At 42.1% G+C, this 288,358-nt stretch overlaps 2 protein-coding genes and 1 non-coding gene across 7 annotated transcripts; 1 reads left to right on the top strand and 2 right to left on the bottom strand.

The window, feature by feature from the left end:
• Nucleotides 1-16,459: 16,459 nt before the first annotated feature.
• Egf (epidermal growth factor) lies at nucleotides 16,460-84,842 on the top strand. Its single transcript, XM_070022455.1, has 23 exons — nucleotides 16,460-17,128; nucleotides 28,609-28,808; nucleotides 31,001-31,182; nucleotides 31,572-31,799; nucleotides 33,569-33,771; nucleotides 40,703-40,828; nucleotides 42,277-42,399; nucleotides 44,155-44,277; nucleotides 46,380-46,505; nucleotides 48,060-48,196; nucleotides 50,437-50,585; nucleotides 54,976-55,080; nucleotides 55,855-56,078; nucleotides 58,474-58,641; nucleotides 59,684-59,833; nucleotides 62,359-62,475; nucleotides 65,502-65,618; nucleotides 67,050-67,175; nucleotides 70,109-70,231; nucleotides 71,411-71,555; nucleotides 75,318-75,482; nucleotides 77,897-78,053; nucleotides 82,481-84,842. Exons 1-23 carry the CDS (start codon nucleotides 17,011-17,013, stop codon nucleotides 82,595-82,597), a joined length of 3,429 nt encoding a protein of 1,142 aa, XP_069878556.1. The 5' UTR covers nucleotides 16,460-17,010; the 3' UTR covers nucleotides 82,598-84,842.
• Nucleotides 84,843-109,166: 24,324 nt separating this feature from the next.
• Elovl6 (ELOVL fatty acid elongase 6) lies at nucleotides 109,167-210,860 on the bottom strand. 5 transcript variants are annotated; one of them, XM_070022459.1, is made up of 5 exons: nucleotides 210,789-210,860; nucleotides 204,663-204,783; nucleotides 138,715-138,846; nucleotides 117,281-117,432; nucleotides 109,167-109,684 (listed from the first exon to the last, which is right to left on the bottom strand). In XM_070022459.1, the coding sequence occupies exons 2-5, from the start codon at nucleotides 204,749-204,751 to the stop codon at nucleotides 109,260-109,262; spliced, it is 798 nt and encodes a 265-aa protein (XP_069878560.1). In that variant the 5' UTR covers nucleotides 204,752-204,783; nucleotides 210,789-210,860; the 3' UTR covers nucleotides 109,167-109,259. The 5 variants fall into 5 exon arrangements, with proteins under 5 accessions (XP_069878560.1, XP_069878561.1, XP_069878559.1 ...); XM_070022460.1 differs by lacking the exon at nucleotides 210,789-210,860 and adding an exon at nucleotides 205,389-205,453; XM_070022458.1 differs by lacking the exon at nucleotides 210,789-210,860 and adding an exon at nucleotides 204,992-205,189.
• Nucleotides 210,861-287,976: 77,116 nt separating this feature from the next.
• Nucleotides 287,977-288,083, bottom strand: LOC138827055 (U6 spliceosomal RNA). The gene has a single exon (XR_011371931.1). It is a non-coding gene; the product is annotated as a U6 spliceosomal RNA (small nuclear RNA).
• Between the last annotated feature and the right edge of the window lie 275 nt (nucleotides 288,084-288,358).

The raw sequence follows: 288,358 nt of genomic DNA on the forward strand, positions 1-288,358 counted from the left end.
TGGCATGGGGTGGATAAAATCCCTATAGTTCTCTAGGTGCATTTGATTCTCCGCAGTGGACTTGAGAGAACTGAATTGATATATGTAATACAAATAATACAAATGTTCAAAGTAATTTCCTGAGAGCAAATTTATTGCTTATCTGAGCAGAGATGTGGCCCCTTTTCATTTTCGTGTGTGTGTGTGTGTGTGTGTGTGTGTGTGTCCATATTGGGCCTTGAACTCGGGGCCTTACACTCTCTTGATCAGCTTATTTGCTCAAGGCTGACACTCTACCACTTGAATCACTCCGTTTCTGGATTTCTTTTTCTGGTTAGTTGGAGATAAGGGTTTCTTGAATTTTTCTGTTTGGGTTGCCTTTAAAACATGATTCTCAGCTCTCAGCCTCCTAAGTAGCAAGGATTACAGGCGTGAGCCACCTGTGCCTGGAAATTTTCCTTTAATTTTTTAATTAAATAAAGCAATATGACAATAAGTCAACTGTGGCTATTTATCTATTGGCTCACAGACTTTCCTAGATCTATGCAGAGGAGTTACTTGCAGCCAAAAGTTAAACAAGGGCTGCAGAATTCGCTTATGGGTTGTTGGATTAAATGTCCAATAGAATTTTGCCCAACATAATGAGCATAAAATAAATGCATGCCACCAAAGGGAATCTCAGGTGAGACACAGTCCCTGGAGTATCAGCTGGACATTCTCGGTAACAAGGAGTAAATGTGGCTGGGAAAATAGCTGTGAGTGCCAGTTTTTTTTCTATGCCTCAGGAAAGTCACCCTTCTCAGGAATGTGATTAAATGGATATTTGGGAGCATAAAAAGCATTGGAAATAGGCTGCAAGGCACCATTCACCCACACATACACACTTTATTCATTTCAAAAACAAAGCATGTTTACAGCCAACTATGTTAAAGACTCATTAGTATGTTTTGGTGAACTTGGTGTTCTCTAACTCTCGATTTGGTTACTTTCTAATCAGTCATTTCCAGGCGAATATTAAATGCAAGATCAGTGTGTCTGAATTACTCCAAGGTTTATGGCATGTTGGGAAAAGTAGGAACAAGGAGTCATCAAATGAAGTTCTAGTTGAACCTGCATTCATTCTAGCCAAGTTCAATTTGGTTCAGCAGTGAGAGTCCAGCCACCAAATCCACTCCTATGACCTTAGCTGAGGCCCTGCTCCGTTGGCCTCTTCTTTGTTCATCCCATCCAAGAACAGCTTGGACAGCTGTGATGAGAATCAGGGCGTGGCTCTGACTGGGCGATTCTGATGCCACATTAGAGGCTCTCTCTCAGCATGGCATCTGAGGTTCAGATTCATGGATTGGCTGTGCTTCCCCGGGCATCTGGGAGGTTGTGTGGGGTCACAGGGCTTCTCATTTCCTTTTCCAAGTGGCCTCATTTCCTTCTAGGGTAGAAGAGATAGGCTCCCTGGGAATGCCTCATTAATTTCCCGATGATCGGTAGAGTGTTACTTTGCATCAATACTGTATTTGAAGATGACCTTAACAAGAGAAAGGCACGTTATATAACCAATCATCCTCCTGGATGGTTTTTTTAAAATTTAATTTAATTTTATTTGTGAACATACTGTACAGAGGGGTTACAATTACATGGGCAGGATAATGCGTACATTTCTTACCAAGCATTGCAGCCTCCTCCTTTGGTTTACCCTTCACATCCCTTCCCAGCCTCTCCCCTCCCCCTGGATGGTTTTGTTCATATGGCATTTGGAAACTATTTGCTGATGGATCCATTTTTCAAGTCTTTATAGTTATACACATGTGCGCACACACACACACACCTATCTTCTGAAAGATATTTGTCTCTGCTTCTTTTTACTATACTCTGATAATCGTTCTTGGGTCCCTTGACAAATCTTTTCTGGGCCCTGTGTGTGTGTAAGGGTGCTCATGTGACAGGAGGCTGGGAAGGTGGCTCAGTGGTAGAGTGCTTGCCTAGCATGCATGAAGCCCTGGGTTTGATTCCTCAGTATCACATGAACAGAAAAAACTGGAAGTAGCACTGTGGCTCAAGTGGTAGAGTGCCCAGACCCTGAGTTCAAGCCCTAGGACTCCTGGGGAGGGAAGGGGAGGAATCTAGCTAGAGCATTTTGGAGAAACTTACTCTGAGATAATTGAACTAAAATAAACTCATCTAGCACCCATATATTTTAAGGATTCCAGAAAGGAAAAGGAGAACTTTTATAAGATCCAGGATCTATTTGTAGCATACTCTTTCTTGGTTATGTGACCGTGAGTTAATGAACATCGGTACTGTTTTCTTTAGAGTGAAGTTCTCTGACTCAGAAATTAAAACCTGATTCCTTTAGTGCCGTAAGAACAAATCAGACCACACCAGTCCCTTAGAGCAGATGCCAAGACTATGTGATACTTCATTCTAACCCAGAAAATCCTGTCATTCTTATAGGCAAATTACCAGTGACAATTTTTTAATTCTAAATTTTAATCACATGCTTTTAATAATCCCCCCGTAAGTAAATCCTCTTAGTATGTATGTTTTTTCATATATACCAGATAGAACATTATCCAGTGACAAAGAATAAAACATTATTTGCAGCAAAATGAGTTGGACTGGAGGACATTATGTTAAGTGAAATAAACCAGGCAAATATCACATCTTTTCTTTCATATCTGGAAATTCAAATATTAAAAAGTTGTCCTGAATATAAATTAGAATAAAATACCAAATTAGGAGGGTGTTGGGAGTGAAGGTGGGTAAGACAAGGCTGGATTTGATCAGACTGTCCAATAATGCAGATGTTGAAATGTCACTCTGAACTCCATTAACAAGTACAATTAAAACATGATACTCAAACTTTTTTTTCTCTATAAAATCTTCAATTTACAGCTCAAATCCTTGCCTTTGTCTTTTAACCACAATACCAATATAATCCAGATGGAGTTCATCTTCTGGAGAGTATGCTTTCTACTGCTAATTGGACTCAGGGCATTTCCATTCTCAGGGAACAGCAATGACTCATCATTAGGTCTTATGTGGATAATTTTACCATGCACCCAATGCCTTCTACATTCTGTATGGACTCTTGTCATAATCACATCATCATATTACCTGGACACTTATGGGAAGAAAAGAGCCACATTAAACAAAAAGAAAAACTGTTAATAAGCTGGGTGTTGGTGGCTTACACTTATAATCCTACCAACTCAGGAGCCTAAGATCTGAGGATAGTGGTTCAAAGCTAATCCAGGCAGGAAAGTCTGTAAGACTCTCATCTCCAATGAACCACCAAAAAAGCCAGAGTGGAGCTGTGGTTCAAGTAGTAGGGTACTAGCCTTGAGCACAAAAGCTCAGGGACATCACCCAGGCCCAGAGCTAAAGCCCTAGGGTGGACACAACAACAACAACAACAACAACAACAACAACAACAAACTAATTACAGTGAAAAAGATAGATCTAGAGACGAGGTGTTGGGACAAATCCAAACAAACTCTTGAAAAAAATAAAATAGAAGGGGAAATAGCCAAGTAAGGGAGAAATATAAATTTATCATACAAAATGGCACTGATTAAGCACGAGTATCCCCCCAAACGTATCTAATTTTATTCAGTATGTTAAGAAAGCATCTACTTTCTTGGATAATTTTTGAGAAAGTCTGAGAAAAAATGATCCTGTTGAGGTTTTGTGTTTTTCTCCCTATTTTGAAAATCTGTGGTGTGGTAGATAAAAATGAACTTGCCAACAATGGACAATACACAGATATGAAGTTTAAAGCCAGACCCTTCAAGATTGTTTAAAAGAATATATTTTGGCTGGGTGCTGGTGGCTCATGCCTGTAATCCTAGCTATTTAGGAGGCTGAGACTTGAGGATTTCAGTTCAGAGCAGCCTGGGCAGACAGATCTGAGAAAGACTCTTTTGTGTCCAGTTAATCACCAAAAAGTCTGAAGTGCAGATAGGGCTCAACTGATAGGACATTAGCTTTGAGTGAAAAAACTAAGCACAGTGCCCAGGCCCTGAGGGTAAGTCCATACAGAAAGGAAGAAAGGAAGAAAGAAGGAAAGAAAGAAAGAAAGAGAGAGAGAGAGAGAGAGAGAGAGAGAGAGAGAGAGAGAGAGAGAGAGAGAGAGAGAGAGAGAGGAAGGAAAGAAGGAAGGAAGGAAGGAAGGAAGGAAGGAAGGAAGGAAGGAAGGAAGAAGGAAGGAAGGAAGAAAGAAAAAAGGAAGGAAGGATAGAAGGGAGGGAAAGAAGGAAGGAGGAAAGAAAGGAAAAAAGAAAGGAAGAAAGAAAGAAAAAGAAAGGAAGGAAGAAAGAAAGAAGGAAAGCAAAAGGAAGAAAAGAGAAATGACTGGAGAAGGTATAGGGGTTGGTATGGTTTAAGTGTGTTATGAAATGTCATTGTATTGGTAACTCAATTCATAAGTTGCTATGTTAGCAGTCTGAAGAGGTAGGGCCTTGCAGTGGTAATTGTGATTAGTGATCCCGAGGGGAGGGAACCCCTATGATGGCCTTGCTAGTGCCATCATGGAACTAGATATCCAGCTAGCATGCTTGTTTGGTCATGATATGGCACAGCCAGGAAGTCTTCATAGAAGATGCTAGGGCTCTTGGACTTGAACTATAAGAAATACACTTATTGTCTTTATAAATTATCCAGTCGACTGTAATGAGTTATAGCAATATAGAAGTGACTAAGCCATTGGGAGGGAGAAAAGGATATTGCTTTAATGGATTATAAAGTCTGTATGCCAAAGATTTCCCCAAATCTTAAAGCTCTTTTGGAAGTTCTTCTGGACAGTTAGAAGAAGCAGCACTTGCCTGTAGTTATCTGACCTACCAACATTCCTCAAAATTTAACAGGCATGTGAATCCCTTGGAATCTTTATGTAGTGTGGATTCTTATATGGTAAATCTTGGGTAGGGTCTGAGAGTCTGTACTTCTTTTCTTTTCTTTTGTTGGTTGTGAGGCTTGAACTCTGGGCCTGGGTGCTGTCCCTCAGCTCTTCAACTCAAAGCTAGCACTCTACCACTTAATCCACAGCATCACTTTGGGTATTCTTAGTGGTTTGTTGGAGATAAGAGTCTCACAGACTTTCCTGCCCAGGCTGCTTTGAACCGCAATTCTCAGATCTCAGCCTCCTGAGTAGCTAGTATTACAGGTGTGAGCCATTGGCGCCTAGCTGAGAGTCTGTATTTCTAACAATGATTCTTAAGAAGATACCATGTAAGTTGCTTTGTTTTGTCCAAAGGGTTATTCACCATTTTAGAAAATGACAATACCAGTCAAGGTATCTGGGACATTCATTCAGCCTAGCTGGGTCGGCAGCTTTTGAGTTCACAGTGGTTCACCTACATGGTTAGGGTTCTTTCTGACATCTTCCATAGCTCTCCCCTAGTACAATCACATGCAGATATTTATATATGAATGTACATATTCAAATTATGTTATTTTTTTCTTGCTAGTTACAGAGAAATAATTATGGAGAGTGACTATGATCTGTCCGTCGATTTTTCAAAGCTGTAAGGGATTGGTCTAATGCAATGGTGAACTTCTGGTCTGATAATGGAGTGAAAGAAGGTACAACCGTGGACAGCCAAGCTGAGGACAGGGGATTGAGGTCAACACTAAGCCGCGTGGGCCACCGGTGACCAGCATCAGGGGATGGCTTAGTAATCCTTATCGGAATGCACAGCTTTCCATGACAGAAAAAACTTAAATCAAAGGAGGAAAGAAAAACCCCTATAATTTGACCACCTCGTCACATGAACTGTTTCCATTTTTTCTGTATTTTTTATTCATCATGAAAAATAAGGATATAAGCCTACTATGAATATACGAATTTTGTATTTTTCCTATTAATATAGTGGCAAGCATTTTCCTTTTTAATGACTTGTATTCTTAGATTTTTTTGTTGTTGTTGTTGGTCGTGGGGACTTAATTCTGGGCCTGGGCACTGTCCCTCAGCTCTTCAGCTCAAGGCTAAATTCTACCACTTGAACCACAGTGCCACTTTCGGCTTTTTCTGCTTGTGTGGTGCTGAGGAATCGAACCCAGGGCCTCATACATGCAAAGCAAGCACTCTACCACTGAGCCACCTTCCCAGCCCTCTTAGAATATTTTAAAATAACTTTTGTTACTTAAAATGAAAATGAATGAAAAGTCTGGTTATTTTGCTACAATGAATAATACCAGAGTACATATTGGTATCCTTATAAATTCTTTTTTTCCAGTAAAGACAGTATTCCTTTAGGGAGAAATTGCCAAGAGTAAGATTAAATGGTCAACGCCTATAAATATATTTGTGCCTCTGGAGCTGCCAAATTGCTTCCTGGAAGGGTTATATGAAATGAAAGTTGGCTTTTAAAGGTCAGATTTATTTTGATAGAAGACCAACATACATGTTATATAAAACTAAGCACTTAGCAGCTGGTGGGAAGCAAACCACATATTCCTTAATACACAGTTAGAATATAGTATAGGAATTGTGCCAACGTCTCTCCGGTTGTGAATGGGCCAAGTAATCACACACATACTTCTGTTCTGCTTATTTTGATTGTGAATTAGATGCTCCCATTGAGAAGTTACATTGCAGATAAACTGTAGCCTGAACCTCAGGTCTGATCATTCCAAAGCTTCTTTTCTCTGTATATGGTAAAGTTGAGGTTGCAACTTCCACATTTCATCATATCCTATATTTGAGGAGATTAAAAATAAAATGAAGATTATGGCTGGGTCTAACTCCTTGAAAATGATGAAACTTTCCTTTAATAAAGAAACCAGAATCTGATGGGTAGTTTAAGATACACTGCACATCGCAGTTGCATCGACATAATGCCAGAGTTGAATTATTTTGTTATTCTCGGCTTAGTGTGACCAAGATACATTTCATGTAAAGGCTCAGATGAATACTTGGATGAATCCAAGGAAACTGAAACCTCAGGTGACCTACGTGAGAACTAACTCTTTCAATGACATAAAGTTAAATCAGTAGCCATAGTGACCTTAGCGGTGGAAATTTACATATAGGGAAGATGCCAACGAAGTTGGTAAAAGACAGAAGAATGCATGCGAAGCCTCATCTTTTCCTGCTGCTGTCTTGGCCCTAAGCAGGCATGGGGGGCTGGTTACTCATCTCTGCATTATAAGGGAGATGAAAGGTGCCCTCGGGAATGGAGTTTAAACACTGCTCTAAAGACAGGCAGGGTTGGGCTTTTACAAATCAACTCTTTACTTAATAGCTAGGAGCCTTTGGGACCGATATTTAGCTTTGCTAACCCCAGGATTTACCTTCCATAACATGTTCATAGAGGCTAGATAAGAGCTTTCCTTCCTCAGTCTTCTGGTAATGAGTCTGGAATAATGTAAAGAGAGCTGTTATGTGAGATTGATATTTGATACGATTTCTCATCCTATTATATATATATATATATGTATATATTAACATTTTACCTCTTATATGTCAGAGAAATATTAGACTTTAGATCCCCAAACTCTAAACACAATAAAATATTTAGCAAGGTAAAAAGATAAAAGTTCCATAAGTAAAATTAATCTTATTTCTATAAGAGATCAGCAGAGAACTGGAAAACAAAATAGAATTTTATTATATGGAGCATTTAAAACATAAAATAAATTTAACAGAAAATATGCAAGGCTTTACATTTAACAGTCAAAGACATTGATAGGAGAAACTAAAGATCTAAATTAGTGGAGAAATATATTTTGTTCATAGATTAGGAGATCCAGTATTGTTAAGATGTCAATTCTAACATTGCATAGAGTCAATGACATTGGAGTCAAAACAATTTTTTGGTAGAAGTTACCATGCTAATTATAAATTCATATGGAAGTACAAATAATCCATAGTAGCCTAAGATAATCTTAAAACCAAACAAAATAAAACAATCAAACAAAAAAAGACAACTTGGAGGATGCACCCTATCAGAAAGTAAGAATAGCATTCTTGTAAAGTAGAAGTAATCAAGAGAAGTGATTAGTACAGGGCAAAGGGACCAATAAAATAATAACTCTAGAAATAACAGATAATTCAATACTCATTTTTAAATGACATTGTCAACAAAACTCAAGAAAAAAATTGATACTGGAAAAATTGGGTATGAATATAAAGAAAACTAACCTTGAATTCCAATATTATATAACATAAAAATATTAAGATTAACCATAAATACTTAAATTCTAAAAGTTCTCAAGGGAAAAATAGGAAAGCATATTTGAAAGCTTGAGGCAATGATTTATGAGTGAGAATATATACATACAAAAAAGCTAACAATAAAAGGAAAATATTTCAAAGCCTTTCCATTTCCTAACAAATGAGGCAATGTCATTCTTTCTGGTGGAAGCATAGAATTCCATTGTGTATATATACCACATTTTCTTGATCCATTCATCTACTGAGGGGCATCTGGGTTGGTTCCATATCTTAGCTATGGTAAATAATGCTGCAATAAACATAGTCGTGCTGGTAGCTTTAGTGTGGTCTTGTTTGTAAACAGTTGGGTAAATGCCCAAAAGTGGGATTGCTAGGTCATAGGGGAGTCTTTTGAGGAACCTCCATACTGCTTTCCAAAGTGGTTGAACAAGTTTACACTCCCACCAACAATGCGGTAAGGTTCCCTTCTGTCCACATCCCCTCCAGCATCTGTTGTTATTAGAGTTCTTGATTTTTGCCATTCTAACTGGGGTGAGGTGGTATCTCAATGTTGTTTTGATTTGCATTTCTTTTATGGCTAGGGAGGTTGAGCATTTTTTCATCTGTCTATTGGCCATCCTTCTTTCCTCTTCAGAGAAGTTTCTCTTTAAGTCTTTAGCCCACTTATTTATTGGGCAGTTGTTTCTTTGAAGATTTGTTGTTGGGGGATTTAATTTTTTGAGTTCCAGGTATATTTTAGATATAAGACCCTAGTCTGTTGTATGGCTAGTGAAGATCTCCAAAGAAACATAGGTCCCATGGTTTCCCTTATTGCAATATCTAGTATATGTCTGAGTCAAGCAGAAAAGGTCAGATAAGGTGATGTTAGGGAAATGAACCCTAAGTAAGATATGTATTCAATTTTTTTTTCTTTCATGCGATTGTTTCTAACACATTTATAAGATTATTTCTTTGTTGTTTTGTATGTTCCTCCCCCACAGTATAACCCCTGCTTTCACTGTATTTCATGTCGGTATAATTTGTGGAGGGGAAGGGGAAAAACAAATCGTTTAAATAAGGATACAGGTGGACCCATTGCAGCAATGAGATGTACAAGTTGTTATGTCGAAAACGAATGTTACAACTTTGGTGGGGGGGGGGAGATTGGGTGGGGAGGAGGGGGGAGGATGGGAAGGGATGGGAAGGGGAAACAAAGGAGGAGGCTACAATGCTTGATAAGAAATGTACTCATTATCTTGCCCATGTAATTGTAAACTCTCTGTACAGTATTTAAACAATAAAAAAAAGAAAAGGAAAATATTTTAAAGTTATAAAGTTATAAATGTACAAAATCGAGCAGATATCTTGAAAAATTATTTGGCAAGTTAAACATATACCTACCCTATAAACCAGCAATTACCTACTAACTAAGTTGAAATGAACACATTTATACAGCCAACCCTGGAAATAATCCAAAGATCCATCAACAAAGAAATGGATAAACAGATTGTGTTATATTCATACAAAAGAATATTTCCTAGAAGCAAAATGAGTAGATAAATAAAAGAAGTACCATTATATATAACTCAGATGGATCTCTGTTAGGAAATGGAAAGACTTGGAAAAAAAATTATATTAAGTGAAGTAAGCCAGGCCCAAAGAAACATAGGTCCCATGGTTTCCCTTATTTGCAATAACTAGTATATGTCTGAGTCAAGCAGAAAAGGTCAGATAAGTTGATGTTAGGGAAATGAACCCCAAGATAAGTATTCAAATGTTTTTTTTTTCCTTCCATGCAATTTTTTTCTAACATATTTATAAGATGATTTCTTTGTTGCTTTGTATGTCCCTCCCCCACGGTATAACCCCTGATTTTACTGTATTTGATGCTGGTATAATTTTTGGAGGGGAAGGGAAAAAACAAATCATTTAAATAGGGATACAGGTGGACCCATTGCAACAATGAGATGTATGTCGAAAGTCATTATGTCATTATGTCGAACTTTACAACTTTGGTGGTGGGAGGGAGGATCAGGTAGCAAGGGGAGGGGAGTTGGGAAGGGATGGGAAGGGGACACAAAGGAGGAGGCAATAATGCTTGATAAGAAATGTACTCATTACCTTGTCCATGTAATTGTAACCCCTCTGTACAGTATTTTCACAATAAAAAAAAAAATTAAGGTATTTTACTCCTCAAAAGACATTGTTCCGAAAACAGATAAACCACATTCTGGGATGAAAGATTTTCCATACATAGATTCAACAAAAGATTTAAATCCAACATACACATAAAGAACGTCAACAGATAATACAATACCAAACCGTCAAACATATAACAAGTTTTCATAAAAAGGGGCACACAATTTAAATATATTTCTCAGGAAAAGGAACTGTGAATAACCAATTAACACGAGAAAAGGTAGTCACCACTATCTCCTGAGAGAAAAGCATATTAAAACTGCAACATCTGGGGTGTGGTGGCTCATGCCTGTTATTCTGGCTACTCAGGAGACTGAGATCTGAGGATTGGGGTTTAAAGCCAGCCCAGGCAGGAAGGTCTTGTAGACTCTTTTGTTGTTGTTGTTGTTGGTAGTGGGGCTTGAACTCTGGGCCTGGGCGCAGTCACTCAGCTCTTCAGCTCAAGGTGAGAACTCTACCACTTGAACCACAGCGCCACTTCTGGTTTTCTGAGTGGTTTCTTGGAGATAAGAGTCTCATGGACTTCTCTACTTGGGCTGGCTTTGAACCATGATCCTCTTATCTCAGCCTCCTGAGTAGCTATGATTACAGGCATAAGCCACCAGTGCTTGACTTTGGAGATGCTTATCTCCAATAAACTACTCAAAAAAAACCATAATGGCTTTGAGCTTGGCTCAAGTGGTAGAGTTCTAACCTTGAGGAAAAAGCAGCTCAGGGACAGGGGCCGAGCCCAGAGTTCAAGCCTCAGGACCAGCAAAAAAACCTCAAAAAACCCCAAAACAAAAATCTCTGCAGCATAATATTATTACTTACATGAATGAGTTAAAGTTAGAAAGCTTGAGAACATGAAAATTGGGGAAGAATGTGAGAGAAATGTACAAAACAGAGCAGTCACCTTGGAAAAATGTTTGGCAATTTCTTAGAAAGTTAAACATAGAACTACCCTATGAACCAGCAATTACCTATTAACTGAACAGAAATGGGGCCAAACCTGGAAGCAATCCAAAGATCCATCAACAAGAAAATGGACAAATAGATTGTGTTATGGTTCATACAAAAAAAAGATGATGGATCTCAAAACTATTATCCTGGACAAAAGAAGACAGACATAAAATTGATTGTACTATATGACTGCATTTATATAAAGCTTAAAAACATACAAAACTTATCTATGAGAAAATTAGGAACAATTGTTGCCTACGGAAAGCATTCATAGGGACATTTCTGATGATAAGAGAAACTGTCTGGACTGGGAAGGCGGTTCAGGGGTAGATAGCTTGCCTTGCATGCATGAGGCCCTGAGTTCTATTCCTCAGCACCACATAAGCAAAAAGAAAAAGCTGGAAATGGTGCTGTGACTCAAGTGGTAGAGAGGTAGCCTTGAGCTGAAGAGCTAAGGGACAGCGCCCAGGCCCAGAGTTCAGGCCCCACAACCGCCCCCCCCCAAAAAAAGACAAACTTTCTGAATTTGACTGATGTTGGTTAAAGTGTCATTTTTTGTTATTACAGAGGTGCTGTATAGAGGGATTAGAATTACATGACTCAGGTAATGAGTACGTTTTCTTTTGTACAGTGTCTTCTGTTCCCTCATTCTCTCCTAGTCCCTCCCTCCTGTCTTCACCCATGAGTTGCTTTCATCAGTGTCCAGAAAGTTCCACTGATGCTATTTTTCACCCTTTTTCCCTCCCATAACTCTTCCGAGGATGAACACTTGAATACACCATACACAAGATAAAGAAGACAGAATCATCAAAAACTTAAAAAAAGTAAGAAAGAAAAAAAAGAGGTCGCTTGTTTCTGTATCTTGGAGTTTTTTCCATATATATATATATATACATATATATATATAATTTTATGTAAATATGAAGAGGCCCTTGGGTATTGCATCTCCGTGTTTCTCTCCTAAGAGTATCCTATTTTGGTCTCACTGTGGGTGAGTATCTAGAATCTTGTATAATTTATCATATCTCAGTGTATTTTAGATCTAATTTCTGCACATCTCTGAGCTTGTGTAATTTTTTAAAAATCAAAACTTATCTGATTGTACTTTTAAGATCTACTCAGTTCCTGTAAAATTTATTTTAATAAAAAGGAATGCATCTTCATGGGAAGCTTGACTGGAAAAATCAACCTAACATTTCAGTTCTCTGGTTTTTGAACTTTAATTACCCAAATATTTTCTCTCCACCATCTATTTTATGTCTTTCCAATTTTGAGTGATATACCTTGATTGTTTTCACTCATTTAATTTCAGTCCTTGGAGGCAGAAGACGAGGTAAAAGACACATTCAATTTAAGGCCTAGTGAATGTGTAAGCAATGATCATTATTTCTACTAATGTACAGAAAATAGTATTTAAGTTCATGCAGTGCATAGCAACTCCAGTGCTCTGGGCAGATTTCAGGTGTTTTGTGGTTCCTATAGGTTCTGTTCAGAATCTGAATGTTATTAAAGCCAGTGTTGCTTTCTAGGCTTTGACCAAAAATTAGCTCCTATCCCCCAGCCAGTGAGCCTGTATTCAGCCTCTCTGATCTTCTCTGTCCTTTTGATGATGTGGGGGTGGCGGACTTTTACCCTTGGCAAGGTGGTATTGAAGATTAGAGATGGTGTGGGAAAAAAGCACCTGTTTTCTGTATGTCTGGCATCTTGGAAGCATGTCGATGGTGTGGTACTGGTGATGATTAACCAGAGCTGCTGAGCATAGATGAGGTTTTCTTTCATTTATTTTATTTGCTTCACAATAGTCTTAAACATGGGTCCAATTTCAAGTAGTAGAACAAGTTTTCATATTGAGTATCTTGCTGCTAAGCTGCTTTTAAAAGAGCAATTGAATCCTGATTTCAAGTCAGGCATTTCTCCTGACTTGTGAGAAAGGCATTTATCTATCTATCTATCATCTATCTATCTATCTATCTATCTATCTATCTATCTATCTATCTATCTATCTATCTATCTATCTATCTATCTATCTATCTATCTATCTGTCTGTCTGTCTGTCTGTCTCTCTGTCTCTCTGTCTCTCTGTCTCTCTGTATATTTGTTTCTATAAACAAAATCATAGATTTTTGTTTCATAAGGTCTTAATTATAGACCTGATTTCTCAGGTAGTAGAACAAGTTTATGCATACAGCATTTGATGATGTTTTGATGGGGAATTTAATCTTAAAGGTTAGGAGAGGAACCATGACTCCCAACAGCCTCCCTTCCCTTTAGCTATCTACCTGCTCTTACTGAAGAGCAGTCATTGGCTATCTCCTTGCCAACGATATCCAACTCTCTTATTGACCTGTCAACAGGCTTTTCCCATCCCGACTGTGCCCCCAAAATGTCTGGGGATAAATTAAGCAAGTCTTTCCCTGTTTTATTTCCTGTTGTCTGCATTACACATTCCAGTTCAGAGTTCACTGTACCAGAATACACGGTGACTGTCCTTGTGCAACATGTTCATATACCCTTCTTCATTGTTACTGACAATCACCTTTAGCAAGGTGTTGAAGTTAAGGACCATCAGCACATCTGTGACTTTGGGGATGGATTTGACACAGGATCTGGCTGTGCAGCCCAGGGTATTTGGAACTTGTGAGCCTCCTGGCTGAGCTCCTGAGTTCTAGGAGCACCGCCATCTCTGGTTCCACTTCTGTTTCCTGTATTCCAAACAGTACTCTATCGTATAGAGCTTGATGAATTGAGTAATTCATTTTGAAACAGTTCTCATTTTGAATCAATTCTTGTCATTTGGATTTCTGGTCAACTTTACAATAAAGAGGATGTTTGCCCAGGACGAAAAAATTAGTTTTATCTAGAAGTAGTAATTCTGGACTTACTAATGATCTCTGGAAGCCTTTTCTAGTTGGATAGCACAGTTCTGTGATTTCACTATCTGGATAGCTATAGATCTGTGAATTAGACGCATTGATTTACCATCTGTTGAGGCATCTACTATACCCCTGTGGACTCCGTCATCTCCTACAGAGATGCTAAGGTTCAAAATTAATGATAACATTAGCCAAGGTGAAGTGTAATTAGGAAAGCAAACCTTTCTACAATCAAAATATCACGAACAATTCCACATCTAATTAGGATGTGATTGTGGATTGTTGCCTGTCTGTTTACATCCTTCTCCCCACTCCTCTCCACACACACAGCTCCATGCTGCACTGTGCGCTTAGTCCCTTCCACTGTTGTCCGCTATGACATTGGCAATGCCATTTGCTGAAGGGGAAGCATATTAAAGCAGGTTAGTCATTTGAATAGTTGGTACAGGTTATTTGTAGGACTCTCATTCTGAATCTTGAGTCTGCATGAGTCTGGAATGCAATAGAATATTCCATACACCCATCCATGTGACTTCTGTTGCCCCTCCAGGGTCTGTTTCTCCTTATACAGGGTCAGAAGCTGGTTGAATAAGGAGAAATCATGACTTAACTATTTGTCTTTGAGAAATCCTGAGGACACATTAATTATGAGCAAAGGACTTAAGAGTTGTTTGTACTTCTTTACAAGGAGTGTCCACTAGTATGACTTTCTTTACTCTTTGTCTTTCTTTTTCTTTCCCTCTCTCCTTCCCTCCCTCCTCCCTTCCTTCTTTCCGTCTTTCCGTCTTTCCTTCCTTCCTTCCTTCCTTCCTTCCTTCCTTTCCCCTTCCCTCCCTCCTTCCTACTCTTCCCTCCTTCCCTTCTTTCCTTTCTTTTTGTGCTGGTACTGGGCTTGAACATGGGGCTTCATTTTTTCTTGGCTTTTTCTGCTCAAGGCTGGTGCTCCACCACTTGAGCCACAGTTCTACCTCTAGCCTTTCTCTGGATAATTGGATAAAAGTCTCAGGGACTTTTCTGCCTGTGCTGTGTTGGAATCTCTCTCCTCAGATTTCACCCTCCTGAGTAGCTAGCAGGTGTGAGCTACCAGCTCATGGCTATTTTTCTAATTATTGCTTTGTCTACATTTTCTTCTTTAAATTGTTTTTAGAAAAGTGATACATAGAGGAATTACAGTTATATGAGTCAGGTAATGAGCACATTTCTTTTTGGACAATGCCCCCCTTCTTTTTCTCTCTCCCAGTTTTCCCCTTCTGCCCTCACCTACAAATTGCATAGTTCATTTTCAACATAGTGTCCGGCAAGTAACACTGCTTCATTTGTTCATCCTTTGTCCCTCTATGTCTGTGTTTGTCTGCATTTTTGACTTGCTATGAACATTACCTTAAAGCAACTTAAGTGAGGGTGTTTTCTAGGATGCAGTTAAATTGATAGTAATTTACACTGTCATCATCTCTGCTACAGATGGACTGACAGGACTGGAGGTTTCAGAGATTGTCTTAAGTAGAGAGTGGTGGAAGAGACATAATGGATGGTGAAGCATTTCTTTTCTAGGACTAAGATGTGATGAGATGCCCTAAATTATCTGAGAAGTGATTTATTTCATCTAGCCATGCTGGATTCCCCAGGCTTTCTAACTTTCACACTATTAGCTTATTTTTCCCCAACATGGTTCTATAATAACAACCCACTCCTTTCCCTGCACTCTTGGCCCCTCTTGATGTATTGTTATACTCACGCTGAAAGAAAAGCTATCTGTGCACATGCCGTCTCTTCCATCTGGCTTCAGGGATTTCCCTTTGATTTGGAAAGAATAATCATTCAAATTCCACTATAAAATACACAGGAGGGAAAGAGAAAGATTAAGCTCCAGGAATGCAACACTGGTGTTGACATTTCATTAAATTATGAGCTGAAGGGGAATTATCTTCTGTATGGCTCATGTGAGTAATCAATTGTTATACATTGGAATTATCAGCAGGTTGCTCGCCACTGATTTATCAGTTGCATGGTTTAGTTGTGTTTCCCATCCTTCAAGATATTAAAACACAGCCAATATTCAGCAGGTTACCTCCAAGATACCATTACCTTCTCCACAGCCCCCTTAATTGCTCTCTCCCTGGTCTGGGTGAATATTTATGGTGAGTAGCAGTTATCTCTTTTCTGGCAGCTGGCTCTGCTTTCCTGTTCTGAAGAGTTGGCCATATTCACATTTGCCAACAGAGACTCATTCAAGTGTCACTCAAGGAGAGGGGGAGGAGTCTAGAGAGCTTTAAAAAGGAAAGAGGAGTCAGTTCTATTTTTCAAAAAGAGAAGCTCTGTTTGAGGAGCCATCCGATCTGCAGATTTCTTCCCCAGTCCCCATATCAGGGTTGTGGCTGGAACTTTCCATCAATTCTTCCCTTTATTTCCTCTCTCTCTCTCTCTCTCTCTCTCTCTCTCTCTCTCTCTCTCTCTCTCTCTCTCTCTCTCTCTCTCTCTCTCTCTCTCTCCCCTTCTCTCTCTCTCTCCTTCTCTCTCTCTCTCTTTCTCATTCTCTCTCTCTGGCTTGCCTGCCGGTGCCTGTCACAGCAAAGTCAGACCTACAGAGTATGGTTGTTAAACTCTGTGAAATCTGTCACAAGGGTGTCAGGTATTTCTAAATGGCTTCCAAGAAAAACTTCAGATAAGGAAATCTCCTGGAGCGTTTGCAAAGCTGCATTTGGAGGCTTCCAGAAGGTGAAGTAGAAGGTGGAAGCAAAACAGCAAAATAAAAGATGTCCCCAGAGCCAAAGCCTGACCAGTTGAGAGAGAGATATAGTCACTTCGCCTGGGGTGCGCTTGAGCACACTCAACTTCTTTTCTATTGAAGATCGAAGCCTTAGCAAGATTATGCTGCTTTCACTTAGCCTTCTGTTGCTTGTAGTGGTTCCGTGTAGTTTTGTAACTGTCTCAGCCCAACAGCATTGGAACTGTCCTGCCGAGGGGAAGGGGACTTCTACCTGTATGGGTAAGTAATTCAATCGAGAGGAATTCCCGCCCTGGGGACACTGTTGTCAGGTACCTGTTCAACTTTCACTGATACACTTGCCCAGTTTGGTTTTTGTGGTTTGTCTGGTGTGTTTATTCTAGCCTCTTATTTTATTTTCCGGAGCGTGCTTATTTCCATACTGCTTGTGGGAGCTCATGTCCTGGGCTGTAAAAATCTCATGGATCTGAGCAGTTCTCTGGGGATAAATAATCACTTCGAGCTAGCTGAATGTTTCTTTCCATAGGAACTTCTGTCTTGATTCCAAGGAGCAAATACAGTTGATAGATGTTCCAGTGGAAAGTAGATTAACATATGGTCGCAGTCCTTGTCATTTCTGGAACTGTCTAGTTAAACCCTAAGAAGCAGGGGCTACCTTCTGATCACTTTGTGTAAGAATTCAGAAATTTCCAGACAGAGTGAAAACATGGGAAGGGGGGTGCTGAGCAAAGGTGACTCTAACATTGTGAAAATTAACCAGAGGGTCAAGTTCCGCCGCCTCCAGCTGCTCTGGAGCTCTGGCACAGTGTCTGAGGAACAGGTGCATCGTAACTTTGAAAACGACTAAGACTTGTCAGTGAGTAAAAGAGCCACAGCTCCTCCCACTTGCGATGAGTTTTTAACCCCAGAGAAATAGGAATTCCATGGATCGCAGGTTGCGGGGCTGCCTGAGACTCTTGCTTGCAAAGTGTTTCTCACCGCTGACTCTACTTCACTATGATGCCAATGCCTCCAATCGGCTGCTCAGCCAACGCTAACAGGTTCATCCAGCCTGTCCTGGGATTCCTTTCTTGGCATCTGGCCCCTTTGAAATAGAATCTGGTTTCCCCAAAGAGGATAGATCAAGGACAACACAATAATGTTTTCCAAAGAGAAACTTCTAGAAAATAGCCCAGAAAACGTAGGAATAAGGAGAATAGAATCAAGCCACACTGTCAGAGATTGGCTTGCTCACTCAGGAGCTCACACCCGAGAGAATGAGAAGTGTCCCTGCCCAGAGACTCCGGCCTGTCACCAGGCCCTGCTCATTGTCAGAGGTGTGCAGAATCTTAGGGTACTAAAAGGCAAGATGCTAATTATCGTTCCACCCCCAGCACCTAGAACATCTCCTGTTGAATGAATGAGTGTTTCTCTGATCTGTTAACCACATAGTCTCAGGGAAACACATCCAAAAGGGGAGATGAAAGACAAAAATAGCCCCATGAATTTCTTACTCAGCTGTTGAGGCAGGAGTAAAAGTTTGGACATCGTTACTTCATGTGGATGGGAACATGGCCGGGGTAGAAGCCTTGGAATTAGCTGACAGAGGACCTGGGCTGCCATCTTTGTAGGATGGAAGGAAGGAACAGTCAGAGGTGGGACCCAATCAGGCTGCTGGTTGCCCGGAAAGACACACACACACACACACACACACACACACACACACACACACACACACACACACACACACATACACTGAAGCATTTCCCAAGAAAGGGCCAAAAAGAATCTTTTCTGTGTAGCTCTAGGAACTCAGGGGACAGTGAGAGTCCTGCTAGCATGCAATCTAAGCCTGTTATTCTCTGTCACTTGTGCTGGTGGTTCAGAGGTGACTTGGCTGGTTACATCAGACTAACAAGAATCTCAGGATAGAGAGAATGAGTCAGGAAGACGGTCACAGAGGAGAAAAAAAAGTAAGTTTCAGAAGAAGCAAGCCCCATTTCATGTCCATGGTACCTTCTTTTTATTATCATTACTTTTATCTTTAGTTATACAAAGGGGTTTTAATTGAACGCCTCAGTGTATGAGTACAATGGAGCTTGATCAGTATCACCCCTTCTATCATCCTCTCTCCTCCCCTCACCTTACTTCTTCCCCTCCCCCTCCCCTTCTCTCCTCCTCTCCTCCTCCTTCCATCCCTCTCCCCTCCTCTTTCCCTCTTCCCCTCTTTCCTCCCCTCTCCCCCTTCCTTTTTGTGTCAGTCTCGGGGGTTAAACTCAGGACCTGGGCACTGTCCTTAAGCTTTTGTGCTGAAAACTAGCACTCTACCTTTTAAGCAACATCTCCACTTTGGGCTTTTTGCTGGTTACTTGGAGGTCTGAATCTCATGGACTTTTCCTACCTGTGCTAGCTTTGAACCACAATCCTCAGGTTTTCAGCCTCCTGAGTAGCTAGGTGTAAGAGCCATTGACACCTAGCTCCATGTTACCTTATTAGTTAAATTGTTTTCTAAAATCTCTGGGAAATGATGCCTCTGGTCCATGATCATTGTGGAGATCACATGAGTAGCGTAGCACACCTAGCATGTTAACCAGCAGGGTATTCCCAACAAATGTCATGTTGGGTTCTAAGTTATGGCTGGATTTCTTTGATCACGTTGTGTGCTTTAAGGATTTACTTTGAACAGGGCAGTGACTTGGCTCCAACCTCAGTGAGAGTGGAATGTCTGGATGTCACATTGTGACTCTGCCTCTTTGCTTTTTCCTTCCTTGCAAGTCACTTTGTAAAATCCCTTCCCCCTACTTCACACTCCAGGTTTCATATTAGTCGATAACTGCCAAGGTCAACACCCTGTTCACCTCCTGCATTTCAGAGGGTAGTGTTTCCATCTCCTCTCTAAATAGAGATGGTGACATCATCTATTTTTCCCCTCCCATTTAAACTCCACTTACCTTAGCTCTTGCCCTTGGCATTGAGACAGACCACCTCTTGGGCCAACATAACCCAGCCAGAAGGAAGCTTCGTGCTTTAACAAGATCCAGGTAATCTGGGTCCCCAATTCCCATGGCTGCTAGTCAGATCAAAAAAGCCATAGCAACTTAATAGGAATTCCATGGATCGCAGATGGGCCCTGTATTGAACCAACTCTGTATTGAGATAGGGGTATTTGCTTGGCTTTTGTTGATGCTGAAGTAGACTAAGCCCCTAGCAATTGCTAGCAAGTGGCTTCTGAACATTCAAGCTATGTGCCTTGGCGAACACACATCAGCCGAGAAGGGAACTGCTCCTGCTTGGCGTGTGTACCCACGCTGGTTGTCCGAATGTTCTTGGTAAATGAAAGGTGAGGAAGAAGCAGAGCCTCAGGGCGCTGTCTCCTGGAAGGATCTAGGGTGGCACAAAGTTAACCAACTGGGCAGATCAGTTTTACCCGCAAATGGTGAAGTCGCTGAAGACAACGCCAGTGAATGCTGGGTCACTGTCCAAGTCACGTGCAAGGCTGGATAGTCTCTAAATTCAAATCTGGTTTGTTTCCAACCAGCTGTGAAAAAAAAAAATAAAGACCTTAATTGTTTCTTCATGAACACTGTATGACTGAAACCCTTCCCCCAAATCGGTACAGTTGTTGTTGTTGTTGTTAGTGGAACGAAGGATAAATTTCAGAGGCTACCTGCTTGGGTTCAAATCCCACTGGGGTTGCTTGTGAATAGCATCTGTCATTTTGCTGAGTAAAATAGAGCTAATTACGCCCTCTCCCCAGGAACTGCTGTCTGGACGTATTCATTGTTAGTGTCATCAGTGGAAAATACACTTTCAAGGAGTTCCTAAAGCTTTCTCACAAAATTCTCATATTCCAACAAGCATCTCCGTGTTGAGTTGAGCTTTGGGTATCATTACTTCAAATATGAGCAGTCTAAGTTAGAGAACACATTTGTGTTGCAATGTTACAGGTTTTATTCCTTCGCATGAATTTTTATTTATTTATTGTTATTATAAAGGTGATGAACAGAGGGGCTATGCTTCCATAAGTCAGGGAAACAGTACATTTCTTTTGGGACAATGTCCCTGATTCTTTTGCTCTCTCATAGTTTTTCCTTCTCATCCCCACCCACAAGTCATTCATTTTCAACATAGTATCTATGTTGTTGTCTTTGTTTATCCTTTGTCACACCATTTCTTTTATTTTCTTTTTTTTTTTTTTGGTCCGGTTGTGGGGCCTGAACTCTGGGCCTGGGCGCTGTCCCTCAGCTCTTCAGCTCAAGGCTAGACTCTACCACTTGAGCCACAGCGCCACTTCCAGCTTTTTTTTTCCTGCTTATGTGGTACTGAGGAATCGAACCCAGGGCCTCATGCATGCAAGGCAAGTGCTCTACCACTGAGCAACCTTCCCAGCCCCTTTGTCACACCATTTCTGTGCCCCCGCTTTATGTTCCCAAAGACAGATAACTGAACAAACAAGACAAAAAGAAAACATCATCATCGACAACAACAAAACTTTTGTTTCCATTTCCTAGAGTTCATTTTGATAAATATTATTTTATATGATTAGCGGCACATAGGTATTGAGCCTATGTGTTCCTCCTCTAAGAGTATCCTCCTTTGAATTGTTATAGTTTTCAATGTTAAAATTAACTTTTAAAGAGAACCAAGGTTGATCATAGTCGCACACACCTATAATCTTAGCAAATTGTGGTTGGTGCATGGGTTGTTCTGGCACAGGAAAAAATGGAGCCGTTATGGGCAGGTGGCATGTAGGAGTTCTGGGCATGTAGGAGTTCCCTTACCCTTAGGTGATGTGCTCTGCCTGGTGTGTTGAGTTTGATGCCAGCTTTTGAATTGGTAAGATCTGGGCAGGTTGCTCACACGCAGTATGAGTCATGGGACTAACCCAAGGTGAAATTAATTCACATAAAGTGCTTAGAATTTTACCTGATACATAGTGACCAACCACTGATATTGACTGTTATCCAAACACTTTAGGCTCAGACTTTAGAAACATCTTTGCTTCATGTAGATTTCCTAATACCTGTTTCTTTAAAGGTTCTAAGATTTTGGAGAAGTTGGTAGTTGCTTTTCTGGGGTGAACCAAGATGTTCTTCAGCTTTTGTTATTATCCTTTATGGTAGATTGTGGCACAAAATCCCCTATTTTTTTCTAAAAAGCTTTTCTTTCTGTTTGTCATCTTTGCCTTCAACACTCAGAGCATTACATCAAGTTTTTTTTCTATTTTAATAACTATACAGAGAAATTGGACTCAGAATTCAGGATGTACCAGATTACAGGTACAATGGAATTTGAGTCAGGAAACGAGCTCCATTACTTGCATATTCTTTGATTTTATCTTTGTCTAGGAACACTCACTAAAAAGTATCTATATGAAAGTATTTACATTTTTAGCCTAGCAAATAGAAGGGAATAAAAGGAGAAAGTAAGTAGCTACAAATAAGATCTATGTCCAATTCTGTGCCATCAAAAAAAGTCTTTCCTAGCTGGGCACCAGTGGCTCACACCTGTAATACTAGTTACTCAAATGGCTGAGATCTAAGGATCTCAGTTCGAAGCTAGCCCAGGCAAGAAAGTCTGTGAGACTCTTATCTCCAATTAAGCACAGAAAAAAGCCAGTAGTGGCATTGTGGCTCCTGTGGTAGAGTTCTAACTTTGAGTAAAAAGGGCCCAGGGATAGCACGCAGGCCCAGAGTTCAAGTCTAGGACCGGCACAAAAACCAATAAAAAAGCAAGCAAGCAAACAAACAAAACCCCCTTTCCTTACAGAGTTAACAAACTGTACAGCTCGCAAAGACACGCAATTGACTTAGTATTTCTTGTTAGAGGAGCAGGGAGGAGGAGACATTTCAGAGAGTAGAGGTTTGAAGACCAGCATTTCCCAAGGAGTTTATGCCACGCTTAGGACTCCATCTAGGAACCTGTTGGACTCCATGATGCAGGCTGGGTAGAAGCTGGGTTGGTAAGGGTGAAAGTAGAAAGGCTCCTTAGGATTCTCTAGCCACAGAGGAGAGGATGAGTGCACACAGAGAAAGCAACTCAAGACCCCAGACTCTCATTGCACAAAATTACTTAGTATGTGATTCCACCTGAGATGGAATGTCAGAAACCCACCTATGTAATGATTGCATTGCTTCTTCCTACCAACTAAAGTATATGTAATTCTGTGTTTCTTTAGATCTCTAGCTCTCTGAGTTGAAGCACTTTTGAGAGTGGAACTGAGATTTCCTTTCATGTAAATGATGTGATGGAGTCATTTGAATCAAGTTGGCAAGGATTCAGTCTAAGGCTGATGGGGTGACATGGAATCTCGAGGGGACAGTGGACTCCAGAGTGAAGGGGGCCAGCAGTGCTCTGGGGCTTTGGGCTGCAGTTTTACCTGATAAACTCCTTCCTTCTTTCTCTTTCTTTTCTTTTTGGCTTGTTTATTTATTTAAGACAAGGTCTCACTGTATAGCCCAGACTGGCTTTGAACTCACAGTCCTTCTGAGTTCTAGGATTACAGACATATGCCCCAAGCCTACCTTTGTTGTTGTTGTTGCTTATTTTTATAAGCTTATTATTATTGTTGTTATTGTATTATTTTATTGTTATTATTAAATATTGAACCTAGAGTCTCATCCATGTTAGGCAAGCAAGCTACCATTTGAGTCACCCCCCTGGCTTTTATTTATTCTTTGTACATTTTTAATTGTAAAAATACTGTACAGAGGAGTTACAGTTACATGAGCAAGGTCATGAGTACATTTCCTATTGAGCACTGTTGACTCCTCCTTTTCCCCCCTCCCATCCCTTCCCTCCACAACTACCCCTCCCCACCGAAGTTGTAAAGTTCATTTTCAACATAGTGTTTTGTACATCTCATTGTTACAATGGGTCAACCTGTATCCTTATTTCAGCATTTTGTTTTTTTCCCTTCCCCTCCCCGAATTAGAGAAATATATATACAAGATTCAGGACTCCGACATCAAATACAGTGAAAACAGGGGTAATATCATGTGGGGAGGACATACAAAGAAACAAAAAAATCACATGGTACATTATAAATACATTAGAAACAATAGCAAGAAAGAAAAAAGATATTTGTGTCCTTATCTTGGGGTTCATTTCGCTTAACATCATCTCATCTGGTCATATGTATATAGCTTTTGGCCTTTTCTGCTTGTTCTATACATGTACTAGTTATTGCAAATAAGGGAAACCATGGGGCCTGTGTTTCTTTGGGCCTGGCTTACTTCACTTAATATAATTTTTTCCAAGTCTTTCCATTTCCTAATGAATGGAGTTATGCTATTCTTTCTGGTGGAGGCATAGAATTCCATTGTGTATATATACCACATTTTCTTGATCCATTCATCTACTGAAGAGTATCTGGGTTGGTTCCATATCTTAGCTATGGTAAATAATGCAGTAATAAACATAGTTGTCTGGTAGCCTTAGTAAGGCCTTGTTTGTTATCATTTGGGTAAATGTCCAAAAGTGGGATTGCTGGGTCAAAGGTGAGCTCTATGTGCAGTCTTTTGAGGAACCTCCATACTGCTTTCCAAAGTGGTTGAACAAGTTTATACTTCCACCAACAATGCAGTAAGGTTCCCTTCTGTCCACATCCCCTCCAGCATCTGTTGTGATTAGAGTTCTTTTGTGTTGTTGTTATTTTGTTTAACTTTGTGCCTAGGCTGCTCAAACACATCATGTGCCTGCCTTTACTGCCCTAGTAACTGAGGATATAAGCATGTGCCACACAACTTGGTTTTCTGTTTTTATTTTTGTTTTTTGAAGTAGGATCTTAATATGTTAGTGAGGCTGGTCTTGAACTCATAGCTCAAGTTATTGTCCTGTTTTAGTCTTCTGAGTAGCTGAGAGTACAGGAACATGCCCATTGTGTTTGCCTTATTACTTGCTTTTCTTAAGTCTAACTTTTAAAAATTTTAACAAGAGGCTTAAAAGTTTTCTACAAAGAAATTAAAGACTGCAGACAATACTAATATTGTGGCACATGCCTGTAATCTCAGCTGTGTTCAGAGAACTGCTACTTCAGACCAAATTTACTAAGCTCACTGATAAGAAGTCAGGGGCTCCTTGAAGTTTTCTTACATTACAGCAGAGGGGAGAAGCATCATTCTTTTTGTTTCTGTGGTGATCAAATGCCATTCAACCCACAGGACAACACTTTAAAACAGTCATTTAGCCAGGCGCCATTGGCTCAGGCTTGCAATCCAAGATACTCATGTTATTTTGTTTTCTGAGATAACAGATGACAGTATCTGCTACTCAAAAAAACCACCCAGATCCACTGAGTTGAAAGTGACTTTCTAATGATGAGTGAGAAAGTGATGTTATGCAAAAAATTTATACATGAAGGGAACTGATTGAAAACAGATCTTAGAAAGGTTCCCATTGTTACATGACTCCTAGAGGAGACAAGAATGACAAAGAATCTAGGCATTGGTGGCACATGCCCATAATCATAGCTACATAGGAAGCTTAGATTGGTGAACTATGGCTCAAAGCCACCAAGGACAGAAAAGTCCATGAGACTCCATTTCCAATTAACCAGAAAAAAGCTGGACTGGAGTCATTACTCAAGTAGTGATAGAGCACTGGCTATGAGCACCAAAGCTGAGCAAGAGAGAATCCCTTGAGTTCAAACTCCAAAATGGCAAGAGAGAGACAGGGGGTAGGAGGGAGGGAGAAAAGAAGGGAAGTAGGAGGAAGAGAAGGAGGAAGAGAGAGATGTTTTTCAAAGAAGGAAATCAGGTAATGAAAGATATTACACTTCTAGTGTCAAAGATGGAAAAAGGGGTCAGGAAAAGGAGCAAGGAAGGCAAAGAATACATCCTTACAATTCAACAATATATTGTAGAATTAGGTATGAAGCTATCCAAGGGATATAGTCACAGGAATCTTTTTAAAGGGTCTTATAATTAGCCCCTGGGACCTGGAAGTAGAAAATCTTGCCTTATGGAAACAGGCTTAGAATTAAGTGGAGTAACCTCTTTGACACAGCTGTAGTAGAACACACTGAAGACTGAGGAATCCTGGTTCATTCAGTTTGGGCCTGCAGAATGGCCTGCTACTGGAAGCTAGGGTCTGCTGAGAAGGACATAGCTGAGATCCTGACCCAGCTATATCCTATGTGGAAAATGACTGCTCTACATTTCCACTTTTTCCCCTGTAAAATGGAGGTGACTCGAGTGCTTACCTTCTAGTGTTATCCAATTAAACAAATGAATTTGTTCATTCAATGTGATCCTCCACAGACAACGATTGTTGAGATACTATTCACCACTCACGACCCTGGATGGTGAGAATGTGTCAAGGCGCCTTAAGCCACTGAGAAATTCTGCTAAGAACCAAGACCAATTTTGCAGAACCTTCTAGGCTGGGTTACTGTCCTGGAGAGCCTGAAACCCTGAATGGGGGATGTGGTTGGGGAACAGCTAGGCCTGGAGATCACATTTCGACCAGGACTTAGGGTCTGGGGTGATGATCTCCATTCACATTTTTTTCAGGAAGCGAAGAAAGTTAAGTGCTAGAATGTCCTTTCCTGAGTGAAAACTTGAATTTCCTGGATCCTCCTTCTAGGTGGAGAATATCTGAGTCATCCATCTTGAATCTGTGTGTGTGTGTGTGTGTGTGTGTGTGTGTGTGTATACATGTCAGAATTGAGGCTTGAACTCAGAGCCTAGACACCTTCTGTTAGTTCTTTTATTCAAGGCAAGCACTATACCACTTGAGTCACACCTTCACTTCTGGCTTTTTCTTGCTTAGAGATAAGAGTCTCACAGACTTTTCTGTTCAGGCTGGCTTTGAACCTTGATCCTCAGATCTCAGGCTCTTGACTAGTAGCTTGGATTACAAGTATGTGTTACCAGTGCCCAGTATTACTTTGAATAAGCTGAGAAGAAAGCTGGTATTGTCCAAAAATGTAAATGTCGGCCTTTTTAAACACCAGAATTGATTTTTGAAAAAGCAGATGAATTGGTATTTCGGCATGAAATAAAATTTCCCACAATTTATAAAACTGGAACTATAATCACTGCCCTAAAGGGGTAATGAATGGCTGGGCTCTGGTCTGACCAGGTGGGAGGTGTAGTGGGAAAAGAGGCCACAGGCTTTATCAGAGACAGCCCCTCAGTTCAGAGCTGTGCTCTTTTTTTCATACTATCACTGAACTTTGGATGGCCAAACATTCGCTTTACACAGTCTTCATCTTGTGACCCATCAGTCTGTTTTCAAACATAGAGCATGGTATGGGAAGACAGTGGTGTCTGTCATCTTTCTTGGTTATCTAGTGGTTTCATTTATATGGGAGCTATCTCCCATGAGCCTTTGCTCCCAAGTCCTCATGAGGTCATTGTTAGCAGTTCTTACTCACCTGTCAAGGCCAGTTCTATAGCTTCAGAGAGGATCCAGAGGTACTTGTGAAACGTTGGTTCTGCAGCTCATGTCACTCAATGCTTGCTCCTTGTCAACCATCTCCAGTGCAATGGAGACCTCTCTGTTTGTTGTATTCACTAAAGAATATCTTCAGTATGCTCCAAACCTTCTGGACACTTCTCTAAGTCCTGAAGATTCCCTAGTAATAGATGAGGTTGAGAAGTCAGAGGTTTCAATGGATTTTCTATAACCACTTTGGTGGCTTTAGTTTGTGTTCCTTAGAAATCATGTTTGATCATCTATGTACTTCCTCCTTATTGAACTCCCCAAATAAATAACCCTGGTTTTGATGTGAGAAAGCTTTTACTGTCCAAAGACATGCAATCAAATACACATACTATACCATACCCTGTGTGTACCTGGTTCTCAACAGCTCTGAAAAGATTCTAACTTATATAACATTTCCAGGTCAGTACAGAAGAATGATAATTTTGTCAATCTTAATTCTCAAACTGTTTCATTTTGCTTTAAATCATATCATATTTCATGCCTATAAGTACTTAGCTTGGTTTACAGAAAATGATACTGACAATAGAAGGAAATGAAGAGAATCTTGAAGAAAGTGGAATTAGAGTCAATTACACATTTGTGAAGTGATGATGTCCTGACATTTGACAAACCACATCAAGTGAGGGAAGAGCTAGAAAGGGCATTGACTCTTTTTGGAGCATTTTAGACATCAGAGTTTGGGGCTGGAACTATTTTATTTGTATATGCAATCCAAATTTAGCTGAGTATCCTGAAGTTTAGGTGATAATGCTAACCCAGTCAAAGTATTTCCAAACTCTTGGAAGACAGTATTTAATTTGTTTTCCCCCCACCCCTGCTACCATATAAGAGTGCCACTAGTTTTTTTTTAACCATATTCATCACATGAAACCAGTTGCTCTAGTCATAAGTGAAACTGAAGGAGAGGAGGTCTGTTTCCAAGATAATGCTTTCTTTGCCATTTTTATTTTCAACCTGCATGATTCAAATTGACATTCATATGGGCTTGTTCCACAATAGAATAAATTACTTGGTTCTTTTTCTGGACATACAGCATTTTATAGATGATAATTAAATGTCATAAACTAGTTCATTTTTCATGATTTGGCAATCCTCATTTCTTGGAATGAATTGATAGAGAAGTTGCTTTACAAAATTAATTTTCATATCCATAGGAACTCTATATTTTCTATAAAAAAGCTTTTATTCAAAAAAGAAACAAGACCAGGAAGGAAATAGTTCTGTTGTGATGGTTGTCATGAAGAAGTATTTCGTCTGCATCAGATGAAATATCAATGAAAATAAAACGGTTTTGTTTCTTTCTTGTCGCTCAGGTTCTGCGCCTTTCTTGATTTTCTCCCATGGAAATGGCATCTTTAGGATTGATCCGGAAGGAACGAATCACAAGCAGTTGGTGGTGGATGCTGGCACCTCCGTGATCATGGATTTTCACTACCAGAAGGAAAGAATCTATTGGGTGGATTTAGAAAGACAACTCTTGCAAAGAGTTTTTATGAATGGGTCGAGGCAGGAGGTAAAATACCATTGCCCTGGTCTTTGAGGAATTTATGTATAGGCTGACAAATACAGGATACTGAATTCTCAATACAGATTATGTTCCAAATGTGTGTTACTATCAAATGTAGGCATTTAATTTGCATCTGTGGAATTATATGATTAACTAAGCTCACAGATTGGTATTTAAGAGGCCTCCCAAAGGTGAATATGAGAGCATCAACTTAATTTTGGAAATATTGTAAGTTGTTATCTTAGTTATGATTAAAACAGATTAATGGGTCCTGGGATTTGAACTCAGAGCCTGGGCACTGTGCCTGAGCTAGTGCTCAAAGCTAGTACTCTACCACTTGAGCCATGGCTCTACTTCCAACTTTTTGTTAGCTAACTGGAGATGAGAGTCTCACAGATTTTCCTTCCCCAGGCTAGCTTTGAACCAGGATCCTCAGGTCTCAGCTTCCTTAGTAGCTTAGGGTTTTACACATGAGCCACCAGCGCCTAGTGCATGAATATCTTAAGCAAATTTGCCTTCAGAGCACACTTGAAAACATCTGGAAACATTTGTAGTTGTCACAACCAGTGACATAGGACAAGGGAGGCAGTAAGGACATCTGTAGATAAAGACAAGAGTGTTGTTAAGCACCTTCCAAAATGCAGAGTAGCCCCAGATGAAGAACTACTCAGCTGAAAGTATCAATAGTGCTGAGATTGAAAAACCTTGTTTGAGCTGTATAAAAATCTCTATCATTTAGGGAAAAAAATTATATGACATTTAGGAAGAACTTTTTTTTCTTTTTTATCCTCAAGGAGTTTGTACTAAGGGAATCAAAATGAAATAGAGGGCAGATATGAAGTATTATACTTCAAACACATACAGAAGACCTATAATCTTTCTTTTCAATTAGTAGAATCCTTAAATGGGTCCCATGAGGAATCTCTCAGTACTTTGGAGCTTGATTACAGGGAGCAGATGATTAGGGGACTTTGTGTTTATTCCTAATGCAGAATTATCACTTAAAAAAAATAAAACCAAATCTTTCTTCCTATCATTATTCTTAAAACCTTCAATCAGGTACTAATACAGTTGATCACATCCCTAATACTTGCTAATCTCACATTTGACAAGTATGGCTACTCATTATTCTCCAGCCATTTAGTAGCACAGTTTCAAACTTTGAGTCTAAGAAGCTAGAGGCTTTATGTCATAGAACAAAAAAAAAAGGAAAGAAAGAAAAGAAAAGAAACTTTTTGAATTTATGTCAAGGAGTTAGGAATGGATTGGCTTTATACTGAAATTCTACCATTATATTCTTTTATCTTAAAATCTTGTCTACAAAGGAAAAGTTGAAAATGCCAATTATTTACCTGTGAGAGTGGATATATAAGTCTATTGGCATTTGTTAAAATGGATTGGCTGAATTACTTTGAGATGTTGACTAGCCTAGGGCCTGGAACTGTGCTATCTCTGACTAAGCCTAAGTTCAGAGTCATCCCACAAAGAACTGAGACTCTCTGTACATGAAGGTTGTCATGGATACAAATCAGGGCTTGACCCTCCAGCCCCAATTGTACTGCCTGAGCTGTCCACAACAGCCATCCAAGATTGAGAGGCCTCTAGTTATTTCCATCATGACAGAGCCTTAGGCATGTAAAGAGAAACCCTGTATCTCTGATCATGGTCTAGTGTTCCCTAAGATCTGTAGGAGAAGAGGAGTCTGATGGAGGAGGAAGGAGCAGAAGAAAACTGGGGTGCCACCAAGGAAATTTCCACTTCAAAGTTCTATGCTCAGACTCCAAGGAAGTCTTGCTAGAGTTTGACAAAGGTTGGGACTGGGTTCAGATAATGTAATCTGAAAGATTACACTAACAAGTGGAACTAAATAAACTGTCTTTAAGCAGTTATTATAGTTAAATTTATTAATACGTTATGATTGATTGCTTAATTGAGTCATTACGGGAACATTTTCAGTTCCAAAGCCATGATATAAATAGAATGCCTGGAGGCCTTTACATGGGTGGAGGTGGAAATATTTTTGCCAACACTGAAACAGAGGCACTTTATCTGTCACTATGTTATCACTTAAATGATTTGGGGAAATTCGTAAAAATGACAAGGACTTAGGAGAATAGACTTTTAAATTTGTAATGACAAGAACAATTTTGTTATAAGTCAGGAAACATTCATAATAGTTCTGAAATGTCTTTTTTCAGGTAGTGTGCCATATGGAGAAAAATGTTTCTGGAATGGCAATCAATTGGATAAATGAGGAATTGATCTGGTTCAGTCAACAGGAAGGAATCATCAGAGTAACAGATATGGAAGGAAACAATTCTCGAGTACTTGTAAACACCTCACATTATCCTGCAGACATAGCAGTTGATCCAGTAAAAAGGTAAAGTCTGCTGTTTTCAGATGATAAAATATATTTTAGAGTTAATTAAGATTCCTGGAATCATAACACTTTAAAGGAAAGGACCTTCTCTCTCACACCAAGGCCCTCTGTTCCAACACAAACACACAAACACCATTGCCTGGATTTTGAACTCTACAAACTCTCCTAGCTGCTCCTAATTTTCTGCTAGAGAGCAGAATTCTCTCTCACAGGAATCTCACCAATCTCATGGTGTTTCCATAATAGGCAATATGTGCATGTTGAATGCAGTTCTCATTTAGAATAGTTGAACTAGTCTTGTTCATGATGAGTCAGTCTGATGAAATAGCGAGTCTACCTTTGGGTGGCATCTGTTCAAAATTATGGGTCTATGTGATGTGTTTGCCCAGGTTTATATTTTGGTCTTCAGAGGTAGCTGGTAGCCTTCACAGAGCAGATTTGGGCTGTGTGGAAGTGAAGACCCTGTTACAGACACCAGGGAAAATAACAGCCTTGTCGTTAGATGTGCTGGAGAAACGGATCTTTTGGATTCAGAGAAAGAGAGAAGGCAGTAGTTCTCATATTTGGTCCTGTGATTATGACGGAGGCTCAATCCATCTTCTTACACAGCAAACAAGGTAGGTTTGGCTCATGGCATAACAATGGTCACTCAAAGTTTATGTAATGAATTGTTATTTTTGTTCACTAAACTGCTGTAGTAGTTTAGCACATGATTTTTTTTTTGGAGGAGAGGCTCCAAAACAGATTTACCCAATTATTGGATGATGACTTTGGGTAGTTTATGTAACGTTCTTATCTGTAGTTTTCTGTAACAGATTTGCCACATTATGGTTGGTAACTTTCCTCATTTTTAGGTTTCCTTCATGTGGGAATAATAATTCCTGCTTCTTAGTATCATTGTGAAGATTAAGTAGATAAATGCAAGTAAAACTAATTAGGAGAGTAACTGGCATAGCCAGGCCCAAAGAAACATAGGTCCCGTGGTTTCCCTTATTTGTGATAACTAGTATATGTCTGAGACAAGCAGAAACGGTCAGACCAGATCATGTTAGGCGAAATGAACCCCAAGATAGGACACAAGTGGTTTTTTCTTTCTTGCTATTGTTTCTAACATATTTATAGGGTGATTTTTGTGTTGCTTTGTATGTCCCTCCCCCCACAATATAACCCCTGTTTTCACTGTATTTGATGTTGGTATAATTTGGGGAGGGGAAGGGAAAAAACAAATTGTTTAAATAGGGATACAGATGGATCCATTGCAACAATGAGATGTACAAGTCATTATGTCGAAAAACAAACTTTACAACTTTGGTGGGGGCTGGGGGAGGGAGTGTAGTTGTGGAGATGGGAGGGCAGGGATGGTAAGGGAAAACAAAGGAGGAGGCAACAGCTCAGTCTCCCAAATAGCTGGGATTATGAGCCTCCAGCATGAAGATGCCAGATCCTACCATCCACCAATATGGTACCAACCAGACCTGACCTCCTTCCCCTCCCTCTCTTTCTTCCTTCCTTCCTTCCTTCCTTTGCTACAGTGTCTCAAGTTCAGCTGGTGCTGCATCGCTTGGGCCATGCCTCCAGTCCAGAATTTTGTTTGTTAATTGGAAATGGGATCTTGCAGAATTTTCTGCCTTGGCTAATTTTGAATTCCAGTCCTTACAGCTCAGTCTCCCAAATAGCTGGGATTATGAGCCACCAGCACAGAAGGTAAAGGGATCTTGAACTAAAAACTATATTCTGCAGGCACTGGTGCCTCATGCCTGTAAATCCTAGCTACTCAGGAGGCTGAGATCTGAGGATCACATTTCAAAGCCAGCCAGGGCAGAAAAGTCCCGGTGAGACTTTTCTCTCCAATTAACTACTCAAAAAACCAAAATGGTGTTATGGCTCAAGTGGTAGAGCACTAGCCTTGCACTCAAAAAGGTTCAGGGACAGCACCCAGGCCATGAGTTCAAGCCCCATAACTGACCAAAAATAAAAAACAAAAACAAAAACAAAAAACCTGTGTTCTGTGATTTCACACTATAAAGAAATGAATAAATTTAATATACCTTCCTAAGCTCCAATGATAAAAAAAAAATTTTGAAAAGTCAAATCTAGACAAGGCCAGGCACTGGTGGCTCACACCTGCAATCCTAGCTACTCAGGAGGATGGGATCTGAGGATCACCATTCAAAGCTAGCTTGGTCAGGAAACTTTGTGAGACTCTTACTCCAATGAACCACCAGAAAACCAGAAATGGAACTATGGTATTAGCCTTGAGCAAAAGAGCTCAGGAACAACGCCCTAGGCCCTGAGTTCAAAAAACAAAAAAGAAAATAAAGTGAAACTTTAATAATCCAAGGAACCAATGTCAGCCATTCTTGATTCCTCTTCTGACTGTTTTCAGGCACCATTTGTTGGCTATGTCCCTTTTTGGTGACCGTATCTTCTACTCAACACTGAAAAGGGAGACAATCTGGATAGCCAACAAACACACTGGGAAGGATATGGTTAGAATGAACTTCAATGCATCCATTGAAGCACCCACTGAACTTCAAGTAGTGCATCCCCTTGTACAGCCCAGCATGGACGATGGTGCTCGGGACTCTGGTGAGTCACTTTGTGCCTCCAATAGGGTCTGGCATATAGGCATTACTTGTATACTTGATGCTTAGATTGTCTACTTGTTCAAGCCAGATGCTTAGCAATTGCAAGGGAAGAAGAATACTGTGTGTACGTGGTATGTGTGTGTGGGGGGGGGGAGGTGAGTGGGGTCCTGGCACTGTGGCTTGAACTCAAGGCCTGGGCACTGTCCCTTAGCTTTTTCACTCAAGGCCAATACTCTACCACTTGAACCACAGCTCTATATGTGGCTTTAATGGGTTAATTAGAGATAAGAATCTCATGGAGTTTTCTGGCTTCAAATCGCAATCCTCAGATCTCAGCCTCCTGAGTAGCTAGGATTACAGGCATGAGCCATTGGTGCCCAGCTTATTTTCCTTTTGTTGATAGATAACTTTCATCATATCCTCAATGGGTCTGCTACCCTCCAAATGTAAAGATATACTTCTGTAGAGGCTGGGTAGTTCCTTTTTTTTTTTTTTTTTTGGGGTCCGGTCATGGGGTCTGAACTCTGGGCCTGGGCGCTGTCCCTCAGCTCTTCAGCTCAAGGCAAGCGCTCTACCACTGAGCCACCTTCCCAGCCCCTGGGTAGTTTCTTGCTGCATGTTATTCTCATAATTCCAGTTCATTTGGCAAGAAGTACTTGGGGGTTTTTAAGGCATCAGTACTAAAGCAACTTCAATGAGAATATGACAAAAGATAACTTCGTTGGTTTTATTTTTGTTATAAAATACAAGTACAAACATACACAAAAACATTCAAAAACATATTACTCCTCAAGATATGCCTAAGCTTTTATTTATCCAACATGTTCTATAAATCTCTACTTCTACAGGATTTAATAAAACTATTTGGGGAGAAGCCCAAGTGGTTTAGAGACGCTGATTCCAGTAAGTTGTTTGCAGGCTGCTTTGTTGTCAAGTGGGATTTCTCATATGGTTAAGTGCATTGTTCCTCTCGAAGGGCCATTCATCCTGCGGTGTTTTTCTAGTTTCTATGCAGCAGTCCATGTGACTTAGTCCATTATTTCTAGCTCTTCTTTGAGCTCTTAGAACAAGTGGAAGAAGAACTCAGATATACTGATTAGTTGCAAAGATCTTCTTCAGGGAAAAGCTATGGAAAAGTAGACTTAAAAGCCTGGAGATCTATTCATAGTGTGCAATATAGAACAGCCCCAGGAAGACTGGTCAATGCACTGATGCTGCTAAATAAAAAGCCACAGAGCTTTGCAAAGAAGATGGTTTGATGGCTTATACAAGTCTTTAGTTTGTGGATTTGGATTGGCTGATTTTACTTTTTTATTTAAAATAATAGGCAAATTTATGAAGAAAGGAATATACTTTCAATAGAGTGGAAGAAAGTCAGCCCCTGATTTTTAAAGGGGCAAAGATGGAGAAGAATATCAACAAGTTAGGTTCTGTCTAAGTGGATTTTAAAAAATTGTACTTATGATTCCAGTAACACAGAATGGCCATTCTTGTATTTTCTCTCTTGCATATTTATTAAAACAGAAGAATAAACTTCTATCCTGAATATTTTGGCAACTTTTTTTTGAAGAAGTTGAAGCAGTCTATTCCATTCTATTGAGAATTCACTAAAGAGAAAGATAATTAACACACAAAGCCAAACTATAACAGGATTTTATACAAATTCCAAAAAGCTCATAGTAATACTACATGTACACATATTAAATATATTTATATTTATTTTGTATATATTAAATATTATATACACAAATAAATTGTGTACATGTTAAATATACATATGTGTATATATTTATTTAATGTATATATTAAATATAAATATATACACACATTAAATCTGCATGTACACAAGTACATGTACATACATACACACATACCCCATATATATTCAATAAGGAGATGAATCCAGCAATCAAAAGGCTTGAGCTTTAGTCTCAGTCTTAATCTCTTGCTGCCTGTGTTGTCCTTTCCCTCAGAAGCATTTCCTAATCTGTATAATGGAAAATAATTGTTCTGCATAGCCCAAGAAATTGTTAAGAAAATTAAATGTGATCCTGTGAATGCTTCATAAAGCAACATTTTATTTTTGTTTATTATTATTGCTAGGTGCTAAATGTTGGGGATGGCAAATATTTAGTTTTTGAGAATGATTAGAGAGAATGTATTTGGATGAAAGAGACTGGCCAGGCCTTGTGGATGAGATGAGGCAGAAGAGAAAGAGGTGCTGGGGTCCAGCTGGTTAGATAATGCCATATATTCTTCTTCAGAACTGGGCAGGGTGGAGTCCACAGAAATCTCAGGAGGGTAGCAGGTCCATCAGGCAGCCCTTGAAGGGCCACTGGCTGCAAAGGCTAACCTCCATGATTAGGAGCTTTAGTTGATCTCAAAGGTAATTAGCCGCTGTGTGTGGCTCTGAGAAGCGGTGTCAGCTGAGGCCAGCAGCGGCATCCTGAGCGCTTGCTTTGGCCTAGTTTGAAGCTAAAGATCTAAAGATCAGCAGAAGATTAATTAATCTTCTGGGTTTGGCCATTTCCTAAAATGACCTTTCATAGTGCCTGAATTCAGGTCACATTATCATCACAGCCACAGAGAGAGGAGACTAGCAACTGCTCTGGGCCTATGTCTGTCACTGAAGAGTGATGGTTATTATTAGGTATCATTAAAATCAGCAGCAGCACGGGAGAGTGGAAGAGCTAGCCCAGGCTGACATTTTATTTGAGTTCTATCTTTAAAGCTGACTAGAGGACTGGGCTTAGTGGTAGAGTGCTTGCCTACCATGCACGAAGCCAAGGGTTTGATTCCTCAGTACCACACAAATGGGGAAAAAAGGAAGTGGCATTGTGGCTCAAGTGGTAGAGTGCTAGCCTTGAGCAAAAGAAGCTCAGGGACAGTGCTTCAGGCCCCGAGTTCAAGCCCCAGGACTGGCAAGATAAATAAATAAAGCAGCAAGTGAGCAAGCTGACTGGAGATAGAAAACCTAAACACCCCAGTTAGGGGAACACAAGGTGGGCAGGTATATTGGGCACTTGTTGTACTCCACTACTGCTAAAGGCATGGGCTTGGTGTTACTGATACTATAAATGGGAGTCAAGAACATGACTAGCCTGAGAAGTTCATCAATGAAAAATATGGAACAAAGATACATGCTAGGTGCTGGTGGCTCATGCCTGTAATCCTAGCTACTGAGGAGGCTGAGATCTGAGGCTCACGGTTCAAAGCCAGCCTGGTCAGGAAAGTCCATAAAACTCTTATCTCCAATTAACATGCCTGTAATCCAAGCCTCAGAAGGTTTGAGAGATCAGGGTATCTAGTTCAAGGCTAGCATAGGCTCCATAATGAGACCTGTCTAGAGTAGAAGAGTGGGACTAGGCACATAAGGAGGCTAGCAAGGACTTGGGGATGTAGCTCAGTGATAGAGTGCTTGACTAGCATGCACAAGGCCCTGGGTGTTGAACCCCAACCCCCCCCCCCACACACACACACCAATACAGCAAGAATAAGTAAAGAAAATAAAACATAAGAAGGGGAGTTACCAGAGAATATCAACCTTAATACTTCTATTTCATAGATTAAGAAAAGCCGAAGGAGTAAAGCAGATTTGCTGTAAAACAGATTTGCAGGAATATAACTTGATTTTCTTGATTCTTAATCCTGTAATCATCTATCATGCTGAGTTTGCAAAGATTTCTACAAGCAATACTTATGATAATCACGATCTCTTACTTTTTTGTTATCTGAAGGTTAAGTGCAAATAAAAAGCCAATGTAGAATTTTCACTTGTAAAGTTAAAAGTATTTTGTGCATTTTTTAAAAAAAAGAAAGTTCAGGTGAATATACTTGGTCTCTGATAAATTTACAGATTTCTAAATTTATTTGTTCTCTTTTAAAATTTGATCCATTTTATTCAGAAATTGCATAGTTAAAATTTTGATAGCTTAACTGAAGCAATGAGAAACAATGAGAAAGACTGTTAACTGTACATGTGTAATTGGCATAAAAATTTTAATCAAAATCAGTATCCAAAAGACTGTCCAATGTCGATCTTAGTAAGCAATATTGCACTTGTATTATGGAAAGACTTAAGCCAGACTCTAGTGGTTCACGCCTGTAATCCTAGCTACTCAGGAAGTTGAGATATGAGGATCGTAGTTTGAAGCCAGCCCAGGCAGGAACATCTGTGAGACTCTTATCTCTAATTAGCCACTAAAAAGCTGGAAGTGAAGCTGAGACTCAAAAGGTAGAGAGCCAGCCTTGAGAGAAAAAGCTAAGGGACAGCATCCACGCCCTGAGTTCAAACCACAGTACTGCCACCAATCAAGTTGGCAAAAATTTGTTTGTGCGTTTAATTCTGTCCAGAGATCTGAAAGAACAAGTTCAAAATACCTATGTTAGTTAACACAGACTAGCTAATGCTAGTTACCTGTGATGAGCTAAAAGAAGTATCACATATGAGTATATTAGCTGGGGCTTTCTCAAAGGGTGATTCCAAGACTCTAGCATCAGAATCTCCTCAGAGTTCCTATAAAGGCAGATTTCAGAGTCTTTCTTTTGATCTGCCAAATCAGAATCCTATTTTTAGTGGGGCAAAAATATGTTCGTATGGAATCCTGAAGTTTCTAAGCCAAGAAAGTCTTTATTCATGTTAAATAGAAAATGAATGGAAGCCACTGATCTGGACTGAGTTCCTGAACTAGGCTCCCATAGACCAAACCATAATGCTGTCATTCATGCTGAAGTTCCACATCACCAAACCCAAACCAAGTTGTTTACCAGACTTTCTGAAAAAATCAGAAGAGAGAAGACTGTGAAGTCCCCAAACAGGTCATGATAAAGAAGTCCTCTCTGATTTAACCCTACAAGGCAAGTAATGAGAAACTATATTATAAAAATGGATTGTTCTGCCCTGTGCAGTGTGGCATCTCCGTATATTTATTACATGTTGTTGATTTAATGATGGCAACCAAAAGCCAGTGAAGTTCATTATCTAACGTTGTTGAATGTTTATCTTTTGGCAGTACCTTGAAGTAGAAGGGGAAATAGGTGAAGTCAGATGAGGAAGATAACTTTATAAGAGAGATCAGAGACACAAAGCTGCAAGAACTGTTCCAGGCTTGTCTACTCTGCAGGCCTGCAGAGTGGAGGAGAACTGGAGTCTCCTGTGCGGGCTGTGTGCTCTGCTCATTGTAAACAGGCCATTGCTGCCTTAAACCATCCAGGATTTCAGGCTCCACAACCTAATTTTCTTCCTTGACCTTCCTGGATCTCTGCTCCTCCTCTCATACCTTGCATTCTGGGTGTCTGTCCCTAACCCACACTCAAGCTTTCCTCAGTTTCCCATATCATTTACAAAGGTCTAGCTCTTTAAATTGATAAAATATAAGGAGAGAAAGAAAGAGAGAGAGAACTCTTTTTCAAAAGGGTTACTACTAGGACTGGGAAGGTGGCTCAGTGGTAGAGCGCTTGCCCTGCATGCCTGAGGCCCTGGGTTTGATTCCTCAGCACCACATAAGCAAAAAAGAAAAAAGCTGGAAATGGCGCTGTGGCTCAAGTGGTAGAGCGCTAGCCTTGAGCTGAAGAGCTGAAGGACAGTGCCCAGGCCCAGAGTTCAGGCCCCACGACCGGACCCCAAAAAAAAAAAAGGGTTACTACTAGTTTAGCTTTCACTTGGGCTCGGAAAAACAAAGCTACCAAATTATCCATTTATTGTTCAAAGCAATTAATTGAACCCAAACATCCACTTATAGTTAATAAACATTACAATAACCAAGCATCCTATTACCCAGAATTCAACACAACTGTAGATAACTCAACCTAAGCATCTCTTTCATTGAGCAGATTTTCCTATTTACTCTGGGATATTTCATTATACATAGGATGCTGTCAACTGCTAAAATCAGAAATTAGAGAAGATACATGATAATGACATGTGAAATCTGAAAGATGCTGTTCTTTAATGAATACAAAAGCAATTAAGTATTCAATTTATCTCACTGGAAAAGATGTTAAGTTTGAAGCCTTACTATTTCTCAAACAGATATTTAGTCTTTAGCGTGTTTGTTTATGTGCCTCTTTTTGTTTTGATTTTCTTTTTTGTTTTTTATGCTACTCCTGTGGCTTGAACTCAGGGCCTGTACACTGTCCCTGAGCTTTTTTGTTCCACAGTGCCACTTCTGGTTTTCTGGTGGTTAATTGGAGAGAAGAGTCTCATGGGGACTTTCCTACCCAGGCTGGCTTTGAACCATGATCCTCAGATCTCAATCTCCTGAGTAGCTAGGATTATAGTCGTGCGTTCCTGATCTTTTGTTGGTTAAAACAATAGCTCCACTTCTGGCAGCTGCTTCCTTCCTTCCTTCCTTCCTTCCTTCCTTCCTTCCTTCCTTCCTTCCTTCCTTCCTTCCTTCCTTCCTTCCTTCTTTCCTTCCCTCCCTCCCCCCTCCCTCCCCCTTCCCTCCTTCCTCCTCCTCCTCCTTCCTCCTTCTTCCTCTTTCTTCGTTGGAGAGAAGAGTCTTCCTGAATTTCCTGACTGGGCTGCCTTCCAACCTTTATCCTCAGATCTCAGCCTCCTATGTAGTTGGGATTACAGACAATGAGCCACCAGCATCTGGCTATGTGCTTTTTTTTTTGGTACACAAAAATCAGAATAAAATAACTATGTAGATGTTCAATGTTTGCAGTCTAACGAATGCCATCTCTAGTTGATTAGGGCTCTTTATCTTGAGGGGCGCTCTGGGAGTGGCACCAGGGGAGAACCAACCACCTTCCTCATTCTAGGAAATCTAGACGAATGTGCTTTGACTCTTGGCAGCAAAAGATACCACCACTACTGTTGACATCAAGGGGAAGTGTAGACTTTCTTAAGCCCCCTGTGGGGGTCAAACATTGTCTGCTATCAGAACACATGTCCACTCACTCCAAATAAACCTCTTCTGTTTCAGGGCAGAAACTTTGCAAGCTGAAGAAAGGAAACTGCAGCCGGGGCCTGTGTGGACGAGACCCCAAGTCCCAGTTGTGCGCATGTGCGGAGGGCTATACTTTAAGCCCAGATGGAAAGCACTGTGAAGGTAACTCGTGCACAGTTCTGCAAAGCCTGTAAATCCTACTCCTATCCGAGCCAGGGGCTATTCAGGAGGCCAGGCAGGGCCTGAGATGGAACCAGCTTCAAGTTCACCTTTCCCTTCTTTTATTTTATTTTATTTTTTTGTTGGTCATGGGGCCTGAACTCTGGGCCTGGGCGCTGTCCCTCAGCTCTTCAGCTCAAGGCTAGCGCTCTACCACTTGAGCCACAGTGCTACTTCCGGCTTTTTCTGCTTAAGTGGTGCTTAGGAACCGAACTCTGGGCTTTATGCATGCAAGTACTCTACCACTGAGCCACCTTCCCAGCCCCCCTTCCCTTATTTTTAATTCCTTTGCCAGAGGAGCACTGTTTTGCCCTCACCCCCACCCCTTTGTGTTTTCAAAGTCTCAGATCTTTTTATATTTTGGAGGCTCAGGTCAAACACTCTCATAAGCTGTTTAAGAATGGATATGTTCAAGAATTCTCAGATTGTGCTCTAGCGATTTTTTTTTTCTCTTTCATTTGACTGTGCGAATCAGGACAGGCAACTTTCCTGGTAGCAGCGTAGTTCCATAGTTATGGCTGGGTTCTCTGGGATTCTCACATCTCACCCTGTAATACTGTCTGAATCCTGGGGAAATGTCAGTCGGACTGCTTATTTAGGTTTGGTTGAATGAACCTGGAAAAATGTGGCAGCTGTTTTCCTAGATGGTGCAGTGGTTTTGTGATAAATGAATGCGGCAGAAATAGGGTGAGTCACAAATACACATAAATCTAGCATCTGTGTATGAAGGACAGCCCCGTGCTTCCTCAGGGCCAGTGCGGGCAGTGAGCTGCTTCTGGTTCTGGCACTTCAGACACAGCAAAGCTGCTGGGGAAATATGTCTACATTTAGTCTTAGAAGAACAGGTAATGCCACCAACCTATTAGGAACATCCAATAGTCCCTAACTTAAATGGGATCCTATGTCTTTTCTAAGGATATAGGATGGCCATATCGAAAGGTAATTCTTGGGCTGGGAAGGTGGCTCAGTGGTAGAGCACTTGCCTTGCATGCATGAGGCCCTGGGTTTGATTCCTCAACACCACATAAGCAGAAAAAAAAAGCTGGAAGTGGTGCTGTGGCTCAAGTGGTAGAGCGCTAGCCTTGAGCTGAAGAGCTGAGGGACAGTGTCCAGGCCCAGAGTTCAGACCCCATGACTGGACCCAAAACAAAAGGTAATCCATGAAAGAGCTGTAGAAACTGTGATGAAATAGAAATGGCTTCCACGATCATGTAATGAATGCCATCCTTCCTGAGAACTGGGAAAACAAAAAACAAAAAACAACCTTCTCAACATCAGCTCCCATACATACAAGCAGAGCTGCCCTACCCTGTGCTGATAGCGATACTGCCTTTTATATTCATCATTAACCATTGACCATCTGACTCCGCTCTTCTGTGGTCCTTGTGCAGATGTCAACGAATGTGCCCTTTGGAGTCATGGCTGTACTCTTGGATGTGAAAACATCCCTGGATCCTATTATTGCACGTGCCCTGTTGGCTTTGTCCTCCTTCCTGATGGGAAACGGTGTCACCGTAAGTCACAGTGACAACTATTCATTGTGTTTTATTTTTATTTTCAGTCCTGTTTCTAAGGTGACTATGATCTAAGTTGGTGGACTTCAGTTAGGAGTGAGAGTTGATATTTCCTTGGAGTTTACCTTTGTTTTGCTTTAAAAAAAAATATGGGGAACTGGACTGTACCACAGACCTAGTGAAAAGCAATTTAAAATGTCAAATACCACCTTACACACCTTACATCATACATTCTCATTTGTACTTGAGTTGTTTCTTAAGCTGAAGTTCTTTCCTGTCCTATTATTTTCTCTCTGTTGCTATACTCATTCTCCACTGTTGGTTTGTGTGTGTGTGTGTGTGTGTGTGTGTGTGTGTGTGTGTGTGTGTGTGTGTGTGTGTGTGTGTGTGTGTTTCTAGTCATGGGACTTGAACCCAGGGCCTGGATGCTATCCCTGAGCTCTTTTGCTCAAGGCTAGCACTCTACTACTTTGAGCCACAGCACCACTTCTGGTTTTTGAGTGATTCATTGGAGATAAGAGTCTCACAGGGACTTTTCCACCTGGACTGGCTCTGAATGGCAAAGTTCAGATCTCAGTCTCCTGAGGAGCTAGGATCACAGTCATGAGCCACCAGCACCAGGTGTCTCCTCTGTTTTAATGATTGTACTTTATGTATGTTTATGATCACTTATTTATAATATATTTACCACACATTTTTGGACTTTGTTAAGAGCATCTCTTTCTAATTACCCACATGGTCAAATAGCTTTAGTTTTTCTTATACATGTAATTTCTTTTCCAGATGAACTTGAGAATCATTTGGTGCAGTTGCATTTAAAACAGTTTGGAATTTTGATGACTTATTTTGATGACTTACTTATTTGAGATAAAAGACACTAAAATGAAACTAGTGACTCCTTCCAAAATCCGAACTCTTTAATATTTTTAGATTAAAATTTGTGTTTGTGACTGTGTGTGTGTGTGTGTGTGTGTGTGTGTGTGTGTGTGTTGTCTCTGGAGTTTGCACTTGGGCCTCCAGCTCTCAATCCAGTTTCTACTCATGGACTGAAGCTCTACCAACTGAGCTACAGTTCTACTTCTAGATTTTTGCTCGTTAATTAGAGATAAAAATCATTTGTATCCTCGGTCTGGCTTTGAACCGAGATCCTCAGATCTCAGCCTCTTGAGTAATGAGAATCTATAGGCATGATTTTTTTGGCCCATTTTTTTTGTTGTTGGTGGTGTTTTATATCCCAGGTATCATGGCATTGCACAAATGTTTAATCTTTAACATCCTTTTTAGAGGATAGCATGTTTTCAATGAGACAGATCTTTCTATGTAGCCTAATCTGGTCTTGAACTTGAGATACTCCTGTCTCAGCCTGTTGAATATTCAGACTATAGACATGTATCCTAATTTATATGGATAACATAGCACCTGTGTGTGTGTGTGTGTGTGTGTGTGTGTGTGTGTATGTGCTGATAATGGGCCTGGATCCTGTCCCTTAGCATTTTTTGCTTAAGTCTGTCTCTCTACTGCTTGAGCTACTACCCCTACACTGTGGCTTTTCCTAGTTAGTTGTTGATAAAAATCTCAAGGAATTTCCTTCCTGGGTTGGCTTTGAAATATGATCCTCAGATCTCAGCCTCCTGAGTAGCTAGGATTTACCTACTTGAGCCACTAGCAAATAGTACTTTTTATTAGCAACTGCTTGTAATGAATTCCCACAAACTTGATTTTACACTAATCTTAACTTTGTTCTTCATTAACTAGAATTTGTTTCCTGTCCAAGCAACACAAGTGAATGTAGCCATGGCTGTGTTCTGACACCAGACGGCCCCCGGTGCTTCTGTCCCGAAGGCTCAACACTTCAGACAGATGGAAAAGCATGCAGTGGTGAGTCAACTGGCTTTCTGTCTGGAAAAAAAGTTGTTTTTTTAAAATAAGTTTTTTATTGTGAGATACTGTACAGAGGAGGGGTTACAGTTACATGAGCAAGGTAATGAGTACATTTCTTATCAAGCAATGTTGTCTCTTCCTTTGTTTTTCCCCTACCATCCCTTCCCTCCCATCTCTGCCCCTCCAGCCTAAAGTGTAAAGTTCATTTTTCGACATAATGTCTTGTATATCTCATTGTTGCAATGGGTCAACCTGTATCCCTGTTTAAACAATTTGTTCTTTCCCTTCCCCTCCCCAAATTATACCAACATCAAACAGTGAAAACGGGTTATACTGTGGGGGAGGGACATACAAAGGAACAACAACAACAAAAAAAAAAAACTTATAAATACATTAGAAGCAATAGCCAGAAAGAAAATTCCACTTGTGTCCTTATCTTGCTTAACATCATCTTATCTGACCTTTTCCAACCAGATTTCCCTCAGTAGATGAATGGATCAAGGAAATATGGTATATTTACATAATGGAATTCTATGCCTCCATCAGAAAAAATGACATTGCCCCATTTGTTAGGAAATGGAAAGACTTGGAAAAATTATATCAAGTGAAGTAAGCCAGGCCCAAAGAAACATAGCTCCCCTGGTTTCCCTTATTTGCAATAACTAGTACATGTCTGGAATAAAGGTTTTTAAGTGACCTTAAAAGTTAATCAAGACAATGTTCAACAGGAAATGTACTCATTACTTTACATATGTAACTGTAACCATTCTGTACATCACCTTGACAATAAAATTAATTTTAAAAAGTTAATCAAAGCAGTGATTGTCCAAAAAGAAATGTTCTCATTACCTAACTTAAGTAACTGTAACTCCTCTGTACACCGCCTTTATAATAACAATTTAAAATTTTTAAAAAGTTGATCAAGATGCATTGTACTTATAAACTGATAAGTTGAATTGAAACTCCTTTGTTCAACTACATAATGATTCATTTAAAAGAGAATAGGAATTGTATAAATAGAAAAGGTTAATCTTATTGTCAAAGGAGAGTACATTTTCTAATATTACAAACTGTAAAACATTTATGCAATAGATTAACTTGTAGATTTAAATTGAGCCTTTGATTTTCAAAAGTTAGATAGCCCTGAGTTATCAATGCTAACTACTAGCAGCAGGATTAGAACTAGTAATTGGCATCTCTTTGTCTCTCTTTTCTCATCTGTAGGAGTATTTGCCTTCTGGATTGAACAAAATCGTAGATACAGAACATTTAGCCTTTTGCTTCAACTTAGTATTCTTATCTTCATAAGTTACTGAAGCATATAGATATAGGATACCACTCCAAATTAGCAGAAGAGTTTCATGTTGCTTTATGAGTTTTGAATTTTAAAAAATGAAATAGAAGGGATCTCTTTTTATTGTACAGAATGAAGTGTTACCTGAGTCTAAAATTGACTAAAACCCAACTAAGGTCTTAAAAAGTTATACTAAAGTAAATAAATAAGGCAAAACAAATCAAAAGAACTTGGCATTAGTGGCTCATACCTGTAATCCTAGCTACTCTGGAGGTTGAGATCTGAGGATCATGGTTCAAAGCCAGTCCAGTCAGACAAATCCAAGAGGCTCTTATCTCCAGTTAACCACCTCAAAACCAAAAGTGGACATATGGCTCAAGTGGTAGAGTGCTTGCCTTGAGCAAAAAAGGTCAGGAACAGTACTTATGCCCCGAGTTCAAACACCAGTGTCTGAACAGCAGGGGAAAATGTCAAGAAATCAAAAAAGGGAGAAAGGCAAAAAATGTCTTACTAGAGGAAACAGCTACTTACCAAAACATATTTCTTTCTTTGCACTTGGTCTTTAGTTTGGGAGAACACACTAGGAAAAGGACCACTGGAATGTGAAGGGTTAACATGCATGGGTTGGGTTATAGAGGGAAAGGGTACTGTGACATTTTGCTCTAATTTGTGAAAACGAAACTTGATCCAGTGGAGCAAACAACCGTAGCAATGATTTTAAAAGTCAGCACCCCAGTGCTTTGATGCAAATGTGTTCTATTTTGGATGACATCATATTATGACGAAGCAACTGTTTGTTTTGTAGGCTGTTCATCACCTGACAATGGTGGATGCAGCCAACTCTGCATCCCTCTCAGCCCAAGATCCTGGGAATGTGGATGCTTTCCTGGGTATAATCTACAGCTGGACCAAAGAAGCTGCACAGCTTCAGGTTAGTGCCAAGATTGTCTGACTTGCACAAAGATGACAGGAAAGTCCCATTTCACATAGAAAGATGCAGAATTGAATTGTTTTGGGCATCTTGATGGAAATTCTTGTTTTGGGGGGGCTTCTTTTTTAGGTTTGGAAATGAAAAATAAATCCTGTTACTATAAGTAAGTAATAAGGACCAAAATAATAATGTTTTTATTATTACTTAGAAATAAATGATATATTTAAGGATATTTCTGAGTTAACTGACATCAGGAAAGATTTTTTCATCATGTCAGGAATGGTGTATTCAATAGGTAAAAAAGTCATAGGCAGGTACTGGTGGTTCACGCCTGTAATCCTAACTACTCAGGAGGCTGAGAACTAAGGATGCAGTTTGAAGCAAGCTGTGGCAGGAAAGCATGTAAGACTATTATCTCCAATTACCTCATAAAAAAAAAGCTGGAAGCAGGGCTGGGAAGGTGGCTCAGTGATAGAGCGCTTGCCTCACATGCATGAGACCGTGGGTTCAATTCATTCCTGAGCACCACATAAGCAGAAAAAGCTGGAAGTGGTGCTGTGGCTCAAGTGGTAGAGCACTAGCCTTGAGCTAAAGAGCTGAGGGACAGTGCCCAGGCCCAGAGTTCAGGCCCCATGACTGGACCCCACCCCCCAAAAAAAAGCTGGAAGCAGAGTTGTGGCTCAAGTAATAGAGCACTAGTCTTAAGCATAAAAGCTAAAGTTCAGTGCCTTGGCCCTGAGTTCAAGCCCTGGAACTGGCTCCTCCCCCACCAAAAAAAAGAAAGAAAAGAAAAGAAAAGGAAGGAAGGAAGGAAGGAAGGAAGGAAGGAAGGAAGGAAGGAAGGAAGGAAGGAAGAAAAGAGAGAAAAAAAGTCCATGTCTGTAATCCTAGTTACACAGGAATCTGAGATCTGAGGATCCAGATTTGAAACTAGCATGGGCAGAAAAGTCTGTGAGACTCTTATCTCTAGGTAACCACCAGGAAGTTGGAAGTGGAGATGTTCCTTAAATGGAAAAGTGCTAGCCTAGAGTGAAAAAGCCAAGCAAAAGCATGAGGTTCTGAGTTCAAGCCAAGAAGAAGCAGGAGGAGGAGGAAGAGGAGGAAGAGGAGGAGGAGGAGGAGGAAGAGGAGGATGAGGATGAGGAGGAGGAGGAGGAGGAGGAGGAGGAGGAGGAGGAGGAGGAGGAGGAGGAGGAAGAGGAATAACAAGAAGAACAAGAACAAGAAGAACAAGAACAAGAAGTTGTTGTTGTTGTTTATAGACCCAATATTTGTCTCATTTGGCTCTGGTTTGGAACATTGAATGAAGTATGTAAGTAATTTGTGTTTTAAAGGCAGATACCTAGAAAGATAAGGATCCTTGGTGAAATCCTGGCAGTGTGTCATATCTTGGGAGAGGAAGTCTTCTTGCCTATCTTTGCCTGCAGCACACTGGTGGGAAGCTAACTATATGAATGCTGCAGAAATTAAAGAAGGTACAATAAGGAAGTCAGGAATGCTTTGTGGCTCCTAAAGCAGATGGTAAATAAGCCGTGTTTGCCATTTTGTTAACAGGACCACCACCAGTTTTGCTGTTTGCCAATTCTCAAGATATTCGACACATGCACTTTGATGGAACAGATTATGGAACCCTTCTTAGCCAGCAAGTGGGGACAGTTTTTGCCCTCGATTATGACCCAGTAGAGAACAAGGTAGGCTGAACATGTGTATGCTGTCAGGACAGAATGCAGGATGTATTTATGTTTGCAAATGAATAGCCTCTAAGCCCAGAATGCTTACATGCAGAGCAAGTTAAATGTAGACTTTGGGGCATCTTTTGAGCTCCAATGAGCACCCGTGCCAAGTACATACAAGGAGTCCACAGTAGGTTTTTGATTGTTGGATGGGAGTGAGAGGAATGGGAGATTGAGATTTGAGGCAAATCAAATATGGGTCAGTAATTGGTGTCAAATATTATATCATGTTGGATGCCCAAGGCTTATTTCTGTAATCCCAGTTTCCCAGGAGGGTGAGATCTGAGGATCGTGATTCAAAGCCAGCCCAAGAAGAAATATCTAGGAAGACCATTATCTCCAATTAACCACTGGAAAAGCTGCAAGTAAAGGTGTGGCTAAAGTGGTAGAGGGCCAGCTTTGGGCAGAAAAAGCTAGAGTGCTAGGCCCTAAGTTCAAACCTCAATACTGGAACACACACACACACACACACACACACACACACACACACACAAATATAAATACATGTTATATATATATATGAATACATATATATCATGCATATGATATTCAAACATTCTCATGAAATTCAGGAATCTTTTAATAGCTTGTGTACTAACTGAAAAAGAACCTTGAACCTGCAAAGTTGGACAACATGGACAAACTAAAATGAAACTATGAGCCAGATGCTGGTGCCTCATACCTGTACTCCTAGCTATTCAGGAGGCTGAGATCTGAGGATTGTGGTTCAAAGCCAGCCCACACAGAAAAGTCCCCTTGAGACTCTTATCTCCAATAATCCACTCAAAAACCAGAAGTGGCAGTGTGGCTCAAGTGGTAGAGTGCTAGCTTTGAGCACAAAGAGGCTCAGCGACAGTGCCCGGGCCATGAGTTCAAGCTCTACAGCTGCAAGAAAGAAAGAAAGAGAGAAAGAGAGAGAAAAAAGAAAAGAAGAGAAGAGAAGAGAAGAGAAAGAAATTATGAAGCACTGGTGGCTCGCTAGCTACTCAGGAGGCCAAGATCATTTCAGGTTGAAGCCGGCCTGGGAAGGAAAGTCTGTGACACATCTCCAATTAACCATCAAAAAACTAAAACTGGAGGTATGGCTCAAGTGGTAGAGCACTATCAGCTTTGAGTGAAAAAGGGACAGTGTCCCAGGCCCTGAGTTCAAGCCCAGTACTGGTGCACACAAAAAGGGAAATTATGTAAAGTTAGAGATGAAATCAACTTCAATGAATACATGTTCTAATTTCTGTAGTCAGGAAAACTGAAGTTCAAGGCCTTGGCCAGGACAGTGAAACAAATATGTGGCAAATTTAGGAATGGAACCCATGTCCCCTGACCTGCCCTAAAGTAATATGCTGCTGAGTGAGTGCTTGAAGCTTGCTCAGCTGATACCCCTTATCAAATCATGACTTCCTTTCAGGCTATAGTAGCTACTAACGTTCAAGAACAAAGGCTATGTCATGGATCAATGGGGAAAGAATAATAAATTGCCGGTAGAAATATGTGCAGACACTAAGGATTTACGCCTGTGTATATCTATCTATACCTCATGTAACTTAATAAGCTATTTTATTATCCCCATTTGACCAAGTAGGACACTAAGATTCTGTAAGACTAAGAAAAACTAGCCAGACTCACTTCTGTGGCTCACTTCTGTAATCCTGGCTACTCGGGAAGCTGAGTTCTAAAGATTGCAGTTCATAGTCAACCAGAGCAGGAAATTCTGCGAGACTCTAATCTCCAATTAACCACCAGAAAACTGGAAGTGGCACTGTGGCTTAAAGTGGTAGAGTGCTAGCCTTGAACAAAAGAGCTCAGGGACAGTACCCAAGCTCCAAGTTCAAGTCCCATGCATAACCAAAAACTAAAACGAAAAAAAGAAAAAGAAAAGAAAGAAAACTTGCTTATAGCTTCACACATCAGAAAGAAGAACTATTGGGGTTCATCGTAGATGTGTTGAACTTCAGAACCAAGCTCTCCACAGATACCCTGGATGACCCGAGGCCCCCTTCATCTTCTTTAGATATGCTCCACGTTCATTTCTCTTTTTTATTTTTTTTACTATCTTTAAATAGTGTACAAAGGAGTTCCCATTCTACCACACAGTATGTGAATACAAGGTGTCTGACAACATCGCTCCTAACCCATCCCTTCTCTCACTTCCACGTTCATTTCTAAGCGCAGACCAGTCATGCCTCTGTTCTCTTCTGCAGCTCTATTTTGCCCACACAGCCCTGAAATGGATAGAGAGAGCTCACATGGATGGTTCTCAGCGAGAGAGGCTCATCCAGGAAGGAATAGACATGCCTGAAGGTCTTGCTGTGGACTGGATTGGCCGTCGAATCTACTGGACGGACAGAGGGTATGTTTCCTGCTTGGGTTTGAAGCCTCAGGGGAAGGAAGAGAGGAAATAGATAACACCACTGGTTTCCTCTTCCGGTGTTGCTGGGGGCTTGCTGAACGGTGGAAAGGGGCTATGGTACTATCTATATTCCCTCACACCCTGCCCTCCAGCAAGCCCGTTACTCCTTTCAAGACTGAACTAACTGCTATGGACAGATTTCCAGGACTAAAAAAGTAGCCTTGTGCTTCTGCTGTTCAGGCTTTGTTAACAGAGAAACCTGAAATATGAGCACCATCAGTATGTGCATCCTTTGAATCTCTGCTATGGGTCGGCCTCTCTCCTAGGTTTTCTGAGAGAGACAAAGGAACATGAGATACTATCCAGCTTTGCAGCCAGCTCACAGTTTAACTGGGAAGATAAAGCATTATTTCGCCAGCCAAACAAATGCTTGGACTGTTCATAGGTAGAAGAAATATTGTAAGTCTGTGCAGGTAGCTATCAATTGGAAGGTATCCATTCCCAAAAGGATGGCTGGGTAAGCCTGCCCAGCCCCCAACTTTTACAGGGCTCAGAAAGGATGAGTTATTCCAGGTCACACCACTGGACGTGCTGGCTCAGAGAAGCAGACTTGAAGGAGAGAGAGGGGGAAGGACAGATTATGAGATTGAGGGGTTGATCGGTTTCTCTTTTGGTTGGGAACCATAGAACTAGAGTGCAGTCCGGGTATTTCTGTCCTCTGGGTATGCTAGACTGGGGGCTGCAGGAATGGCTGCTGCTCTTGGTGTCCAGGTGGCCTGTGTCACCGTGGGGACAGAACAGGAAAGGGTTGGAGAAAAGCTAGTGAAGAAATGGCTGCCTCACTGAGATGCTGGAAAGAGCTCGCTTCCTTCCTTCTGTGAGAGAGGTTGCTGGCCATGGTCCCTCACCAGATACATCAAAGGTGCTATGTGCTCCAGGAACGGAAGCCATGATGTGAAATGGTAGCTGTGCACCATGTGTGAAGAAAGGAAGAGTGAGTGAACTGCATGAAGCAGCAGTTCCAGCCCTGAGAGGAAAGTCCCAGGGAATGGGTTTATATGCTTGCTATGAGCTTTCTGTATCCCAGAAAACCTCTACGTGTTTGTATTACTGAGGGAAAACAAGGTCTTAAAAATAAGTGACACCACGCACTGGTGGCTCAGGCCTGTAAACCGAGCTACGCAGGGGGCTGAGAACTGAGGATAGAGGTTCAAAGCCAGCCTGGGCAGAAAAGTCCCCATGAGACTCTTATCTCCAATTAACCACTAAAAAACAGGAAGTAGCATCATGGCTCAAAGTGGTAGAGCACTAGCCTTGAGTAAAAGACAGCACTCCGGTCCTGAGTTCAAGCCTCACGACTGACAAAAATAAATAAATAATAAATAAGTGAGAAGTATGTGGTATGCAATCATCAATAAATGACACCTCCATATCCAAGGTGAACATTTTTCATCTCTCTACCTTTCATCTATTTTCTATATCTATCATCTGTCCGTATCTATCATCTGTCATCAATCTTTTATCCATCTATCACCTCTTTCATCTATATCTATCATCTATTGTCATTATCTCTATATAGGTATCACTTATCTATCACCTATTATCGATATTTATCATTTATTACCTATATTTAGCAGCTATCTATAGTCTATTATCTATATTTATTATCTATCATCTATGTTTATCACTTATTAGCTATTTGATCATCTATATATTGGTCTATGTACATTTTTTGGTGGTAATAGTTTGAACTCAGAGTCTCAAGCTTGTTAGTCAGGTGATCTGCTGCTTGAGACATGCGTTCAACCTGTTTTGTTTAAAATTATTGACTGTTTGATACAGTCTTCCTTAAGTTTCTGCCCAGGCTTGCATGGGCTGGCACTACAGTGCTGGCTTTCCACATAGCTGGAGCCACAGATTTCCACCACACCCAGCTTATTTGTTGAGATAAAGGTCTTTGTAATTTTTTTTTCCTGTGCTGATCTCCAGTGATCCTCCCAATCTTCACCTCTGTGTCTCTGAGATCATTTGTGCCTTCATTCCTTTACTATCTGGGTATTCATTTATTGAATAGCTATAATTTACCAGATACCGTGAGTAAAGCTTTCCATCCAGAAGACTGCTAATTTTCAGAGAGATGTATTTTCTTATCTCCAGTTTGAAGATGAAGAAAATTGATCATCAGAGAAAGTGAAATAATTTGACCAGGGCCAGTCGTTCAAGTAGTATCAGATCTGGAAGCAGAGTTCAAAGATGATCATTTTTAATGATGATACTCTGAATAATCATAGAAGTTGGACTATGCTATTGCTCAAAAGGACAATATGTATTTAGCATGTATAAAGCCTTGGACTCAATCCTTAGCAAAAATCCTTAGCAATCAGAGTTGGTTTAAATGTGCCAAACCTAGAGTCTCATGGAACAAATTTAAATTGACCATAATCGTAATAATGATCAAAATAATAAAAAACAGCCTTCTCCACGCTGAACCTACTTGAAAGGATGTCTTCAGTGTCAGCTGCTTATAATAACAGCCAGTGCGTTGTTTTCAGAGAGTAAACATTGATCATGACAATAGGTGTTAACACTCTTGAGCCTTCTAAGGGCAATGGGCCTTTTACCTATTTTTCCATGTCCTGACATTTAGCAATATTTGATTACTAGTATGCTGGTAGCTAGTACAGAAATATGCCCACACAACCCTATATTGCAAAATTAGACCTCAAATTTCCTCCCTCATTGACTTCAGTAATCACAAGCCCCTTTTAAGCCCTCTAACCTCTGAAGACAGCTGCCAAATGTAAACCTTTCATTTGTCTAGCAATGAGATGTTTACAGTTGGAAAACCTTGATATGAGCTAGAAATTGGATTTAAATAATTGAGATTGCAGTGTCATGGTATTTGATGACATGATAACAGAGTTGGTCTATTCTATACTGGCCTAGGAAGGGACCGATTCAGCAAACATCTAAGGTCTAGGAAGGAAGCTAATTGTTAATCCCCCATGCAATGCTATTATTCTTTAGTATGAAGGATTACTGGTTACTAAAGCTAATTAAATTAAGGAGGTAGAAATATATGTTTATCCGTTTGGGGGTGAATAGCAAAAACTACCATAAGATTTTTTTGAAAAAGCATTCTCTGGAGGATCTTGTTGGGCAGCTCTCACTCTGAAAGTAGGGTGGTAGTCTCCCTTGAAAGCTCCCAATGAATACAAAGAGATGCTCCCTTCAATTAAGGAGTACACTAGAGTCAAAGTGAGCCTACTTGTGCTGCTCTTTGCTTTCTTAAAGCTCCCTACACTGTAAGTTTGAACTTCACTTTTTGGTTGAACCAAATAGAAGTGGATTATTCGGGGAGCACCTCAGGGGGCTCAATTCTCATCACCCAATCCTTCTCCAAGTAGATTTATTTCTTTTGCCAGTCCTGGGGTTTGAACTCAGGGCCTGGGCACTGTTCCTGAACTTCTTTTGCTCAAGGCTAGCACTCTACCACTTGAGCCATAGCGCCACTTCTGGCTTTTTGTGTTTATGTGGTACTGAGGAATCCAACCCAGGGCTTCATGCATGCTAGGCAAGCACTCTACCGCTAAACCACATTCCTAGCCTCCAAGTAGAATTTATAGAGGATGTGAAAATGGAGCTGATGGTTTTATTCCCCCAGGCCCAGCAAGTGGCCTCAGAACTTCTTCCTTCCTACTGGGGGAAGATGGGCACAAGATTCCAGGGTAACTTAACTATAGTCAGTGAAGCCACTGTATTCTCAACCATCTTAGAATCAGATGGGCAAAACCAGGCTCAGTGGATTGTGCCTGTCATCCCAGTTACTTGAGATACAGAGATTGGAGTTCCAAACCTACCAGGCAAGAAGTCCACAACATAATCTGCAAAAATAAAGCAGAAAGGTCTGGAAGTGTGACTCAAGATGGTAGAGCATTTGCTGAGCAGGCACAAGACCCTGAGTTCAAAATCCCAGTTCCCCCTCCTGGCCCCCCTCCCCAACACACACAGAGAGATGGATGAAAATCATAAACTTCCACTTGCTGTCCTATGCTGGTTTGTCCCCTCCTCCTGGTTCTGTGTCCAGGGGCCTCACAACTCTCTTGCTTCTGGCTTCCGTTGCTTCTGCAAGAGACTTGAGGGCATTTATCCTGTTGTTATCCCTGCCAGGCCCCTGTCCCAGCATCTTTTTACTTTCTCTTATTTCTCAGACAGGTATCAGGAAGTTAGTTCCAAGATGGTGTTTTAAATCAGAGGGGGCTTGTGGGTGCTAATTTTGCACTGTATATATGTGTATATGTTTAAGAGATAACATATCAAGAATGAGAATGCTTTTGTTCGAAAAGTAAAGATGATAGAACAAAACGTTCTTGTATGACCTACATTTCAGGAAATCTGTCATTGAAGGGAGTGATCTAAGTGGTAAACATCGTCAACCAATCATTAAGGAGAACATCTCTCAGCCACGAGGAATTGCTGTTCACCCGGTGGCCAAGTAGGTATTTGTGGAACCCAGGGCCCCTGCTACAGACACGTGGTAACTCCTGCCACGGAATTTGTGTAAGACCTCAGGTGATAGTGGAATCTGAAGCCATGGGAATCTGGGAGATCTATTTAAATCTTCAGAAATGATGTGGCTAATGTACATTCTGTCTTTTATAATTTTGTATAATTTTTCTCTCTTCCTCTCCTTTTCCCTTTCCTTCCCTTTGGTTCCCTTCTCTTCTGACCTCCTCCCTTCCTTCCCTTCCCCTTCCCTCCTCCTTCTCCCTCCTTTCCTCCTTCCCTTCTGTTCTTCCTTCCTTCCTTCCTTCCTTGCTTCCTTCCTTCTTTCCTCCCTTCCTTCCTTCTTTCCTTCCTTCCTTCCTTCTTTCCTTCCTTCCTTCTTTCCTTCCTCCTTCTTTCCTTCCTTCCTCCCATTCTCCCTCCCTCCCTTCCTCCCTCCATGCCTGCTTGCCTGCCTGCCTTCCTTCCTTCCTTCCTTCCTTCCTTCCTTCCTTCCTTCCTTCCTTCCTTCTTCCTTCATTCTTCCTCTCCATCTGTTTCTGTACAAGAACTTGAATGCAGAGCCTCAGACTTAATGTCCTTCTTCAGTATATCCTGAAGTAATTTATATTGATATTTTTATTTTGCAGTACAGGATTTGAAATCGGGTTCTTGCAGACACTCTACCACTTGAGCCACACCTCCAGCCCTTATTGATACATTCAATGATGAAAAATGGATTTTTCATGCAGATCGTATTTATTGTTTGCTTTCTTGGTTAAAGGAGATTATTCTGGACCGATACAGGGATTAATCCGAAAATTGAAAGCTCTTCCCTGAAAGGCTCCAGCCGGCTGGTGATAGCCAGCTCTGACCTGTTGGAGCCCAGTGGAATTACCATTGACTATTTGACAGACCTGTTGTATTGGTGTGATGCCAAGCAGGCTGTCATTGAAATGGCCAATCTGGATGGTTCCAAACGCCAAAGACTTGTCCAGAATGATGTAGGTGAGGCTTTGGGGTGGGCCATTTCTTCATTTGACTGAGTGCTGATGAATGCTAACCACAATACACACACACACACACACACACACACACACACACACACACACACCAACGTAACAAACACAGACACAAATACACACACAAGCACACACCCAACCTCCCCCGCTACACACACAGTTTACCAAATGATGAAAAGAAAGTCAGACAAACATATAGGCATTAAGAGCAGCAGGATTACCTATGTTGAAAGACTGGTTAAAATGGAGTGTTGTACAATCATTTCTCTTTCCTAGGCTTTCCCAAATCAGAATGAAAATACTAAAATTTTCCAAATTTAGGACTAAAAACTTGGTCCCACTAGCATTTCTTCACATTTTTACAGAGTGTCATTTCACAAGCGATACTGTCACTTTTAGGCATTAGCAACTGTCAGTTGACCACATGTACATAAATTAGCAAGTGCAGTTTACCATTTATTCTCACAAATATTTTCACGGCACAAGGCCATATAAAGGGGAAGTGTAGGTGGCTGTCAGCTTGTGTTAGCAGTGGGGACAAGGACTCAGGGAGTCTGTAAACCCAGGCTTTGAACCAGGACACATGATTGTGATAAAAGGCAATGGTAGGGACAGGGAAGGCTAGGTGTGGAGATTTCTGTGAAGTCGTGGAGTCTCGTGAGAAAACCTTCCTTATTTAGAAAACACCATGCAAGTAACTGAAAACTTAGAGCTTTTCCAGAAGAAGGTAGAGAGGCACTTTAACGTTCCTAACCACAATAGTAAAAAATGTCATAATCTAGTCCAAAGCATAGGTTAGTAATTTGAAATTGCTACTGAAAAATGATGAATGTGACTTTTTATTGAAGACTATTGTCAAATCCTCTGGTTTGAAATTATCTAAGTAATCATTCCTAGCCCCCTAGTGCCATCTACTGAAATTTATGTGGTGGCTTTCAGCTGCCTGCTTAAGCTTTTTAATATAAAGAGTAAATGAATTCACATTTAATGGTAATAAAAAGCAATAAGGAAAATGATGTTGGGAGTGGATATTTGGTAGTTGAAACACTTGCTAATTCTTACATGCTTCAAATGGATGGCCTTGAGGAGTGGCCAAATTCACACAAACATGAAGTCGGATGGTATTTACCAGGGGAGACATGGAGAGGGACATGGGAGTTATTTAACAGGCAGCGAGCTTTAGATTGGCAAGATGAAAAGTTTGGAGATTTGCTGTACAACAGCATATAAATATATATAACACTACTGAACTGGACACTTAGAAAGGTTAAGGTGGTAAATGTTATAATGTGTATTACCACATAAAAAGAATTATGGATGTTAATGATCTTAGTTATAATGGGGTGGAGATTCACTGTCGCCTGATATTTGAGGTTGGAGCCACCAGAGGGAGCCCTGGGTTCTAAGTCATGACATTGACTGCTCACGTGCAGTATTACTGAGCTTTCAAACTGGGGCCTCCTTAGTGTTCTTTAACTGTTTGAGGTTATGTGTGATCACATTTCCCTAATTCCTTTCCTGACTTGTCAAAGAAATTCCTGATGGCCTTGAGAGGTGGTTTTGGTTGGGGTGCTCTAGAAGGAAGCCCACAGAACCATAGAAATGCAGGTAGCAGAAAACACATTAGCTTTTTCCAAAAACAGATACTAAGATGACAGGGCAGAGAGAGAAGGACGTGGGGCCAATGGAGGGAAGGTGTTGGTAGAAAGAGGAATTTGAAGAAATAGTCATCTCAAAAACATTCTTTTCTGCTGGTACGGGGGCTTTTCCACTCGAGCTATAGCTCCAATTCCAGCTTTGAGTGGCTAACTGGAGATAACATGCTCATGGAATGTTATGTCTGGGATGGCTTTGATAAATCCTCAGACCTCAGCCTCCCGAATGGTTGGGATTACAGGCGTGAGCCACCAGCACCTGACTTACAGCAACATTTTAACCCCTATGAATGTATAGCTACAGCCCTTCAAAACCAAGAACTGCCTGAATTGTGAAATGGTAACCCTTCTGTACAACACCTTAATAATAACAATAAAATTATATGTTCTTTAAGAAAGAATATATGCATTTAAAAAAATTCCAGGAACCTAAGGCAAAGAAAAAAAATAATTTAGCATATGAATAGTGGCAGACATAAGTATATACCATTCCCTCATCTACTTCCTTCTTGGGTCATTAAGATAGTCAGCCTTCACCTTCTGGGTGACAATGGGCCTTGCTAGCCCTCTAAGGCAGAGTTCCATCAGCCTGGGGTTTCTCCAAATGCAGGTGTAGGCCATCAGCTCAGCAGCTATGGGAAAGATGTAGTGTAGGAATGCTGCAGGTTTCCAGCTTGGTCCCCTTGCAAATCTTCATTGTATGTCATGACTCTGAATCACTTCCAGGTCGTCCCTTTGCTCTAGCTGTGTTTGAGGACCACCTGTGGATCTCGGAATGGGCTATGCCATCGGTAATAAGGGTGAACAAGAGGACTGGCGCAAACAGGGTATGTCTCCGAGGCAGCATGCTGAAGCCCTCGTCTCTGGTTGTGGTCCACCCATTGGCAAAACCAGGTACACTGGAGATGTTCCGTAGGCCTTCCTTGGCCACAACCTGCCACTACTGTAGCTGATGACAGATGGGGTTGGAGGTGGGGGTGGGAAGGGGGGGACAGTGGAAAGGGCTTTACAATTCACCCCTCTCTGGGTAGATTTTAAGATTTTTCTGAGTCAGGTGCTGGTGGTACATACCTGTAATCCTGGTGACCCCGGAGGCTGAGATCTGAGGATCACAATTCAAAGCCAGCCTGGGCAGGAAAATCCACCAATGAGCCACCAAAAAGCTAGAAGTAAAGCTGTGGTTCAAGTGGGAGAGCACCACCCTTGAGCAAAAAAGGCTAAGAGACAGCTCCCGGGCCCTGAGTTCAAGCCCCAGTACCATCACATGTGTATACACACACGCACATACATACACACACACACACACACACACACACACACACACACACACACACACACACACACACAAATGCTAAGATTTCCACTTTGCTTGGTTTAAGACACTCCAGTGGTTTGTTAATTTGCTTGGTCATTTGAGTTACTTAAACTTATTTTTCACCTTAACAGCACCCACACTCCCCCAATCGTTTTTACTTGTTGTATTTCCAAGGCTGTGGTTTACAAGCTCTTAAGGCAGGCAGTTGAGATTCTTGCAGTGGAAATGTCTTCCTGCCCTAGGGCTTTTTTTCCTACCCCAATATGCCAGCCAGGGAGTACCAGCCAAGCAAGGAGATGCTAGGAGCATTAGTCTCCTCCAGTGGCTCTTCTTTCTCCTTTGTCCTGCATCAGCTTGACTGAATCAGCAGGTAGAGATCCCATCTGACCGGAAAGTATTGTGAGTGGAAAAAGTACTGTCTACAGTTGTTAAATCCTCATGTGGTAGCATTTGGAGCTGACCTTGGAGGCAGGCTCCCTGTGGGATCTTTATGAAATACTTAATCACATCACCTCGATTTAGATACCCAGAATTCTCTCCCCAGAGGTGTAGACTACAACCAATAGCATCCTTTATGCCTCTGAGCTCACTTGTGGATTGGCTGCTTTTCTCTCTCACTAGGTGCTGATCCCTGCTTACATCAGAATGGAGGCTGTCAACAGATTTGCCAAGAGAGCTTTGGGACTGCTCAGTGTTCCTGTCATGAAGGTTTTACCAAAGCTCCCGATGGGAGAATGTGTCTTGATCCAAGGAGTCATCGGCCAGCAGCTGGTAATACGATCAATTAGGCATCTTAATCATCTCACCAGGGCTCTGGGGCCCTTGGATCCCATCTCCATCCCTACTTTTGCTGAGTTTTAATATTTTGTATGTTTGAGGCTCTTGGTCTCCAGGAATGCAAGACTGTGGGTTTTTTTTCCCCTTAACCCCTCTGAGGAATTTTCAGTTATGTGTTACAGACTAAATTCAGTTGAGCGCTCATTATAAAGTCTTTGGCTCCAATCAACCTCCTTCCCTTATTTCTCCATTTGTCATGGAGAGGGCCTAGCTTGGAAATAAATGTCCATGTTTCGCCACCTCACACAAGTACTTAGAGACTTCGTGTTTAGGAGGTTCTTGGTTTTTGTTTTTGTGCTAGTCCTGGGTTTGCACTCAAGGCCTGGGCACTGTCCCTGAGATTTTTATTTTTTTGCTCGTGGAAAGCACTCTTGCCACAGCTAGTTAATTGGAGCTAAGAGTCTCACAGATTTTTCTGCCTGGGCTGGCTTTGAACCGAAGTCCTCAGATCTAAGCCCCTTGAATAGCTAGGACTACCCTGCTTGTTTATGTGTTTGATATCTTCAGTTTTAGAAGCTGTAGTTTAACCATCTTCTTCTTGTATGTAAAGTTTTAATAGGAAAATCAAAGTCCTTCAGGAAAATGACTTTAGGATACAGAACAAGTGTAGGAAATCCATACTGAGAAGGCATAAGTGGTCTTTCTTTGGATATATTTCTACCAAAAAATATACCAAGGATAATTTAGATTTCATGGAACCATTTTTAAAAAGTCTTATTTGCAAGGTGCCAGTGGCTCATGGCTGTTATCCTTGCTATTTGGGAGGCTGAGATCTGAGGATTGTGGTTCAAAGCCAGCCCAGGCAGGAAAGTCTGAGAGACTCTTATCTCCAGTTAAACAGCAACAAATCAGAAGTGGAGCTGTAGTTCAATAGGTAGAGCACTAGCCTTGAGCAAAAAGCTCAAAGACAGTGCCCATACCCTGACTTCACAGTACTAGCAGGAAAAGAAAAAAAGTTCTATTTATCTGATAGTCATGGTAAAAATATGAGTTTGGTAAGAGATTACCAATAAGTATATTCATCCCTCATGGATATCTTGGATTTTCAGAATTGTCTGCTAACTTGTCCAAAGACAATAGTTTCATACCTCTTGATCTCTGTACCTCTTTATACTTTTTTTGGTCAGTTGTGGGGCTTGAACTCTGGGCTTGGGTGCTATCCGTGTGCCCTTCAGCTCAAAGCCAGCACTCTACCATTTGAGCCACAGCGCCACTTCTGGTTTTCTGGTTAATTGGAGATAAGAGTCTCACGGACTTTCCTGTCTAGCCTGGCTTTGAACTGCAATCCTCAGATCTCAGCCTCCTGAGTAGCTAGGATTACAGGCATGAGCCACTGGTGTTCTGCTTATACTTTTTTTTTTAAACTTACTGAAAATCCTAAAGAGTTTTTACATGGAATATACCTGTCAATATTGATTTTAGATGTTAAAACCATAACTTTATTTCAATCTGTTAACATAGCATATTTTTTTTAACATTAGTGTTGTTTCCAAAGCAAAAACATCTTAGTGAAAAGGGCACCTTAGTTTTCCATTTATTTATCTAAATCTCAATGAATAGAGGACAAATTGGATTTTCATATCCAGTTCTACATCAGATCTATTGTTTGTCATTTCAATTAAAGTCTATGAAGGAAATCTACCTTCACAAAGCCAGGGAGTTGGGAGAGGTAGTGTTGATTTACAACCTTTGTTATTTAATAGTTTTGGTAGTACTGGGGTTTGAACTCAGGGCCTTGTACTTGCTGGGTATGCGTTCTAACACTCCTCTAGCATTCCTCCAGCCCTTGAACAGCCTCATGAAATTCTTGTTTTGGAAAGATGCAAGTTTTAACTCAAAGTTCACCATTCTTCCGTGTGCATTGCTCTGGTGACTTAGTAGGCACTGGGGGTGCTTTGCGTGCATTTCTCATTTATTTAACAGAATACTATAGTAAAAGCTGTATAGTCAATAGTCATGAGTTTAAAGACAAACCAGTCATCCTTACCTTCCATCATGAGCGTCTTGTTAAAGCGGGAGTGTGTGAATCCATGCATTTCAATTATGGCTTCTCCATGCCCATTCACATTCTAAAATACAGGTAAAAACCAGGCTAGAATGAACACGAACCAAGCCCTAAAGCAGGGAGGGTATGGAGGACACGTTGAGGAAATGATCTCACTGATTTGCCCTTGCTCTGATGGCCTGTGGTTATGAGCTGGTTGTGTTCATCAGGATTTTATTTTTGCCCATACCCAAATGAGTACCATCTATCACCCCACTGGCTTCACTGAGGGGACTGGGTAATACTGGAGAGCATGGGGCAGTAGGAGAAGTCTTACTAAATTACCACAAGACCTGCCATTTCGATTACATCCACTTAGTAACTAATATTCAATGAATAGCTGCAAGCATACATGAAAACGAACTTCCCTTGAAACAGAAAAATGAAATTAACGGCATCTGTTGGCTTTCCACAGGCAGTGAAGGAAATGGAGACAACCATGTGGCTCTGCTGGACCATGTACCCGAGCCTGGAGCATCCAGAGAAAACGCCACAGAACCACAGGACATGTTAGTGGAAATCATGGTGTCAGGTATGGAAAGTGTGTTTCCCAGTCCAGCTCTGGTTCCAGCAATTTTCATTCTACCCAGCATTCTGAATTATCTTACCTGGATTTTTACTACATTTACACAAGGCTTAGGAAAGTGAACTTGGGTCTCCAGTTCTTCTCCTCTGAGTTGCGTCCAGCCCCACACTAGATTGGACATGAACTGTACAAATTGAGAGTCTTTGAGGTAAATATTCTTTAAAGAAATATGCCTTGGAAGCCACGTACTAGCGGCTCATACCTGCCAGCCTAGTTACTCAGAAGATCAAAGTTCAAAGAAGATCTACAGACCAAAGGTCAAAGCCAGTCCCAGTAGTAAAGTTCTTGAGATTTTTATTTCCAATTAACCAACAAAAATCCAGAAGTAGAGGTGTGGATCAAGTGGTAGAGCACTACACTTGAGAGAAAAAAGCTAAGCCCCATTTGGGCATACACATGCGTGAGCATATGCGCGCGCGCACACACACACACACACACACACACACACACACACACACACACACACACACACACACACAAATGGCTTTCTTTCTGATTCTTACAACCATCATAGGAAAAGTAGACCTAGCAGAAATTGCTAGAAAGTGAACCTAAGCATTCTGTTCAGAACTAGATTAAGGCAGAAAGAAGCCTAGCTTCAGCACATCCTTCCTGCAATTGTGCAACCATTGTGTTTCATTTGCAAAGCTAGCATCAGGCTTGCAACTTAACACATAAACTCCTGAATCATAGTCTAACAGGACAATTCTGCAAGCGATTTCATTTCAATTTATTTCATTTCATTCTGTTCCAGAACTGGGGCTTGAAGTCAGGGCCTGAGCTCTGTCTCTTAGCTTTCTTTGGCTCAAGGTTGGTACTCTACCTCTGGAACTGCAGCTCAAGAAATGAAGTGGAGATAAGACTCTCACAGACTTTCTTGCCTGGGCTGGCTTTGAACCACAGGTCTCAGTCTCTTCAGTAGCTAGAATTAACAGGCGTGAGCCACCAGCACCTGACAGCAAGTACTTTTAAATATCTTGGGCAATTGGATATTGTCCAATGTGCATTCTGCACTTAGACATCCTGAGAGTCGTGAGTGACAGAAGGTGACCAGGCAAGTGTGAAAGGCCAGTGTTCCCACAGGAACCTTCTTCTTGCTCAAGTAGCTAAGCAAACCAAGCACAACCACCCAGTGTGTGCAGTCATGTGGTACCTGCTGAGGTCCTTTAACCTTCTGTGATTGATGAGCCAGTTTGGAGGGCTTCTTTTGTTTCTTCTGTATCCAGATGAACAAAGATTCCTGTGAAGAGATGGATGATGGTTGTTTATAGATTCTCCAACTCCAAAGAAAAGGGGGAGTGGGTGGCATTTGAAGAATCACTATGTACATAGGTAGTGAAAGCCACAAAGAAAAAGAAAAAGAAAAAGCAGCAGCCAAGGAAAGCGTGCTCCTGTTTATGGCTCAACAAGTAGGGTTGTCCCCTGGAGCCCTAGCATTTCAGCGAAGTATGACAGCATCTAACTTGTGTGGTTCATGACTTTCCTACAGTGCCTGGAGGCTTGCAAGTCTCTGCATCAATCTCGCTAATAAGCACGTGCTATGACATACATGTTCTATTATGCATGATAGATGATATTCATAAATTGATAATAAATCATTTTACCATTTGAACTCTAGCATATAAAGATCAAAGTGTTTCGTACTAATCTGTGTGTCTTTGGGGGAGAGATTAAATCTTTTCCTTGTATGCCACAATGGTTGGGGTTTTCTTTTCTTTTTTTTTTTTCTTTTTTTTGCCAGTCTTGGGGTTTGAACTCTGGGCCTGGGTGCTGTCCCTGAGCTTCTTTTGCTCAAGCCAAGCAGTCTACCATTTGAGCCACAGCACCACTTCCAGCTCTTTTTTTTTTTTTTTGAATAGTTTGTTAGAGATAAGGGTCTCATGGAGTTTCCTGCATGGGCTGGCTTCAAACTGCGATCCTCAGATCTCAGCTTGCTGAGTAGCTAGGATTACAGGCGTGAGCCGCCAGCACCCAATTGGTTGGGGATTTTTAAGGAAAACATTTCTTTTGAAATTTAATGCTATCTATTTCCTAACAAAGTTATGGCTCAAACTTGGAAATGCTTTTAAAACATGACAAGCTGGGTGCTGATAGTTTATATCTATAATCCTAGTTACTCAACAAAGTTGAGATCTGAGGCTAAGAGATTCAAAGCTAACCTGGGCAGGAAAGTCCATGAGACTCTAATCTCCAATTTAACCACCAAAAAGCTGACAGGGGAACTGGGGTTCCAGTGGTAGAGTGCTAGCCTTGAATGAAAAAGCTCAGGGACAATTAATGTCTGGGCCCCGATCTCAAACCCCAGTACTGGCACCCAAAACAAAACAACAGAACAGAAGTTGCAAACAAGTTCACACAGGGCACTTTGAACTCATGTAAGACGAAGTTTAGCTGGACATGGTGGCACATGCCTGTAAGTCCAGCATTCAGGAAGATCTTGAATTGGAGGCTGGCCTGGGCTACATAGCCAGATTTTGTCTCAAAAAAATCTGAAGAAGCCAGGCACTGGTGGCTCATGCCTGCAATCCTAGCTAATCAGGAGGTTGAGATCTGAGAATCAAAGCTCAAAACCAGCCTGGGCAGGAGACCCTTATGAGACTCCTATCTTCAATGAATCACCAGAAAATGGAAGTGATACTATGGCTCAAAGTGGTAGAACACCAGCCTTGAGCAAAAAAAGCTCAGGGTCAGCGTCCAGGCCCTGAGTTCAAGCCCTACGACTGACCAAAAGAAAAAAGAAAAGAAAAGACTGAAGTTTGTTGAGAGCATGTAAACAGAATCATGTGGCCTATAAATCCTATAATATAAATGTAGCTTACAAGGCAACTAGATGTTTCTATTTGGTGGACCAGCCTGTCCCAGAACTTGCACAAAGAAGTGTTGGAGTGTTCTCTACAACTCTAGACACTGAATTCCATTGTCTCTCACCTGGGGAGGTCTGCAGTAATGGAAGGGGTTCTTGCTGTTTGTAGATGGAGATGACTGTGGCCCTGGGGGATGCGGCAGGCATGCCACGTGTGCATCTGAAGGAGAGAATGCCACCTGTCGGTGTTTGCAAGGCTTTGCTGGTGATGGAAAAGCATGTTTTGGTAAGAGCCAGCGTCAATCAAAACGTGTGAGCCCCAAACCCATTTTCCTCTCCATCACTTGAAATCTCCAGAAGGGTTTATGTAATCAGTAGATTTAAGTAAGCTATTTGATGTTAACTTTTAAAAAGGGACATCCATAGAAATCGAGACTTACCAACATATCTATATGTAATAGCAACACATATTACATGAAGTGCATATTAAAATGATGCACTCAGTATGGGTAACAGGAAGAGGAAGAATTTATAATGAGCTCTAAAAGTGTGAATCTGAGTTCAGGGCAATTTTTTTTTTTTTTTTTTTTTGTCGGTCGTGGGGCTTGAACTCTGGGCTTGGGCGCTGTCCCTCAGCTCTTCAGCTCAAGGCGAGCGTTCTACCACTTGAGCTACAGCGTCACTTCCGGTTTTCTGGTGGTTTATTGGAGATAGGAGTCTCACGGTCTCTCCTGCCCGGGCTGGCTTTGAACCGAGATCGTCAGATTTCAGCCTCCTGAGTAGCTAGGATTACAGGCCTGAGCCACCAGCGCCCGGTGTTTCAGGGCAAATTTGTAAATTCACCAATGCCAAAGAAAGTAGAACACTTCCTCCACAGAAGCTTCGTGTACAAGTTCTAGTTGAACACCTAGGCTAGGATAGATTTCTAGTTGATATTATAACTTCAATAACCTCAAAATGCTAAGTTAGTGATTACTGGAAAATAGTCTGCTCTGACTCCCTGGCAGGAAGTGATTTATTTGCACACACTTGGCTATTGGGCACGTGGGAACTCAGGATAAATCAATTCAAAAGTGAACTTCAAAAGTTGGGTACCAGTGCTCACAACTGTAGTCTAAGCAACTCAGGAGGCAGAGATCTCAGGATTGTAGTTCAAAACCTGCCTAGGTAGGAATGCCTGTGAGACTTTTTTTTTTTTTTTTTGTCGGTCGTGGGGCTTGAACTCTGGGCCTGGGCGCTGTCTCTCAGCTCTTCAGCTGAAGGTGAGCGCTCTACCACTTAAGCTACAGCGCCACTTCCGGTTTTCTGGTGGTTTGTTGGAGATAGGAGTTTCACGGTCTTTCCTGCCCGGGCTGGCTTTGAACCGCGATCCTCAGATCTCAGCCTCCTGAGTAGCTAGGATTACAGGCGTGAGCCACCAGCGCCCGGCTGCCTGTGAGACTTTTTAATCTTCAATTAACCAAGAAAATACCAGAAGTGGAGGCATGGCTAAAGTAATAGAGTGCCAGCCTTGACCGAAAAAACTAAGAAGTGTCCAGGCCATAAGTTCAAGCCCCAGTACTGACACACATACAAAAAAAAAGGTGGGCTTTATATCCAAGAAACAAGATGTGAATTCTACCTCCCAGCAGTACCTGTCAGGGGCTGTATCATTTCTTCAATCCCCATCATGGCAGGATTGCTTGAGGATGATACTCATTCGCACTTCTGCCTGCAGATATTGATGAATGCATGCTGGGTACCGCAGCCTGCCCACCCGCCTCTTCCACATGCATAAACACAGAAGGCAGCTACGTGTGCCGGTGCTCAGAAGGCTTCCAAGGAGATGGGATTCACTGTCTGGGTGAGAGGGCTCAGGAGAGGGACGGGGGGGGGGATGGAATCACAAAACAGTATGTGTGTGTTGGGCCAAAAGATGACAGCATATGATTGATTGAGTGACACACATCTCAAGTCCTCTCATAAGAGGATTTGTGCAGCTGTTCTGGTCTTAGGAAAGTCTCCTTGTTGTGCTTGGCCATGCCTACACTAGCCAGCTTCCAGCCTCTTGGAGAGTTGAGTGACCCAATGTCTAGTGGGAGTTCTGTGGCTTGGGCCATTAGGACAGACCTGGGCAGCCTTTGTTTGTCACTGCATTTGGTGATCAGAATATAGAAAGCTGCAGGGCCGTTGTGGGTGACTGGGAATCACAGCTGTAGGGAGAAAGGAAAGGATGAGTAGTTTTTTGACTAGTTTTATTGGGTATTTACGTATTGGGACTTGAACTCGGGGCCTGGGCACTGTCCCTGAGGTTTTTTAAACTCAAGGTTGGTGCTCCACCACTTGAGCCACAGCTCCTCTTCCAGTTTTTGGTGATTCATTGGAAATAAAGAGTCTCATGGACTTTCTTGCCCAGGCTGGCTTTGAACTTTCATCCTCAGATCTCAACCTTCTGAGTAGCTAGGATTACAGGCGTGAGCCATCAGTGCCTGACTTCATCCAGTGTTTCTTGATAGATCATTCAATGGGACATTGGAGCCACTGCCATTTCGCTACGAGGATAGGATGATGACACTCACTTTTGTCACCAGCCAAGGTTTAGGTGGGTCTGTGAGTGGGGAGTTTGCCCAGTGGGTGCCTTCTGCCTCTCAGCCATCACCGTACAAGTGGAGACGTGTTGGAGCCACATGCACCCAGAACAGCAGTCAGCTGAAGTTTCTCAAGACGTTCTGAGTCCTCTTCAAATATTTTTATTTTCTTCTTCTGAAAACAAAACAAAATCTGATCACAGCGAAGGCCAGAGGCCCTGATAAGAAACTCAAATGATGCCCACACGGAAGGTTCAAGAGGAAATAAATACCTATCACAACTATCCATTTTCTAGATCTGCTGGGCTTAACCCAGACCTTTATCAGACTAGTCCTGTGGAGTCCACAGACATTTGACACGCTCTTTAAGTACATACTTGGCTGGCAGGAAAATGTCAGCCCCCAATTAAGCAGGCTCATGGAGAATTTAGACAAACAGACTTCATATTTCATTTCTTGTGAAGAGCAAAGAAGGTGTCCTTTCTGGAATTTTTTTTTAATTTAATTTTATTTTATTTGAGTGGAATTTTTTTTTAACTCAATGGACTCGATTTTTTTTAATGTTACTAACCCATCTCTAGTATTAAGCACGCCCCAGGTGTTCTGGTCTTGTGTGTCTGGTCAACATAGGATTCTTAGCCCCTGGAAGCCTCAAGGATCTCTCTCTCTCTCTCTCTCTCTCTCTCTCTCTCTCTCTCTCTCTCTCTCTCTCTCTCTCTCTCTCTCTCTCTCTCTCTCTCTCTCTCTCTCTCTCTCTCTCTCATTGTTTTGGCCAAGAGTACATCTTTGTTTTGCTTTCTGGAGGAGCCCCCTTTCCCTCTCCCAAGGTGAGAGAAGATTTATAAACTGGAGATTATAACAGAAAGCCAGGATGGAAAAACAAACAAACAAAACCACAAAGAAATAGGAGTCTGCTGAACTATTTGGGAGCAGGATAGCGATTCAAGGTGGTGGCCAAGATGAGGAAGCCTAGCTTCTCATGCAAGGAGAAAATAACCTTAAGTCAAAACAGCTGTGGTAAATGAGAACAAAAGGTGCATGTCATGAGAGAAGGAAAAAAAAAAAGAACTAAACACCATGGAAGCTTTAGAATGGGGAGAAAGATCTGAGGGAGTGGGCAAGAGTTCGTGGAGGAAGTATCACTAAGAAGGGCCCCAGGGAATGAGCAAGTCTTAATTAGGTGGAAACATGAACTGATGGATGGGGGTATTCCAAGCATGAGCAAAGGAGATCTGGGGAGGAGAAAATGGTAGTACTAAGGGCAAACAAACACTGGATGGGTGGGGGGAAAACTATGCCATAACTAAGTGACTTAAGTGATACAAGTTGGTTTTCTCACCAGCCTGGAGGCTAGAAATCCCAGGTAAAGATAATGGGCTAGCTTAGTTCTGGTGAAAGAGAAGGAGGAAGGAAAGAGGGTGAAGAGAGAAAGCCAGAGAGGGTGACAAAAAGGGAAAAAGTGGGGAAGGGAAGAAGGCAGAGGAGAAAACACAGGGAGGGAGAGGAGGAGAAAGTATTTTCTGCTTTGACATATCTTCCTGTTCTTTAAGGATACCCATTCTACTGGATTAAGGCTATCCCCTTCTGACTTCATTTAACCTTAATTCCCTATCTCCAGAAAGTCTCTCTGAGATGTAGAGATTCCCCCTATGAACTTGTGAAGAGACAGGCCAGTCCCTAATGGCTGGGTTGGGTTTTATTTATGGAGGACTGGACTCGGAGGCTCAGTCATTCACATCCCCCACCCCTCTCCTCTAAATTTTCTAGTAGCTATAATTATGAAAAGTAAAAAAAAAAAAAACAGGTGAATTACTTTTATGAAGCGATTTTATTTACTCCAGTATATCTAAGATATCACAGCCTAATGATGTGGAAGCATGATAGGATATTGTGTTTTGCGTGTTTTGAGTTTTGAGTCTAAGTCTTCAAAATCTGGTGTGTATTTTACAGTTACAGAACATCGCAGAACAGACAGAACTCAGAACTCCAGTGTGGCAATGGCTACCATGTCGAATCCAGTTCCTTTATCTATCTGTCTGTCGGTCGGTCTGTCTGATTAGCGATGATCCCCTAAACCTTCTTAGAAGCTGCTGCAGCATGGTGAAAGGAGAAAATGGCCGCCTCGGAGACCATTGGACGCTGTGGTAGCAGAACCCTCTTCCTCCTCTGTGCCCCTCTGTTCTCATTCCCACCCCTGCTCTTCCCACAGATGTGGACGAGTGCCAGCTGGGGGTTCATGGCTGTGGAGAGAATGCCGACTGCATGAATACGAAGGGAGGCTACACCTGCCAGTGTGCAGGCCTCCCATCTCAACCTGGGCTTCCTTGTCCCGGTAGGTGGAAGGGTGGACTAGGCCCAGCTGGAGGGGCCTGGTGCAGGGATATTCTTGTTGCCAGTTGTGGGGCTTGAACTCAGGGCCTGGGCACTGTCCCTGAGCTTCTTTTGCTCAGGCACTTTACCACTTGAGCTTGAACACCACTTCTGGCTTTTTCTGTGTATTGTGGTACTGAGGAATTGAACCCAGGGCTTCAGGCATGCTAGGTAAGTGCTCTACCACAAAGCCACATTCCCAGCCCTGGTGCAGGGATATTCTGTGCCTTAGAGATTCTTAGAAATCATTCTGTCAATCAGGCTGCAGAACTGCATTTCCTTATTGGACTGATGCTGGCCTGGAGATCCCCAAGATGTCCAGACTTCCTTCATTCTGTAACATATGGAATAAATCCTTTGTTTATTACTCCTGGGCACCTAGGTGTGTTTTGTTATTTTTTCCTATTGAACTATGTGACTAATCTCCTGAATGGTGAAATTGATTTAAGGTTTTTGTGGTTTTTTTGTTTTTGTTTTTTTGTTTTTGTTTTTGCCCAGGCTGGCTTCAAACTATGATCCTTAGATCTCAGCCTCCAGAATAGCTAGGATTACAGGTATAAGCCACTGAATGACGCCTGGTAAAGTTTTTCATCTATACACAAAGACAAGGGTTGTTGGGTGAGAACTTCTTGAAGCTGATACCAGTCTTTCTGGATGGCAGATCTGCTTTTGTATGAGATGAGTGGTCAAATTCATATGGTGATTCGGGGTCAACCATCCTCTTACTTGCTTCCAACATGCTTTCTATCAGAGAACCTGTGCCGAAGGAAAGAGGGCTGGATTGGAAGGGAAAGCTGTTGTTAGTCCTGACAGCATTATGTCATTAAGAGACACGATATCACAACTTATTCCTTAACACTAATCCTGGTGTTGATACTTGAAAAAGCACCTTAGAAAATAAAAGTAATGGCTGGGAATATGGCTTAGTGGTAGAGTGCTTGCCTAGCATGCATGAAGCCCTGGGTTCAATTCCTCAGTACCACATAAACAGAAAAAGCCAGAAGTAGCTCTGTGGCCCAAGGAGTAGAGTGCTAGCCTTGAGCAAAAGAAGCTCAGGGACAGTAACCACCCAGGCCCTGATTTCAAGCCCCAGAACTGGCAAAAGAAAAGAAAAGAAAAGAAATACCCTTGACTCTTCCAGATTCAACTTCACCCTCTCTCCTTGAGGAAGATGGCCGCCATCTGGTCAGGAATAGTTACCCGGGATGTCCTCCCTCCCATGATGGGTACTGTCTCCATGGCGGTGTGTGCATGTATGTCGAGGCAGTAGACAGCTACGCATGCAAGTAAGTTAAACTATGTTTCCTGTGTGTGCATGTGTGTGTGTATGTGCACGCATGCACCTGCGGGTTTCCGCATGCACACACGCATGCAGGTATGCACATCAGTATTGGGGCTTGAACTCAGGGCCTGAATACTGTTGCTTAGCTCCTTTTGCTCAAGACTGGAGCTCTACCACTTCATTCACAGCTCCACTTCCAGCTTTTTGGTAGTTAATTAGACCTAAGAGTCTCATAGGCTTTCCACGCTGATTTCGAACTGAGATTCTCAGACAGATCTCAGCTTCCCAAATAGTTAAGATTACAGATGTGAGCCCCTGGTGCCCAGCAATACACCATAACATTGAAAAATGTTTTAAAATCTTTTCATTGTTTTTTTAATCCTCATCAAATAATAATGTTACCAAAAGAAATGCAGACATTTGTTTTTTGGATCCATGATACTTTAGTTATCAAAATGTTTACAGTAGGTTTGGACATATTATACTAGTATAGTGATTTCACTCAGATTTGATAACTGTCCACTCATCCAATGGCCGATGAACTCTTTTTTTTGACAGTCATGGGACTTGAATGTAGGGCCTGAGTGCTGTCCCTAAGCTTTTTGCTTAAGCCTAACACTCTACCACTTTGAGCTACAGATCCACTTCTGGTTTTCAGGTAGTTAATTGGAAAAAAGAGTCATGGACTTTCTTGCCTGGGCTGGCTTTGAACTGCTATCCTGGATCTCAGCTACCTCAGTAGCTAGGATGACAGGTGTGAGCCACCAGCACCTGGCTCAATGAACTCTTTGACACTCTGCTTTTCTTTTTTCATGAAATCCCCATGAAAAGATCATAGTTTCCTGGTGCTATTTCAACCCTACAACATGACAAGTCTGTAGTTAACACAGCTAAGGACCTTTCATCAAAAAGTAATATTGAAACTGTCAGCAGCATTCATGGTATTTGGACCATAACCTTGTTTCTGAATTGTACATTTAATTTAAAAAAAACATGGTTTAATCAAACATTCAAACCCTCCCTCCTTTGTCCTGCTGATTTTACCTTATGTTTGATTAATTCCATAATGAGAAACCTCAGGCGGTGCTTGTAGCCCAGACTCTCTTGGAAACATTTCCTGGCATCTTTCTCCACAGGAAAGGCTTCTTCCGTGCTTAGAAGGAGATAGGGAACCAGGCCATCTGATGACCCATAGGGAGGAGATCTGTCATGCTCACGAACCAGTGCTTCTCTGGGCTTTCTTAGCCTGAAGTCTAAAGACTTCCCAAATCTCTGGAGCCCAGAAAATGTCCTTGTTCATTCTGACTGGGCCTTAGCCCAAAATATCCTTCTGGCAGGCCAGCCCCTTCTCCAGGGCTGTAAGGTTTCTTGATGACCAACTTGTATGGCCACATCAGTTTGGAAACAGCTGTAGATTCTAACTTTCAATTTCTGATTAATGGCACCCCACCCCACCCCATAGGAAAAGGTCTTGTTTACCTTTCTTTAGTCTAGATTGTCTTAAAATTATATGATCATGGAAAACTCAAGCTTATTTGGCCAAACAGACTTTTGTTTGGTTAAGCTAAAGGACAAATTAATCATCTAAAGAACCTCTAGTTTAGCCCTTATTTCCATCCCTTGTAAACCGACCTCAGTGCTGGCCCTTGTACGGTGCGGCCCTTGCTATTAAGCACAGCTTAACTTTGGTCATGATTGACATATTTCTCAAACCCTCCAAACCTTGGAGAGGCTCAGTGGTATCACCCATTGACACCCTGTAGTTTAGAAGTGACTGCTACATATCACTGAAGGTTGCTAAAAGTAAAACAGAACACCCAGGAACACAAAGAGAGGGAAGCAGATGAAGCTACTCCAAGAAATTACTGCACATGTACAGAAGTAGACTAATGACCCCCATGAACTTGTGTTTAAGGAGGGGGAGGGAGAATTAGAAGGTGTGAATAGAAGGTGTGAATTCGATCATAGTACATCATAGGGATGTATGGAAATGTTATAGTAAAGCCCCTAATGACAGAGAGGAGGAGGAGGAGGGAGACAAGGAAGGAGAGAAGTAGAAAGACATGGGGAGGGGAGAATATTGAGGATAGGGGAGGTGATGGGAGGCGAGGGGAGGAAAGACCAGCCTCCAGTAGAGCTTGAAATAACCTGGGAATCCTTCACGCACCTACCTTAGGTCTTCCCCTAACATGCATGGGCAGTTCTAGAATAATTTTCCACAGGTGACAAGGGCTTACAGTCCTTCTGAAAACAGTGGGGTGTGGGAGGAAGATTATGGGTTTTCGTATCATTGGGTCACTTGAAGCAAATCTCATTCATTAGCAAGGTGACCTTGTACTGATTACTTCTTTGAGTCTCATTTCCTTGCCCATTCAATGGGAACACACCAGCTTCACATCAATGTGCTTGGCATGATGTCACCCATTCATAAATGCTTGTTCCTCTCACTCCTTCCTCTATGACTTTCCAGTCTTTTATGACAGACTAATGGCAAAAGTAGGATTGGACTCTAGACCTTCTGGAACTTTCTCCAGTACTTCTTTCATGCTGCCTCTCCCTACATGGGAGGTGGTATCCATTCTGAGCATCTTCTTCGATGCACTGGATGTGACTCCAGGGCCAGAGGAGATAGATTGGGAATAGGATGTTTGGAAAGTAGGTGTTCTTATAAGCAATCGGAGAATGCCAGTGTCAACCTGACAGTTCTGTCCCATTTGTGAAAACAATCACGCCCAATGGCCCAATAGGTGGCAGCATTGTTTCACTTACATTCAAGATTCAGTAATAACTTGATGGCTGATCATTCTAGTAACGATTTCCATGATACCATAAGCTGTTCAGGGATGAATAATGACCCTTGGTTTTCTTCCAAATAGTTTGTTCCTCCTTGAAAGAAAAGTAGGGGACATGTTAAATTGTAAACCTCCTTGTCCAGCCTTTTGAAGTTCAGAAAATTTGGAAAGAAAACAGGCAAACGCTATGGGTTCCCATTGACACTTTTTGCTTATGCTGGCAATATATATATATATATTTTTTTTAATGGAAGAACTATTCCTTCCAGTTTGGAGATTATGTTTCCTGCCCTGGGACTGTGTACAGTTTTATTGTTTTGTTTTAGTCAGTACCAGGTTTTGAGGCTTTGATCCCAGGGCCTTGTATCTGCTTGGCATATTTGCTAAGGCTAGCACTCTACACTGGAGCCCCACCTAGTTCCAGCTTTTGCCTGATTAATTGGAGATGAAGTCCCTCAGACTTTTCTACCCAGGGTGCCTCTGAACCATGATCATCTGTATCTCTGCCTTCTGAATAGCTAGGATTACAGGTGTGAGCCACTGGTACCTGGCTTCTGGTTCTTCCTACCTTCAGCTTACGCTCATGGCAATGTGGCCTAAAATTTGTTTCTGAAACTCCCCCTGAGTCTCAGGGAAAAATTGCTGTGTGTCGGTTTTAAAGGTTAGTCCTTAGGATTTTAGCCCAAGAGGAATGCATCTTTAATCAATGTTCTCTTCTACAGGCAGGATGCAAAGAATCCCCCATCCATCCCAGGGTGGACTGAGTGAAGGAGAAATCCTGCATCAGTAACATGTAGCTATGGTGCTTTCCGCTCACCTGGGATGGGTTTTCCCTCTCCGTGAGCATGTGGGTCTGAGTCTGGAGATGGAGATGTTGAGGCTGACGGCAAGCCAGCCAGTTATGGAGTCTAAAAGACTAGCACGCGTTCTTTGGACAGGGGTCTCTGATGATCTGTGTGTGTGTGTTGTCACAGCTGCGTGGTGGGCTACATCGGGGAGCGATGTCAGCACCGAGACTTGCGATGGGAGCTGCGGAATGCAAGTCACGGGCAGCAGCGGGACGTCACCGTGGTGGCGATCTGCGTGGTGGTGCTGGTCCTGCTGCTTGTGGTCGGACTCTGGGAGGCACGCCAGTACAGGTGAACTTTTCCTCCCATAGCTTCTTTAAGCGCTCTTCCGTCCTCCCAGAGTAAACACCGGCCTCCTTTGGATGAACTACATTGATAGACACACAGACATTTACAGAATTGAATAGCATAGATTTGGGGGTGGGTGAGTACTGAGGGTTTGAACTTGGGACTTCAAGCTTGCTAAGCAGGTACCCTACCACTTGAGACAGGCCCCCCCAGCCCTTTTTGCTTTCATTCCTTTTTCAAGAGGGTCTCACTTGGCTTGGACTGTGATCTTCCTATTTATGTTTTCCCTGTGGCTGGGATAACAAGGGCATACCACTGTACTTGGCCTTTTATTGGTTGAGATGGAGTCTCCTGTACTGTTTACCCAAGTTGGCCTTGAGCACATGAGACTCCAGATCTCTACCTCTCAAACAGCTGTGAGGATACATGTGAGCCATGGCACTCAGAGGATTCTCTCCCCCCCCCACTTTTTAAGTCCAGAATTTCACTATCCTAAGACAGCTGTGCTTTTACTTATTTAAGTCTTTGTCCATACATAATGTAAATAGTTACTTATTTGCTCACTCATCTGTATATCTTTGCAGTGTTGGGTATGGAAACTGGGACCTAACATGTGCTAGTCAGGGGATCTCCACTGAGCTACACCCCAAGATATATGCAGTTAATTCTCATAATGAATTTTTCCTTTAAGGAACATCTGTTTCTACCTTCCCCCACTCCAGCGCCGGTATAACTATTTTATGGTTGCATTCCATTATGTTAATTGCCCACAACATATCACCTCTGTTAAAGAAAATAATCTTTCCTAACTTGCAAGGAAGCTCTTGATCCTTTGATTTTGTGTTTTCAATCACTTTAAACAGGTAAAAATTATTGAACAATCATATCCATTTCTTTAAAACAACCCTATGGCCAGGTACCAGTGGCTCACACCTGTAATCCTAGCTACTCAGGAAGCTGAGATCTCAGAATCAAGGTTCAAATCAACCTGGGAAGATAAATCATCCAGACTCTCATTTCCAATTAACCAGCAAAAAGCTCCAAATAGAAGTGTGGCCCAAGTGGTAGAGCACCAGCCATGAGTAAAAAAGCCAAGCAAGACTGCAAGGTCCCAAGTTCAAGCTTCAGTGCTAAGCACATGCATGCATGCGAGCGTGCGTGCACACACACACACACACACACACACACACACACACACACACACTTACAAAGCCACTGTGTTAGAGTGCTACTCATTTTCCATTTTCCTTGAAAGTAAGATCGGGTCCCCTACTGCCATCAATCTAGAAAAATATTTTCTGTTTTGTTAAGGTTTGTGCTGGACAAAAATCAGTCACAAAACTTTTGGGTTCAAGGGGACTTTATAGAATTATCTAGTTCAATTGCATCATTTCATTCCCATTTCACACACAAATCCCAGTTCTGTGGCAATGAACAGATTACCTGCCGCCACCCACTGATCAAAACCCAATCACAGCCACAGACACTGCACAAGCATGCATATTGTGGAAAATTCAGCAGAAAGAGCCAAGATGCTCCTAGTTAAGATCTTGCTGTATCCTGGTGTAGTGGTTAAAAGCATGGACTCTGGAATCTGACCACATAGGTTCAAATCCCATCTAATGCCTAAATTAAATCAGACATAGTATCTAACATTTATAGTCATTCATTTTCTTGGCTATAAGATAGGGCCAAGGATAATGTTTATCTCAAGGGCTATTGTGAGTTTGTGTGAATTCATCTAAGTAAAAGTTTAGCATGGGCTGACATATCAAGTTTAATAAATGCTATCTGTAGTTATTATGATTTACTACGAATGATAGTCTTTCCAGTAGGAGGAAGATTCTCCAAGATATTTTCTACCACATCCAGAGAGACAAGATTCTTGAACATGTGTTTTTGTGTTTTTTGGTGGGGGTCTTGTTGGTTGGGGTTTTTCTGTTTTGTTTTGTTTTGTTTGTGGTGCTGGCACTGGGACTTGAACTCAGAGCCTGGGCACTGCCCCGGAACTTTTGTGCTCAAGGCTAGTACTCTATCACTTGAGCCACAGCTCCACTTCTGGTTTTCCGGTGGTTAATTGGAAGTTAGAGTCTCACAGACTTTCCTGCCTGAGCTGGCTTTTAAACTGTGATCCTCAGATCTCAGCTTCCTGAGCAGCTAGGATTACAGGCGTGAGCCACTGATGCCTGACACTGAAACCCTTTTTCTTTCCATTGCCAATGCATCTAAAGTAAAAACCAGCGTGTGCAGGTCTATGGCTATGTCACGGTGCGACCCAGGGACCTTATTTCCTGCGGGACATTTTCAGCTATGTGCTGACTGCTTGTGTTCAATTAGTAGCTCTTGATGAGATTCCTGAAAAAGATGCCTGGTTTGTTTTCTTCTGAGACTGTCTCATATGTTTGGCTTTATCTCAGGATTCGGAAGCAGCTATTGAAAAACCCAAAGAATCCTTATGAAGACCCAAGCAGCAATGGTGTGAGCAGCAGCGGCGGTGTGAGCAGTGGCGGCGGTGTGAGCAGCAGCAGGCCTGCCAGCAGCGAGGTGGAGATGCCTTCTTGTCCCCAGCCATGGGTAAGTCAACCAAAGAGGACGAAGCTAGGAATTGACTCGATAGCAATTCTCATTTGTTGTTCTCACTCTTCAATGACTAAAAAAACAACAACGAATCTGTTAGACCCTAACAGGATTAACCAACACCAGAGGAGCTAGGGAGGTCCTGAGTGGGACCTTAATCAAGAAACTAGAGGGATTAAAACAGCATTAGTCAGGTGCTGGTGGTTCTCAAATGTTATCCTAGCTTCTCAGAAGAACTGAGATCCAGAGGATCATGGTTTATGGAGTCAACCTGGACAGAAAAGCCCTTGAGACTCCATCTCCATCTGGGATGGAGGAGTGTCTCTCGGCATAGAGCCAGCTGAGCCAGCAGGCCAAGCAAACCCAAGGACCTGCATTCAAACCATGTTGCGGGATAGGGGGATAGAGGGGGATAGGGTGCGGGATAGGGGGGTGGGGGCGGAAAGAACACCTCAGGATGTAATTGCCAGAAATACAGAGACGTTTTTGCTATCATGCATCTTTTCTCTATTACTCAGATTGTTATGTGTTCGTGTGATGTTTCCTTCAATTTCTAGAAGTTCATCCAAGATGCTGCCACTAGTGTTCCTGATAGTTCTTTTCTTACAACATCGTTAAGTCCCTAAACTTAAGTAGCAAATGTGTTGCCAGATTTAACAACCATGAGCACAGGATGCTCAATCTGTATTTATAACAAAATAACCTCCTTCAAGTTAAACTCAAAGTCAAACTAGAGCCTGCCTACGGGCTGTTCTTTATCTGTCAAGCCTGTATCTTTCCCATAGGGCAGAGCAGGACAGAGCTTGAAGAGACCCACTCCTGCAACTGGTGTTGGGCCACTAGAGGGCAGAACTGAGGCAAGCTAAGTTCTCCACACTTTTAAGGGACCTGCCATTTCCAGAAATGTGTGTGGGGCCTAATCCAGTGGATGCTTAGTGTGCTGATGCTGTTGTTACTGGTTTACATTGTGGAAGAGGCTGTAATAGGTAGCAAGCCCATGGAGGACTGCAGCCTTAGAAAAATCCCACTGCAGCTGGACACCTGTGGCTCATGCCTGTAATCTGAGCTACTCAGGAGGCTGAGACCTAGGATCATTGGTTCAAAGTCAGCCTGGGAAGGAAAGCCCATGACACTGTTATCTCTAATTAAATACAAAAAAAGAGCTGGAATTGGAACTGTAGCTCAAGTGGTAGAGTACTAGGCTTTTGCAAAAAAACAGCCTAGGGACATTACCAAGACCCTGAATTCAAGCCCCAGGACTGGCATGAAACAAAGAACAATGGAGAAGATGATGGAGGGGTGGGCAACAGTATTCCAGGACCTTCCTACATCATCTCCACTTCCCAGCCCCCACCACACCAGGCATTCACAGTGAACAGCCTTCCCACCCCATGGAAACATCTGTTCCCCCAACAGCTGTTATTGGTATTATTGATTTTTTTTTGGCTGAACTTGAGTACAGAGCTAAAATTAAAACAGCAGTCCTAGGCACCTCCAGCAAGAGCTAGAACACCTGTGGACTCTGATGTCTTTGGTTGCCTGCTCAGTAATATTCCTTCTCCCCATAAGGGCCCTCAGCTACCTGGCATGCTCAGTTCTTAGCAGCCTCCTTACATCCCAGGTCTCTCAATTACCCACTCATACTTGATAGGTTACCATGGTGGTATTCATTCAGCTGTTGGATTATAGGTTTAATTCATCTCATTTAAATCACAGGGACAAGACAAACATATAATCTGTGCGCATGTGTGTGTGTGTGTGTGTGTGTGTGTGTGTGTGTGTAACAAAGGATCAATATCCTTTATTGCTGTCTGGAACAGCTAGTTGGCTTGGAGCTGAGCTGTGGGTAAGCGCCAGTCTTCCCGGCTTTCCTTCCTGTCGTCCACACCAACTGCCACTGCACGGATCCCAGTGGGTGGGAGAAACACCCAAACTGGATGGAGCACAGTGGAAACAAATCTGCTCCCCCCAGCTGCCTTCCCCATCCGCGGGGCCCAGGATTCTGGGGCCTGTGTGCTCCTGGCAGAGAGGCCCTTGGGCAGGAAGTCTGCAGTGCACATTTTCGCTGGAGCCAGACATCACCAGCCTGTGTCCTGAAACAACAGACTCCGTGAGTTTGCCATGTGTCCCTGCAGAGCCAGGAATGAGAGAGTTGCAAAGGGAGAAACGCAGCGTGAGAAAAAGAAAATGAACAGCACACAGGCAGGAGAGCCACGCTGTCATCAGCCATATCCCTCCCTCTGCCATGGACTCCTTTATCATCCCTCCCGTGTGTGTGTGTGTGTGTGTGTGTGTGTGTGTGTGTGTGTGTGTGTGTGTGTGTGTGTGTGTGTGTGCCTCTGCCAGCTGCTGGGGCTTGAAATCTTGGCCTGGGCACTGTCCCTGAGCTTTTTTGCTCAAGGCTAGTTCTCTCCCAATTGAGCCATGGCTCTATTTCTGGCTTGTTGGTGGTTCATCGGAGATCAGCATCTCAGAGATTTGTCTTGCCCTTGGCTGGCTTTGAACTGCAACCCTTGGATCTAAGCCTCTAAGTCCCTTGGATGGCGGGCAAGCGTGGGTCACTAGCGCCCAGTCCCCTTCTTCCCTTTCCTTTGAGTTCTGAATTCCCTCCTGTAGAGACCTCCTCCAACCAGCCAGCCCTTCCCTCCTCAGAACCACTGGGTCATCCTTCCCCCAGGTTACTGATTGACAAGAAAGAATGTCGCTAGGCTGTGTCCTTCATCCTGGAGCCTGGCTCATTTCTCTTCTTTCCTGTTATGTTCCATCTATTTTAATAGCTCACCTATCTAGCCTGACTACAACCTATGAGCTCTGCTCAGCCTGCATTGTAGGAGCCCAATCTCTTTTGGGCAATCCAAATAATGACAGAAATAATCCTTGTGTTGACTGAAAGGACATGTTTTTGTTGTCGAATTCTGCTTCCCAAGCTCTTCAACCATGAGAAAGCATGCTGTGGATCCCAGCCAAATAGCTGCACTTTTAGTTGTCCAGACCTATTCGTGATTGTGAATTACTCAGAGCTGGGTTGCATGTTTAAATGAGTTACATACATACTACACACATATGTTTGACAAAACACATATATTTATATTTATGTGACATTATTTGATCTATGAGCAATACTGAGGATACTTATGTTTTTTTTTTCTAGCAGTACTGGTATTTTGAACTCAGAGCCTCACCCTGGTTGGGCAGGCATTTTTGTTTTTGCTTTAGTTTTGTGTGTGTGTGTGTGTGTGTGTGTGTGTGTGTGTGTGTGTGTGTGTGTGTGTGTGTGTGTGTGTGTGTGTGTGTGTGCAAGTCCTGAGGCTTGAACTCAGGGCCTTGGGCGCTGTCCCTGAGCTTTTTTGCTCAAGGCTACACTGCACCACTTGAGCCATAGCCCCATTTCTGGGCTTTGTTTTTGTTTTGTTTTTTGTTTTTGGTAATGAATTAGACTTTTTCTGCCTGGGCTGGCTTCAAACCACAGTCCTCAGATCTCAACCTCCTGAGTTGCTTGGATTATAGGCATGAGCCACCAGCACCTGACTTGCTTTAGTTGTTTTTTTTAGATAGTCTTATAGTTTATTCCCAGGGCCAGCTGTACATCATGATCACCCCTCCTGGGCCTCTCAAGTAGCTGGGATTATAGACCTTTCCTACCACCTCTGGCTCCTTTGCTGAGCTGGAGGTTATCACTACTTTCCTGCTGGGGTGGAGCCTTGAACCATAATCCTTTCGATCTTTACTTCCTAATTAGCTAGGATTACAGACATGAACCACTGTCAATGGCTAAGATTCTTTCTGGTGAAATACAATTTGAACTCAGGGCCTCATGTTTGCGAGGCTGGTGTTCTACCACTGAGCCATGTTCCTAGCCTCTGTTTGCCCAGGGTCATTTTGAGATACAGAGAGATGGATTCTTACAGTATAAGAGGGATCTATGATCCAAAAGTTAGGATTCCAAAATTAGAATGGATTGCTTTGAAAAGAAAAATCAAACTAGTATCTAATAATAGAAAGTAAACACAGGTTCCTACATCCAAGTGGAATCTTTCATTGGCCTGAGAATAAATTTAGCAGAGTCTTTCTTTACACTTTCACCTTTATTTGTGCCAGTACTGGGGCTTGAACTTGGGGCCTGGGCATTACCCCTGAGCTTTCTTTTTGCTTAAGACTGGCACTCTACCACTTGAGCCACAGCTCCCCTTCAGTCTTCTTGGTGGTTAATTGGAGATTAGAGTCTCACAGCCTTTCCTGCTCAGGCTGGTTTTGAACTGTGATCCTCAGGTCTCAGCTTCCTAAGTTGTGAGGATTACAGGTGTACCTGACTTTCCACAGAATGGATGCCATGGAGCTATAGCATTGGATTAATGCACACTGAGATGATGATGAAGTATAATAATAATAATATAATATTTTCACACCTTTCTTTTTCCCTGCAGTTTGTGGTCATAGAGGAACACCAAGACTTTGGGAACAGGATTCAGTCCACCATTGCTGAGAAAGGCCAGACAGCAGAGGTGGGGCCCAGTGAACAGTTCTCTTTACCTGGATCCTGAGTGCTCTCTCATCGAAGGTCTCATCCGACCGCCTAACCATAATGACGGTTGTATAAACTATGTGCGCAGCTGGGCTGTGTTGAAATGCCAGAGGGTTTTAGAGAAACAAATTTGCACTGTAGTTCTATCCTCTGTGGGGTCACTGCATTCACACAAAACTCTAGTTGTTGCACTGCTGCTAAATCACTCTGAACAAGGCCACAGCAAGTGATTTTCCTCACCTGGGATTAGGTAGGACTTGAAGTCATTCTTGGGGCTGCTGATCTATCCGTCTATCTAAGAGTTGTTTCAGTGACCTTGTAAATGGTCGGAAGCCATTCTTGTGAGTGGAAGTAGACCTGGAATTAATTGCCCTGGGAACTGTTTCGGGGGAATCAAGTTTTATCAGGGCACACTTGCTGTCCGTGATGTGCAGCCAGGTCGCAGAGAAATGGCAAGATCAAACTCTTCTGAAACTCAATCTACGTCAGGTAGATCTAGACTCAGGCATCCTTTAGTAGAATACTTTTGCCAAGAGTGGTGTTGGGATCGACCTTTTGGGATTGAATCTCACCTACCATCATTCTTTATTTATTTATTTTATTTTTTTGAGGAGATAGGGGCAGTACTAGAGCTTGAACTCTCTTTCAGCTTTTTCCATTCAAGGTTGGTGCTCAGCCACTTGAACCACACTGCTACTTCCAGAGTTTTGCTAGTTCATTAGAGATAAGAGTCTTGCAGACTTTCCTTCCCTGGCTGGCTGGCTTCACATTGCGATCCTCAGATCTCTGCAGTCCTCCTGAGTGGTTAGGATTATAGGCGTCAGTCTCAGATGCCTGTCTCATCATTTTTTGTTACCTTCCAAAGGACCTTGTGAAATGTGCTTTTGTGTCATAAATCTTTAGGAAGAGTTCTAAAGAATCTTCAAGACAACAAAAACAGTTCCCCTGAAAATGAAAGGAGACAGCAAAGTCTGAATGCCCCTTCATTTTCTGGTATTTCCCTTCTTGCCTTCTGCTATCAACTTCTTTACAGAAACAGCGTAAGGTTCTTATTCTAGAAAACTCACTCTAAATCCCACTCTCATGCTTATTCTGCTCAAGTGCTGAATTCAATATAGCTTTATTGCCAGTCCTGATGATAAAGGTACACTTAATAATTGAACAGAAAAATACAAGAAATCATAGTTTTATGTGTAATAACTGTTGCCTGGGTAACTTAAAAGTATTTTCAACAGTTGCTCCGGCTTTTGTGGTTATTACTAGACAGTAATGCATATGTGGTGGTTCATGGTACTTTTTCTTGGGCAGCTAATAGCACACAGTTCATTTCTTGCATTTTCTTGACTTTAGAAGTACATATAATTTTGGAAGTCCATCAGTAGCAGAATGATTTGTCAACAGTATGGTTATTTGCAGACAAGAACTAAGGGCTCATTGTGGTTAGATGGTTACTTGGGGACAAATCAAAATGTCTGCATTTTTGTATATTCTACTAAGAATATCTTGACCCATTTTTTTATTTCCTTCCTTCCTTCCTTCCTTCCTTCCTTCCTTCCTTCCTTCCTTCCTTCCTTCCTTCCTTCCTTCCTTCCTTCTTCCTTTCCTCCTTTCCTCCTTCTCCTCCTCTTCCTCTGCCTCCTTCTTTCTTCCTCTCTCTCTCCCCCCATTTCTTCCTTTGGCAGGTTCTGGGTGTTTACCTTAGCATTGTTGCTCAAGGCTAGCGAGCTACCACTAGAGCCACAGCTCCACTTTTGGCTTTTTGGTGATTAACTGAGGATAAGAGTCCACAGACCTTTTTTTGCCCTGGCTGGTTTCAAACTGTGATCCTTCTATCTCAGCCTCCAGGATAGTTAGGTCTAGTTTACAGGCATGCGCTCAGCTTTGACCCATCTTTGAGATTCTTCTCTGTCTCCATGTGTGATCCCATCATCTACCCTGTGCAGCTGCTCTTCCTGCTGTTGTTGAGCAGGGAGATCGTGTGGAAAGGCCAGGACAACTCTGGCTCTGACCCAATTCCTTCTCTGCTCTTGGCAAGTCCAGACAAACAGAGCCGCTGAACCATCTTCATCAACCTTGCCTGACACCAACAGCTGCAAATTAGGGGAAGAGCATCTGCTGGGAGAAAGGAACCCAGGTGCACCAAAACCCTGAGCTTTGTTCCTGAGTCATTTCTGGTCCAGTTGAGAAGCTGGGAGTACACAGAGAAAACTCAAGAGAAGTGGCTTGGTTCTCGGAATCATTTCTTTCAATCAAGACTATTTTCCCTGTTAAAAGTTGAGCTTGGAATCGATTGATAATCAGTTTCTTTTGTATATCCTCAAAATAATTCCTCCTCCTCCTCTTTCTCATCTCCTCTTCCTCCTTCTTCTCCCTTCTCACCCTCCTTTCTTCCTTCCTGCCATCTTCCTCTACCTCATCTCCCCTTTTCACTTTCCTTTATTCCTTCTCTTCCTTCTCCTCCTCTGTGTCCTCTTTCTCCTCCTCAACCCTCCTCTTCCTCCTCTACCTTCCTTCTCCCCCTTTCCTCTTCTTCTTCCTCCTTTTCTTCTTCTTCTTTGTTTGGGGTCAGTGCAGGAGCACCCCCCCACACACACACACGTGGGCACATAGCAAGGCTCTGTTCTGGGTGCCACCATCCAGTAGTAATGGATCTGGTCCCCAGGTAAGGCAGGGAAGGAATTTTGTCTGCCCTCCTACTGGGAAATGTGTGGAGGCTGGGGAGCCCCATTCTATGCTGTCATCAACCCATTGTGGCAACAATGGGGCACAAGTCTTCCAGGCCAAACAAAGCCAAGTCAGTGAACACTGGAATTAAAGGACATATCAAGCAGAGTAAATCATGTCAATGGATGTTGTATTTTCTTTTAAAAAGTAGAGGACTATGATTTCTTTGGGTTCCCCAGTCTCTGTAGCCAATCACGTTCTCTGCCCTAGAGGCAGAGGAAGGGCTGTGATTTGATTTCCTCCTCCATGCAGGCTCAAGACAGGTGGTCCGATAAGAGAATGAGGAGCTCTAGGTAAAGCTCAGAGAGACAAACAACTTCAATGGGTTTGGGGTTTTGTTTGTTTGTTTGTTTTTGAAGCCTCAGTGGAAATTTGGGCTTAAAGCAAACAATACACTAGTTTGGTCAGTTGCAAAGTAAATTCTCTGATCTGAAGAGAACCTCCAACTCAATCTCATGGAATGGTTGAACTGTAATAATTAAGGTACCTTGTATCACTGGCATGGTCCATGCTGGTAATTTGCCATAATGAATTGGGATAATTGAATGAAAAGGTAGCACTCCAGAAGCTGATCTCAGAATTAGATCTCTTACTTTTGTTTTGTATTTTAAATCTTTTGAAAATATTTATTATTTTCAATTATGAGATTGTAAGCAAATTGCCTGATGGATAGTCATTGAATTCTCTTAATTATTTAAATAAAATCATCATAAAATATTTTGCTGTCTGCTTGGTCAAGCAATGAATTAGAACAAAACCAGTGATTTGGGGGCTGGCAAGGTGGCTCCGTGGTAGAGCAAGCATGCATGAGGCCTGGGTTCGATTCCTTAGCACCACATGAGCAGAAAAAAAAAGCCTGAAGTGGTGCTGTGGCTCAAGTGGTAGAGCACTAGCCTTGAGCTGAAGAGCTGAGGGACAGTGCCCAGGCCCAGAGTTCAGGCCCCACAACTGGACCCAAAAAAACCCCAAATAAACAAACAAACAAAAAAACAGTGATTTGTTCAGCTGGCTACTATGATGTTTTTCTTTCTTTTTTTTTTTGGTTGGTTATGAGGCCTGAACTCTGGGCCTGGGTGCTGTCCCTCAGCTCTTAAGCTCAAAGCTAGCATTCTACACTTGAGCAATAGCACCACTTCTGGCTTTTTCTGCTTATGTGGTGATGAGGAATGGAACCCAGGGCTTCATGCATTCAAGGCAAGCACTCTACCACTGAGTTACCTTCCCAGCCCCTGACTTTTTGTTTTTTTTAGGAATATTTGAAATCTAGAACTCTCACTTCATGAAGTAAATTTTTATACACTACTCTAATTAAATATTTTCCTGTGATCAAGGCATTGTTACATCAGGTAATATAATCTACTGATACAGTAATTCAAATTAATTGGCAGCTTTGGATCATTGAGATGATGTGTTAACTGGTTCTTGTGACTATTTTTCCTCTCATTTCTCCTTGGAATTTGGGTTATTAAGAATAAAAAGAATCGGGGCTGGGAAGGTGGCTTAGTGGTAGAGTGCTTGCCTTGCATGCCTGAGGCCCTGGGTTCGATTCCTCAGCACCACATAAGCAAAAAGAAAAAAAAAAGCTGGAAGTGGCACTGTGGCTCAAGTGGTAGAGCGCTAGCCTTGAGCTGAAGAACTGAGGGACAGCGCCCAGGCCCAGAATTCAGGCCCCATGACCGGATCCCCAACAATAAAAAGAATCAATGCATATGTTTTCAAATGGACCCTTTCTACAATTGTGGGTAAATATTTGGTGATGGTTAAATTTTGATAATTTGAACTTTGTGGATAGTTGTTAACCATGCCCCCAGCTAATTTCAATTATTCTGATGTCAGCTTTGCTTTAAATGAGGAATCAGAAGATCCATCTGTATGTGTGTGCATGTGTGTGTGTGTGTGCGCACATGTAAGTGAGTGCACACACATGCATATGCCAGTGCTGAGGCTTGAACCCAGGGCCTGGATACTGTCCCTTAGCTTTTTTGCCCAAGGCTGGTGCTGTACCACTTGAGTCACAGCTTCACATCCAGCTTTTAGATGGTGAATTGGAGACAAGAGTGTTGTAGACTAACCTGCCAGGAATGGCTTTGAATCTCAGATCTCATTCTCCCACGTAGCTAGGATTACAGGCATGAGCCATTGGTGCCCAACTTCCATCTTTAATTTGTAACAAGTGAACTTACTTCAGAAAAGCAGTAGTTCTAATTTCCCCAAATATTTTCCCCCTTAAATGTGATCTGTTTTATTTTCCTCTAAAAGTGAACATTATTGGGGCCTTCTGGGTGGGGATTACATTTTTGTATTTTAGTACTTCTTTTAGAATTTCAAGAATAACCAATGAAATGATAGAGACTATACCAATATCTTTGAACCAGAAAAATCCCTGTTCCCTTTAAGTAGTTCAATGGTCTGATACCTTAGAAACCAGGGCCATTTTAGGAACTTGTCCTAGCTCCTTCCCCCATACTCCCAGTTCTTTGGTCAGCTTAAAGAAAAAGCATCCTTTGTGCTCTTCAGCCCACAAGTCACAAGAAGAGAAGTCTTCCTGTCTTATAGCTCCACCGGAAGAGTTCTTACTCATTTTAAAAAAAGAGCATTTTCCTCTAACATACTTAATTTATACTTGATTTACATTTTCTCCAGACTGAATATTTTGATTTCCTAACTTTAATGGTCTCATTGTACACAACACTTGAGATTCTATTTAACTAAATGTCATGGCACCTACTGCTTATGGTTTAAGCTTTCTGTCCTCTTGTAGAATGCCTATTGGAGATTCAGGATACTGTAGTCTTTTGATTTTTTTTTTTTTATTCTATAAGGGTTCCAGTGCTTCCTAGTAGAGCTTTGATGAATATATATATATATATATATATATATATATATGTATATATATATATATATAATAATTGAAGATGTAATAGTGACACTAAACAATAAATCCTTAAACACATACCCCAAACCCCAAGCAAAACAGCAAACTGGCTGGAAAAAAATGAAAACTAATCAATGTAAGTAGTTGTGACAGGTACAATGTTTCTGCTATGTTCTTTTTACTTCTTCTCTCCCCCGGCCCCCTGTTTTAACTTCTTAAGTGAGAATCTTTCTTTGCATTTCTGAGCTCTTCAGTTCCAGGCAGGCGGGAGGCAGAGTCCTCTCCTGTCAGAACTTGACAGGGTTTCTCTGGCTAGAGGCTCTAAGCTACCGGCAAAGCAAACAACTAAATGTTACATGCCAGGAGCTGGATAAGGTGTCAAGTAAGAACATTCTCCTGTAGCCGGTAGTTCAGATCTGTGTGTTTTTGTATTCCAGTTGGTTGTGGATAGATGTAGCACAGGTGCCAGCTAATCCTCTCTCTTTCTTCTGGTAATGGATGGCAGGCAGGCACCATTTACTTACTTGGTGTTTAGTGGGTCTTCCGCCTTTGGCCTTGATGCACAGCAGTGATCTCAGGCTCAGCTCCAGGCCTGGGTGCACCAGCCCTCTGTGGACTTCTATGGAGCTCTGCTGTAAGTTCCCACTGGGGAGGCTGTGTGTGCCTGGTTTCATAGCTTTTTCCGCCAAGCCCAACTTGTCTATGCATCCATTGCATCCTGAGCCCTGATCACTAACTCTACTCTAACCCTCAGTCCTCTTTTTAGACCATAGTGGCCTAGCTCCTTTTGCAACTGATATTTAATTCCTAGAATAAGTAACCTGCTATATAATATTCAATGATTTGTTTTCTTGACTGATTCAATAAATAAATATAACCAGATTCTTCAAGGTGTACATAATTCTTGTGTTGCTCAAATTCTTCCACACAGTGGAGAAAAGGGAACAGTCTTTTCATTGTATGGAGTTGGTGGAACCTTTATGTCTATAGTAGACACATATAGCAGTGTCTAGAGTACAGGCCAAAGCCAACTTTGAATAGCTGAGAAAAAGCATACATTCACATTAGTTCATTTCATTAGGATTAAGAATGCTGGAGATGGTCAGGCACTGGAGGCTCATGCCTGTAATCCTAGCTATCCAGGAGGCAGAGATCTGAAGCCAGCCTGGGAAGAAAAAGCTCCATGAGACTCTTACCTCCAATAAACTACCAGTGGAACTGTGGCTCAAGTGGTAGAGCACTAGTCTTGAACCAAAAAAGCTCAGAGACAGGGCCCAGGACCTGAGTTCAAGCCCTAGGACTGGCACACACACACACACACACATACACACTCACACTCACACACACACACACACACTGACATACACACAAACACACATGTGCAATGCTGGTGATGTAGCCCTAGGTTCAATCCCCAGTAATTGTAAAATAAATAAAAATATAATTAAGGTGACTTGACGCCATCTCATTCTTCTCTGTTGTTGCTTTGTTGGTTTTGTTTTGTTTTGCCGGTCCTTGGGCTTGAACTCAGGGCCTCAACTCTATCCCTGAGCCTCTTTGTGCTCAAGGGTAGCACTCTACCACTTGAGCCACAGCGCTACTTCTGGCTTTTTCTGAATCATTTATTGGAGATAAGAGTCTCACAGACTTCCTTCCCTGGCTGGTGATGAACCATGATCCTCAGATCTCAGCCTCCTGAAGGTTACAGGTGTGAGCCACCTGATTTCTTCATATTTTGAAATACAACATAGAGCATTCAGTAAAAACAAAATTATCAAGTCATCCATGAGTCAGTAGCTCATGCCTGTAATCCCTAACTACTCAGAAGGCTAAGATCTGAGGATTGCAAGTTGAAAGCAGCCTGGGCAGAAAAGTCTGTGAGAGTCTTTACCTCAACTAACTACCAAAAAGCCAGAAGCGGAGCTGTAGCTCAAGTGGTAGAGCACCAGCCTTGGGCATAAAAGCTAAGGGTTAGCACCTAGGCCTTGAGTTCAAGCCCTAGTACCTGTATGCACATGCACACGCGCACGCGCGCGCGCACACACACACACACACACACACACACACACACACAGAAGAAACAGAAAAGCAGTTACCCCTGGATTCTGTTGAGCGGTTTATGGATTCCAAAGCACAACTATCCACATCCCTTGTGTTCTCTGGGATGTGGTTTGCTGGCTAGGGATGCCTGAAGGTACAGAGCAGGCAGGCTGGGTTTCCCTTCTGTGATTCTCCACAGCCTGAAGAAGGGCAGAAAACACTGCAGACCACATGTCATTATACTTTGGGTACATAGAGGACTAAAAATGAATGAGAGAATGGAAGCCCTGAAGAAAGAAGAGCCATGCCAAGCTCAAAAAAATGACATAGAAAAATGAAAAGTCAGCATTCGGGATCTCATGGGAAATTCTTTGGTTGAGAATGATCCAAGGGTGGTGTGCATGGAGGTGTCGGGGAAGGCATGAGGTCAAGGGGAAAAGGGGGGCAGACAGATGGAGAGAGGAAGGGTGGATGAAGGCAGTCATAATATTCAATGTGTATGTGTGAAAATGGAACCAGGTAAATTGAGGGGATGGGAGAGATTGATGGAACAAATGATCATGATCAAGATGCATCGTACTCCTGGGCTGCCATGTTGAGTTGAAACACCTCTGTACCTAAGAGACTAAAAAAAAAATGTAAGTGGTTCATAAGGAATGAAAGTGTGCATTTAAATTCTGGTGTTTTGATTTGCTTTCATCTTCTGCAGTTCCTCTTGTACTAATGTAAACTGACCAACTACCATGCACGATTTGTAGTGTGGGGTCTCTTCATAACTTCAGTGTTGTGTACCATGCACAATCTGTAGTGTGGGATCTCTTCATAACTTCAGTGTTGTGTTTTGTTGTTGTTGTTTTGCCGTTGTTGTTGTTGTTTTGGTGTCAGTCCTGTGACTTGAACTCAGGACCAGGGATGCTGTCCCTAAGGGTTTATTTATTTTTGCTAAAGGGCTAGTATGCTCTATCACTTGAACCATAGATCCACCTTCAACTTCTTGGTGGTTAATAGGAGATAAGAGTATCACGGACTTTTCTTGCCCAGGTTGGCTTTGAACCGCCATCATCAGATCTCAGCCTCCTAAGTAGATAGGATTACAAGTGTGAGCCACTGGCACCCAGTTTTCTACTTCAATTTTATTTTATTTATTTTTTAATTTATTGTAACAGTGATGATCTGGCAGTGGGGGGGGGGGCTACAGTTACATAAGGAAGGTAATGGCTGCATTTCTTTTTAATCACTGATACCCCCCTCCGTCATTTTCTCCCACTTACCCTTCTCTACTCCCCTCTCCCCCAAGTTGTAGGTCATTTCCAATATAGTGTCAAGTGAGTATCATTGTTGCATTAGTTCATCCTTTGTCCTGCTGTTTCTGTGATTCTCTTTCTCTTCCATGGATCAGATAAACTTATATGCAAGACAAAGAATGGAGAAAACTAAAACAGAAAAAAAAAGAACAGGCCATAATAAGAACCTCTTGTTTTCAATTCTTGGAGTTCATGTTGATATGCTTCATTATATATGGCCCTATGCACTTAGCAATTATGCTATTGAGATCCCCTGTTAAGAATATAGTAGACATATTCTAGTTATTACAAATGAGGGAAACCATGCAACCTGCTTTTCTTTGGGTCTGGCTTATTTTGTTAATATAATTTTTTCCAAGTCTTTCAATATCCTTATGAATGGGGCAATGTCATTCTTTCTGATGGAGCACCATTGTGTATATATATCACATCTTCTTGACCCATTCATCTACTGAGGGGCATCTGGGTTGGTGCTATATCTTAGCTATGGTAAATAATGCTGCAACGAACATGGTTGTGCTGGTTGAACTTCAGTTTTAAAGGTTGCTTTTCAAAGCCTTGAGCAAGCTGGTCTGTTTGCTTAATCATTAAGCCATTTCTCCAGCCGTGAATACATCTGTCCTCAGCTGGGAACTAGAATAAAACCGTCTGTTCTTCCTGTGTTCATGCAAGAACAGATAGGGACAACTTTTTAAGGAATTAAAATAGAAAATCAAGATGGCAAATGGTGGGAGGCGGACGCTCTCACAGTGTGATTTGAAGGTTCTCTGCCGCTAGCAGCTTAAATACAACAGAAAAAAAAAACTACTTTGACTTTGTTAGAACTCGTAGAACTAGCCTGGGTTCTTTATCATGCCCAGATTCAAAGCTTTCTTTTCACTCATCTGGTGGGCTCCAAATGATTTTATTCCTAATTGTCCCGATCGCTTTGTTCAAAAATGGTCATAAAACTCAGCAAACTTGTCGCAGATGAAGGCCAATGGGGGAAATCTAGACCTAAGTGACAGCTTGTGATCAGAAGAAATAGATGCCATTCCAGGCCTGGCGCAGTAATTGGAGACCCAGAAGTACGGCACATGGCAAAGGTGGCTTACTTGGGCTCCATAGCACATCCCCTCCTACATGTTCAAGGAGAATCCTTTGGCTTCAGCTTCTGACTTAAACCTTCAGGCCCTGGGAGCTTGAAAGTCCAAAAAGGCCATTGTAGCTACCCTAGTAATTACAAAGAAATGCTTCTTTACAGTCAGCTATTAGAGCCAGCCTCAGGATCGCTTTAACTGTCAGGAGACAGATTCTTCCGATACTTAAAATGATGTCTCGTTATGTCAAGACACCTTCCTGAGAGCTAACTCTTCTTTCTTCTAAAGCACGCTCTTTTCCTGGCTATTCTGGCAGTGCCTCTTCGGTGGAAGTCTGACTCCAGAATGGCAGCATCTGCTCTACAATGAGTTGCTAGCCACCTGAGCACCAGATGTGGCACAAATCCAGCCATGTGCTTCCCCTTTTCCACTCCATTTCCCAAATGTTCTTCGTTTCCATAGGAAGTCTGTGATACAGGAAGGTCAGATGAGTAGCTGGGGATGATTGTTCAAAGCCAGCCCAGGAGACTCTTGGCTCCCATTACCCACCAAAAACTCTAGCATTTGAGCCTTAAAAAGCTGAAGGACAGCACCCAGGCCCGAGTTCAAGGCCAAAACATAATGAAGCAAACAAAAATAACCTAAGCTCATGCTTAGGGGAGGCAGCTGCCTGGAGAGAATGGATGGCTAAGAGGAGACTGAACTATGCGGACTTTGGTCTCTGCAGGTCTGCTCTGTTCTCCCTGTTCTCTTGGCAAAGTGACCTTATGGCCTTGGCTTGCCCAGGCTCCAGTGTGCGTGCCATGACACCCGCCTACTCTCAACTCTGCACACAATCCACCCTTTCAAATGGCCCCGAACCCTGTCTCGATAGCCAACTCAAACATTAATGGCCACAGGATTCGCTGGGAGAGCTTATTAAAATTAAAATCATCAACATTCACTAAGTCTAACTTGCTGAGTCCACAATATTCACAAGTTCCCAGTTGGCCTGGGCACGGCTGGCTCCCAGACCACACTTGGAGTAGTTAAATTGGTCAGAATGCAGCAGACCCGGCTTTCCTAATGTCTCAATTCCAAATTCATGGGAAAAGGAATTTTATTCTCTTGGTCCAATTTTTAGTGTTGGTCATTTGTGTCAGGTCTTTACTGACCCTGATCTAATGAACTATTGGCAAGGAGGAACAGGAGTATAAAATATAGGCAGGGGCTCTATTACTGAGCTACGTCCTCAGCCCACAGATAAAGGTAATATTATAATAGCCACCTTGATTGCCCATGTCTAATATGAACAGATTAGGTAGCTCAAACTACTAAAATATGTGTACATTGGTGGCATTAAAACCCATAGGTGACTTCTGTAAGCAAATGATTTAAGAAGCCAAAACTGGTGAATCTAGAATTTGTATAAATTTTCTAACATAATTGGCATGTTTTCATTCCCTTTGTCCACACTATAAAGTCTTGTCCACACTATAAAATTAAAGTTGCTTCAGATATCTATATGAATCCTATGCCTGTCAAGTTAGAACATTCAAGAAAAGGAAACAAAACAGTATGAATTATCCTGTAAAAATAGGTGTTTAGCTGGATACAATGCTCGGGCATTCCTATAATCCCAGCAACTCCAGAGGTAGAGATGCGGAAGATGATGGGTAGAAGCAGCCTAGGCAGAAAGTTCTTGAGACCCTATCTTGGCAAATGGAAGGCTGGACTAAGTGGTATGTGCCTGCCTGTAATCCCTGCTAGTTCAGAAGCATCAGTGGGAGGATGGCAGTCCAAGTTATCCTAGGCAAAATGCAAGACACTGTTCAAAGAACAATAATAACAAAAGCAGCCAGCTACTCAATGAACAAACAATCCAATTAATACATGGGCAAATGAACTGAACAGGCAGTTGTAAGAAGAAGTAAAAAGGGCCAATAAATATAAATTGTCACTATCATTAGCCACAAAGGAAATGCAAATCTAAAGGAAACTGAAATTCTATCTCACTGCAAAATGGCCACCACCAAGAAAGCAAGGCTGGGGGTGGGGGAGCGGGGAGGGAATCTCATAGATTATGGATGGGAATTTAAATTATTCCAGCCACTATGTAAATCAGTATGGTAGTTCCTTAAAAAAAAAAACAAAACTAAACTAATAATTGGCTTGGCACTAGTGGCTCATGCCTATCTTAGCTACACAGGAGGCTGAAATTTGAGGATCTGGGTTCAATGACAACCCAAGCAAAAAATGCATGAGACTCTTATCTCCAATGGACAAAAAGACAGACATAAAGCTGGGGCTCAAGTAGTAGCATTCCAGGCTTGAACAAAAGTGCTAAGGGACAATGCCTAGACCTTGAATTCAGGCCCAGTACCAGCACAAAAAATAATGAAAGGAAGGAAGGAAGAAAGAAAAGAAAAGAAAAAGAAGAAAAAAGCAGCTTAAGAGAAATCTTACTGCAGTTTCAGCCATGGCTTGTTGGAGTTGGTCCTGTTGTGCATTTAGTCCTTTTTTGTTTTTTAAAGAACTCTAGTCCTAGAAAAACCATATGATCCATTTGGGGTTTGTAAGAGGTTGGCCATAATTCAGAATTCTGGCACATTAATTTAATCAGAAACTTGGCTACTTTTCCATCTCTTCATTTGGTCAATTAAGAGGCATGGCCACAATGGACAGATTCATTCTGATGGCAAAGGAAATCAAAGTACTCTGAGAGATTTGTTGGGCCAACGAGACACTCACGTGGGACCATTTTAAAGATCAATTTTCACAGCCCATGAAAAATAAATGAAAGTGTCCTTGTGAGTCTGTTAGCATCTGTTCTCCTGCATTTTGTATGATGACGCCATGTTCACCATGCACCCATAACCATCCTGTTTAATGAGGATTTTCCATCTTTAACAAATGGTAGATTTTGAGACCAAATACCATTTCCGCACTCTGCTATTCTTGGCAAGAGTTGCTCGCCCCTTTCTTCCTTCCTTCCTTCCTTCCTTCCTTCCTTCCTTCCTTCCTTCCTTCCTTCCTTCCTTCCTTCCTTCCTTCCTTCTTTTCTTCTTTTTTCTTCCCTCCTCCCTCCCTTCCTTCCTTTTTCTTCTTTCTTTTTCTTCTTCTTCCTTCTTTCCTGATTTTTCTTTCTTCTCCTTTTCTCATTCTTCTTCCTCCACTTCATCTTTCTCTTCTTCTGTTTTCTCCTTCTATTCCCCTTCCTCTTCTTTCTTTTCCCTCTCTTCCCTCTTTTCCTCCCCTTCCTTGTCTACTTCTTCCTCCTTATTCCTTCTCCTTTCCCCCCCTCCTTTCCCATCCTCCTCTTCTTTCTCCTCCTCCTTCTTCTTCATTCACTGTAATTTATCTTTGTTTGGTAACACTGTAGACATTTGGCATCATCCATTAAGGGCTGTTTTGAAGGCTTTGAAGACACATCTCTAGTTTTAATATTTTCTTGACAATTTTTTTCCTTTTTGTATCACTCTCATTTAGTTTTTCATATAAGCTTGTTGCCACTAATGTGTCTAAAAGTAAATCCCATAAATATAACTCTGATGTAGATACTGTAAGAAAAAGTAAACATGAAGATCTGATTCCTACTGTGTTTGCTTACATCGAAGTTTATTAATTTTAGTGACATAGTTTGTAGAATGGAAATGCATTCGAATTGGAGTTCCAATAAACAGGCATTATACTTGCCTAATTAGTATGGTTTCATTTTCATTTTATAGGTTCTGGAATTTTGAATGCCACAGCAAGTAGAAATCTCATGTGCCATTTTTCTTTCCTTCTACAAATTCAGTAGAAAATAATAGTGATTCACAGTCTTCCCGATTGCTGAATATTTGTCTTTAGAGCATTTCTGTTACATTGGCCAAGATAGGAATTGATACTGCTATTTTATTTAATTTGTCTGCGCTCCAGTCTCCTAATTTGCTTTATATTGCTTGCTTGCTATTTTGAGGTTTCTCAATCTGTTCCCATTAAGAACTATAATTTAAGTCTTTGAATAGCAGTCATTAATTTCATGGTAAATATATATATATATATATGTATATACATATGTCTAAATCACCATTGATTTGTGCTATTATTAGATTCAAATATACAATAATTATACATTATAATGGAGCCGTTCTTGCTGGACCTCAGGGAGTGGCTTAAGTGACAGCATATGGGAAACTTACAAATGCTTGTCATTGTCACCTTAGGTTGTTTCTACCATGCCCTTACATTACAGACATGTTTGTGAAGTGGCTGAGACGCCTAGAAACCACAGGCTTCTTTTTTCCTGAGGACAGTCTCTCTTAAGGAAGCAAGCTTAGGTACCATATCCAAGCTTCTCTTCAGTTCTGCCATGTTTACAGTTAAGTTCTCAAGCCATGTAAGACAGGACCATTGTCAACACTGCCATGAGCTTGAATGACTGATGAGTAGCTCCCCTAGTCCTCTTTACCTGTTCATTCCAGATAAAGTTCTTAGCACTCAGTGTGCCAGAGTGCTAGCCGACCCCATCTCCCTCCAATGGCATGGTGGCACATCCAGCACAAATTCTGGTTCTTCACCCAACCCAGAAAGTCCAATCATTACACCAGCTTCCTCCACCGCTATACCATACCAACTCTAATCCTGGAATTCCCTTCCGGTTCCCTTTCCCCTTCCCCTCCCCCTCCTCTTCCTCCTCCTTCTCCTTCCCCTTCCCAAACCTCCCCTCCCCTTCCCTTCCATTCCCTTGTTTCCTTTTCCTTTTTCTTTTTCTTTTTCATTTGTGCTGGTGCTGAGGCTTGAATTCAAGGCCTGACTCTTTCACTTGGCTTTTTTGCTCAAGAATGTCACTCTACCACTTGAGCCGCATCTCCACCTACCCGTTTTTGGCTGGGCTAATTGTAGAGTTTTCATGGAAGCCGGGCGCCCCTGGCTCAAGCCTGTAATCCTAGCTACTCAGGAGGCTGAGATCTAAGGATCATGGTTTAAAGCCAGCCCAGGGCAGGAAAGTCTATGAGACTCTTATCTACAATAAACCACCAGAAAACCGAAGTGACTCAGTGTCTCAAGTGGTAGAGTGCTGGCCTTGAGCTGAAGAGCTGAGGGACAGCGTCCAGGCCCAGAGTTCAGGCCCCATGACCGGACCCAAAAAAACAAAAACAAAAACAAAACAAAACAAAACAAAAAAAACTTCTGCTTTCCTTAATGTGTGCAAGTGGGTAGGACTGTTTCTTTGGAGGGAGAAAACTTGTTTAAATAGAATGGTAATGAAAGCATTTATTATAGCCATGTTCTTTTCTCAGTCTCTAAAAGCTCCCTAACACCCCCTCCCCCTGCAGCTGTCTTATAAATGCCTTTCTGTTGGCTTCCAAGGTAAGGACTTTTTTTTTTTTTTTGGTTAGCTATAATCCAGGCAAGGATTTCCAAGTTGATGAATTAATCTTCTATGCCCTAGTGACAACGAGCTTAGAAGGATACAGTAGCATATTATATATGCATAAAACGACATGTTTCAATATGCAAACCAGAATTAATTAGTTTGGTATGGATAAATGCATTTTCTTGGGATTGTTTCCTATAAGCATCTGAAAGGTTATTTTTCTGAATGTTGCTGGGACACGTTCAGGATGATCTATTGAACTACAAATGTGAATCTATTTATAATTTTCCAGCAAACAGGCTCATGTTTTCATAGTTCCAGACATCTCTGGCTAGTCTTCACAGTAGAAAAGGGGAAAGAAAATTTATTTTCTTTCTTTTCTTTCCTTTTTTTTTGACAGTACCTCTATAATTTTCCTTCCACATTCCCCCTACGTGAAGGAATTTGGGGAAATTTTTCATGGAGCAAAACCTCATTAATGCATTTTTTTTCTTGTGAAAATATTAGAATCAGTATGGTGATTATGGAGGCAGGAAGTACTTGGTCTTTGTTGAAGTCACCAGAGGTGAAAGCCGCAGAGACAGAGTCTGTGGTCTAGGTGCAGTGAGCTTATGATGTCTCTTGTTTCAAGGGAAAGATGCATTTCATAGTCATGGATCTTCCTAAGACCACACTAGTTAAGATCATCCATGGAAGGAAAAAGCAGAAAAGGTGAATTGCTTTAAGAACTTTCCAGGAGACAAAGTCTCAACAGCTCTCAGGAGAATCAATCGTGGCCTAGCACGGGTTCGATTAATTTGCAACTGGATAAGTGCCGATTTGAAGAAACTGGTTAAGAAATATCTAGAACTTATGGTTTCTTTTAGACGGCCTTAGAGATTTACCTATTTCTCCAGCCACCATGTGAACTGTAAAAAATGAAGTGCAGCCTGAGCTTCAGGAAGCAGCTGGTGAAGAGTGATGGTAACATGTTGAAGGAAATCAAATCTCTCTCTCTCTCTCTCTCTCTCTCTCTCTCTCTCTCTCTCTCTCTCTCTCTCTCTCTCTCTCTCTCTCTCTCTCTCTCTCTCTCTCTCTCTCTCTCTCTCTCTCTGGAGTGGTGGCTTACTCAAATGCAAGGTAATGTTCTTTGAGAACAGAGGATGGACAGAACAGTCTGAGAACTTGACTTATCAATGCGTCTATCATCCCTATTTGGCAGATAAGGAAACTGAGGTACAAAAGAGCTTAAGTGACTTGCCCAGATCCACACAGCTGGTGATGAGAAAGAATCAAACCTACATCACTGGATTCCAGAGTGCACGCTCTTAGTTGTTTTACTACACAATTTCCAAAGCTATAAGCAAAAATTAAAGAAGTCATTTGTATTACTCAAGTTACTCTGAGCAAGGCAGTGTCTGAGTAATGTTAAACAAAGAGATGGATTATTTTCTGATGAATTCTGTACATTCGTTATTGCGGTATATCTACTTCATACAAGTCCAGGCAGCTTTGTGCTGGTAGTTCACACCTATAATCTTAGCTACTCAGGAAGCTGAGATCTGAGGACTGAGGCTCAATGTCAACCCAGTCAGGCAAACCTGAGAGACTCTTATTTCCAATTAACCCAGGAAAAAGCCAGACGTAGAGCTGTGGCTCAAGTGGTAGAGAGCTAACTTTGAAGTAAAATGCCAAGGGACAATGGCCTGGCCATGAGTTCAAACTCCTGTGTCCCTTTCTCCACAAATGTCATGTGATGGTGGAAATTTCTGAGTCTTTGATTATTGTTTTTTCACCCACTTAATTTTCTTTGAGTCTGTACCAAAAGGAGTGAATGAAGATCTGACGTCCCAGGTACCTCTCGGTCATGCAGGATAAGGGAAGGCATCTGGAGACACATAGACAGCTGAAGTAGGAACACAGAACTGGGACCATCGTGATCCTCAGAGAGCATCTGGAGATGATGGAATGAGGACTGACCAAAAGCTGGTGACTTGGGCCAGAGCACAGAGAATGGCACGGAAGGGGTTAAAGGATGTTCACTCTTCCCACACTGTACTGTGTAACTTGAAGAAGGGTCATCAGGGATGCTTGTGCAAAATACCAGTGCAAAGTTACGGCCTTGGTGACAAGGTATTTGCTGATAAAGAAGCCAAAGCAAATGGAACAACATGTCTCCTGGGAGCCGGTGGGGCTCTCCACGGCCTCCAGTGGAAAAGAGCATATTGAGCTCTACTTCACCCTGCCATGAAAGATGCTGGGCAGTGAAGGGTAGGGGCTGTCCGGGAAGAAGAAAATGACAAGCTGGCAAAGAAGAAAATAAGACAGATTTGGAGCTTGCCAATCTAAGCCCAAACAGTGGAAAACCAAGAGGCTATCAACTGCAAAGTACCCAGGATTTCAGGAGACATGTTTTGTTTTGTTTGTTTTAATTTTTTTTTTTTTTTGGTTGGTCATGGGGCTTGAACTCTGGGCCTGGGCGCTGTCCCTCAGCTCTTCAGCTCAAGGCAAGCGCTCTACCACTTGAGCCACAGCACCACTTCTGGGTTTCTGGTGGTTAATTGGAGCTAAGAGTCTCAAGGACTTTCCTGCCCAGGCTGGCTTTGAACCATGATCCTCAGATCTCAGCCTCCTGAGTAGCTAGGATTACAGGTGTGAGCCACTGGCGCCCGGCTTATACCACTTCTTAAGACAGGATAATAGCTGAAAAAAATTATTGCTAATTGGCCTACATTTTATAATATCCATATCATGTTTATACGAAAAGAAAATGTCTTGATGTCTTGAGGCTTTTTTGTAGCATTTTTATAGTATGTAATGCCTAAAGTTTTCTGGTAAACAAACATGGCAAAATGGTAATAAGGATCAGAGCTAGGTGCTAGAATAAAGTAACTGTGTTCTTTCTCTTCCCAGAGAGCCTGGCTGCCTGCAGAAAGACCCACTGGAGCGGGTTTTCATAAATAACACAGCAGAGATGCACCCTGGGGGGCAGATTTGCCCTCTGGTATGAAAGGAATTAATGTCTATAGAAAAGGAAGCTGTGTGTGTGAACTCCCAGAGTGTAACACAGGGCTTTCCACCCTGGAGGGCTGAACATATCAAAGACTACAGAATCCAAAAGGGAGAGGCTGGGGAAGCGTGGCCCAAGGCATCCTCTGTGGGCCACACTTAGGCCGCACTGTTTTCCACAGTGAGTGTGGATATACTTTCTCCATAAACACATACAGAAGGCAAAATCCCAGGCTGTCTTTCTTCAACCATCACATGAAACACAATGAGGAACATAAAGGGATAGTTAAAAATGCCAAAGGTGTCAAACTTATAAAGAGAAAGGGTGTGTGTGTGTGTGTGTTTGTGTGTGTGTGTGCATGCACATGCATGTGCGTATGCTAGTCCTGGGTCTTGAACTCAGGGCCTGGGTGCTATCCCTGAGCTTTTGCTCAAGGTTGGTGCTCTGCCATCTGCAGGGGTAGGGGCAGGAGGGAGCAACAAAAGCTTGTGATGGAGTCAAATGAGATTTACTTGATGTATAGTGAGCAAGTAGAGAAAGAAGTTGGGGCCATGTTCCCATTGCTCTTTCCCAGGGCACACCTAAAAGATGGCCTAAAACACCTCCACCACAGGTCCTACTGTTGCCCAGTAGTATTAGCCTAGACTACAGGGCCTTTCACCCACGGGCCTTTGGAAGAGAGGTTTTCAAGATCCAGACTTGAAGAACAAGGGATAAAACTAGAATGGTTAGCCACGCACCAGTGGATCATGCCTGTAATCCTAGCTCCTCAAGAGGCTGAGATCTAAGAATCGAAGCCTACCCAGGCAAGAATCAGGAATGTCCAACAAAGGGATGGAAGTGGAAGTGTGGCTGAAGTGGTAGAGCATCTACCATAAGCAAAAAATCCGGAGTGTGAGACCTTGAGTTCAAGTCCCAGTACTGGCATGGGTGCATGGCTGTGCATATATGCATGCACACACACACACACACACACACACACACACACACACACACACACACACACACACACACACACACACACACACACACACACACACACACACACACACACACACACACACACACACACACACACACACACCCCAATTCCCCTCCCAAAACCAACTAGGATGACTGATTAGCAATGTTCTTGAGATCAGGAGGGTCCAACATCTCTTCCATGATCATTACAGACATGATCATTACAGACATGATCATTACAGAATTCCAGATCATTACAGACAGAGCCAGACAGCAAAGTGTGTGTAATTCTGTGTATGGGATCTGGTTTTATGGGATCTGGGGAACTTCTCTAGTTCTCACCCCTGGAAACTGTGCTTAGCAGGGCCTCTAAGTTTGGTGTCGGACAGAAGTGTCTGAAAATCAGACTCTGTCCCAGATCTAACAACGATAGCTGATCAGAGTGGAGCCCTTCACATTATCCTCACAGCGCTCATTGATTAGTACACCCACTGTGACCAGGGGTGTAGACACACACCAAGACACACCATCATCGTGTTACTATAACACTAAATTCTGATCAGCCATGGTTTCTTTCATAGGAAACCTGCTACAGAATACTTCTTGGACATGACATCACATGAGTACAGTATTTTGATGGCTAGACAGTGCTAGAAAAGCTTGCGTCCTTTAGTTGCTTTATTCTTTGCTGAAGCTTTTCATTTCAGATGGTACCTGATAGTATAATCCTTTGTATTACATTTCCCCGTTACGCCCTCTTAAAAAATTAATGTATTTTTGTGTGCAGTATGAGTTTTCCATTTTAACCCAAGGAAACAAAATAGATTACAAAAAAAAGGAAAAAAAATCCACATTTTTAAGTTCCATCTTAACAATGTATTTGGAAGCCAGGGAAGTGATGCACATATATATAATCCAAAATCTATAGCTATTATCTATCTATATATGAAGATGAGGGAGAGAGGAGAAAGGAGAGAGGGAGAAAGAAAGGGAGAGGGACAGAGAGAAAGACTTTATTTGGCTGCAAAAAAGTTCCCCAAACAGTAGGATCTTGGGTTTCAAATACTAATGGCATGGGCAAAGTACTATTTCTTATATGTTAGACATCATAGAGACTCTGTAAAGCCAGGAAGAATGATGTAAGCCACTAAATCTCAAAAGTTAGCTATGGAATGCACCAAACATTGGGACTTGAAGGCCAGGTTATTTTAGGGAGAAGATGGAATGATTGAACTGGCCCTGGCCACAGCTGGCAAGGTATGCCCTGAGGTTATGAAGCATGTGTAGTTCTTGCTAAGTATTTCCCCCAACATAGATTGCCTCAAAAAGTGTTAGCAATGTGGCAACATTTAGTGTAGGTGCCTGGAATTAATTAATTTTATTGCCAGTCTTGGGGCTTAAACTCAGGGCCTGGGCATTGTCCCTGAGCTTCTTTTGTGCTCAAGGCTAGCACTCTACCACTTGAGCCAAACAGCACCACGTCTGGCTTTTTCTGTTGATGTTATACCAAGGAAATCAAACCCAGTGCTTCATACATGCTAGGCAAGCACTCTACCACTAAGCTACATTCCCAGCCCTGGAAAAAAAATTTTTTATGTGTTTACCTTTTTAAAAAAAATTATTGCTCCAATCAGGCCCTGGTTGCTCACACCTGTAATCCTAGCTACGCAGGAGGCCGAGATCTGAGGATTATGTTTCAGAAGACAGCCTGGGGAAGGAAAGCCGTGAGACTTTTATCTCCAAGTAAGTTCCCCCAGCCCTCCCTGCACCACAAAAGGCAGGGGGTGGTAGAGCACCATCTTTAAGCAAATAGTTCAGGAATAGCAGACAGGGCCTGAGTTTAAGCCCCAGGACTGACACATGCATTCACACACACACGTGTATGTGTGTGTCTCACACACACACACTGCTTGGATGCAGATATTAAAGTTAAGATCATGGTTTCCCTTTGCATGGATCAAACAAGCATACCTTCTCATCTATAAACCTGGGACCTGATTTGTACTATATGCCCCATTAAGCCTGTTCAGAAGAGGTCAGCTGACTCATGTGGGAAACACATAGCTTGTAGGATGTTACCCCTAAAGGGCCTTAGAAGAGCCGGCTGCAGTGTGTGGTCCAAGCTCGGCCAGGGGCGGGGGGGGGGGGGGGGAGAGGGAGAAGGGGGGAACAGGAGGGGCAGGACAGTTTTAGTCACCTCTCTGTCTCCTGAGTGGGAATAACTTTCTAGAGCCTGTTTTTCTGGGTTCTTGGAACTGCCCAGAATAATCAATAAAAGATACCAGATACACAGTTTGACTTTTAAATCAAAAGTTATGATTTTATTTTTTTAATCTTAATACACCAAAAATATTTTTTTTATGTTGTGAAATAAGCACTTGAAAAGAACAGTTCCAACATTGCTGTGATTTGCTTTGAGAGGCATGGATGGGTGGGCTTCCATCTGGACACAGGCTCAGGGGCCCTCAAGAAGCAACACCTTCCAGTGGCTTCCAAGTTAAAGCAGAAAGCAACCTGGGGCCTAGACATCCCCAGCCCAGCACTTGTCTGACACCACAAGACCACTTGACCGGAAGCTCTAACAAGCTACTTCTTGATCGTATTTTTGTCCACTGGGAGAAAGTTCCACATGCCGCCAAACACTAGGAAAACGATAGCATTTAAATACCAACATGACCTTTCTGTGTGTCCTAAATGGGTTGCCAATGGGGCTTGGTCCTGATGGGACTAGCTTTTCAACTAACCAGTTAACTTCACGATACCACAATGCAGTTGTGGGCGTGCACTTCCGGTGAGATAAATCTGACACTTGCACCTGCCTGACCTCAATGGCAGAGCTGTTTCCAAGATCTCCCCAGACTTCTCCTTACTGCTATAGCAACTTATGTGTGTGACTTCCTTGAAAAGCGTTATGTCTGGGGAGTCCCCTCCTCTGCTCCCTATCTGGTGCACCCTAAACTTTCAAGATTATCGGAGGATGAAGAAAGTGACTTAATGATTCTAAAGGCTTATGCATGCCCTGGATGCTCCCTGTGGCACACTCACACCTGTCTTCTCCAGCTATAGAACCTGCTACATGGCAGATATTCTTAAGTATAGTCATCGAGGAAGCTAGATGTTTGAAGTGCATGGATATGTTTATGTCAGTACTGGGTACCAGCAGACAATGCTGGCTCATTGGCAGCCTGGGACCTTGCGTGTCCTACTGAGAAGTGGATGACTGGCCACCAGTGCCCCATCAGCTGCCATTTGCAGGTGCACTGCATGACAGGCCAAATGCCATGTGTTCTCATCAAAGTTCCGCCCAATGGCAATGTACCTGGGGCAGAGGTACATTTTACATCCAGGTACACAATGTACTTGGATGATGTACATACATTTTTTGAAAGGGACAAGGGACAATGACTCAATCAGGGACACCCACTCGACCGTCATCTGAAGTTGAGAGCAAACTATGATTTAAAAAAGACATTTTGGACTACTGGAAAAAGTTACGGACTTTTGTCATACTATTTTCACCCAATCTGACATGTCAGGCAGGCTGAATAACGTTTGAGGTGTCTTGGCCATACCCATGCCCATACAAACTTAAAGCTCTGAACTCTGAAAGATGAGGTCCACTCTCCCAGCAGCTCCTTCAATCAGCAGCTGGCCAATCTAACACTTGTATTAAAAGAAATCACCATCCAAATTTGAATCCCCAGCGTGGGATAGCTAACTGACTTGTCTTGTGTGCCAGGCTCTAAGAGCCTGCTCTGTCAGAGTAAGGAAAAGACAGTAACTTGAGTATGCTCTCTCTCCCAGGACATTTAGCAAGTTGGGAACACAGCCAAACTTCTAGAACATTCGACTCCCATGTAAGACTCTGATGTGACAGTTATCATGAAAATGCTACATGTGATTATTTATTTTTAAAAATGTGTTTCTTTCCTAGATTTATTCCCCTCAGAACATTTGCATCCTAAGAATCTTAGTTGTTGCAGAATATTCATTCTACAAAAACTGGCCACCTGAATTGTCTGGCTGAGCCAAGATGAACCAAGACTAATCAGTCTCTTCATGTAAATTAAGAGAGTCCCCACACATCTGTGTCCCTCCCCTGCCCCTAATTTTTATAGTGAGGTATGATTAGAAATAATAAAAAAGAGAATAAGTTACTTGCAATAAGAACCATAACCCATGATTTTAATTGAATACTTTTGCCTGGCATTGGATATAAATACAATAAATATGCAATCATTGTTATAAGCAACAAAAACTGGGCAGTGTTTTATGCTAGAATTTCTTTGCAAACTCATGTAGTTGAAGCTCAGACCTAGTGTATTAAACATATATATATGCATATATATGTAGCAAGATATTGTTCTCATCTAATAAAGGAATGATGTTTTTGCCACTCTGGGACTGGAATGCAGTGGGAATTTTCTAATAGAAAAGATAACCTATTGCAGCTTAGTGGGGCAGCTTTAAACTTGTCTGCCCAGGTTTTTCTGGAATGTTCACTGACAGCAGGATATTCTGTGGCAGTCAATTGTCTGGTATGTTTCAGATGTGTCATGGGCCAGGGATCCGGCCTCTTATCTCAATGTAATTAAAGTAGCTAAGCGAGATGTTAAAAACAGTATACTGAACCTGTCAGACCAGAATTCTGTTTTTAAATGTGTGGCTCCCCCCCCATGATAACTATCAAAAATTCTTTTAAGATATATTTAGCTAGTTTAAAAACAACTTACTGGACCACTCAACCTGCAGACAAAAGATTTTAAGTTGTTTTTGAATGACAGCATGACCCCAACATAGAAATGAAAATGCTTCTGGAAACTGGATTTAGTCCCTTTTTGTGGGGGAGGGGAGCCAGGGGGCTCATTTCCATATTGTAGTGTAGCTCCTACCCCAAGTCATTGAATTAAATAATCAACCATCAGGTGAGCTTCTCACCGGTCTTTCAGTGAAACTCAAGGGAACTAGTATGTGGGCCTTTTCTCATTTTGATTATTCTGCTTATTTTCTACTATGAGAGGAGATGTACTGCACAGAATCAAGTGTTTGCAAAGCTCAAAAGAACATTTGCAGCTTAGTTATTACAGCACACCTACCTTGGCCCTAATAAAGACACATCCCTCCGGTCAAGCAATTATCTCATCTACAAACCAACACCAAGACACCATACAAGACTTCACACTCACTTAATGCAGGCACAAGAGCTCTCTCTCCCCAGTCCTTTCGGTCATGGCTTGATTAGCATGGATTCTTGCTCCACCAGTTCAGCCATTCACACAGAATGGAATAAAACTTTATTCTCTTTAAAATTCCACACGGAAACAAGATGCTGACATAGCCCTTGCCATCTCTGACAGAAAAGCACAACAGCTGTGTCACGAATGATGGCACAATTAAAGCTAAAATAATATAAAAATAATCTGGAAAAAAAATCCCTTTGACTGTACACTATCAAATAAAGCAAGAAACATAAAACGACAGTTTCTGCTAGCCAGAAAATGTGTTACTATTCGTTTGGGCTTTGAAGTTCAGTGTATCCCACATTTGTGTGTACATATGTGTGGTTATCTGTGTATAATCTATGCACTGAAGTAACCTCTAATCTTTTCATCTAGCAAGCCTAATCATTAAGCTACTTAACCAATTAGAAATACTATGATATCACACTGAACAACTTTACATAATTGCTTCTTTGAAATACTAGGAATGTTGACACATTTATTTGGCTTGTAGAGGACTGAAATATTACACTTAATATTATCTAGCTTTTTAATTTTTTTCTCTTAAAGAATATGGCTCTTAGTAAATTGATTTTCTGAGTTCCAGAGCAACAAGTCCCCTTAAAACAAACAAACAAACAAAAACTTCTGAAGCCGACTTGAAGCAGAAAGGATATCTTCTGGTTTAGCCAAAAATAGGATGAGTACTCTGATATCATTTCGGATGTGAGGAATTAATCTATGGTGGGCGGGGTGCTGTTTGTTGTCCATTGCTTTTAGCCAAACTTGTCATGAAGGATTTGTTGAAGTATCTCCACTCGGCCAGCAGAGGGCACTTTAAACACCTCTGCATTGCTTGGGGAGCAAATGCAGATGCAGAACCACAGTGTTCATCCAAAATCAGGCAGAGAGCTCTGCAGATTTCTTCTTGAAAGTCACAAAAATATAGAAAAGCATAGTTTGTTCCATAGGGCTTCATTTGGAAAGTCAGGAATACATGTAAAGTCAACTAGGGCGGGTGTACATATATTTCCAGTTCAGTGGATGGATCTTCAGCTATGTCCCTTACTCAGCTCCAGTGGCAATGTGCTGAGCCTTTGTATGGACAGCAAAGGTTCCATTTTCAAGTTAATTGCTTACACTTTCATTGCTTCGATTCAATTGTATTTACTCTCCTGCTCAAGTCTGGGGCAATGGAACAAAGGCAAAAATGCTAACTTTATTTTAATAAAGAGTAAATATTACCATTTGATGACAAGCAATGCTCTGTAGTGGAGAGATCCCTTTAGGACCAAGGCTGAATTGTTTTTCCATCCTTCCAGAAAAAAAAAGGAAAAAAGAACCGTGGAAAACTATTGTGCCCTGTTTAGTTATGGCAAATTCATTAGCCTGAGGCTTTTTTTCAGTGAGAGAGAAATGCTGATTTGGGTTTTGTTTCTTTTTCTTCTCAGTTGAAATTAAAAAAGAAAAAAAAAGATTAAGACATCTTTTCTCAGGAGAGCTACAACAGCTAAATTATCTTAAAAGGCTTTAATTTCTGCAAAAAGCATATTTATTCTAGATATAAACCCTGTGTATCTTTCACTGTTATCATTTCTATGGGCTTCAGGTTCATGTTGAAAAATATTAGAAAGATTGTGTGTGTGTGTGTGTGTGTGTGTGTGCTCGCACAGTTTTAAAGTACAATTCTTCCATCCTTAGAGAAATACAACACTTAGTAAAGACCTTTTTTTTTTCCTTCTTCATATGGTGTTAATAGCCTTTGCTTGCTTTCTATTAGTCTTTCTGCCTCTGGCTCCCTTTTGCTTACATTTGTCCTAGGGTTGACAGATTAAAAGTGGGGTGGGGGGATCCTTCCCCGCCCCCAGCAGCAGTGCTTTGAGATAGAGGGGGTACTCAGTGAGTCCTCACCCCAAAAAAAGGGTCATAAACTTACTGGGTTACGTCAACCTAATTATTCTCACGCTGCTACGGGTTTGTGTGTCTGCTTGTATGTTGTTTTGTTTTAGCTGCACCATATGTGATATTTCCTTGTGCCATTTTCTTTTGTCTGGTTGTTTTTTTTTTGTTTGTTTTTTTTTTGTTTCATTTTTGTTTTTTTTTTTAATTGATGACCCTGAGCTATGGCTGCCTCCTCAGTTCCACCACTATTCGGCCTTGGTTGTTTTCCTCATTTTGCCGATGTAGGCCTCAAAGAAGAAATGGCAGAAGAGTACGAAGTAGCTGAGGTACATGAGGGAGGACCAGAAGATGTTCTGAAAGTGAGAGTAACACTGGTCATGCTGCATCCAGGAGAAGACTAGGTAGTTAATCACACAGCCCATGAGCATCTGAGTGATCTGGGACAAGGTGATGAACATGGCAAACTTCCGAGAGACACGGAAACCCGCAGCCCTCAAGGCATAGTAAGTGTACATCACGGCATGCACGCCATAGTTCATCGTCATGAACCAACCACCCCCGGCCACCATGTCTTTGTAGGAGTACCAAGAGTACAGGAGCACAGTGATGTGATGGTACCAGTGCAGGAAGATCAACTTCTGCTTCCTCAAGATAATGAAGATTGTATCTCCTGGAAGACAATGAAAGAGAAAAAGCATGAACGTGAGCCCCGTGATTTGTACCAGAGGATAACTGGAGGTTTTAGAGAAGGGCTGGATTCGAATCATAAACTAACATCAACTTGTTTGCTAAACCAGTGTTCCTGGTGAAGAAAATGTGAGCAAGATCTTCATTGCTTTAGAGTGTCCTCTTGTAACTAAAGAGGGATGGATGGAAGGTATAGCTTAGAGTTCCTTACAGATTAAAGAGGATAATCAATATACTTTCATTCCCTCACCCCTGGGGTGGGGTCAGTCATGGGGCTTAAACTCAGGGCCTGGGTGCTGTCCCTGAGTTCTTTTGCTTAAGGTTAGTCCTCTACCACTTTGAGCTACAACTTGGTTTTTGAGTGATTAATTGCAGATAAGAGTCTCAAAGGGATTTTTGCCCAGACTGGCTTGGACCCACAATCCTCAGATCTCAGCCTCCTGAGTAGGGTAGGTTTACAGGTATGAGCCACTGGGTGCCTGGACTTTATTTTATTAAAATTGCTTTTGTTATTATGAAAGTGATGTACAAAGGGGTTACAGTAACATAAAATATACTTTGATCATATACAGTAAAGCCAGCCACAAATACTTCTTTCAAGGTATGTGACACAAAATTCTACTAACTTTGGCTCCGGAATGGACAGTTACAGCTGGGTGATTCAAGTCTCAAGGGAACCAAACATGTCTTTGGAACTATTTGGAGGGAGGCCAGAAGGGCTTATCTCAGGCCATTTACTAATCAAAACTGACTGGAATGCAAACAAAAGTCCTCAGAAAACGGTGCTTAGGTCTCTCTTGAGTCATAAAACCATCGTTTTTTTCTTTGGCCTATAACCAAACACGTATCCCTCAAATGTGTGTCTTGGGGAGCACCTCACAAAATGTAGGTAATAATGGGCCAGGAGACACTAAAGCCATCTTCCATACACACCTACAGACGAGGGGAAAGAAAGCATTTTCTACCAATGAGTCAAGAGAGGAAAAATGGAAATGCAATCGTTTTCATTTTATGAAATGAACTGTAAAAAGGCTCTCCAGGTGCTATTGAAAAAATGTCTAATAATATCCCTGTGTAGAAAACGAAGACTACACCTGATGTGAGGTAGGAAACGTATATAATAGAAGCTAGAATTATACTCAAGTAGGTAGATGCTCTGTCTTTGCAATGGCTTCCCTTCCTGATTCTGAAAGAGACAGAATAGAGAACATTGATGTACAGTTCCATTACCAATAAGATTTAATTTAGAAAAGAAAAAAAGAATTGACATAGGGTTATGGAGCAGAAACACATAGATACATCTTTCTTCCTCAGCACCTCAGGTTATCGACAGCATCCTTCACAAACATGGCTTCTTTGTATACAACAAAAAGGACTCCGAGATTCTTATTTCACAATTTCGATAAGCACAAAAGGAACTACTGCTTATGCCTCTCTTGTCCCTGAGAAGCCATGTGATTTCCCACCATTCTTAGCGTTAGGCAAGGACAAAGACCGCTAGTAAGTTTTCCACAGTTGGTTCTGATGATTTTGGTTACCATCCATAAGTGCTACCCTCTATTCCAGTTACCAAGAGCTACTCCTTTCTTTCCCTACTGAATTATTAAGCAGTCACGACCTCGTATTTGTCTAGAACAGAATAGCTACGTTACCAGTTGCTACATTTCTGAACCGATTATACAATTCCCATTGGCAGCTTCTCTCTATTGTATCTATAAATGTCAGGCTGGCTGATAATGGCAGATGGTAAGGGTCACTCTCGCGTGTATGCTCTGAGAGCCCAAACTGGTGTCCAGAGACTCTGGATCTTTGTGTTAAACCAGGTTATTCCAGCCTGCCTGTCAAGATCACCACTTCTGTATGATTACAGTTCTGTGTCTCTCTTCCCTCTGTAGGCGATCATGGAAATACCCTTGTTAATTCACCTCTGTCAAGGTGGAAAGAAGGCAGAAGTTCATAACTGAGAAGATCTTGGTCACAGGTCTCTTAGCTATCACAAAAAACATCAATCTGACACACTATCTAAACATGTGAGCTATTTCCCATAAAGTAACAAGCATTTCATCCTAAGCCTTTAGCTTTAATTTGGCTTCATCATGTCTTGCATATTAAGACCCGTCTAAAGTAGAATTTAAATAAGAAAATGGTAGCTCCAAGTCTGAAGTGGCAGGTTGGTTGGATGGGGCTTTTATTATCTTGAGGATGGGATTGTCTCAGGTTTTATTTGGGACTGACAAGTTACTTTGCGGGAGGGAGCTGGGGTGGGACAGAAAGCTGCAACATGAAATCTTCAAAGCAAAATTAGTTTGAATTCATTCAAGACTGTTCTTTTTCCCTGAAGAGAGATGCAGGATGGTAGATTGACTAAGTGCCCCAGCAATGCATCTGGGATCACTTGAAGCAGGGAACGGGGTGTTGGAAGAGCCAATCAAGACCTCTTTGGGTTTGGGACATTGCGTTTACCCTATTCTAACAGGTACAAATTCTTGTTTCTGTGCATGTGTGTATGTGGGGGTGTGAGGGAGCCCACATAATAGTGTATTTCACTTGTCAGAAGCTTTAGTCTTCGGCCAAGTTGTGGCATTTTTAGGCTTGCCAAAAAGCTGTACAGGAATCCAGAAATGTAAACCATCATAAGGACTGAAGCAGTTGCTATCGGCCAACGAATCTTTTTGTTTGGATCAAATGTCCAGTGAATATATTTATCATAAATCAGATTTTTGGCCAAGTACCAGCAAGGGGACTATGGATTGTGGAAGGTGTTTCATTCATGTCACCTAGTTGAGTACTTCCCGATTCATGTTATCCTCACCATCATCACTCTAATCTTGGCCTCAGGACATTTTGTCAAGAGACAAACCTGTAGGCAGTGAACGGATTGGGTGTACCTACTAAGTGCAGATCTCCAGGTCGACCAAGAAGGCCACAGACTTTGAGGACTTCCCCTCCTCGTCCTGCCCCCTCGCCCCACCAGAATGTCCACAGCCACTGAAGAGACATGGAGAGGAAACTGCCCCTGTGGCCTGTCACCAATGGCTGAACCCCCTCCTCACAGAGCAAGCTAGAGGGCAGCTGAGTCAGAGCATCAAGAACAATGATCAGCTCAACTGAGCAAGGACCTAGACTCGGAGCAGATGTTTCCAAGTTTCAACAAAAGCAAAATCTCAGCAGGTTTTAATGTAATTCACACAGTAGGCATTACAGATTTGGCACACAAAGCAGAGTGGTGGCTCTCTGGCTGTCCCTTGTTCTAACAGAGCAGAACTCCACAACCTCATTGAAACGAGCTCACTGTTTTCTGCTGAAACAGAGGGTCCCTTCTTGCTACGCTGGAGAGTTCAGTAAAGGGCGAATGGGGGAGTTTGTGTTGAATGGGTTCAGAATGTCAGATAGGAGAGATGAGAAAGTTCTGGACAAGGATGGCGTGATGGCTTCATAACAATGTGAATATTTTGTCCATCTTACCACCATATAAAAGACGTTTCATTATAGCCACAGGCATGGGGACACTTGCACTGCTGTGTGTGAAAAGCGTTTGGATTTTCTCATGAGATCTGCTCTTTCTGGCAAGCAGGAGAGAGTTCAGGTTCAGAGTGTTGAGAGGCAGAATTTGGGCCCTGAAGAGGAAACCTTCTCAATTATCCAAAAGGATAAATCCTTCCTGATTAAATGGATAGTGATGAAGTTTCCAAATTCATCCTTTAAAATGGACCAAAAAGCACCAAAGCGAACTGAGCTGTGACTGAGGATATACTGAACTTTGCTATGCCTCTGAAGTTATCTTTTTTTCCTTTTATTTGTTTATTTTTCAATTGTTATTCTAAAGGTGATGTACAAAGAGATATGAGTCAGGTGATGAGTACATTTCTCTCCCAATCTTTCTCCCATGCCCTCTCACAGAGATCATTTTCAACCTAGTTAGAAATTCCTTTGGAATGCTACTGCCAAATAAATTCTATAATATTTGACATTTCATATTGTCAATTTTTTTTTTTGGTGGGGGGGTCCAGTCCTGGTGCCTGAACTCTGGGCCTGGGCTCTGTCCCTGAGCTCTTCAGCTCAAGGCCAGCGCTCTACCACTTGAGCCACAGCGCCATTTCCGGCATTTTCTTTTTGCTTATGTGGTGCTGAGGAATCGAACCCAGGGCCTCAGGCATGCAAGGCAAGCGCTCTACCACTGAGCCACCTTCCCAGCCCCATATTGTCAATTTTTTTAAAGAAAAGTGCACTCTGATGATAAAAATACCTCTAAACAGACTCTACAACCAAAGGCAGACACATTGACACAGGCCTTTGATCCCAGCTACTTGGGATATTGGGGCAGACAGCGTTCCAGTCCCAGGTTGGCCAAGGCAAAAAGTAAGAAATACTACCTGGAAAATAACTAAAGCAAAGCCAGGCACTGGAGGCTTATGTCTATAATTGTAGCAACTTGGGAGGCTGAGATCTGAGGATCACAGTTTGAAACTGGCCCCGGGAAACAATGTGTCTCTTCGATTAACCACTAAAAAGCCAGAGCAGATGTGTGGCTCAAGTGACAGAATGCTAGCCTTAAGCAAAAAAGCCAAGTGAGAGTCTGAGGTCCTGAGTTCAAGCCCCAGTGCAGGCACAAGGGAAAACAGCCCAAGCACAGAGGGATGGAAGCTGTGGTTCAAGTGGTAGAACACCTGATTCAAACTCTAATTTTGAAACCAAATACGGCCCCTCGCCCTGCAAACCCTTCCAGAAATACTAAAAGGTAAAAATTATAGATGTATTTCCTGTATTTATATATCTGCAATCAGCCCTGAATTTAAAAAAAAAGATGAGTAAGGGGTTTTATAAGGACATTTATATAGAATAAAAAAGTTGGTCTGGGGGACGAACAAGTCTTAACTTGAATCATTCTCACATTTTTAACCATGTAGGAATGTAGGAAAGAAAGAAAAACCCACAAGAATAAAGAAGAAATGCTCATGTTCTCAGACCAAGACCAGCAAGGAAACAAGTGACCTGATTCTGACACCTTATAAACCTTTATAAGAAAAGTGTCACTAAAAAACAAACAGACCTGGTAAGACAATCATTTTATCTACCCTTGAGACTATGAGATTACAATATTCTCAGAGAATTTAACACTTCTTAACTCTAACTATAGACTCTCACGCATTTTCTATAGACTAAGGTTAAGTGCTCTCAATACAATCTAAAAAGTAGCTTACAGCAGCTTGAACGCAGAGCCTGGGTACTGCCCACAATCTTTTTTATTCCAGGCTGGCTCTCTACCACCTGAACCACAGCTCCATTCCCAGCTTTTTAGTAGTGAATTGGAGCTGAGAGACTCACTGACTTTCCTGTCTAGGAAAGTCTCAGTCTTCTGAGTATCTAGGCTTACCTTACCATAAAATTCTGGTTTAACAGTCATTCTCTTTCAGTCCCTATTAAATGCCCAACTCATGGCAGGTGCTTCATATTAGTTTAGTGGCTGGCTGTATAAACGAACACAGATTATTAGCACAATCTAATAGTTTGCACAAGCGCTGTGTGTGTGGGTGTAGAGTGCACACAGCGGTTATGCAGTTATATTGGACCCAGTATACCTAGCACATCTGTTCTTCTCAGAAAACGTTTTTGGGAAGTTTTCTTCTCTGTCTCTTCCCTTGTTCTGACAAGGGAGTAACAATCAAACAATGACCAGGTACTTGCTGTTGGTGGATGTGTAGCACAGGGAACTCAGATTGTACAGAAAAAAGCAAATTTGGCAGGAAGTAGGAGATACCTGACTGGAGATGGCTGGTAGCTTAATAGGAGGTTGGTAAAGCCCCTTCTCCTAAGAGAACCAGGAAAGGGAACCAATAAGTAGCATTTACTCCAAATACGTGTGCTTTCTTTAATTCCAGAATTAAGATAAAAAAAAAACTTATCACTGTAACTTTGAATATAATTGGTCTTTTCAATTCTTTTGTTTTTCTTTAAAATATTACCTCCCATATTGTTAAACTATGAGAATTACTCGATTGGTTGATTAATTAGTTGTATATTAAACAAACACATAATTCTTTTTTGGCAAGGGATATGGGGTTTGAAGTCAGGGCCTTATACTTGTCAGAGAGGTGCTCTGCCACTTGAGCCACACCTCTGGTCCTCTTTTTCATTGGTTATTTTTGAGATAGGGTCTCATTTCCTGACAGAGCCCTCACCAGTCTGACCCTTATTTCAGGCTTCTCTGTGTTGTTGGGATCACAGGGAAAACACACAATCCATTTCAGATTAACAAAATATGTTGAGAAAGCCAGGGAATGGGATGGCCTAGGGAAATACATTTGATTATGAGCCAGTGGCTGGAAATGCTTAGGGTTGCGCTCTGAGTGTTTTATCACCACTGAGTGTCCCTTTTGCCAGCCATGAGCAGACTTTCCTTGAGAACTGGTAAATCTACCAAGGTTTCTGTCAACCCATGCCACCCTTACCTTCAAGACTGCCAGTGAGTGAGAGATCAAACGTTAGAAATATACAAATATAGGGGCTGGGAAGGTGGCTCAGTGGTAGAGTGCTTGCCTCACATGCATGAGACCCTGGGTTCGATTCCTTAGCACCACATAAGCAGAAAAAAAGCTGGAAGTGGTGCTGTGGTTCAAGAGGTAGGGTGCTAGCCTTGAGCTGAAGAGTGGAGGGACAGCACCCAGGCCCAGAGTTCAGGCCCCACGACCACAAAAACAAAAACAAAAACAACAACCAAGAAATGTACAAATATAACCCGTATTTTCTAATCATTTCTAGAAGGTGAATAATCACTCTTCTTCAGGGCCAAATTCTTTGATGGTTAAACTCCAACCACACCAGAGACCAGCAATTAGCGTTTGTTAACGAGAACTCCAGGATACCCAAACAAAATGCTAAATTTCCTAATATGAATCCTACTAACTCCAGGGGTGAAAGCAACCTTCGATATGTGACTTGGGAACATCCATGCAGCTCCTTTTCTCTGTGCTTCTAATATTAGCTCAGCTGCTAATGAGTCTTCCAGAGGGGGCTGTGGCTATTTTATAAATCCCCAGAAACAATCTATTTTTAAGAGTGCTTGAAAATTGGCTCATTGCATGTAAACAATGTCACTATTAATATACGTGGCATAAAATTATCTAAAGGAAGATACAAGAGGAGAGTGAGAAAAAAGTACAAGTCAATCAAGCACTCAAATTCACTCATTTTCCTGCAACCCAAAGGAAAATAACACTTCAGACTGTACTTCTTCATTCTGTGTGTGTGTGTCCATGTGCACATGTGCATGTGCGCATGCACGTAGGTATGCCAGTACTAGAGCTTGAACTACGGGCCTAGGCACTGTCCCTTAGCTTTTTTGCTGCAGGCTGGCCCTCCACTAGATCCACAGCTCCCCGTCTGGCCTTTTACTGGTTAACTGGAGAAAAGAGTCCCTTAGATTCTCTGCCCAGGCTGGCTTCAAACCATCATGCTCAGATCTCATCTCAGCCTCCTGAGTAGGCAGGATGATGAGCTCCCAGCATTCATTTTTAGTACGTACTGTGGACGTGTGGCTAGGAAGAGAAGGGGGTGGGGCAGAATGAGGGAAGGCACTCACCTAGTTCCGGTGCTTTGCTTAGCACAAATGCGTAAGCCCAGAATTTGCTGATGGGTCCATTGTAAAAACCCTGGTCACAAACTGACTGTTTCAGTCCTTTGGTCATCAATATGTACACCATGTAAGCACCAGTTCGAAGAGCACCGAATGTACTTCATAATGAAAAGAAAAAAGAAACAAGTGTTAGAAATTCAATTTACTTCTGACATCAAGCACACAAGGAGGGACTGGCAATCATTGGTAGGAAAAAGACAGCATAATCACAATAACGTGCATTTACCTGCAAGTACGTGTGTGTGTGTGTGTGTGTGTGTGTGTGTGTGTGTGGGTGGGTGTGTGTGTGTGTGGGTGGGTGTGTGGGTGGGTGTGTGGGTGTGTGCGCACGCGCACGCGTGCGTGCGTGTATGTGCATGCATGCCAGTCCTGGGGCTTGAACTCAGGGCCTGGGCGCTGTCCCTGATCTTTTATGCTCCAGGCTAGTGCTCTACCACTATAGCCACAGCTCCACTCTGTCCTTCTTACCTTCTATATTGTGTGAGTGAGGGGGATGGGGGAAGAAGTAGAGGAGCTTGAACTCAAGGCCTAGATATTGTCCCTTAACTTTCTCCACCCCGGGCTGGCAATCTACCACTTACGCCACAGCTCCACTTTTGTTTTTTTTTGGATAAGAGTCTCACAGGCTTTCTTGCCTGGGCTGGCTTCTAACTGTGTGGTCTTCAAATCTCATCTTTCTGTGTAGCTAGGATTAAAGGCACAAACCACTGGTGCTTGGCTTTTCTAAAACTTTCTAATTTCAAAGAAATGTCTTCTCCAAGAGAAATGACCTAAGCCTTCCCAGGCAGTCAACTGTCTCATTTGGAGACAAGGAATTGGATTGCACTGGTAAAGTCAGATAATAATGATTTTTGTTGTTGGTGTTGAATTGATTTCTTGTTCTGCCTTTACCTCACTAGATGTTGGAGATTTATATATATATATATATATATATATATATATATATATATATATATATATATATATATATATATATATGTTTTGCTTTTTTTTGGTCCTGGTCCTGGGACTGTACCTGAGCTTTTCTGCTCAAGGCTAGTACTCTACCACTGAAGCCACAGCTCCACTTCTGTTTGGTGGTTCATTAGAAATCTGAGCGTCACTGCCTTTCCTGTCTAGATTGGCTTTAAACCATGATCCGCAGATGTCAGCCTTTCTGAGTAGCTAGGATTACCAGTGTGAGCCCACCCAGAGACAACTAAATCTTAATACAAGAAGCTCCAGCAACCCCAATTTGGCTGCTTTGTTTGGCTGCGATGGAAGTTTACAGGAAAATCTGAATGTGGTACCACAGAAAACTGTGCATTGCCAGTTGGATATAAATTCCTCCTTTCTTTTCCAGATTAAAGAACCCTTTCCTACGGAAGGAAAATCACCTTAAGATATGGTGTTAGCTACTGTGCTTGGCCCTATTGCCAATTTTGAATTATTTTCCTTATCTTTTCATTTAAAGAAATTAGGAGCAAATCTGAAGTGTCTCCATTAGTGTTAGCACTCCTGTTTTCCTTACCAGTCACATATTAGGGTGGGCATGTGACCCAATTCGCCAGTGAGGGAGCAGGTGTGGGTGAGGTAGGACTCCTGACCTTTAACTCACAGGGCCTGGAAATGAAGCCGCCATCTTGCAAATCTCAGACCTGACTCTAAGGACAAGGCCAACTCAGGACAGGCCAAACAGTTTCTCCAGAAGTGACTGATGTGGACAGCCAGCTCATCACTTTGATCCATATCTCAAGACGTCTCGCTTTAGAGATAATGTATCTACTTTTCATATATCTGCTTTTCATAAAGCCCAAAGAAAGGAACATGCAAATAATGCCCTTTCATACAAATTGATCTCACTAGTCCCAGAGCTAGAATTCTTCTGAGTCAGCAAACTTGTTTTCTAGAAAATCACCTTTCCAGTGTCCCCACCACCATATGTAGAAACTGCAGTTTCTACTATTTGCTGCTAGGGTGTGTGCTTTGTCTTAAAGATCACTGGTAGTTCATCGCCCATTTCTTTCTTTTCTCTTTTGGCAGTACTGGAGTTTGAACTCAGGGTCTCTCTCACATTTGCTTGTCAGGTGCTCCCAATAGTCCTTTTTGGCACTGATTTATTTTGGATATGGTCTCACAGTTGGCTTTGGACCAGGATCCTCCATATACCCCTTATTCAGCTAGAACCACAGGCACGCAACTCACTCCTGGGCTTGCTATAAGATGGGCTTGCCAATTACTTTGCCTAAGGTGGCATCAAACCTCATTCTATCTGATCTCTACTTTCTGAATTGCAAAGATTACAGGCATGAGCTATTGTGCTTGGCCATAGTCCTAATTTCGAATGGGTAATGCATAATGGCTTCCTTTCTGTTGTAATAGAAATCATTAGTCAAATTCTGGCCTGTTGGCTATGATCACAAGAGTTCTAGGAAGTGGGTCTGAATTTGGAGCCAATAAATATGGCATATACAAGTTGGAGGTTTAAGATCCCTCTGTGTGTGTGTGTGTGTGTGTGTGTATGTGTGTGTCTGATTTAGCATTGTAGAACCAAAGGTCTTGGTATCACAGTGACACACAATAATGCTGACAACGAGTGCACACAACACATATTATTGTCTTGTATCTGGGCCTAAGCTGCATTCCCTGAACTGTGAACAAGGCTGACTCAGAGCAGAGGACAGTGGTGCTTGTCTGGGAGACCGTCAGTGCCAGCCATTGGTGCATTGTTGTAGGCTGACAAAGCTATTGCTGGGGTGGGTGGTGGGGCGCCTCTCAGCCAATAGGATGATTGTTCCAGGTGGGAAGCCACCAGCTCTGGGCCCAGTACATCTCAGTCACCACCTCCTATGGAACTGGGTGGGGATTATGACAAACACACCTCACAGTGACATGTTACTTAATACCCTTTCAGGAGAGGAGCCATTCTGTCTTGCCAGCCTCACATTTCATCGTGACACAGGAGGCACCTCATGAGCCCCCACTCCCTTATTTTTGCTCAGAGGCAAACTTGTCTACAGCACTCACCCACTCTTTGGCTTAGGCCCAGTTCGAAAGCATTCTGAGCAGCTACCAAGAGCTTTGAATTGCAGAGCGAAGTCTTTGGACACACAAGGCTATGGGCACACCAGGATCACTTACTGGATTGTGACCAGACACACTAGGTCTTCTTTCACGTGGAATGAGTAGGCTATATAGCCTGCAAATTCCTACTGTGAGTTTTGTAAAGCACTCTTCAGTAAGGTGTTTAGTGTCAAGCTTCTGATATACTCATGCTCAATAATATTGTTTATGAATGGTTTGCAGGGCTTGTAATCCTAGCTACTCAGGAGGTTGCAATCTGAGCATCAAGGTTGGAAACCAGGTTAGGCAGGCAGGAAAATATGTTAATTATCCCTTAAGTGAACGTCAAGGAAATTGATTTCTAGAGAACTTGATTTGCCCTGAATCTCCATATCATTGATATTAGTCTCATTGATATTAGAACTCTCATAGAATGTGTCTGCCTATCTATCTCTTATCTACCTGCCTACCTACCTACCTATCCCTACCTATCTACCTATCCCTACTTCCAGAAATGTTGGGTTTATTACTAGGACCACATCTATAATCTCAACTACTTATAAGACCAAGACAGGAAGATCATGAGTTTAAGATGGTCTCAAAAATAAAACAGCTATGGGTGTAGCCCAAGTGGGATAGAATGTTTTTCCTAGCATGTGCAAGACCCTGGAATTCAACCATCCTTAAGACAAAAGGAAAGAAAAAAAGCAAGAGAAAAAACAACATTTCACCCATGTCTATGACCGGAGTTCGAGGTCTGCCTCTTCCAAGTCTCCAGAACTGCAGTGAGACCTTCACTCTCTGAACACTTATCCTGGGAAGTTCTCGGAGGCCTAGGGAGGTTACTCCTTGCATAGAACCCAGAGTGAGGGCCAGAGACATTCAGGAAGCTCCACCTCTGGGTGCCTCAGTCCCCCCCCCATATCTTGACTGACTGCTGTCTCACAAAAGCTGGCCATGCACCAACTCTATACATTGTCACTACACTAATAAGTTCACAAGAGGATTAGCAATGAGCATTGCCCACAGTATGTCTGAAGGAGAGGCTGTAGAAAGTAATTGGTTCATGCATGAGGTATATTCCAGTCAGATGACAAAGATTATTCTAAATGCAGAGCCTCAGACAGGCTGTGAGTCTGTGCTGAATTAGGGTGGGTGACTACGTCACATGCTTTTTCTTGGCTCACATACTTAGCTTTCTTTTTTTCTTTGTGAGACATTATCTAAGTTCTCCTGCCAAAGCCTACTCCAGATTATAACAGTAATGGGGTAGCAAGAGTGCTCCGTTGCTATTCTCCATTGGCATATGAGGCCAGCTCTGACGGCCTCCCCACCCCAGTCCATTTTTTCATCAGTAGCATTTGCCATGCAGGTGCCCAGATTAACCCTCCCGACAATTCATTCAGGAGGGAGAGGCCCATAGCTGGGAAAAGGACCTACTATGGGTAGACTCATCTGACGTTGTCTTTGACTATTCTATTTTTTATCATTTTAAATTATATTTTTATTATCTTTAAGTACTTGTACCAAAGGGTCACTATTCACCATGTCGGTTTCTAAGTACAATGCATCATGATGTTTCACAATTTTAAGATGAACCTGTTTAACAATGGCTAGTTTTAAAAAGTCTTATCTAAATAGGTTCCTGGCCACATTGATAAAACAATCACAGTGGGACTAGGTACAGACTTACTAGTGAATTTTTCAGTGTGAAGTTAAGATGTAACACCACTCATTATAGACCAGCCCTTGGATAACAAACTGGCATGAAGTCTGGGAGAGAAAACCCTGGTTCATTTATTGAACCAACACCCACTTAATCAACACCAAGTATTAGATATTGCAGAAGTCATGCGGAAGACAGAAAATTTCCATATCCTATTATAGAAGATAAGAAACCTGTCAACAAGCGTGTGTGTGTGTGTGTGTGTGTGTGTGTGATAGGAGCAATTGATGGTGCTGACAAAATATTAAGAGGGTAAATGTATATGGTTGAAATTCCTCTCTAGATAGACAGTTAAACATATGTTGGAACACTGACAATGTGAGTTTAGAAGGCTTTCATTGTAACTTTCATTTCATCTTTGAGTTGTGTTGAAGAGTAAGAGATGTAGTTAAGTCTTCTTCACACCCAAACTTTGACTGTTGAGTTCTGCCCATTTATCTATGTGAGGAAAGACTTTCTCGATCTCTGTTCTGAACTTCCCTTCTTTTTTTTTTGTCGGTCCTGGGGCGTGAACTCTGGGCCTGGGCGCTGTCCCTCAGCTCTTCAGCTCAAGGCAAGCGCTCTACCACTTGAGCTACAGCGCCACTTCCGGTTTTCTGGTGGTTTATTGGAGATAGGAGTCTCATGGTCTCTCCTGCCAGGGCTGGCTTTGAACTGTGATCCTCAGATATCAGCCTCCTGAATAGCTAGGATTACAGGAGTGAGCCACCAGCGCCCGGCTGAACTTCCCATTTTTATTGCCCTCTGAAAGTTAAAATGGAAGTACCTCAGCCATGACTTTAAGAATGCCAAAATTCTGGGGCTGGGAAGGTGACTCAGTGGTAGAGTGCTTGCCTTGCATGCCTGAGGCCCTGGGTTCGATTCCTCAGTACCACATAAGCAAAAAGAAAAAAGCCAGAAGTGGTGCTGTGGTTCAAGTGGTAGAGTGCTAGCCTTGAGCTGAAGAGCTGAGGGACAGCACCCACGCCCAGAGTTCGGGCCCCACGACTGGACCCCCACCACCACCAAAAAAAAAAAAAAGCCAAAATTGTGATCGCAAAGGAGAAGACCTTGGGTATAAATCCTCAATCATTCTTTCAACTATTTTCACAGGACCACAGAGTGCATGTGAAAATAAACACTTCTACACTCCTTTACTGGCTCTTGCATACATTTGGGAATTCAAACGTGGCGCTTAAGGTCCTTGTATTCTATATGGCCAACCACATTCAGTCTCTACTAACTCAGTCACTGAAGCTGCCATTACTTGTAGGATTAGGCAATAAAATGTCTCTCCTGGGGCTGGGAAGGTGGCTCAGTGGTAGAGCTCTTGCCTTGCATGCTCGAGGCCCTGGGTTCGATTCCTCAGCACCACATAAGCAAAAAGAAAAAAGCCGGAAGTGGCGCTGTGGCTCAAATGGTAGAGCGCTAGCCTTGTGCTGAAGAGCTGAGGGTCAGCGCCCAGGCCCAGAGTTCAGGCCCCACGACCGGACCCAAAAAAAAAAAAAAAAAAAAAAGTCTCTCCTATCTTCCAATCAAATGAAAGAAAGGTGTGAGATTTTTCACCAGCTTTCAAAACAGGGCCATACCTCACCCAACAGTAGCAACTCTTCTCATAAACATAGGAAAGGTCACCAAGTTTCTGATAACAAGACCTGAACTGCCAGGCCCGAGAACTGGACAAATACCCAATCTTAGTTTGATGAATAAGATCTTATATTACTCGATCTACTATTAAGCTTCAATACTACTTACACAGGTTTCATCTACCTGTATAAAGCTACCCACTGGTAGCTTCCCCTTGGCCAGAGACCTGTGGCAAGTAGCCACTCTCTGGGTATCAACTCTCTTTCCAGCTGGCAAGTTTTTGTTCATTTAGAAGCACTGTGAGAGACAGCACCAAGTGGGCTCCACATATAAAGAATGCCACTGAGCAAATACAAGACGAAATGGGTTTCTCACCACACGTTAATGGACATGGTTATCCCTGTTTTATAAATAAGGAAATGGGCAGACAAGTCAGTGGACTGGCCCAAGGACTCACAGTTTCTGTGTAGCCAACTCTTCTGGCTACAGCTCAGTACCTGAGAGCTGTTCCTGAGACCTCGTCACCAGGCTGTGGGTTTGAGCATGGCTACACATTACAACTACTGGTAGTATTAACAACTGTAACACTTGGTACACAGCTTACACCAATTGGACCAAACCTGGGAGTGGGGCGGGCCTGTGGGTCCTAGCAAGGGGTTACTGGTGCCATGGCAATGTTGTCCTGCAGCTGGCCTATTTGATGGAGTTGCCTCTCTGTGATTCATGCTGTCTCGGATGGGCGCCTTCTCTCTGAAATGTAAGCCTTGGAGTTCTAAATGTTGACAAAACGGGCTGTCTACTTCTGCTTCATCTCTCCTCAGCCACTGGCTTGCCACGATCTAAGAAACACTGAGGAGTTTTGCCCTGCAACTTCACCAGGACCCAACAATGCCATCTGGTTCCACATATTCACGGTGACAACAGAGATAAAGCACTACCGTTACTGACTCTAATCGTGTTCAGCGGAAAACTGAAATGAGAGACTAGCCAAAGGCAAACAACAACCTGAAATAAAGGTGGAGATAGTAAAGATTAATGTGGAAGCCAAAAAACTCATTAGAAGCCCAAAAGTGGTTAGTCATCGTGTTTGTACAAGAAAGCTTTATTACTGGGGGGAGAGGAAGAAAGAAGAGAGAAAAGAGAGAGAGAGGGAGAGAGAGAGGAAGGGAGGGAGGGGGAGAGAGAGAAAGAGAGAGAGAGAAAGAGAGAGATGGGGGTGGAGGGGTGCGGCTCTTCATCCCCCAGGGAATACACCAATGACTAAGACAATAACAATTCAGTGCCAAGAGCAAAGCCCTGCGCCATTAACTCCCCTATACCAGCTTATCCAGCACCCAGGCTGCCCCAGGACAGGGAAGGCTTCTTTCTGAGGAATGATTAATGACAATTTGATTGGTCATGAAATTCATTTTATTACCTATGACATACTATATATAGGTCATTATTTATAAAATCTCTTTTGGCAGCCCAATCCAATCAATCAAGAAAATAAAAAAGAAGGAATGAAGAAAAGAAGAAGATGAGGGAAAGAAGGAGGAAGACAAGGAGGGAGGAGGGAAGAGAAGGAGAAAGAAGGAAAAGGAGAGAGAATGAAGGAAGGGAAGGTGGGAAGGAAGACAAGTTATTGTGATCTTCAGTTTTCTACATATTTACAATGAGGTCCAGGGGCTGGGAATGTGGCTTAGTGGTAGAGTGCTACTCTTGAGAAAAGAAACTCAGGGACAGTGCCCAGGCCCTAAGTTCAAGCACCAGGACTGGCAAAAAGGGGAAAACAAACAAAAAACCATGAGGTCCAACTCTAAATTTTTGTGATCCCGTAAAAGCACCCATCAGAAAAAGAAAAGGCATCAACCATTAGATTTCTGCCCTTTCATATATCCAATTTCTCCCCTTGGGCATATTAATCTAAAGATCCATTTGATGGTTTTTTTTTTTTCATTTGAAAACAGAACCATTAGATCTTCATCATCTTTTAGAACAGTACTTTATCACTCCTGAAGTTTTCATATTCATTTACAGTCACTGAATTACTAGAATGCCAAAGTATAAGAGAGAAGGTAAAGTTAATGAACACTTATTCATTCAGTACAAATGCCTACCCTCATCCAAAAGAGCTTGGCTTAGTTTCTTCTCCCTGTGCTAGTGACTTTTATGAGGGCAGGTATGTGTTTGGCCAGTGACATAATTCCCTTGCAAGTACAAAGGGTGAGCTGTCTTTCTCTGTGGCTCAGTAAAACAAGGTGCTCCAGGTGATGGGTTATTTGGTTTTCTCTGAGAACCCCAGAGAAAACCTTCAGGATTTGCTTTTGTTGGAAAGCAGCCTGATAATGTTTACATCAAAACCCAAGTCAAAGCTTTTCCCCTGATTGGTAAAGCATAAAAAACATACAGCCCCAATTTGCTCACAAAATAAATTTGAAAATAAAAGCCACAGTTAGTTTACCACTACAATAAAGAACATTGAGAAAGAGGGCTTAGATTGTCTCCATTAATAAACTCCTATACTTTAAGCAATCAAATCCATCATGCCAATTAAGTGTAAAAACTGTCTTTCAGGGCTGGAAGGTGGCTCAGTGGTAGAGCGCTTGCCTTGCATGCATGAGGCCCTAGGTTCGATTCCTCAGCACCACATAAGCAAAAAGAAAAACGGTGGAAGTGGTGCTGTGGCTCAAGTGGTACAGCACTATAGCATTGAGCTGAAGAGCTGAGGGACAGCACCCAGGCCCAGAGTTCAGACCCCACGACCGGACCCCCCCCCCAAAAAAAAAAGTCTTTCAAACTACTAAGGATAAAAACTGGGCTGAGAAGGTGGCTCAGTGGTAGAGCACTTGCCTTGCATGCATGAGGCCCTGCGTTCAATTCCTCAGCACCACATAAGCATAAGAAAAAAAAAACAAACCGGTAGTGGCGCTGTGGCTCAAGTGGTAGAACGTTAACCTTGAGCTGAAGAGCTGAGGGACAGCGCCCAGACCCAGAGTTCAGGCCCCACAACAGACAAGAAAAGAAAATGAAAAAAAAAGAAAAAAGAAAAAAAAATGACAAATCAAGAAGTCCAAATGGTGTGTGGGTATGCATCTGTGCTCCCAGAATTTAGGAGGCTGAGGTAGGAGAATCCTAAGGTCCAGGCCATGCTAGGTTACAGAAGAGACCTCATCTCCAATCACCAACAGATAAAATCCTCCAAACAAAACCAAACAACCCAGAAGTACGTGTCACATACTTCTAATACATGCTTTAAGTTACTTTCTGGAAGAAATCAAACATTCTCACAAAGAACAATTGAAAGCCTGAAATGCAACGTGACTGAAGCCCTAACAGGCCCCGTGGTGTGGCAGGGAGCTATGGTGTAGGTAATTACAATATCCAACAAGCAGATGGAGAGACAGGGTGCCAGCGCTACAGACCCAGCCAACTGCCCGTCCTGCTGGACAGCTTTGAAGAAATGATTAATAATGACTCAATGTGTTCAACGATCTTTCTTTGTGTTGAAAAAGGAATCTGTCCTGAGTGTTAGCAAAAAGATAAGCATGGGTGCCAATGTCTTGAGAAGAGAATGATGAGCCCAAGATTGTCCTGTGTCAATTTACTGAATCTAACCATACGACAAGCTCTATCAAGTTTTCATCCACAAACCCTTTCCACAACTCTACAGAAATCTCAACAACCCCTTGCAGGTCAATATCAAATATTGAATATGGAGGGAAAGAGCCAGTGTCCAACAGAGTCAAGCCAAGACCCACATGTAACTCTACAAAGTTTTGCTCGTATTTGATTCTATCTGGGCTCATCCACTTAGAAAACACATGCTGATTAATATGAGCTTCTATGGAGTCTCAAGGGATTTAGAAAAGAGAAACAAGAAGAAAAAAATATCTGGTTTCAACCTATCCAGACTTTGGTGGGGGAGACCGACACACACACACACACACACACACACACACACACACACACACACACACACACACACACACACACACACACACACACACACACACACACACACACACGCATATATACATATACATGCATACATGCATATATATATATATATATATATACATAAGTGCATGTACATAGATGTATCTGTATATATTAAAAAATAATTTCTCCATCTAGTTAATAAATTATCCACAGAGCTGGGGTTGGGGAAGAAATGGCTGTAGAAAGGTCAGTCAGGACATGAAACACATGACTAAAGCTCAGGTGTGCCAAGTGTGCCAAAGTGTCGAGTCTGCTACCTGGCTAGAGGAGCAATCAGGCACTGGGCTCTTCGTCTACTGAACATTTCCTGAGAGTTCCTGGCCATTCCACAGAGACAGTTAGTACCTAGGAATGTGGAGATAAATGTGGATTTTCAGGCTCTACCACCAGAGGCTCTAAGGTAATAGCTTTGGGGGAGAACTTAGAAATGAGAAATCTTAACACAACATTCCAGCAGTTTTAATACCCACAGGTCACAGTCTGAGAAGACTATAATTTTCCTTTCCTTTCCCTACTCCTTTCTTTTTTGCAGTGCTGAAGATCGAACCCAGGGCCTAGTGCATGCTAGGCAAGCATTCTACCGCTGAGCTATTCTCTCAGTCCAACAATATCTGAAGCCAGTCACCAGGTAATAGCTAGCCCTGTAACTACATGTATAGTCACATGTATTGGACACTTTCTGTGTCCAGTACCTTCACCTGCAAAATAGGCTCTGGCTGCATTGCATATGCAGTTCACTCATGACGGTTTGAAACATGGCTATATATGGTATGAAGGAGGAAAAGAAAAGAAGAAAAATTCAACTTTTAACCTGGTCATTCAGAGCTAGTGTCCTAACCAATCAAATTATACCTGCAATTGTGCCGCATGATGGCAAGCGCAGTTTATGGGGAACAGAGATGGCTTCTATTTTTGGTCATTATCTCAGCCCCCCCAAACAAAAGCAAGACCCTGTCTGAAAAACAACAATAGTAAGAACCCTAAAGCAAAAATGAACTGGGGGCATAGCTCTACACTTGCTGAATTAAGCACAAAACCTACTTCCAATAGCTCCACCAAAAAAAAAAAAAAAAAAAAAAAGAAAGAAAAGGAAAGAAAGAAAACACTGTCAAAACCAAGTACTTCTGAGTGAGGAAACTTGTTAGACACGATGAAAAATCAGATGCCTATTTGTTGTACTTAGAATTATACTTCAAAGCACGTAATTCCATGAGTACAGACTTAAGAGATTTTGAAACCATATCTATAATTGACATTATTTTTTCCTACTGAAAAAAATTATCTTGAATTATAAATGTTATAAAGCATTTGGATATACTGTACTATTTAAAACAAAAAACAAACTTGCCCTTCTCATAAATGCTAATATTCTAGGGTAGGCTTTTTATTTTAATTAGGTTGGTTCTAAGGACAAGTAAGATAATAGAGATAAAGCATCTACTTATGGCATCTAAATTAGTTATTAGATACAATTTTAGAAGAAAATCCATAGTTAGTTCTCTCTTCTATCAGAGGAAGCCTGTTAAATGATATTCTTACATAAATGTTTGAAAGCTGTAAAGTTTCCAGAACAGAGAACATGTCTCTTTCAATACTGATGGCTTTCTTCCTGTTTGGTCCTTCCTCAATTTACTGTGATGGCTGAAATATTCAACCCCCTCTATTATTTAGGCTGTATAGATCAGAGCTGGTGGGTCTGATTTTTTTTTTCCCCTCCTCTACCTTTTTTGGTTTTAATGAGACTGGTTCTAGAAAGAGCACTACATCGAATTCCAGTCAAAGCAAACAGACCACGCCTGAGGAAATTAGTATTTTAAAACATTCTGTACAAGGTTCAGTCACTACTTTTGTATCTTGACTCATTTTTTCTTTCCCTCTTCACCATTCCCTAGGAAAAGACCAGAGTCATTGGAATAGCCTGAAAACTTGGCAGCTCTAGAAGGTAATTATTCTCCGTTTTGGACTTGACCCAACACAGGAAACAATAAAAGACTTCCGGAAGCTTTCCAAGCCCAGCTGTCGCTGATGCTACTTCTGGGTCAGCAGAAATACTAGTGTGCACCTGTCACCAATGTCACAGCAGGGCACTGGCATTCCCTCTGCCTGATTCGTTACAAAACCACATCTACATTTTTTAGGGGAAGAAACAGTCATTGAACACTTCTGGTGAAGGAGGCGATAATTCCTTTTTTAGCCAACTCTAACTTTCTAGCTGGTTTTCAGCACAATCTAATCAAAGGGAAAAAAAAGAAAAACTTCTAATCAGCCAGGTGCTGGTGGCTCACATCTGTAATCCTAGGATACTTAGAAGGTTGAGATCTGAGGATCATGGTTCAAAGCCAGCCCAGGTAACAAAGGCTATGAAACTCTTATCTCCAATAAACCACCAGAAAACTGGAAGTGGCGCTGTGGCTCAAAGTGGTACAGTGCTAGCTTCGAGCAAAAGAGCTCAGGGACAGTGCCTAGGCCCTGAGTTCAAGCCCTCATAACCACCACCAACAACAACAACAATGAAACAAACCCTTCTAATCAAGGAATTTCTGGTAGCTTTTGTTGAAATGATAGCTTTTGTGGGAAAGATAAAGGAGACCGATGGAAGGAATGACATTGATCAAAATGCATTGTACTCGTGATCTGAGAAGAAGAAGAGGAAGAGAAAGAGGAGGAGGAGGAGGAGAAAAAGGAAGATTGCTTCTTTTATTGTCAATAATCAGAGCCAGTTTAATTTTCCTTTTCTTTTTTCAGGTTCTTGCACCTTGCAAGAAAGGTTACAAATACCTGATTATATAGTGTTGAAGAATGTCTGGCATTATAAACCCACTTTGGACTGATAGACCATTTCAGTACCAGGTCAAGGAGCCCAGAGTGAAGAAGGGGTGGTCGGGCTGAGGTGAGGCTGACTTTCTCACTAGAAGCATGCGGGTTCTTCAAGTTTCTACTCAAAGGTTCTTGTGGAAACATGAGCAGAGTTTATTTTCAACAGACAGGACACTCATTAAAGTGTTATAGTTTATATACTGTATGAAAATTAAAATAACAGTGAATTCTAAAGAGATGCCTGTGGTCCCTGAAACAGGATGAATTACTTGGACACAGTAATGATTTAAAGTGGAGACTACAGTAAGTTCACTAGAACTTTTGCAATAATTTTTTTCCCTTTAAAAATACAATCTGTGTGTGTGTGTGTAGTATACACTGGCCATACTGGGATTTGAACTCAGGTCACTGAACTTGCTAGGCTTGTGCTGTACGACTTGAACCATGTCACCAGCCCTATTTTTGCTGGCTATTTTTGAGACAGTTCTCCAGAATTTCTGCGCCCCAGGTGGCCTTGAATTATAAACCTCCCACTGTCAGCCTCCTGAGTACTACAGGTGTGAACCAACCAGCATTGGCCTCGTATTTTTATTCAGGTTATTCACTTCTTTCTCCCTCTTGCAGGACTTTGAGAAGTACTTCAGGTGATATTCATATTTTAGGATAAAATGTACAACTGGAAGTTCAGATCTCTTCTCATAAACAAGTATTGTGACAATGGCTTATGGAAACATGTATTTAAGGGAATATACTTAGGTACAGAATGACTGTCACAGGCAGTTTCAGAAAGGTGAATCAAGGTCAAACTTCTCAATTTCCTAATTGAAATTCACTTTTGAGAAATCCTATGCTTGCTGGGAGGTACAGGCAGAAAATACAGCCCGGTGCGGGTGGCACATGCCTGTAATCCTAGCTATTCAAGAGGCTGAGATCTGAGGATTGCTGTTCAAAGACAACCTGGGCAGGAAAGTCCATTGAGACTCTTGTCTCCAATAAACCACCAGAAAACTGGAAGTGAAACTATGGCTCAAAGTGGTAGAGCACTTGCCTTGAGGGAAAGCGTTCATGGATATGGCCCAGGCCCTGAGTTCAAGGCCCACGACCACCAACGATTAGGAAGGAAGGAAGGAAGGAAGGAAGGAAGGAAGGGAGGGAGGGAGGGAGGGAGGGAGGGAGGGAGGGAGGGAGGGAGGGAGGGAGGGGAGGAGAGGGAGGGGAGGAGGGAGGGCAGGCAAAAGAAAAGAAAATGGAGGGAGGGAGGGATGGAGGGAGGGGAGGGGGGAGGGGAGGGAGGAGAGGAGAGGAGGGAGGGCAGGCAAAAGAAAAGAAAATGGAAATATACTAGCTGTTGTTGGATTACAGAGATGCTCAATGAAAGCCACTGAAGAGAGAGATGATTTCTCTCCCTCCTGGGCAGCTTAATGGTTTTCAGTGTCACTGTCCTGTCAGGACAGCAAGTCAGAGATGTCCCTCTGCAGTCTTACCTAAGGTATGTGAATGTGAAAGAAGCAATATCGAATGTAAGGCACAAAAGAAGGTAGACAAAGGATAATAAAATACTTATAGACTAGGTACCTGTTGTTCATGTCTGTAATCCTAGCTTCTCAGGAGGCTGAGATTTGAGGATCTGGGTTTGAAGGCAGCTCAGGCAAAAAAATGTGTGAGATTCTTATATCCAATTAACTAGCAAAAAAGAAAAAAAGTGAAGCTGTGGCTCCATTAGCCTTGAGCAAAATCTTAAAGCATCCTCCTTGTGCAAAAGAGCCAAGCAAGAGTAAGAGGCTCTGAGTTCAAGCCCCAGTACTGTCACAAAACAAAAATAAGACAATTATAGGTCAGGCAAAAATGCTAGGAAACAGAAAGTGTTTTCCTTTATTTATTTAATGACTTCACATTGTTTATTCAATGAGTTTAAGGACCTTTGTCTTTATGAAGAATTTTTAAAAAACACATCACTGATATCAAATCACACATTAGGGAACACTCAGGTATGATTGCTTTACTCCTAAGCGTGACAGAAAAATGGGTTTGGTTTCCTGAGGTAGCAAGAACCAGTTTGATAAGGTCAGATGAACGCTCCAGGTCCAAGGCTGCATATTCACGATTGGGCAGAAACATCTAGAGTTTAAACTATATTCCTTCTATAATATACTTCTATTTTATATATGTTCCTCTCAGTTTTTCTTCCTGAACTCTGCATCCTTAATCCTGACAGTTACTTACTTGTTGGCTAATCTGATCAAACTAGTATAAAGATGTAAACTAAATGATCTCAGAGACCCAAGTACTAGCCTCTTGCATAAGAGACTTTTAAATAATGGTAATTAATGTCCTCTAGTCATAAGTGACTTTACAAACTGAATGGAAAACTTTTGATTCAATTTTGGATTAATACAAATACCAAGAGTCAATTAGCAATCATTCTTTACTGCGTTAGTCACTGTATCCCATGGTTAGATTGATGAGGCTCACCCACAACTCAGGATAAAACACACTCACAATACAAAACAAAGCTACTCGTCTGTCTACTATTGCACCAGTAGAAATGAAATAAAAGGATTAAAAGAAAACCACTGCTTTTTGCACAGTTAGGAAATCACAGCATTGTACCCTGAATCAATCATTTTAATTAGACAGATGTGTTCTAGGTCTCAGGATCTGAAAACAGTAGGAACTTTCTCAGCTAACAATGAATCCAACAAGCATTGTCTGAGTATCACAGACTCTGGCAAGCCTAACTATGGAGTTGCAAAGTGAGACTCGGCTTGCTCATGCCTAAAATCATAGCTACTCAGGAGGCTGAGATCTAAAAATTATGTTTCAAAGCCTGTCCAGGCAGGAGAGTCTGTGGGATTGTTATCACCATTTAATCACCAAAAAGCTGGAAGTGGAGATGTGGCTCAAGTAGTAAAGTACCTTGAGCAAAAAAGTTTAGAGACGAAGAAGAAGAGGAGGAGGAGGAAGAGAAGGAGGAGGGGGAGGGGGAGGAAGACACAAGAGCCAACAGCTTATACCAATTACAACTTGCATTTTTTTGTTTTGTGAACAAATACTAGGAAATGAGTTCCAAAAAGAGCTACCACCTACCAATTAAGCAAATCCAATTACCAACAATATCTGCTGCTTGCAAAGGAAACAAATAGGGCTTCTTACAACATATGCAAAGCCCTGAAAGATCACTACCTCACCAGCCATAGGTAAGCAAGTACTAGCTGGAGCTTTTGGTTGAAACATGGAACATAAACATGGAAAACCTTCATCAAAGAGCTGCCAATGCCTTCAACTGAGATCAGGAGAAGCCTGCAAGAATTGTTTCCTACGGGAAAAGCACTGGATTTAGGAGGAAGATTTTTAGTTAGTCTAAACAGCAGGTAACTACAGTCTGATGACCAATGTTTCCGTTTCAGATCTGGATTCCAGTTCTTTCTACAGTCTGTCCTTTGCAGCCAGACCTCGAGAACACCTGGACTATTTGGAGAAGGAAGGCTGCTCTCAATGTTTCTGTTCATTCTCTGTTTCATAACAGGAATCTCCGAACTAGAAACATCTCACAGTCGTTTATGCTCTTCATTTTAATATTTTCTTCTGCAGTCTGCAACTGTGGATCCTTCTGGTTAGTCATGGCTGCCAGCCTTACCTGACTACAGATTATGCAATTAGCCATTTCCCAGAATTTATAGTCTTTAGGCCTCATGGATTCTTTAAGAATTTAAAACCTTGTACCCTTGCGCGCTCTCTCTCTCTCTCTCTCTCTCTCTCTCTCTCTCTCACACACACACACACACACACACACACACACACACACACACACACACACACACCTGCCAAACAAGAAAGATTCTTTTAAGGATTTAGGAGGTCACCCTTGAAGTTTCGGAGCACTGTAATCCCTAACTCAATCTTAATTCAAAACAATCCTTTAAAAAGAAAATACTGCAGGTGTTATTCTAAGTAAACACTACATTTACTACACAATCTCTGCTAAAATATACATGCTATTTTCCAAATTAGCTTTCAGGAGGCTGTAGTATATAGCCAGTTACTTCAATGCTAATTCATTTTGGCCAGAGGAGTTAAAGCATCTTACCTGTCTCCAACTCCCAACTTGTTTTAACCACTATAACACAAAGGTATTAACTGCATTACAGAGAAGGTAAATTATGGTTAAAGGATCTCATGATTAACATTAAATTGTTAGAAGGATGTGCACCAAAATATTAACAGTAAATACCCCTCATTATGAATTTCAAGACAGCTTTTTGTTTCCAGCAAGGAGTTAGTTGGTGACTCCCATCTGTAATCCTAGCTACTCAGGAGACTGAGATTTGTGGATTCCCACTAGAAGATAGCCTAGGCAGACAAATCTGAGAACTCTTATCTCTAATTAACCACCAAAAAGCTGGAAGTAGAGCTGTGACTCAAGTGGTAGAGCATTGGCCTTAAGCAAATAAAGTTAAAAAAAGACTGCCTGGATCCTGAGTTCAAGCCCCAGGACCAGCACCAAACAAACAAGAAGAAACACAAAAAAGGGCTATAAAATAATTGTTAGTTTCCTTCATTTTCCCTCATTAATTTTTAGAAGAGCAATACTTATTAACACCTGCTTGGGCTAGAGAACAACACAGAAACCACACACAAAAGCCTTAGCGTTGCTGGAGCTTAGAGTTCACTCGTAAATATAAGGTAGGAACTAAATGCATAAGGAACTAGAAGATGCTAAGTGCTAAGAGTGAAGAAGGCTGTAATCTCAGCTACTCCCCTCCTAGGAGTCTGGTGATCAGGAGGATTGAGGTTTGAGGACAGTTTGGGCAAGAAGCTCTTGTTACTCCATCTCAATTCATTAAAAAAAAAAACACAAAAAACCTGGGTGCAGTTACATTGCTATCATCTCAGCACACAGGAAGCATAAAAAGCATGCTGTCCAGGCTGTCCTGGGACAAAAAGGAAGAATATATACATACATACATACACATACATGCATACATACATACATACATACATACATGAACAAAAAGTAAGAACCAGCCAGACACCAGTAGCCCACTGTCATCCCAGCTACTCAGGATGCTGAGATCTGAGTTTTAAGATTCAAAGCCAACCTGAGGAAGGCAAATTCAGTGAAACTTACCTCCAATTAACCACCAGAAAACTGTGGTAGCAGTGCTAGCCTTGAGCAAAAGAGTTAAGGACAATAACCAGGCACCAAGTCCTGGCCCCATGACCAACTAAAAAAAGAAAAAGAAAGAACGAACGAAAGAAAAGAGAAAAAGAAAATGTGCTTTGGTGTCATGACCTGATCTGAACAACCAGTGTTTCACATCACCTCCTGGTTATGTTGTTCTCAATCTCCACTATTTTATGCCTTAACAAATACATGTTTCAGTAATTTAGTCTTAAGAAAGAAAATCTGATTCTGCAAAGAAAACTGTCAATCTTGAAAAAAGATGGAATTACTTCCTATGTTTTGAATAAGATAACATCTCATAGGTGTGTGTGTGTGTGTGTGTGTGTGTGTGTGTGTGTGTGTGTGTGTGTGTGTGTGTGTGTGTGTGTGTGTGTGTGTGTGTGTGTGTGTGTGTGTGTGTGTGTGTGTGTGTGTGTGTGTGTACATATGTACTAAGGCTTGAATTCAGAGTCTGGGCACTGTCCCTAAGCTTTTTATGCTCCAGGCTGCCACTTTACCACTTGAACTACAGCTCTATTCCTGGCTTCTTACTGGTTAATGGAGATAAAAAGTCTCACTGACTTTCCTGTCTCAGCAGGGTTTGAACCAGATTTCTGCCTTCTGAGGAGCTAGCATTATAGGTGTGAGCCACAGGTACCTGACTATTATTATTATTACTATAATTATTATTATTACTGCCACCACTACTACTACTACTTCTAAAGCTGGTTTCTACGTATTATCCTCCCTTCTCCATTTGGAGAAATGACTCATCTAATCTGGACAGGGGCGATTCAACATGCCAGGTTAGCTGTCGGCACCAAAACGAAAAACGATGAATAAACGCACCAAAATTCCATGTATCTCAACACCACTGACACATATAAAAATACAAATCTGTAAGTTCTTAATGTTTAAGCAAAAACCTTGTAGGGAATCAGTTAAAATACAAGAAGCTGGTAAATAAGGTTGACTTAGCTATAACAATAACCACATATACTTCATGGATGATGGTGGCAAGTTTTCTTCTTACAGGAAATCTCAGCAAGTATTAACCTTCAATGTAATCAGCCTTCTAGATCTAACCAAACAGAAGTACAAGGTACAGAAGAATACAATGAACAAAAATCCAGGAGGGGAAACTATTGGTGAACATGACCTGGTTTCAACTAAGGCTGGATTATAAAAAAGAAGATAAGGGGAAGGCAGAGAAAGAGAGAGAATCTTCTTTCTTTAATTGGTTGAAATAAATCTATCAATGTAAATATGCAGTTCTTATTTCAATCCAGGATTTTAAAAATAAACCGTAAAAAAAAATAACCCACCATTATGAGCCAATTAGGAAAATCTGAAAACTTCACAAGCAAGAGTAACTTAGGTGAGATCATGACCCTGTGTTCCTCTCTTTTAAAAGATTAAAAGAGCGTCTTATCTTTCACTTTCTGTGCCATTTCAGTGGGAATTACTTCAGTCCCAATTATTTCCAGATCAGTAGAAGAGAAAGGGGAAAGTTAGGTGAGTAGATTGCTGATAATCCTGAAGCAGGATCATCCATGTGGGAGTCAATTTCCTTGCTTCGATGTTCAAGTTTACAGAATGATAAAGACTCAGGGGTTATGGGAAAGGTGGTAAGATACTAAAAGGTCTCATTAGAATGGATCATTGTCCAGTCAAGTAGCAGAACACATTATATGGAGTATACTTGTTAACTTTAAGTGTAAAGAAACAGAAATGAATCTTTATATAACAGAGAATCCTAGCCTGACACACACTGACAGGTCTAATGACAGAGTTAAGTCACAAGGGCCTCTGACCTTGTGTATGACAAAATGCACTGACCTAGACAGTCCATTCAGGCTGGATGCTGGATGCTAGCTACTTACAGGGCTGAAATCTGAGAATCTCAGTCTGAAGCCAGACAGACAGAGAAGAAAATCTATGAGACTCTTATCTTCAATTCAGCTGCAAAAAAGTCAGAAATGGGGATGTGGCTAAAGCGGTAGAGTACCAGCCTTAAGTGAATAAGCTGAATGAGGGCACAGGACCCTGAGTTCAAGCCCCAGTGGTGATGCATTAAAACAAAAAAAAAGTGGCAAGTAAAAGAAGCCATCAGATAGAGGGATTCAACACAACACAGCTGTGAAAATCCTAGGAGTCTGAAAGAAAAATTGCTTCATCCTCTTAGTAAGAATTAAGTGGTTAACAAGGTTTTTAATGATACCAGGAACAGTAGAGCAGTTCTGTACTCTACAAATACGAGAAATATCAATGGATAACCGAAAACACTACTATGAATCTTTTAGTGTTTTCATAAATTTGCTTGTTTTGACAAACAAATCACAAATAGAGCAGGGGCCTTTATTAGAACTGTAGGTAAATTCTGGCACCTGCCTAGACACTGACTGTCTTGTGATGGCTACATCACCACATATTTACAGGGCTGGGCAAGACTCCTTGGAACTTCTTAAAGTACCTGCATGCTGCCTGATGAGATAACCCTGGAGGAACCAGACCCGATCCTAATGGCTTTCAAACTGAGTTGTGCCAGGAGCAAAGAACTAGCTGCGGGTACATACGCCCACCTGGGGGTCTGCTTAGGAAATCAGGATGGAGAGTGTTTGATGGGATGCAAAGCCAAAGCATTGGCAGGGTCAATTCTTGACCCTTCCAGGTGTCTGGACAACTGTCTTACCGCCCCCTTTGGATTAAAGGACTAGCCATGGCATTTGAACATTGCTCTCCAATGGATTTTAGACATTTCCTCCTGTGTCTCTCCACTGAGCCCTCCCCTTTATATTCATACAACAAAAATAATAGAAATCATGCATGCGTCTCATCCTATCAGGTGTGTGGGATTACTGCGGGTTTAATCTGGACGGGATGAGACAAGACCTGAGGATTCTCAGAGCACAGTAAGGTTGTCGTGCAAACGTGGCCGTATGAAGGCTTCCTGTTTGGACGTGGATTTATTTCCGTCAAAATGGAGACGCAAAAATGAGATGCTCAGGTATTGCCTCCTTTCAGCAAATGAGAGGAAATGGATGTTTTTTTTTTTCTTTTTTAATTTAGTGAGGAAAAACTTACCTGAAGACAGCGAGGGTCAGAGACCAGAGCACTAATGGCTTTCTCAGTTCAAACTTTGCCCGTTTGTTCATTAGGTGCCGACCACCAAATATAAAGGCAGCATACAGTGCAGAAAACAGGAATGATTTCTTCCTAGTAACAAAAAACAAAAAACAAAAAACAAAACAAAAAAAAAGCAATCTGCTTTATTCACTTTTATTCATCAGGAAACATCGACATTCACATAAGTCTCCCTCTTTGCCAGCACTGGATGTGGACCTACATCATGGAGACTTAGGATACTTGGAGGCAGAGGTGAGGAAGATAATGGTTGAAGGTTAAGCCAGGAGACCCCCCATCTCAACCAACAAGTAGGGCACAAGGGATCACATCTGAAATTCCAGCTACACAGGAAGCTAGCTGTAGCTAGGAGGATTGGGATTGTCTGAGGCCCTAGCTGAAAAATAACGAAAGCCAAAAGGACTTAGAGGGGTAAGTAGCTCATAGGGTAGAGGATGTGCCTCGTAATGAGCACAAGGTCCTGCTACCACCAAAAGCAAAATAAAACAGAAATGCCCAGGTCCCTAAGGACATGTTAGTTTGTTACTATGTCAAGTAAAGAGAATAGTAGTATTTGCAGTGCCAGACCTACATACCAATGGGCTTCTGTAGAACTCGTATTTGATAAAGTACAATAGAAGTCTGATAATAAATATGTGAACATACATTACAAGACAGTCATTTTTCCTACTGAATTAGGCCAACGGAAAAAGTATTGAACAATAAGTCACAAATCATAACATCAAAAGAAAAAAATGTATATGTGCTGGTACCCTTGAACTTGGCCTATTTACTTGTGGCTCTACCACCTGAGCCACATCTCCAGTCCAGCCTTTTATTGGTTAATTGGAGCTAAGAGTCTCAAGGGCTTTTGTGCCCGAATGGGCTTTGAACTTTGATCTTGGAGGTCTCAGCCTCCTGGGTAGCTAGGATTATAATAAGGAGAGCCACTGGTACCTGACTCAAAAGCAAAACAAGATAATTTAAAAGGTGTTATTGATAAGATGCTTATTTCACTAGGTGCTAGGCAAGTATTGCTGACTCACAGCAGTCTTTTTATTTCCAGGAACATTTTTTTTTTTTTTAGTAGGTCATGGGGCTTGCACTCAGTGTCTAGAAGGCTAGTACTTTACCACTTTGAGCCACAGCACCATTTTTGGGTTTCTGCTAGTTAACGGCAGATTATGACTTAAGACTTTCTTGCCCAGGCTGGCTTTAAACCATGATCCTCAGATCTTAGCTTCCTGAGTAGGATTACAGGCATGGGCCACTGGCATCTGGCTGCAAATTTCTTACTTAAACAAGTGCATGTGACCAACTTGACCAGCACTGTCTTGCAGGACAATGCACAAATGCTGAATAATTACTTGCAATATAACTATGCAAATTTATAGCAAACGCCTCTCTGAGCACACAAGGCCCAAGGCCTAGCACAAAGTTGGTCCTTAGTGTGTGTCTGTCAAACAAACAGGGTCTTGTACTGTTAAAGTTTCTGCAGGAGAAAATGGTGGCAATTCTGTGACAGTAGGTGCTCAGAAAGTTAAGTAAATTAAGTAAACTTAAGTAAAAAGTATAAATATATATTCTATATTTTAACATATGCATACATACAAAACTCCTGTATAAGTGATGACACACTAGAAAACAAAAGGCAATGAAGTTATTGTCGACAATGGTATATGAAATCATATAGAATTGCCTTTTACTAACTCATAAAGGTGTTGAGTGGCTCCAATCCCAGAGTTCTGACTCACTGAGCAATTCCTGGGTAGAAATCTGACTGAAAGACTTGGTCTTAATTCTCCCAGTCACCTCACCTTGTAAAGCAAAGGTGATCTTGATTTTATGAAGAAACCAGCTTAGAGGTTAAGGAGCCCTAGATAAGCCTGTGCAGAACTTTCAGGAGAAATGTGGGGGAAGGGAGGTAGCCGGGCTTGTTGTCTGCTCAGGATTCCTTCATGCCTTCTACTGAATTCCATGTCTGCATAACTGAACAGGGCCTCATTCAACTGTGAAGAGAACAAGACTCTCCCCGCCCCCTTCACCCTTCAGCTGTCACAGCAGTCAAATCCTCTTCACTGTGAACAGTTCTTATCATTACTTATCACAGCTTCTCTTATTCAATGTAATTCAGATCTGGGTTATGGCTATAGTCATTATAATACTTGCAAAATTATGGGCCAACTAAATGAAATAGTAGACATTCCTCACATTCTAGCCACCAAGGGGGAAATGGACCCCAAGAATCAAGTGAGGAATAAAAATCTTTCCTGTGATTTTTCCCCCTGTACTTTTCTTAAGAAACTTCCCAGCAAAGCCTCTTCATCGTTCCATTTTTTTTTACTTTTTCTATTCTAAAAATGCTGTACAGAGGGGTTACAGTTACATGAGCAAGGTAATGAGTACATTTCCTATTGAGTATTGTTGCCTCCTCCTTTGTTTTCCCCTTCCCACTTCCACAACTACCACCACCCCTCACACGGAAGTAGCAAAGTTCGTTTTCAACATAGTGTCTTGTACATCTCATTGTTACAATGGGTCAACTTGTATCCTTATTTAAGCATTTTGTTTTTTCCCTTCCCCTCCCCGAATTAGAGAAGTGTATATACAAGATGCAAGACACTGGAATCAAATACAGTGAAAAATTTCCATGTTCTTAAAGACTTTCTTTAATGATAGGGAATGGGAACTTAGCTCAGTGGTGGAGGGCTTGCCTAGCATACACAAACCATAGGTTTGCTGGGCTCTGGTGGCTCCTGCCTGTAAGCCTAGCTACTCAGGAGGCTGAGATCTGAGGATCACAGTTCGAAGCCAGTCTGGGCAGGATCGTTTGTGAGATTCTTATCTCCAGTTAACTACTCGAAAACCGCAAGTGGTGCTGTGGCTCAAGTGGTAGAGTGCTCGCCTTGCGCTGAAGAGCTGAGGGACAACTCCTGGGCCCAGAGTTCAAGTCCCATGGCCAAAAAGAAAAAAGAAAAAACAAAAACAAAAACACTCCCCAGCACCCCAAAAGGTTTTCTTTAAACATCTGCTATTTATGAGCTAGGAACTGGTAGTTCATGTCTATAATCCCAGCTACTCAGGTAGCTGCGAGTATAGTCTGAAGCCAGCCCAGACAGAAAAGACTCTTATCTCCAATTAATCAGCAAAAAGCTAGAAGTGGAGGTGTGGTTCAAACTCCAGTATTGGCTGTCACACATGTGCATGCACACGCACACACCATCACCATCATCATCATCATCATCACCACCACCACCACCACCACCACCACCACCACCACCACCACCACCACCACCACCACCACCACCATGATCATCATCTATTCAGGAGCTAAGGCAACCACAACAAATAGTGGCAGAGAATTTAAGAATTCCAAGAATCCTCAGAGACAAACTCCAATTTCCCTCTTGGACAAAAGAGGGAATAGGAGCCTAATAACATTAGTCACTTAGGGTGAATACTAGCAGCATGGTGTATCTTGGTCGAGACCACCCAAAATTGTTCCGGCAGTGATCAAGAAAGCTGATAAGAATCAACAACTCTTGCTTCACCTGAGTATTTCAAAAGGTATCATTTATGATGGAATATATGATGGCTTTTCCATTTTGCTTAGAAGATAAGATTTTCCTTGGCAAACTGGGCAATTTAAGTGGATTAAAATTGCATTTCCTTTTCGGCATCTCTCTGGTTAAATGTCCAGTGATAGTAAGGATGACTAATGACACTCTGCTAGCCTATTTAGTATTTAATGGGATGGATTACTTCCCCCATGTTTCAGTGATAACCCAGTAATTCTTCATATGCTGGCAAGCATTCAGAGCTAGGAATACTTGATCACCAGATAATTATTTATTTTTATTACCAAATAATTAAAAAATTCTAGATGGTAGAAACTAATCTTGCTTAATAAGTCTTAACTATACATCATTATAGCTCAGCCTTTAACCCTCGGTACTTAATAAGTATTTCTCAGGATGGTGATTTTGGAGCTGGTTAGTAATCAACTCAATAAAGATAAACAAAATACTGGTGGTTTTGGTTTTGGTTGTTGTCTCTGTACTTAACTTTCTCACCATTTACATTTCTGTGACCAACAATGTAAAAAAAAAAAATCAAAATGTAGAAATTAGTTTATAATTCATCAAAAAAAAACCCATAGTGACTTTCTTCTTAGAAATTTGGATTTATCTCTAATCTGATTTTATTCCAACCTTTGTGGAAGATGGTTTTTCTTAGAGAAATTGAGCAAGTCTGGCTCAGGTTTGGGTTTATTTCTCTACCAGGAGCATTTCTGTAAGGATGTGTTTAAATAAAATGCACTTTGTTTTCCATTTGTGGGCTTTTATTAAAGCAAGTACTTAGTCTGAGCCTCTGTAACACTTGCCTCAAGATCTCTGACAGCCATCTTGAACTGCTCCAAGAGCCACACTAAAGAAGCTTACAGGTGGGTAATTATTTCAACAGAGGCTAATTACTAATGAACTTCTTAGGAGGGTGGCTTGAGCATCTTCCGATCTCATGGTGTGTCTAAATTGCGTAATTTATAGGAACCATTCATAAACAACCAACTGTAGAAATATTTAGTTACCAAGGAAAAAAGAAAAGGTTTGGTTACTATCTACCTAGTGCATAGAAAGTTTTAATGCAATATTTCTCCTCCAGTTCATTTGCCATTCAATTTCTTCGGTGCCAGGTGCAGGTGGCTCACACCTAAAATCCTAGTTACTCAGGAGGCTGAGATCTGAGGATCCCAGTTTGAAGCCAGACTAGCAAGACAAATCCCAAACTCATCAGCACAAAGCTAAAAGTGGAAGGGTGGCTTCGGTGGTAAATCTCTAGCAAAGAGGTAGGGTAAGAGTAAGAGGTCCTGAGTTCAAGCCCCGGTACTGGCACACACAAAAATAACATTTTCATTATAAATAATGGAAATATGCCTATAAGTACTAGTTACCTTTGAAATTGTGAGACAAAGCCATATCTAAAGAAAAGGATATTTTCTAGCCCCGTATGTTTGACCCAGGAACCTAAGTTAGGTGTGATTTCTCAGCCACAGTTGGGTGGCAAATACTTCTTTCTCATTTTACTTCCTCCTCAGATGTTAATTTAGAGATCACAGGTTTTCTTTTCTTTTCCTTTTTTATGAAAGGTGAGAAAAACACTCTTTTATACTTGAGTTATTCTATTCTTGAAGTAGGCCAGGATGAAAGTAAAGTGACATTTAGTAAGACTGATTCCAAGTCTAACCACTTTACCCCTTGCATTAAAATCTTTCCCTCTTTAAAAAAAAACAGGCTTGGTAGAGACCACAGCTTGTCTACATGTGTGAATGTAAAACACCACCTTTGAAAACATCTTACAGAATGTTGTTTCCTTGTTACATGCTAAAATAATGTTTCTGGCAAGAAAAGGCTCTCAAAATGTAGCAAAACAAAAGCCCATATTTAACACATACCATTTTTTTTTTTTTGTTATTTTCCCTTCCTTCGTGCTAGTAATTGGCACATGAGTTCAGGGGCCTGGGCAGTCTCCTTTAACTTTTTTTTTTTTTGCTTAAGGCTGGTGCTCTACTATTTGAGCCTCAACTCTACTTCCAGAATTTTGATGGTTACAAGTGAGCACTGGGCCAAGTGACTGGGTTTCTTTCTTACATAGTGAAATGTCCGCTTCAATCTTAAAGTGCTGCATATTTGAGAAGCAAGTATATTTCGTCTTTGCCAGAAACAAAAGGTTTTTGTTGTTTTTAAATTTATTTTTATTGTAAAGGTGATGTACAGAGGGATTGCAATTATGTGTCAGTAGCGAGTACATTTCTTTTTGAAGGAACTGAGGCATGGCTCAAGTGATAGAACTCTGCCTTTTTTTTTTTTCCAGTCGTGGGGCCTGAACTCTGGGCCTGGGCACTGTCCCTGAGCTCTTCAGTTCAAGGCTAGTGTTCTACCACTTGAGCCCCAGCACCACTTCCAGCTTTTTCTACTTATACGGTGCTAAGGAATCGAACCTAGGGCCTCATGCATGCAAGGCAAGCACTCTACCACTGAGCCACCTTCCCAGCCCCTACATTTCTTTTTGAACAGTATCACCCCTTCCCTTGTTTTCTCCCAGATTTTCCCTGACACCCTCCCCCACCAGTTGTAGAATTCATTTTCAGCACAGTGTCTAGTATCACTGCTGCCTTTGTTCACCCTTTGTCCCACCTTTTTCAATGCTCTACCACTTTGAGCTACTGCACCACTTTTGGTGTTCTGGTGGTGAATTGGAGATAAGAGTCTCATGGGGACTCTCCTGCTTGGGCTGGCTTCAAACCATGATCCTCAGAGCTCGGCCTCCTGAGTAGCTAGGATTACAAGTGTGAGCCACCAGTGCCCAGTGGTCCCACCATTTCTATGTTTGCCCTTACCCTTCCCCAAACAGATAAACTTACAAGACAAAAGGTACAGAAATCTCAGAGAAGGGGAAAAACTCCCACAAACAAAAACAAAAGCGAAATAGCAAAAACTAGAACAGGAGGCTGGATGCTGGTGGCTCATGCCTGTTTTCCTAGCTACACAGAAGGCGGATATTGCAAGAACTGTGGTTCCAAAACAGTAAAAATGTTTGAGAGGCCCTCAGGACAACAGGAAAGTCTGGACATGGTAGTGTGCACCTGTCATCACATCAGTGATGGGAAGAAAAACAGGAGGATCACAGTCCAGTCTGGCCCTGGTAAAAAGTAAGATCGTATGTCAAATATGATCAGAGCTGTAGATCTGACTCAAGTGGTAAAGTGTGTGTTTTGCAAGTGTGAAGCACCAAGTTCTATCCTCAGTACCTCTGAAAGACAGAGAGAAAGAGAGAGAGATGATCGATCACTTTCAAAGTTAAAGCCAACGATATTAAGAGACTACTAAACCAAAGAAAGAACTAAAGCCCATTCTTCCTTTTGCAAAGCTTTTTTTTTTTCTTTTTAATTTCCTTAAGAAGAATAGAGTCAGTTGGGTGCTGGGGGTGGGGAGTCACTCCTGTAATCTGAGCTACTCTGGAGGCTGAAACCTGAGGCCAGTCCCTGGGCAGGAAAGCCTGTGAGACTCTCATCTCCAGTTAGCCACGAAAAAAAAAAAAAAAAGGCTCAGTGGTACCTAGGCCCTGAGTTCAAGCCCCACAACCTCCTAAAAATAAATAAACATAAATATATGTGTGTGTGTGTGGTGGTCTTCATTAGGCTGATTTCCTATGTGGAATCAAAATAATAATGCACTCTGCATTGAGAAAAACAATTTATGATTTCTCTTTTATTTAAACATTGCTCTCAATATTCTCATCTGGCTTCTTAGGTTCTGATGTTGCACTTCAAATTAAGACTTTCCTGGTCATCATGGATACTAATCATAGTAACACTAGTGGGTACTCACTGTAGTAAACATTAAACTCTGGTGATCATGTGACACCTGAAGTTCTGAGAAGGAGGGCTGTGAGAAATCTGTGAATAACCAGTCATGAAGTCTAAGAAAGAGGATTGGAATGCCATTTTCTGACTCTCAGAAAGCTGGGAGTGGCTCAAGAAAGATCCATCCATCCATGGAAAGCCCCATCTGTAATGCCTGTACCATTACAAAGACCCAAGATTCTACTCGAAATGTTAGTCAATCAGAACCCAAATTTTCTTATACCTTGGGAGGTAGATAAAGGCCTATACACATTTTAATTATTTGCTGCTTGCCTCCTCTTCCTATGATAAGGAAATCATTCACCCTAGGATTGTTTCACTTGTATTGGTAATTGTAACTTCAAACAGATTGCTACCTTAATTTCTGCATGTACTCCCCTGTCCCAAAATCAATAAAGACCCTGTTAATAGGATCTTGGGAAGTCTTGGGGTAATCTGTTGCACAGGCCCCCATCCCCAGTGCCCCCAAACCACACTGCCTTGTTCCTGGGTAGTGCCAGGTTAACCTGCACATGGCAGACTGCAACAGCTCATAAGAAATAGAACCCAGGAAGTAGTTCTATCAATAACACAATTCACTGCACTTACTGTCTGGTGAAATAAGATACTGGGTCTAAGTAACATTGCCTTGCTCTCCCAGCTATCATGATGCCTTGCTGTGGGGAGGGGGCTTTTCACCCAGCTCCAAAAAGCATAGAGGTGAATGAGATAGGCCATTTGTTTGAATTACAGACATCAGGTGGAATTGCAGACATCAGGTTGTTTAGCCCAGAAAAGCTTTGCTACAGAGAATGCTTCACCTTGAGTATTGCTCTATTTGGTTTGTTTTGCTTGCCCTTGAGTACTTTGCTAGCTGGTCGGCTTTTATTGGGCTTGGGTCTCCAAACACGTGGTTTTTGTCTTTAAAAGCTTGTTGCAAGCTCAATTCTGGGCTGCAGGTCTTTGAGACAGGAGTCTACTTGCAGTAGCGGGCTTTAAATTAAGACTCCCAATTTGACCTCTCAAAATGTGGCATGGGAAGGGGAAACAAAGGAGGAGGCTACAATGCTTGATAAGAAATGTACTCATTACCTTGTCCATGTAATTGTAACCCCTCTGTACAGTATTTTCACAATTAAAAAAAATGTGGCTTTTCTGTTTCTTTGAACAAGTTTCTGTACAATATTGAGAGAAGTAAATGGCTTTGCTTTGAGAATTGCTGCCATTAGAATATCTGCCTACCAAAGGCTCATTGGAAAGACTGGTAAAAATGTAGCAATTATGATGTTAACACAGAAAAGCGTATTATAAATCTGAAATGATTTTCAAGTAAGAACACTGAGTAACCTTTCTGCCACCATGCTGAACTTTGATCTTTTATACTCTTAAAATCTATTACATTAATAGAAATAAGGCATTAGCGATCTTTTTTCCTGAATGTGAAATTATCTCGGGCCTGAAGTTGTACAAAGTACAATTATGGGTCTAAGTCAATGTTGTACATTTTTTTTATCTTCTTATTCACCCCAATAGTCTGCTGACCATGAAAATACAAAAGACTTTGGAGCCGGGCGCTGGTGGCTCACGCCTGTAATCCTAGCTACTCAGGAGGCTGAGATCTGAGGATCGCGGTTCAAAGCCAGCCCGGGCAGGAGAGACCGTGAGACTCCTATCTCCAATAAACCACCAGAAAACCGGAAGTGGCGCTGTAGCTCAAGTGGTAGAGCGCTCGCCTTGAGCTGAAGAGCTGAGGGACAGCGCCCAGGCCCAGAGTTCAAGCCCCACGACCGACAAAAAAAAAAAAAAACAAAAGACTTTGGAAACTTCCTATTCTAAACTACTCAATTTAAGAATTCCTTGTTGAAAAGATTTCTGGCATGCTTGTAATCTGAGTTAGTGGGAGGCAAAAGCAGGAATTCAATCAAAACAAAACTTGGGCAAAACTTGTGAGAAGCTATCTGAAAAGTCACTGAAAAGCAAAAAGAGTTAGGAGCCTGGCTCAAGTGTTAGAGGGCCTTCCTAGCAAGCACAAGCCCCTGAGTTCAATCCCGAGTACTACCAAAATAAAATAAAAATAACAACAATTTTAAAAAAGACTTCAAGCTGAGGGTCACTCATTTTCTGCTGAACGCAGAAATTAGCTTCAACAATCAATCTGTTGTTCATTAGTTAGTTCATGGTCAGGAAGGATGACAGGTCTCAAATCATCCTTCTCCTATGAATTAACACATGAATTAACAAAGGAGAAGGATGAATTTGAATTAACAGACAGGCAGACAGACACCACTTCAGAGTCAGCCAGAATAATCGGTTTGTTGCTTGTCCTCAAGAACTCACGAAACCTTGCATGTTTTACAGATGCACAGATTACAGACAGATTGAAGGCTGAAGATTAAAACCAGAACTGAAGACTACTAAAAGGGTATGATTATTCCCAATGGAATGGAAACTGGACTTCAGGTTTATCAGATTAAGTCCCATTCAGTCAGTTCCCTTAGATTTAGATCAAAACTGAGAAAAATAGCAGCCACACAAAATAACCAGCCTATACATAACCCCTTGTCTATGCAAAGAGTTCATCAGTATAACGACCCATTTCTATTCTAGTTCTGATTCTTTCATTTATATAAGCTTTTACCTTATGCATACTGCCTCAGAGACAACAACAAAGAAACTAGAAAATAAAATTAAAGGAAAAAAAACTCATGATTACATGTTCATTCTTGGATGAAGAAATATACTCTTGACATTAATGTTTTCCTTGAATATAACATTCCAATGAAAACTGGGGAAGCCAAGAGGAAATATACCCAGATGCTATTTCTGGATTGGCTTTTGAATTAAGAAAAGTCACTTAGAAGTGATATGATCTCTTGATATAGCTAGGTGCGTTTTTAATCAATAAAATCAAACCTACATTTGGCCTGAAGATGGAGTAAAAACTGGCACATGACAAGAAGAAACCTTACTTAAAATAAAAGTAAAGGGGCTGGGAAGGTGGCTCAGTGGTAGAGCGCTTGCCTTGCATGCATGAGGCCCTGGGTTCGATCCCTCAGCACCACGTAAGCCAAAAAAAAAAAAAGCCGGAAGTGGCGCTGTGGCTCAAGTGGTAGAGCACTAGCCTTGAGCTGAAGAGCTGAGGGACAGCGCCCAGGCCCAGAGTTCAGGCCCCACGACCGGCAAAATAAATAAATAAATATAACTAAATAAATAAAAGTTTTAAAAAGGCCAACAATATTTACTCCCAAGACATTGTCATCACCCATATTGGTCTTTCAAAGTTTGCATGCTGAATGTCACAATGTCAGCTTTTATCCTGCACAATTACTAATCACTACTTAAAAGTGATTAGAAAACTGGGTGTTCTCAATGCCAGGAACAGATTTAGGTATTAATTAAAAGCTTTTCCTCAAGTTGGGCATGGAAGGCTCACCCGTCATCCTGGCTTAGTGTGAGACTGCAATTGGGAAGACCACTCCAGTCAATCCAAACCAGAAAGTTCCCAAGGCTCCATCTCAAAAGAAGAAGCTGGGTGTGGATGGCAGTCAACCCCTGCTACTACCGGAAGTCTAAAATAGCTGGATTTCCATCTAAGTATGGGCAAAGGCAAAAAGTGAGACTATATCTCAAAATAACCAGTGCAAAAAAAATGGAGGTATGGTTCAACAGTTGAATGCCTGCTTAGCAACTGCAAAGCCCTCAAGTAATGCGCCACAAAAGGTTTATTTTCCCTTATAAGAAAAAGTTAAATATTAAAATTAGTGGGATTCCAGTCGCTTATGCCTGTAATCCTAGCTACTCAGGAGGCTGAGAGCTGAGGTTCATGGTTCAAAGCCAGCCCAGGCAGCAGTAAAGTCCATGAAACTTTTATCTCCAATTAACCAAAAAAAAAAAAAGCCAGAAGTGGAGATGTGGCTCAAACAGTAGAGTACCAGCCTAGAGCAGAAAAGGCTAAGGAACAATGCCCAGGCTCTGAGTTCCAGAACACCCCCCCCACACACACACACACAGATAAAGGATGAATTGGATCGTATTAATTTCTAAGCCATGTTGTACGAACTCTCAGGAAGAATTAGTGTTTTATAATAGCATGTCTTTCTTTTATACAATTTGGGATCTAGAAGACTGCAAATGAGTCTTAGAAAGTGTCACCAGGGCCGAATGCCTTTCCAAGGCTGGAGGTAGAATCTATTTCCTTCTTTCTCCAATACTAAAGGCCATTTTCACATTGCTCTAACCTCTGGTTTGTGGTCATGCTGCCTCTCTAAATCAGAGCCTCTTTCCAACCAGGTAAAGGCCCACACATAATCCACAAACACTACCTAGAAACCTTCTCCATTTGTAAAGATACCAGGGAATAGTACACTGGATCCACCAAACCCAGAATAATGATCTCCCCATGTCTAATCCCTTAATACCATATCTGCATCCTTTTTTTGCTGTGCAGAGTAAGGTGAGCAGCTAGGAAGGATTATGCCATGGGAATACCTCTGGGGACTGCCACTGCATGACTAGCCTAAGTAGTGTTGGATGGCATTGTCTTCTGCATTGTGCAGAGATGCCCCATATAGACACTAGCCATTCCTGTCTGTTCCTCACTTGTGAGACCTAACGCTAGCCTCCTTCTACCAAAAATAAAAAAAATAAAAAATAAAAACCAAAACAATAAACAGTGGAGAATGCAAGAGGACAGTCATCACAGTCACAGAATTACCTCAAAGCTACTTGTGAAGGCATACTTTAAAAGTATCAGTGATGGGGCTGGGAAGGTGGCTCAGTGGTAGAGTGCTTGCCTTGCATGCATGAGGCCCTGGGCTCGATTCCTCAGCGCCACATAAGTAAAAAGAAAAAAGCTGGAAGTGGCGCTGTGGCTCAAGTGGTAGAGCGCTAGCCTTGAGCTGAAGAGCTGAGGGACAGCGCCCAGGCCCAGAGTTCACCCCCCAACCAGACCCAAGAAAAAAAGAATCAGTGATACCTGAACTTGACTTCATACTTACTGTGAACTAGGTACTAAGTTTGCATGCAAATGTCTATGATCAGTTGTTTTTTTTTTTTGGGGGGGGGTGTTTGTCTGTTTGGAGTTTTGGGTTTTTTGGGTTTTTTTTGGTGCCAGTACTGGGGCTTGAACTCAGGGACTAGACACTGCTTTTTTGTTCACTCAAGATTGGCAGTCTACCACTTGAGCCATAGGTCTGCTTCTGGCTTTTTGCTAGTTTTTTTTTTTTGTTTTTTGTTTTTGGTCCGGTCGTGGGGCCTGAACTTTGGGCCTGGGCGCTGTCCCTCAGCTCTTTAGCTCAAGGCTAGCGCTCTACCACTTGAGCCACAGCGCCACTTCCAGCTTTTTTCTTTTTGCTTATGTGGTGCTGAGGAATCAAACCCAGGGCCTCAGGCATGCAAGGCAAGCGCTCTACCACTGAGCCACCTTCCCAGCCCCGCTTTTTGCTAGTTAACTGGAAAAAAGAATCTCTTGGATTTGTCTGCCTGGGGCTGGCTTTGAAACCAGATCCTTAGATCTCAGCTTCCAGATGGGGTGAGATTACAGGCATGAGCTACTTGAACCTGGCTCAATGTCTTTTTTTCTTTTTTTTTTTTTTTGGTCGGTCGTGGGGCTTGAACTCTGGGCCTGCTGTCCCTGCGCTCTTCAGCTCAAGGCAAGTACTCAACCGCTTGAGCCACAGCACCACTTCCGGTTTTCTAGTGGTTTATTGGAGATAAGAGCCTCATGGACTTTCCTGCCTGGGCTGGCTTTGAATCATGAGCCTCAGGATATCAGCCTCCTGAATAGCTAGGATTACAGGTGTGAGCCACCGGTGCTCGGTCTATTTTTTTTTTTTAAACATATTCTTTTGGAGGAATCTCAAAGTTTGGCCAATAACCTCTTCTCCAGTCACCTCAATCATTGGTTTTTCACTTCAAGAATGATCTGGCAAGATGATCTCGCCTCTTGGATTTGGAATTCGTATTGGTTTTCCCAGTGACAAATTTGACTTGTGGTACTAGTGTGCAGAGACCGAAGAGGCTGCATCTCGTAGCTTTCAACTACAAAATGCCACTCGTGCCAAGAGGAAAGTTGAGAAAGAGATTAAGAAAAGAGACATCTGGAGAGCAACTGCACAGCGTGTTTGCTGAAATGTGATACAGACTTAGGAGAGTGGACTCTGGCCCGGGGGGGGGGGGGGGGGGAAAGGGGGGGTCGTCTTAAAAATGTCAGGACAAATTGCTCCAAGCACAGAGTAGTAGAGGAAGAGTTCCTCTGCAAATCAGTATTCAACTGAAAATAAAAACAAGGTTAAACAACCAACTTGGGCCTCAATGAATCCCTTCAATATCTAGAATTTGTTTCTCTTCTGACTGCAATGGACCATGCATCTGTGAAGGCTGGTAGATCAAATTTCTAAGAACTGTTGGTCTGCTACAATGTGGTCTGGCAACAAAGGTCATATAGAATTGCATCTTAAAAATGCATCGCCAGCCAGGGGGCAGTGGCTCATTCCTGTAATCCTAGCTACTCAGGAGGCTGAGAGCTGAGGATTACTATTTGAAGCCAGCCTTGGCGGCAAAGTCTGTGAGACTTGTCTTTTTGTTAATTTTTATTTTTTTGGTTAGTTGTGGGGCTTGGACTCGGGACCTGGGGGGTCTGTCCATGAGTTCTTTTGCTCAAAGCTAGCACTCTACCACTTTGAGCCAAAGTTCTACTTCTGGTTTTCTAGGTGTTAACTGGGTATAAGAAACAATCCTGCCCAGGTTGGCTTTGAACCACAAACCTCCGATCTCAGCCTCCTGAGTAGCTAGGATTACAGGCATGAGCCACCAGTGCTAGACTTGTGAGACTCTTATCTCTAATAGGCCACCAAAAAGCTGGAAGTAGAAGTGTGTTTGTCTTAAGTGGCAGATCACCAGCCTTGAGCAAAACAGCTAATGGAAAGCACCCAGGACCTGAGCTCTCCCTCTCCCGAAAAAGAAGATAACCTGAAATTAATAGAACCAGACTTCCTAGTTACTACCAAGACCCCCTTAACTTTCCCAATCCAATACTGAGTTAATTTTTCTGGAGGTAGAATTCCATTATTCTAGTCTCTCTCTAATCCATTACCAGTTCTATAGAACAGGGTAATTTCAGGAAAGCCAATCCTAATCCAGAAGAAAACCATTGTTCTCAACATCTACTCTCGGCTTTGCCAAAGTCCACATGGGGCAATCTCATAATCTAAGGAAGTATGTCAAATCTGTTAGCAAAGAAAGTGTGCATGACAGACACATCTTAACATGGGAAATAGCTCCACTTTAGGTAAATTCTGAAGTGGTAAAACAAATAGGAGCTGACACAATGAAGCCTGCTAATGGCAACAAGAAATTCTATGGCCCAGCTGAACTCAAGGCCTATCACTGTCTCTTGGTTTTCTTGCTCACAGCTGGCTCTCTGCCACTTGAGCCTTGCCTCCCATATGACTTTTTTGCTTCTTAATTAGAAATAGTCTCTCAGATGCTTTCTTGCCTGGGCTGGCTTCAGACCCCAATCTTCCAGATTTTAGACTCCTAAGTAGTCAGGATTATAAACTGCGAGCACGCAGAATCTATTGCACTGTTTTCTAAATCTAAGAAAGCAACTCATTAGGCTTACTAGCTCCCCGTGGGCCTTGGCTCCCCTGTCCTGTTGGAAGGTGCTCTGTCCTCTTTGAGGACCCACGAAGCTAAACGAGTTCAACAGGAAGCTACGCCTGTCATCAGTTTCTACAAAGGAACAGCCAAACCTGTCAGACAGTGTCCTGGCTGGCTCAGAAACCTTTCATCTTCATGCTTTAGGAGATTTTTATCTTTGTATTTATTTCCATCATTTCCTGGGAAGACTTTTTAAAATTTCCTTTGCAGTCTTTATTTACATGTTTCAAAGCAACAGAAATAACTATGGGGGGTGGGGGAGAGACTCTTCAGCTCTGTCAGAAAACAAGTGAATTAGCAGCTCAGCTGGCACTCAACAGGGACTCTGCTGCTTCTCAGTCTTTATATTACTGGGTTGAGGCACACAAGGATGGTGTCTTCCTCATTTGCATATCAGGAGACTCCTGGGATATCACTTAGGTCAGCTGCTGGCATTTTTTAAATCATGCATTCCAAAACAAGACTCAAAAATCAAAGTGCTCATGACATCCTGTTCATCAAATGGTAGATAAACTGCTTAGCAACAAAGAAGAGTGTCTAACTCACCATTCCTCTGAAAGTCATAAGGTCATTATGTCTTCTCATGCTCCCCAAAGGTGGAGCATGGTGGGAAGTACAAGGAACATGTCCTTGACTTTATTCACACTGACACACACAGGCTCTGGGCACCCATGCTTACAGTGAACCTGAACTTCTGCCTGCACTTACTGCTTTGCTCATTTGTCAAGACCAATTTACTTACTGAGTACCAGGATTTGAGAGTAATCAGGTGTGGCGGCATGCACCTGTAATCCTAGCACTCAGAAGAGACAGCAAAATGTGGAGTCCAAGGCCAGCTGGTTTGCATGGATCTGCTTCAAAACGCAGACGCACACGCACACGCACACGCACACGCACACACACACACACACACAGTAGAGTATCAATGGTCTTTACTCAAAGATAAGTTTTCTGCCTGAAGAAAATTTTGAAAGTAAACAAGCAAAGAAAATATATGGGGGGCATGGTGATGCATGCCTGTAATTCCAGCTCCTTAGTGGTATGAGCTCAGCCCAGGAAAAGTTAGAGCCTATACACAAATTAAGACAAAGAGAGGCGAGTGGCTCTGTCTGAGCACCCAGCTAGCCTGATGTGTTATTCTCCATTACTGCTAAAAGGGGGGGGCAGGTTTTCCTTAAAGATACCTTGTTGAATCTAAAATATTTTTCTTTTATTAAGGGGGAGGTCCCCTGGGTTTCTAACTCAGGGCCTGCTGCTCACTAGGAAGTGCTCCATCACTTTAGACACATCTCCAGCCCTAGGGGCTTGGCTTATTTTTCGAACAGGGTTTGAATGCTGGCTCAAGACCAACCTCCCGCTTAATCCCTGCTGCATAGCAGGGATTACAGGTGGACTCCATCCACCATGCTTGGCCCTGAGTCTAAAGCATTTTTAAAGACATCCTGAGGAATTCTAGAAGCTTTAACAGCTAAACAGTATTTACTTAGCACAACATGGTTCCTCATAGAGAAAGTTCTAGCTCCATTAGAGACACTCAGTTGAGATCTGACTAAGAACGCCAGGTGGGTAATGCTCTAGGTCACAAAATAGATTATGTTTGGATCTAACCAAATAATTGTTCTTAAATAGTGCTGATGATCAAATGTGGGATCTTTAACGTTCTAGACAAGTGCTTTGCTATGAGGTTGCAGCTCTTTGCTTTGATTATTCTAAGGCATAGCTAAGCCGAAGTTATCTGGCAACTCTCTTGGTCTGGTCTCCATCTTCTGAGTCCTGGAACTACATGTGTGCGTAACCACACCCAGCAACCTACTAACTTTTAAAAACTGAGCAATTATAATATTCCAGATGCTTTTTGTTCTAAGTACTGCAGGCCAGAAACAGAGTTAAGAAATGTTGGAACAGGGTGTAATCAGATACAGAGATCTTAAGAGACAATGTGTATTTTAACCTAAGAGCTGGTCCTCATAGCTACTTCATTGTATTCTTTGTTTTTCTTTGTGGTCAGTTGTGGGACTTGAACTCAGGGCCTGGGAGCTGCTCCTGAGCTTTTTCGCTCAAGGCTAGCACTTTACCACTTTGAGCCACAGTGCCACTGCCAGTTTTCTGGCAGTTCATTGGAGGTCTGAGTCTAGTTCACTGGAGATACGAGTCTTACGGACTTTCCTGCTGGAGCTGGCTTTGAACCAGGAGCCTTAGATATTTCAGCCTCCTGAGTAGCTAAGATTACAGGTGTGAGCCACCGGTGCCTGGCTCCCTCCATTGTATTCCTATCTAGCATTCTACACATCCTATAGTACATATATTCTATATAATCTATCTATCTATCTATATTATATATATATATATATATGATCTATATATTCTTGGGTGTTTTCCACAATTGTCGCTTTTCTGATCACTTTTTTCCAGCTTCCTACTATACTTTATCACAATTTCTGACTTTCAAAAATTGTCAACCACTTACATGTGGAATTTATATAACTATTTTTCCCCCAAAAAAGGTATTTGTTTGTGCCAGGAGATTTTTGGAAGGAGACAGGCATGTTGACTTGCTTGTTTCTTCTAGAAAGAAGAGGTGGGTCTGGCAAAGACACAGAAAACACTTGTGTAGTGACAGGCCTGCCACCCTCCCCAATATATTGTCAGAGAGGTCTCAGGGGCCAGCAAAAAATGGCTCAGCACTGAGCAGCAGCAGTGGGAGGGAGGGGCAGGGGGAGGACGAGAGAGAGAGAGTGCATCCATGGCACAAGCTCAAATTCCAACAGCTTTATAGTAACCCAAGACTGGAGATGAACTTACTAAATCTTTCCTCCTAAGAATGTGTATATTATTCCCTGTGTATATTATTCCCTGAATCCTTAGTACGTCAATAATAATAACAAAAAATAAAATATAATACAACAAAGGCTGGGTCATTAAGAAACCACCAAGGGTCTTTTTCAATTAGACAAGAGTTTTATTTTCTACAAGCACATGAATTGTGCTTCTCTGGCAATCTATTCCCAAGTCCACATTACAAGCAAAGTGGAACAATTCTTGACAAGGCTGGGAAACCGTTTCTTCTCCATTTTCTTCACAAGTGGGCCGGGGGAAGAGGATATGTGACTTTCTAATCCCATTGCTCTAAATGCACAAGGAAGGACGCTTAGTGTAATGGCACCAGCCACAGAAACGCTATTTTTTTTAAAGCAAATGAAAATGAATAAAACATGACTTCTAATCTAAAAAAAGAAAAAGAAAGAAATGAAGTGATTTTTATTTGAGAAAGAACATTCTCCAGCATTTGCTTACTTCTAATTTAGAAAAGGGAAGCCTATTACTCCAGGACTTCAGGGAGTAGAGATCAAGTTGGTGATTTTCAGCTGAGTGATTGCACTACATACATTATAACTTGGCTCCAATTTTAGGGTGCTATCAAGCAGACACATTAAAATGTTTCAAAGCTGAAAATATAATTTCAAAGATAAGATATAATTGGGTTTTTGCTGGGCGTGATAGTACACGCTTGTAATCCCAGCACTCAGTAGGTTGAGAGGAAAAACCCAGGCTTTATAAGTGAAATACTGTCTCAAAAATAAATTCATGAAGTATTTATCAGAAAATGAACTGTTCAACTTGTGGATGGGGATAGGAGGAAAGAAGTAAGAGAGAGTAAAGGAAGGGGTGGTACTGGCCACAAAGAAAGGTACTCTTTACCTGATTTATGCAACTGGAACCCCTCTGCACATCACTTGGTTTTTGATTTTGGTAGGTTGTGGGGCTTGACCTCAGGGCCTAGACGGTTTTTTGCTCAAGGCTAGTGCTCTAACAGTTTGAGCCACAGCTCTACTTTCAATTTTCTGGTGGTTAACTAGAGATAAGAGTCTCATAAACTTTACTGTCTGGAAGACTTTGAATCACCATGATCCTCAGATCTCAGCCTTCTGAGTAGCTAGGATTGCAGGTGTGAACTACCAGCACACGGCTTTGTACATTACCCTTATAATAACAATAAAATAAAGTGAAATAAATAAACCAGCACAAAGGTGTGGTAGTCCCTGTCTCTGATCTCAGCATTTGGAAATGAAGGTAGGAGGATCAGAAGTTTGAGGTGAAGTTCAATGGTGTCTCAAAACCAACAACAACAGTAACAAAATCTGAGTATTTGCTTCTCTTTGAAAAACAGAGAAGTAAGCCAAGCACTGGCAGCACATTCCTGTAATACTAGTTACTCAAGAGGCTGAGATCTAAAGATGAAAGTTTGAAGTCAGCCCAGGTAGAAAAAAAAATCCAGACTTATCTCCAATTAAGCAGCAGAAAGCCAAAATGGTGCTGTGGTTCAATGTGTAGAGCAACAGCCTTGAGCGGAACAACAAAATAAAGCTGTCACGAGCTTATTTCAAAGTACTATCATAGAGCTGCTTTCTCTGCTCAGGAGGTTTTGGACTTTAATGGAGTGAAACAAGGAACACCTCATCTGTAACCAAAGTTCTACTCGTTGATTTTGACCTCTCCAGCCTCACCTAACCTTAATCCATGCTCTGTTCAAACTTCTTTGAAGGTAACAGGCTAAGCTGTTGTGAAAGAATATCCAGGTCTATGGTGATTGAATGGCAGGGGTGACAACTAGCAAGCTATGATCATAAAGCATAGACTGACATTAAAAACATGATTCTGCCTGACCAATGAGAGACAACAGAAAGACCAAAAAACAGAATCAAACATCCACACCTATTTCCTGGGCCTTTTGGTCATAACAATTCTCACCTAGCTAAAGGTGACTACAAGTATTAAAAACAAGCCCAGGATGTTAAAATAGAACCAACACAGTAGTCCAAGAAAAGGCAACTTTCTAGGAAAAGACAGGACAAGTGGGAACCGTCAAACCATTCTATATGGAAATGGAGACTGGTAGGATTCGCGGTTTGTATGAGGCATAAAATTAGGAGGATCACAGTCCAGGTCTTGCCTGGACAAGAAAAGACCCTACCTGAAAACTAAAGCAGAAAGGGCTGGAGGTTAAAGTACCACAATCATATGCCATATGCAAACCAAACCAAACGGAGAGTGAACCATCACCCACCCAAGCAGGAACTAAATAATTTACTTGAAGTAAAACCTGTCATGCAGGCCAAAGGTTGCTATCACTGTACAAAAGTGAACAGAGACACAAGCCACCTGGCAGGGTCTGGGATTTTCAGGTTATTTAATATGCACATGACTTGCAACTGTTTGAGAATATCAGACAACAGAGTTCTATAAAGTGTATGTTTGTGTGTGTGAGTGTAGGTATATAAATATAGGTAAGTACAGATGTGAAGTTTAACCCAGTGTGAAGATCATTAGCAGCTTGTGGTCTAACTCCACTCCTAAGCAAAACGCCTGTGTGCACTTGTTCTGTTGTTTAAATATAACAGAACCCTTCACAGGTAAATCAGCCTCCGACTCATGAATGCTTCAACCACGTGCAGAGTTTATGTGTCTGATGCTGCAATGGAAATGAGGAAGCATTTATGACTGAAGAGCTACCAGGGATTCTGATATGCAAAGAGAGAAGGCAGAATTCCCACCAGAAGATGCCATGTTTCAGTGGTTCTGCAGTTGGCAGAAATACCTGAGGAGATTGTGGTGGGATTATTTTTCATCTGAACTAGTCAAATGGGTTTGTTTAGATTGATCAAAATGGATCCTGGGATTTCCCAATCCTGAGTTCACTTTAGGACACAGAAGCAACCTCTTTTTCCTCTGGGACACAAAACCTCCCCTTTTATAAACATGATGAGTATTTTTAGAACTATCAGCCAGAAATCTACATGAATACAGTGTATGTGCACAAAAAAAAGCCAGAGCTCCAGACCACTGACTGAATATCTACATTCATACATTTAATTCAGAGCGTCTATTAACAACAACCACAACACTGACAGGTGCTGGTGGCCTACTATAATCCTAGCTACTCAGGAGGCTGAGATCTGAGGATCACGGTTCAAACATAGCCTAGGCAGAAAATTTCTTGTGACTCTTATCTGCAATGAACAAGCAAAAGGCCAAAAGTAGAGCTGTGGGCTCAAATGGTAGAGGGGGGGGAAAATGGTAAGGGAGAGAGGTCTGGTCCTGAGTTCAAGCCCCAGTACCAGAACAATAAACAAACAAACAACAGCCAAACATGAATCAACAAACAGGAATTGTAATTCTCCAGGTCTCTGGGGAGTGCAAAGGACAAGTATGTAATTTTCTTAGTCTCAAGACTGGTTTGATCCAGTGCTCAGCCAACAGACATTTGAGAACTTAGACAGATGCTAAGATGAACAGAGCTTCAAAAATCTAAGAACCAGAAAGAAGAGAAGCCGGGAGGTAATATAGTAGGAGGCTCACAAGGGGCTGACCCCTCCCTACCCTCATTAACATTGCAAGAACTTCAGTTAGATGTTCAACCTGAGAGACTCCATCAAAACAAGCACTCTGCTTCTAAACTGGACACTGGTTGGGGCTTCAATGATGACATCCAGTTAAAACTGCACATATGCTGGGTGCTGGTGGCTCACATCTGTAATCCTAGCTACTGGGGAGGCTGAGATCTGAGGATCATGGTTCAAAGCCAGCCTGGGCAAGAAAATCTGTGAGGCATCTTATCTCCAATGAACCACCAGAAAACCGGAAGTGGAGCTGTGGCTCAAAGTGGTAGAGCAGTATCCAGATCCTAGGCCCTGAGTTCAAGCCCCATGACCAACAACAAAGATTGTACATATATAAACAGAGAAGAAACTGACCAGAAAAATGTATTCTACACATTCTTGGTTCTCTGTCCCTTAGGATTCTACATATTTGAAATTCTGGCATTAGTCTCTATCTCAAATTTTCCTGGTATTTTTCTCAAGGTCCTACTTCATTCATATGTACCTATATACCTATATATACATATATATTTGCATTCCTGAGGTTGGAACTCAGGGCCTTCTGCTTTCTAGGCAAGTGTTTTACTATGTAGCTACACCTCAGCCTTTTTGCTTTAATTATTTTGAGGGAGTCTTCAGTTTATAGCTCAATGGCTGACTTCAGTCCTCCTAGTAACATTTTCCATATAGCTGAGACAACAAGCTTTGATCCATTATACCGAGCTATTGGTTGAGATGAGCACTTGTTAACATTTTGCCCAAACTGTCTTTGAACTGTGATCCTCCGGGATTAGCTAAGATTACAGGTGTCAGCTACCAAGAAGCCTGGTGCAACTCCACCTTTGATAGATTGTGATATTTCCAATCTTGTCTCTGGAACTAGGAATCATCCAAACTAGCAATTGTTAAAATACCTGACATTTCATGCTTATCAAGTGCCTAAGGCCAGGCTGAAAGTTCTTCTGAGTAGAATTCCCATAACTATAGGGTTGTTTTTAGTAAAATGTTCATTCACTCTGCATTCAATAAAACTTAAGACACTTAAATAGCAATAAAGAAACTATATCCTAACCATAAAGCTAGGACTAGGTATATATGCAAGTGACTTGACAGATACAGCTACCAAAATGAGGAGAAAATTAGTACCTCTTCATAAACTTAAGGGCCTGGCATTCAGATTCCCACCCCTTTATGAATATTATATTCATGCAGAATTCCTCGATCCCATCCATAGCAATACTAGCTGCATCCGGTTACCGCCCTGAGCATTAACCTCCCAAGAGCTGACTCAGGTTCAGCCCTGAGCTTATGAGTTTCCGATCACATTTTGTATTTGCTTGAACGTTCATTTCTTTGGAAAGCTGCTATGTCCAGCTAAATTAACAAAATCAGAAGTAATAACAACCACACCACATCCACTGGTCTCCTCAAAAAGGAGGAAGGTAGGGAAGGGAGAAAAGGATGGGAAACTGAGGAAATGGAAGCCTGAACAGAAAACCTTAGTATAGAATGTTCCAGATAACTTCTGGGGCTGTCTGTTAAAGGGCTGTAGAATTCATAAACACAGAGTAGCTCCCCTTCTTCTTTCTTGCAGGAAGATCCGAAGTACCATGGTATTAAATGCCACACAGCAAAGGCTGTCAGGGGAAGCATGCAAACTCTGGAAACTTTATGGTTCTGATACAGGTATATGTGTGTCAATAAATATCTTAAAACTAAGTCCTTTTGTTTCCTTTGATAACTAGGAAACAAGAGAGCTTTATTTGTTGGGGTTCCTAAGAATAAATTTCAACTTCTTTCAGGAACCAGGGAAGTGGTAACGATGAAGCAGGATTGATGTCTCCTTGTTTGAACAGTGACCCGGATGACTGGCGGCTTGCTTCTCCCAATCTCCCTTTATGGCTGCTGCTTCATAACCTTGCCCCTGTGACTCATTTTATCTGGGGCAAAGTTGAAAAGCAGAGGTGCAATTCAATCAGAAGTGCATCCAATTCACCTTCCACGGAAACAAGAGTGGGCATTCTCAGTGGACAGATTAGCCCTAAGGTTTTATACATTCCTTTTACCTTATATTTAGGTCTGTCTAAATTAAAATTTTAAATCCAATTTTTTGTCTTTGTTTTTTCTTAAGAGCAAATGATCAGTTAGTTACCTGGGGGGCAGAGGCAGGTGGACCTTCAGCTCGAGGCCAGCTTGGGCATAAAGAGCAATACCTTGCTTTAAAAACAGAACACAGGTGCCAGTGGCTCATGCCTGTAATCTTAGCTACTGAGGAGGCTGAGATCTGAGGATAGAGGTTCAAAGCCAGCCGGGACAGGAAAGTCCATGAAACTCTTATGTCCAATAAACCACTCAGAAAACCGGAAGTGGTGCTGTGGCTCAGGTGGTAGAGTGCTCGCCTTGAATTGAAGAGCGCAGGGACAGTGCCCAAGCCCAGAGTTCAAACCCCACAACTGACCCCCACCCCCAAAAAAAGACAGGTGTCAGTGTCTCACACCTGTAATCCTAGCTATTCAGTAATCTGAGATCTGAAGATCATGGTTCAAAGCTAAGCTGGTAGGAAGATCCATGAGACTCTTATATCCAATTATCCACCAGGAGACCAGACATAGAACTGTGGTTCAAAGTGGTAGAGTGCTAGCCTCAAGTGAAAGAGCTCAGGCAAAGTACTCTTGCCCTGAGTTCAAGTTCCACAATCACCACCACCACCACCACCAACAATAACAAAAATGCTAAAAACTAGCAGTGGGCTCACAGCAGCCTAGAACTGCCAGCCAGTTGGCTTCAGGAGTTCCTCCTCTCATTAATTTCAAAAGAGCAAGACCCCAAACCTGGGTACGTAGATGACTTGGGTGGTGTTTAACTGTATCTCATGCATCCTCTTTTCTTGGGTGCTGGTACTGGGCTTGAACTCAAAGTTTCACACTCTGGATTGGCTTTTTTCACTCAAGGCTGGTACTCTACCACTTGTACCAAACCTCCTCTCCAAGCATTTTACTGGTTCACTGGGGTTAAGAGTATCACAGACCTTCCATCCCAGGCTGGCTTCAAATTATGATCTTTGTATCTCAGCCTCCTGAGTAGCTACAATTACAGGTGTGACCCTCAGCTCCTGGCTCTTTATGTCAATCTTCTGAGACAAACTTACAGATTTAAAAACAAACAAACAAACACCTCAAGGCTCAAAGAGAGCTTATTTATAAATGGCTAATAAATCTCTAATCTGGCTTTAAAGTGAATTCAGAATGCACAGAGTACTCTTTTATTGCTTAGTCTCCATGTTTCTAAAGCCTGTTAGCAATATTGAATGTCCTGGATCATTTACAACTGACTTGACTTTACTAAGAATGTATTTGCAACTCTTTAATTGGATAGAAACATGTCTGTGAAGCCACAATCATTCTTTTCTTCCTGGCATGTGGGTTATACCGGCAGTTCACACTGTTTGTTTGCAGGTTTGAATGGACGAAGTTTTGTGTATGTCATTACTCCACAAATACTACTGGATTGGTTTTATCTGCTAGACCCTACACTAGGTGCTAGAACACAGTGTTGAACCAAGACTAGTCATACAGAGCTTGTTCTACTCAGAGACAGTTACCAGGCAACAAATAAAAGCAACTCACTCCACTGTGAGGTAAGGGGATGGAAAAGAAATTGTTTGCTGAGGAGGAGGAGGAAATGTCTTTTGGCTGGAGAATGCAAATGTCTCCCTAAAGAAATGGCAAATAAACTGGCATAAAAAAAGAATTAAAGAAAAAGGGTTCAGGGTAGTAGTGTATGCCTGTAATTCCTGCTACTTGAAAACTGGAGCAGACGGATAGAAGTTCAAGGTCAGTCAGGATGAAAAGCAAGACCCTATTTCAACCAACAAGGCAGACAAGGTGATTCATACCTATAACCCTGGCTGTAGAAGAATTGTATGTAGGAAGACTGTGCTTCAAGGCTGGCCTTGACAAAAAACAAACAACCCCTCTTCCCACCAAAAACACAACTTTGAGACCTTATCCAAAAAAACAAAAACAAAAACAAAAAACCAAGAATTAAAAGCAAAAAAGGGCTAGAGGTGTGGCTAAAATGGTAGGGGGTCTGGGAAGGTGGCTCAGTGGTAGAGCACTTGCCTTGCATGCCTGAGGCCCTGGGTTTGATTCCTCAGCACCACAAAAGAAAAAAGAAAAAAGCCAGAAGTGGTGCTGTGGCTCAAGTGGTAGAGCGCTAGCCTTGAGCTGAAGAGCTGAGGGACAGCGCCCAGGCCCAGAGTTCAGGCCCCACGACTGGACCTCCCCCCCAAAAAAAAATAAAATAAAATGGTAGGCTAGCTGTTATCAAGTTAAGAAAATAAACAAGAAAATGAAGAAGTAATTCTTGTTCTATATAAGCTTGGCTTCAAGAACTTCAGCTGTTTAAATTGAAGAAGCTAAGAAAGAAATTATACTATCCAAACACATGTATCCAAGAATGTTCTTGGGAACTGGGCCAATCCCATTTTTATTTGAGTGAGAATTGGATGCACTTCCAACCACTTCACGATCTGGTCTGTCCATTTATTTTACTTTGTAGACATGTTTAGGCAGAAGTATATAGATTAACCATGGTGATTTCAGCAATACTCTTTCCTTTATTCAAGTCTGTTTCATATCTCCATAGTAGTTTTGTGTGTGAAGGACAGTCTGTTGTTGAGTTCTATATACAATTTTATAGAACAGCCATACATATAACTTTTCCCCCTTCTTGGAAAAGGGATCTGAACTTTCCCTTCTAAGTCTACTTTTTCTTTCTTTTTCTTTTTTGGAAGTGGTTAAGAAACGAAGCTGGGAATTGGCAATTTGGGAGACTATTCTTTCCATCAAAAGAAGTTTTGTCTTGGAATTTTTTAAGCAGACGTGAGCTTTGCCTAAGATTTCCTCCCATCTTACCCTCTTCTAGGAACTTCACCTAATTTTGCTGGTCCCTCAGCAGATGACGATCTCTTAACAGATTTGAAAACATCTCCGAGTCTTGCATGTTTCCCACTATAGTCATAGTTTGTAATTATCAGTAATGGTTTTAAGTGTCTGAAGGGCAAAGTACCTTCCCTAACTTTTAACAACTTTAGGCCTGGCAATGTGACTCTGGCCTGGCAATCCCCCCTCCTCACATTATTGGGGTGATCTGTAACTTCCCTCATCCCTAAGTTTCGACTGACACAGGAGCTTTGTCCTATTGCTGCTGGCTTTGTAGTCTTTTATTCCCCAGGACATCCAGAAGAACACAAGACTTATTCCTTTCCATAAGCTTCCTCAGGAAGGTGGAAATGCTGGGATTACTTATTGGTTTACTTTCTTGCTCATTCCACAGAAGATAAACGCAGAAGAAGCCTGTCCTCCATCTTGAAAGAGGGGCCGCTTTTTCATAAAGTAGCTCCAGATCTACCAGTCTTTTCCACTTACTCTCAAAGTGGGAAAAAGAAGTTCTGGTTCTTTATAAAAACAAACAAACCAACAAACTTTTCTTTGAATGGTTTTCTGCCTTCAATTCTAAGGTATTTAATTAGAACCAAGAGATTACTGATAGTTTTCAGAATTCTTAAAAGTCATGAACAGTGTTGGCCACATCTTAGACATAGTAAGCTTGTCCTTATATCTAAGTATTGATTCGCTAATTGCATCCAACGGTGGTTATTATTATTATTATTGTTGTTGTTGTTGTTGTTAGCAGTGGAGAGGTTTGGACTCAAGGCCTTAATCTTGGCAGGCAGAGGTGCTCAGCCCTTTACGATTTGTAGTTATTTTTCAGAAAGCCTTATACTTCTCGCCTGGGGTCTGCTCAGGTGGTTTTCCTCCTACCTCTGCCTCTTATGCAACTCGGATGACCAGGCATCTTGCCTTGCTTTTTGAGATGTTGGCCTCAAAATGCAACCCTCAACTTCAAGGTCAATCTGAGCTAACTGTCTAGTCTATGCCTCAATCAACCAATCAATCACTAAATAATACATAAATTAATGAATCAAAGGAAAAAAATTCTAGTTAACTCCCAGAATGACAGTGTTCTAAGGCTTCTAAGATAAAGGCTTGTGTAGGACCTAATCAAGAGGTAGAGATATGAGGATCCTGGTTCAAAGTCAGCCTGGTCAGACAAATCTGAGACTCTTAGATCCAACAAACTAGCAGAAAGCAAGAAGTGGTAGAGACCACAGAAACCAAGTAAACATGAGAGGCCAGAGTTCAAGCTCCAGTACTAGCACAAAATAAATACACAATAAATAGATAAATAAATACTATGTAAATCAACGATGTGTAAAGGTAGATTGAGTAAGTAATTTTTAAATCTAAGTAAGTAACAATAAAATAGGAAAACACAAGCTTCCAGCTGTGTTTTGTTAGCCTAGTTGAAAAGTTGACAAGGTAGCTTGAACAAACTACTACTCTAAGTGTCTATTAGTCCCCATTTTGCATAAAGACTGTTGAAATATCTATTTTCTCATGCCTTGCCACTAGAATTAAAATTTCTCATTCACCTATTCTCATAACTCTTGTTTTTGGATAAACACAATCCATGAGAATTAGTATACGCCCTAAGGGATGAATGCCCAACACACTGGTCAGTTCAACTTCCAATCTTCAAAGCTGTGTGGCTCAGACCCCTGGGGTCATAGGAGAATCAACTTGAGTCCTGATGCTGGCACAAGCTGGGAAATGTCTAATGACATACTTCTCAGAATGTACCCTGTCCTTAACTTATGCATGTCTAAGCAATATGGATGCCACTGCCTATAGAATCCTTTCATGTATGGAGAAAGTCATGAAACTTTGGTATTTTTTAAAAGCTGCGTAGGCCACGTGTTGTGGCACATGGGTATTAAATAAAGTCATGGCAAGATTGAGAGTTCAAGACCAGCCTGGGGCAACATACTATTATCTCCAATCTCATGAGAAGAAAATTCATGAACTAAAAATTCTTAAAAGTCGGAGTTGAGCAGAGTGGTGCATGTCTATAACCGCAGTTAATCAAGAGGGGCAGGCAGGAGTAGCATGGTCTAAGGTGAGCCAGGCAATCATAGCATAAAAACTAAAAGCAGGTGTCGGTGGCTCAAGCCTGTAATCCTAGCTACTCAGGAAGCTGAGATGTGAGGATCAAAGACATCCCAAGCAGAAAAGTCCTTGAGACGTTCATTTCCAATTAAACACCCTCCAAGAAAAAAATCAGAAGTGGAGCTGTGGCTCAAGTAGTAGAGTGCCAGCTTTGAGCAAAAAACCTCAAGGACAGTATCTAGGCCCTGAGTTCAAGCCCCAGGACTGGCTCTAAATAAATAAATACATACATAAATAAACTAATAGCAAAAGGGCTGGGAGAGTGGTTTAGGTGGCAGAGCACCTGCCTAGCAAACACAAGGTCCTGAGTTACAAATCTCAGTATTGAAAAGATACTTTTAATTAAAAGAAGTTCAGTGAGGAACATGAGAAAGACACCTATCAAGACTATGACAGAAACAGCAATTCACTAGAAATCAAACAGAAAGGAGAATGGATCCAAGACCAGGGGCTAGGGAGTGGAAGATCTGAAGTAGCCCAAATCTGCTGGGTAGGCTGTTAACAACAGGCAACACCAAGTGTGGGCTCCTGCTTGTACTCATGCACAAGTAGTTGAAACTTTTGGGTGTGTATGTGTGCTAGTCCTGGGACTTGAACTCAGAGCTGGGAGAATAGTTAATTACGCATAAGAGTTTCATGCATAGAAGAGTTTCAAACCCTAGTCCTCAGATCTCAGCTTCCTGAGTAGCTAGGATTACAGGTGGGAGACACTGGCGCCTAGCAACCTTAACATTCTGTATATATAAAAGAACCTTGTGGTATTTAGGAATGTGAGGTGGCTAGTATAACGGGCTGAGCCTCCAGGGCCTGATTGAGGGAAGGTTTTAAAATACCAGATATTGAGTCGATGTGGGAAAGGACACTTTATAGCGCACGATATCATGAAGCTAGTTTCTCCTTGCTTTAGCATGGATGTGTCTCAAATTCTCCCCGAGGGTGCTGCTCTGCCAATTCCTTGCCCACTACCCAAGCAGCCACCTCCCCACAGCCCCAAAGAAATGGTGACTCAAACAGCAGCAGGAGCCATGGTATAAGGTCTGGGAAAGTGCCCAGATCAGCAGCTCTGTCATCCACTCTGATGGTGTCACTGAAGTCTCTCAGGAATAATAATCAAATGCCAATGCTGCTTTATCCCCAGCTCCTCATGTTGGGAAGTCATCAGACAAGAAGGAAACTTGATCAGGTTAGAAAAACAGATTGCTTTCTTCCTCATTTCCTCATGGGAAAGATGGTTCCTTTTTCATTCAGACATAATAAAATTGTGGACTGAAAAATCAACAGCTGTTGTCTCTAACAGGATGTTTCCTGATTGAATTCTCTGCGTCGCTATTTCATGCTAATACTAACAGGTTTAAGGGTTTTGCTTGTATACATTTTTCTTCATCAAACAAGTTATTCCATCTCCACTGAGGTCATATTTGTTTACCATCCTTCCTTCCCTTCCCACCCTCCCTCCCTCCCTTCCTTCCTCCCTTCCTTCTTTCTGTTGGTCATGGGGCTTGAACTCAGGGACTGGGTGCTATCCCTGAGTTCTTTTTACTCAAGGCTAGGCTCTACCACTTTAAGCCACGGTGTCCATTCTGGTTTGCTGGTGGTTAATTGGAGATAAGTCTCACAGACTTTCCAGCCCAGGCTGGCTTCAAACCATGATCCTCAGATCTCAGCCTCCTGAGTAGCTAAGATCACAAGGGTGAGCCACCAATGCCTGGCTTATTTTTTTTTTAAGTAGGTGTATAAGGGTTTTAATACATGTCAGCAAAGGAGTACAATGCATTTTGGTCAATGTTTCTACTTCCATTGTTCCCCTCCATCTCTCCCAACCTCACCAGGGTCCTATTTCTTCAATGGGACTACATTTCTCAATGGGTTGAGAAGCAGTGACACTGAGCTTAAGACATGCACAGTCCCGAGCAAGCAGCTCGTTCCTGGCCACAGGACACACAACTCTAGAGAAGTTCACGGAGCACTTGCAAAGGATTCTGTGGCACATGAACGGCAAGTGACAGTGATGCAACGCACTCAGTGTGTAACATACTCTCTTCTTCCCTGGCTCTCTGCTTTATAACACCATGCTCCTGGAATTAGAAAGGGATTGAGTCGTGTGTGTGTGTGTGTGTGTGTGTGTGTGTGTGTGTGTGTGTGTGTGTGTGTGTGTGTGTGTGTGTGTGTGTGTGTGTGTGTGTGTGTGTGTGTGTGTGTGTGTGTGATCAGTGTTGTGCTAAATTTGCTCAGACAGTGATCATCTTATTTCCTCTGTGTGTGTGTGTGTGTGTGTGTGTGTGTGTGTGTGTGTGTCATCAGTGTTGTGCTAAATTTGCTCAGACAGTGATCATCTTATTTCCTGTCTCCTGAGTAGCTGGGATCACAGACACGTACCATCTCAACTGGCTTACTTTTGAGATAGGATCTCATGAAACTTTGCCAGGGCTATACTCTAACTGTGATCCTCCCCCGCCCCCCTCTCTCTCAGGTGTGCCCTATCATATTAAACCCCTATATGAACATTTTTAAGAGATGATATTCCTAATTTTAACTGCCGAATTTTAAGTACTTTTCTCCCCTCGTTTTTTCCATCTGAACGTAGTTCTGTGGCATCCTGTCATGCAGATTTCTTAATTCAAGTGGACGAGTGACTCACAGAGGACTCTGTCCTGCCAGCTGGGCAGTGTGTGACTGGCATTTTTGTTTTTCTTAAGAAGTGAACTTGACTGACAAGGCAGATGGGTGGACTGATGTCTGCCTGCAGGCCTGTCTGTCCTCCATCTGCAGCTCCCATGGATGTCACCCATTCTGAGACCTTGTAGTCTAAGAAACTTCCTCCCGGGGCCATCTCACCCATCACTAATACTTATTAATGCCCCAGGTTACAGGAAATCTGGCAGGTCCTTCTAGCAGATATGAAAAGGGTGAATGGTCTCCCACTCAGAATTCAAACATTGCTTCTGTCTCACTGTGGAGTGGCAGGCATTCGAATCAGGCTATACTCAGTCTACCCTAAGGAATTTTTTGGCAAGAAACTTAAATGAATACATCAATACACCAATGACTCACACCTATAATCCTAGTTACTCGAAAGGCTGAGATCTGAGGATCGAGGGTCCAAGCTAGTCCAGGTAGTACCGTCTATGAGACTCTAATCTCCCATTAGTCAACAAAAATCTAGAAGTAGAACTGTGGCTCAAGTGGCAGAGTACTAGCCTTGAGGAAAAAAGGAAAAAAAAGGTGGGGGGAATGCTCAGGCCCTGAGTTCAAGCTCCAGTAGAAAACAAACAACTCGCCAGTAATGACGGGAATAGCAAATAAGCCCACTTTCCTAGCATGGGAGCGAGAGCAGGTGGAATATGGGGTATGGAGGTTTGAGAAGTTTAAGCCAAGGAATGACAAAGTAAGAGGAATGGGCAAATGCTTAAGTGATCATAGCTGCATTTGCAATACTAGCAATGATGGTCGGTATCTATTACAGCTAAATAACCCATTTTGCATTTGATTCCACCTCAATCAATGTGTGTTCTTTCCGGGGGGGTGGGTGGGGTGGGTGTGTTTGTATATGTTGGTACCAGGGCCTGTACTCGGTCCTTGCGTGGCTTGCTTGCTCCTCATTTGTGTTCTACCACTTGAGCCATGCCTCCAAGCTCTACTTGGAGATGGAGCCTCCAAGATCTCTCTTGCCCATGATGGCTTCAAATTGTGTTGTTTCCAGCCTCAGCCTCCTAAGAAGGATTACAGAATGAGCCACCAGCACCTGGCAACCCATCAATAAAACTTTATGTAGGAATTTCAAAACAAAAAAAAAACACAAAACGCAGAGAGCCCGTGGTGTGTTTTTATGAGTGAATTCAGATCCTGGAAAGGCACCTTCTTCCACTGTAAATCAATGGATTTGGCCCAGTGTTTGCAGTTGCAACTAATACAATACTGTTTGCTATTGAAAATCGTATTTGCTTCATGAAAAACATACATTTTTATGGAAATATCATTGTTCCCTCACAGAAACCACCAGGGAGTTGATGACCCTATCAGAGTTCAGGATGCATGAGGGCCTACCTCCATGGCCAATAGCAGTCCTCCTCTCTTCAGCTTTCCATACTGCACCTCCTGTGCTCAGAGAAATCAGGATGTGTGAAGGCATGAGTCTCCTCCATGGGTGCTGCACGGAGTGCCTCGCCCTCACCACTGAGAATACACTTTCTAACCAACGCTTTAAATGGACTCTCCATGCCTGGTGGCGCTGAACCAATGCCCAGCCCGACTATCAAGAAATACAGGGTGAAGGATGGAGAGGCCGGCGCTGAAAACGAGTTCCCTTCTGATGCCAGAATCCAAGAAAGCTTGCAGAGAGCTGTCCCTCTGGTTCTGTCACCAAACAGCCCCTCCTCTCTCCTGCCCTAATCCCTATTCTCCTATTCAGGGGCAACACTGGGAAGAGAGGTGTCATCCGGCAGAGCCTGGGCATGCCACAGGATCACAACGTCCGTGCCAGCCTGGAAAGGAAGGGTCGGGGGTCCAGAGTGAAATGAGTGGCCTGATGATAGTAATCAGTGATGAAGGGAGGGGAAACTGAGTCAGGCTGTGCAAGAATGATTGGAATCAGTGAGGAGGAAAACAGAACCCAGCTTCTAGCTCCCAGGGCTGGAAGGAGTTAAAAAAAATAAAGGGGGGGGGGGAACCCAACTCAGTCAGCCTGCTGCAACCAAAGCAAAGACTAATTTCCAAACACGGATGAGAATCTCCACCCACAGGTGAGAAACACTAGTGTAAGGGCTACCCAGTAGAAGGAGCCTGCCAGAACTGCTGCTGGCACAGGCACAGAATGAGGAAGTCCGCCACAGACCAGTTCCAAATCAGAAGTCCCCAAAGGACTTCTGATCTCGGTGATTGCAAGTCAGTACAAGGATAGGTCATTATTACAGGCAGAGTGAAGATTTAGGAATAAAGTAAGTGTGGATTTTAATTGTACCTAGATCTCCTTCTAGATCTTTTGACCTTTTATCTGCCAAGCAGAGATAATACTTTCCACCTAAGGAATGCAATGTGAAGCTGCGCACTGGTGGCTCACACCTGTAATCTTAGCTACTCAAGAGGCTGAGATCTGAGGATCATGGTTTGAAGCCAGCCTGGGCAGCAAATCCGAGAGATTCTTTTCTCCAATAAACCAGCAAAAGCCAGAAGTGAAGGTGTGGCTCAAGTGGTAGAGCACCCGTCGTGAGTGAAAAAGCTAAGGGAAAGCACCAGACCCTGAGTGCTGGAACAAAAATAAGTAAATAACTAAAAAACAAGAAGTAAAAAGAAAAGAAACAGGAGGTGAAGAAATGAAGCAGATGGACTAGCTTTTCTTGCATGGTTTCTTACACGATTGCTATTTTTCTGTAAAGACTTTTCATGTGCCACATACGGTGACGCATGCCTATGGTCCCAGCACCCTAGCACTTGGGAAACTGAGGCAACAGTATTTCAAGTTCAAGATTAGCCTAGGCTGCATAGTGAGAGTCTACCTCAAAGAAAAAAGATTATTTTCCTAAGCAAATGCGGATAGCCTATACAGAATATTTCCTTCTTGGAAAAAAAACAAAAAACATACAGATCCCCAAAACAATAAGTGAATGGCTGTATTATTTTTCAAAAAAACTCTCATCTCGGGAGTTGGGAGTCATGACTCAGTTGATAGAACACTAGGCAATGAGGGCAAGCAGCAGGTACTGAGTTCGAGCCTTTAAAAAAACGCCTCATCTCTACCTGGACATAGTGGCTCACACCTGCAATCCTAGCTATTCAGGAAACTGAGATCAAGACGATCCAGGTTCAAAGTTAGCCCATGTGAAAAGGTTGAGACCCTCATCTCCACAGTGATGTGCAGCTGTCACCTCAGGTGACAAAGACACATAAATAGAAGAATCAGGTTCCAGGCCAGCCCAGTCATACATTTGAAACGCTAATCCCAAGAGGGCCGGAGGTGTGGCTCCAGTGACAGAGCACCTGTCTTGTGACTACAAGGCCCAGAGTTCAAATCCCAGTAGGAACCCAAATCCTACAGGCTTTAGAGAGCCTAAAGGCCCTCTTAATCAAATTCACATATTGTTTCCTTAAATACTAGCCCATGATGGAGCCTGAATGAGCACTGAAGATACAAATCTAAATGAAAAGCCTAACATCTTCTCTGCAGCCTAGTTCATATGCCCATTTATTCAACTAGCCTGATCACACTGATCACACTTGCATTCGTTCACACCCCTGCTGCCTCACCTGCCAAATCATCTCCTAAGTGTTGAGATTCTTTGCTTTCACATCGATCTAGATTTAAGATGCTTCTCAATATAATGAATACTATCTGAAGGTCCATGACTGTGCTAGTGTTGCGTTTGTAAGGCAGAAGACAATGTCACACTCATTGTCCATCCCCCCAACAGCTCATTTCTGAGTCAACGACTTCACAACAACGAAGAAAGAAAAAAATGGTCAGGGTTTGAACTCAGAGTCTGGTCTCTTCTGCAGGCACTTCTACATCTGAGCCCTCTCTTGGACTTCTGTTTGTTGTTCTTTTCAGGTAAGATTTTCCTTCTGCCCAGACTATACTGGACTCCGTTATCCTTCTAGTTATGCCTCTGTGATCCTGGGATGACAAGTGGGAACCACCACACACAACTGTTTTCAGTGATTGAGATGAGGTCCACTAACTTTGTGCCCAGCCAGATTGGTCTTAAATCATAAACATCACTTTCCAAATAGCTGAGATTATAGTCATGAGCCACCAGGCCTAACCTGAGACATGTTTTTTAAAACAGTCTTTCCATTTTTGTTGTTGTTTTTTTGGGGGGGAGGGGACAGGATGAAATACTAGAGTTTGAATTTAGGGCCTTCTGCTTTGTAGAGAAATGTTCTACCTGAGCCACGCCTCCAGCTCCAATTTGCATTTTTTAAAACTAAAAGTGCATGGAAATTTAAAGAGCAGAATATTTACAACCTTCATTTCAATGCTGTAACTTTATTATTTGCTGGTAATCTGGATAGGTCTTTTTTTCAAATAAAAATATTGCTTTAAAGTTCAACTTTCATTTTAAAACTTCTGAACTGAAAGTCTATGCTTCTTCATGGCACAGATTCCTCCTGACTAGAGATGGAGCATCGTTTATTACCACAATTACATTCACAAGTCATCTCTGAGATGAATATTTGGGGGTGACCAACAGGGTAGGTGTACAGGGGCATTAGACTTACAATGCAATTAGTTACTACTCATTAGAGGAACAGTGACTTAAATGTCACAGGCTTAGCCATTAAGAGACAGCACTGCTGGGTCACAGGGAAGCCCTGAGGATAAACTAATCACAGAAATAAGGCACTGAGAGACTCTATCAAATTCTTGCCCATACTGCTTACCGGCTATACAATTAAGAGGCAGGCAGATTCATCTTTTGCTTTCTCCGTTTCTTCCTCGGTCAAAAGGTAATTAAGCTGGGCACTGGTAGCTCACGCCTGTGATCCTAGCTACTCAGGAGGCTGAGATCTGAGGATCGTGGCCACCAGATAACCACAAGTGGCACTGTGACTCAAAGTGGGAGAGCACTAGCCTTGAGCTGAAGAGCTCAGGAACAATGCGCAGGCCCAGAGTTCAAGCCCCATGACCGACCCCACCCCCCAACAAAACAGGGAAATTAGAGAGTTCCTTGTTCCCTCTGATAGTCAAAGATTCACTTAGACAATGGACATGCAGGACACTGTCAAGCAATGGATATTATTTTCATGGTGGCTGTAAGAGTTCATAGGTAAAAAGAAATTATTTGAGGATGTTAGCATCTTCCACTTCTCAAGTGGATGGAAATCCAAGAAAGGATCTAATAGTGGGTAATAAATAGGATGAATATTCATGAAAAGTCATCAATACTCAGACACTCAATCACAACTCAGCGACTCACATACACTTGGACCTTGGCAGTCTCACATAGATTATAATGGTTGCGTAATCCTACCTCAACACAATTTCCTTAGTATCTGTTAAGAGTTTCTACCTTATGAAGACCACACTAAGCTTTACTAGGGGCCATTGTTCCTTGCACAGAATTAACTGCACACATCACAAAACACATTGCTTATCATCTACTATCACCATATTGAATGGTTATAAAACTTCTACCTGCCCAGCCCTCACCTCTGACACCTGCTTCTGGAAATCTCATTTATTAAACAAAAACAGCAGTGCACCGCTGATTCATACCTGTAAATTCTGGTTATTTAGGAGGCTGAGACCTGAGGATCATGATTCGAAGGTAGTTCAGGCAGGAAATGAGACGCTTACTTCCAATTAACCAGAAAAAAAAAAAGCCACACAAGTGGAGCTGTGGTTCAAGTGGTAGAGTGACAACCTTGACAGAAAAAGCTAAGGGACAATGCCCAGGCCCCTGAGTTCAAGCCTTAGTACCAGCACGCGCGTGTGCACGCGTGTGCGCGCACACACACACACACACACACACACAAATTAAATGTAAAATACACTAAAAATCATTTAAAAGACTCCAGGTTCTCAGTGGAAATGTCAGCAAGTCTCTGCTTCACACTAGTGCCACCAGCGCTACTGAGCTCAGGGCACACTTGAACACACCTGAACAGTACCCAAGAATCTTGCTAAAACACCTTCTCTGATTCAGTTAGGGCTATGAGCCGCCTCCTGCCATCGCCATGTCTACCGTTCTGCATTTGTCGCAAGTTCCTCAGGGCTGATTCTGGAGCACGTATACACCAGGGCTGAGCGCTGAGAAAACTAGGTCAGCCTAGAATCTGTGTGCACACGTGCGCAAGTGCAAAAGCTCGCCCCCATGTGTGCTTTAGAAGGCTGAGGTTATTTCAGATTTTACCCAATAAAGGGGAAAGTGCCTCCTTACACTGTCCTAGAAACCTTATTTCAAAAGGGACCTATGGCTCTTTTCAAAACTTGTGGTTTGGGCCAGGCACATACAGCCTAACACTTATAATCCAGCAAGGCCCACTAGCACAAAAAATTAGCAAGACCTTATCTTGATAAATGAGAGGGGCATGGCAGTACATGACTAAGATCCCAACTATAAGGAAGACAGGAGGAGGAGGATCACAGTCCAAGAGCACCTCAGACAAAATAAAACAAACATACCTGAGAACTTGCGTGATAAATAGCAAAAAATGCTGGGGGTGTGACTCAGGCGATAAATCATTTGTCCAGCAAACCCAAGATCCTGGGGTCAAACCCTAGCTCTGCCCCACCTCCCTGCCAAATTTTGCTGTATTAAATTGCCTATGACTCCTCTATGAAGGAAGACACTGGCTAGTGAGTGAAGAGACACTGCAGTTACTGGACATTCTGATCTTGATGGGCCTTGGGGCACAGCGTAAAGAATTTAGCAGGTAACTCAGCCTGTGTGAGCTGGGAACTAGCAAACAGCAGTTCACACAGGAAGGAGCAACTACTGCTGCATGATTCAGGCAGCCCCAGGTAGCACCGTAAGGCTTTTCAAGCTTACTAATAATGAGGATAGGAGAAGCATTAGCATTCCAGTGAAAAGCTGAGTGATTCTACAGATAGCAGGTAAGAAATGTCACCTTGGGGGTTATTCACATGACTTCATCTCTTGCTCTCTGTATGTGCAACATGCTTACCACCTACCTGTCTCTTCTGAGAGCTTTAAACTTCAGTGGGTTAACTGAGTAGTATTTATAAATCATGGAATGAACTAATTCACAGTGGATCAACTGAAAAATGACAGAGGATGAGAAATCCACTCACCCAGATAAAATCAACAAGGATAGTCAGGTGAAACGCAGCACACAGAGAAAATGAAGTGTGGTAAGTTCTCCTTTAAGCTGGGCATGCATGGTGGCACATGCCTGTAATGCCAGCATTTAGAAAGAAGAAGATTGTGAGTTCAAGGCTGGCCTGGACTGCCTACTGAGGTTGTGTTTCAGAAAATAAAAATAAACTAAGAAATAAACGATCCTTTCAGGTTCATAAACTAACACATTTTACCCACATGCAAATCATGCTCTGAAATTCTTCCTTCTTGCTAGGTATTGGGTGGCTCCTGTTTTTAATTCCAGCTACTTAGGAGGCTGAGATCTAAGGATCTCAAATGTGGAGGATCATGGTTGGAAGCCAGGAAAGTCTGTGAGACTCTTATGGCCGATTAAGCGCACACATGCACGCACACACACACACGCGCACACACACACACACACACACACACACACACACACACACACACACACACACACACACACACACACACACACACACACAAAATCCAGAAGTGGAATTGTGACTCAAGTGTTAGAGTAATAGCCTTGAGTTAGAATAGCCTTGAGCGAAAAAGCTAAGAGACAGTGCAGAGGCCCTGAGTTCAAGCCCCAGTACTGGCAAAAGGAGAAAGAAAAAAAAAAAAACTATTCAGGTGATCAGTTGTTAGGAGTGCTCTTGCAAAAATAAACTCACATAAATAATTAAAATCATATAAAATTATATAGGTTGTGGCTTGCAATTCCTTCCTATCTGATTATATAGTTTATTCGTGGTAACAGATCATTGGCTCTAAAAGTGAAAATCACCTCAGGAACGGAGCCTAGGAAATGTTGCTAATATATGAGGAAAACCTTTCATTGTTTACAACAGTTAGATGAACAATGATAAAAGTTTTCAATCTACCTGCAATCCTCAGATCCTGCTTCAAAGCGAATGCTTTTCAAAATAAAAAAACTGAATTATCTGTGTCATAGACATCAGGATTTAAATATGCTCCTGGATCTTGGTTGGAGGACTTATTTCTATTCTTTTCACACAGTGAGAGGCCCTGCTTCTCTGCCTTGTACAGCCATACTATGGCACAGCTACAGGCAGCCATGTATACCATGGTAGAAGGACTACATATCCAGAAGGACTTCAAATAACCAGAATCACGTAAGGCCGTAAGCAGATGTCAGGATGGCTTGTTGCCCGAAGTACCAGCTCTGTCCTCCATGTCCTGAATTCCCCATTTTAGACGTCAAGGCCTGGCAATGGTGACCGCAGAACCTGCCCAGGGAGCTTCTGACCAAATGGGAAACCCAAGTCTTATTGAGACCCATTTACCTCCCTACTAAGAACCTGACACAATGCAGTATATGAATAATAGCACAGCAGCACTAAAGAACACTCTACGCCCATCTCTTACCAAGAATACCTTAGTAGGCATGCCTGCAACAATGCCCATGTTCCTTCCTTTGAATACTTGCTCAAGAAACAAGAATAAGAACAAAATAAGAAACAGAAGAAAGTTGGATGCCAATGGCTCACACCTGTAATCTTGTCTAATCTAAGCCTCCCCCGGCTGGAAAATCAGTGAGACTGTAATCTCCAATAAACAGCAAAAAGTAGAACCGTGGCTCAAATGATAGAGAAGCAGCCTTAAATGGAAAAGCGAAGTGCTGAATCTGTGAGTTCAAGCTCTAGTACTGGGGAGAAAAAATAAAATGAAAAACATTCAGGAGACTTAAACAAGAGGGCTGACAGTTCTAGACTAGCTTAAGCTACATAGGGAGACATAGGGAGACGCTGTGTCAAACAAAAAGTTGGGGTAGCCAAGTGGAGTGGATCAAATGTAAAATCTTAGCTACTCAAGAAGCACAGAAAAGGAGGATGATAATTCAAGGCCAGCCTGGGCAAAAAGTTTGTGAGACTCCCTCATCAAACCCACTAGTCAGATGTGGGTGGGTACACCTGTCATTCTAGCTACTCAGGAAACATGGGTAGAAGAATCATGAAGCCTAAGTCTATGGTTAAAAAAAAAGAGAGAGACCCTATCTGGAAAATAAAGCAAAAAAGAGGGATAATGGTGCTGTGAGTGTGGTTTAAGTGGTAGAGCATCTGTTTTAAGCACAAGGTCTGGAGCTCAAATCCTAGCATGTAGAGATAGAAGACTTTGAAAAGTGGTTGGAAAAGCAAAGCAGGTGAACTGGCTGATGTTGGTATAATGTAAAAATTCAGAAGATAAGATGTTCATTGGGATGGGAGGTAGAGTGAAGCGAAGGTGAAGTAACGAGTGACCAAGAATGAGAAGAAATTCTCCCAGAAGGATTCCTACAGGAAATAATGAAAGGTTAAGACCATTCCCAGACTTGGTGACCTAAGACTGACCTTTATCTACCATCTTATTAATGAACATTAACAGAAACAATAGAAAGACTCCCTGTGTAATAAAAACTCATGCTGATTTTCCAGAAAAGAAGGAGCTAGATTGTGATTGTGATTGTGAGTGTGTGTGTGTGTGTGTCCAGGGCTAGATTGTGATTGTGATTGTGTGTGTGTGTGTCCTGGGGCTTGAACTTTAAGGCCTGGATGCATACCTTTAGCTCTGTTGCTCAAGGCTGGTGTTCTACCAATTGAGCCATAGCTCCACATCTGCCTTTTGGGTGCTTAACTGGAGTCTCAAACTTTCCTGCTTCTGTTAGCTTCGAAATGCAATCAATCCTCAGATCTCAGTTTCCTTAAGTAGCTAGAATGACAGGTGTGAGCCACTGGTCCCCAGTTAAGGATGGCTGGATTTTTAAGCAGATTGTTTATACTCTGGTTTTGTTGCCTTGCAACAAAATATAGCATGAAATTTTTTAAAGCATCCACATTGAAAGCACAAAAGTTTTCCAAAAAGAAAAGGAAGAATGTTTCCTATGGTCATCCATGGATTGATATTCTAAAAACAGCAAGCTAGGTGTTGGTAGCACATGCCTATTATCCTACCTACTCAAGAGGCTCAGATCTGAGGATCACAGCTCTGAGTCTGACCACACAGACAAATCTGTGAGATGTTATACTCAGAGTTCAAAGCTAGCATAGGCAGGAAAGTCAAGGAATTACCCAACGAAAAGCTAGAAATAGGCCCGCCACCAGTGGCTCAAACCTTTAATTCTAGCTACACAAGAGGCTCAGATCTGAAGCTGTGGCTCAAGACTGCTCATCTTGAGCTGAAGAGCTCAGGGACAGTGCCAAGCCCAGAGTTCAAGCCCTAGGACCAACCAAAAAAAGCCAGAAGTGGAGCCATGGCTTAAGTGGCACAGAGCTAACTTTGAGGGGGAAAAAAAAAAACTAAGAAACAGAGCCCAGGCCTTGAGTTCACGCCTCAGTACCAATGTCACTTAAAAAATAAAAAAGGCAAGCAAGTAAAGAAACCCATGTGTTTTGGTCTGATCCTTCTCAACAGCTAGGAAGATGTCAGACATTCCTACAGATCATGCTTACCAAAAGCAACCAAGAGCAGTAGGCTACTTTGACAATATGAGGATCCTATCCTACTAGGAGCAAGAAACCAGGCTATAGAAACATCAGTCCAGGCCTCTAGCTCTGAACTTGAGGGCACCTACATTAGCAAAGAGTGATAACATCTATTTCAGGGTAGATCCCTGTCCTGTGTACCGACCTAAGGAACACAGAAGGGCAAGGTCCCATGGGGCTATCTCTAACACATCTACAAATACAACTGCTTGGAGAAAAGCCTTAAGAATAAGTACCTGTACCTGTACCAGCCTTGAGAGACATCACCTAATGGCAGGCACAAGTGGCTCATGCCTGTCATCCTAGCTACTAAACTGGTGACACTCTTTTCTCTAATTAACTACCAGAAAACTAGAAGTGGAGTCCGCGCGCGCGCGCGCGCGCGCGCACACACACACACACACACACACACACACACACACACACACACACACACGTCATTCAGACAGCAGTAATTCAGAGACTATGAGTTCCAAAGTGTCAGATGTAACTCACAAGTGCAGTCAGTATTGGGTGAGTGTTCCTAGAGAAATCCAACTTGGTGTGAAGACCGATCATCTCAGGTGAGACTTTCTCCTCTCTCTCAGGTGAGGTCAGGTGAGACCGGCAGTCTCCCAATAAGCGATCATTTCAGGCTAATCACTCAAGAGACCATTCCTGACCCTCTTGCTGGCCCACGGCTGTCATATAGCTGTGTTGTATAGTCATCAGCATCTAGCATTGCTTTCCTTACTTGTTTACAAGTGTTCTGAGTCCTAATGGCATGCTGAGCCAGGAGAATAGGGGCCTTTCGCCTGGAATTGTTTCTGGCAAATATGAGGCCCTCTATGACCAGTCATCAACTTGAGTACATGAAACTCTTGCTATTGAGCTTCTAGTTACTGGGCTGAGTGCATATGGGATAAATAACGGCCAAGTCTTAGGGAGGAATAGAAAGGCCTGGTGTACTGGCTCACCCCTCACCTCAGACACTCTGGAACAGAGAGCTGGAGGAATGTGGTTCAAAGCCAACGTGGGCAAAATGTGAGACTCTATCTAAAATGTCTGCCTAGCAATTATAAGTTATGGAGTTCAAATCCTAATATCACCAAAAAAGGGATGGAAGGAAGGGAGGGAGGGAGGGAGGGAGGGAGGAGGGGAGGGGAGGGAGGAAGGGAGGGGAGGCAAGGGGAGGGGGGGAGGGAAGGGAAGGGAAGGGAAGGGAAGGGAAGGGAAGGGAAGGGAAGGGAAGGGAAGGGAAGGGAAGGGAAGGGAAGGGAAGGGAAGGGAAGGGAAGGGGGGAATACAAATGATCTACAATCCAGCTAGGCACCAGTGACTCAGGTCTCTAATCCTAGCTACTCAAAAAGGTGAGATCTGAGGATCACTATTCAAAGCCAGCCCAGGAAAGAAAGTGTATGAGACTCTTACTTCCAATTAAACACCAAAAAGCCAGAAGTGGAACTGGCTCAAGCAGTAGAGCACTAGCTTGGAGCACAAGAAGCTCAGAGACAGTGCCCAGATCCCAAGTTCAAGCCTTAGGACTGGCACCAGAAAAAATAAAGATCAACAATTCATAAATCCCTAATTTGTTCAAGTGCAATCACAAGAGACTTCACCAAAAATCCACCGATATCAAAAGAGAACCAAGCAGCACAAATTGCCTAGCATGGTGATTCAGACCTGTAATCACAGCACTAGGGAGGAATAGACAGAAGGATTATGAGTTCAAGGCCAGCATGATCTCCATAGCTAGACCTTGTCTCAAATAGGAACACACACACACACACACACACACACACACACACACACACACACACACACACACACAGCATAATTTGAAGAGTGAGGGCTCTCTAACATTTAGGAAACCTGGAAAGATATTATGGAGATGAATTGTATTGACTTGGGCTTTGTGAGTAAAATAGGGAAAGGGCAACTATTGCAGATGAGGTTCTAGCATTTCAGTTTGCCAGGGCCATAAAACTACTCAAGCAAAAGGGGCAGCTAGCTACCTAGGACTAAGAGGGTGAACTGAGGGCACACCACAATAACTTATCCTATCAAGTCTGGAAAGTACGAATCAATAGGATCTGGCAGCAACGCAGCCTATGTGGGAAGGGTTGGGACACAGCATTTTCTGACTGCTTTACATGACCTTACATTTATTGTTGCCTGAGTCAGGCTGAAAGCCAGGTAAGACTACAGTGGCTGCTGACAGACGGGGCAGTAACACTCCTTTATGGAGAGGTTATAAACATTCTGGACCTTTGGTACGTCACCAACACTTTTTAATTAGTGCAATTCTTACCACAGCCCGATTTGATTACTGCGCGCTATCTACTCTTAAAAATGGAAAGCCAATAAAGTCAATGACAATCTCAAGTTCACCCAGCAATTAAATGTCAAGGGGAGATACTCTGGGTCAGAATACCCAGGTCTGGAACTCAAACCTGGATCCACCACTTCCCTATTGACAAGTTCAAAGAGAGAAAAGACAGGTCACGATTGTCTTGGGAAGGGAAACACTATGTGGTTGGCAGGAGACTTGTGCATGAGTCACTCACTGAGTACCTTCAAAACAGCGCAGTCTCTCAGGTCTGATATGTATAAAGACCTGGGCAAGCAAGCAGCCGGTAGGCAGCCAGGTGGGCAGGCAGGTGGCCGGCATGCAATGGAAGGATTGCTTATATACAATGCTGTATATGGCTCTTGGGCGCATGCGGTCTTTATGAGCCACCTGAAGTGTAGCAAACACATAAGCTGGGAGGGCAGGTTTGTTTGGCTTTTATTTTGCACAAAGAGACTTGGCTTCTGACTAACTGGATAAGCAGAAAAGCCTGCATGCTTGACATATGCAAACAGCCGTAAGATCTGGATGGCATTTCCCCCCCCCCCCCCACGATCCATCTCATGATGGATAAACAATGTGGCCCACGTGTGATAAAAATAACACCAGGAAATCTGCCTTGGGGGCAAAGATCAGGTTATGCCATAGGCCCCAGCAATGAAGCAATCATCGATTCAAATAAATCCTAAATATTATTGGAGGCTATGGAAGAAGGCATTTCTGCTATTGTGATTCCTGTCTGTCAAACTTGCTCTGATTTTCAGGCTTCGGGTCTAGAAACAGGTACCCAACTTTATTACCCATAATCACCTGGGTAAACCTTGATCAAACCATGCTAATTCTCCTCTCTAATATTCATCCAACTCCTACCACTTGCTTTTGTTTTTGCTTGTTTTTCAATACTGAGGTTTAAATTCGAGCATTGTATGGCTACTAGGCAAAGATGGTACTTTCTAATCTTTTTTGCTTTAGTTGTTTTTTTCAGATGGAGTCTCATTGTTTTTGCTTGGGCCAGCCTTAAGACTGAAACCTTCCTATCTCCACCCACTGAGTAGCTGTGATTCCAGGTGTGAGCGCCACATCAAGCCCAAATCCTGAAATTTGTAGCATTGCATATCACAGTGGGTGGGGAATGAGCTAGGATAATTCAGGTCATAGAGACATAAGCAGGTTGCTGGTCAGCTGAGCTATCTTTCACCCATGTGGCCCTGAGATACATTGGGGCTCTGGTCTCAGGATCTGGGCAGCTTTAGATCTTAACCACATACTCCCTGGGGACAAAGATAAGTTAATCACCTCTTTGAGATTCCAGTCACCTTTAACTATAAAATAAGGATGACAATGCCATCCTTGTCAGAATCATCAGGAGGCTTTATGAAACAAGGTATGTGAAAAATCATCAGGTTCACACTTGTTTTTGATAAACAAATCATGCATCCAAGCACTGGGAAAGAATCCAAGACCGGTTGCCAAAGACAACTTTCTGTTTGAACCTTATGACCATCCATGGAAGGTGGGGGGCAGGAGAGGGAAAGGTCTTTTCTAAGCAAGATGACCCACTGGAGTCCTGAAATAGTACAACTTGTGATCCTGTGTCCGGCACACCTGGCCTTCTTCGCAGGCAGTGACAGGGCTCCAGGGCTCCAGGGCTCCTGGAACAAGTTAGCAACTCAAGCGCAGCTCAATGCTGAGCATGGTAAATTGTAGCCTGCTATCAAGTGAGTTCTTGGGAGAAAGACTTGTGTTTAGGCCACCGTCAGGTCAGTCCGTGACGATAGTGACCTTTGACATGAAGACTGTCTGTCACGTCTTCCCCAAAGCATGCTGCAAGTCTTTGTCTAAACCCTTGGCTTGCTGTCCCTGGCTTACTACATCAAAAAAAAAGTGTTTGGCTCCCTAACCTCAGCATGGTTAGCTGTCATGGCTATCATGGCTACTGCCAATCTGCCATTCTTCCTTACCCCTCCCTGCCAATTTTTTTTTAATCCAACTAGAAAGCTCTTAACATCAACGTGTGTGTGTGTGTGTGTGTGTGTGTGTGTGTGTGTACTGGGGCTAGAACTCAGGGCCTGTGTGTGTGTGTGTGTGTGTGTGTGTGTGTGTGTGTGTACTGGGGCTAGAACTCAGGGCCTGGGCACTGACCCTGAGCGTTTATGCTCAAGGCTAGCACTGTGTGTGTGTGTGTGTTTGTACTGGGGCTAGAACTCAGGGGTGTGTGTGTGTGTGTGTGTGTGTGTGTGTGTGTGTGTGTGTGTGTGTGTGTGTGTGTGTGTGTGTGTGTGTGTGTGTGTGTGTGTGTGTGTGTGTGTGTGTGTGTGTGTGTGTGTGTGTGTGTGTGTGTGTGTGTGTGTGTACTGGGGCTAGAACTCAGGGCCTGGGCACTGACCATGAGCGTTTATGCTCAAGGCTAGCACTGTACCACTTGAGCCAGAAGTTAACTGGAAATGAAAGTCTCAGAGACTTTCTTGCTCAGGCTGGCTTTGAATTGTGATCCTTAGATCGGCCTCCGGAGTAGCCAGGATTACAGGCAGGCGATACCAGCTCCAGGCTACATTTGCTGTTTTATTTAAGTCTAAGGAGAAAGGCAGAATTTGGAGCCAGTGTACACATGAGTGCATACATTGGGCAATCCCTTCCAATCCTGTCCTGCGTGGAGTAACCCTACATATTTGGGTGGGAACCAACAAAGGCTCTCCATGTGCCTGGCTCTGAGAGGAAGTAATTTCACCCAAGGACTTTATTTACCTGCCTATCCACCTCTGACCTGCTTCTCCACCCACACAGCAGATTGCTAGGTGTGAGTCGGAGAGGCAGAGAAGGAACAAGCAGAGACATGAGCACTGGGCCACGAGCAGCATGCTGCCACAAACCTGCTCTGGGTGCCAGTCCCCAGAGGGTGGGTGACAAATGTCCCAAGTTCTGAGGAATGCCCCTAGGGCATCCACATCTGGTATACTTGAGAAGACTCCAAACCACCACAGGAGACTTTACCAGATCTAGTGAGATGAGGTTCTCATCTGATTCCTTGACCTGCAAAAGAGTTACAGGGTCTTCAAGTACTGATATCTTCCTTCCTTCCTTCCTTCCTTCCTTCCTTCCTTCCTTCCTTCCTTCCTTCCTTCCTTCCTTTCCTTCCTTCCTTTCTCAAGCATCGTTGTCTCCTCCTTTGTTTTTCCCCTACCATCCCTGCCCTCCCACCCCACACACATACTTTCTTCGTTTTGTTGTTGGTTGTAGAACTTGAACTCAGGGCCTGGGTGCTATCCCTGAGTTTTTGCACTCAAGAGTTGTGTCCTACCACTTTGAGCCACAACACCATTTCTGGTTTTCGGATGGCTAATTGGAGATAAGGGTCTCATGGACTTATGGCTTCAAACCGATATTCTCAGATTTCAGCCTTCTGAGTAGCTAGGATTATAGGCGTGAGCCACAGATGCCTACCTTAGTATATTCTATATTCTATAGAGCCCATGGCACCCAGCCATTGGCTGGTCTCAGCTAAAACTCCTTCTGAACGGCAAGAACTTCCCTGATGAACTGGTCCTTACGCTAGATAGTTTAACAAAATAAATAAGAGAAAGAACTCAGTGTGGAGGCAGACCTCTGCTGTTTCCCCAGCCCTCTGGATGCCAAGTCAGGAGGATTGCAAGTTCGAGGCCAGCTTGGGCTACACAGGAAGAAGACATCTTCAGAAAAGTTTAGAAATGAATAAAATATAAAAAGAAAACTAGCAATTAGCATGACCTCTAACACAAAATTTTTTAAAGACTTAAAATGTTAGGATGGAAATTAACGGTTGGAGTGAACATGAATCAAAAGTAGTGAGCATCAGCCAGTTGCCAATAGCTCACACCTATAATCTTAGCTACTCAGGAGAATGAGATCTGAGGACAAGTGGTTCAAAGCCAGCCTGGGCAGGAAAGTCCTCGTGAGTCTCTAATCTCCAATTAACCACTCAAGAACCTTGAAGTGGTGCTGTGGTTCAAGTGGTAGAGCACTAGCCCAAGCCCTGAGTTCAAGCCCCACAACTGATGGAAAAAAAAAAAAAAAAAAAAAAGAGTAGTTTGCACCAGATGCCCTGGTAGCCTATGCTTATAATTATAGTAACTCGGAAGCCTGCCTTCAGAAGGTGGTGTGAGGCCAGACCAGAAAAATCTCCAAAATAGAGTTAACTCCAAAGCTGGGCTAATTGCCTAGCTCAAGTGGAAGAGCACCATCCCAGCAAGCTGGGCAAGCCTGATGCCCCTGAATTCAAACCTGGTACTAGCCAAAAGCTTAAAAAAAATTTTTAAGCTATTAATAACTGGAAGTGATGGATAATCTGGCCTACAAATAATGAAAACATAATTTATGGGGATTAGTCAGGGAGGACTGTTCCACTGTACATCTTCTAGTTATTGCATATTAACAAGACATACAGAATTGTGGAGCCCACGTCCCCTTGGTTACTATTTCCTGTAGTCCACTGTGAAAGGTGAAAGAAACTCAGTTCACCAGCTGCAGAGTCCCTGGTCCTCGTCCCTCCAGCTCCAAGTTTGTGGCAGCATCTGGGTCCATGTGCCACAAGATTCCTGAGACAATTACCCTATTCCTGTTGTCTCTAGGGATAGGTTTATGGTTTAATCTTTTACCTTTATTAGATTTAATGACTGTGGTCCCAGGGGAAACTTTGGCCAACCTGATACCTTCCTCAGGCCATGTAGAAAGAAGCCCATGTACCCATGGGAATTCGAATGCATTGTGGAGCAGCAAGGGGTCCATGAAATGTCTAGTCCATGATGAACTCACAGATCCAAGGCCAAGGTTCCTATTCATTCACCACTTTGAAAAACCATGGAGGTCTTTTTTACTTTGATTCATATAGTTTCCCATAGTGTTATCTATGACTACAAATTTTCTTTTCTTTCTTATTTACTTATTTATTTTGTATGCTAGTCCTGAGGCTTGAACTCAAGGCCCTTAGCTTATGTGCTCAAGGTTTGTGCTCTACTGTGAATGCAAATTCTAAGCAGGCTTGGGACTGCCTAAAATCTTCATAGGAAGATTTTAAGCCCCCAGTTCTAGCACTGGGGACAGAAAAGCTCAAGGTTAGACTCCACATTTACTGGACTTCAAAATAAGCCCAGTCATTAATGAAGATTTATTCCATTTTAATTAACACAAGATACACATTATACAGCATTAAATTTGAAGTCCATTTTCCAAATGCATTACACTGAAATACTTGTGTGAGAAAATTCCAGTTGAAGATTTTTAAAAGTCAAATATACAAGTGTACAGCCTCTCCTCTGCTTTCTGCATGGTGTCTTCCCAGAGGCTTACTCTAAAAAGAACACTTCAATCAAGCTTAGTAAATTATTATTTTTATATTCCGAGTAAGCACACGGCTTAACTTGCATAAATTTCTCATTCTTTATTTTGGGTAGATAATTTTTTTTTTAAAAACCACTTTTACATAAATTTCTATAATAAGAAAATATGCCCGTTAGAAAGTTATGTGAGAAAACTGGTACTGGTGGCTCACATCTATACTTAGAAGGCTAAGATCTGGACCATTGTGGTTTGAAGCCAGCCCAAGCAGAAATGTCTATAAAACTCCACCTCCAATTAACTAGACAGATGCTAGTCTATAGAGATACGGTTCAAGAGGTAAAGAACTAGTCATGATCAAAATCGCCAAAGGAGCATGAGGTCCTGATTTTAAGTCCTAGTACTAACACACACACACACACACACACACACACACACACACACACACACACACACACACACACACACACACACACACACACACACACACACACACACACGAAACAACGGAAGGAAGAAAGAAAAGAAAATTCACAATTCATGTGCAGAGAAATAATGTGCTTTTTCTCCTGGTACTACAAAGTCATAAATGTTCAGCAGAGTAAATTTCTTAGCAGAAAAATTATCTTGTGAGAAAACAGCATTTCAATGCTCACATAGCTAAACGTTAATTAGCCTAATTCAGCTGGCATACAAAGTACTACCATATTAATTATGCTTAATACTAATTCCCCATAGCATTTATTTTTCTGTAAATAATAAACCTATACTAAAATGGCATTATCATTTTTACATATGTAGCATATTTTTGGCATCCAGAAATAGCACTTGTCTACATCTTAAGAATGGAATATTGTCTAAATTTTTAAGGGTTGAACGCAGATTATTTCTTTTATCAGCTATAGAGATTACTAAAAACTATACACCATACAATGTCCATTATTGGTGGCTCATAGTTGTAACCTTAGCAACTCAGGAGGCTGAGATCTGAAGCTCATGGTTTGAAGGCACTCTGGGTAGGAAAGGCTGTGAGACTCTTATCTCCAATTAATCACCCAAAAGCTGGAAGTGGAATTGTGGCTCAAATGGTAGAGCACCAGCCTTAAGCAAAAACATTAAGGGACAGCACCCAGGCCCTGAGTTCAAGCCTTAGTACTACTTTCCCCTCCTGTCCCTCCCCCCAAATACAATATTTGAACATTCTCCTGTAACTTCCTCCCATTCTGACCTAGTCAATGGATAGGAAAAGAATAGTATGGAAACCAAGTACTAGATTAAGCCAAGCCTGGCTAACTTGGTCAATGACAGGGTAACTAAAATGTCAAACAAAACAAAAGAACAGTACCAACAAGCCTATTTATTACCTGTGTCCTTGGGCTCAATCCTTCCTATCTCTAAGGAAAAGTCATGGAGAAGAGTCAAAACCATGGCTAGCTGTCCTACAAACAGTCCTGGACTCTCACCCACATTAGACACCTCCATTCTCTGAATCTGCGCAGCCTAAACCTTCCTGGCCTAGACCTTACAGCTTCTCTAAAGTGTCACCTTGTTTCCCAGGCTTTTCTACATAAGGAGATGTCTATATTAATGATATATTCTCCAGGTATGTAGCAGCATCTAGGCCCAGGTGCCACAAGATCCCTGAGCCAATTACCCTATTCCTGCCTTCTCTAGGGACAAGTTTATGGTTTAATCTTTTACCTTTATTAGATTAGATGACTTTGGTCCCTGGGGAAACTTTGACTCATCTGATACATTCCTCAGGCCATAAAGAAAAGTTCCAACAATGAAGTGCAGTTGATGTCCTTTATCATTAAACAAATTAATAATAATCAAATGGTGTAGTCTATTACTGGAGAAAGGAAAGTACATTTAAGGTTACAGCATCAGAATGAGCCATCTTTCATCTGGAAGAGCATTCATGACAGCAAATAAGTGCAAAGCCAAGGTTTTCATATACTCACTGCCTTTACATTTAATTGTATTGATCACTGTTACGTTAATCCTAGCATTCATTATTTTTCTTACTGGTTTTGGAGCTTGAGCTCTGGGCTTGGGTACTGTCCCTGAGTTTCACTACTCAAGGATAGTGCTCTACTACTTGAGCCCAGGTCCACATACAGCTTTTCTGGTACTCAATTGGAGATAGAATCTCATGTACTTTCATGCCTGGGCTAGCTCAATCCTCAAGATCTCAGCCTTCTGAGTAGCTAGGATTACAGGCATGTGCCACTGGTGCTTGGCTGAGAAAAAAAAAATTTATGTCACATTTTCTGATTGGAATAGATCATTTGGTTACTCAGAAGGTTAATGGTCCCTAAAACTTAGCAGGAGCTCACTTAAAATTTAGTTGTGAGCCGAGCACCAGTGGCTCATGACTGTAATCCTAGCTACTCAAGAGGCTGAGATCTGAGGATCGCGGTTCAAAGCACAAGACTCTCATCTCCAATAAACCACTCAGAAAACCGGAAGTGGCACTGTGGCTCAAGTGGTAGAGCACTAGCCTTGAGCTGAAGAGCTGAGAGACAGCGCCCAGGCCCAGAGTTCAAGCCCTATGACCAACTTCCCCCCACCAAAAAAAAATTTAATAGTGTTAAATGAATGTCTTTTCTTCTTAAAACAAGAGAATAAAATAAGCTGAGTTTTTTGCTTTGTTTGACAGTACTTGCATTTGAACTCAAGAGCCTTCACCCGCTAGATAGGCAGGTGCTCTACTACTTGAGCCATTCTCCAGACCTATTTTGCATTAGTTATTTTTCAGGTAGAGCTTCACTGCTGCATGACCCCATGTTCAGCTGATTGACTGGGATTGGGGCCTCTCAAACTCTTTACTGAGGCTAAACAGTGATCTTCCCTCTGCCGCTTGAGTAGCTGGGTTACAAAGTATGAATCACCATGTCATCGAAGATAAATATTGTTAAGGTATTAGACAGTCTTCCATGATTCAACTAAGGAGTAAGATGCAGGGGATAATGCAGTCAGCTTAATTTAAACATGAAGGAGAAAGGCTGAGTGACAGAGGTCAGCCAAGCAGTTGTTTGGAGGGTTTTGCAGCCCTTTCCAACACAGTCTGGATCTATCTGTTCCATTATCGGTGGGAAACCACTCAGAGTTTCCCACTACACAACTGGGTCTAAGATAATGGGGAAGGAAGAGAGATGGGAAAAGGAGTGGAGAAGACCAAAAGGTAAGTTGGAAGGAAGCCAGCGCTGGAAGCATGGGAACTAAACACCAGATTAACCAAGACCTGGGTTTTGAATTCGAGGTAGGAGAGGAGAGTGGTGTTTTAGTCTGGGTGCTCTATTACATCCCAGTGGCTGGGTGAATGACACAGTGGAGCAGAGCAGCTGAAGAAGAGGAGTTTTATTTGTGCCACAGACAGTCCCCAAAGAAAGTGGGGTTGCTGACTCCTGGTCACTGAGGTCTCTCTCTCTCTCTGCATCTGCTACATCTGACCCTTTGAGTCAGGACATGCACATGCGGACCCAAGGGGAAAAGGAACACCAGGTGAGTCAGCCTATGGAAATGGGTGCAGGATGGGAAAGAGAATGTCCTTCCTTCTCCAATATTAACCTAACTACGAAGAATCAGAGAAGAGCCAGGTAGTAACAAACCCCGTGCAGTCACACAGGATGTCACAATCACAGTACAGATGCAAAACAGTCTTTCTGAAAATACTGATGTCAGAACAGTAATTAAACACCAGTTTTAAAGCCAAGACATCCATGGACGGCTCACAGCTATAATCCCAGTACTTAAGAGACTAAGTACTTAAGAGACTAAGGTCACAAGTGGTACAACAACAACTCTATCTATCTATCTATCTATCTACCTGTCTATCTACCTACCTACCTACCTACCTACCTATAAGTGAACAGAAACTTCATTAAGAAACAAACCATTTGGGCACTGATGGCTCCCACCTGTAATCCTAGCTACTTAGGAGCTGTAATCTGAGAATTGGAAGTTCAAAGCTTAGACTGGGTAGTAAAGGCCATGAGATTCTCATGTCCAATTAACCATCAAAAAACAACAACAACAACAAAAACCAGAAGTAGAACTGTGGCTTCAAAATGTGCACAGTAAACCTGGACCACACTTTTTTTTTTAAATTAAGTTTTTTATTGTGTAAATGCTGTAAAGAGGGGTTACAGTTACATGAGCCAGGTAATGAGTACATTTCTTACTGGACCACACTTTTGGTAAAACCATCTACACGAACAGTGTGTTTTCTTGCTAAGACCTTTCCAAGTGGATTATGGATTGCTTCTTAGTTGAAGACCAACAACTTCTTAGTCTGTTGGGGTAAGCCACTCCACAAGCCCTCTTCCTACCTTTGCATAGCTGGCTGGAGCCTGTGGTTTCCTTGGAAATCCAACTGACTCCACAAAACCTTCCTGCCTTCTCTCTTCATCCCTTAGTGACACTGCAGATGACAATAATGGAACAAAAATACATGTGCTTCCAAGTGGCCAAAGCTCATACCTATACTCGTAACTACTCAGGAGACTGAGGTCTGAGGATTGCGGTTCAAAGCCAGTCCAGACAGAAAAGTCCATGAGACTCTGTTGTTCAATTAACCACCAAAACCAAAACCAAAACCAAACCCAAACCCAAACCAAATAGAACTATGGCTCAAGTGATAAAGCACTAGCCTTGAACAAAAAAGTGCAGTGCCCACTCCCTGAATTCAAGTCCCAGCACCAACACACACACACACACACACACACACACACACACACACACACACACACACACACACACACACACACTTGCTTGGGCTCTGTCTTAAAAGGCTTCAGATACAATATCTTATTTAATCTGCACAAACCTGCTAAGGTAGACTAGCTGACTTCATTATCACCTTCATCTCTCATAAGATGGGCTATTATAAGTATCTCCAATTTGGAGATGAGAGAGCTAAAGCAGAGAGAGGCTAATTAATCTAAAACATCCCTCAGCTCCTTGGAGGTAGATGGAAGACCTGAATCCAGTCATACTAGCTCCACAGCCAATGGGCTGAACCAACACTCCCAAACCTGCAACACCTGCAAAAGCCTGGGGAAGAAATGAATGCAAGAAATAGCCAAGTCCGAAACTTAGCAGGTTGGCTGTCAAAAGAACAGATTCCCTCTATCTGCACTGGGCGGACTGAATCCAGCATGGGTGTCCGTTCCTTCTCATTCTGCCCCTCACCACTTCCTCCTCGGGCTACGGAGCTAAACCTTATCTATAAAGAGATAAGACTACCGTTTCAATCAAGTTTGTTCAAAGTACATTTCTGTTCCACATACTAGTTGCCAAATTTGCTCCCAATTTAGAAATCAGGGGCTGGGAAGGTGGCTCAGTGGTAGAGCGCTTGCCTTGCATGCCTGAGGCCCTGGGTTCGATTCCTCAGCACCACATAAGCAGAAAAAAAAAGCCGGAAGTGGCGCTGTGGCTCAAGTGGTAGAGCGCTAGCCTTGAGCTAAAGAGCTGAGGGACAGCGCCCAGGCCCAGAGTTCAGGCCCCATGACCGGACCCCCACCCAATTTAGAAATCAGACCTTTGTGCTTTTAGCTATTCTTCTCAGTAAGAGCTCACATTCTCCCCTGGGGATCTCCTTGGACCATGCTCTTCTTATATACACCTCAAATAGCTGGGATTACAGGCACACCCCACTATGCTTGGCTTTCAAGATTATTTTGTTGCCATTTTTCTTTTCTTTTTGTCTCCTTTGGCCATTTGTCTGTCTTTGGGAGGGTAAAGGGGAGCGCAGAAATGGAGGGAGAAAGGGTAAAAAATGCTAACTGTGTCACTGGACACTGTTGAAAGTAAACTATACACCTTGTGGGGGGGGGAGTTTGCAGGAGTTTGAGGGAAAGGGTGACATTGTCCAAAAAAAAAATGTACCCTTTATCTGACTTACGTAACCGTAACCCCTCTGTACATCACCTTTAAAATAACAATAAAAAGTGTATTTTAACACGTGATCATCTTCAGCGAGAAGGATGTGACTACTTCCTTCTTAATCAGAATGTAAATTGGCTCAACTTCTGTAGACATCCACTTACCTGTAGCTATCAAATACATTTCAAAGAGGATATTGGTGTGGCATGGTAACATATACGGTGGGAGGGAAGATCAACTGGAGCAAAATTTCAATGAGATCTAACCCTCCTCTCAACTGACACGCTGCTCGTAAACAGGGAAGTGAAGACAAGAATGTGGTCCCAGGTTGATCCCAGGCAAAAATGTGCAACTTAAGTCAAAAACTAACTAAATTAAAGGAGCTGGAGCCTGGCTTAAGTAACAACATGCCTGCCTAGCATGAATGGGTCCTGAGTTCAAACCCTAGCATGTTATGGGGGAATTAATCTTTTTCTGAAAATTATAATTTGTATTTATCAAACGGAAATCCTCAGGTCCACTGAAAAGATTAATACATCCAGATTTTCACTAGAGGCTGAGGGTATAGGGCAGCAACAGACTGCTTGCCAACCCTGCAAAATGAGTCCACCAAGGAGGAAAAAAAAAAGGTTGAGGATTTTTTCTCATAACAAAATACTAAAAACATATTCAAGTATTGAGATTGGTTTTCCACAGGAAGTCCAACAATAAAATATCAAGTAATCGCTGCGGCTAGAGTTTTAGTACATGGAAAACATTTATCATGTGGGGGGGGGTTGCGCTGGGGGGTTAGGGGGAGGGAGCAACAGAGCAGGTAAGGCAAGAAGACAGCACAGGAATGTCAGGTGCGCACCTGATGTTGTTGGTGGTGTTATGTAATGAACGACAGGACTTTTCCACTTAAAACTATGGAAATAGGTCTGCAGGGTATAAGGATGAAAGGGATGTTCTTTCCTACACCTTTGTATTTCATTTCTTTTTCCTATAATTAGCTTTCACTTTTAAATCAAGAAGAGAATTTAAAAAGAAAAAAACAAAATACAAAGCACTGTTTCAGCCTTAATGCTGTGGGCGCTAACCTCTCAGAAGAGGGAAGATTTCCAATCTGCACAGGGGTTTTGTCAAGTGAGTGGCAGCCAGCAGAGCCTAGGAAATCCTACTCAAGGGAGGAAAGCCAAGCTGCAGGCAGTGCCAGGTGGAAACTCAAACTCCCAGAGTCTAGACCCACGCTGAGTGTGTGAAATTACCCACAGAGAAGCAGGTGGAAAGCTTACTACAAGCCAAAGCTTAAGATATGCCCTGAATTCAAATCTGTATCATGGTTCCTCCTTTAGGGAAAACTGAATTAAGAGTTTGATAATCAACTTTCTGAAACTAGAAGTATGAAGCCACACTCAACAAGTGATATTCAGAAAGCAGTGAGATTCTTCCTGATTGCTTACTCCAGTTTGTACCACACTTCCGTGCGTTTGGTGACAATTCTAAGAGACAAGTACAAGACCACTGACTTTTATACAAACCACAGAGATGGGGGCTGGGAAGGTGGGTCAGTGGTAAGAGTGCTTGCCTTGCATGCATGAGGCCCTGGGTTTGATTCCTCAGCACCACATAAGCAGAAAAAGGCAAAAGTGGCAATGTGGCTCAAGTGGTAGAGTGCTACCCTTGAGCTGAAGAGCTGAGGGACAGCGCCCAGGCCCTGAGTTCAGGCCCCACAACTGACAAAAAAAAAGATGTTGTCATGGCAGTCAAGATTTTCAAGGGCATTGTTTCATTAAATGAATATTTATGAATAGAGATGATTGGGGCTTGTGTGACACTCATCTATCCAAGCCTTCTGAAGGCCTAAAGACCATACCATCTTGTCTGTCCCTAGAAGCAAGTCCCTGTTTTCTGCTGTGTAAAGATAATATAGTAAGAGTGGTCATGGGGATTAAAACTGTTCAATGCTTAAAAATGGATGCTTGCAGTCAGTGAGTAGCTAGACCAATACTATTACTACTGAAGAGACTCTACACTGATCCAAGTTCTTTGTACCTACAACTCATAAAGTTGAAAGGAAGCTGTACAGATTGCTATTTACAATATTTTTTTCTTGTAAAACACCTTTTATTGAGCTTCCTACCCTGTCATTACAATGCTAGTTCCTCTCTTACATGTACACAGCACCCACAGACTATGATCGAAGTCACTTTTTTTTTTTTTTTTCAAAAAAACGCATCTTTTAATCAGATGTCTCCCTCTTCACCCCCCAAGCCTCCAACCGAAGATCATGAAATTCTCAACTTCACAGCACTGGATTTCCACGAAGTGCTTCTCCTGTGGAGTCAGCTGCACTACTTTAAGGTGAGTGAGCCTCACATTATTTAAGCTCACTGTATAGAAAGAGTTAAGCAACTTGGCATATAAAGACAAGAAAAAGTTGAGGATCTCAGTGATTACTAACCATATCAAAGGGATTTTAAAATTTAGCAATAATTGGGGTAAAGTTAAGTGTTAAATGCTCATTTTCTGTAGCTTTAAAATACTTGTTTAAATCATAGTATTTAGAGTTTTTTTCACCATGGACAATTTTTTGGACTTATTTTGTGCTGAATTTTACATATCTGGTTAGCTCAACAAAATAGCCTCGTCTTAGCAAGAAGCAGATAAATTACCTTTCATATGTATCAGTTTTCATATATTTCAAGTCACTTAATATGTATTATGAGCACATGCAATCCATACACTCATTTATGTGATATAGGCTTATCTTTTGTGTGCGTGAGCGCATACTGGGACTAGGGCTTGAACTCGGGGCCTGGGAGTCATACTTACTTTAGTCTTTTTTACTCAAAGCTGGCACTCTACCATTTGATGCACAGCTTCACTTCCAGCTTTTTGTGGATTAATTGGAGATGAGTCTCAGACTTTCCTGCCTGAACTGGCTTTGATCCTCAGATCTGAGTCTCCTAGGTAGCTAGGATTAGAGGAATAAGCCACTGACACCTGTCTGATCTAGGTATAAATTGTACTTTAACAAAGATAGCCTCCAGAATTTTTTTTTTTTTTTTGGTCGGTCGTGGGGCTTGAACTCTGGGCTTGGGCGCTGTCCCTCAGCTCTTCAGCTCAAGGCGAGCGCTCTACCACTTGAGCTACAGCGCCACTTCCGGGTTTTTTTCTTATGTGGTGCTGAGGAATCGAACCCAGGGCCTCAGGCATGCAAGGCAAGCGCTCTACCACTGAGCCAACTTCCCAGCCCCAAAGCCTCCAGAATTTTTAAGGAAAGATTCTCAACACTGTCCGTTAAAAGTTAATAGTACCATGAAAATGTTATAATGGCCGGGCGGCGCTGGTGGCTCATGCCTGTAATCCTAGCTACTCAGGAGGCTGAGATCTGAGGATTGCGGTTCAAAGCCAGCCCTGGCAGGAAAGTCCATGAGACTTTTATCTCCAATAAACCACTAGAAAACCAGAAGTGGCGCTGTGGCTCAAGCAGTAGAGCGCTTGCCTTGAGCTGAAGAGCGCAGGGACAGGGCCCAGGCCCAGAGTTCAAGCCCCACAACACCCCCCCCAAAAAAATGTTATAATGAAACCCGCAATTTTGCACAATTAATATGGGAAATATAAAAACTTATTAAGAAGAAAAAAGTCAATTCAGAATCTCAAAACTTGCTTCTAGGATAGCTGTTAGTGTAGGAAGGACTGAACTTGCTTCTAGGATAGCTGTTAGTGTAGGAAGGAGTTATTTCACATAAAATATGATCACATCCATATATAAAATTCATTATGTCAGTGAAACTTTCCCTTTTATTACATTTAAGAAGAAAAAACATGCAATATGAAAGCTTGAAGATAACTGAATAAAAGTATGAGAAAGCTATGCATGAGTCACTGTCTAGCAAAATTACTTCCCGCCAGCATGTCCAATTTATCTAATTTATTTCATTGGATAGGATACCATAAGGCCTGTCACTCAATCCACGAGCAACAAATAACCTCAAAGCTAAAAATCTGAAGTCCTCACTTCGGAAATAAATCATAAGTACACACATGAACTAAGAGACTTGCATGGTCCCATTCTTTGGGGTAATTCTTGCACAACAAAACTTGCAAAATTATGTAGTGTGCTTATCCTCAAGCGATACTCTTTTACAATTGAAGTATACATATTAACATCAATTAGTTGCCATCAGGATATTATATATGCCTACAGTGTACCTGGATCAGACTTACCCTCTCCCTCTCCCTCCTCCCTTTGGCTCCCTTCCCTAACCAATCTCAACAAACTCCACAGGTACATAAAATATTTCAATCACATTCACCCTCCCTTCCCACAGCAGCTGTTTTACATTCCTATCATTCATTTTTAAGTGTATGTTAATTGTTCCAAGGGGTCTCACCCTGGTATCTCACATTCATGTCAAGTATTTTAACCCTTTGCTCATTCTCTTTCTCCATCCTCGATACCCTCTCAGTCATCAGGAAATTCCTTTTTTTTTTAAGTGGGTCAAGGGGCTTGAACTCTTGGGCGCTGTCCCTCAGCTCTTCAGCTCAAGGGGAGTGCTCTACCCCTTGAGCCACAGCACCACTTCTGGTTTTCTGGTGGTTAATTGGAAATAAGAGTCTCATGGACTTTCCTGCCTGGACTGGCTTTGAACTTTGATCCTCAGATCTCAGCCTCCTGGTAGTTAGGATTACAGGCATGAGCCACTGGCACCTAGCTAGGCAATACTGGTTGTATTTAAGGGTTAATCTATCTGTAAACGTAATTACTGGAGGTTAAATACAATTAGAGATGCTGTTTTATATTCTTCTCTGAACAACTATGCCAGTAGTTCACATTTGCCCCTACTGTATACAAGAATTTGGATAAAGAAATGAAGTTTAAGACTGAACATTACACTAAAGCCAAAGGATGTTTTCACTCATTTCCCAGGCTCATCAACAGGAATAAGACATCTGGTAGAGGTAGCTTTCCTAAGTCAAGGCCTGAGCTTGTCTAACAAAAGAAAACACAGGGCTGGGAAGGTGGCTCAGTGGTAGAGTGCTTGCCTTGCATGCATGAGGCCCTGGGTTCGATTCCTCAGCACCACATAAGCAAAAACAAAAAAGCTGGAAGTGGCACTATGGCTCAAGTGGTAGAACACTAGCCTTGAGCTGAAGAGCTAGCTGAGGGACAGTGCCCAGGCCCAGAGTTCAGGCCCCACGACCGGACCCAAAAAAAAAAAAGTAGGTAAACACCAAAAAACCAGAAGTAGTGCTGTGGCTGAACTGGTAGAGCACTACCAGCCTTCGGCTGAAGAGCTCAGGGACAGTGCCCAGGCCCAGAGTTCTAACCCCACAGCCGACAAAAAAAAAAAAAAAAAAAGTAGGTATAGCAACTCTTGGCTATGGAGTGGACTGATTGGAGGAGCTAAATTCTAATGTGTACCTTGAAAGTTTTGGAGTCATCAACATAAAAGCAACCAGCAAAAAGACATTTAAGTTCCAAAGGGAAAAATGCTTATAAATCATCATCATCATCATCATCATCATTATCATCACATGGCAACTGATGCAAAAATGTAGCTGGATGGTGAATTGCAAACTAATTTTCATTAAGCTGGTATATGTTGTTGGGAATCCTAAATAAGGATTACATGAATCTACATCGTTTCTTGAAAGATACCTAAAAGTTCAGCTCCAAGTTCCTACACAATGCTGGTCATTACTTCCTAGGATCATAACACACATTACATCTTTCTTCTCTACAAAAAAACAAAAGCTAATACGAAGTGACTGACCTGGCCTGGCACGTGACATCTGTATACCAGTCCTTCTCACATTTGCTGAAGGACTCCTTAAATACTTTACACTTAGGATTTTTCAATCCTAAACTCAGTAATAGTAAGAGGCCCACCTAGACCATGAGCTTACCAAGAGACAGGGAAACTCAAATCCTATCTGCTGTAATGCTAATAATGAGTACTTCTGCTTCGTCTGTACCACCTCAGTGACTCCCTAGAATGGATTTACCCATTCACATACATGCGAGCAGAATTAAGGGAGCAAAGCAAAGCAATTCTCAGTACAGGAAAAACAACAGCCGAATGTTAGGCTTCATTTCAAAAGGTCTGTCAACCTTATTTATGTCTTTATGTGTTCATACTGGTTAAGCATGTTTATTTTCATCTTCTTTAATAATTAAACATTGAACACCATGTTATTTTCTAAACCTCCCGTAGAAGTATATACAGAGGCACGACTTCTTTCAGTCTTTTTGTTTTGTTTTGTTTTGTTTTAAATTAGGTCAACATAAACTGGTTGAGTAGAAAGGTTTCTTCCACTGGGATAGTATTTGAATTTTTTAAATTCCTGTTTTATAATCCTATAATCCAGAATACAAACAAAAAACAAAAAAAAAAAAGAAAAGCAAAAAGCCTTCTGACCACCACTCCAGGAGAAAGGGGGGGAGGGTGGGTCAGAAAAACATACAAAGTATTGAAAGGCTGGATGGAGTGGGGGGGGGGGATGCCAGCAGAGGGGGAGGGCTTCAAGAGGTGCTAGGCAAGCCCTCTGGTGACATCACCTCACATACATAATGTTACAGCAGTCAGCACAGGCCTCCTGCTTTCCTATTGGTGAACATCATGTCAGCCGACATCAGAAGATAATCATCATTGGCCAGACAATTACAACCGGAGCAGCTAGCATGCAGTGTAGTTAGCACAAACCTGGCTGAGTGCTGAGAGAAGACAGAGCTAGAGCCCTGCTCCTTCTCACTCAATGAATTTAATGTCACCTTACTAATCACAAGGTGTTTTCCTCCCTTGCTGGCTGTACTTACAAAATTAAATCAGCTTAGAGAAAATAACAGGAAAAGGCCACACATCTCATAAAAGAACAGAATGTCTCTATTTTCAAGCTGTAATCATCACAAGGGCTTTTCAGTGTGAATTTGGAACTAAAAGAAAAAAAAAGGTTCCTTGGAGCTAAAAGCAGGCATCTCCCAACCCTACCTCCCCACACACACCTCGCGTAAGAAACTCTAGCCAGATTTTACACAGTATTATTTTTAACTGGGCATATACTTTCAAGATGTGCCATTGGATGGTTCTCTAAGAGAACATACTTACTCATTTGCATTTCAGTTCTATTCTAATCTATTATAGGAAACAATTTCCTATAAAAGTAAAAAAATAATATTTATGCCCTATCTAGGCCAGTGTCAGGTTAAACATTAAAGCAGCAATAACTCCATAACCATGTCTAAGTTCCAGCTCTTTAGTTTATGCAAACTCACTCCCTGAGTACGTTTATCTAAGGCATGTTTAACAAACTCATCTTGTTTTAACGGGCTCTTTAACACGATCTGATGCTAGCTTAGTGCAACTGCATACTAGCAAAGCTTACCGACTGTCTCAATTCTCCAAGAGACCTTGTAACAAACTCATTCTTAAAGAGACACATTGTCAATTCCCCAAATTTTAACCATTGTTTGGGGCTAGGTCTATGAGTTGTTTTGTTTTGTTTTTCTTAAAGAATAGCTATAAATAAATTCTGAAGAAACAGAGCAGATCGAAGACTTATTAGTGATTTTCCTCTAGAAAACTATTTTAAGAGAGTAAGTGGGGGGGGAGTCAGCGTAGATATTTTGCGATTCCACCATCCCAACTCTAGGCATCGATTATGTATTTACCTTACTCCTGTCAACCAAGAAAATGAAAAAGATTCATTTTCTCATCTACCTGGTTCAAGACATGGAGGGTGGTAAGGCTCTTGGGAAGGTGAGAGTTCTTATAAGCGGGGCTGCCAGCATTTATTGGAAGAAACTAAGACAAGCTTCGAAATCAGAAGATAGGGAGCAGTGTGGTGTGTAATCCAAGAACAGAGTCAACAGGAAGCAGAAGGCAGAGAGGGATAAGACACCCAACAGTATGAATTAGAAGGCAAAGTCTGAGTATTTACAGGTTATCACTGGTCTTAAAAGCGGCACCATTCCCCAGGAGTTATTGGACAGTAAGTACCTTCTCATTATTAGCCAGGTACAAAACACTCTGCTAGCTGCTTCGCCAAACCCAGAATGGAATGCAGCCCGGAGCCTGTCCCCAGGGCGCTGCCATTCGGCTGGGGTGGGTGAGAGAGGGAGGGACACAGACCCAGAAGTAAATTTCCATGCAAATAAAAAGAGTAAGGAAAAGATCCTGGGGGAAGAAAGGTAGAGGAAAACACAGCGTGGGAGAAAAAGTGGTCAGAGGTTCACAAACAGAAGTTGGAGATTGGTGTGATTGCCCCCCCCCCCAATCTCAATGAGGGCCAGAACCTGTCTGGCTCAGGGAACTTCGTAAGTGAATGGATCCAAGGGCCGGAGATGGTTTAAGGGGCCGGCAGAGGAAGTATACACCTAGAGAAAAGGCGACAAATAGCTAAGTGGGAGTGCCAAAGGGGGTGCGGGAGGGGGGGCTGGCAACGGACAGTGAATTCCATCAGCCAGCCAAAGCGCGGCGGAAAGGGACGCAGCCAGGTAAGAGACACGACCGAAAAGGCACAGCACCTGGGCTCCCCCCGGGGGGGGGGGGGGAGTGTGGAGAGAGAGAGGGTGTGACCAGCCTGGAGCCAGAACGCAGCCTCCAGCGGTGCGCGAGCCGGGGCCGCCGCGCGCCCCGGGCCTTCAGCGCCACCCCCTCCGCGGGAGGAGGAAGTGCAGGGACTGGAGGATCCCGGAGGGGCCGGGCCGGGCGTCCGAAATGCTCAGGTCTTTCCCCTGCAGATCCTCAACCCCCCACGCTCCTCCCCACCCCCGATCGGACCGAGTCTAGGAGCCTGGCAAGTACCTAAGTGCATTCCCGGCTCAATCCCGGGGACCTCGGCCTCTCAGGCTCCGGAGGGCCCGCATGGGAACCCAGCCCTGCACCCCCACGTGCCTGCCCACACTTCCCAGTCCTTCCCAGAGGATCGAGCCCGTCCTCTAAGGCTCCGGCGCCGTCTACACGCAGCCATCGGGGGTCCCCAGGCCGGCCGCGGCCACCAACCACACCGCCGACCTTGCCAACCCGCGGCGTCCGCCACCCCACTGGAGTCCCGGCCTGGACAGCCGGATCCGCACATGCCTGCCGGGGCGGGAGGAGGCTGTGGCAGCCAGCCGCACCTCCCGAGGCGGGCCGGGGCGACTCTAGGAAGCGGAGGGCCGAGGACGAGAGGAAGTTGAACCCCCTTCACCAACCCGCCCCACCCCCCTGGCCCGGGACTCGCTAGAGTCTCAGGTTTCCCATTGATGATGGAAGGAGAGGGAAGGGCTGGGCGTGTGTGTGTGCGCGCGCGCGCGCTCGCGGCGCCAAAGCTCCCCGCGCCCCGACGCCCCTCACCCCCATCAAGGAGGCGATCGGCTAGTTGGCCCGGCCCCGGAAAACGTAGGATAGCTTACAGAGACCAGGCTAAGAGGTGGAGGAGAAACGAGGAGGAAAAGCCAGGCGCACACACCCTCCCCCGGTCAGTGTGGCAAGGTGACACCGGATCCCCTCCCACCCGGGGATTTTCTACATGATCGGCGCAGGGCACACAGTCAACAAAGATGGGGCTCCCCCCTCCTCCCCTACTACGACCCAAAACTTCTGAGACAGAGAGCCCCCCCCTCCCCTAGGCCCCCCCCACCCCCACCCAAGGACTCTGCAGACCGAGGGGCGTCTAAGCCACGCGCCCGAACGCCAATCAGCAGCTTGGCTCTGAATTCGAAGGGAGTGTGTCCAAAAGGCGTTTCCGTACAACAGAAACTTCATCATGGCGTGGCTTTCGCTCGCTCGGGTTCATTCATTTGTACTACACCGCTCATTGTCCCGTCCCCCCCCCCCTCCTCCTCCTCTCCGCCTCCCTTCTACTCCCCGAGGTCTCCATTGAAACCGGAAAAGAAATCCGGCAGCCACGGGGGACCCGGGGTGGGTGGGGGGGAGCCGCAGGGCAGGGAGGGGGGGACCGGAGAGGGAGGGGGGGAGTCCCCTGGAAACCTGGCATCCGCCCTGGGAGCGGCAGTCAAGAGCCGGGGCCGAGAAGTGGGCGAGCGCCAAGGAGAAAGGAAGGACGCCAGGGATGGGGAGACAGCGCGGACCGGTGCGCGGTGGCAGGGACAGGGTTACAGGGAGCCGGGGATCGGGTCCTCCCTCCACCGCCTCGCACACTCTGGTGTTGGGGGGGTAGAGACCAATCCCACCAATCCCCCCCCAAAAAATGCCCGCAAATAATCGCGAGTTCAACCAGCCGCGGTCGCACCGTTCGGGTGTGTGGACTGCGGCTGTGTCTCCCACCTTGGGCGAGCAGACATCTCTCGCCCAAGCGCACATATATGTTCTATGTTATATAAGCTATATGAAGATAAGATAGACACCAGGGTACCCGCGGCTGGCACCCAGGTACACCCCCACCCGGGACCGTGCGCTTCCTGCAAACCTAAAGGACCCTCCCCCCCCCCCAAATAAAAAATCAACCCATCCCCAAGAACTCTGCCAGGGGCTGGTTCGGGCCAGCCACTTCCATTCACACACGCCTCTGCCAGGGGAAGGACCGACATGAATGCATTCCGAGGTTGGGGAGGGGGGACGTGGGAGGGAGGGAACGCGCACCCCAGAGCTGGGTGTCACCCACACGCGAACCCCCATCACCTTACCAGTTTTCCTGCATCCATTGGATGGCTTCATTCACGTTGAACTGCTTTTCGAATTCGTATTCTTGTAAAGTCAACACTGACATGTTCATTGGGGCTGATCTTCGGAGTCGATGCGTGCTCTCTAACACAGAATAAAACCATCCGTAAAGCGCTGGGTTTCCAGGGCTCTCTCTCCTGGCTGCTTCCCGGCTCCCCTTACTACCCCACCCCCATGGAAGGTCCCCCCTCCTTCTCCCCTCCTCCCCATCGAGCCCCCTCCACCCGACCCCCGCCGTCCGCCTCTCTTCCCCAACCTCTCCTCAGCTACATCCAGGGTTGTTGAGCATTGCCTGAGCCTCGGCTCCCAGCTCCTCGCTCGCTTGCTTGCTCGCTCGCTTGCTCTCCCGGGCTCGCCTCCTCCCCGCGTCCGCATCCACCGGAGGAGGAAATGAATGCCTTGCGGTCTTAGTGCCCGCAACGTTTGTCCACCACGCTTTTTTACGCGTCTACGGGGAAATCTCCTCCCCCTCGTGCGATCGGGAAAAATTAACCCTTTGCTAGGGCTAAAGACCTCTCCCCGCCTCCAGGGAGGGGGCGGTTTTGTTTATACCAAGGTGGTGGCCGAATGGGGGAGGGGGGCAGGGCATCGAGAGAGGAAGGAAGTGGCCTGGAGGTCTTCCTCCTGCCCACACCCCTCTTCCTCACCCACCCCCACACTCCCACAGATTAAAAACATCCCATCCCCACCTCCTGGGCCGCCTGGCCCAGCCTCTGAATGAAGTTTCACCCAGGCTGCTGCTAAGCTCTGAGGCTCACAGCTCAGACGCGTGGACCTGGTTGCTTTGGGCGAGTAAACAATTGGGAAATAGTAAAACCTGCCATCTCGCTCTCTCACTCTCCTCCTCCGGCCAGAGAACGCCAGACACCTATGCGTGGAGAAGGGCACGCTCTGCCCACTCCCCCCAGACCACCACCCTCCCCTAACCCAAATCCTATCCCCACCCCCGTGCGCACACCCAGGAATTCTGACTTCGGAGCACGTTGAAGGATGGGTGGGGGCACTGAGTTCTTGGATCACGTGCCGATGGAGGGGGGGGGGGGGATGCTGAGGATAAGGGTGGTGGAAAGTCAGAACCTGACTGGGGGCGGGAAGTAGAGTAAAGGGCAGGGTTAGGCACCCTAGAGGGTTTGGGCAGCCAGAAGGGAAAGGGGGAGTAATTAACGACCAGAGACAAAGGAGCCAAGGAACTTCGCAAAAAGAACTGGACCGACTGGTCCAATGCAAAACCTTGGTGTGTCTCAGTGATTTTGTTTTTATTTATTGTATCTAGAGGAAGAACAGAATGTTTGAGGAGAGGGCTGTAAGGTTAACCTTAAGGAAGAAAATCCCCTGGCTCTGGTGGACATTCGAAAGAGTACTTCATTCACATCTGGATGTCTCTTAGCCTTGAGCACTGGGAACTGGGGGGGGGGGGGGAAATCCCCCGTAAAAGAGGAAAAGGCTGCTAATTAAAGGAGTTAAAAGAAATCCAGGTCAATATTACATAGATCAAAGGGCTGAACTGGTTGATGATTAACAAATTAATATGTAAATTGACACTCCCAAAGATTCTAGGGCCTTTGCTTATCTCTTCATTTGGGGTTATTCTATAGACTCTGTCTGTGTTTGTGTGTTGTTCCTGACTTGAACTCAGGGCTGGGGTGCTGTACTACTTGAGCCACATCTCCACTTTTGGCTTTTTTGCTAGTTAGAGGTGAGAGTCTCATGGACTTCCCTGACCAGGCTAGCTTTGAACCATAACCTCATATATCAGTGTGCTGAGTAGCTAGGATTACAGGCCTGTAATCCCTAGCCAGGGGTGCCCAGCTAATCCTTCCTTATAGACTTGTAGGTCAGGTCTGTGACTTCAAAGGTAAGGCCTGGGCCAAAACACTTGGCAAAATAAAGCTCAAGGTAAGTGGGAGAGCAGGGCACCAGTGGCTCAGGCCTGTAATTTTCACTACTCAGGAGGCTGAGATCTGAGGATCTGGGTTCAAAGCCAGCCCAAGCAGGAAAGTCCTGAGACTCTTATCTCCAATAAACTACCAGAAGACCAGAAGTGGCTTTGTGGCTCAAGAAGTAGAGCTCTAGCCTTGAGCTGAAGAGCTGAGGGACAGTGCCCAGGCCCAGAGTTCAAGTCCCACGACTGACCAAAAAAAAAAAGTTAAGTGAGAACAACTGATAGAGAGAGAGAGAGAGAGATTTTAGCACAGCAGTTGGGCTGGTGAGCAATCAGTAAATATTTACAAAAGTGAATGAAAGATTAAGCATATGATGAAATATTGATTTAATGTATATAGATAAAATATGGATAAAATATAGGGAAGTGAGGAAGTCTTGAAGATTGAAAATCAGGAAAGGCCTTTTTTTGGGTGTTGGTAAGGATAATATTATCTTGTCTAAAAAAATGATCCCATTTTTAAATTCATTATTCTGATCAATCATTACATTAATTCAAAGTAGTATGTGAAGTTCCCAATTTGATTACTATGTTTCTTATTCAAATAGTAGCTGTTATAGACTGCTTATTTTCTGAAGGTGAACTTGGGGTTGTGACATAAACAAGTATCTGTTCTTCCTACATATAAAAAAGATAACTCCAAGGGAGTAGTGATCTATTTCTAGACGTGTGTGTGTGTGTGTGTGTGTGTGTGTGTGTGTGTGTGTGTGTGTGTAGACTGTTTTTCATACTGATATTGGGGCTTGAACTCAAGGCTTGGGCACTCTCAACTGAGGCTAGTACTCTTCCACTTGAGCTACTGTTCCACTTTGGGCCTTTTGCTGATTAATTGGAGGTAAGTGTCTCATGGATGTGGCTTGCTGGCTTTGAGCCTCCATCCTCTGATCTCATAGTCTTCTTCCTGAGTAACTAGGATGATAAGACTGAATGTTGGAAAGTTGTTCAGAACAGGCAATACACCATTCAGGGCAAGCTGTGACTGTCTAGAAATGTAGAAGCCTGTGTGCAAACTTCAAATCTACAAGCTCATTTTCTAGATTCTTCTTACGATATATATATATGATTTCTTGGGACTCAATGGAGAACCAGAATCAGTGGCCTGCTGGTTTGAAGCCCCGGGGGGGAAGAAAGATGATTTCTTAGCGAATGAAATGCTGTAAGAATTAAATGACATGCCAAGAAGACCAAGAGTGCTCTATTATGAACACAGGTCAAAGGCCTCACTGAGAAATTGACTTTGAGTAGTGTTCTCTACTTCTTGCAGAGTGTTAGAGCAGTGCAAAATGCCCTGAGGGGATAAAGAATAAATCAGCATACAGCAAGTTGGTGGCCAGCCTGAGCTACTGAGCAGACTCTTGTCTCAAAAACCGACAGCCAGTTGCTTGTGGTTTCCATCTGTAATCCTAGCTCCTGCAGTGGCTGAGTTGGATGTTAAAACCCAGCCCTGGAAGAAAAGTCTCCCTAACATTCTTATCTCCAATTAACCACCAAAAGACCGGAAGAGGAGGTGTGGCTCACAAGTTAGACTGCCAGCCTGGAGGAAAAATGCCTTCAGGGACAGGGCCCAGGCCCGTGTTCAAGCCCGAATACCAGCACAAAACACTAATATTTAACCCCTACCCTCCAAAGACAGGAGAAAAAAAAAAAAGAGTTTGGAGGATTGGAGGACAAAAGACTGGGGGTGGGGAAGTGGCCTCAGGTCATAATTAAGGAGCAATTCATAGAAAATTAGGTTGGAGATTTGTAGGGGCCAGGTCTTAGTTCTAAGTAAGCCAATATAAGTGATTTAGATTTTATTCTAATTGCAAATGGGTAGAGAGATGGCATTATGGAATGTTGAGATTATCACGATCATTTTTAATAATTCTCCCCTGCTAGGAATTTACTGTGTGGATATATATACTCAACAACATTATAGAACAGGCTGTGCATAAGATGATCAGAACTTCAGCCAGGCGCTGGTGGCTCACGTCTGTAATCCTAGCTACTCAGGAGGCTGAGAGCTGAAGTTCGCAGTTCAAAGCCAGCCTGGGCAGGGAAGTCCATGAGACTCTTATCTCCAATAAACCATCAGAAAACCAGAAGTGGCGCCGTGGCACAAGTGGTAGAGTGCTAGCCTTGAGCTGAAGAACAGAGGGACAGTGCTCAGGCCCAGAGTTCAAGCCAAATGACAAAAAAAAAAAAAGATGATCAGAACTGTGTAAAATAGCAAAACATTGGCAATAACAGAGGATTAGTTAAATAAACGGTGGCATGCCTGAAGTCTTTAACAAATGATTCTATAAATGGCAACCCACTAGAGCTACGCTTCATTTTTTAAGTACCAGAGATTGAACCCAAGGCCTTGCTTAGGATAAACAAGTGTTCTACCAGAGTCACACCCTCAACTCATTACGTAGCCCAGGTTGGCTGCAAACTTACAACTTATTTTTAATTTTGAGACAATGTCTTACATAGTGTCCCAGGTTGTCCTTGAATTGGCGATCCTCTAGACTTAATCTCTAATCTCTTGAGTTTCTGGGATTACAGCTGTGCCCCACTATGCCCAGTTTCTGTCATATCTTAAAGAAAAAGGAAAAAGCCACTGAACAGGTCATTAGGTGTAGTATTAACATGATGATATCTAGGCCAGGCATGTTGAAGTACCCAGTGTGGAGAGGCTTTAACAGAAAATATGATCAACAGCTCAAGGCTAGACTGCATTGCAAATTTGAGGCCAACCTAAGCTACATAAGAAAAAGGAAAAATAAATAAATAGAAAGGTCTGCATTGTCCATAGCTTCATTTTTTTTTTCATTTCTGAAAGCAGAGCTAAGAATTTGTTGGTAATAGATATAGATTTAAGGATAGACCTATAGTGGGGGGGACTAAGAGAGTTTCTAAGTGTTTATTCTGAGTTTTTCTTTCAGTATTTAAATTTTCTTACTACATATTTGCATTTCTCCTTTACAAAAAAAAAGGCAATAGGAATTAGCTGGCCACTGAGATAATGGGACACTTTTCTATTTAACATGTTCTGTATTAAAAAGCTTAATATGTAACAGGATATTAAACATGAAACATTTGGGATGGTGATTGGATCTTTTTTACCCCTAGACTTATTTTAAATTATAAAGACATACACCAAGGCTTGGAAGGATAGAAGGGAATTTTGGAGAAATGCCTGGTAATAACCACTAAGACTTTTTATGAAAAGATTTACTGTGTGTATTTCTTAGCCATAACCAGATAGGTTGCTCACAGTGAATATGAATAACCAGAGCTCAGAAAGGGATGGTTAATTTATATTTAGTAGTGAAACATTTTAAATCTTAGGCCAGGAGCATTTTGAAAAACAAAATGAAAAACAAAAGGACTATTCAACAAAAGACTTACATTTTAGTTCTGGCTGGCTCAGACACCTTGTTATATGATGGTAGAGAAAGTAAAAAGATCCTATTATTTCCATTTCTATATATAAAGTAACAGAATGAGGGTGGATTATTCAATAAGAGCTACAAATTTCTTTCACACACAAATATGTTAATACGTTATCCCCAATACTTTGTCTTGGTGACTAGCGATCACTAATTTGACTTGCAGACTCCAACTTAGCTGGACCACTGACATCGATGAACATCTCTACTGCTTTTCTCCAATAGTAAAATAGGCCTCTCCCACCCTACCTCCATCTCTTCCTATCAAATTTATTTTACATATTAGGTTCTATTTTTGGTGTCAGTCTTGGGACTTGAACTCAGAGCCCGGGCACTGTCCCTGAGCTTTTTGGCTCATGCTCTACCACTTCATCCACAGCTCCACTTCTGACTCTTTGGTAGTTAGTTGGAGATAAAAGTCTCACAGACTTTTCCTGCCTGGGCTGGCTTTGAACTTTGATTCTCAGATTTCAGCCTCCTGAGTAGACAAGATTACAAGTGTGAGCCACTAGTGCCCAGCAACTTACAAGCAACTTTCTTCCCAAAGATATGCATTATCGGTTTCTCTTTTTGTCTGTCTCTATCTCTGTCTGTCTCTCTCTCTTCCTTCATGAATTCACCTGTGAAGGCTCTGCACTCCCCTGGCCTATAGAAGAGATTCTGAATTTCCTTGAGTGCAGAAAAATGAGTAGCCATCAGTTTCTGAGGACTTACCAGTTACCATAGCTCACCTCAGTAACAGCAGAGAGATTCTTCCAAAGATACTGAGTTTAATCCAGACTGAGCAGGATAGGTGAAAACTGCATGCACTAGTGCACCCTGGGTGTATGCAGAGGACAAAGGTTTCTAGAGGGAAGCAATCATCTTTGTCTTCAAAGATCAATGAAGAGAGTGGCGTAACTCCAAGGTTAAACAGACCATGGCTGAGCAGATGACCTCATTTGACACAAATGACCTCACTTGGCTTCTGATAACTTTTACCCCACAAATTTGGTGGCTAAAAATGGCTAGAAGTCTATGGTTCAGGTATCAACAGGGGACATCTGACTGTCAGAAAGACAGACTTCCCGGTCCTATCTCCTGCTGGTAATGGCTGGCAAACGTTATACCCTCCTTTCTAAATCCTTGTGCTCTCATTTTCATTGGCTTTATGGCCTACCCTAATCTAGTATGGTCTCATCCCAAAGATTCTTATTCCAAATTAGGTCGCATTCTGAGATTCCAGTGGATGTGAATTTTCTTGAGGGGACAAGTGGAGCTATTCAACCCCTTACTCTTGCATACGACACCTACTTCTGTGACATTCGATTATCATTCCAGTTTGTAGGTGAGAAGCTGAAGCACACTGTGGTAAGCAATTGCCTGAGAAACTCCCACACTCTTTAGATGTAAAGTCAGAAACAGAGCCCAGGTATTTGGGACTTTTTTTTTTCCTTCAGCACCCTTGACTTCCTTTCTCCTATTTCCAAGTACAGAGAATGTCCATTTTAAGCCCCAAAAGAGATGACAATTCTCTTAACTTCAGACCACCAAGCAGGGTGAATTCACCAAAAATAGTTCACCTTTATGACCCTTCCTTCTTTGGTCCTTTCATGAAGTATCAACCAGCTGGACATGCCATGAACTTCTCTTTACTCACATACATCAGGATGAAAAGTATACCTGCTTGACCCCAAGCCACTTCCTACATCTGGTTTAACTCAGGAATTATAAATGGCTAGAAAACAGATGTATTAGGAACCAAAACACTTTTGCTAGAGAATAAGATATGGGAGATTGGAACAGAAGTACAGGTGATAGGAAAATGTATTAGAAGAGAAATATTGCGAAGAAAGAGAACATGTGCATAGACATGCCACAGGAAGACAACCCTTTATCCATTCCTGCCATCTTGCATTGTCTTCCTCATTACAGACTTAAGACTTGGCTTAGAGAGAATGGGAATCCTTGAAGAAGGCTTCCTGATTGGGGATTCTCCTTTCTGTTTCATGGCACCAAAAGATTTACTGTCCAGTTTTTATTTACTCATTCTTTTGGCCTTATTTCTCTATTCTTTTGAAGCCCAACCCCTCTCTATCGCCCATTTCTCTTCTCTGGCACATTTGGTTTATCAGCTTACCCTGCCATCTCCAAGTTCTGCAGGCTGCAAACAATGCCCTGATTGGCTGCTTTTCTACTAAGTCCTACCATGAGTACTGCTACCAATGAAGAGGGAAAGGGGGCAGGAGAATGCAGTCGTAAGATTCAATGCATAATCTACAAAACTAGAAAAATTGAGGGGAAGGATTGGGTTGGGAGGGATGGAGTGTTAGGAAACTGAGTCATGGGGGTATTAGCATAAAGAAAGAACAGAAAGCAAATTCAGCAGACACCATGATGTCTTAAGAGAGTCAGGGTGTGATGTAATGGGGCCAGGGCTAAGGGACTTCAGTAGGGTAATGGGTGAGGGCAAGTTTCTAGGTAGCTCCAGGGTTCAAAGAGTTTCATAAATTTATGGTGCAGGTCTTCTTGCTCCCAGAACCTATTGTTTTTGAGCAAGCTTCCTGCTCCTTCTTCTCAGGCTCACCTGAGGATCAGGGAGGTGGCTTTCATATTTAGATTAAGATTCTGGGCTGGAGACTGAGCTAGAAGGTAGGCAGTGGGCCAAGCCATGGGAGCAGCAAGTTATAAGAACAAAGCAGATTCCCCTTATGGGGGAGATGATAACATGGGTGACATTGATAACAATGCATTGCATTTAGCAACTGATCTGTTGAATGCGAGCCCCTTTGTACAACTACTTAAAGATAAGTATATATGTATGTATGTGTGTATATATATACATATTATATATACATATAGATTAAGAGTACTATAAAACAAATCTTCACAAATTCAAGAAAATTGAAGCCATAGCTAGTACTGTTTCTGACCCACATGGTTTGAAAATAGAAAAGCATCACATTAAGAATCTTTAAATTCACAAATACAGGCAGCCCTCCATGTATACTGGTTTTGCACCTGGGGGAAAAATTGCATCTGTTCTGAACATGCATAGAATTTTTCTTCCATCATTATACCCTAGTCCAGTAGGACAACTATTTGCATAGTAATTGTTACAATGGGGAATTTAGAGGTTATTTAACGTGTATAGGAGCTCGGAGAGCTGGAGATGTGGATTCATGGTAGAAATGCTAGTCTAGTATGTGAGTCCCCCTTTAGCTGCTAAAAGAGTAAATAAGAAGGCATGCATGAATTATACCACTTGATATGGGGGGATTAGTATTCATGGGTTTTGGAATAGGAGAGGATGGGGAAAAGGAGTCCCCAGAACAAATGAGGGATGACGGTGATGTGAGATAGTAATAGTTAACCTCAATATCTTTACCATTGCACTTCCTGCCTATATTAAAAGATGACAGAAACCACAATGCAGGAGTTGGATTAGGTTAAATGAGATGCAATAAAACCACACAACCGTAACAATGGGGAGGCATGTTTAGAAATGCATTGTTAGCTGATGGCATCATCAAGTGAGCTCCTTGAATGGTATTTACAGAGTTCCAGATGGTGCTACCCACTACACACTAAAGCTATGTAGTGTGTATTGCTACAGCAGTCTTGCCCAGGTAGACAGAACAACACATGATAACATCAAGCACAAGAAAAAAAATGGTACAATCAGGAGATAGGGTGAATCTAAGTAGGCCTATTGGTTACAGTAAACCTTTGTAAGTAGCAGTCCTATTCATTAATATAGCAACAAATGTGTAGCACTTAGCTGGGCTCTGGTGGTTCACGCCTGTTATCCTAGCTAATCAGGAGGCTGAGCTCTGAGGATTGAGGTTCAAAACCCATCCAGGCAGGAAAGTCCATGGGACTCTTATCTCCAATTAAGGCTCAAGTGGCAGAGTGCTAGCCTTGAGCAGATAAATCTCAGGGACAGTGCCTAGGCCCTGAGTTCAAGCCCCAGGACTGGCATAAAAATAAACAAATAAATAAATAAAGCCTGCCCTATTCATGAAGTTATTACATGGACTTTTGATGAAGTGTAGGCAATCAATCAGTCACTAAATATCAAAAGAAATGCAAAAACCAACATTTAAATTCCTGCACATTAAACTGTTCAGTTGATGTGGAGAGTGGTGTGTCAGTGAGTCCTGTGTTATTGCCCACTGTGCTTTAAACATTGTACGATCTGGTGAGTGGTCTCCTGCATTTACTTTTGTGACTTCTGTCTCCCAAAGAGCAAATGGTGATCCTGAAGCAGGGGTAAAGTGAATGTACTTTGCTGAAGCAAAAATCTGAGATTTGTTGAAAGGCAGCCTGTCATTCGTAGAAATTGCGTGTCATCATGACAAAACTGAATTAAGCATCAGCAGCACAATACAAAAATTCTAAGAATCCTGGGCAGATGCAGTATGTTTTTTTCCAATAGAGGTCTCCTGGGAACCACACATCTGCCAATGCTGAAGGTCTACTGTAGTTCTCTAAAAAAAAGTATAACCTTATCATCATCATCATAGTTATCATTATCACCACCACCACCACCACTGTCATCATCATCACCATCACCATCATCCCCAGAATTGTCATTACCATTCTGTCTCTATGTCTTCACAGGTGCTGTTTTCCAAACTAGGAGTTATGTTCCCATTGATTTTCTTTTCTTTTTTTCCTTCTTTCTTTCCTTCCTTCCTTCTTTCTTCCTTCCTTCCTTCTTTCTTCCTTCCTTCTTTCTTTCTTTCCTTTCTTTCTTTCTTTCTTTCTTTCTTTCTTTCTTTCTTTCTTTCTTTCTTTCTTTCTTTCTTTCTTTCTTTCTTTCTTTCTTTCTTTCTTCTTGCTTGCCTGCCTGCCTACCTACCTTCTTTCCTTCCTTCCTTCCTTCTTTCTCTCTCTCTCTCTTTCTTCCTTCCTTCCTTCCTTTCTTTCTTTCTTTCTTTCTTTCTTCCTTTCTTTCTTTCTTTCTTTCTTTCTTTCTTTCTTTCTTTCTTTCTTTCTTTCTTTCTTTCTTTCTTTCTTTCTTTCTTTCTTTCTTTCTTTCTTTCTTCTTGCCTGCCTGACTGCCTGCCTGCCTTCCTTCCTTCCTGCCTGCCTTCCTTCCTTCCTTCCTCCCTTCCTTCCTTCCTCCCTTCCTTCCTTCCTCCCTTCCTTCCTCTAGTCCTGGGGCTTGAACTCAGGGCCTGGGCACTATCCCTGAGCTTCTTTTACTCAAGGCTAGCACTCTCCATGTGAGCCACAGTGCCACTTCTGGCCTTTTCTGTTTATGTGGTACTGAGGAATTGAACCCAGGGCTTCATGCATGCTAGGCAAGTGCTCTATCACTAAGCCACATTCCCAGACTCCTATCGATTTTTTTTGTATATTACGTTCCTTCAAGTCTCCACTCAGATGTTCAACTAATCTGCCTCAGAATTGGTTGGGCATTACCATCTGGGTTTAAATGTTCCTTTTGTTTCAGCCTTCAGAATAGCTGCACTACAGTATTCCTTCTTGTGCAGAGCTAGAGTTAATGCTATAATGTTTTTCTTCCTTTAGCAAACATGTATATGATGGTTAATGTCTCTGGCACCAGCCCAAGTACTTTCACAAATACTATCTTATTTAAACCTTGTAGCCACCCTATGATGTAGCAGCTGTTATTATTTTCAGAGAGAATATTCCACCCAGCCTATCTAGCTAGTAAGTAGCAGACGCAGGTTGTCTGTTAGCAGGCAGACTTCATAAGAAGTATTCTTCCCTACCTCCTTTTTGAAAAGAAAAGCTGTATGTAATACTGTTATAGTATTTCATAAATAAATCAGTGGGCTTTATGTTGTTTGGTATTGTAGAAGTGTAATCTTTATGGAGTTGGGGGATCTACGCACCTTTTTTTTTTTTTTTGTCAGTCTTGGGGCTTGAACTCTGGGCCTGGGTGCTGTCCCTCAGCTCTTCAGCTCAAGGCTAGCGCTCTACCACTTGAGCCACAGTGCCACTTCCGGCTTTTTCTGCTTATGTGGTGCTGAGGAACTGAACCCAGGGCCTCATGCATGCAAGGCAAGCGCTCTACCACTGAGCCACCTTCCCAGCCCGGATCTAAGTACCTTAAATGGCTTCCAAAATCATGATGATGAGCAGAGTGATTACCTTTCAGAACCACTATGTGAAGTGTGCCTTATTAAGTTTTTTTTGGGGGGGGGGGTAGATTAAGAGGCCACCTCTGAGTCACAAGCATCCTTGATCTCCAGCCTGCAGCTCTGCATGTTGTAGATAATGAATTCTAAGAGCAAATCCTTTAACAAAAGCCAGCTGACCACCCCAAACGTTAGTTTTTTCTCATCGCTGGAATGGATGGCTGCCTTGGACAAGACCCATGCCTCTTTCAGTTGTGCAAAACCAAGACAGCGATACTGTCACTCCATTTAAATCTTGTGCTATATTTTATCCCCATTCTTGGTGGTGGTGGTGGGGAACAGATGTGAGAGATAATTGCATCTTGGTTAAGAACACAATTACTTGATGCAGACGACCTGTGTCCCTGGTGTCAAATCTTCCCCTTGGTAATGTTATGCACAGGAAGATATCTAGCCTTTGCTTGACTCCCATTCTAATAGAGCCAAATAAGGCTGTGGTGAAGGCTCATGCTTGTAACCTTAGCTACTCAGGAGGCTGAGATCTAAGGATTACCATCTTAAACCAGCTGGGCAGAAAAGCACCTGATACTCTTTTTTTTTTTTTTTGGGTCAGGTCGTGGGGCCTGAACTCTGGGCCTGGGCACTGTTCCTTAGCTCTTCAGCTCAAGGCTCGCGCTCTACCACTTGAGCCACAGCGCCACTTCTGGCTTTTTTCTTTTTCTTTTCTTTTTTTTTTTTTTTTTTTGCTTATGTGGTGCTGAGAAATCAAACTCAGGTCCTCATGCATGCAAGGCAAGCGCTCTACCACTGAGCCACCTTCCCAGCCCCCTGATACTCTTATCTACAACGAACTAGCAAAAAAACTGGTAGGGGAGGGGAGGCTCAGAGGCAGCCTGTCAGCCTTGAGTGAAAAAGGGAAGAGAGAATGCTCTGGTCCAAAGTTCAAGCTCCAGTACCAGCACAATCAATCATTAATAAGCAATCAATCAAACAGATAATGTGTGCTAATGCAGGAAAAGTTGTAAGTCATTGTTGTAAGTCATTGTTCTGAGTGTCTGGAGAATCACTGTCAGAAAGAGGAGCTTGGGACAAAAGTTGTATTTTGTTCACATACCTTCCAATGAAGGATGCTGAGCTAGGGGCCTACCTGTCCTTTAAATTCCAACTTTCACAATGTCTTGCTGAGCCTTACCAGGAACTCAGTCTGTGATACACCCTCAAATCACCCCACAAAACACCTGCTGAGTTTCACTGGCTGAATTAGCTCTCTGCTATGCTTTGTCTCACTCAGAATTCATGTGTTGAAACCTGTAGTCCAACGCTGGGCCTTAGTGGCTCACACCTGTAATGCTTGCTACTCAAGAGGCTGAGATCTGAAGATCATGGTTCAAAGCCAAACTCTGAGCTGGAAAGTCTGTTGACACTTTTATCTCCAATTAACCACCCAGTAGAGGGAAGTGGAGTTGTGGTTCAAGTGGAACTGTGGCTCAGGTAGTAGAGCATAAAAGCCAATGGGCAGCTCCCAGGCCCTGAATTCAAGCCTTAGTACAGGCACAAAACAATACTTTCTTTATTCCCAATTCAAAAGTATTGAAAAATGGGGTCCTAAGAAATTCTATGTGATGAGCCCTGCCTTCCTTCCTGAAATAAAGTTGCAATGGAAGGGGTGGGTTCCTAAGAAGAGGATATTTTCTCTTTTCTTTTCTTTTTTTTGTTTTTTCTTCATCAATTGTGGGGCTTGAACTCAGGGCTTGAATGCTATCCCTGAGCTCTTTTGCTCAAGGGTAGTGCTCTACCACTTGGAGCCACAGTTCCACTTCTGATTTTCTGGTGTTTAAAGAGTCTTATGGACTTTCCTGCCCCAGGTGGCTTAGAACTGATTCTCAGATCTCAGCCTCCAGAGCGGCTAGGATTACATGTGTGAGCCACCGGTGTCGAGCATTCTCTTTTCCTCCCCCTCTCTCTTCTAATTGCCTTGCCACACTCTCTGACATTTCTCCAGCCAGGCACAGGTTTGTGATAGTAACATATTAATATCCAAATGCTCGGGAGAGAGAATTTCAGAACCATCCAAAGTATAGCTTGTAACTGAAAATCCATGTATGTATTTACTTACATATACATATGTATTTATCTATATATACATACACAGGTAGGTGTGTAATTTGTTTATGCATTTTCGAGACAGGGTCTTAAGAGTCAGGCATGGTGTCACACACCTATAATCTCAGCATTGAGAGACAGAATCAGGAAGATCACAAGTTTAAGCCCAGCTGGTCTGCATAGCAAGATCCTGTCTTAAACATTTTTTCCCCTTGAAAATAGGAGGTGGTGGTTACTCAGTTAATTTGGGGTCCTTCAGAGATCTAGATAGGTGATTTAGAAGTTACTATCAAGTAAATAGTTGTCTGTCTAAACAGAAATGAATTGTCCATTTTGGACAGGTTAGCAGGGTCAGGTGACCTGGTACTCAAGGAATAGTAATGTGTGTGTGTGTGTGTGTGTGTGTGTGTGTGTGTGTGTGTGTGTGTGTGTAAGAGAGCGAGACAGAGACAGAGACAGAGACATAGACAGATAGACACAGAGAGAGAGAAAGAGAAAGAGAAAGAAAAAAAGAGAAAGAGTGTGTGTCCTGGGGCTTGAAACCAGGGCCTAGGCTTCTTTTGCTCAAGGCTAGTGCTTCTGGCTTTTTAAAAAATAGCTTATTTGAGATCAGAGTCTCACAGACTTTCCTACTCAGGCTGGCTTTGAACCTGACCCTCAGATTTCTGTCTCTTGAGTAACTAGGATTACACATGAGCCACCACCACCCACCAGGAAAACAGTCTTGAAGAGAGGAAAAGTCCATTGACTCCCAGTCTGTAAGGAAGGCCAGTGGCTCTGATTGAGTCATTGGCCATCCCTAGCCAGTAGCTGGGCCCTTGATTGGAGTACAATACCCCAGATAGCATCAAACCCAATCCTGCTCTTAGGATAGGAAGACTGTCTAGTGATTGACAGGGTCCACATGCAATAAGAGTTCCCCAAAGGGAACAGTAGGGCACAGTTACCAGAAGAGAAGGTAAAGTAATTATTGTTGATGTCAATGAAAAAAAAAATAGTCTCTAAGCTTGATTTTGCCAATTTTTCCCTCTAATGCTGCAGCCAACGAAATCCTTGAAGACATTGATTCCCTTATCTCCCCAAGTCTCCCGTCTCTCTAGGGAAACGTTATCTTTCTGTGTCATTTCAAGTCTCCTTTCAAGCTATATGACATCTCTGACATATCTAATCTTCAGCCTACTCTCTTATCTCCACGAATCCAGTGCTTTTTTTCCCCCCTCTACATGCCAGTAGGGATAGCAGTTATGAAAAGTCAAATGATTCACACTTTCAAAAAAATGACACCTCATCAATCATTCAACTTTATTACAATGATCTCTTTCAAACTCTTTCTGGCTGTGAGTTCTTTGCAAAACAGGAGACAGACTCAGACCGGAAGTAGCATCTGTCTGTGACAGCCACTGTACTCAGAGCATGTGGGAGTAGTGTGGTCCTTGCAGGGTACTGGGCTTCCTTCCCCTTTGATCTCCTAAAAGCCATACAGTATTCCATATGGGGGAGATCTTACTGACTATACTGGCCAACATCTGCATTTCTCAAGGAAGAAACTGACATCCAGAAAGATGGTGGGATTTACCCAGTAGCTAGTTGCTTGCTGATTTTTTTTTTGGTTGGTCTTGAACTCAGGACCTGGACACTGTCCCTGAGCTCATTTGACCAAAGCAAGTGCTCTACCACTTTGAGCCACAGCTCCACTTCCGGTTTTCTGGTGGTTAATTGAAGATAAGAGGTTCACAGACTTTCCTGCCTGCGCTGGCTTTGAACCAGGATCTTCAGATCTCAGCCTCCTGAGTAGGTAGGATTACAGGAGTAAGCCTTCAGAGTCTAGCATGTTGCTGGCTAGTTTATGTGTCAATCTGAGTGGATAATGATGTGTAGGTCCTCAGCTGCATTAGTCTCAGGCCTTCCTGGGTTTACAGCTTGTAGATGGTATACACCATGAACACAGCCTCTTTGCATGTCATACTTTGCATATCTGCCCTTTCTCTGGGGAACTCCAACTAATATATCCAGGCCACTTAATGGGTTAATGGCAGGCATAGGGAAGATCCGCCTCTGGTCATCTGCACTATTCCTTTATCTACTGTGCCCCAACTTTTCTCTTTCCAGACATCTTTCATCTAATAGTGGCTGAAGTGACTTCTTTTGTCAGGTCTTCTTCTGTGTGCATTTGAGCTCCCACCTTCCCTCCCTCCTTCCCTCCTTCCCTCCCTTCTTCCCTCCTTTCCTCTCTCCTTCCCCCTCTTCATCTTTTCTTTCCTTGCTCCATATAAAACATGTGTTTTAGGGGCTGGGAAGGTGGCTCAGTGGTAGAGCACTTGCCTTGCATGCCTGAGGCCCTGGGTTCAATTCCTCAGCACCACATAAGCAAAAAAGAAAAAAGCCGGAAGTGGTGCTGTGGATCAAAGTGGTGGAGCACTAGCCTTGAGCTGAAGAGCTGAGGGACAGCGCCCAGGCCCAGAGTTCAGGCCCCACGACCGGACCCCCCCCAAAAAAAGAAAACAGAAAAAACCAAACATGCGCTTTATATAAAGCTCATGTATTTTATATATAAGCATACATAAGCTAATAGATCTTATATGTAAACATACATTTTATATGCTTTATAGGAATGAGATAATGATTTATATGTTATAAGCTATGAAAAGAACAGGAGGAAACAACAAAGTATAACAAGACAATGAATGAAATATAGGATGATAGTCAAGATCTGTAAAAGATGAAAAATTCTAGGTGAAGATGTTCCTCAGTGGACAAATGGAGCAAGAAAATGTGGTATGTATATACCATGGAGTTCTATGCTTCCATCAGAAACAATGATATTGCACCATTCATAAGGAGTGGAAAGATTTGGAAAAAATTATATTAAGTGAAGTAAGCCAGACCCAAAGAAACATAGGCTGCATGGTTTTCCTCATTTGTTATAACTAGAATGTGCCTATAAATCTACAAGTAAACGCACTGGATGGTAAAAGACAAAAAAAAAAAAAGATAAATTATTCGCACAGTGAGACCAAAGGAGAGAATGTTCTTAGGGGAGGATTATAAAGCCATGTGCCTATGATCACATAAATGAGGTTCATTGAGATGAACTCCAAGAAATGGAAACAAGGGGTTTTTTTGTTATTTTGCTTCTTTTCTCCTTTATTGTTGTTTTATGTTTCTGCACCTTTTGTCTTGTATATAAGTTTATCTATTTGAGGGAGGGAAGAGGGGAGCTCAGAAATGGTGGGACAAAGGGTAAACTAATGCAGCAGTGATACTCACTAGATACTATGTTGAAAATGAGCTATATAATCTGTGGGGGAGGGGCTCCGGGAGGGAGCCCTCAGGAGTTACAGTTGCATACATCAGGTAGCAAGTGCAGTTCTTTTTGAATAATGTCTTCTCTCACTCTCTCCCAGTTTTCCCCTCCTGGAGCCCCTCCCCCACAGGGTGTATAATTTTAATTTTTACAATTTAAAAATGCAATAAAATACAAAAGAAAGAAAAATTCTGGGTGCGATTATGTAAAGCACAATGAGATTGTAACTGTGAGTTATCGTCAAGCACTGGAGGCTTACACCTGTCATCCTAGTTACTCATGAAGTCAGCCTGGGCAAGAAAGTCTATGAGACTCTTATGGCTTATTAACCCCAAAGCCAGAAGTGGAGCAGTGACTTTAGTGGTAGAGCACTAGCCTTGAGTGAACAAATAACGAAGAGCAAATGTCCTGAGTTCAAGTCCCAGTGCCAACACACACACACACACACACACACACACACCTGTGTGCTATATACAGTGAAACACTTGTTATGGGAAAGGTCACACATTCGTCTTTGAGCATTCTAACAGTGAGGATATTGTTGACAGCTTCTTTATAGCAGGTCACTTACTCAGAATGACAAACATCACTTAATAGGGAGAATAAGGTATAAATACTCTTCAGAGGTTCTATATGGTGAAGACATTTGAGGCTTTTATTCCTTTAGGAGCACTATGAAAAGACAGTTTTACAGTTCATTTGGTATTGGTACAAGCCCTCTGGACAAGGTGATAAAAGGCCTTACATAATAGTCAAGCATCTGCTTCTCCGGAGACCCAGGCATGGTGGACTGCCTTGTTAGATGTCTCTGACAGGGGAACAGCTGGGAAATGCCCATTGGGGCTAGTGCCATCTTGGTGGGGGGGGGGTCTCCTGTATTGGAAGCCCAAACATATTGGGGAGAGCAGGATAGGACCTGCATAGTTCTTTGTAATTTAAGCATTACATTCTAGGCTGAACATCGCATCTCATACCTGTAATACTAGGTATATAGGAGGCTGAGATCAAGAGGATCATGATTTGAGGCTAGTCCAGGCAGACACCATCTCAACCAGTATGGGGGTCCAGTGTCACATACCTATCATCCTAGCTATGAGGTTGGATATCTGGATAAGATGTGATAGACTATTTAAAAAAATAACCAGAGCAAAAAAAAACAAAACAAAGCAATGAAAACAACAAATGATGGAGGCCTTGCTCCAAATGGTAGAATGCGGGCCTAGCAAGTATGAAGCACTGAGCACCTCAGTACTTCCAAACAAACAAACAAAACCCTTTCATTTTAAAAGTGACTTCCTTCATTGTTAAGCCTTTCCCATGTGCTGCTTCACCGATAATGAGAAGTAGAGAGACAGTTATTTAGTACCTATATTCACAGGCTGGGGGGAAAGGGAATTCACACTGGCAGCCACGCCGCCTGCCCGAGGCTCCATGATCCTAAATAGCAACGCGGAGAAATCTGCTTGTGCTATCAAATGCTTCTCTTGGGTTTTCATTTGTACCCCAGGTCGCTTTTGGTGTCACAGACTGATTTTGTGCGTGGCACGGGTGTAAGGGGGAGCACATCAGAATGTGTGAGAAATGAAGTGAGGGATGACCTCCATTCCAGGGTGCCCCGAATCCCCAAGGGCGAACACAAGCTGGTTCCCTTGACCTCCCTTGACCTTGGATGCTGTCACTCTCCATCCAACTCAGGGCTGACTCAGGGCTCAGGGATTCCAGTAGAAGCTGATCTTCCACGTGGAAGGCTCATGCTCACTGTCCCGTGAAAAACCCCAGGGAAGATGCTCCTGCAATGTTTCTTTCTGGCGTTCTCCTCTCCCTTCCCCTCCCTGCCCCTCTCCTCTTCTTTCCCTCCTGTTCTTCTCGTGGCCTTCCATTTCTCCCCTCCCCCATCCCTTCCTCTCTCCCTCTTCTCTCTCCTCCTCTTCTCACTATCCCTCTCCTCCTTCCCCTCTTCTCCCCAACCCTCCCTTCCACTCCCCTTGGACCTGAAAAACTCCAATAAGACTTTGAAAGTCCCTTGACCTTGCCAAAGCGGTCTCCCACAGGAAACTTGAGCAATTTCTACTAGCTGGATGGGTTAGACAGACTCAAACTCGGCCTCTGCCAGTCATAAACATCCAACTAAAATAAGACTGTGTAACACGACATGAACCCGACAAGTCGACAGTGTGACTGTTATGGTCCATACCATAACAGTATGTGCGAAAGCTCCTGTGGGAAAGCTTGGTCTGCGGTGGGTGATGGGATCCGGAGATGGAAGGGGTCTGGAGTGGCCTTGGGAGGCGCTTCTGGTTGGTGGAAGATGGATGAAAGGTAGGACTTCCTTGGAAGAAGTCGGCCACGGCAAGTATGCTCCTGAAGTGCCTGCTGGGTGACTTTCCCTCTCATTTTCTTTTCAGTTGTGCCCCTTTGCCATACTGTGTACTTTGCACATACTAAGTGCTATGTCCTTCAGTACTTGTATAAATTTAGTATGGTCTCAAAAAAGAATGCTTTTGAGATCCGTAGGAATCTCAAGGTAATCTTAAATAAATAAGGATTTGGGTGATTTAGTAAAAGTGGATATTCTTCTGAGCTTTATTAGTCAAATAGGATTGTGTTATCTCTATTACAGAATCTGTCAATCAGAAAACAGTAATTTGCTGGACTGGAGGTATGGCTCAAATGGTAGAGCATTTGTCTAGCAAGTTCAAGACTCTGAAATTCAAACTCCAAGGCTGCTCAAAACAAACAAACCACAAAGGCAATCATGTATTTCCTAGATAGATGACTAAGGATTGCTTTCCAAGTCAATGCAAAGAAGAGGGAAACAATGGTGTATGAAAAATATACAAAGTAAGAAGCACTTTAAATAAGGAAAAGTATCTAAGGCATGTGTACTCATTAAGAGAAATAGAGTAAGTTTTTCAACAGAGATCTTGTTGTTCTAGAGTAAAAAAGAAGAAACCCATAAGACAAAACTAAAAGGATATAAGCTGTGGGAGAGCTATGAAGATGGAAATTTATGTATTGGCCAAACTACTAACATTAGGCAGCCATTATTTATGAATTTTAAAAAGCCCAATAATATACTGATACAAAGATAAAACTGGGTTTTCTTTTTTAACTGTTAAAAGAACAAAGTTCTCTTGGAGAATTGACTTGCTCTTGGTTATGAATTTTTTTCACTTTTTAAATAAGTGACCTAGAAAATAAGGATGTGTTTTATTAAGATAATTCTTATAATGTGTCTTTACTAGCTCTTTCATTATTTTTATAAAAATGAATCTTTTTTATATTAAAAGGGCTATGGCCAAGTATCAGTAGTGAACTCCTGTAATCTTAGCTACTCAAGAAGCTGAGATCTGTAAGATTTTGCTTCAAAGACATTCAGGGTAGAAAGATCTGTGAGACTCTGTCCCCAATTAATCAGCAAAATGCTGGCCTATTAGTGTGATTCAGATGGTAGAGCACCAGTCCAGTGAATAAACAAACAGAGCAAGCATAATTGAATTCAAGTGTGGGAACCCAGGGTCGTGTGTATATGTGTGTGTGTGTGTGTGTGTGTGTGTGTGTGTGTGTGTGTGTGTGTGTTTTGCTTTGGTTTTGCAGTGCTAGGGATTAAACACAGGGACTTGGGCATTCTCAGTAAGTGCCTTGCCATTAAACTACATCCCCAGGCCAGAGGGTTTTTCTGTGTGTGTGCGCGGGCCTGGGGCTTGAACTTAAAGCTTGGGTGCTGATCCTGAGCTTTTTTGCTCAAGGATAGGGCTCTACCACTTGACCAATGGCACCACTTCTGAGTGTTTGGTGATTTATTGGAGATAAGAGTCTCATGGACTTTCCTGCCTGTGTTGGCTTCAAACCATGATTATATAGTGACCTGCTATCCTAATGTAATCATGTGTTCAAAACTTTTTGACAGTTTTGACTGCTTCCAAAACTCATGTTCTAAATTAAACACTTTTGATTCCAAATGAACTTTGAAGGTTTCCAGAACAGTCCCTGGAATATCTCAACTGAAAAAAAACCCAGATGTTAAACTAATTTTGCTTGTATGATATGTTAAATTACCTGGGAAGCATTGCCAAATAATAAGCAATGCTAAACTTCTTTTAGTTTATATTTGCTATTGACATGAATTTTCCAGAAATAGTGTAAAATTTAGGGGATCTGATATGTTCTGGTAGAGTATTTAGTCTTAAAGCTAATTTTTAGCTAGGTGCTATAGCTCATGCCTATAATCCTAGCTACTCAGGAGGCTGAGATCTGAGAATCATGGTTCGAAGCCAGCTTGGCAGGGAAGTCCATGAGACTTATTTCCAATTAACTGCCACCCCCCCCAAAAGAAGCCCTGGGCAGGAAAGCCCAAGAGACTCTTTATCTCCTTTATCTCCAATAAACTACTTAGAAAAAAGCTAGAAGTGGCCCTGTGGAACAAGTGGTAGAGCACTAGCCTTGAGCAAAGAACCTCAGGGACTGTGTCCATGCCCTGAGTTCAAGCCTCAGGAATGGCACAAAAAGCCAACTTTTAGTTTTAAATAGTATATGCCATAAAACAACTGAATTTTTTTTCTGAAAGTATTTGAAAGCAGCCATGATACAAAGGGACTAATGAAAGACTGATAATATCGAATTCCTGATAACATTATGATCATTTTACTGGGAAAATGCACCAAGTTGACCGATTGGAAGTACCTGGCATAATTCCTTCCAAAATGAAGAACACACACACACACACACACACACACACACACACACACACACACACACACACACACACACACAAAATAAACAACCTACTTATAACCCCAGATATTTAAGACAACAGATTTTTTACAAAGGCAACAGAAAGCATATACTAAAGACCACCAAGTCTCATCAATTAATGGTGTTAGAAGGCTGGATGTCAACATGAAGAAAAGGAAACCTACCTCCAATTTTTAATCAAATAGAAAAGTCTGTCTGATGACTTAATACAAGATCTAAGGCAAGGAAACTACAAGAAGAAATGGGAATTTGTTCAGGACATTGTTCTGTACAAAGAATTTTGGGACACAACATCAACTGTAAAGGTCACAACAGCCCCAGCTGACAAATGGAATTATGTCACATTGCTTCTTTACAGCAACGGAAATGATCAAGCATCTATAGCGTGGGGGTAGGGATGGGAAGAATATTTCCAAAAGAGTCTGTGGATAAGGAATTAATTTCTAGAATATGTAAGGAACTCAAACAAGTCAGCAGCAAAAAGAAGAAAAGAATCAATTATCAAACAAGCAAAGAACACCCCCCACAGATACTCTTCAAAAAAGACATACAAATAGACAACTAGGTCACTATCAGGAAAATGTAAATGAAAAGCAGAATGAAAAATTACCTCATCCTCAGCAATCTGACAAAAATGTCATTGGTTGTTAGTAAAATGACAAAAATAAAATGCTGGTAGGTTGTGGAAAAAGAGCAATTGACCTCTTGGGAGAATATAAACGAGTGCAGTCACTATGGAAAACAGTATGGAGATTCTTCAAAAAAACGTTAGACCATAACTATCAGAGGGTAAGCTATTTCACAGCTGGTTATAAATCTGAAGGAATTGAAATCAATGTTTTGAACAGATGCCTGAATACCCTTGTTCATTACAGAATTATTCAAAACAGCCAAAATAAGAACTCAACCTAAGTGCCCATGAACAAGTAAGTGGAGAAAGAAAATCATGTCCTTCACATACAAAATGGCATATTATCCAGCCATAAAAAGAATGAAAATTTGTCACTCATAGAAATAATGAAGGGAAATAACTTAGTGTGCTATATTGTCATTAAATAATCAACTTATATTAAGTGAACATTATATTATTAAGTGAAATAATGTAGACATATAAAGACAAATACTGTACGTTGTCATTCATATATGGAAGCTAAAGAGCTGATGTTTGAGAATTGATTGGTGTTTAGTAGAACCACCTAATGGGTACAGGATGAATGAAGAGATGACCATTAATGGGGAAGAAGTTTAGGTGGATAGAAGAAATAAATTCTAAAACTCTGTAGGGCAGAGGAATAATTATGGTTCTAGTAATTAATTGAACACTTCAGAATAGCTAGTAGAAAGAAATTCCAGGCATTCTCAACCTAAAGAAATTAGAATATCTGAAACCCTAGATATGTGAGTTAACCTGATCCAACCAATACACATTGTATACATATTCTCAAATGTCTTACTGTATCTCATCAATATGCATAATTACTGTGTTAATTATATTTGACCACAGAAAGAAAAAAGGAAAAGATTATACTATTAAACTGAGGAAGAAATACCAGAACTCAGCCAGAAGCCAGTGGCTCACACCTTTAATCTTAGCTACTCAAGATGCTGAGATCCAGGGGATCATGGCTCAAAGTTAGCATGGGCAGAAAAGTCCTTGACTCAATATCCAAAATAATTTAGCAAAAAGCTAGGCTGGAGGCATGGTTCAAATGATAGAGTGCTTACTGAGTAAACTGAGCAAGGTCTAGACCCTGAGTTCAGGCCCTGGAACTGCTAACTAAATACATAAATAAATAGCATTTTCAAAACTCCAATGGAAAACTGACAAATTAATATATAAATGTAAAACAAATACAAATTTATTCCATGGACCTGGGTAATGAAAGTTCTAGTTTATGACCTTTCCCAAGGTGCTATTTTGCTCAAAGAAGTTCAATATTCACTCAAACGTCAATATTTCTGGGTAAAACCTTCCAATACTCTTAATAGAAGGAGTTTTGTCTTGTTCATTTTCTTAGAGTTAATGAAATAATTTTTTTTGTGCTGGTTCTGGGGCTTGAACTCGGGGCCAGGGCCCTACCTCCGAGCTTTTTTTGCTGAAGGCTAGCACTCAACCACTTGAGCCACAGCTCTACTTCTGACCATTGGAAGTTAATTGGAGATAAGAGGCTCATAGACTTTCCTGCTGGCTTTGAACCATGAACTTCAGACCTCAGCCTCCTGAGTAGTTAGGACGACAGATGTGAGACACCAGCACCTGTCTTTGGTTTTGTTCTTGAGATTTCTCTATATAGCCCAGACTGCCTTGACTCTCTATGATCTGCCTGCCTCAGCCTCTTGAGTGCGAGGATGATAGGCAGATGCCATCATGTCTGGCTGAAATACAAGCAGTATGCATGAGCAAGTGTGGCACTGTCTGCTTACATCTTCCTTCCTGCACATGAATGCTATCAGAGGTGGCATAAATTGCAGATCATTACAGTGTGGTCAAGGAAGAGATAGTGTAGGTTATTATTATTAGAGAACTTCTCTCCACTGATAACTCTCTAATCTCTTCATGAACATTACTCAGAGAGGAACTCAATAAATACTTATGGCATGAAAGTTATATTTGAACAAATAAAAAGGTTTTTAGGGGACTCAGGAAAGACTTTAGGCAGGAGAGTTGGGAGAAGTTTAATGTAGTTAATGATGGGGAAGAACATGATAGCCCCACAGAGCCCTTGGGGAAAAGGGATTGAGGTCAAGGTCATTGATGAAAGATAAAGCTGAGTTTGCTGCCTGAGACTCTCACTCACCACACTTCTCACTTGACTAGCTGGATGGGTAGCACTTGTCACTCCTGGGTGTGGTATTGGTGGGGAGGAAGTTAGAATCCTCTCAGACACAGAATTCCAAGCATACGCTAAGAATGTTTTTCTCCATCTTCCAGTGTGATTTGTCAAGACTCATCTTTCTGCTTGGGAAACAGATCCTGGAGTGTAAATGCATGGCCTGGGGAAACATGATTTCTAGTAGACGGAAGCTGTTTAGTAGGAGCAGATGCTATTGCTGCTGTCACGTGCATGACTCATGTGGTATATATAATTGAAAGGGAGAAGTTGGTGGCAGGGTGGAGTAAGAGATGAGGGTCTTTCCTGTCATGGTAAGGGATGTGAGCGAGATCCTTTGGGTCAGTATCAGAAGTCTAGGTGACCTCTGGTGTACTCACTAATGACAAAGGAGAAAAGCATGAAAATGGTTAAAGAGTGTTATGCTACTAGACACACCCCATCTGTATATGAAGTTTAAATATTCCCTACTTCTCAAAGTTTCTTGCAATATATATATATATATATATATATATATATATATATATATATATATATATATATATATATATATATATATATATATTGCAAGAAACTTTTCTTATATATATATATATATATATATATATATATATATATATATATATATATATATTGCAAGAAACTTTTCTTGGTGCCATTCCTGGGACCTGGATTCACTGTCTGGATATTGTTTCTGAACTTTTTTGGTCAAGGCTAGCATCTACCACTTGAACCATAGCTCTACTTCTGGCTTTTTGGTGGTTAATTGGAGATAAGAATCTGACAGATTTTCCTGCCCAGGCTGGTTTTGAACCACGATCCTCAGATCTCAGCTTCTGAACTATGGCTGAGTAATTTTTTTTTTATTTTTGCCAGTACTGTGGCTTTAACTTCAGCCTTGTTCTCTCACTTGGCTTTTTCCATTTCAGCTAGTGGTCTACCAATTGAGCCCCATCTCTGTTTTTGCCTTGGAGCTGATTCTTGTGGGTTTTTTTTCTGTGCAAGCTGGCTCTGAATCTCCATTCTCAGATCTCAGCCTCCCGAGTAACTGAGATTATAGACGTGAGCCAACCTTGCCCACCTGGCTTCATTCATTTTAGAAGAAATATGAATAGGAGAATGTTTCAGTTGTTTTCCATGGAAAAAAAAACCTCCACAAAAGTGATGAAGAAATTCAGCCAAAGGCCTTCTGGGGCAAGATGGCAGATTAGAAGTTCTGTTTGTGCAACTCCAAGATAAGAAGAGCCAGAATAACCAAGGAGAGACTGTGTTCTGAAATGTGAAAGAGACGAAAAGCATCAGTAAACCAAGAAAGTGGGGTCAGGACAGAAGAAAAGCATGGAAGAACAAAGATGATGCCAAGGAAAGTTCATAGCTCCAGCCCTGGATGTGGAGAGAGGCGGGCACAGCTCCCAGGTAAGTCAGGCGGCCCTGGTGTCAGAGGATCAGAGGACTGGGATAGTACTCTCCAAAATCTGAAAATCCAGTGCAGGGATTTGGTGGGACAACAGCTCCTTCTTTGTAGCAGGCTAGCATCAGGGCAGTTATCCATTTCTCAGAGTGATACAGCCAAGAGCTATTAGATGAGACTGTGCTGGTCTGGGGACCCCAAAATCAAGGAACAACACTGGGAAAACACTTCAATGGCTGAGTCCATCAGCTTAGGAAATAAAGAACAAAAATTGCAGTTAGAGACTGCATCCAGTCACAAAGCATTTCCTTTGCCACGAGGCAAAGGAAACAATCAGCAGAGGGAAGAAACAGCCTACACATTGGGGAAAAAATCTTTACCCACTGCTCATTGGATAGGGGATTCATATCCAGAATAAACAAAGAACTCAAAACATTAAATACCAAAAGAACACATAACTCAGCCAGTAAAGGGTGAAGGAATTGAACAGAGAGTTCTTAAAAGAAGTACAAATTAGCCAGCAAGTACCTGAAATAAAATTCCACTGGCTTTGCCAGAAAGAAAATGCAAACTAAACTAAAACTTGATCTCAGCCGGGCTCTGGTGGCTCACACCTGTCATCCTAGCTACTCAGGAGGCTAAGAGCTGAGGGTTGCTGTTCAAAGCCAGTCTGAGCAGAAAAATCCACAGGTCTCTTATCTCCAATTAACCAGAAGAAAACTGGAAGTTTTGCTGTAGTTCAAAGTGGTAGAGCACTAGCCTTGAGCAAAAGAGTTCAGGGACAGCACCCAGGCCTTGAGTTCAAGGTCCAGGACAGCCATAATAATAATAATAATAATAATAATAATAATAATAACAACAACAACAACAACAACCACCAAAAATCATAGAGCTACGAATACCTCATGTGGGCAAACACTAGTATTTGAATGCATGACTAGAATACTGGGAGATGAAATTAGGTTGAATAGCAAATGCTATGCCAACATCTTGGACTTTATACTTTAGGCAACAGGGAACTATTAGTATTAGGTGGAGAGACTTGAGCTATTGCTGGGATGTGGGGAGGAGACAAGGAAATCATGGAAGTCCGCAGTTACAAGGAGACTAGAAGGAAGAAGTAGATGCAAGAACTTGAGTTGAAGTTCAGGTAGAAAAGAATTGCTTGTTGAATATGTGTGGCTGGAGAGAGAGAGAGAGAGAGAGAGAGAGAGAGAGAGAGAGAGAGAGACAGAGACAGAGACAGAGACAGAGACAGAGACAGAGACAGAGAGACAGAGAGACAGAGAGACAGAGAGAGAGAGAGACAGAGACAGAGACAGAGACAGAGACAGAGAGAGAGACAGAGAGACAGAGAGACAGAGAGACAGAGATAGATAGAGAGAGAGAGAGAGAGAGAGAGAGAGAGAGAGAGAGAGAGAGAGAGAGAGAGAGAGATTGAAGAAGAATCCAGAGCTTCTACTTTAGGAATAGTGTATAGACTGGTGGCAGAGACATGAGTGGTAAAAGGTAATTAGATTTTCAGGAGAAGTATGGTCGACTTGGAGAAATACAACATTCAGAACCAGAACCACCTTGAATTGGATTCTTGCTGCATTCCTGTGTGCATGGCATTTAAGCCATGCTTTTACCATCATCTACACTTTTCTTCCCTTCACAACTAGGTTAACATATAGTAAGCCTTACTAGTGGATTTATTCATGCATGTATTCTACTTGGTTTTGACCAAGTGTAATAATAAGAAAAAAAAATTTAAAAACACAAAAGAAAATTTAAAAACAACAAAAAATTAAATCCCTTTTGACATTACCCTGTTCAGCTCATGTTGGGGAAACTCTCAGTCAGTTGTGTTTACATTGTGCTATAACCTACTGAGTATTTTCCTGCACTTAACTTTGTAAAACTCTGTCTCCCCAGGAGCAAATGGGAGCCAAAAAGCTAGGTCAACATGTACGTGCCTTGTTGATGTGATGAAGTGAAAATCTGGGATTTGTTTAAAGTCAGTGTGTTTTCAGCAGAAGTTGGACAGTGTTCTGGGGAAGAAAACGATGCAAGCATACACAGTACAATCCTGAACTCTGCAGCCTGAGCATACTATGCGTGTTCCTCAGCGTAGGAACCAGAGACTTTCGAATACCAGGGATCTACTGTATCGGTGGAAGATGGAATGATGTTTTTATTGGTAGGATCTATCTTCCCCTTCCACCTTGCATTAAATGTTGCTTTACCAGGCTGCTAGGGTGACATGAGAGCTGACAACAATGAAGAAATTACCCTGAAATTAACAAATGATGCATGACTCTTCTTCCGTATATTGGATAGCAAAGCAATAGTTCCAACCAAATCTTAGCCTAGAAGCAACTACATGCAGAAGGATTAAAATCAGCAGAGAGAGATAAGGAAGGACTAAGGAAAAGTTTCCCAAGCAAACATTTGCTTTGTCTCCCATCCAGGTGGGTGGGTGAAGCATTTTTTTTTTAATGTGAGTAGGTGAGGGAAGGCATTTCTTTTTTCTTCTTTATGCTTTTGTTTTTGTTTTTTGTTTTTTGACATGGTCTCACTGTGTAGTCCAAGCTAGGCTGGCCTCTGACTTGGTATGCAGCCCAGGCTGAACTTAGATTTTTTGATCCTCTTGTCTCAGCCTCCCAAATGTTGGGATTACAAGCATACACCTCAATACCCAGCTTGTGGATGAAGGAATTTCGGTGATGTTAGGCAATTATTAAAAACAGAACAAATGAAAATGCACACAGAATCTGGAAGGAAAGCAGTTAGAGTTTGCTGTGGAACTGGTGGGAAGAATAGTGACCATGGTTTATCAGATTCTGAGATTCCTTCCTACGTGAATTGCAGACTTACTTTGATGGACTTAGGCTACATAATGAGACTGTTACATAATGAGCCCCAAGGAAATATGATTTAAAAAGAGAGAAAGAGAGAAGTTGGAGAATAACAAGCACCCAAGAGAAAGATACAAACCTGAATAATTTATATGCTAGAAAATAAAATTACCTTGCCAAGCAGAATGAGAAATTCACCGTAATAATATCAAGGAGATAAGGGAGAACATTAAAAACACAAATCAGCAGTGAGCAGCTGTAGTGGAAGTCAGAAAATACTGAACATGGAAAATACCAAGAGTGGAATAAAAAAACAGATTGAATAGCCTATTGGACACAGTGGCAAATACATCAGGAAGCTACCATTGGTCTTTGGTGGGAATGGGAGGGATGGTTGTCTGATTCCACTGGCCTCTTGGGATTCTAATGGATCTAATTGATCTTTCTAGAGACTTTCAGACACTTTGCCCATTTTTAGCCTTTCTCCTTCAGTAATATTGGATGTGGGGAATTCCAAAGATTCCAGGGTTTGTGGTAGCACATCAGATCCCTCCAATGAAACCATCATTTCTTGACCTGGGAGGTGATCCTTTTTCTGACCTGGATTTTATGTCTTCTAATTGATTTCATTTCCAATATAGGGTCATTTGGCTGTTGATTGCATCGGAGAGAGCTATCAAATTTGGACATTTTGTTGGCATGATAATATACTCTTATAAATCCAGCACACAGCAGGTTGAGGCAAGGACTTCAAGTTCAAGGCCAGTCTGCCCTACAGAGAGACTATCAAAATAATTCCTCAAATTTCTCGTCACCATTCCATTCCTGTGTTCTAAATAGACTTTTTTTCATGTGTTTGGACTCAGGGCTTTGGTACTCTTCCTTAGCTGGTGCTCTACTACTTGAGCCATACCTCCTCTTCCAACTTTTTGCTGATTCATTGGAGAGAAGAGTCTCGTGGACTTTTACATTCAGGTTGGCTTCAAACCTGTGATCCTCAGACCTCAGCCTCCTGAGTAGCTAGGATTATAAGTGTGAGCACCCAGCTTCAACTGACTTTTATATTCTGCACTCCAGCAAGTGATAAATAAAAATTCAGAACAAAACTATGAGGGAATAATTCCCCCTAGTATTCCCTGGCCATATGTTAATAGAGAAAAGCTGCCTTAAGAGACTGAGTTAGTGGGTTCTAACTGTTTGGCACAAGTATTAATTTCCTTCGGCTGCTAAAGCAAATCATCATAAAACAACAAAATGTATATGTTCGCAGTTCTAGAGGCCAGAACTCCCAAATTAGTACTACTGGGGCCAAGCCATGGCTATACTGTCTCTAGAGAGGCTGCTTCTCGATTCCTCCAGGATTTTTTGGCTACCATTAGCTCTAGGCTTCTGGTTACATCATTCCAATCTTTCTTAGTACCTTCAACTTTTGGTACTCTGTCTTTGATCAACTCCTGTATGTTTCTGTGTTAAATCTCCCTCTGTTTCCTTTATAAAGAATATATTTAATGCATTTATGGCCTGCTTTGATAACTCAGTATTGTCTCTCTATTTCAAGATTCTTTTTATTATTAATAAGTTTTTTATTGTGAAAATACCATACAGAGGGGTTATAATTACATGAGCAAGATAATGAGTACATTTCTTATCAAGCATTGTTGCCTCCTCTTTTGTTTCCCCTTCCCATTCCTGCCCTCCCATCTCCCCCTGCCCAAGATGCTTAATTTAATTATATCTTTAGGCATTTTTTGCCATATAAATAAGCTAATATTTATAGGTCTCAGCGACTAAGACCTGATATCTTTGTGGTAGTTTATTTGGCATTGTGAATTTTTCACATTTTTTGTGATATAAACTATAAGGTACTTCTTAGATTTATTTTCCCCTTGCATGTGAGAAAATGAATAAATTTTAGAGAAGCATAGGTATTGAAATAAATCCCTTTAAGATCCAATGAGCTTTATATATGTCAGACTCTTTCTTCCTTCCCCGTAATGTCAAACAGTTGGAAATTTGGCATTGCATAGCCAAAGTTCATGAATAAATGGAAACTGTGCTTAATCATTTCATTGGTATTCAGAGTTGCCAGGTAACACCTCTTGCATTTCTTCTGCTTTTAACGCAATAGATTTGCTTAAATTAGTTTATTTCCCCAAAGGAGGTAAGTTCTGTCTTGTTTTTCTGGCATGGTGTAATTTCAGAATGTGCAAATAAAAGATGTCCCATCCAGGATGCCATATCTGTGATAGATGCCGAACAATGATGGACTCTCAATGATGTTGCTCTCAATCTCCTTCTGGAGTGGCTTTACATAAATGAGAAGTTTGGAAACTGTGTGGGATGCTTGTGTTTGCATCTGGTATCTGGGTACAAGTTAGGTCCTGCCTCTTAGATAGATTCAGGCATGGCACATTTGGAAGGAGAAAGGCAATGGGGGCATGTTCCTCCCTTCTGGCTCTTTTCTCATGGTGAGCAGGGTTTTCTATATCAGTCATTTCCATTGTCTCTTCTGCTTTCTGGATGTCGAACTATAGCTTTGCGTCAGAGGCAGAAGTAATGGCAGTGATTTGATTCCAACATTTTCATCTCTGGCTTATCATTCCAGAAGAGACCTCAGAGCCAGCTCCTCCCAGCAGATCCTTTCCACAATGTTCCTGGAATCAAGAAATCATCCTGAGAGACTCAGAGCCTTGCACATAAACCAGCCCAAATGATTATTTTTCGATCACTATTCACTTCCCTCTATTCAACTTCCTTCTGTTGATAATATTTGTAGTAGACTGTAGAGCACTTGCTTAGTTGTGTGAAGCAGTGAGATCAGCTGTCAGTACACACACACACACACACACACACACACACACACGCGCGCGCGTGCACTCACATGTATACACCCCAAAACAGCTCTATAATGGTTTGAGTATTATACTAAATACTATCCTGTTTATTATCTTCCAGTGTGAATGAAGCATTTATTTCATGAATATCCAATGTGGTTCCTTTCTATCTGTATGACTTTCTGCACTCTGAATGGATATACAATAGTATACCTTTCCACAGGATTTAAAAATATAGTTTTAAACTTGGTTGAACACCAATCTGTTGATAAGTCTTGACTTCCTCAGAGCTCCAAGTGGAAATTCTATTCTATAAAAACATCATAGTTGTAAGAAATCATAGTGAGGTAGAAACAGACACCTTCTTACATAGCTCATAGCTGATCATCTGTAGAGTCTTTTATCCCCTTAGTCCTGGGGCTTGAATTTGTAGCCTAGGCACTGTCCCTGAGCTTCTTTGTGCTCAAGGCTAGCACTCTACCACTTGAGCCACAGCACCACTTCTGACTTTTTATTTGAACTAAGAGTCTCATGGACTTTCCTGCCTGGGCTGGCTTCAAACTAAGATCTGAATCTCAACGTCCTGAGTAGCTAGGATTGCAGGTGTGAGCCACCGGCGCCCAGCTTGTAAAGTCTTTGTAATTGTAGTGACATAATGTAAGCTTTTATAATGTAAGCATAATATGACTATAAATCTTTTATAATGTAAGCATTCTGTGTTTCCTACCAAGACTTTTTTTTTGATATAGTGTCTCTTATATAGCCCAGGCTGGCCTTGAACCCACAGTCTTCTTCCTGCCTCAGCCCCTTGCAGGTGTGCATAACACTTGCACCAAAACTATTACTAATAACTTTACACTAATTTACAATAACCTAATTACATTCTTTATAATCGTTTTGTGTTTTCAGGTCACTAGGTCTGAATTAGTGCATCTATGTGTTTTTCTGTTCATTAGGAATAAAACCACTCCTGGAGATTTGGTAAGAAAAAAAAGGAATATAACTAACCTTTGCCCTATTCATTTAAAAATCTTAAGATGATCCCTCCTTGGTTTCTAGGCCTTGCTTACAACTGCATGTAGGGGTGAGGTGGGAGTAGGAATCGCTCTTGCACCTGGACTTAATTTAGAAGACCCCTTTGGACTGTGTTATTTTCCATCTTGCTGAAAGAATCACTAGTGTTGGGTGCTGGTGGCTCATATCTGTAATCCTAGCTACTCAGGAGGCTGAGATCTAAGGATCATGGTTTGAAGCCAGACTGGGCAGGAAAGTCTGTGAGATTCATCTCCACTAAAACTACTCCAAACAGCCAGAAATGGAGCTGTAGCTCAAGTGTTAGAGCACTAGCCTTGAGCACAAAAGCTCAGGGACAGCACATAGGCTCAGAGTTCAAGCCTAGGACCAGCAACAAACCTCTTCCTCACCCCCACCCCCTAAAACACACACACACACACACACACACACACACACACACACACACGCACACACACACACACACACTGAAAAACAACAACAACAACAAAAAGGAATCACTAGTCATTCTAGGAGTACTCTTCTCATCTTCTGAGCAAGATAGCTTGACATTGGACCCTGTTTAAGTTACTACAACATCTCACTGAGAACTTCTTGCCCATGCTCTGCCTTCCCTTGTTATCTGTGTGAAAATGAAGTAAATGCATTTGAAGAGGTAGGAAGTTGGATGAAAGTGGGTTATGTCCAGGAAGGGCTCTTTCTCTAGAGTGAAGACTTGATCCTTGAGAATTTTTAATGATCTGGAAATAATACCACATGATCTTATCCAAAAATTATTATTGTTATGTTACAGCATGAGAATCCCTGACTTACTTTTTTCTTTTCCCAATATTGTATAGATAATAATAATATTATTTTAGACATTACAATGCAGTGCTTAAACTAAAAGATAAAACAGGATGAGGAACAATACAAATGTTAGTTAAGAATGTTCACTCCATGGGGCTGGGAAGTTGGCTCAGTGGCAGAGTGCTTGCCTCGCATGCATGAGGCCCTGGGTTTGATTCTTCAGCAGCACATAAGCAGAAAAAAGCCAAAAGTGGTGCTGTGGCTCAAGTGGTAGGGCACTAGCCTTGAGCTGAAGAGCTGAGGGACAGTGCCCAGGCCCAGAGTTCAGGCCCCACAACCAACAGAAAACAACACAACAAAAAAGAATATTCACTCCATTTCTTCCTTCCCTCTTTTCCTCCTTTCTTTCTTCCTTCCTTCCTTTTCTTCCCTCCCTTCCTTCCTTCTTTCTTTCCTTCTTGTCTTCATGGGGCTTGAACTCAGCCAAGGCACTGTCCCTGAACTTTTGTGCTCGTCTAGTGCTCTACCACTTTGAACCACAGCTCCAATTTCAGTTTTCTGGTGGTTAATTGGAGATAAGAGTTTTACCATCCTGGCTTTGAACCAGGATCTTCATATTTCAGTCTGATGAGTAGCTAGGATTACAGGCGTGAGCCATCAGCACCCGGACTTCTGCTGCTTCCTAATTGGTGAGTTTCTAAAATCCCTTTCTAGTACTAACCATGGAATCAATCCCTCAGTTTTTCTACCGTGGCCAATTCAGTGTCCATATTGCTCCATGCTTTGGTTGAAAGAAATGGTCTTTGGAATAGGAAGAGATAGGACTTAGCTTCAGAAGATGGAAAGTATCCCTGTTTCATAACCATTTGACAAAAGAATTCTAGGTTTATAGGTTTGCAAAGTATTCCCTATAAATCTGCAGATAAACACAATGGATGATAAAAGAGAAAAACATTACACTTGGACACGATAAATTAAATAGGACTTTAAACATCACACAGTGAGGATATTCTTAGGGGAGGATCACAAAGGCTCAATAGCTATGTGCCTATGACCATATAAAATAACCGTTATTGAAATGAACTCTAAGAAATGGAAACAAGAGGTTTTTAAATTTTATTTTTAGGGTTTTTAAAAAAATGTTTTCCCCCCTTTTGTTCCTGTTTTAGATTTCTGTACTTTTTGTCTTCTGTGTAAGTTTATCTGTTTGGGGGAGGGCAAGGGGTAGCACAGAAATGGTGGGACAAAGGGTGATCTAATTCAGCAGTGATATAAGACACCGTGTTGAAAATGAACTATACAACTAGTTGGGGAGGGGGTTGGGAAGGGAAAAAACTGGGAGAAAAGGAGGGGAAGAGGTGACACTGTTCAAAAAGAAATGTATGCAGTACCTGACCTATGCAACTATAGCTCTGCTGTTCATCATCTTGACAATAAAAATGAATAAAATTTTTTTAGAAAGAAAGAAATCTAGAATGTTATGGTCTGCACAAGCAAAACCCTATGGTAACTCAACTCTGTTGAGAATGAAGAGCTTCGTTCTCATGAAAGGCTGCTTCTCATGGGGACGTTCTGGGAGGGGTGAAGGGTGGATGCCATTTTGCCTATTGAAGCAAAACAAATTGGTTCAAACCATTGGTTCACATAAAGATAGAAGGAGATGTCCCTAACAAATCTTCTTTTAGCTATTTTGCTGCAAAGTTTATGTTGTATATACCCTGTCTCACATTTGAAAGGCAGATACTGCAGATTCTCAATCTTGTGAAGGTTGCCTTTCGCAGTACTGGGATTTGAAGTCAGGATCTGCTTTGTACAAGGCAAATCCTCTGCTACTTGATTTGTTCCTCTAACTCCTTTTTACTAATAGTTGCTTTTCAGATTGGGGAATATGTTTTGTTCTAAGCTGCTCTTGGATGACAATAGTCTAACCTATACTTCCTATGTAGCTGGAATTAAGATACAGACCACCATGCCTGACTTTTTTTGTTGAAGAGTTCTTGTGGATGGACACCGGTGGCTCATGCCTGTAATCCTAGCTACTCAGGATCTGAGGATTGCAGTTCAAAGCCAGTCCAGGCAGGAAAGTCTGTGAGACTCTTATCTCCAATTAACCACAAGAAAACTGGAAATGGTGCTGTGGCTCAAGTGGTAGAGTGCTAGCCTTGAGTTGAAGAGCTGAGGAACAGCACCCAGGCCCAGAGTTCAAACCCCATGACTGATCAAAAACAAACAAACAAACAAACAAACAAACAAGAGATCTTGCTAATTTTTTGCCTGGACTTAGCCTTGAACTGTGATCATACTGATCTCGCCTCCTGAGTAGCTGGGATTATATGTGTGTACCACTGTGCCTGGCCTTGTCTCTTTTGTTTTCTTTTTCTTTTCTTTATTATTTCCAATTAAAGCAACAAGGAAATCAATGGGAACAAATAGAGCTTACCTGCACCCTGTCAAGAATTGATCAACACATACTTGCCAGAACTCTGCAATAACAGAACTCAATAGATGGGATGAGAATTTTAGCTCTACCATGGCCATCACTGGCCTAAGTTGGGAACCTTCGGTTTTACTCTTACTGATTTAAACAATTCTCCAATAAAACAGCGAAGAGTCCGAGGTCTTCTAAACCTAAGCCTTGCTCTGACCTCCACTCCAGAGACCCCCCTCTGCTCGTCCTGTTCTGTCCACCAAGTCCTTATCTGACATCCACGCCAGAGGCTCCCCGCTCTGCTCTCCTGCCTTGCTCACCAGGCCCTTCTCTGCCATGAGCCTCCCGACCATCTCCTCTAGAAAAGTAACTCCTTATCTTGTAGCAGCTCGATCTGTCTCACCCCCTTCTCTCTCTCTACCCCCCTCCCCTTCTCTCTCTCTTTTCTTTAATGACTTTCAACACCAAAGATCCTTTTCTCCTTCCTTGCTCTTCTAACTACACTCTTTTTATTTGCAGTTGGTCCAGATTCTCTAGGCTAAAACTGTCTGCTGCAAGCAAACTCCTGTCCGTGTAGCTGACACAAGGTGGGAGTGGGCATAGGCCTCCAAAGGTAAAAGAACAAGCTAACAGTCCTGTTAAAAAAGCCCCTCCAGTACTTATACATGTCTCACCCCTCTTCTATGGCTAATACACCTTCTTCCCTTCCAGACCCTAAATAAATTGGCCTCGGCCCTGTACCTTTCGTTAATCTGTCACTGACAGTGGCTGGCTGACAAACACACTGGGGCCAGCTTCTCTTCCTGCTTTCCTCTTTCCCACCCCCCCCAAAAATCCCATAATATAAACAAACCAGTCCTTTTTCTCTTTGGGACTCAGACAATAATCTAATCCTTTTCTCTTTCCTGAGTCCACTCACTTCAACATCTGGATTCTTAATTTCTATTCTAGGAGACTGCAGAAGAGAAATCCCTTCCTCTCACCCTTTCCAAGAGCTCTCTCTATGCAATCACTCAACATTCACTTTTCCGTACCTTCATTATGCCACATTCTCCCTTTAAAGGTCTTCAGGTTAAAAGTACCCCCTCTTCCCCTTACAAACTCGTTCAGCAATCCCCTCCCCCAACTCTCTCTACAGGCCCTGGAAGAGACAAAGATCCCATGATGGGTTTTTCTATAACCCCACTCTTCCACCTAGCTTAGTCCTTTTCACTCTTCTAGGGGTTAAAATATTCAATTCATATACCAATGCGCCTCATCACCAAAATTGATTTAAATGTTTTCTGTTCTTGTTATCAATGTTTGTTTATTTAAGCTTGGAAATTCTGTTAAATTCCGTGTGTCCAAATTGCTTTGTATTTTGTTTGGTATTGCCTATTTTCCAACATTGATCATGTGGCTTTATCATATTGGGCAAAACACTATCACTTTGCCACTGGAATTCCAAAGAAACTTACAGCCGATTTTCATTTTTTTTTAAAGCCTAAGTGTGCCTTAAAACCTTTGTTTAAGTGTGTATGTGGACATATTCAACATAATCTCATTGTAGTACATAAAACTGTGTAAAAAGGTATCTTCTTATATTTCTTGGTACTGATAGTTCCTGAATTTTGTGTTGAAGAAGTTAATTATCAAATGTGCTGTTTGTTAAAAGAAAACATCTTTATCAAGGTAGTAGTAAAAGGAATGAGACCCAGCTCAGCTCCTTGCCAACTGTGATGAAAAACAGCAGTAAGGAGATAAGAATTGTCTTAAAATGTTTATTCCACATATTTGTTTCTGTCTCCAGAGAGTTTGAGTATGTAGCAGGTGGTATGAGTAAAAGACAGAGCTTATGAATAAAGTTGATAGGTAACTGTTGGCTATGATTTACCTTAAAACTAGCATGTCATTCTTTATGTCCCTCTCAAGTCAAGTGTCTTTTAACCAGTCTGTGTGTAAATTTGTAAGCAACTAAGCAGGAGATTTGACAATCCATCCGAGGGACGCAGTCTAGCCCAGATCCTGCCAGGACCATCCTACCTCCACCATGGTAGCCTGGACTCTGCCTGACTCCATCACACACAGCTGATTCTTGGTGAAAGACTGCTTTAGATTCACACAAATCAAGACTCTCTCTGTCAACCTTACCCAGCCTGACCTGAAAAACCCAGCTATACGCTATTGAAACATATGTAGGCCAGGAGAGCCTCCTGTGAACTTTGGTTATCAGTGTAAGCATTATGCTCACCTTTGGTCCTCAGCTCCACCCAGACCTGAGCCCCTCCCAGTCCTGGAGTTCCCTCCATACAGCTGGCCCCTCCCTCTCTCCGCCCAGACCCACCTGAGCTCCCGTCTACCTCACTTCCTACCCCAGACCCTGCTGCTACCTAGATAGTGGAGACTGCCATGCGCTCTTTCTCTGGGGAAAATATGGCTCCTCTAATAAACCTTGTAATAATCTTTCTCCTGTGCCTGCCTGCCTCCATGTGGCCCCCTGGCATGGATGTGACGGATCCTTTCATTGATCCTTTCAATCAGGCGTTCCAGGCAGCCAAGCCATACTATCTCTATGCTAAAACTCTCATCCCATCTATTGAGTTTTGTCATTGCAGAGTTCTGGCAAGTATTTGTTGATCAATTTTGACAGGGTGCAGGTAAGCTCTACTTGTTCCCATTGATCACCTTGTTGCTTTCATTGGAAATAATAAAGCTTTTTTTGTGGCAAAGATTGCAGCTCAAAGCCAGCCTGGGCAGAACAATCCCTCTGAGACTATCTCCCAACTAACCAGCAAAGAGCCAGGCTGGAAGCATGGCTCAAAAATTAACCAGTCATGGGGCTGGGAAGGTGGCTCAGTGGTAGAGCACTTTCCTTTCATGCTCAAGGCCTTGGGTTCAATTCCTCAGCACCACATAAGAAAAAAGCCGGAAGTGTTGCTGTGGCTCAAGTGGTAGAATGCAAGCCTTGAGCTGAAGAGCTGAGGGACAGTGCCCAGGCCCAGAGTTCAGGCCCCACGACCGGACCCGCCCCCCAAAAAAATTAACCAGTCAAATGCTAAAAGTGGTCCTGTGGCTCAAAGTGGTAGGGCAGTAACCTGGAGCAGAAGTGCTAAGGGAAAGTGCCTACACCTTGAGTTCAAAGGTTGTAAATGCCAACTGGGACAAGTTATCATAACAAGTACCTAGACCCCCAAGACAAGGTGGAGAAGAATAAGAGGAGATGATGTCACATCAGCCACTTTGTGCCCACCTTTTCAAAATTAACTGGGAGGTCAGTAAAAATAAATTGAGAAGATTGTCCATCTAATGTCCATATCTGTCTAACTTCTAACTGGACAGGAATTTGCATTCTTGCCTTTGTTACCTGCTATTTATAAGAAATGATCAAGGTCTCCACTAAGCCCTTAACCACTCCAATCCAGCCCTAGCTTCTGATGGGTTATGGGCTCATGATCCAAATGGAACTTTTCTGGCTTGTGCCTAGGGCATGTTTTCCTGTCATTCCATATCAACCAGTCCTGCCACCTTCTCAGCCTTTTGCCTGATTTCACCTTTTTCAAGTGTCTCTCTAACAAGATAACAGCCCTCACTCAGGACCTGGGAGCAAGTCAAGGCCATCCTATGAATGCAGGCACACAGAGGCCTCGCTTATACTGCCCTACCCAGCACAGATCTGGACCCTGAAGGCCCCCATGCCGGGAGGAAGTAGCCAGAAAAGACCACAAAGCCCCTCCACCTTTTATACTCCTTCAGGGTTCCAAAGGATGGGAGTCTGCTTTGTTCTCCTAACTCTATGTTACTCCCCTCTCAGCCCAATTCTTTTATGCATCCAAAGATCCTATATGAAGAACTTGCTTCTCCCCTCTTGGCCTGATCATTTCATGTATCTAAAGATGCAGTATGAAGGATTGACCCCCTACCCTATTGTCCCAGGCCCATAAGACCCCAGGCAAAATCCCAGGTATGTGTGAACTTGTTTGAAGTGCAGGCAGGGCCATCCACCTAAGCCCAGCTGTAAACATCCCATTGTGGGCCCAACTGAAAGGCCCCCACCTTCCTTGACCTAGTGGCTTTTTCCTTAACCTCTGCCTCCTTGCTTGAACGTCCTATAAAAACCCAGCTCCTGTCCCAACTCTTGGGCACAACCTCCAAACCCGAGAGAAGGCCTGTACCCCTCGTTGTTCCTCAATAAACTGTCCTCGCCTGTTGATGATCAAGTCGGTCCTATTCCTTTTCCATTCTCCTCTATTCTCCTAACAATCTGTGCGCAAACAGGCCTGTCTATCTGTCTATTTGTCTATATGTAAAATGTGTAAATGGTTATGGTTCCAAAGCTACCAAGCATTCTGCTTGCTAAAAATCTTTGTCAATGAAAGCTGTGATTTAATCTAAGTTGATTTTGAGAATGTTGAGACCTGACTACAAGCCGAAGGAAAAAACAGACAGTCTTTAAAGGCCTTGGGAAAGGAGTTAGAAAAGATGGTTTCCAGGCTGGGAAGGTGGCTCAGTGGTAGAGCGCTTGCCTCGTGTGCATGAGGCCCTGCGTTCCATTCCTCAGCACCAGCGTTCCATTCCTCAGCACCACATAAACAGAAAAAGCCGGAAGTGGTGCTGTGGTAGAGCGCTAGCCTTGAGCTGAAGAGCTGAGGGACAGCATCCAGGCCCAGAATTCAGGTGCCAAGACCACCACCACCACCACCACTACCACCACCAACAACAAAACAAAAAAAAGAAAGAAAAGATCGTTTCCTTTGCAAAGTAAATGAAATTGGTAATTAAGTTGGCTGCTATTTATGTCATTCCTGTGTCCATCTATGCCGAGTTAAATACTGTACCTCTGATTATGGCTAGTAAACTAAGGCTAAGGTTTTGTTTCTCTGTTTTTTTCCCCTGTGCTCCATTCAACTCTCTTTAAGATCAAGGGACCAGAGTAACTCAAGATGCAGTTTGCTCCCGTACGTCCATGGGAAATGCCCAGGAAACAGAACAAAGTTGTCACAGCTGCTTAAACTAGTGACACCGGCCTGCAAAAGCCAGTGTGAAGCAGGTCTTTAACCAGTATAGGTAGAAATTTCGCAGTTAACCAGTGGGAGGTACAACAATCCATACACGCTAGGAGATGCCAGAGCCTTGCCCCGACTCTGGCCTTCTCCATCACACATGACCAAAAGCCTGCTAATTTGGGGTAAAAACTAAAAACACACTCCACTTCAGATATTTGTTTCTGTAATGTTCATCCCTACCACTTAGACCATGAGGGGTGTGTAAACAAAGGATATAAGTTGACTTCTATGCTATTTTACAATTGGATGTATTTCTAAAGGAGAAGAATGCTAAGTCTAGATTCTTAGTACAGTGCTAGTGCATTAAGAAAAACTGCTTGTTTCCTAAAGGTAACTCAGACTGCAGAAAAAAAAAGTGGCCAGTTCAAACCTTGGGCCCAGAGGTAAAGGGTGTTACTCAGTGTTTCAAAGAAGCATTTAAATGCAATTAAAGTGACTTTAAAAAGGGGATCAAAAACGGCCACCCCTATGTGAAAATCTGAGAAATTGTGGGGAGTGGCTGGCCTCCCAAAGTTTAAAGTTAAAATTGTCCTAAAGGCTTCTTTAAAAGTCCAAATAGATAAATTAGGATTACCAGAATGACAGTTTCATAGTTATTGCCCTTACAGATTTTGTAACAGTTTCCAGCAGACCCACAGTAAAAGACAGAGGACAAGTTTGTCAGGTTTAACTTTGGCTCTTAATAAGTTCCAGGTAAGACCATGCTTATAAAACTACTTCCAATATCCATCTTTGTTGCTTTTAATTGGAGTAAAAGTGGCTATTTGTAAAGACTCATTGATCTGAGAATGGTAGTTCAAAGCCAGCCCAGGTAGAGAAAGGTACCTGAGAGATTGTCAGCTCTACTCTGCCATCAGAGTGCTCAAAAGTGGAACTCAAAGTGGCAGAGTGCTAGTCCTGAACTGGAGAGCTGAGGGTCAGTGCTCAAACCCTGAGTTCAAGTCCGGTGAATGACCAAAGAGAATGCCAAAGGTACATTTATCTTAGCATGGGAAAAGACATTCCAGGTACCCTGGCAATGTTGGAACATCCAGAGAAAATTGCAAGCAATTATATGGATGGCAAAAATGGTGTCAGATGCTGGAGTCACTTGAGTGTGGCCCTTCAAATATTGATCTGAGCCAGCTTATGGAAAGAGAGTTTATAAACATGCCTAATGCCCATGTTGGTCTAACTTGCCAGTGACCTTTGATAGTGGGTAGTAGAAGCTAAGGTTGTAAAATGTGAGGGATAATTTAAATCCCTTGTATCTGCTCTAAGTCCTAATTGGCAGTGACTTGTGAGCTGGCACAGCCACATAAATTCATCTGTTAAAAAAAAAAGTTTATAGACCTGAGATTATGTCCCTATTGAGATCTGTCTAAAGGCCTACACAGGTAGGTATTGTTAGGGCCACTAGAAATCAGGTTCCTCAGCTAGCCAGAAAAACACTTTTACAAACCAGAGTGCTAAACAGGCTACACTGTTGTAGCCCAAGGAAAAGTCTGTACATTTGTTAAAAGTTCAATGCTGTATATAAGCCACTTTAAACAGGCTTTCAAGAGACAGTGGGTGGTACTTAGAGTGCCAATCAGTTGCAATTTAAAAACATCTACTAAATTTTATTACAAAACTCTGGCAAGTAATTGTTAGTCAATTGTTAACGAGTTACAGGTAACCTCTGTCTCATTGATCTCCTTGTTGCTTTAATTGGAAATAAAAAGGGCTTTTGTGACAAAGCCATCGGGGCACAAAGAATTCCTCCATCTTCCAGCTAATCAGCAAGGAGCCAGACTGGAGGCATGGCTAGAGACTCACCTGTAAGTATCCAGCCAAAGGCTGAAAGTGGCATTGTGACTCTTAAGTAGTAGAACATTAGCCTCGAACAGAAGTGCTCAGGGACAGTGCCCAGGCTTTGACTCCAAACCTGGTAAATGTCAACTGGGACAAGCTATCCCAGCAATGGATGCTGAGACACCCACCAGGACAAAGTCAGTCTTGACAATGGAAAACCATGGAGAGGAGTAAGAGAAAATGGCATCCTAAAAGGAGTCACTTTATGCTTGCCCTTTCAAAATTAATCAGAGCTGGGAGATCAAGAAAAATAGTTGCTTGCCCATCTCTACCTTCTAATTGGACAGAAAGCTACAGTCTTGCCTTTGTTACCTGCTATTTGTATTTATAGTAGCCTCTGACTGGTATTCCCAACTAGTCCATTATGCTCCCCCTACCCAGTTACCCAAAAGAACCTAGACACCCCTTTCTGCCTTCTTGCCCCAGTCCAGTTATTCCTCCTTCCCTGTAATGGGCTGCAATGGGCTTATACTCCAAATGGAATGTTTCTGGCCCATGGCCATGTGTGTTCTCCTATGTCATTCATGTTAACTGACCTTGTTCCCTTGTCAGCTTTTTGCCTGATCTTTCCAAAAGTCTCTTTTAACAGGATAACATCCCCAGCCCAGGACACCACCTGGGAACAATCAAGGCAATCCTGTTACTACAGGCAACCACAGACATCATTTATATTGCCCTGCCTTGCCCAGTGCAGACTCAGACCCTAAAGACCCCAGCTCCAGGGATTCCTTGATGCCCCCAGTCCAGCAGGAAGTAGCCAAAAGAGCCCGTGATACCCACTGGCTCTGGTATCTTTAAATATCCCTGCTACCTCCTCCGCAGGTTACTGTGATCCTAAAGTGGGAAAAGTCTTACTTCCCCCGCACCCCCCCACCCACCTCCAGGATGCCAGGAGTCAGGTACAATGCAATGTCTTCAATCCAAGACAGAAAAGGCAATTTTAGGTCTTTGGTAGCCCCTTCTGGGATCAATCCCTCCATGGCATATTCCTTTCTTGGGCTGCTAACAGCAATTTTTGACTTCACAGCAATTTTGCCTTTTAATAATTGGGTCTTGCATTTTAAATAACTACTGTCATGGAAAAAGGAGGACCTTTACCAACCCAACTGTCAAGCAGGTGTTTCTTGGATGGTACCCGGCCAAACAACAAAGCAAGGACCCCTGATTACTTTGCCCCTCTACAGCGGGATAGCTCCAGAAGAAACGACCTCCACCCATACCCCTCCTCCCCCTGCCTGGTACCCCTATTTTTATTAAACAGTAGAGCTGGGAATGTTGGTATTATCCCCACCTGTGGTCCTCAGCTTCACCCAGACCTGAGCCCCTCCCAGCCCTGGAGTTCCTGCCATACAGCTGCCCCCCCTCTCTCCGCCCAGACCCACCTGAGCTCCCACCTACCTCACTTCCTGCCCGCCCCAACCATGCCACTACCTGGATAGTGCAGGGTGCCACGTGCTCCCTCTTGGGGGAAATATGGCTCCTCTAATAAACCTCGTAATAATCTTTCTCCTGTGCCTGCCTGCCTCCGCATGGTTCCCTGGGATGGATGTGATGGATCTTTTCACCATTTCCTTATGGCTTCCTGACACGGTGGAGGAGTTTTCCTTCCTTCCTTCCTTCCTTCCTTCCTTCCTTCCTTCCTTCCTTCCCTTCCATCTCTCTCTTTCTTTCTCTCTCTCTCTCTTTCTTTCTTTCTCTTCCTTTCTTCCTTCTTTCTTTCTTTTTTCTTTCTTCTTTCTTTCTTTCTTTCTTTCTTTCTTTCTTTCTTTCTTTCTTTCTTTCTTTCTTTCTTTCTCTTCTCAAGGCAAGCACTCTACCATTTAAGCCACAGCTTCACTTTTGGCTTTTGGTGGTTAATTGGAGATAACAATCTTATGGACTTTGCTGGCTTTGAACTTTGATCCTCAGATCTAAGCCTCCTGTGTGGCTAGGATTATAGGCATGAGCTACCAGTGCCTGGCAGAAAGTCCTCTTTTAACAGATGGTGAAGGAAGCTCACTCTGTTCTTGCCTTGGCGTGAGGAAGAAGGAAGGAATATCTAACATATCGAGAGAAAAATCTTCGCAGTGAAGCTGGTTGGGAGGTGGGACCTTTGACAATCAGGTCACCAAGGTCATCTATCCCAGGAGTGGTTTTGTTATGCAAGTGACCTTTCTCTGGCAGTTAGCTCTATTTGTCCATGTGAGGCCCTCTACCACGTCATGACCCTCACCAGATCCTAAGCACATGCCTGGGCTGTGATCTTGGATTTCTCAGGCTCCAAACTATGGGTAGACTAACTCTTTGGTCTCTGTAAATGCCAGTCTCTGTAAGGGACTGGTAATGACAGCAACAGAACACACACTAGAAGGTTCATAAAGGACAGTTCTTCCACCCAAAGTCTAGGAGTTATTTGTAAAAATGGGACATTAGGAAATATTTGTTGGCCCATCTAGCCTGGTAGATATTGATGTGGAAATCACAGAAGTTGATGGAAGCTGTTGTAGCAAAATCAAGACTTTAATCCAGGCATCTGAAGATAAGATGCTTGTGGCTCTAATCAGCAAGGATCAGAACAGAAAAAAAAAAAAAAGACTGTTCAGGTTGGGGCATCTGCCTTTGCCTTTATCTTTTAAGTCCCAAGGCCAAATGTAAGGCCTCCAGGTTATCTGGAGTTCTGGTTTGTATCTAGTGGATTAAAAAATAGCTTGTTTATTTTGCTTGTTTCTTACTTTTGTTAAGCATTAAAATGTTTAGTTGATAAAGAATAGATAGGGAACAATGCAACATTTTCAGTAAGACAAAATGGCCAGCTCATTAGATAAGAATAGCCAACAAAGATTTTGAGTTTCAATCTCTCTAGTGTGATTTTTTTTAAAAAATATTCAATTAATAGCCTAGTTGTGATTATTTTAGATGCTTCTAGAATCAGAGCATAGAAACATTCACAATGTGTTAAGAGACAAACCTCCTCTCAGGTAGACATTTGGCATCTGGGAGTATGGATAATTTCCCTGTGAAAAATATTTGTCAAAATATTCTGAAATTATACTGGTGTTTCCCCTGCTAACTGACCATGGGTTGGGCTTAATAGATGAACAAGCAAAAACAACAACAACAACAAAACCCAAACATAGTACGTATTGGCTTGGGAAATGATAAAAGTCCTCTTAACTCCATAAGGAGTAGAAACTTCCATGGCCCTAACCAGTTACCCTGATCCCCAGTTAACCTAATCTCCAGTTAACCACTAGAAAACTAGAAGTGGTACTGTGGTTTAAAAAAAAAAAAAAAAGAAGGAAAGGAAGGAAGGAAAGAAGGAAGCTATCACCTGTGAACTACCTCTCTTGAAGATGAATTTATTGACCTTCAGTTGACCTGAGAAGGATTGGGAGAGTTTGCAATTCCTTTCTGAAGGCACTGAAGAATCTTCTTCCATATCTGGAAAAGGACCTTGTCTGGTTGGTCCTTTCTTTGGAGATCAGAAGCAAAGTGGAAAAGCTCTTCCAAATCATCATCTCCATGACCATGACCCCAAAAAGCAAGTGAGACAGGAGTTAGACTTCGTTGCTCAGCAGTAGACATTTCTCTCTTAAACTGCAAGCCACACCATGCCCTTGCATCTCGCTCTCTCACAGTATCACCAGCATCTCCAGGATCTCCAAATACAACCAAAGTAAAGCCAGAGGGCTGCTCACCACCTGCACTCTTCAGAGTGGTCCACCATAGTTCTAAGTCCACTTATCTCTATATTTCCTAGATCACCTACATTAACCATGCTGGATGACAGACAGGAATTGTGGTGCATTTTGATTAGGAATGTGGAGGCTCAAGTTCACATGCTCTGATGGGTCTTTCTATTCTCCTCTGTCTGGCAACCATGACACCCCAACTTTTCCCATGTCTTGGAAATAAACTGTTATATTCCTTATTAACTCCTTAGTACTGAAAGTAAAGCCTGATATGTGATTGGCACTTAGCAAACCTTTGCTGAATAAATGAGTTGTAAAAAGTGTCTCTGCAAAGGACAAAGGGTGAACTAATGCAACAGCGAAACTCACAAGACAACACGTTGGAAATGATCTGTACAACTTGTGGGGGGGAGGTGGAAAATTGGGGGGGAGGGAAAGTAGAAGAAAAATGAGGGAGGGGGTAACAAGTTTGGCAAGGAATGTACTCACTACCTTACATATGTAACTGTAACCCCTCTGTACATCACCTTGACAATAAAATTTAAAAACAAGTGTCTCTAAAAGTAAAGATAAAGATAGATGTGTAGCTTGATGGATTGGAAGACTGAGAGTGAGTGGATTGTTTTGGAAACAAAATTAATAACTGAGTAATGGAAGTAAAGGACCCAGGGAAGAAGTTGGTGATGATACTTTCTTTTTTTCCACTCAGATTTTATTTGCATATGAAAGTACTTTTTTCTTGTGTCTGTTGTTATTATGAGGAATTAAATTCTTTTATTGTTATTACATAGATGATGTACAGAACAAGTTTAGAATAACTCTTTTTTGGAAAATGTCACTACTTCCCTCAGTCTCTCTCCTAGTTTTTCCCTCCTGAACCCACTCACAAATTGTATAATTCATTTTCCACGTAGTGTCCAGTGAGTACTACTGCTGCATTTGTTCACCCCTTTCCTCTCCATTTCTATGCCTCCCCTTACTCTCCCAAAGACAGATAAAAGACCAAACAGAACAAAAAGAAAAAAAAAACAAAAATAGACAAAAAGAAAAAGAAAAAAGCCTCTTGCTGGTGCCAACACTTAAGAAGGGAAACTTAGGGCAATAAGACAGGAGGGATTAGTCAGGAGGGATAGGATTCCAAATACATGTTGAAAGTAGGATTCTGATAGAGAATGACAAAGAAGGAAAAAGGATAGGTCCAAGGAGTCTGTAGTTTGAGAGTGCAGGTTGGTTGCAGAAGGTGCAGAGCTAGTGCTTAGAGAATCCCCCTGCCGCTGTCCCCCGGGGAATGAGAAATAAAATTGTTATCTGAGAATGAGAAGAGGAGAGAAGAGACATAGAACAGGTTTAAAATAGTCACTAATAAAAGTTGGGTGAGTTCTTGCGGAGAATACTGATGAATCTTCAGATATGCTGAAGTGCTTTTTACTTTTTTTGTACTAATAGTGGGGCTTGAACTCAGGGCATAGGTACTACTGCTGAACTTTTATTTATTTATTTGTTTGTTTTGCTCAAGGCTAGGACTTTACACCTGAGCCACAGCCCTATTTCTGGCTTTAAGGTGGTTCATTGAAGATAACAGTCTCACTGACTTTCCTGTCTGGCTGGCTTTAGACTGTAATCCTCAGATCTCAGCCTCTTGAATAGCTAGGATTACAGGCATGAGCAGTTATTACTCCAGCTTTGTTAAGGGGCTTTTGAGACCGAACACTAAAGCGAGTATAGCCCACTGACCAGGGGCATGACTCTTTCCCTTGCATATCACTCCAAATCACTGACCTTTATGTAACTCCTCATACAATAAATCTTTCACTGTGACCTATTAAAGAAACTTAACCTCAGACAAGTGATTCTAAGGACAGGTGTCCAGGTAGAACAAATTGCAAGAGACTAATATCATTTTATTTTAAGTATCCATTTTCTTTATTGTTATTATAGAGGTGATGTATGGAGCGATTATAATGACAAGAGTCAGGTTATGAGCACATTTCCTTTTGAATAGTGTCTTCTGTTCCAATAGACTAATTTTTACATCAGTAATGTCACAAAACCTCATGGGTTCCGAGGACTGAAGATGTAATAAAGTGAAACACAACATCATAGATTAAAGAGGGAGATGCTATCAGTTAAAATTAGTTAATTACTTGAGCCTATTCTAGAATGCATTAGATGTGAAAATCAGTATCTTCTGGGATATTTTATCAAGTGCATTTGTTCTTTGAAACAGATCACGTAATATTTGGCTTGCTTTGGCTGTATTTATAAATGATTTTCTAGGAGGTAGGGAGAACCGATGTTGTTTCGAACATTTATGGGACTACTTCATACTAACTAGAATGGCAAAGATCAAAAGAACTGGCCATATTTAGTGTTGGTGAAAATGTGAAGTGCAGGAGCTCATGTTGTTCATTGCTGGTGGGCGCCCTGTGTGGTTAGGACCCTTTGCAAAGACATTTTAATTTTTTTTTTTTTTAACAACACTACACACACTCTTACCATATTCTCTAGAAATGCCCCTCCTTGATAGTTATCCAGATGGATTAGTTGACAATTTAAGTCTTCACAACACCTGATCACCCCCGGCCCTGCCAAACAGATCATGATAGAAGCTTTGTTCATAATTATTCAAACAAGAAAGCAACCACAATGTCCTTCAGTAAGTGAATGGATAAACTCACCATGGTACATCCTGACTACGGATTGTTGGTCAGCAGTATAAAGGAACAACCTACCAAACCACATAACCCCAGGGAGGAATTTGACCTATATATTACCTAGTGAAAAGCCCATAGAAAAAGGCTTCATAGTACAAGATTCCAACACTCTGATGTCCTAGAAGGAAGAAGAAGAAGAAAATAGTGCTATGAAGTCAACACTAATGGTTGCCAGGTAATGAGATGATCCTGTTAAATAGCACAAGGGTAGAAACATGGCGTTATACAATTTGCAGAGCCTGAAGAGTACACAACACATCTCCAACAGCATGGACTACTGGATATGTATGGAATGAATCTAGCTCTCCAGACAGACTATTAACATCACCCTATCACTGTCATGATCTGCAGTGTCTTCCCTTTTCTGGACAGACTGAGTGGAAGAAATAACACCATTCTTACTTACCCAAGAAAATGTGGCTATTTCTTGGCATCTGCTCCATTCTACCAAACCTGGGTCTCCTTGGGATGGTTTATGTGCCTGCTGTCCTCCAGGTAGTTCTGTCATGGAAATATTGGCCCTCTGTGTGCTTTGTCCTCAAAGGTACACTGGGTTCTTTTATAAGTGGTTTGTCAATTACAGCACTGTGTAGCATCCTGGGGGGATGCTGCAGGGGACTTCCTGGTGAGCACTGGAGGAAAAGCCCATCTCATTGGCTAATTAGGCACAAACAAAGTATACCATGCATATCTGGACAAGACAGGGCCAGAACAGAGTGTTAGTTAAGACTGAACAAAAATCAGACACTTTTGACACAAAAGGATAAAAAACAAAACCAGTCCTCAAGTAAACAGCTGGAATTAGGAAATATAGCAATGATCTTCAATTACATGTAAACTGTCATATTAATTGGAATTTAAAAAATCTTCGAAGATATACTGGTCATGTAATATTAGAAACCCATCCGTGCCTTTGACCAACTTTTCAAAACAAGTTCTCATGCAAGCATACAATTCAGGCAAGACTTTGGGAAAGGCCTATTTGAAAATTCTACTTGTCTATGCTGCGTGTTGCTAGGTTCATACCTATAATCTTAGCTAATCATGAGGCTGAGACGGGGTACATCCTGGTTTGAAGCCACTTGGAGCAGAAAAGTCCATGAGACTGTATCTCCAATTAGCCAACAAAAGTCCTGACTAGATGCCTGCCTGGCTCAAGTGGTAGAGCATCAGCAGAGTAAGCAAGCCTAGTGAGCAAATTTGTAGCCCCAAGTTCAAACTCTGGCACCTGCAAAACAAAACAACAACAAACCAAATTATTTTCTTCTCCCAGATCCTCTCTCATCAGGGTTCGTTTTTTCCATTCCAGCTTCTTCTTAAGGATATTTTAGCTTTTGGTAATTTTCTTCTTGGTCAATAAAATGTCCACTTATTGGACTTATTCAAGCTTATGGAAGGTTAGAAACTAAAATTCGAGGGAGTAGATGAAGTTAAGCTTTTGAAGCATTCTTGGAATTGCATAGTTGCCTCTGGTCACTATGATAATAGATCTTGTCCATTAATGTCAGTGGGCCACACCTTGTGTTGAGCAAGCAAGTACACCAAGGGAATCTTCTATGCATGAGTGGTTACTACCAAAGTAAGTAGGAGAACTCTCTAGAATATTACACCTTCATTCTTACTTTGGTTATCATACTGCTGCTGATTTTGCATTTTTTTCCCATGGAATCTGGTTGTTGTTTATCTGATTTAAACTTAAAATTTTAAGTGTATTTCATAAACTTATTAATAATCCTGTAATCCATAGTTTGCATTTTTCATGGGAGTATTTTATGTCTCCTCAATTCAATCACTGCCTTCTTGGCTGCCCTGCCCTTACTATTACTGACTAGTACTCTACACTTCATGTAACTGGTTCAATTAAATACAAGGGTGTGAGTCAGAGTCCCTAGGAAAACAGACCAATAGCTGGCAAATCTTTGTGTGTGTGTGTGTGTGTGTGTGTGTGTGTGTGTGTGTGTGTATTACATAAAAAGTAATTTATCATTGTTAGAGACTGACAAGCCCTAGAATTTACAATAAACAAGCTAGAGACCTACATAAGGCTATATCATAAGGCAGTAGTAGTTTCCTCTTAGCATTTTTTTTGAGAGGGGGCTTTGTTCAGTTGTTTGGATGAAGCTCACTTGTAGTAGAGAGGGCAATTCACTTTATGTGCTAAACAAATCTTATCCAGAAACATTCTCATAGACACATTGAGAGTAAGGTTTGACTAAGTATCTGACCACCCAGGGCCCAGCAAAACTGACACTTACAATTGGCTATACAAAAAGCTTGGGCACTTGGAATGATAGTTGTTACACACACAGGAGACCAGATTCTAAATGCACAGCTGGCTATGAATTCAGTCAAAATGGCCCTGTCACATTTGGAAGGTCACATTGTGGACCCATTCTCAGGTGGTCACATTGTGGTCACATTCTCAGGTTAAACCATATGAGGGGAACCAACCCTTGAAGAGCAACACGGTTAAGAAGAATGATACAAGATATTCCATGTTTTTACTGAGAGGAGAAGAACAATGATTTCAGGTCAGCCCCACTGATGGCTTGCATATGTGCAGGTATACCTAAGGCAAATCAGCCTCCTAAGAGGCTTTTTGGCTCAGTAAGGCAAAAGCTGTCCTCTGGGGAGTGGGAGGAATTATAGGTCAAGGTTGTTGCTGCAGCACTATCATGGTTGTGATAGCACCAAGTAAATAGATCATAAAACCTTATCGTTGATAAGTGATGATGAGATACAATGGAATAATGGTTTTGTAAAAACATATTGGCTTTTTCTTTGTGTTGGAAGGCATAAGGAATGAGTTAGACCTGCCAAAATAAAGTACAAACTGGACGGCCAGCAGAGCATAAACTTGTTGCTTCACAGTTTTGGGAGCTGGAAATCTGATATAAAATTATTATCAGGGTTGGTTCCTTCTAAAGGCTTTGAGGGAAAATGGGTTCTATGGCTCTTTCCTAACTGCTGACATTTGCTAGCAATCATTGGTGTTCCTTAGCTTTAGAAAAGCTGTAAGGGAGGATGGGTGCTGTATCTTTTCCCTAGTCTCTGACATTTCCTAGCAATCAATGACTCTGGGTTCAAACTGCCATACTGACACTAAAATGAACAAACACAAAATTCAGATGGGGGTTCCACCTTTTCATGCAACCTCAGTTAACCTCTGAAGGCCCAACTTGTAAAGCCATTAATGTAAACTTTTGAGTGACCTATTCAAACCCTCCCAAGTGCTTTGTGAACTTCATGGAAGTATAATTAGGTTTAGAACTATGCCATTGTTTGTCTTAGAGGCCATAGCTCATTTTTATAGACTTAAAAGTGCAAGAATATTCATCTTATGTTTACTTTGGATGGTGCTGGGAATGGAAAGCCCTGTATCACCTAGCTACCTGTCCAGCCAGTGATATTTTAGAGTGTGTGAATGTGGTAAAGACATTACTTAGGACTCATTTGTTTGAGAAATGTATTCAGGGTATGTTAGAATCAATGGAGCTTCCAACTATGAGTTCTACATAATTGAGAGAGATATGCTATCGAATAATCAACTACAGTTCTTCGGGTTGTGGCTGCAATTCAATAGTTCTGAAAAATATCTCTTCTGGTCTTAGGCAATATCCTCCTTCAAGGATTTGCCGAGGAGACTTGATTGAGATAAAGTCTTACCAGAGGCTTTCTGCCTCTATCTCCTGACTGCTGGGATTAGTTCTGTACCAAGATGCCCAGCCTCTAAAGGGAGCTAGAAGGCAGAAACCTGTTACCTGGTTGGCCTCTGAAAAAGTTCAAGGAGTGAAGCCTCTCCCAGAGGAGATAACTGAACAAACAAACACCAAAGTGTCTTCACATCCTGTTCTTTAAACCTGTTTCTTGCTGAGGCTGTAACTTTTGGAAACCATGCATCTTCTATAGTTTCATCGGAACTTGAGACCCAACTAGAATATAACTGAAAGGTTGGAGGTGTGGTTCAAGTGGTAGAGTACTTATGTAGCAAGCACAAGATCGCTCTATTCTGTGTGTGTGTGTGTGTGTGTGTGTGTGTGTGTGTGTGTGTGTGTGTGTGTGTGTGTGAAAGAGAGAGAGAGAGAGAGAGGCACTTAAAATTTTTCATTATATCAAACTTAATTCACAAATGAATGCCAGTGGATGCATTTTTATGGAAGCAATACACCAAATAACCCATAAATTATCTGACTATTCATTTAAACATCAACAGAATACTCAGATACAACCCAACACAAGCATGAGTATATTGCTTATTTTAGATGTATTTCAAGTATTTGAAAATCATAATTATACATTTTTAAAACATTGCCATTGTCAAGTTATATTTGCCAAGGTAAGAGATTAAAACATATAACCATTTGCTAAACTGATTTGAAACTTACATATATATATATATATATATATAAATAAATAAATAAATAAATAAATAAATAAATAAATATATATATATATATGGAGCTTGAACTCAGGGCCTGGGCACTGTCTTTGAGCTTCTTTTGCTCAAGGCTAATGCTCTACCACTTGATCCATAGCTCCACCTCCAGCTCTTTTGGGGGTAGTTAATCAGAGATGAGAGTCTCATGGAATTTCCTGCCCAGGCTGGCTTCAAGCCACAATTCTCAGATCTTAGCCTCTTGAGTAGCTAGAGTTACAGGTGTGATCTATCGGTGCCAGCATGTCTGCCACTTTTTATCCCTAGCAAACGAACATTGCCCTTTCTTTCCCTCTTTACCAAGGCCTACTATAAGCAAGCTGTGTGCTGTTGTAGCAACAGGGTTTCTTAGTGATGTTTCCAGGAGCCCAGATTCACCATCAAGAGGTTCACTGCAGATCCTTACTTGAGATTATAACATCCCTTCAGACTTGGCATATTCTATCTTCCTACTTCACTATTCTTCATAGTCCTTCAATGGCACTTGCTGAGATTATCCAAGTATCTTATTGCGACAATTTAAGTCCTGCCAGAGCACAGCCATTTGTGTCTCCAAGCTTAAGAAACAGTTGCTGATGGCTGAAACAGCTGCTTGAAAGCTTCTTTTGCTGAGAAGCACTGGCTCCTTACTTGAGCGCCTGAATGAATCAAAAGCAGGATATGGGTTAGGCCTGTTAGTCTCCTTCTTGTCCTGTTTGCCATGTTCTTTGTTCTTAGCCATTCTCTTCAATACTCACTTCGTAGCTATCTTGGAATCCAGGGAGAATCAGGCCACCTGCTAGGGTGGCCTGACCAAAGCCCTGAATCCTGAGACAAAAGAGCTCTCAGATCACCTGTAAATGACTACTGGAACATATCAGTGGCCAGGGCTGTTTAATAATGATTTATACCTCCTCCTTGCCCCTGATTCTTCCTCCTATCATTAAAGCAAATGTGGGTTTAGGGAAGAGGGCAGAAGATAGACAAAAATGTTACCTTTCCTCTTCCCACAGCTACCCATGCTGTGTAATAAGTTTCCTTTCTCTGCTCTTATACCATAACTCCTCCTTTTATGATGTTGGGGTGAGGGACTGAACCTGGCCCATGGAGCCCAGGAGTCTACGCCAGAGACTGAAAATATTCACTGGTCACAAACCTATTATACTATTGATTATCCTTGTTGGATGGATGGATAATGCCTATTGTTCACATGAATGACTTCAGTCTGCAATCTGTGTTCTGGGGCAGACATTCCCAAACATTTGCTTAGCTAACTTCCCACAAACATTTCCTGCCATTAAAGAAGGCCAGTGGACACAGGTAGAAAATCATGTTGTGGTTTTTTTCTTAGTTTTTTTTTTTTAGTCTTGACTTTATGACTTTTGTAGGCTTTAAAAAAAAAAAAAGTAACCCAGTTGGGTGCCAGTGGCTCATGCCTGTAATCCTAGCTACTCAGGAGGCTGAGATCTGAGGATCGCGGTTCAAAGCCAGCCCGGGCAGGAAAGTTTGTGAGACTCTTATCTCCAATAAACCGTTAGAAAACCAGAAGTGGTGCTGTGGCTCAAGCGGTAGAGCGCTTGCCTTGAGCTGAAGAGCACAAGGACAGCGCCCAAGCCCAGAGTTCTAGCCCCAGGACAAAAAAAAAGTAACTGATCTGGAAGGTTCTGTTTTGTTTTTTAGGTTAATGTTTTGTTTTTAGGTTAATGGGATAGCATGGAACTTGGATTTCTCCATAGTCTTCCGGTTAATTATATTGGTCCCACCCACAACATATCTCCATACTCTTTCCAGCTGGCCTCTGATTAGTCATATTTTTTTTTCTTTTTTTTTTTTTTTGTCGGTCGTGGGGCTTGAACTCTGGGCCCGGGCGCTGTCCCTCAGCTCTTCAGCTCAAGGCGAGCGCTCTACCACTTGAGCTACAGCGCCACTTCCGGTTTTCTGGTGGTTTATTGGAGATAGGAGTCTCACGGTCTCTCCTGCCCGGGCTGGCTTTGAACCGCGATCCTCAGATCTCAGCCTCCTGAGTAGCTAGGATTACAGGCGTGAGCCACCAGCGCCCGGCTTGATTAGTCATATTTTTATCTGTAAGAGATAGTTAATTTAATCCTCTTATTGGTGATTGCTCTCATTCCAGATGTTCCATTGACTTCAGAGAAGTCACTAGCTCTCAGCAAAAGCTTCCTCTTCTTTATAGGAAGTAATATCCATAGCAATCATATACGCTGTTCCTGCATTCTACTGTGTGTGATTGCTCTTACTTCTCTTGAATTGGGTTACAAAGAAGTTGTGGGCTTAGAATGTCCTCTGCATACCTGGCTACTCTTTCTAGTAATGGACCTCAGCTGTGATGCTTCTGCTTTTGACGAGTGAGGCTTGATCACAGGACACGAGCAACCTGCAGGTGGTGTTTAATGGGAGGATAATGCTGAGAACACCATCCACGATGTACTCAAGGAGCAGTTGTCAATGAGGAGTATGGGAGAAAATGCCATAATGCCAAGAATAGTTTATTCTCCTGGGTCTACTCCATTCATATGCCCATCGTTACCCTTCTTTGCTTTGGCTGCTAGAAACTCAGAGTCAAAAATTTGCTCCTTACCTTTGGCAGGTATTCAGCAACTTCTTCCAATTTTTTTTTCTGCATATTAACTTAATCATGGCTTTATTTTGTTCATCTTCCTAAATTTGCCCCTCACTCTGATCTTTTCATTTGCTTTATGCTATTCTGATTGTATCCATTTTTTTTTTTTGGTCAATTTTTTTTAACCCAAACCAACAGAACATAAAATTGAATATAAGCTGACAAATATATACTTAACACAATTTGTTAAAAACAAAAAACCAAAACCAACAACAGATCTCTTAGTCATGACTTTTTTTTTTTTTTTTTGCCAGTCCTGGGGCTTGAACTCTATGCCTGGATGCTGTCAGTGAGCTTCTTTCCACTCAAAACTAGCACTCTACCACCTGAGCCACAGCCCCACTTCCACTATTTTCTGAGTAGTTCATTGGTGATAACAGTCTCATGGACTCTCCTGTCTGGGCTGGCTTTGAACTGTGATCCTCAGATTTCAGCCTCCTGAGTACCTAGGACTATAGGCATGAGACATCAGCGCCTAGCTGAGTTCTGTCTTTTCTACTTGCTGTGTGACTCAGTATTTTTCTAGCTTTTTCTTCTGCAAACTGAAATTTTCACCCTAGGTATCAATATCAAATGTAAAATAGGCACAGTACGGTTGGTGTCTTACACACACACACACACACACACACACACACACACACACACACACAAACACACACAAACACACAATACTTGGTTCATGAAAACTAAAGGTGGGGAATGTCCAGCCTATGGGCTGTAGAAGGCCATGGGAATCATTTGGTCAGGACCTGCCTAGGCAATTGCTCATAGGACTCAAAAGTCAATAAATCTAGGAGATTTAAAAAATATTGCAACATAAATTTCTTTAAATATATCATTATAGAGGAATGCCCGTTACAAAGCAGGCAAGACATATGTGAAATAGACTCATGTACTTGTCACCTACTACAGCCTGTATGACTGTCCAGTCCTGTGGTGACTCAAGAGGACAATCAGTGCCAGGCCAGCTGGGAGTGTACACATTTTGTAACTGCATCTAGATAAGATATGGTGAAATGTTTCCTTGCGATATTGATGACTTTGCCTCCCGTCACTGATGACAATGGCACTGACTTCTTGCTTGACACAGGTGATCACTCCAATCCAACCTATATCTATGCATCTATAATCAATAATCTCTGAACAACACTGAATTGCAGATGAAGATGATGGAAATTATACTGCTCAGAAAAAGAACTCAGGAGCCAATGGCACCAAGGTTGGCTTGGTTCCAAATACAAGACGTAGGATTGGAACAGTCATAAATGTGAAATGGTCACGTCACTGGCAACATACACACGGGAGAGTTCTTAAAGTTTCAGTCCTACAAGTGGCTAATGACAAAGAAGAAAAGATGGGGCAGAATCCATCTTTCCAAGACAAATGGACTAATGACTTTTGTTGTAGTTGAAGTCAACACCAAACCTGTATTGGTTCATTCTGGAGCCTCATTACTGCTTCAAACCCAGTGAATTGGAAGACCACGTGTGTGTAGATAAAATCAATGCACTTCATGGAAATCTGATAAAGAACCAATACAGTAGGCTTCATTGTAACCAAGGCAACATTATTCAGATAAGTTTTGTTGTGAGAGAGAACATTGTAAAGAAACAGGATGCATCTGGGAACAGAGAAATCACAACAATGAACATATAATGTGAATAATTTGTGAACAAGGCATTCGAGGCTTTTGCCTTGCATCTTAAATATTTCCCAAAACATGTGTGTTTTTATTTTCATTTTTTAAATTGTTATTATAAAGGTAATGTACAGAGGAGTTATAGTTACATAAGTCAGGTAATGAGTACATTTCTTTTTGGACAATGTCACCCCTTCCCTCCGAGTCACCGTAGGCATCCAGCCCAGAAGACCACGCAGAGAAGGAGGTTTCTGAGGAGGTTTATTAGAGAGGCCATCTACCCCCAAGGGAGTGGGAGCAATATGGCGCCTGTCCCTGTCCAGGTTCACTCTTGTTTCTGGGCTAACGGTGGAGGGAACTCTGTGTGCTAGGTATGGGCGGAGAGTTCTAGGGCTGGGAAGAGTTCAGGCCTGGGCAGAGAGCATTCTGCTGCTGCAGTTGGGGGCTACCAGCTGTCCAGGAAGTTTAGTGGGAGGGGCTGAGGACTTGATCCGGAGGGAATACTAAGGGTCCCCACCCACAAGTTGTCGAGTTCATTTTCCATACAGTGTCTGGTGAGTACCACTGCTGCATTTGTCCACCCGTTTTCCCTCCATTTCAGTGCCCCTGTATTTGCCCTCACAAAGACAGATAAACTAACAACCAGACCAAAGGAAGAGAAAGACAACAACAAACTCCATTTCCTGGAGTTTATTTTGATAAATATTATTTGTGAGTATATATTATCCGATACACATAGGCATTGTACCTTTGTGCTCCTCTCCTAAGAATATCCTCCTTTGTTCTGTGTGTGAATGCCTAGAGTCCTGTATAATTCATCGTGTCCTGGGATATTTGAGCTCTAGCTTCTGCATATGGGAGGAAATGTGCACCATTTGTCTCTGTGAGCTTGGCTCACCTCACCAAAATTTGTGTTTTGAAGGCTTGGCCCATTTGTGTTGCTCCTGAGACAGTGGAAATTTTAGGAGCTGAGGTTTTGTTAGAGGAAATGGATCATTTGGGACATGCCCTTGAAGGACTTATTGGAACTCAGGTCCTTTCTCTCTTGCTCTCTTCAGTTCTCAGCCAGCATGATGCTAGAAGCTTTGCTCCCCTTTACTGTCCTTGCTGTGGTATTTGGCTTCTTCTTAAGCCCAAAACAAGGATCCAAGGGCTCATGCACTGAGACCTTTGAAACCGTGTGCCAAAACAAACTGACTACCTTTCAGCTTGTCTATGTAACTAACAGAAAAAAAAAAAATTCAGATCACATAGATTGTAACTACAGGAAGTACCTTGCATCTGTGGTTCTGGGAGAACTTAAAGAGATGTCATTTCCCCAAGACTTAAGAGCTTGAGGGAGAAGGCTTGTGGAATATATGGGTTGTTATTGGTGTCTCAAAGGAGTGTTCTTAGGAGGCTGGTCTAACTGGGTAGAAACCTGTATTACTGGAGTAAAGGCGTTTGATAGAGAGCAAATGAGAAATAACAGGTTTTTTGTTTTGTTTTTGTTTATTTTTTGTCTTTCAGCCTTCTGCAATTTCCCTCTAGTTTCTCCACCCAGCAGAACCTCACCGGCAACAATTTGGCCAAGTGTGTGCAGAACGCCAGTCTCAGCATCAGAGCTAGAACAGAAGGTCTGAAGGGGAGAAACAATTGTTTAGACATGCAAACAGATGCTGTTAAAGGCAACTGAAAAGACGCCTTTGCTGGGTTCTTTGAATTAAAGCCCCCAGCTTTGTCTCTGTGGCCTTTGATCTGAGCTGTTTTCTATTGCAGTCAGCTTTGCAATTACCACAGGCTCTAAGAAAGATCAGATTCACAGATAAATAATCTTGTGAGGAAATATAACTTCCTCTCAAACAAGCAATGTCTTCTTCCTATTATTTTAAGCCAAATAACCTGTTCTCTTAAGACAAAGGACTGGGTTAATAGTCAATCAGGCCACATACCAGTAATCCAGGGCTGTTTTAACTCTGCATAGGTTCCTTACCCTCTGTCCCTAATCCTCCCTATTTAAGCTGAAGTGATTGTCTGTCCATCTGTAGGCAGCCTCTGTCCCAATCCTTCCTATTTAAGCTGAAGTGATTGTCTGTCCATCTGAAGGCAGCTGGACATGGACTGAAGCGCTATCCTCTGATGGCAGCCGTGGAAGACATCTCCTTTCTCCGTTCTTCACCACGTCTCTTTACTTGGCATATAGAGGCAAGAGCACACGCGTGATTTGGGACTCCTGTACTTTGGACCTGGGGGTCTAAAAACCCAGGTTCAATGCTATATAGGGATGACAACAGGAAAAAGGAGATAGACTGGTGGGAAAATTAGGAACCAGAGAAGAGATAAAGAAATACTTAGTATGGGCTGGGAAGGTGGCTCAGTGGTAGAGCGCTTGCCTTGCATGCCTGAGGCCCTGGGTTCGATTCCTCAGCACACATAAGCAAAAAAGAAAAAAGCCAGAAGTGGTGCTGTGGCTCAAGTGGTAGAGCGCTAGCCTTGAGCTGAAGAGCTGAGGGACAGCGCCCAGGCCCAGAGTTCAGACCTCACGACTGGACCCCCCCCAAAAAAAGAAATACTTAGGAGCCCCGTATTGATGGACAATGCTTCAGGGTGGACAGATTTATTTTAGCTCGCAATTTCAGAGGTTTTAATTCATCAGGGTGGGAAGGGCGTGTTAGAGGAGGGCATCTCATGGTCTAGTGATCAATTAATTTCTCCTTTGCCTCCTTTTTATTATACTCAGGATCCCGATGTATGGGACATGGACAACCACATTCAGGATAGACCTACTCCTATCTTCAATCTTTAGTTAATCCTCTCTAGAAATATTCTCACAGATATACCCAGACCTTTGTTTTTCTAATTGTAAAGTCTGTCCCTGGCCATGCAAGCCCTGTGCAGACACCTCCCTACCTGTTGGCTAAGTTTCCACCCAGTATCTGTTACCTAGGTAACTGGCACACCTGGAAGCAGTCACCTCCTCCTCCTGCTAGGTTACATCCTGGGCCACCTCTGGTCACGCCTCCCATCTGACCATGGGAAGGTCCCAGGTCCTGAGGTTCTATCCAGATTCAGTGTAGCCACACCTTTCCCCCACCTGGCCACACCTCTTCCTGTCCCTGGCCTGGGGGTGGGTCTTCCTTTTGGCCATGGCTCTCCATAATGCTGGACAAGTGGAGTTCCTGCCTGAATAGTGTGTGGTGTTCTCTTCATCCGCTGCGGAGTGAAACCTACCTGCTTAATATATCATACACTAATCTAGACGTTTCTCAATCTTACCAAGTTGGCAGTGAAGATGATCACAAGTCTTAGCTAAAAAGATAACTTAGCTAAAAAGTCTTAGCTAAAAAGATAACTTAAGAAATTAGCCATGGTCCAGTGGCTCATATCTGTAATTACAGCTGCACAGGAAGCCGGTTGACAATCACAGTTTAAAGCCAGCCTGGACAGGAAAGTTCATGATGTCCAATTAGTCACCAAGGGGAAAAAAAAAAGCCAGAAGTGGAACTGTGGCTAATGTAGAGCTAGCTAGCCTTGCATACAAAAGCTGAGGGACAGTTTCCAGTCCTTAGTTCAAGCCCTAGTATTAGTACACACACACACATGGATGATTTGTGCCCTGCCCTTTAGCATTTAAAGTTTTCATGTCTATGAAGTGATTACCTTTCCTTCCAAACAAAATATCTTAGATATTTCTAGTCCAACTCAAGCAATTCTAGCAAGAAACTGGCAATTTTCCATTAGCATTTTGTTTGTGTCTTCGTGCTTGTGTGGGACGTATGTGTGGTTTTATTTATCTTATTTTTTTTGAAAGATCAAATTGGCTTTATTTGTGACTGAGGCAGTCTCCCTTCTACAAAATCAAATGAGAACTCCACTTGAGCAAACAAGAAGTTGGTGTTGTAAGGTGGACGCAGAGCTGAAGACAAATGGTTGATCAGGCCACTGCTTAGGTGACTAATTAGGTTGCTTTCAGAAAGGTCAAAGAAGGGAATGAGTCCTCCTCTGGCAGCTTCACAAAACACAGCTAGAATTCAGGTTGAGGCAGGGACAGTTGTGCACCTGAATTGAAACTCCTACCCTTCATTGTGCAATCATCTTGTTAATGCAGAGAGGCAGGGAAATAAAGAGGCAGGGAAGATCCTCCCCCACTGGTGCACCCTGGTCCTTTCAAAATACTGTGAAGTAATAGAAGCCTGCTCATTGTTTAACCCAGATCTGAGAGGGACAGGAGAGAGTTATCTTCCACTTGTGGGATCTAGAGTAGCCAAGAAAGGATTACGGAATTAAAATTGGGCATAAAAATGCCAAGAAAGGAGTCTAGGGAGGAGATAGACCCCTGTGATGTAAGATCTTACATGCTATGTTAAGGAGTCCAGCCTTCTATAGCTAAAACAGAGCTGCTGGAGGAGCCAGGAGGAGAGGCTTAGCAGGGTCAGACTTTGGTTTTCAGATGATCTCTTGGAGAAGTATGTGGAAAATGGACTGGAGGCTAATCACTAGAGCTGTAGTACAAACGAGAAGTGAGTCCAGACTTGGGATAGGGTAGTAGCTTTGTAAAAGAGAGGGAGGACACTAGACGTAATTGGAGACATTGACAGTACAATTTCATTTTACTTGTAGAATTAATTGTAATGTAGTTGTAATACCAATAGAGGATACAATTAGAGGACTGTTGTCTAAAACTGCAATTTTTGGGAAGATGGAGTTACTATTGATTGAGATAGGACAGGGAGTGTAAGTTTATGTTCACCAGAATGAAGAGGTCATCTGGTGGCTGCAGGGAGGGAGTAGAGATAACTATTTGCAATTTGGATTTGTTGAATTTCGTGCCTCATATTTTGAGTGGATATACTCAACTAAAACGTTGAACTCATAAGCCAAAAACTTAAAAGTCAAGCTTAATCCTGTAAATACAAGTAAGAAGTCACTGTAAGTGGTAGTTAAAATTGTGAGCATAGATAAGATCAACTAATGTAGTGCTACTTTCTTTCTTTCTCTTTCTTTCTTTCTTTCTTTCTTTCTTTCTTTCTTTCTTTCTTTCTTTCTTTCTTCTCTCTCTCTCTCTCTCTCTCTCTCTCTCTCTCTCTCTCTCTCTCTCTCTCTCTCTCTCTCTCTCCTTCCTTCCTTCCTTCCTTCCTTCCTTCCTTCCTTCCTTCCTCCTGTAAGGTCCATTCCTGGATGACGAACAGACCTCGCCCAGTACCTGCGTTACCTAGGCAACTGGGACACCTGGAAGAGGTCACATCTGCATCAGCTGAGGTCACATCTGAATCTGATGTGGCCACACCTTTCTCCCACCTGGTCCCACCTCTTACCTGGTCCCACTTCCCTTTACCTGGACACACCTTTCCCCGCCCCTACCCTATATAAGGCTTAACCCAGGGCAGACGCTCTCTTTTGCCAGCCAGTGGAGTGCCAACCTTGCCTGGTCCCAGCAGGTCTACTGAATAAACCTACCCCTTACCTGAATACCACGTTCTTACTTGGCTATCTCTTTTTTTTTTTTTTTTTTTTTATTTTTATTTTTTTTAATTTTTTTATTGTAAAGATTCTATACAGAGGGTTACAGTTACATGAGTGGGGTAATGAGTACACTTCCTCTTGAACATTGTTACCCCCTCCATTGTTTTCTCCCTACCATCCCCTCCCTCCCTCCCTTCCCCAAGGTTCTTTTTTTTTTTTTTTGATTGTGATTAAGTGATTACTTAATTTCCGGAAATTCACAGTATTGTGGAATAATGATGCTCATTTAAAGTCACACGTTCATTCTAACTTTCCTGGAGCAAATTGTCTATCACAGTCTGTAATATATAACGGTGTTCATATGTTATATACCATACACGTGATCAGCAGCATGGGGATATTTAGTAGTGGTTCAACCAGATGAGTGGGAGTTCTTTGTTTCTTAAGTCCTGTTAGTTTTGTCATATCACCTAACATTTTGGATTTATCATCCGCTTATCAGGGAGACCATGTACTGTTTGTCTCTTCGTTCTTGGCTTACCTCGCTCAACATGATTCCTTCTAGCTCCATCCATTTCCCTGCAAATGCCATTATTTTGTCATTTCTAATGGCTGCATAATATTCCATTGTGTATAGATACCACAATTTTTGGATCCATTCATCTGTGGTGGGGCATCTAGGTTGTTTCCATATCCTAGCTATTGTGAACAGTGCTGCAATAAACATGGAGGTGCACGTGTCTTTGTATATTGGTTCCTGTTGTTCAGGGTAGATGCCTAGAAGTGGTATGACTGGGTCGTAAGGGAGGTCAATCTTTAGCTTTCTAAGGACCCTCCAGACTGCTTTCCAAAGTGGTTGTATGAGTGTACATTCCCACCAGCAGTGTAATAGCGTTCCTCGTTCTCCACATCCCCTCCAGCATTTGTCGTTGGCTGATTTGTGGATGTGGGACATTCTGACTGGGGTAAGGTGGTATCTCAGGGTTGTCTTTATTTGCATTTCCTTCACCACCAGGGATGATGAACATTTCCTCATGTGTTTCTTTGCCATTTTTATTTCTTCATTTGAGAAGTCCCTCTTTAGTTCCCTTGCCCATTTAGTAATTGGTTTGTTAGGTTTGGGAGGGATTAGTTTCTTGAGTTCCCTGTATATACAGGATGTTAACCCCTTGTCTGATATATTGCTGGTAAATATTTTTTCCCAATTAGTTGGTTGTCTTTCTAGCTTGGTTGCGATAGCTTTATCTGTGCAGAAGCTTTTTATTTTAAGGTAGTCCCATTTGTCGAGTCTCTCTCCAATTTGTTGTGACCCTGGGACTCTGTTCAGGAAGTTCCTTCCTGTGCCTATTAGTTCAAGTGTCTCTCCTACTCTGTCCTGCAGTAGTTTCAGAGATTCAGGTTTAATGTTAAGGTCTTTAATCCATTTTGAGTTGATGTTGGTGCATGGTGATAGGCTGGGGTCCACTTTTAGTTTTCTGCATGTGGCTGCCCAGTTTTCCCAGCACCAGCGGTTGAAGAGGCTGTGTTTCTTCCATTGTATGTCTTTGGCTCCTTTGTCGAATATCAGCTGGCTGTAGGCCTGTGGATTTATTTCTGGATCTTCTATTCTGTTCCATTGGTCTTCGGGTCTGTTTTTGTGCCAGTACCATGCTGTCTTTGTTATTATAGCTCTGTAGTAGAGTTTGAAGTTCGGCATGGATAGCCCTCCCATATTGTCTTTATCCCCTAGAATTGTTTTGGCTATTCTAGGTCTTTTGTTGTTCCATATGAATTTTTGGACTGTTTTCTGTATTTCAGAGATGTACGTCATTGGGATTTTAATAGGAATTGCGTTGAATTTGTATATTAGTTTTGGAAGTATTACCATCTTTACTATATTAAGTCGGCCTATCCAGGAGCATGGGAGGTCTTTCCATTTCCTAGTGTCTTCTGCAATTTCTTTCTTTAACTTTTTATAGTTCTCATTAAATAGTTCTTTTACATCTTTGGTTAGGTTAATTCCTAAATATTTTATTTTTCGGGAGGTTATTGTGAATGGGGTTGCTCCCTTTATTTCCCTCTCTTCCTGTACATTATCAGTGTATAGGAAGGCAACTGATTTTTGTGGGTTTATTTTGTATCCTGCTATTTTGCCAAAGTGATTTATGATTTCTAAGAGTTTGGGGATGGAGTTTTTGGGATCTTGGAGGTATAGTATCATGTCGTCTGCAAAAAGGGATAGTTTAACTTCTTCTTTTCCTATGCGGATCCCTTTAATGTCTTTTTCTTGCCTTATTGCCCTGGCTAAGGGTTCTAGGACTATATTGAAGAGGAGTGGAGACAGTGGGGGCTATCTCTTTTTAAAAACCTAACACTAGCCTTTGAGAGGGAATCTAGCGGGGGGGGGGGGGGGGAGTTCCTGGGACCCAGCCTGCATCGCACTCTTCAGGGCACAAGCCAAAATGTAGAAAAGAGAAAGGGAGAGATAGGGAAAGTCGGACATGAAGGGCAGAAAGAGAGCAAAGAGAGCCTGAAAGTAAACAGACTTCTGATCATTTACCATTGCAGTGGCAAAAACTGTGCACATCTGAGAATGGCATAAAATTAGGCTCTCTGGCTTTCCAGGGAGCGCAGGAGGCATTTCAAAGGGGTTTCATGGCTTAGGCGTGATTCGCAGCACCCCATTAAATGAGCAGGAGAGTCTGTCTGGTGAGTGAAGGAGAGTTGACCAGGCAGAAGCGGTGTCCCGACTTCCCCCAGAGCCCTCTAGAGAGAAATGGCCAAGTCCCCAACACCAAGTGTCCTCGGCTTTGGAGGTGACCGGCCTTTCAGCTAAAGGCCGTAGGAGCTCTCTGGCATGGCGCCACATCTGGACAGAGACTGAGCAACTGAGAGCCGTAGAGAGTAGCTTCACTCACCAGAGTAGAGAAGTGGTGTGGACGTGGATGTGAAGGCAGCAATGGTATCGATGCACTGTGTCCACAGCAGACCGACGGGTTTGCAAAAGGCTGTCAGAACTGTGGGTATTCCTCAGAGCAAAAAGGGAAGAACAAACAAAAAAAGAAAAAAGAGGGAAAAAAAAAACAGAGAGGAATCCCAGCTATCCTGACTTTAAGCCCTTTATCCAAGTCATGGCACCATTTATGTTAGGTTTTTGAAAGGAGGTAGCCGAGTAAGAACAGCACCAGCATGCAAGTGGTATTCAGGTAAGGGGTAGGTTTATTCAGTAGACCTGCTGGGACCAGGCAAGGTTGGCACTCCACGTGGCTGGGAAAGGCCTGGGAAAGAGAGAGAGCTGGGAAAGAGAGAGGGAAGAGAGAGAAAAGAGCTAGAAAAGAGAAGAGCTAGAGAAGAGCTAAAAAAGAGCAGAGAGAGGGCGTCTGGGCTTGGGCTAGGCCTTATCTAGGGTTACCACGTGCATGGTGCTATTCTTACTCGGCTACCTCTTTTTAAAAACCTAACACCTTCCTTCCTTCCTTCCTTCCTTCCTTCCTTCCTTCCTTCCTTCCTTCCTTTCTTCCTTCCTTCCTTCCTTTCTTTCTTTCTTTCTTTCTTTCTTTCTTTCTTTCTTTCTTTCTTTCTTTCTTTCTTTCTTTCTTTCTTTCTTTCTTTCTTTCTTTCTTTCTTTTTCTTTCTTTCTGCAAGGAGATCTACAGACTGAAGAATAGTCTAGAACAAGCAGCACAGAACAAGCTAGTGGCAGAGAAAAGTCTTCCACAGAAGCACGAATTTGGGCGGCTACTTCCAAGAGAAACTATTTTCACAAGAGCTAAAGAAACCAGGCCAGAGAGCACTCTCTCCAGTTTTAACGTAATAATGAGGAAAGTTTCATTGAAGAAGAGTTGCTATGTCATCCTCTCCCTCTCCTCCCAATGCCAATCAGTACAATGGGGGAGGGAGAGGGAATCAAATATAGCCTTCAGATTTGCATCTCAGTACCAAGTCTGCAATGGAGAAACCTAGTACAGAACATAGCCCCATATTCCTTTTGCCAGGGCCAGTACCCCCCAAATGGAGCCACTGCCTCTATGTCAGCCAGACAGCCAGAGATCTGTCTCTACTACCTCATGCTAGACTTCAAGCAGCTCACCATGGAGAAAGACTCCATTTGTTACTAAGATAGAGAAGTAAGCACAGAGATTTGCCTCAGAATTCAGCTGCTGGTCCAGTGAGCCCCAATATCTAACATATCCTTATGACCTCTGTTCCTGGACCAGTGCCTATGCATGAGGCCTCTGAACCTGTCCCATTGTCAGGTGAAGAGGTATGGCTCTCAGTGGGAGGAACTTATATTCTGGCCAATGTTACCTCCACCTGGTGCAGAAATCTCAGGCAATGAGAGTCACAGAAGTAGATAGGCCAGCACAGCACCTACCTTATCCTGTTCCTGTATTACACTAGCCTCAGTCAGCTGTATTCCAAGTACAACCCAGCATTGTGTGACATGGCACGATAGCATGGAAATGTATTATCTACTTGGGAAAAAAGAAAGAAGTTGGCACACATCATTGCTTAGTACCTTAGGGCTAAACACTCCATGGTGAGACTCAGTGCTGAGACCCAGTGACTGTGAAGTGAGGTAGTCACAAATTACCCTAGATAGCCCCCTCCAGCCCCATCGATCCTGAACTGCTTGCCAATTTGTCATCTGTGACATACTTGGCCTGAGATGCCTTCTAGTGCTGACACAATCACAACATACCAAACTAATGGATTTGCACAGCAAACCTGGACTTCGGGTGCCATCTAGTGGCCAGGACTACAGGCTCAGAAAAACTAATTTCTGGAAAAACAAGAGTAAGTACCTAATCATTAACAAGAAATAAGAACTTTTATAGACCTGTGGGTTCCTGTAATGAACAAAATAAAGCATAAGAAAATTAAGCAATAAATGCATATGAGCTCTTGAACAGAAATTCAGAAGAGTTTTGAAGAAATCTCAGACAAAACTGAGAACACAGAGAAATAATTTCAAGTCAACCAAAGATAGAGAGAAACAATTCAGTCCTTAGAGAAACTTAACAAAGTTCGTTCCTGATATTGAAGGATAACTAAACTAGGTGAAAAAATGGGGAAAAAATTGGAAATAGATTGAGCAGAAGAAATCAATGGGATAAAATCGGGCTATTTAACAATAAAACAATTGGAAGAGTAAAAGGATGAGAGAACTAGATAAAATGTAAAAAGATTATGAGATGGCTCTAAAACTCAAATGTTCAGGTTATTGGTGTTCAAAAAGACTCATGTTTGGGAGAGAGACTTGAAGATGCCAAAGGAAGAGACAGAATTTCATCAAATTTCACCAAAAAATAACCACCACAACCACCACCACAACAAAAACTAGCAAATTCTCTTGAGGTACAGGAAAGTCAAAAGTTACCAGTCAAGCCTGGCCTTGGTGGCTCACACCTGTAAAATCCTAGCTACTCAGGAGGCCGAGAGCAGAAGATAGAGATGGAAAGAGTAAAAGATTGAAAGAGTAAAGACAAAACAGACTCTCAAACTATGAATAGCAAAGAAATAACACATAGACTTCTAGCTCACTTGACAGAGACTTCTCACCAGAAATTCATGTGCCAGGAGGGAATGGTATGAGAGTTATACAGTGCTGAAGGGAAAAAAATGTTTTCTTTTCATCTTTTTTTTTTCTTTTAGCTCACTAGGTGCCCAGTATTTTTTTAGTCTTTATACTAGGGATATAATTGGTTTACAGACCATGCTTAAAAATTAGAGCATTAGCAATCTGCCCATATAGTTATTCTTAGAATGACTTTTATACCTTCTATTGTTTTCTTCTCACTAATTAACTTGTTTCTTTTAATTGGAAGAAATATTTTTTTGTATATCGTTAATTGTTAATTTTTTTTTGAAATAGGGTCACTGTGTAATCTAGGATGCCCTCAAATTCATGATCCCCTTGTCTCCTGTATATGCTACTATACCTAGCTGTTTAAAAAAAATTATTTTGGTGCCAGTCCTGAGAACTTAGGGTTCTCATTGGCTTTTTCACTCAAAGTTAGCTCTCTACCATTTGAGCCATACCTCCACTTTTTCATTGTAGCATCTCTTGCAAGGAAGGTTTGGTATTGATCATTCAAATTATTATTTGTTTTTTGTTTTTTTTGTTTTTTTTTTTTTTGTTGGCCGTGGGCTTGAACTCTGGGCCTGGGCACTGTCCCTCAGCTCTTCAGCTCAAGGCAAGCGCTCTACCACTTGAGCTACAGCGCCACTTCCAGTTTTCTGGTGGTTTATTGGAGATAGGAGTCTCACGGTCTCTCCTGCCCGGGCTGGCTTTGAACTGCGATCCTCAGATCTCAGCCTCCTGATTAGCTAGGATTACAGGCGTGAGCCACCAGCGCCCGGCTATTATTTGTTTTAAACATATTTTAAAAGAGACATTTCTATTGTAAGTGATAGGAGGTATTTAATAATAAACTATTGCAATGGTATTTTTACCTTGAGCCTCTAGCAGATTACCGTAGTCTTAATTTCAAAGCCTTTTCTACTTAATTTCTGAGGTTCTATTGCTACAAGAATAATTTTGCTAGCCAGGCACTGGTGATTCATACCTATAATCCTAGTGACTCCAGAGGCTGAGATCTGAGCATTGTGGTTCAAAGCCAGTCCAGGCAGGAAAGTCTGTGAGACTCTTAACTCCAACCACCAGAAAACTGGAAGTGGTGTTGTGACTCAAACTGGTAGAGTGCTATCCTTGAGCGACAGTGCCCAGTCCCTGAGTTCAAGCCCCAGGACCACCACCACCACCAACAACAACAAATAATTATAGACTAGTATTCAGAAAGTATAGAAAATTATCAGCAACTATCTTGTTTAACAGGAAGAATATGAGTTGTCATATTTTTATGGTGTGCTGGAGTTAAACATGCCCAGCCATTTGGTAGTAACTACCTTACACCATTTACATATTTAGTTTTGATCCAATCATCTAACACTGGGCTTTCATTTTGTTTTCTTTCATTTTTTTAATTTTTTAGTGGTTAATTGGAGATAAGAGTCTCTTGGACTTTCCTGATATGGGGTAGCTTAAAACCACGATCCTCAGATCTCAGCCTCTTGAGTAGCTAAGATTACAGGCATGAGCCACCAGTCCTTGGCTCACTCGATTTTAAAAATTGAGATTAAATTCATATAGCATCTGATCAACTATTTTAGAGAGTACATAAAGTGTCCTCATAGTATTATTTAACCACCACCTCTAGCTTGTTCGAAAGCAAAGAAACTCCATCATCCACTTTGAGCAGTTACTTTCTTGGTGATGGTTATTTTAAACTGCAACCTCCAGACTCGTTGTCTTCTACGATTTTGTTTTTCTGTAAGCAAATTGCCTAGGGAAAGGGACAAGTCCTGCAGTTGAGCAGGCAGCAGGTGGAGCTAGTCCATTTGCCTAAAGGACTGGGCAAGCAGACTGCTGCGAGGTACTGGAGAGACGCCATCAGTCTCCTTTCTGACCATCATAAGTTGGACACATAAGTTAGAATATATATATATACATATATATATGAATATATATACATATATATATATATGTATATATATATATATATATATATATATATATATATATATATATGAAGCATGCCTTTCTCCCAGTACTTTATAGAACTAAACAAGGTCATTCTGCTTAATGACGAAGCTTAGGGAATTTCAGAAAGTGAAGTAAAAGAATAAAGAGTACAGCAACAACAAGAGCTTTGGCTTGTTGTGAAAGTGCAAGGTGTGTACTTAATTGATGGACATTCAGTTAACTAAGGTCAAAAAAATTGGGCCAAGATAGAACAGCACAAAGTGGAGTTTGAAGAAAGGGCCAGCCAAGAATTAAGAAAAAAAAATTAAAAGAAATGGATGCAATTTTACTGGTTGAGATATTTATCTGGAATACATTTAAATTCATTTCACTTCAAAGCCATTTTTGGTACTATATAAAGTATGCAGTGTGCTTCCAACAATGTCTTTGTAACAAATTGTTTTGGTTAATTTCCAGAAAGAAGTCACCATTTGTTTTTTTTTCTTAAAAACATATTTTTCCTTAAAAGCATATTTTCCATCAATAGTATAAGTACACTGAACTTTCAGAGTACTCAGTCTGATTTGGGAATCATTAGACATTCAAGACCAATTAGCACACATAAGGTGGAAAAGGAAATTTGGTGCTATCACTATTAAAATATTTTCTTTTTAAAAAAGAATTCTTTGCAAAAGCTTGGTGTGATGAACAGCACTTCCCAGCATGCGTAGAATCAACAATGACTTAAGGTTTTGGGATTTCATAATAAATGCAGTTGGTACTGTTAACAAAAAAATAAGATCATGAGTAAAATATTTAGTGCTGGGTGCTAATGGCTAATGCTTGTATCTTAGCTACCCAGGAGGTTCAAATGTGAGGATTGTGGTTTGAAACAGTGTGGGTGGAGAAATCCAAAAAGACATGAATTACAAAAAAGAAAAGAAAAGAAAAGAAATGAATTACATAGAAATATTTTATTCTTTTGTATGTGTGTGTGTATTCTTTGTGTACATATTTGTGTAATATAATTCTTCCCAAATTGTCTTTTATTCTGGAAAATAAAACAGAAAATCAGACTAGACACAACTGGCTTCATGTTTGCCATCTAAGCTACCCAGGAGGTGGTGGTCTGACGATTGTGGTTTGAAGCTAACTCAGGCAGAAAAAGTCCATGAGCCTCTTATCTCCAATTAACCAGCAAAAAGCCAAAAGCAGATTTGTGACCCAAGTGCTAGAGTACTATCCTTGAGCAAAAAAGCCAGAGAGAACTTGGGTCCTTGTATTCAAATATTAAACTAGAAGGGGTGGGTGGGATTGGGAGGGATGGCATACCACTGATCTACTCATAAATTGACATTTTTATATAGAAGTCTCTTTAACCATAATAAAGATGACAAAAGAAATGAACAGAAAATTCTCTTTGTACATTTCAAGTCTCAGAGTTAAGGGAAGAAAATCGGCAGTACACGTAGCTCGCTTAAGAGGAAATCTCTGATACTACCTTCCCTCCATTCCATGGTGATTGTTTTTAAGAAATTAATTTTAAGTTAACAAATAAAATTGTGTACATTTGTGGTACAGCATGGTGTTTCAAAGAATGTGTACACTATAGAAAGGCAAAATTGAGTGTGGACATTACGTCAGGAAACGAATTGAGAATGCTTAAAATTTGGTCTCAGTAAGTTCAAGTATTCAATATTTTCGGATAAACTATAGTTACCATGTTTGTAAGAAAGCTCTCTTGCATTGATCCTGATATCTGACTGAAATTTTATCTCCTTAATGTATCTCCTTAACCCTGACCACAGGTAACCACTGTTCTGTAGATCTGCTTTGATGAATTTGACATTGTAGATTCTACATGGAAAACGAAGGCAAATGGCATTTGCCCTTCAGCTTCAGCCATGTGGTTGCAACTGATAAGATTCCCTTCTTTTTCGAGGTTGAATGATATTCAGATTTGTGTGTGAGTATGAGTATGTGAGAGAGTGAGAGAAAGAGACAGACAGAGACAGACAGAGTGGAGAGACTTTCTCTAGCGACTCATTTGTTTGCTGAAAGACATTTGATTTCATCTCTTTGCAGCAGGCTTGCTGGATTATACAATGGTGCAGTTTTAACTTTTTTTTTCTTGAAAGGAATTGCCATAATGTTTCTCATAATGGCTCTATTATATTGTGACTCTTTTGAAAGTCTCACTTGAGTCATGTTTATTTTTGTTAACCAAGAAACTCATATTGCTTTTGAACATGAAGTAGCATATTGCTTTTAGAAATGAGTAACACAGGGAATGCATTTTCAATGAAAAAAATCCCCACAAAATACACAGGAAGCAGCTTATAAGGATCTCAGTTCAGAAGCAAGGCAATCAGTGCTTGGCAAGTAGGTACTTCCCCTTTAATACGTACATTGACATAATACCATCTGCCTTGCTAATGTACACCTTTCCTGCAATAATTAGTAACAGCCATGCCTGAAGAGGCAGAACCAGGGTAGCATTCTACTGACATTTATAGACAATACAAAGAAGGAAAGGGAGCCTTTGTTTATAGACACATTTCCTGTTTGTGAGGTATTTTAAAATTTAAATGATAACCAAAGGTTATTCATGTGTTATTATGCAATACACGCTCACATCTGCTCGGTCACAGGCTCTGGCTCAGGATGTAACTGGGCACGATTATAACATGAATATTTCCTCGAACCCATATCGCTTGGCCATAACAATTACTTGATCTTACTGACTGTGTTGTTGAGGGGAACGGTTATCGTTTTTCAGCATTCAGCTTTTTATTGAACTAAGGAAAAGAGAGATTTGATTAAAATTAAAAAAAAAAAAGACCAAAGTGGCTGCCATCATCAGATTCCACCCGACTGTTCCTTCTTTGCTTCTGCTTTCTTCCATGCAGCTGGGCAACAGCTGGGTAACAGCTGGGCAACAGTTGTGGAGATGACAGGATCTCCCGCTGATGGAGTCCCAGTTGCTGGAGCTGATCTGCCAGCCCCAAAATGGAATAGGAGGCTCCCAGTGTTGACATTGGCCAGGCCACAAAGATTCAACCTTTGTGCCAGCTGCCTTGATGCAGCCTGATCTTCTCATGGTGAGGCCAGAGTGGAGGCGGATGAGCTAGAGCTAGAGGCCAGGCAGCTGGTGGAGGGAGGACCCTATGGGGCCTTCGCTTCCTTGGAAGGACTGGGAACCAGACAGGACCAACCCCCAGGTGACAGCCACCAAGGAAAGGCTCTGTTCCTTTGAACCACACCCAATCTTCAATCTTATATTTTTTATTTGGCTCTAATGGGATTTGAACTTCCAGACTCTTACTTACTAGGCAGGCATTCTCTCTCTTAGTCATGCCCAAAGCCCTGAAGGGAGGTTATTAAACAACACTAGCAGAACTACTACAGTGCAGGCGCCAGTGGCATGTAATCTTAACTACTGCACAAGGCTGAGATCTGAGGATTGTGGTTCGAAGCCAGCCTGGGCAGAAAAATCTGTGGGACTCTGTTTTTTTGTCAGTTGTGAAACTGAGTACTGTCTTTGAGCTCTTTTGCTCAAGGTTAGCCCTCTACCACTTTGAGTGATAGCTTCATTTCCACATTTCTGGTTGTTTATTGGAGGTAAGAATCTCATGAACTTTCCTGTGCAGGCTGGCTTTGAACTGCGATCCTCCCATCTCATTTCCTGAGAAGTTAGGATTATAGGTGGAAGCCAGCAAGTGCTGGGCTCTGTGGGACTCCTATCTCCACTTAACCACAAAAAGCTGGGAGTGGAGCTGTGGCTCATGTGCTAGCCTGGAGCACAAAAGCTCAGGGATAATACTCAGGCCCACAGTTCAAGCCCCAGGACCAAACCAAACCAAACCAAACCAAAACTATCTACCCCAGATAGACATATTGTAAGATGCACTCTTATTATCTTGGTTAAAATGTGAAAAAAAAATACATCCTAAATGTTGGTGAATTTGATAGAAGGTAATATGTGCTGAGGACTAAAGCTTTGCCTGTGCCTAAGTTCACCAAGTCTAGAATATCTGCATTCAAATGGGAATTTTGCCTACTTTCTTTAATAATATTGAACATGTTCACTTTACCATTTTATGACTAAATTTCCTGGCCAAATGAAATGCTCCTGTTTATAGCTTGGAAATCCAAGATTGGTTTTTTTTTTCTTTGCTTTAAATATGGAGAGCACCCTAAATCCTGGGGGGGGTGGTCTTTTTTTCAAACAGGAAAATGTATTGTATAATTGTGTAAATTAACCCCAAATTTCCTTACTGCTGATTTTACTATAAGAACTATGGTAAACTGGGTGCCGGTGGCTCACACTTAGAATCTTAGCTCTTTTTGTTGACAGATGAGTGTGTTCCATTGTCATTGTTCAGAAAATAATTCAGTATATTTACTGACAAGAGTGAATGAATATGAATATGGTCAGTGTAACTTACATGCATGTATGAAAATAAAACAATATGACCTGATAAATCCATTTTTGGCAGGGGGAATGATATAAAAGAGTGATAGAGCAGGTGAGGTTGATCTGGATCTATTGTATGCATGTGTAGAAATTTCACAATGAGAACAAATAATCTGTTCTAATTTAAAAAGTGTTGAAGCATATCAAAATGAACTCCAAGAAATGGAAACAAGAGTTTCTTATTATGTCCTGTATACAGTTATTTTTGATCGTTTTTCATTCTGTTTTAGTTTTCTGTATACTTTGTCTTATATATAAGCTTATCTGATTTGTGAAAGCAAAAGGGAATAGCAGAAACAGAAGAACAAAAGATGAACTAGTGCAACAATCATACTCACCAGACACTGTGTTGGAAATGGACTACACAACTTAGGAGGAGGGGAATAGGGAGAGATTAGTGGGAGGAAACGAGGGAAGGGGTAACAGTGTTTAAAAAGAAATGTAATCATTACCTTACTTATGTAACTGTAACCCCCTGCTCATCAACTTTACAATAAAGATATAAGTAAAAATGAAGAAGAAGAAAAAAAAAAAGCGTGTGAGTTTGTCAAAAAAAAGAAAATCAATGATTTTTTGGTGAAGGTTTTCTTTTATTGCTGGCTTCTATTCTTTGCTTTTAACTTCAGAGTAGATTTAGATTTAGACTCAGAGACAACCTGTCGTGACAGAGCAATTCAACTTTTCAGGTTTATCAATTTATAAATTGATACACGTATCTTTCAGATAGGAACGTGTGACAGCTTGGCCTAAAGAAACTATACTCTAAAAATGAAGACTTATCAAAGCACAACTGAATCTAAGCCAAAACCAGTTTGAAATTAAAGTAGCTTCTGGGACTAAGGGAAGTGATGTCAAACCTTTGGTGAGGATGCTATGTGGTTATTTAGTCTTCCAAGGCCACGGTGGAATAGTGAACTGTGGTTTTGTCAGCTGTCTCTCTTCTGGGGTTGTCTCATAGTGGTCCTGCAGTATGGAGACTGCACCCAAATCCTGAGCAAGAGTCAGGCAGAAATCGCCAAGGGGCAGGGTACCTACTGGCAATCATGTACCCATTGTCCTGGGTTAGCTTTTCCTTAAGGAAGTAAAACTAAAAGCTGAAAATCTAGGAGGTCACCTAGGAGGGTAGAATGAGAACAAGTCAAGAGAACTTATTAAAACTACTTGTCTTAAAGTAAGATTTCCTGGCAAGGGTCCTGCTGTCTTTTGCATTTGTTTTACCTTTGAGTTTCCTATAAATAATATGATGAAATGTGTCATCTCTCTTACCTGGCTTCTTACGTTGGCCCTGTCATTTGGGGTCACCGTGTTGCAGTGTGTGTCAGAACTTCCATCTTGTTCTTCCTGAGTAGTGTTGTTATAGGAATCAGTATTCTGTTTATCCACTTTTACCAGCAATTTGGGAGTGTGTTCACATCACAGAAACTATCATAGTCTTCAAAATAAATAAATGGATGGTTCGGTGGTGAAATGTTTTCATGATTTCTGCTTGAGATGATCTACAATTTTGTCCTTATACAATAACAAGGATGTTTTCATCTATGGCTTGGAGAACAATTTAGCAACTTCCCCCCCCCCTCAGTCTGTGCAATTCTGAATAGATTCTTTCTGAGTCCATTCTTGAAGCACACCTTGCTTTGTGGCAGGTTGGAAGATAGTGAGTTGCTCTGACGTGCCTAATTCTTCCTCCTGGAAATAAGGATTAGTTGATACTAGCTGAAAGAAGTGAACCAATTAAGATGATGATATGATTAAAACTCTTAACTATAGTTTACTGTTTGCAGTAAACTTATCTTAGCCAATTCTCTTAACAGTCCTGTGGTGGTAAGTGGAAAAGATTCTATAATTCCCATAGTGGGCCATGGAATAGATTAAGAGAGGCAAAGAGCAATTATCTGACAGAGCTTAAAAACAAATCTCACTGCCTCAGTGCTTGCTCTTTGTATTTGTGCCGGTAGGATTACTCCATCTTGCCATATACCTACCTGTGTGTGTGTGTGTGTGTGTGTGTGTGTGTGTGTGTGTGAGTGTGTGTGTGTGTGTGTGCACACACACATGCCTGTGCACACTTAGCCATTGCAATAAAAGACTGGGAAAGACTAGCTAAAAACTCCCTGGAACCCAAGGCAAAACAAAACCATGGTGTACCTTGTTAAAATTTTATTACAAATTCTGAGTGCATCTCATTGGTAAAGCTTTTTTTTTTTTTCTTTACAAGTACTAGGGCATAAACGCAGAGCCTGGGTGCTGTCTCTTAATGTTCTCACTCAAGGCTAGCTCTCTATCACTTGAATCACAGCTCCATTTCCAGTTTTCTTGTGGTTAATTGGAGACAGGAGTCTCATGGACTTTCCTGCCCAGGCTGGCTTTGAACCTCTATCCTCAGATCTCAGCTTCCTGAATAGTTAGAATTACAGACATGAGTTACCAGTATCTGAAAGGTTTTGATAGTGTTTAAAGCCCTAGATTTGATTCTTAGCACCACAAAAAAGTTAAGAAATTTCAAGTTGGTGAATTTCAAGCCTAAACTAAGACTGCAGGCCCTGATGGGCATAAGGTCCTCTTGGACTGCCCAGGCTATAAGCTCCTGAAGCATTCTCTTCTTGTAAGCACCAGTAGGGCTGGAGTGGGCAGGAGTGCAGGTGGAAAATGACACACAGTGAGTAGGTAGGGACAATAGTGAATAGAGATATGACCACTCAAGTTTTATGTTTCTTTTGTCCTGATGACAGAGAACCATTGAGTAATCTTCACTGAAAGAATACAACCAGATTTCTATTTTAGCAAAAAAAAAAAAAAACAAAAAAAACAAAAAAAAAACCAATCAGACAGAAATTCCAGAGGTAGATGTTTTCTAAGGATTAAGCTTGAAGAAAGAATTCCAACTAGGAAGAAATACTAAGAATCCAGATTAGAAGGATTTGAAATGTACAGGCAAGTCCTAGGGGAAAATACTCCTCCAGGCCTTAGATGCCCTGGACCCAGCTCTGTTCTAGCATCTTCTTGCATCTGAGTTTGAAAAGTCCTTCAAGGCAGATAGCTGAGAAGTGAAAGTTCACCCTCTAGTAGGAAGTGTGGTTTTGTGTTGCCAGTGTCAAGAAAGAAAAACCCAACAACAATAAAACAACATCTTGTATATTGTCTCCAGTTATTTTGTCTAATTATAGGGAGTGGAGTCCATTAATTGTCTGTTATGGTTAACTGGAAGAACAATAGTATATATTTAAATTTAAGAAGCCAGTAGTAACTTCACCTAATCTAGTATCTCCCCTGGTAGGTTAATTCTGTAACATTCTGGTAGTCATTTGCGAAGGAGGACAGATTCATTTAAACATATTAAAATTATGAGTGTCCTGTATGGCTTCTAACCTGGACATCATGGAACTTTGCAATGTTAGCAGTTTTTGCTTGATCTGGCATAAAATAAGATATCAAATTTCCCTTTCCTCAAGCGGTACCTAGTGTTTACTTTTCCTTTGAGAGAAAATTCTTTCCCTTTCCCTTTTTCTTTTTCTTTCTCTTCTTTTTCTTTTCTTGTCTTTTCTTTCCTTCTTCTCTTCTTCCTCTTCTTCCTCTTTTTCCTCTTCTTCCTCCTTATCTCCCTTTCCCTCCTGTCTCTCTTCTTCCTCTTCCTCTTTCTCCTCTTCCTTCTTTTCTTCTTTCTCCTCAATTTCCTCTTTTTCCTCCTCTTCCTCTTCCCCTTCTTTTCCCTCTTCCATTTCTTTTTTTTTTTAAACTTACTTTATTGTTTTAGAAGTGCTAGACAGTGGGGTTACCTTTACATATGTCAAGTACTAAGTAAATTTCCTTTCACATAGTGTCATCCCTCATTCTCTCCCATTCCTTCCCTCCTATCTCTACCCATAAATCACTTTCATCAAGTGCTCCACTGCTGCACTTTTTCACCCTTTTTCTTTGGATTCTGTGTCCTCCCCACACCCCTGACAGATATGCAAGTGAATATACTGTATAGAAGGTAACAAATACAGTCATCAGAAAAAGAAAAAAAACAGATTAAGAAAAAAGTCATTTGTTTCCACAGCTTTGGAGTTTGTTTCAGTTTTTATTTTTATATTTGATATAAATATACATATATTTTATATACATATGAAGGTGCTTGGGTATTGCACCTTTGTGATGCTTTCCTAAGTCTATCATCTTTTGTGGTCCCACTATATATGAGTATCTAGAATTCTGTGTAATTTGTCATATCCCAACGTGTTTTAGATCTAACTTCAGCCTATCAGGGAGAATATGTGCTGTTTGTCTCGTTGATCTTGGCTTACCTCACTTAACACAATTTGTTTCTAGTTCCATCCATTTCCCTGCAAGTGACATTGTTTTATTTTTCTAATGGCTGTGTAAAATTCCATTGGATATAGGTACCACATTGTTTGGATTTACTCATCTATTGTGGGACATCTGGGTTGTTTCCATATCTTGACTATAGTGAGTAGTGTGGCAGTGAACTTGGATGTGCAGGTGTCCTTGTCATGATGCTCAAGGGAGATGGCATGGAGTGGTATGGCTGAGTTGTAGGGAAGGACTATATTTAATTTTTTGAGGACGCTCCAGACAGTATTCCAGAGTGGTTATAAAGTTTGTATTCCCATCAGCATTGGAGCGCGGTTCCTTCCTCTTCTTTTATATGAGATTTTGTCTTTTGGTTTCAAAGGCAGTAGGCTCTGCTTCCATAGCTTCTTTCTGCCTTATAATTTAAGAGCTAATAGTAGTTGGATTTCTGCAATTTATTTCTGCCCATTCAGCTCCATCCCTCCTGGAGACAATGGCCTGGGTAGTTCATGCCAGAGAATGCATAGCTTTAAATCAAATCAGCCCATCAGCGCTAGGTCAGCATTTCCTTGTGTGTGTGCTAGTGTTTATTTGTTGATAGGAGCAAGTCTATTATGGCCCTATGTTAACTATATCGAGGTATGCTGTGAAGAAAAGCATTGCTCTGAATAAATCTCTTTGCCTTGTACTATATTTGGCAACACTTTTTTTTTTTTAAAGAAAATTATTTTCTAGAAAAAAACAACCTGGCTGTATGCTGGCTCTCTAGTTTACAACATTCTACCATAATTCTTCTTTTGACTATACAGTGCTTTGTTCATAGTGGAACTTCACATTTTTAGGTGAAGCTCTTAAGGAGTTATTTTCTACTTAGTGGCTAGAATGTGATATCATTAGATAGCAACAGGCCCCTTAAACAGTCTAATTAATATTAGATAAATATTTACTGAAGGCCTACTATATGCAAGCGATTACTCTAGGAACAGAAGTTACCTGTGATTTTTTTTACAAATCAGAACCAAATCATGGCTTTAAAATAATTGTTTTTCTCCTAATGGCAAACTTTAAGTTTAAATGAAGCGGATTTTGACTGAATTCCACCAGGTTCCAGTTAGCTGGTATCTGGTACTGACTTAGGCACTAAATTAGCCAAGGTCCTCCTCAGAAACAGAACTAATAAAATCACTATTTTATATACCTATATGTACATATTTAAATAGAATTCGATACAGGGAATTGTTACGTAGATGGTGGAGGTCTGGAAAGTGGATAAAGGGAACACAGAAACAATACACATGTTAATTTGAAAATATTCGCATAGATAGGTATATATATAGATATCGATATGGAATATCAAGAAATATTGAATCCTACAATTGTGAAGATGACAAATCTAAAGTCTACAAGATAGCCTGACATCATAAGGACCCAAGAATGAACCTATGTAGCAGTGTGAGTCTGCTGGCAGAGTTCACATTTACCTGGGAAGACCCAACTTTGCTCTTTGTTGATTGAATGAGGTCTATTCACATCATGGAGGGATAATAACTTGCTCCATGTCTGCCACATTACATGCTAATTCAATCTCATAGACTTTCCTGTCCAGGTGGCTTCAAACCATGATTGTCAGACCTCAGCCTCCTGAGTAGTTAGGTATAAGCCACCAGTGCCCAACTTTGGTCAAATATTTTTAAAAAAATGATCTCAGTAAGCCTTTTAAGGCAATTCTCTGAACTAGATGGTGTAAGAAAAGACAAAGAGCAGAAAAACGAACTCAAGTGACCAACAGGTTTTATTTGGGAAAAAAACCTGGGAAGGGAAACCAAGTAATGGAGCCCTCCCTTAGAACAAAGGTCCCTGTAAATATTAGACAGAACAAGTTAAGTCAGGCCGGGGAGAGGGAAGTGGAGTGGGAGAATAATCTTATCTTGAGTGGAGTATTTCACAGTTTCAATAGCATCTGTGTCCATCAGGGATGTCAGCATCAGACATGGCCTTGGTCTCAGGCTCTCTTCTAAGACCACCGGGGTGGGTTTGCTCAGGGGTAAGGAGTTGGGGGAGGTGATTCACTGGGGTTGGCAGCCAGGTCAGTTCGAAGATGCGACTGTCAGGGGGAAAGGTGAATGCTTTCAGTTTATGTCGTTTTCCATCAGATAGTTTTTAATACCCGATCCTCAGCTGAGGTCTCCTTAGAGATCACACTAGGTATTCCAGTAGAGGATTTCAATATAGGGGATTAGTTAAGCAGGAAAGCAAATACAATGATGTCCAGTGTAATGGAGGAAAAGTAGACATAAACACTTGGATGCACAGCTTCTCATAGGAGGGACTCAGCCCTCCAGGGACCAAAGAAGCCGAGAGTGTGAATCATTGGTTGCTGTTGGGTGAAGTGGGGTTTTCAGAAACCAAACTGGAAAGACATACAAACCCAAGTGCCTGTGTCACTTGTCCCCTCCTCCAACTGTCCGGTGTTCTTTTGTACCCGTATCTATGGATCCCAACACGTATCTGAATGGAAAGATTAAAAAAAATGGAGGGATAGTTTGGAGCCAAGAGACAGCCAAATTACTATATCTGTTTTACTAGTGCTCATAATAACTGCTTCTACTCATATGCATAAGTATGACAGATGTACGCAGATCAAGCCTTCAAAAACACTCTGGGATAAGGAGAATTACTTGAAACAAATGTCTTTAATGGATATATTTCTCACCATTCTTTCATAAGTTGGTGGTATCACGTTGAAAGAGCTATTTGCTTTTGCAGAATGTAATTTTCCTATCTCAATGTTTGGTTTGGATTTAGCTCTTAGTCAAATAGTTTAGGATCCAGGGTGTTTTAATGCCTTTAAAAGGTACTATATCTGATCTTACTGTCAAACTGGAGCAGGGCAGTCATCTGAAGGACTTAAGCTTACTAGTATAACAGATGAAGTGCTTGACGTTAGTGTGAGTCAAACCAAGATAGTGAAATGGTTTCTCTTGGCTTCCCCCAAAGCTTTCTATGAAGTCTCTACACTCTCATTGTGCTTTCCAGAAAGTAGAAAATTCATTCCTCCCAAAGAAAATAATTAGGCTCCTGTTTTCTCCTTCTTGGATCTGAATTCTGTGATTCAGTAGTTTCACTGGGCTAATTTTCCTTCTTTTTGTCTTAGAAACCACCAGAGTTGCACATGATCCTGATATTCATAGGGAAAGGGGATTGGTGTGGATGTTCAATGTCACTGGCTCTTCATCTTGTAAGATCATCTACTTATTTAATTCTCAGTTTCCACATCAGGAAGATGTGTTATGTTTAAAACCACAGGAAGCTAATTTTTTTATGTTTTCTTTTTTTTAAATAAATTTTTTTATTGTAAAAATACTGTACAGAGAGGTACAGTTACATAAGCAAGGTAATGACTACATTTCCTATCAAGTATTGTTCCCTCCTCCCTTGTTTTCCCCCTACCATCCCTTCCCTCCCACCTCCACAATTACACTACCCCTGCCCCTTGCCTAAATTGTAAAGTTCATTTTTCAACATAGTGTCTTGTGCATTTCACTGTTACAATGGGTCAAAAATACGGAACGCAGCTGGGCACCCATGGCTCATGGCCTGTAATCTCAGCAACTGAGGAGATAGATCTGAGGTTCAGATCTGTCTCAGAGGAGACAGATCACAGTTCAAAGCCAGCCCAGGCAGAAAAGTCTGAGAGACTTTGATCTCCAATAAATCACTAGAAAACTGGAAGTGCCTCTGTGGCTCAAGCCATAGAGAACTCTCTTTGAGCTGAAGAGCTCAGGGATAATGCCCAAGCCCAGAGTTCAAGCCCCAAGACCGACAAAAAACAAAAAAATATGGAACGCTTCATGAATTTGCATGTCATGCTTGTGCAGGGGCCATGTTAATCTTTTCTGTATCGTTCCAATTTTAGTATACGTGCTGCCGAAGCAAGCACAGGAAGCCAATGTTTTACACCAAGTTCCTGCACAGACCAGGCAAAAAATAAAAATGGAGGTAGAAGCCTCCATTGTGTCATGCCACCAAGCTGAAAGGCAGTTGTTGGAGTTTCTGAGAAATCAGAATTAGAGATAATTCCCAAATTTCTTAAACATCGGCCTACTAATAAGGTTTCCTCTGCCTTAATCCTTCCATGAAAGACATAGCCTGAGATAACCTGAGGTCAACTAATTCGTTTTAGTTACTTTTTTCTTTTGTCGTTCATGGGGCTTG

The sequence above is a fragment of the Dipodomys merriami genome, unplaced genomic scaffold, assembly GCF_024711535.1.
Source record: "Dipodomys merriami isolate MVZ:Mamm:240054 unplaced genomic scaffold, mDipMer1.0.p SCAF_15, whole genome shotgun sequence".
Classification (NCBI taxonomy): Eukaryota; Metazoa; Chordata; class Mammalia; order Rodentia; family Heteromyidae; genus Dipodomys; species Dipodomys merriami.

What these genes read in the sequence shown, in the direction of transcription:
- Egf (XM_070022455.1), top strand. Translation starts at nt 17,011, where the DNA reads ATGCTGCTTTCACTTAGCCTTCTGTTGCTTGTAGTGGTTCCGTGTAGT. An exon ending in CGATGGTGCTCGGGACTCTG is followed by an intron (nt 33,772 to 40,702) that starts GTGAGTCACTTT and finishes CTTCTGTTTCAG; the next exon opens with GGCAGAAACTTTGCAAGCTG. An exon ending in AGATGGGATTCACTGTCTGG is followed by an intron (nt 67,176 to 70,108) that starts GTGAGAGGGCTC and finishes CTCTTCCCACAG; the next exon opens with ATGTGGACGAGTGCCAGCTG.
- Elovl6 (XM_070022459.1), bottom strand. Translation starts at nt 204,751, where the DNA reads ATGAACATGTCAGTGTTGACTTTACAAGAATACGAATTCGAAAAGCAG. An exon ending in CAATGGATGCAGGAAAACTG is followed by an intron (nt 138,847 to 204,662) that starts GTAAGGTGATGG and finishes TTTTGTTACTAG; the next exon opens with GAAGAAATCATTCCTGTTTT. An exon ending in AAGCAAAGCACCGGAACTAG is followed by an intron (nt 109,685 to 117,280) that starts GTGAGTGCCTTC and finishes ATTGTCTTCCAG; the next exon opens with GAGATACAATCTTCATTATC.